This window comes from Anomaloglossus baeobatrachus, chromosome 1 (genome assembly GCF_048569485.1).
Source record: "Anomaloglossus baeobatrachus isolate aAnoBae1 chromosome 1, aAnoBae1.hap1, whole genome shotgun sequence".
In the NCBI taxonomy this organism is placed as follows: Eukaryota; Metazoa; Chordata; class Amphibia; order Anura; family Aromobatidae; genus Anomaloglossus; species Anomaloglossus baeobatrachus.
The window spans coordinates 838,507,944-838,796,301 of NC_134353.1; the positions used below are offsets into that span (position 1 = coordinate 838,507,944).

The 288,358-nt window shown below is 44.4% G+C and overlaps 1 protein-coding gene across 2 annotated transcripts; it reads right to left on the reverse strand.

The window, feature by feature from the left end:
• Positions 1-56,099: 56,099 nt before the first annotated feature.
• VCAN (versican) lies at positions 56,100-201,732 on the reverse strand. 2 transcript variants are annotated; one of them, XM_075325136.1, is made up of 15 exons: positions 201,500-201,732; positions 187,720-187,795; positions 145,830-146,207; positions 142,978-143,152; positions 141,183-141,310; positions 130,310-130,597; positions 117,074-119,464; positions 98,498-104,422; positions 97,795-97,911; positions 94,413-94,526; positions 85,207-85,365; positions 85,028-85,110; positions 65,491-65,635; positions 61,229-61,411; positions 56,100-58,688 (listed from the first exon to the last, which is right to left on the reverse strand). In XM_075325136.1, the coding sequence occupies exons 2-15, from the start codon at positions 187,787-187,789 to the stop codon at positions 58,558-58,560; spliced, it is 10,287 nt and encodes a 3,428-aa protein (XP_075181251.1). In that variant the 5' UTR covers positions 187,790-187,795; positions 201,500-201,732; the 3' UTR covers positions 56,100-58,557. The 2 variants fall into 2 exon arrangements, with proteins under 2 accessions (XP_075181251.1, XP_075181252.1); XM_075325137.1 differs by lacking the exon at positions 98,498-104,422.
• Between the last annotated feature and the right edge of the window lie 86,626 nt (positions 201,733-288,358).

Genomic DNA, 288,358 nt, shown 5'->3' on the forward strand with positions numbered 1-288,358 from the left:
AATGGGCCCCCCTGTTTGTCCAGGGTGCCTGGCACATACAGATAGCGCTCAGTGGGTGGGGAAGGAACGGAATGTAGGGAGGAGGCGGGCGAGGATGAGAGGGGGCAAGGGCTGCATCGCACTGTACCTGGTCGGCAGCAGGGCAACAATATGAAGCCCATCAACAAAGTCCTGCCCCTGTTGTCATGACATCACAGGAAGCAGCAAAATCATGACAGGAGCAGTCACATGACCATTCTGAGCCTGGGGAGAGGGGCTGACAGCAGGGCAGGTAAGTAGTTGCTATTTACTTACCTGCCCCAATGTAGCCCAATAGTGAAATAACACAAAATAAGTAAAATAAGCCAGATAACCCCTTTAATGAAATTTGCATTGAGAAGTGCATGTAAATATTGGCATTCACAATGGTATCCTTTGTCGAGTATTCTGTAAGATTGTGGATGTTTTAATTTCTGATCAATTAATCAATACAAATTGCAATTATGTCATAGTAAGCCTTCATTTCCTATCATAGTAAATTCAAAATATCTGATTTTCATAAAACTTTACTGCTTTATTTTACTACATCATAAAAATGTCTTTCCTACGTTTCTTCACACTAGCAGATAAACCACCATAACTGTATGACATATTAAGCACATTTTGTCCTCGGGCTCAGAGCATCCAAGTGTTTAGTAATGGAGAACAAAACAATATTTTATTCCATTTCAGTAGCATCTTTTTCAGGCAGCGTTGTAAAAGTTGAGCTCTTTCAAGGCTGTCGAGCTAAAGTCCACTGGCATTTACACATATTTATATGACTGGAAAATCACAAGCTAATAAATAGAGCACGCAACAAATTATTGAATTCTGGATTTCACTGCTATTCCATTTGTTATCGTACATAGCGGATTTTTACCGGACTTATGATGTAGTCTTCAACCTTGCTGTTTATGATGAAATTATTAATATATTGCTATGATGACTTTATATTTACAACACAGATTATAACCAATTTATATCCCCTGATGCATGATATTTAACAAAGCTTGCTGTGATGATGGCCAGTATTTTTAAAGGGAATCTGTCAGTAAGATCAAGCCCATGAACCGTATAAAGCTTTTCAAAGCTAAAATCATCAACACTAGACATGAGCAAATTTATCAACAGAGGATCAAGCTTGAGTCGAATTTCTTGAAATGGTATGGGGTGGTAGCCATGGACGAGTGTTGTATATTTGGCACCCAGGTACGCTACATAAAAATGAATCTTTTGAGTGTGCGCTTGCTGCCGGTGTTACTATGAGTACCTTCACCTTCAGGCTGGTCCCATTCCACTAATCACGAGGTCCATGAGATGTCCTGTCAAGGCCGAAAGACAGTTCATAAAAATGAGGCACTGTTTACTTGACATAACACTTAAAGGGAACCTGTCACCAGATTTGTTGACTATAAGCTGCGGTCACCACCACTAGGCTCTTATATACAGCATTCTAACATGCTGTATATAGTAGCCCAGGCTGCTGTGTAGAACGTAAAAATGACTTTATAATACTTACCTAAATGGTCAGTGCGATGCAAATGGGTCAGATGGGTGTCTTCGTTCTCCAGGTGCAGCACGTCCTCTTTTGGCCATCTTTGTCTTCCTTCTGAAGCCTGGGTGCAAGACGCGTCCTACACCATGCACACAGGCGGGCATTGAGGTCCTGCGCAGGCGCACTTTGATCTGCCCTGAGCAGGGCAGACCAAAGTATTGTAGTGTGCATGAGCGGGACCTCAATGCCCGCCAGTGTGCATGATGTAGGACGCCTACGAGAACAGACCATGCAGGAGCAGGTATTAAAGGGTTAAATTTGAAGTTAATGATCTATCTTCAGATAGGTCATCATCACATAAATCACATAAGATCATCTTATCATCACATAAGATCATCTGGTCAGTTTTTTGTAGTTCTATGTGGTGGTGTCCTCCTTTTCTGACTGACCCATCAGCCTAAGGCTGTATTTAATTAATGCTGGAACCTTCCTCCTCTTTAAACTTTTATATATATATATATATATATATATATATATATATATATATATTAGTGCCTTGCGAAAGTATTTGGGCCCCATTGAATTTTTCAACCTGTTCCCACATTTCAGGCTTTAAACATAAAAATACAAATTTTAATGTTATGGTGCAGAATCAACAACAGGTGGGACACAATTGTGAAGTTGACCAAAATGTATTGCTTATTTTAAACTTTTAAAAAAACAAATAACTGAAAAGTGGGGCAAGCAATATTATTTGGCCCCTTTACTTTCAGTGCAGCAAACTCACTCCAGAAGTTCATTGAGGAACTCTGAATGATCCAATGTTGTCCTAAATGACTGATGATGATAAATAGAAGCCACCTGTGTGTAATCTAGTCTCCGTATAAATGCACCTGCTCTGTGATATTCTCAGTGTTCTGTTTAAAGCGCAGCGAGCATCATGATTCATGACGACCAAGGAACACATCAGGCAGGTCCGTGATACTGTTGTGGAGAAGTTTAAAGCTGAATTTGGTTACAAAAAGATTTCCAAAACTTTAAACATCCCAAGGAGCACTGTGCAAGCGATCATCTTGAAATGTAAGGAGTATCATACCAGTGCAAATCTACCAAGACCCGGCCGTACATCCAAACTTTCTTCTCAAACAAGAAGAAGACTGATCAGAGATGCAGCCAAGAGGCCCATGATCACTCTGGATGAACTGCAGAGATCTACAGCTGAGATGGGAGAGTCTGTCTATAGGACAACAGTCAGTCATACACTGCACAAACTGGCCTTTATGTAAGAGTGGCAAAAAGAAAGCCATTTCTCAAAGAAATCCATAAAAAGTGTTGTTTAAAGTGTGCCACAAGCCACCTGGGAGACACACTAAACATGTGGAAAAAGGTGCTCTGGTCAGATGAAACCAAAATCAAACTATTTGGGCACGATGCCAAACGGTATGTTAGGCGAAAAGGCAACACAGCTCATCACCCTCGACACACCATCCCCACTGTCAAACATGGTGGTGGCCGCATCATGGTTTGGGCCTGCTTTTCTTCAGTAGGGACAGGGAAGATGGTTAAAATTGATGGGAAGATGGATGGAGCCAAATACAGGACCATTTTTGAAGAAAACCTGTTAAAGTCTGCAAAAGACCTGAGACTAGGACAGAGATTTGTCTTCCAACAAGACAATGATGACAAACATATAGCAAAATGTACAATGGAATGGTTCACAATTAAACATATCCAGGTGTTAGACTGGCCAAGTCAAAGTCAAGACCTGATTCCAATCGAGAATCTGTGGAAAGAGCTGAAAACTGCTGTTCACTAGAGTTGAGCGCGGTTCGCGGTTCGAGGTTCTCCAGTTCTAGGCTCGAGTGATTTTGGGGCCTGTTCTAGATCGAACTAGAACTCGAGCTTTTTGCAAAAGCTCGATAGTTCTAGAAACGTTCGAGAACGGTTCTAGCAGCAAAAAAACAGCTAATTCCTAGCTGGCTTTCCGCTGTAATAGTGTAAGTCACTCTGTGAATCACACTATTATGACATTTCAGTGTATAGTGTGCGGGAACAGCGCCTTCAGATCACTGCTGTTTCTATAATGGCGATCGCCATTTTTTTTTTTTTTTTCCTTGTCTTCCTTCCCTAAGCGCGCGCGTCTTGTGGGGTGGGCCAGCATGTCAGCCAATCCCAGACACACACACAGCTAAGTGGACTTTTAGCCAAAGAAGCAACGGCATGTGTGATAGGATGTCCATGTCACATGTCCCTGCATTATAAAACCGGAAATTTTCCTCCAGGACGCCATTATCTCTTCTGCGTCTTTGGTGTCAGACATCACTGTCGCAGCTCCGTCCTTTGTCCTATCGCTGATACTGCTGTATGCGCTCCATACACAGCGCTGGACAGCTTAGGGATAGCACTTTCTAGCAGTCCTTTTAAGGGCTCAAACCGGTAGGGTCAGAGCCATAGGTGACAGGTCCTGAAAACAGCGACAGCGTCTGTGTAGCAAAGGTCAGGGATTTCCTCCCTGCATTTCCCTATTAGGAGGGAATAGAAAGGCAGGCTTCCTTTCCTCTACCCAGAGCCCCAAAATCCTGGCACTGTACCCTCCTGTCCTCTGCACACTCCAACTCATTATAACTAAGCCATTATACTAGCAAACACTCAGTGTACCTAGTGGCATCCTATACGTGGCTATTGGACTTTGCTATAGTCCCACTAGTGCAAAGACATTTGCAGCACCTCTGCCTGCATTGCACACTCCAACTCATGATAACTAAGCCATTATACTAGCAAACACTCAGTGTACCTAGTGGCATCCTAAACGTGGCTATTGGACATTTGTCTAGTCACACTAGTGCAAAGACATTTGCAGCACCTCTGCCTGCATTGCACACTCCAACTCATGATAACTAAGCCATTATACTAGCAAACACTCAGTGTACCTAGTGGCATCCTAAACGTGGCTATTGGACTTTGCTATAGTCCCACTAGTGCAAAGACATTTGCAGCACCTCTGCCTGCATTGCACACTCCAACTCATGATAACTAAGCCATTATACTAGCAAACACTCAGTGTACCTAGTGGCATCCTAAACGTGGCTATTGGACTTTGCTATATTCCCACTAGTGCAAAGACATTTGCAGCACCTCTGCCTGCATTGCACACTCCAACTCATGATAACTAAGCCATTATACTAGCAAACACTTAGTGTACCTAGTGGCATCCTAAACGTGGCTATTGGACTTTGCTATAGTCCCACTAGTGCAAAGACATTTGCAGCACCTCTGCCTGCATTGCACACTCCAACTCATTATAACTAAGCCATTATACTAGCAAACACTCAGTGTACCTAGTGGCATCCTAAACGTGGCTATTGGACTTTGCTATAGTCCCACTAGTGCAAAGACATTTGCAGCACCTCTGCCTGCATTGCACGCTCCAACTCATTATAACTAAGCCATTATACTAGCAAACACTCAGTGTACCTAGTGGCATCCTAAACGTGGCTATTGGACTTTGCTATAGTCCCACTAGTGCAAAGACATTTGCAGCACCTCTGCCTGCATTGCATACTCCAACTCATGATAACTAAGCCATTATACTAGCAAACACTCAGTGTACCTAGTGGCATCCTAAACGTGGCTATTGGACTTTGCTATAGTCCCACTAGTGCAAAGACATTTGCAGCACCTCTGCCTGCATTGCACACTCCAACTCATGATAACTAAGCCATTATACTAGCAAACACTCAGTGTACCTAGTGGCATCCTAAACGTGGCTATTGGACTTTGCTATAGTCCCACTAGTGCAAAGACATTTGCAGCACCTCTGCCTGCATTGCACACTCCAACTCATGATAACTAAGCCATTACACTAGCAAACACTCAGTGTACCTAGTGGCATCCTAAACGTGGCTATTGGACTTTGCTATAGTCCCACTAGTGCAAAGACATTTGCAGCACCTCTGCCTGCATTGCACACTCCAACTCATTATAACTAAGCCATTTTACTAGCAAACACTCACTGTACCTAGTGGCATCCTAAACGTGGCTATTGGACTTTGCTATAGTCCCACTAGTGCAAAGACATTTGCAGCACCTCTGCCTGCATTGCACACTCCAACTCATGATAACTAAGCCATTATACTAGCAAACACTCAGTGTACCTAGTGGCATCCTAAACGTGGCTATTGGACTTTGCTATAGTCCCACTAGTGCAAAGACATTTGCAGCACCTCTGCCTGCATTGCACACTCCAACTCATGATAACTAAGCCATTATACTAGCAAACACTCAGTGTACCTAGTGGCATCCTAAACGTGGCTATTGGACATTTGTCTAGTCACACTAGTGCAAAGACATTTGCAGCACCTCTGCCTGCATTGCACACTCCAATTAATTATAACTAAGCCATTATACTAGCAAACACTCAGTGTACCTAGTGGCATCCTAAACGTGGCTATTGGACTTTGCTATAGTCCCACTAGTGCAAAGACATTTGCAGCACCTCTGCCTGCATTGCACACTCCAACTCATGATAACTAAGCCATTATACTAGCAAACACTCAGTGTACCTAGTGGCATCCTAAACGTGGCTATTGGACTTTGCTATAGTCCCACTAGTGCAAAGACATTTGCAGCACCTCTGCCTGCATTGCACACTCCAACTCATGATAACTAAGCCATTATACTAGCAAACACTCAGTGTACCTAGTGGCATCCTAAACGTGGCTATTGGACTTTGCTATAGTTCCACTAGTGCAAAGACATTTGCAGCACCTCTGCCTGCATTGCACACTCCAACTCATGATAACTAAGCCATTATACTAGCAAACACTCAGTGTACCTAGTGGCATCCTAAACGTGGCTATTGGACTTTGCTATAGTCCCACTAGTGCAAAGACATTTGCAGCACCTCTGCCTGCATTGCACACTCCAACTCATTATAACTAAGCCATTATACTAGCAAACACTCAGTGTACCTAGTGGCATCCTAAACGTGGCTATTGGACATTTGTCTAGTCACACTAGTGCAAAGACATTTGCAGCACCTCTGCCTGCATTGCACACTCCAACTCATTATAACTAAGCCATTATACTAGCAAACACTCAGTGTACCTAGTGGCATCCTAAACGTGGCTATTGGACTTTGCTATAGTCCCACTAGTGCAAAGACATTTGCAGCACCTCTGCCTGCATTGCACACTCCAACTCATTATAACTAAGCCATTATACTAGCAATTTTTGCTGCCAGTTTAAGGGCCGTAGTTGCATTGTCAGGGATATTTATTCTTTATTATTCTGCTGTTAATAAAGCTAGACCACCACTGCAATCTACACCACCTCTCAATTTTTACTACCACATTTTCAGTCCACAATCTTGTCGCAATCAACATGAGTGGCAAAATGACAGATGCTGGTGGAAAGGGGAAGAGGCGTGGTGGAAAAGGCAAAAAAGGTTTTGTCCGTGGGGAAGGTGGCAAAGCTCCATTATCATCTGCTGAAGATAGACCATCTACCAGCAAAAGTAAGATGTCTACTACTTACCGTGGACAATCCGATGTGCTCCCTTTTTTACGGACACGAACAACAGGAACAAAGGTAGATGATGGCCAAAAAAGGAAAATGCTTGAATGGATCTCAAGTGGTCCAACAAGTGCCCTCTCAGCCACTTCAAGTACCGCATCCAAAAAACACCAGTCCTCTGAGTTGTCATCCCAATCAAACTTGTTTTCTCCCAGCTCTGAAGTCTCTATCAGCCCTGCACAGTATGGTGGAACTGAGATGGCTGAGTCTGCAGAGCTGTTCAGTCACACTATAGCCTGGGAATCAGAGGTCTGCTCCCAAGCTACAGTGAGTACAGAACAGGAAATGGTCTGCAGTGATGCCCAGAATCTTTGTGACTCTGATTCAGGCCGTAAAGACCAAGTTTCGCAGCATAATGTTGACCCTTTGTCACAAACTGTAACACCTGTGGTTATAGACAATGAGGAACATACTGATGAAGATGAGCCTCAGATATCCGATTGGGATGACAACTTAAATATTCGGTCAGGGCAAGAAGAGGCTCGGTCTGAGGGGGAGGGGAGTGCAAACACAACAATTGATGATGAAGTTCTAGATCCTACCTACTGTCAACCCACAGTCAGGCACTCGAGGAGGTCAACAGAGGTGGTGGAGGAGGATGCAACTGATGACGAAGTTACCTTGCGCCTTCCTGGACAGAGTCGGAGTACTGGTAGCACGTCTACAACTGCATCCTCAGCCACCACTCTGCCTCTGAGCATTATTCGGGGTGGATCAATAGGTCGCATGGCCTCTAAGCCTTGCCTAGCCTGGTCCTTTTTTAACATAGAAAAAGATCGCCCAAATTATGTGATCTGTAAAATTTGTCATGGTTCTCTTAGTAGAGGTCAAAACCTCAGCAGTTTGACAACTTCTTCCATGAATCGTCACATGAATAAATATCATATGGCCCGGTGGGAAGCTCACCGTGCTGCAATGCGGCCTAGCGGAGCGAACCATCCACCGCCTGCCCCTTCCAGTGCATCCGCGCGCTCGTCATCTTCTAGGACTGTGGGGACAGCTGTCACACCTTTTTTTCCACCCACAACTTCCACCACTGTAACCGCAACAGGCAGTTTGCTTGGTAGGTCGTCAGTTGTTTTGGAAGGGGAAACAAGTGAGTGTGTACAGCTCTCTCAGACATCGATAGCACCAACTTTGGATGAAGGCAACATCATGTCTCCGCCTGCACTTTCCTCACAAACCTGCATTTTTCCACGGACACCCTACTCAACACCGTCTACACACAGCAGCCAGATCTCTGTCCCTCAGATGTGGACAAATAAAAGGCCATTTCCTGTGACCCATGACAAAGCTAAGAGGTTGACTCTATCCCTCTGTAAGCTGTTGGCTACCGAAATGCTGCCTTTCCGCCTAGTGGACACACAGGATTTTAGAGACCTTATGTCTGTCGCTGTGCCCCAGTACCAGATGCCTAGTCGCCACTACTTCTCTAAGAAAGGTGTGCCCGCGCTACACCAGCATGTCGTACACAACATCACCGCTTCCTTGAGAAACTCTGTGTGTGAACGGGTGCATTTCACCACCGATACTTGGACCAGTAAGCATGGACAGGGACGTTACATGTCGCTGACTGGGCACTGGGTAACTATGGTGATAGATGGTGAAGGGTCTGCTGCACAAGTCTTGCCGTCCCCACGACTTGTGTGTCAATCCTCTGTCTGTCCAAGTTCCGCCACTGCTTCTGCATCCTCCACCTCATCTGGGTCCTCCACCTCCGCCCCAAGCCTGCCTGGTCAGGCCACCAGCGTTCTCACTGCGCAGAAGGAATCACGCACCCCTCATTACTATGCTGGCAGCAGAGCGCAACGGCATCAGGCGGTCTTTAGCTTGACATGTCTTGGGAATAAGAGTCACACAGCTGAGGAGTTGTGGTCAGCTCTGCGGTCCGAGTTTAATAAATGGTTGTCTCCACTCAACCTGCAGCCTGGTAAGGCCGTGTGCGACAATGCTGCAAACCTGGGTGCGGCCCTTCGCCTGGGCAAGGTGACACACGTACCTTGTATGGTTCACGTGTTGAACCTTGTCGTGCAGCAATTTTTAACACACTATCCAGGCCTAGATGGCCTTCTGAACAGGGCACGAAAACTGTCTGCTCACTTCCGCCGTTCAAGCGCCGCAGCTGAGCGACTTGCATCGCTCCAGAAGTCTTTCGGCCTGCCGGTTCATCGCCTGAAATGCGATGTGGCGACACGCTGGAATTCAACTCTCCACATGTTACAGCGACTGTGGCAGCACCGCCGTGCCCTGGTGCAATACGTCATGACGTATAGCCTGGGCCAACGAGATGCAGAGGTGGGGCAGATCACCCTGATGGAGTGGTCTCAGATCAAGGACCTATGCACCCTTCTGCACAGTTTCGACATGGCGACGAATATGTTTAGCGCTGACAATGCCATTATCAGCATGACGATTCCAGTCATTTACATGCTGGAGCACACGCTAAACACTATTCGGAGTCAGGGGGTGGGACAACAGGAAGGGGATGAACTACAGGAGGATTCATATGCGCAAGACACAACAACATCACCAAGGTCCAGACGTTCATCATCACCAAGGCGCCAGGCATGGGAGCATGGGGGACAGGGATCAACAAGGGCGCATGGTAGCAGGCGAGATGTTGAGGAAGGTGCAGGAGGACATGAAGAAATGGAGGACGAACTGTCCATGGACATGGAAGACTCAGCAGATGAGGGAGACCTTGGTCAAATTTCAGTTGAAAGAGGTTGGGGGGAGATGTCAGAGGAAGAAAGAACGGTAAGCACCTCTATGCCACAAACACAGCGTGGACTTGGTCCGCATGGCTGCGCAAGACACATGAGTGCCTTCTTGTTGCACTACCTCCAACATGACCCTCGTATTGTCAAAATTAGAAGTGATGATGACTACTGGCTTGCCACACTATTAGATCCCCCGGTACAAGTCCAAATTTTGTGACATAATTCCAGCCATAGAAAGGGACGCACGTATGCAGGAGTATCAGCAGAAGCTGTTACTCGATCTTAAATCCGCTTTTCCACCAAACAACCGTGCAGGTGCAGGGAGTGAATCTCCCAGTTGTAACTTGACAAACATGGGACGGTCTCGTCATCTTCAACAGTCTACATGTACCAGTAGGACCGTATCTGGTGCTGGTAACAGCAATTTTATGGAATCTTTTCATAATTTTTTTAGACCCTTCTTTGCAAGGCCACCAGAGACAACAAGTCTGACACATAGTCAACGGCTGGAGAGGATGATACAGGAGTATCTCCAAATGAACATCGATGCCATGACTTTGCAAATGGAGCCTTGCTCATTTTGGGCTTCAAATCTAGAAAAATGGCCAGAGCTATCCAGTTATGCCTTGGAGATTTTGTCGTGTCCAGCTGCCAGCGTTGTCTCTGATCGTGTCTTCAGTGCTGCTGGGTGTGTGCTGACAGATAAGCGCACGCGTCTGTCCAGTGACAATGTGGACAGACTGACGTTCATCAAAATGAACAAGTCATGGATCCAGAAGGAATTTACAACCCCTGTGCCATCCTGGGGAGAGTAAATGCTTGTGGATTTGGAATGTGCTTGATGCAAATCTAGCAGTGAAGTGTACAACTAGGGCACAAGTGCTGCCACTGAAGGGGTGGGTGTGTGGGGCCCAATTTTTGGAAAAAAGGGAGACTCCGCTTGGAGTAACCCTTGCTTGATGTGTTTTTAAAAGAAGCCAAGATGAACAAGTCATGGTTCAGCAAAGACTTTGCTACCTACCCCGGTGTCATCCTGGGGACGGTTAAGAATAGCGTATTTTTGAATGTGCTTGATGCAAATCTAGCTGTGAAGTGTACAACTAGGGCACAAGTGCTGCCACTGAATGGGTTGGTGTGTGGGGCACAATTTTTGGAAAAAAGGGAGACTCCGCTTGGAGTAACCCTTACTTGCTGTGTTTTTAAAAGAAGCCAAGATAAACAGAGCTGGGATCAGGAAAGACTTTGCTACCAACCCCGGTGTCATCCTGGGGACGGATAAGAATGGCGTATTTTTGAATGTGCTTGATGCAAATCTAGCTGTGAATTGTACAACTGGGGCACAACTGCTGCCACTGAAGGGGTGGGTGTGTGTGGGGCCCAATTTTTGTAAAAAAGGGAGACTCCGCTTAGAGTAACCCTTGCTTGCTGTGTTTTTAAAAGAAGCCAAGATGAACAGAGCTGGGATCAGGAAAGACTTTGCTACCTACCCCGGTGTCATCCTGGGGACGGATAAGAATGGCGTATTTTTGAATGTGCTTGATGCAAATCTAGCTGTGAATTGTACAACTGGGGCACAACTGCTGCCACTGAAGGGGTGGGTGTGTGGGGCACAATTTTTGGAAAAAAGGGAGGCTCCGCTTGGAATAACCCTTGCTTGATGTGTTTTTAAAAGAAGCCAAGATGAACAGAGCTGGGATCAGGAAAGACTTTGCTACCTACCCCGGTGTCATCCTGGGGACGGATAAGAATGGCGTATTTTTGAATGTGCTTGATGCAAATCTAGCTGTGAATTGTACAACTGGGGCACAACTGCTGCCACTGAAGGGGTGGGTGTGTGTGGGGCCCAATTTTTGTAAAAAAGGGAGACTCCGCTTGGAGTAACCCTTGCTTGCTGTGTTTTTAAAAGAAGCCAAGATGAACAGAGCTGGGATCAGGAAAGACTTTGCTACCTACCCCGGTGTCATCCTGGGGACGGATAAGAATGGCGTATTTTTGAATGTGCTTGATGCAAATCTAGCTGTGAATTGTACAACTGGGGCACAACTGCTGCCACTGAAGGGGTGGGTGTGTGTGGGGCCCAATTTTTGTAAAAAAGGGAGACTCCGCTTGGAGTAACCCTTGCTTGCTGTGTTTTTAAAAGAAGCCAAGATGAACAGAGCTGGGATCAGGAAAGACTTTGCTACCTACCCCGGTGTCATCCTGGGGACGGATAAGAATGGCGTATTTTTGAATGTGCTTGATGCAAATCTAGCTGTGAATTGTACAACTGGGGCACAACTGCTGCCACTGAAGGGGTGGGTGTGTGGGGCACAATTTTTGGAAAAAAGGGAGGCTCCGCTTGGAGTAACCCTTGCTTGATGTGTTTTTAAAAGAAGCCAAGATGAACAGAGCTGGGATCAGGAAAGACTTTGCTACCTACCCCGGTGTCATCCTGGGGACGGATAAGAATGGCGTATTTTTGAATGTGCTTGATGCAAATCTAGCTGTGAATTGTACAACTAGGGCACAAGTGCTGCCACTGAAGGGGTGGGTGTGTGTGGGGCCCAATTTTTGTAAAAAAGGGAGACTCCGCTTGGAGTAACCCTTGCTTGCTGTGTTTTTAAAAGAAGCCAAGATGAACAGAGCTGGGATCAGGAAAGACTTTGCTACCTACCCCGGTGTCATCCTGGGGACGGATAAGAATGGCGTATTTTTGAATGTGCTTGATGCAAATCTAGCTGTGAATTGTATAACTGGGGCACAACTGCTGCCACTGAAGGGGTGGGTGTGTGGGGCACAATTTTTGGAAAAAAGGGAGGCTCCGCTTGGAGTAACCCTTGCTTGATGTGTTTTTAAAAGAAGCCAAGATGAACAGAGCTGGGATCAGGAAAGACTTTGCTACCTACCCCGGTGTCATCCTGGGGACGGTTAAGAATAGCGTATTTTTGAATGTGCTTGATGCAAATCTAGCTGTGAAGTGTACAACTAGGGCACAAGTGCTGCCACTGAAGGGGTGGGTGTGTGTGGGGCACAATTTTTGGAAAAAAGGGAGACTACGCTAGGAGTCACCTTGCGGTGTTTTACATGATTTTAGAAGGGCGTGCCATGCCTATATCTGTGTGTCCTCCTCTTTTTCCTTGTCCAGCTCTTTTGAATTCGCATGAGTATATGTCCTTGTCACTTTCCCATGTGTTTGTGTTGTGTTGTGAGTTGTTTGTCACCTTTTGGACACCTTTGAGGGTGTTTTCTAGGTGTTTTTCTGTGTTTGTGATTGCCTGCCATTGTTTCCTATGCAGTTCGAGTTCGGTTCGTCGAACGTTCGACGAGCCGAACTCGAACGGGACCTCCGTTCGGCGAACCGACCTCGAGCCGAACCGGGACCGGTTCGCTCATCTCTACTGTTCACAAACGCTCTCCATCCAACCTCACTCAGCTCGAGCTGTTTGCAAAGGAAGAATGGGCAAGAATTTCAGTCTCTTGATGTTCAAAACTGATAGAGACATACCCCAAGTGACTTGCAGCTGTAATCGTAGCAAAAAGTGGCACTACAAAGTATTAACTTAAAGGGGACAAATAATATTGCGTGCCCCAATTTTCAGTTACTTATTTTTTAAAAAAGGTTAAAATAAACAATACATTTCGTTCAACTTCAAAATTGTTGTTGATTCTTTACCATAACATTAAAATTTTTATCCCTATGTTTGAACCCTGAAATGTGGAAAAAGGTTGAGGAATTCAAATTCAAGTGGGCCGAATACTTTCGCAAGGCACTGTGTGTGTATATATATATATATATATATATATATATATATATTACAGTACAGACCAAAGGTTTTCTTTATTTTCATGACTCTCAAAATTGTAGTTTCACATTGAAAGCATCAAAACTATGAATTAAAGCGTGGCATGAAATACTTAAAAAAGTGTGAAACAACTGAAAATATGTCTTATATTATAGGTTCTTCAAAGTAGCCACCTTTTGCTTTCATTACTACTTTGTACACTCTTGGCATTCTCTTGATAAGCTTCAAAAGGTAGTCACCGGAAATGGTTTTCCAACAGTCTTGAAGGAGTTCCCAGAGATGCTTAGCACTTGTTGGCCCTTTTGCATTCACTCTGCGGTCCAGCTCACCCCAAACCATCTCGATTGGGTTCAGGTCTGGTGAATTGTGGAGATCAGGTCATCTGGCGTTGCACCCCATCACTCTCCTTCTTAGTCAAATAGCTCTTACACAGCCTGGAGGTGTGTTTGGGGTCATTGTCCTGTTGAAAAATAAATGATGGTCCAACTAAACGAAAACCGGATGAAATAGCACACCGCTGCAAGATGCTGTGGTAGGCATGCTGGTTCTGTATGCCTTCAATTTTGAATAAATCCTCAACAGTGTCACCAGCAAAGCACCCCCACACCATCACACTTCCTCCTCCATGCTTCACGGTGGCAACCAGGCATGTAGAATCCATCCTTTCACTTTTTCTACAAAGACACGGTGGTTGGATCCAAAGATCTCAAATTTGGACTCTTCAGACCAAAGCACAGATTTCCACTGGTCTAATGTCCATTCCTTGTGTTCTTTAGCCCAAACAAGTCTCTTCTGCTTGTTGCCTGTCCTTAGCAGTGGTTTCCAAGCAGCTATTTTACTATGAAGGCCTGCTGCACAAAGTCTTCTCTTAACAGTTGTTCTAGAGATGAGAAGAAGTGTCCAACCTTTTGGTCTGTACTGTATATATATATATATATATATATATATATATATAGATATAATATATATGTTCACTGTGTACAGGCCACTGCCATTACTACATCTTGACTACTATTCAGTTGAGCAAGAGCAGAGCTGCAGTTCTTGGATAGGATAGGTGATGAGAATCAAAGTAGTCATCAACCCTTTTTTAAAGAAATTTAAAGAATTTGTGGAAGGAACGGAATTGTCATTATGTGGAGTATAAGTAGTGGCTAGATGATAGTGAAGCACATCTTCCACACCAAGACTGACTTTGAGTTAAATCAGATGTTATAGCATAAAAATTTCAACTGTCAACGTCAGTTAGTACTACCACCCCAACTCATCAATAGAGATGAGCGATGTTCGAGGTTCGAGGTTATCCAATTTCATGTTCGAGTGATTGTGGGGGGTGTTCGAGTCGTTCGACGAACTCGAGCCTTTTGCTAAAAGTTCGACAGTTCGAGTTACGTTCGAGAACGGTTCGAGCACCAAAAGCGTGGCTTTTCACAGTAAGTATGTGTGCACCTTTCATATCTGCATGCGTCCTGCGTCCCCATCACAATCCCTCTCTCTGTCCTACTCACCAATCACGGACGTCTTGCTGCATGGCTGTCACAAATCTCCAGCGGCATTTCCTCTTTTGAACATGGGTGCCGCTTCATTATTCAATTAGTTATTCCGTGCTTTCCCTGCCCACCGTCACCCATGATTGGTTGCATTTAGACACGCCCCCACGATGAGTGACAGCTGTGTCACTGTAGCCAATCACAGCTGCTGGTGGGCGGGTCTATATGGTGCAGTAAAAAGAAAAATGTGGTTCCCCCATATTTGATACCAGCCAGGATAAAACCACATGGCTGGAGGCGGGTATTGTCAGGATGGGGAGCGCCACATTATGGAGAGCCCACCACCCTTAACAATATCAGCATGCAGCTGCCCAGAATTGCCGCATCCATTAGATGCGGCAGTCCCGGGACTCCACCCAGCTCATCCCGAATTGCCCTGGTGTGGTGGCGATCGGGGTAATAAGAGATTAATCATGACAAGCGTCACCTTCCATGATCAACCTGAAAGTGAAAGTAAAGAAACCCACACAGGGAAAAATCCTTTATTTGGAATAAAAGACAAAAACCCCCTCATTTACCTTTTTATTAATCCCAAAACAACCATCCAGGTCCGAAGTAATCCACACGACACTGTCAGCTCTGCTACATGAAGATGACAGCGAGCGATCTGTGTTCTCTCCAGCAGTACCTGAAGTAAGCCGCGCTGTCGCCGAGACTTCAATCTGCAATGCAGAAGTCAAGATAACCAAATCTGCCTGTTTCTCCATAGAGCCAGTGGCTCAATGGATAGAGCTCTCACCTAAGAAGCAATACTTCATGAGTTTGCGTCCCGGTAAAAAAATTAATTTAATTTTAAATTATAATTATTATTTATTTATAATTATAATTTACTTTAATTATGTGCTGAAGGGAGGAGCTGGACATCAGCTGTAAGCCGCGGGACACACCTCTAAAATCGGAACAGATCACAGAATGAGGCTGCATTGCTCTCTCCGCTCTCTTTTCTCTCTCTTCTCTCTCTTGTTATCTCTCTCTCTTTTTCTATCTTTCTCTCTCTCTCCCTCTCTCTCTCCTATCTCTCTCTTTCTCCCTCTCTCTGCTCTCTCTCTTTTTCTCTCTCTCTCTCCTATCTCTCGCTCTCTCTCTCCCTCTCTCTCCCTCTCTCTCTCCTCGCTCTCTTTTTCTCTCTCTCTCTATCTCTCTCTCACTTCTCTCTCTTTCTCTCTTTTTCTCTCTCTCTTTCTTTCTCTCTCCTCTCTCTCTTTTTCTCTCACTCTCTCTTTCTCTTTCTCTCTTCTCTCTCTGTTTTTCTCTCTCTTTCTCTCTCTCTCTCCTCTCTCTATTCTCTCTCTTCTCTCTCTCTTCTCTCTTCTTTCTCTCTCTCTGAGACCTGGCGGGGATCAGCTGATGCGGTCACCTGAAGTAATCAGCTGACACTATAAGTCGAGCGGTGAGGCCGGCTTTTTACTGCCCGGCCGGCTAAACTATCAGCTGATGCTGTCGGACAGGAGTCTGCACAGAAGTGTGTAGTTTTTTTTGTTTTTTTTGCACTGATGCATCAGCTGATTGTATAAAAGCTGTTTATACAATCAGCTGCTGTGTCATGTGATTCAGGCCCTTGAACCTGACACATCATCTGATCGCTTTGCCTTCCAGCAAACCGATCAGATGATATTCAATCCGGATTGGATGGCGCAGGACCCTTGACCCAGGATTACTGCGGAGGGGGGTTCTTTATTTCAACAAAGATGGAGTCACTAATTGTGTTGTGTTTTATTTCTAATAAAAATATTTTTCTGTGTGTTATGCTTTTTATCTGTACTAGAAATACATGGTGGCCATGTCTAATATTGGTGTGACACCATGAATTTCGGGCTTAGGGCTAGTTGATAATATACAGCTATCCCTAACCCCATTATTACCCAGCGAGCCACCGTCACCAGGGCAGCTGAAAGAGTTGGATACAGCGCCAGAAGATGGTGCTTCTATGAAAGCGCCATTTTCCGGGGCAGCTGCGGACTGCAATTCGCAGCAGGGGTGCCCAGAAAGCTTGGGCACCCTAGAGCTGCGGATTCCAATTCCCAGCTGCCTTTTTGTACCTGGCTGGACACAATAATTGAGCGAAGCCCACGTCATTTTTTTAATTTAATTATTTCATGAAATTCATGAAATAATTAAAAAAAAAGGGCTTCCCTATATTTTTGGTTCACAGCCGGGTACAAATAGGCAGCTGGGGGTTGGAGGCAGCCCGTAGCTGCCTGCTGTACCTGGCTAGCATACAAAAACATGGCAAAGCCCACGTAATTTTTTTGGTGGGCAAAAAACTCCTGCATACTGTCCTGGATGGAGCATGCTGAGCCTTGTAGTTCTGCAGCTGCTGTCTGCTGTCTGTCTGTATGGAGGAAAGCAGACAGCAGCTGCAGAACTACAAGGCTCAGCATGCTCCATTCACTAGTGTATGCAGGAGAGCAGACAGCAGCTGCAAAACGACAAGGCTCAGCATGCTCCATTCACTAGTGCATGCAGGAGAGCAGAAAGCAGCTGCAGAACTACAAGGCTCAGCATACTCCATCCAGGACTGTATGCAGGAGTTTTTTGCCCCCCCCCCCAAAAAATGACGTGGGCTTCGCCATATTTTTGTATGATAGCCAGGTACAGCAGGCAGGTACGGCTGCCCCCAACCCCCAGCTGCCTATTTGTACCTGGCTGGGAACTAAAAAAATAGGGAAGCCTTTTTTTAATTATTTCATGAATTTCATGAAATAATTAAAAAAAAAAAATCGATATAGGCTGCGCCCCATTTTTGTGTCCAGCCAGGTACAACTAGGCAGCTGTGGATTGGAATCCACAGCACAGGTTGGTCCGAACTTTCTGGGTGCCTCTGCTGCAAATTGCAGTCCACAGCCATCCCAGAAAATGGCGCTTTCATAGAAGCGCCATCATCTGGTGCTGTATCCAACTCTTCCAGCAGGCCTGAAGCCGGGTGGCTTGCTGGGTAGTAATGAGTTAATACTAGCTTTGTTTTACTAGCTAGTATTAAGCCAGAGATTCCTAATGTCAGGCAAGTTTGACCCGGCCATTAAGAATCTCCAATAAAGGGTTAAAAAAAATACACCACACAGAGAAAAAATACTTTAATAGAAATAAATACACAGACACAGTTAGAGACTCCATGTTTATTGCTCTCTGTCAGCCTCCACGATCCTGCTCTTCTGTCTTCTTTATCCTTCAACCCATGCAGCTCTGCTACATCAGACAGCACTGCATGGGAGGAAGACGCTGCAGCTCCCCGTGCAGTCTATTCACTCAGTGAGTGAGCAGCAGCTGCACGCTGTAAGCGGTGACGTCACCAACGACAGACGGGTTACCATAGCAACGGTGCTCCGATTACGTGATTCCCGATGCCGCCATTTACCGGCTGGGACAGCTAGTCCCTGCATGTGGGCTGACTCTGTAAAGAGCGCACACATGCAGGAACGGGGAGTCGACCATGTGCCAGAGCATTTTGCCGGTACACGGACATGCTGAAACGATCACCGCGTACTGGAGAGATGCACTGACAGGACCTAGCAATGATGTCTAGCCATGTGTCCAGTCTGTAGCCAATGAGATAATAGACACGTGACTGGTCACATGCTATTTTGACGTCACGATAGGTCCTATCATTGCTGGTTACCGGGAGGACGCAGCGATTATCGGAAGGAAAAGCGGCGGGAGACAGAGTTCATGACGCGTCACGGGGACCTGTATGGCAATGTTTATTAACTGCATGTGTACATTTATAATGTGTTTTTATGTGTTTGTGTTTGCCTCCCATTATTTTCAATGGGGTTCGAGAGGTTCGTCGAACGGTTCATCGAACGTTCGTCGAACGGTTCATCGAACGTTCGTCGAACGGTTCATCGAACGTTCGTCGAACGGTTCATCGAACGTTCGTCGAACGGTTCATCGAACGTTCGTCGAACGTTCGTCGAACGGTTCATCGAACGTTCGTCGAACCGAACTGAACTCGAGCCTTCAGAGGTTCGCTCATCTCTACTCATCAGGCAAACATGCTCCTGAAAAATGTTATATTTCAACATCATTAGATACGACTTAAATGAAGTTTCAATGCATTACCTAATCCATTTTTAAATGGTAATTGTGAGATTAGCGATAGTGTTTCTCTCATGCTCCTGGTGATCTAAAGTGGTTTTGCATTGATATCCAAAATCTCTGGTCATCTGAAGCTGAAAAGGACATAAATACAGTGGGGACAAAAAAAGTATTTAGTCAGCCACCAATTGTGCAAGTTTTCCCAACTTAAAAAGACGAGAGAGGCCTGTAATTGACATCACAGATAGACCACAACTATGAGAGACAAAATGAGAAAACAAATCCAGAAAATCACCTTGTCTGATTTTACAAGATTTCTTTTTGCAAATTATGGTGGAAAATAAGTATTTAGTCATCTAAACACTTGCAAGATGTCTGACTCTCATAGACCTGTAACTTCTTCTTTAACTCTAGAACTCGCAACCATAGAAATCTTCACTTTCACATACCTGGGGCCTTTTAGGCCTCTGTGCAAATAACATGGAGTAACATCACTGCTCTAGAGGAGATCTGCATGCAGGAATGGGCCAAAATACCACCAGCAGTGTGGGCCAACCTTATGAAGACTTACAGAAAATGTTTGACGTCTGTCATTGCCAGCAAAGAATATATCACAAAATATTGAAATGAACTTTTGTTATTGACCAAATACTTAATTTCCACCTTAACGTGCAAAAGAAATCTTGCCAAATCAGACAAGGTGATTTTCTGGCTTTGTTTTCTCATTTTGTCTCTCATAGTTGTGGTCTACCTATGATTTCAATTACAGACCTTTCTCATCTTTTTAAGTTGGAGAACTTGACAATTGGTGGCTGACCAAATACTTTTTTTCCCCACTGTATTGATGGTGATTTTGAGTTTTTATCTAATATATCAGAATGTCTATAGTCATTTAGTTTATAACATTTAACCATTTTTTGTGATTACATTGTTTGCTTTAAGATGGTGCAGGTGTTAGTAGTGCTGTTTGACAGGAACATGTACCTAGATGGATAACAATGATAACATTTTGTCTTTCTCCAGCAACCACTAGGGGGAGCTCAAGACAGAGCTCAAAAATAAACTTGGGTGCAGAACAATGACAGTATTTAGCTTGATTTTGTTTTCCAGGTAAATTTTCCTTCATCTGGAATTTTTAGCACCCCCAACTATTGCCAAACAATAATGATATAGTTATTCTAATAGACATCAGATAGGCAACTTCTGACACCATTTACCAACATTCCTGACCCAATGAGCTGAATTTATTGTTCTAGAAAATTTTTTAAAAACATTTATTTTTGGGGGAAACTTTTTGCTCTATTACTTTATTCAACAAAGTTGTAAGAAACATCAGAAAAATATTTTCTTACATCACACAAGTACATTGTAGTAAGATTTTCAAAACAGTATAGGCTATAAAATATGAATGCAACCAAGCATCAACAATAGGTTTGTACAGGGATACAAAACTGTTAAACAGCATGCCTCAGTGCTCCGAATTCAGCCTGTCTGATGCCTTTGATCGAGATGACAACACAGGCACTGCATGCACTTATACATTGTATAACAGAAACAGAAAAATATTCTTACTTTAAGAGGAAATTGAACACTTTTATGCCATACGAGGGCACAGGAAGCAAACGGTTTTGTTTCAGAGAAGTTAATTGATTGTCACAAGTTGTCACAGGGCTTTGACTTGAATTTTTTTCCCATGCACGGAATTTTAACAAAACTCTTACTGCACATTAGAGATAACTATGTACCTGAATGTGTTCCATGGCACCATGTCAGATTCTTTCCCTTTGCAGGCAGTTAAAGTAAATGAGGCACTCATCTGACAGTTTTCTGCTTTTATAATAATTTGTACAAATACTTTAAAACTTTCATAGAACTACAAGTTCTAAATATAGCATACAACTTTTATCCTGACTTGGATAAGCGAAGGTTGTGTACCTCTATAGTAAAGCAGGCTTTACACACTACGAGATCGCTACAGCGATCATGTTGGGGTCACGGATTTTGTGTTATACCATGCCTGATGAAGAGACCTGAGTAGTCTCGAAAGTTTGCTATTATTACCATCTTTTCAGTTAGCCATTAAAAGGTATCAACTACTGAAGACTCTCAGTTCTTTTAAACAAACTTTTTTTTTGTCAGTATCTGCTTAACATTGCTATTGACGTACTGTCGGGAAGTTGCTTCATGCAATATAAATATATAATAATATTTTTTATATATATAATATATATATATATATATATATTATATAATATATATATATATACGAAACAAGAATGCACAGAGACACCATCACATGTGGCATTCTTGTTTTGCATATTTTTTCCCATGGGGCCTTGTTCTAGTGTCACTGTGTTGAGAAACACGTGATGGTGTCTCCGCGGTGTTGGATGTTCATCTCCCCGAGGTCAACCATCCTTATATATATATATATGTATATGTATGTGTGTATATGTATATGTATAGATATACATATACCTTCTCATTCAAAAAGTTTTCTTTATTTTCATGACTCTCAAAATTGTAGATTCACATTGAAGACATCAAAACTATGTATGAAAACATGTGGTATGAAATACTTAAAAAAGTGTGAAACAACTGAAAATATGTCTTATATTCTAGGTTCTTCAAAGTAGCCACCTTCTGCTTTCATTACTACTTTGCACACTCTTGGCATTCTCTTGATGAGCTTCAAGAGGTAGTCACCGGAAATGGTTTTGCAACAGTCTTCAAGGAGTTCCCAGAGATGCTTAGCACTTGTTCTCCCTTTTGCCTTAACTCTGTGGTCCAGCTCACCCCGAACCATCTCGATTGAGTTCAGGTCTGGTGACTGTGGAGACCAAGTCATCTGGCGTAGCACCCCATCCCTCTCCTTCTTAGTCAAATAGCCCTTACACAGCTTGGAGGTGTTTTTGGGGTCTATGTCCTGTTGAAAAATAAATGATGGTCCAACTAAGCGCAAACCGGATGGAATAGCACGCCGCTGCAAGATGAGGTGGTAGCCATGCTGGTTCAGTATGCCTTCAATTTTGAAAAAATTCCCAACAGTATCACCAGCAAAGCACCCCCACACCAACACACCTCCTCCATGCTTCACGGTGGGAACCAGCCATGTAGAGTACATCTGTTCACCTTTTCTATAAAGACACGGTGGTTGGATCCAAAGATCTCAAATTTGGACTCATCAGACCAAAGAACAGATTTCCACTGGTCTAATGTCCATTCCTTGTGTTCTTTGGCCCAAACAAGTCTCTTCTGCTTGTTGCCTGTCCTTAGCAGTGGTTTCCTAGCAGCTATTTTACCATGAAGGCCTGCTGCACAAAGTCTCCCCTTAACAGTTGATCTAGAGATGAGAAGGTGTGTCCAAACCTTTGGTCTGTACTGTATGTGTATATATATATATATATATATATATATATATATATATATATATATATATATATGCATACAGTCAGGGCCAGAAATATTTGGACAGTGACACAAGTTTTGTTATTTTAGCTGTTTACAAAAACATGTTCAGAAATACAATTATATATATAATATGGGCTGAAAGTGCACACTCCCAGCTGCAATATGAGAGTTTTCACATCCAAATCGGAGAAAGGGTTTAGGAATCATAGCTCTGTAATGCATAGCCTCCTCTTTTTCAAGGGACCAAAAGTAATTGGACAAGGGACTCTAAGGGCTGCAATTAACTCTGAAGGCGTCTCCCTCGTTAACCTGTAATCAATTAAGTAGTTAAAAGGTCTGGGGTTAATTACAGGTGTGTGGTTTTGCATTTGGAAGCTGTTGCTGTGACCAGACAACATGCGGTCTAAGGAACTGTCAATTGAGGTGAAGCAGAACATCCTGAGGCTGAAAAAAAAGAAAAAATCCATCAGAGAGATAGCAGACATGCTTGGAGTAGCAAAATCAACAGTCGGGTACATTCTGAGAAAAAAGGAATTGACTGGTGAGCTTGGGAACTCAAAAAGGCCTGGGCATCCACGGATGACAACAGTGGTGGATGATCGCCGCATACTTTTTTTGGTGAAGAAGAACCCGTTCACAACACCAACTGAAGTCCAGAACACTCTCAGTGAAGTAGGTGTATCTGTCTCTAAGTCAACAGTAAAGAGAAGACTCCATGAAAGTAAATACAAAGGGTTCACATCTAGATGCAAACCATTCATCAATTCCAGAAATAGACAGGCCAGAGTTAAATTTGCTGAAAAACACCTCATGAAGCCAGCTCAGCTCTGGAAAAGTATTCTATGGACAGATGAGACAAAGATCAACCTGTACCAGAATGATGGGAAGAAAAAAGTTTGGAGAAGAAAGGGAACGGCACATGATCCAAGGCACACCACATCCTCTGTAAAACATGGTGGAGGCAACGTGATGGCATGGGCATGTATGGCTTTCAATGGCACTGGGTCACTTGTGTTTATTGATGACATAACAGCAGACAAGAGTAGCCGGATGAATTCTGAAGTGTACCGGGATATACTTTCAGCCCAGATTCAGCCAAATGCCGCAAAGTTGATCGGACGGCGCTTCATAGTACAGATGGACAATGACCCCAAGCATACAGCCAAAGCTACCTAGGAGTTCATGAGTGCAAAAAAGTGGAACATTCTGCAATGGCCAAGTCAATCACCAGATCTTAACCCAATTGAGCATGCATTTCACTTGCTCAAATCCAGACTTAAGACGGAAAGACCCACAAACAAGCAAGATCTGAAGGCTGCGGCTGTAAAGGCCTGGCAAAGCATTAAGAAGGAGGAAACCCAGTGTTTGGTGATGTCCATGGGTTCCAGACTTAAGGCAGTGATTGCCTCCAAAGGATTCGCAACAAAATATTGAAGATAAAAATATTTTGTTTGGGTTTGGTTTATTTGTCCAGTTACTTTTGACCTCCTAAAATGTGGAGTGTTTGTAAAGAAATGTGTACAATTCCTACAATTTCTATCAGATATTTTTGTTCAAACCTTCAAATTAAACGTTACAATCTGCACTTGAATTCTGTTGTAGAGGTTTCATTTCAAATCCAATGTGGTGGCATGCAGAGCCCAACTCGCGAAAATTGTGTCACTGTCCAAATATTTCTGGACCTAACTGTATATATATATAATATGTATATGTATATATATATATATATATATATATATATGTATGTATATATATATATGTTCACACACATACACAAAGAGTATATCACAAGTTCACAAAGCTGGGTATGTCGCGGGCGGAGGAGGGGACGCTGCGCTCACCCACTACTCGGGTCCGGCTTCTGCTGCTGCTGCTTGGTGGTGGCTCGAGCGGTGGGCCGGATCCCGGGGACTCGAGCGGCGTTCCTCGCCTGTGAGTGAAAAGAGGGTTTGATTTTGGGGATTTATTGTCCGTGACGCCACCCACGGTTGTGGTGAGATTGGTGACACCACCGCTGCTCTGGACGGGGATCCCGGGAGCGATGACAGGGAGCAGCTTGGATGTTTGTTCTCCCCTCCGTGGGTAGGGGGTTGGTTGTCCCGGGACCCGGTGATGGGGTAGGGATGGATGGCAGGCGGGTTACGGGGCCTGGTGAGGTGCAGGGTCGCGGGGGCAGCGCTGTGCCGCACGGCACGGTGGTACTCACTCAGCCAATCATGAACACAAAGTCTCCGGTAAAACAAACGGCTGGATGGACGGGTCCCACAGACGGCTGCGGTGTTTCTCCTCCCGGCAGGTTGATGGTGACTGCCTTTCCCTGCACCTGTGTAGTGTAGACAGTTCCAATGGGTTCCCACCGGTAACCCGCTCCCCAGCTTGGATATATGCTGAAGGAGCCCCTTTTGCCCGCAGGCTCTGGCCCTGGGAACTGTAGCCTTGGCGGTGACTGTGTTTCCCTCTAACGGTTGGACTGTTGCCTTCTATTGGGACTTGGCTGCTGGGAAACCCCGGAGGTTCCCTTCGCTAACGAATTTGACAATTTCAGCGGCGACTCCTAGCCTTATCGGGATCCGTAAGCCCTGCCGGTTGGTGCTGGCTTCTCTTTGCGTACCGGTCCGGTACCGTCGGGCCACCGCCCGTCCACGGTCCTTACGGCTAGCTCCAATAGGCCTCTCCTGCAAACTGTCCCCACTGTTTGCCAACCTTGCTGTTCCGTCCGGGCCACACACCCGGACCAACTTAAGACTGCTCTTTTTCCACCTCACTTCTCCACTTCCAAACTAATCTGCTCTGCTTTTCCCGCCTCCAGGACTGTGAACTCCTCGGTGGGCGGGACCAACCGCCTGGCCCACCCCCTGGTGTGAACATCAGCCCCTGGAGGGAGGCAACAAGGATTTTTGTTTGACTTAGGCGTGCCTGACCGGGGTGTGGGGTGTGTTGGTGTAGTACCTGTGATGTCCATGGGCTGCCCGTCCATCACCGGTTTTATTTTCACAACTGAAAAGAGATAAAACGGTAACATATAATACAAGTATATTAACTCTTCCCACATCGGGAGGCACATTTCTTAAACGTTGCTAACGGTAACGGCTTCCGCTCTCTCCAACCCAAGCATCCTGGCCCTGATGCTGCCCCTAAGCAAATGGGCAGCACCCCATGACCCCAGTCCAGCACAAGTTACCCGAGTGGGTTCTGTCCTTTTCAGGGGACCCACGTCCATGGGGAACCCCTGAAACCCCCGGAGGATCGCCACCGGTTGCGGCAGTGGCGGGCCTGGGCCATCCCTTTCCTCCAGGCCCATCCTCCAAATCAGCCTCTCCGGAGGCGGTAACGGTAAAGCCATAAAAACATATCTATTTACACACCACAAGTTCGTGGTTGCCCTGCCAGTTCTCGGGCTTGTCCGTAGCAGTTTCTACGCATTGGGTTGTAAACAGTCCCCACGGGGACAACAGTTGCCGGCAATGACCGGTTCAAATCAGGGTTGGTCAATTAGGTAACATCTTCGGTTAATCATTTTCACTTATCATTCACAAATTTTCAAAACGGTACTTTGGTGGTCCCAACGGGTACAACTTGCAACGGGACTCCGCTGCCATTACTCGGACTCTTCGGTTGAGGCGGCCCCATCCTCCGCCACCAGCATATCGAACATGCAGTGACAGGCCTGCTGTGAAAGGGGTGCCCGGTATCCGATCCCACTGGCGCGCGGGGTGTAATAAACCACCGGCTCCCCCTCGTAGCGGAGACGCTCACTCGCCTCCTCGGGTTCAGGTGTTGGCTCGGCGCTGGGGCCAGAGTCATTTTCCTTCATCCCCGCGCCAGGCGGGTTGCCGCCAGCTGCCGCAGTTTCCAGGCCACCGACATCCAGCACATCATATTCAGCTGTAGTAACACGGGGCAGCAGATCGGGTTGGTCAACACTGAGGTGCCTCATGAGTAACGGCAGGGACGACGCGAGGGCCGAGACGGGACCGGGCCCCCCAGCCGCAGTGGCCGGTCCTGGTAGGACATGGGGACGTGGGTTACCCGTTGGCTACGTCACATCTGCTCCCATCCCATAAATTGGGGCAGCTGCAACCAGCATCTCCACCTCATGGGTCCACTGCTCCATCATGAGATATATCTGATGTTGCTGGCGCTGGTTGAACTCGACTACTCTGGCCTTCATCCACGCCACGGTCCCAGTCTCGGGCACAGCGCCTGGTGCCATCCTGGCCGGGGCCTCTGATACATCTTCATTAAGGGTCCGCGATCTCGGCGGTTCCCACAGGGGTGATTCAGGACGGCCCCGCGCGTCTGCAGCCAGTCGGTCCGCCGGGGCGGATTGGCAGGGTGTCGCTACCGCTTGGACGGGTAGCAGGCCTAGTGGCGGGGCGGCAGCCACTAACACGGGTAGTGAGGGAGGAGGCAGGGTGAGCGGGTGCAGCCCGGGTGCCCCAGCCGCAGTGGCCGATCCCTCGGGAATACAGGGGCGTGGGTCTCTTACCCGCTCCTCTGAATCCTCCTCCACCTCGCGTATCTGCATAGCAGCCACCACGTCCGCCATGTCAGTCTCCCACTCCTCCAAGAGGAGCTGCATGTGGGCCTGCAGACGGTTACTCAGCAGGGCAGTCTGGTCTCTCAGCCCCGTCGCCGTGCTGGGTGCGGGGGCTTCATCGTTGGTAGTCGGACTGTGCATCTCGGCAATGAGTTTTTCCAGGAACCCGGTATCGCTGCAGAGTCCTGGCGTCCCTGCTTTTATAGCCGCGGGCTACATGCGGCCAGAAGCCATCAGTCCCCCTTAGTCTTTTTCCAGATCCTCCTCTACAGGGGCGGGGTTTTGATTTTCGTGCCTCCACTGCTCGAGGAGACGCTCGAGAGGGGACTTTTCACGCCCAAGATGGCGGCTTCTCAAATTTTTCGGCCGGTCACAAGGCGCACCTCTACCAGACGGCAGAGCGGTAAGATCCTGTTCGTGACGCCAAGTTGTCGCGGGCGGAGGAGGGGACGCTGCGCTCACCCACTGCTCGGGTCCGGCTGCTGCTGCTCGGTGGTGGCTCGAGAGGTGGGCCTGATCCCGGGGACTCGAGCGGCGTTCCTTGCCCGTGAGTGAAAAGGGGGTTTGGTTTTGGGGATTTATTGTCCATGATGCCACCCACGGTTGTGGTGAGATTGGTGACACCACCGCTGCTCTGGACGGGGATCCCGGGAGCGATAACAGGGAGCAGCTTGGATGTTGGTTCTCCCCTCTGTGGGTAGGGGGTTGGTTGTCCCGGGGCCCGGTGATGGGGTAGGGATGGATGACAGGCAGGTTACGGGGCCTGGTGAGGTGCAGGGTTGCAGGGGCAGCGCTGTGCCGCACGGCACGGTGGTACTCACTCAGCCAATCATGAACACAAAGTCTCCGGTAAAACAAATGGCTGGATGGACGGGTCCCACAGACGGCTGCGGTGTTTCTCCTCCCAGCAGGTTGATGGTGACTGCCTTTCCCTGCACCTGTGTAGTGTAAACGGTTCCAATGGGTTCCCACCGGTAACCCGCTCCCCAGCTTGGATATGTGCTGAAGGAGCCCCTTTTGCCCGCAGGCTCTGGCCCTGGGAACTGTAGCCTTGGCGGTGACTGTGTTTCCCTCTAACGGTTGTACTTTTGCCTTCTATCGGGACTTGGCTGCTGGGAAACCCCGGAGGTTGCCTTCGCTAACGGATTTGACAATTTCAGCGGCGACTCCTAGCCTTCTCGGGGTCCGTAAGCCCTGCCAGTTGGTGCTGGCTTCTCTTTGCGTACTGGTCCGGTACCGCCGGGCCACCGCCCATCCACGGTCCTTACGGCTACCTCCAATAGGCCTCTCCTGCAGACGGTCACCACCATCTGCCAGCCTTCCTGTTCCGTCCGGGCCACACACCCGGATCAACTTCAGACTGCTCTTTTTCCACCTCACTGCTCCACTTCCAAACTAATCTGCTCTGCTTTTCCCGCCTCCAGGACTGTGAACTCCTCAGTGGGCGGGACCAACTGCCTGGCCCACCCCCTGGTGTGAACATCAGCCCCTGGAGGGAGGCAAAAAGGATTTTTGTTTGACTTAGGTGTGCCTGACCGGGGTGCGGGGTGTGTTGGTGTAGTACCTGTGACGTCCTGGCTTGTCCAGGGCGCCACAGGTACACCACTCAAATTTTTGTAAATACGTTATATCTTTTAACTTGACAAAACTATAGATATGACACTTTGATATAATGTCAGTGTACAGCTTGTTAAACAGTGTAAACTTGGTGTGACCTCAAAATAACGCAACACCCATCCATTATTGTAAAAACTGTTGGCAGCAGAAGTGAGTACACTTCTAAGTGAAAATTGCTAAATTGAGATCCTGATCCTGAAAAGGATTGTATGTTTACTGTTGTTCCAGCAAATATGGAACAACATGGCAAACATGGCATCTCTCGGTCTTCTACATACTCGATGATTCTATGCGGCTGACCAATCACAGTAATGCCAGTAACTAAGTTGGCCATTGCATCACTATGAATTGCATGCAATCCCTGCATGTTTACTAGTTGATAAAAAGCAGAGAAACGAGGCGTGGACTCGAGCATGGCATCCGAGCTGCAAAACAAGTATCAAGCACATTTAGCATCCTAATGCTTAATCAAGTACCAAGCAATGCCAAGCACATTGTTCGCCCATCTCTAAAACTTAGTTATGCAGACTCTTGTCATGTTACTGCATTGTTACTGTTTTGCTCCTGGTGTTTGATTTATTTTTTTTCTTCCTGTATACTACAAATTACAACCTATTCTCACATTTCTTAATAGCTCAGTGTTTCATTAGGTTGATTCCCAGGCTAAAGGCCACTGATTCAAATCAAGGAGCTGCCATTAATAAGATTTCCCAAGAAAAGAGAAGCAGCATAATCCAACTCATCAATATCGGTCTCTCAGCCAAGAAAATTACCAAACTGCATTATGTGAGTGCCATGATAGTTGTAAGAAAACAAAATGAAGACCTATCATCCATTCAAAAGCCAAGAGGAGAACGTCCAGGCAGAGTCATCAAGCGGCTCCTAAAATATGTATTAGTAGATGTCCATGCAAGCACCATTTGACGCATGTTAAACAAGTCTGAAACGGTGGCTAGGAAAAAGGTGAAGGAGCCTTGACTTCAATATCATCATAATACGCGTCAGCTCAAGATTGTAAAAGAGTACAAAGAGTGAACAGTAGAGGATTGGAAACAAAATTATACGAAAGCCAATAGACTAGACTCTGAAGGGTGCAAATGAGTCTTGAAAAAAACAAGTGGAAAGGGGGCTGACGGATGGAGGAATCTAAGGAACTATTAAGTTTGATTAGGGAAGCCTGATTATATTGGGGTGTTTCTCAGCCAAAGGTGTTGGCTACTTAACCAGGATTGATGGTCATCTCAATGCTCAGTTATATGTGAGTATCCTACAAGACAAATTACTTTATACACTCGAGTACTATGGATATGAGAATGATGACATAGTGTTCCGGCAACGAGATTGGCAAAGAAATTGTTCAATGACAATGAAGTAGAGGAGCTGCATTAGCCCTCACAGTCCCAGACCTCAACCCAATTGAGCACTTGTTGGTAGAGTTGAAGAAAAAGCTGTATACACTATATACCCTTTCTTTTTTTCCAGAAAGAATGTAATTTACATTGATGAACATTTGAAGGTTTATCTGTAACGTGTACACCATGTCACTAGAACAGTGTTTTACAAAAGATCCAAATTTTATCAACATAAAACTTCTATTTTGCCCAAAATGTGATGATCATAATTAGAGAACAGCAATGACTGTAGCACAGAGAAAGATTATAACTAAACATTTTGAAGGTAACAACAGTCACCAATCAGAAGGAAATGTACAGGCCTATGATTTGAATGACTGCATCACATCTGCGGCCACAGGACATATCTAGTCTCTCACACTGTTCTGGTGTGATTTTGGTCCACTTTTCTTCCAGTCTCTTCCATAGTTAATTGACTGTTGTGGGTTTCTTGGCCATAATTTTGTCACCAAGGATATTCCAGGGGTTTTCTATTGAGTTTGGTCCAGAACAGTGGGCTGGCCATTTCATTGTTTCAATCTGTTCTGTTTCAAAGAAAAGCTTTACCCATTTTGCTGTGTGACAGGGGGCACTGTCCTGCATGAAAATTGCTGGCTAATTGAGTGATGAGTACAAGTAAGAAACCCCATGTTGTTGAAGAAGTTTCTGATATGCACTAGCATGAGGAGAGAGGGGGGATGGGTGCGGAGCCATTATGGGGAGTGGGGGGGATGGGTGCGGACACACTGAGAAGTGAGGGGGGATGGGTGCGGACACAGTATGGAGAGGGAAGGGAGATGGGTGCAAACACACTGCGGAGTGAGGGGTATGAGTACAGACAAAGTATGAGGGGAAAGGGGGATGAGTGTGGACATAGTACGGAGAGGAAGGGTGAATGGGTGTGTGGGCACACTGAGGAGTGAGGGGGATGGGTGTGGATATAGTATAGGAAGTGAGGGGGGATGGGTGCAGACACAATATGAGAAAAGGGGTATGGGTGCGAACACAGTATGAGGAGTGGAGGGATAAGTGTGGACACAGTATGAGAGGGGGAAGGGTGCAGATGCATTATGAGGAGCGAGGGAGGGATGGGTTGTAGACACAGCAACATGAGGGGAGGGTGATGGGTGCGGATACAGTAAGAGGAGTGAGGGGGTATGGGAACAGACACAGTATGAGGAGGGGAATAGGTGCGGACATAGTATGGGGAGCAAGGGGGTGATGTTAGGGCCAGGTGGACGGGCAGACCCAGGAGGTGGATCCACTGGGCCGAACACCTTACTGAAGGCAAGGGGTCCGGTAGCCGGGGCACTACGGGTAGCAGGACAGTCCGTGCAAAAGAGTGGAATGGAGAAGTCCCTGAGACCACGAAGTCACTGATGGTAGTCCGGGTGACGGAGCTCAGGTTCGGAGGCCGAGATGTTGTCAGGCAGAGTCCGGAACCGATGGAGCGAGAAGACGGATCACCACAGGGATCAGAGATGGTACGGACTGACGGGATAGCAGATAGTCAGCGTTCGGGGTTCGGGAATCGGCAGGACCGGATGGCGAGGCAGGAGCGGCTCTAGAAGAGAGATAGGTAAGTATACCACAGACACAAGGAGACCTGACTCCTAGCTTAGGAAACACGAAGAACAGGCCCCGCCCACTTGGACATTAAACCCCTTTATACCCTGTACCTGTGTGTTCAATTTCCTGTCAGTGGACGCTGGCCCTTTAAGAGAGGGTCAATGACCGCGCGCGCGCCCTAATGCGCATGCGCGAGGCCCGGGTGCCAGAAGCCAGGGCAGGGAGCGGTGTATAGGAAGCAGGGGAGCCGGCCTGGAGCAGAGCTGCTGACGGGCGCCGGGAGCGGGGACTAGGCCACCTGGGGACCGCAGGTGATGGAGGCTGGAGACTGTGAAGCGGGGGACGCCTGACGGAGGAGCCGGGGAGCGAAGCAGGGAAGCCGGGGAGCATGGCAGGTGAGCCGGGGAGCAGAGCAGGGGACCCGGGGAGCGTGACAGTACCCCCCCACGCCCCCCTCCCCGCAACCGGGACAGGAAGGCATGTATCAGAGGAGTACCCACATTCTCCCGGGGTTCCCAGGACCTATCCTCAGGACCATACCCTGCCCAGTCCACCAAGAAGAACTGCCGGCCCCGTACGGTTTTCATGGCCACGATATCCCTTACCGCATAGATGTCATCATCAGCAATAGGAGGAGGAGCCGAACTGGCAGCAGCGGAGAAGGGACCAAGGACAACCGGCTTGAGCAGGGAGACGTGGAAGGAGTTGGGTATCCTCATCGTGGCCGGGAGCTGCAGCTTGTAGGAGACCTCATTGATCTTGCTGAGGACTTTAAACGGCCCGATGTAGCGAGGACCCAGCTTGTATGATGGTAGCTTCAATCGGACGTACTTGGAAGCAAGCCAGACGAGATCTCCTGGAGAGAAACACGGAGGATCCAAACGCCTCTTGTCTGCGTGTCTCTTCATCCGCAGGGAAGCACGTCCAAGGGACGCCTTGACAGAGTCCCAAATTGTTGCAAAGTCACGGGCTACAGCATCAGCAGCAGGGACATCCGAGGAAGAAGATACAGGTAATGGGACGGAAGGCTGAAGTCCGTAAACGACATGGAAGGGAGAGCTGGAGGAGGACTCACTGACGTGGTGGTTATGGGAGAATTCAGCCCAAGGAAGAAGCGTGGACCAGTCGTCGTGATGGGCGTTGACGTAGTGACGTAAGAAGGAGGTCAAGATCTGATTGACTCGTTCCACTTGGCCATTCGACTGAGGATGGTAGGCTGAAGAAAAGTCCAGAGTCACTCCCAGATGTTTGCAGAGGGCCCTCCAGAAGCAGGAGGTGAACTGAGTTCCTCTGTCGGACACAATGTGTGATGGAAAGCCATGCAACCGGAAGATGTGCTGTATGTAGGCGTCAGCGAGTTCCTGGGCTGAGGGCAGTCCAGCCATAGGGACGAAATGAGCCATTTTGGAGAACCGATCCACCACGACCCATATGACTGTGTGTCCGGAGGACAGGGGCAAGTCCGTAATAAAGTCCATTGCAATGTGTTGCCACGGAACAGAGGGTATAGGCAGAGGCAGAAGACGGCCATATGGCAGATGTTTGGGCGTCTTGTTCCTGGCACAAGAGGAGCAGGCTGAGACAAAAGAAGCGACGTCCGTGCGAAGGGATGGCCACCAGTAATGACGTACAATCGTACTCCATGTTCTCTTCTGACCAGCATGGCCGGCTGTTTTCGAGGCATGGCCCCAGTGCAACACTTTTTGCCTGTCAGTCTCAGAGACATAGGTCTTCCCGGGCGGTATCTGGGCCAGGGTGACAGGGGCCACCGGAATGATTTTACTAGGGCAGATGATGGGCTGGGATGTCTCCTCCTCCTGCTCCATGGGCATGAATGACCTGGACAAGGCATCTGCGCGTACATTCTTGTCCGCGGGTCGGAAATGGAGCTGGAAATCGAACCTGGCAAAGAACAAGGACCACCTGGCTTGCCGTGGGTTCAGTCGCTGAGCGGACCGCAGGTATTCCAGGTTCTTGTGGTCCGTGTAAATGATCACGGGGTACACTGCTCCCTCCAGAAGGTAGCGCCATTCCTCCAGAGCCAGTTTGACTGCCAATAGCTCTCGGTCACCGATGGTGTAGTTGCGTTCAGGCGCTGAGAAGCTCTTGGAGAAGAAACCGCAAGTAACCATCTTCCCGGAGGAGGACTTCTGCATGAGCACTGCTCCGGCTCCCGAGGAGGAGGCATCCACCTCCAAGGTGAACTGTCGGTTTAACTCCGGACGGTGGAGCACAGGGGAGGAAGCAAATGCCCGCTTCAGAGAGCCAAGCGCGGCGTCGGCCGCAGGTGACCAGTCCTTTGGATTAGCCCCCTTCTTGGTCAAGGCGGAGAGAGGTGCAGTCAGAGCAGAGAAGTGAGGGATGAACTGACGGTAATAGTTTGCGAATCCCAGAAAGCGTTGGATTGCCTTCAATCCAGAAGAAGGGGGCCAGTTGAGAATGGAAGAGACCTTCTCCGGATCCATCTGCAGACCGGTATCGGAGATTACGTAACCCAGGAAGGGAAGAGAAGACTGCTCGAAGACACACTTCTCGTACTTGGCGTACAGACGATTTTCCCTCAGTCTTTGTAGTACCAGCTGCACGTTCTCTCTGTGGGTCTGGAGGTCCGGAGAAAAGACCAGGATGTCATCAAGATACACCACCACACAGACGTAGAGAAGGTCCCAGAACACGTCGTTCACCAATTCCTGAAAGACTGCTGGTGCGTTACACAGGCCGAAGGGCATCACACAGTATTCATAGTGCCCATCGCGAGTATTGAACGCGGTCTTCCATTCGTCCCCAGAGCGGATGCGGACCAGGTTGTAGGCACCCCGAAGATCCAACTTGGTAAACACACGAGCTCCTCTAAGCCGATCAAACAATTCGGGGATGAGCGGCAGGGGGTATTTATTTTTCACGGTGATTTGGTTCAGTCCCCGGTAGTCAATGCATGGGCGTAGGTCGCCCTCTTTCTTCTTAACGAAGAAGAAGCCTGCTCCAGCAGGAGAGGAGGATCTCCGAATGAATCCCCTTGCCAGGTTCACTGTGATGTAGGTAGACATGGCCCTTGTTTCGGCAGGAGACAGCGGATATATCCGTCCTCGAGGTGGTGTAGTTCCCGGGAGCAGGTCGATGGCACAATCGTAAGGACGATGTGGCGGCAGTACCTCTGACTCCTTTTTATCAAAGACGTCCGCGAAGGACCAATAGGCCGAGGGCAGTCCCGGTAGGGACTCTGGAACCGGAGGTCGTCGGATGGGTTGTATGGTCTTCAGACAGTTCTCGTGGCAAGAGGAGCCCCATCGGGTGATTTCACCAGTACCCCAGCTGACTGACGGTTCGTGTGTCCGTAACCAGGGGAGTCCCAGCAGGATTTGATGAGACATGTGTGGGAGGACATAGAGAGCGATGTTCTCGGTGTGCAGGGCACCGATACGCAGTTCCACCGGCTTGGTGATCCACGAGATGGTGTCAGAGAGGGGTCTCCCATCCACAGAGGCAATCACGAGGGGTTTGTCGAGTGGAGTAACAGGCACCTGGTACTTGTCCACCGTGGCCTGCTGGATGAAATTGCCTGCTGCCCCGGAATCGAGGTACGCCTCGGCCGTGAACCGCGTCTCTCCCGTTGTCACTTGAACAGTCCACATAACCGGGTCTGAGAGAGTCCCAGCACCTAGGGTGGCCTCTCCTACCAACCCTAGGCTTTGGAGTTTCCCAGCCTCTCTGGACAGGAACGTAGCAGGTGTGTGCCCTCTCCGCAGTAGAAGCAGAGACCCTTGGCGAGCCGTTCTGCTCGGCGTTGTTCGGACTGCCGCAAACGGTCGATCTGCATGGGCTCGTGGACGGAGACACCAGATGACGTTGACTGAAGTACGGCGGGCTTCTGCGGAGGAGAGGAATGCCGTATCGGACGTCTCTCACGGGACACCTCTTTGGATCGTTCCTGAAAGCGAAGATCCACTCGAGTCGCTAGGGCAATCAGGGCATCCAGGGTGGACGGTACGTCACGACCAGCCAGCTCATCTTTAATTCGACCCGAGAGTCCTTCCCAGAAGGCGGCGGTTAGAGCCTCATTGTTCCACCCGAGTTCCGAAGCCAAGGTGCGAAAACGGATGGCATATTGGCCCACCATCAGAGTCCCCTGACGTAGCCGGAGGAGAGATGAGGCAGACGCGGAGGCGCGTCCGGGCTCGTCAAAGGTGCCACGAAATGCCTGCAGGAACTCCTGGATGTTGGTGGTCACCGGATCCTCCTTCTCCCACAAGGGGTTCATCCAGGCCAGTGCCTCACCCTCTAGATGGGACATCATGAACGCGACCTTGGCTTGGTCGGAGGCAAACAAGTGCGGCAGCTGTTTGAAATGGAGAGAGCATTGATTGATGAATCCCCTGCAGGTCTTGGGATCTCCGGCGTACCGGGGTGGTGAGGCCAAACGAAGTCTGGAAGCATCCGAGGAGGCTGCCACGGGAGCTGTGGCCGTGGATTGTACAGTGGAAGCTCGAGATGCCGAAGATGTGACCGACGCATGCAGCGTGTTCAGGCGGGCGTCCACAGAAGACATGAAGTTCAGCATGCGGGTCTGGGTCTCACGCTGGCGTGTGAGTTCCTCCTGCAAGGCCGCTAGTGCTTCGGCGGGATCTATGGCCTGTTCTTACTGTTAGGGCCAGGTGGACGGGCAGACCCAGGAGGTGGATCCACTGGGCCGAACACCTTACTGAAGGCAAGGGGTCCGGTAGCCGGGGCACTACGGGTAGCAGTACAGTCCGTGCAAAAGAGTGGAATGGAGAAGTCCCTGGGACCACGAAGTCACTGATGGTAGTCCGGGTGACAGAGCTCAGGTTCGGAGGCCGAGATGTTGTCAGGCAGAGTCCGGAACCGATGGAGCGAGAAGACGGATCACCACAGGGATCAGAGATGGTACGGACTGACGGGATGGCAGATAGTCAGCGTTCGGGGTTCGGGAATCGGCAGGACCGGATGGCGAGGCAGGAGCGGCTCTAGAAGAGAGATAGGTAAGTATACCACAGACACAAGGAGACCTGACTCCTAGCTTAGGAAACACGAAGAACAGGCCCCGCCCACTTGGACATTAAACCCCTTTATACCCTGTACCTGTGTGTTCAATTTCCTGTCAGTGGACGCTGGCCCTTTAAGAGAGGGTCAATGACCGCGCGCACGCCCCAATGCGCATGCGCGAGGCCCGGGTGCCAGAAGCCAGGGCAGGGAGTGGTGTAGAGGAAGCAGGGGAGCCGGCCTGGAGCAGAGCTGCCGACGGGCGCCGGGAGCGGGAACCGGGCCGCCTGGGGACCGCAGGTGATGGAGGCTGGAGACTGTGGAGTGGGGGACGCCTGACGGAGGAGCCGGGGAGCGAAGCAGGGAAGCCGGGGAGCGTGGCAGGTGAGCCGGGGAGCAGAGCAGGGGACCCGGGGAGCGTGACAGGTGATGACTACTGAAGTCATTATGAGGCCATATGGGATGAGATAAATGTGAGGTGGCACCTAATAAAAACTGGGTAGGGTGAGGTGGGATAGATACAGGCATGACTGGGTAGTGTAGGTGGAGACGGTATGTGGAAGGGGCTTCATTGGGGAATAGTGTGAGGCCACAGAAAGGAGGGGACAGTATGGTGAGGAGGGGGGAGTGTGAAAAGAGGGAACAGTATATAGACTTGGCAGTAAATGGGGACACAGTGTATAGGACAGTGTGAAGAGAGGGCCTAGTCTGGAAAGAAGAGGGCAGTGTGGAGGGCATGTGTGTCACCCAGGGCTATGGGGCACTCTGCCCCGGGCAGTGTACTATTGGGATGTGTCACTGGGTGGCCGTTGCCCAGTTCTGTTACCCTGGGGTCACTTTTAAAAGGGGTTTATATACAAGGGAATGTTCAATAAAGTTTATGTCGTGATGCCACTTGCAGGTTGTGGTTATAGTGATGGAACTCCACAGTCGTTCCACTGGGGCTGATGTGATGACAGCTTGGGTGTTGGGCTCTCCGCAAGTAGGGCCGGGGCCCCAGGGGGTTAGGTGTAGGAGTTGGGCGCAGAAAGAAGAATAGTCGACACAGGGGTTACTGTTTAACTGGTTCTCTTTTACTCACTGTAGTTGGTAACTGGTACCCGGAGGAAGGCCAGTGTTCACCTCTGGTTCCCTTAATCCCAATGCCGGTTGGTGACCTGGTGGCTTCTTTCCCCTGCACCTTTCTCAAGTTGGTGGGTCTCCATGGCTTGGAGCGACTTGAGGTCCCCTCCTGTTTGTCTCTCAGTCTCTGGTTCGTATGACGGCAGTGTGAACACTGTAGGGACGGTGTTCAGTTCCGATCCCTGGCTCTTCCATTACTGCTGGTGCCCCCAAACTTCTAAGGACAGTGAGGTCCTGGATGGTCTCCTCACTGTGCAGATGTTTGTCATGTCTGCCTGGAACGTTTGCCTGACCCATTGGTGCTATGGTTCCAGGAGTACTTAGCCGTACTCCTCCGGCAACCACACGCCTGGGCCCTCAAGTCCCCGTTACACTTCCCGTGTCAGAGCAGTTGCATCCGTCTCCTCTCACTTCCTGCTCCTCTCTTCAACTGTTTGTCCCCTCCCACCTGGTCGTTGTCTAGTGGACTGGATTGGCTCCACCCCTGGGTTGCCATCCATGGGGTCCATTTCTAGTCTGTTACCAGTCTGTGTGGATGGGAGGAAAACTGGGATTATGATGTGTTTTGCTATTACTGGCACTGGTCTTCCAGGTCCTTGAGGGTGGGCCATTGTTACGTCACCGCCGGAGTCTGCTCCAGCGATTTCTGCTCTGATCGCCAAGCGATGCCGTGTTCCTGCCGTGGATGGTGCTGGTGATGGGAGAGGAGTCGATGCCAGCGGCACCGGTGGGCGCAGGCTCCGATCATCCACTGGGCTGGGTTAGCTTGGGATCTGCAGTACCGCTGGCTGACTGTGGGTGGCATGTGTCTTCTAGCTGAAGTTGCCAGCGTTCAGCTACAGCCAATGGGAAGACACCAAACCCTTCTTATTCCCCCTCCTGTCACATGACCACTGCCAGAGATAGTTCTGATTTTCCTGGCTCCTGTTACGTCCTATTCTGTTTGGTGATTCCTGTGTGTTGACTTCTGCGTGTTTTCTGACTACCCTCCTGCCTACTGTTTTTGTACCTCGCTGCCCGATCCAGATTTGACCTCTGCTACGTTTGCTGACTACGTCAATGCCTGCCGATTCTGTCCCTGTTACGCAATTCTTGGTTTGACCCTGCCTGACTACTACTCTCATCGGACTGCAGCCTTCCACAGGTAGTGATCTCCAGGGTCCTGTGTAATTCCAAATCCCTGTATAGAGGTTAAAGGGTTTCAGGGTTCTGGGGTCCTGCTTGGTGAGTGGCTTCCCTCTAGCCTCCCCTTTACAGCCCATCTGAGTCTGTGGATCCAGGCAGGCGTTACAGCCATGCATCTTTGGCTGGATGCAGTACCTTATAGTGTATCATAAGAGTGACTGTGTGTGTATCATATTTTGTGCAGGGAACGCAGTGAAGGGCAATTATTTATTCAGGAGTGCAGTGTAGGGCAGATATTTTTATACAGGTTCATTATAATGACACTCTTATTTTTCAGGCATTGTCGGGATGTGCTGCAAAAAATGAAGAAGATAGAAGTCTGCAGAGATGAGCTGTGGCCATGAAAAGTCATCATGGCATCTGGACAAGATAGATAAAAGGAAAAGAATGACTCCGATCACAGACAATGTCATCAATAAGGCACCTGGATGTAAAAGTTTATATGTGATACTGACTAATTCTCATCAGTATTGTGGTTCCTGTATGGCCTGATAGTGACTGATAACTGCAACCCCCAATATCTTCTTACCATTGTTAAGGACATACTGGAAGTTCCAGTTTCATGAATTAAATATATATACAGGGCTGACCTGACATTAAAATTGATGTACCATGTACCGATTCTTATGATGTATTCCTGTACTGATAAGGGTTTTGATGCTGTTTCTGTACTGATAGGCGTTTTATGGATGTATTTCTGTACTGGTGGTGGTTGTGATGCTAAATTTCAGTGCTGATAACCATTTTGATGCTTTATTCTTGTACCTATAGTGGTTCTGGTGATTATATCTGTACTAATGAGGGTTTTGATGCTGTGTTTCTGTATTGATGCTCTAATGATGTATTTCTGTCTCTTTGGTGGCTGTCAGTTGATGTATTCTTATGCTGTTATAAGTCCTGATCCTGTACAAATGTAACAGTTCAGAACTTGTAAGATTACATTATACATGGCTATGTTAATAAAGTATTGTGCTGTTTGCCAATTTAATGATTACTATTTTTTTAATGTTAGGAGCATTAAAGGCGTGGTCAAGGATTGTGATGAGTCTGCAGTCACTCTATGTGACTGCAGACTTCTGAATTTCAGCTCACATATTATACGCTGTCAGTATTCTCTGATGCCAGTGGTGAGAGTGGGAGGTCACAAAGCCATAAGTTTGCTATTTACATACATCTAGTTACGTGCCAACTAGACATGTGTGGCCTTCATCAGTGAAAATTAATTAATTGAGGCCAGACACATCTAGTCAGAATGTGGTCAGGCAAATCTCATACTTGTACTCATATGACCATCCCACCTCACCATTGGCACTAGACAATGCTAAAAGTGTGCAGTGGAAGCACTGTGAGAATTCTTAGTATGAAAATTGCATCTGAATGATTGGTCACATGACGACTATTCAGACCACTTTGGGGAAGGAGAGGAGTGCAGAAGTGGAAATTTTCGAGAGTGGACAGTGGGACTGTGGAAGGTTTGAGGGGTGGAGGTGGAGGCAGGGCTGGGGTGGAGCCTGGGCGCAGTCTCAAGGGAGCCCTGAAATTCCTGGTGGCTGTCCTGTCTGGGGCTCAGTGACAGCTTTTCTTGCGTCTTGAGCTGATGTTTTTAATTATACCATTTTTGTGTAGATGCAACGTTTTCATTGTCTGTTATTGCATTTTAATACAATGGTCCAAAATGTAATTTTGGCGTTTGGAATTTTATTATCGTCACACCGTGTACTGATAAGATTAATTGATTTTATATTTTAATACATTGAGCATTTCTGAATGCGGCCATACCAAATATGTGTATTTCTATTTTTATAGTTTTATTGTCAATGGAGCAAAAGGGGGGTGATTTGAACTTTTAGTTTGATTTTTTTTAGTTTTGTTAATTTAGACTGCAGTGTCCAATCGCTTGTGCTGATCAGAGTGGTGCAGCAGCATAGCTCTGATTAGCAGAAATGCACTGTTCCTGGGAGAGGCGTTGCTCTGTCAACTCTCACAGGAAATTAACTGACCCCGCACTACCATATCAACACAATGGCATACTGTGATTGCGTCTTGGGGCCATTGATGATGGCAGGTAAAGGCGCGATCCTCGTCGTAGCCATTTAAAATCACGCTGTCAGATTTTGACAATGCGATCTAAGTGGTAACCAGGTGTGGGTGGTTCTCTGATCCACCCGTGCTTGTTAGCTGCACATGTCTGCTCCACATGTCTGCCACCAGAGCTCGCAGTTAGTTACCAGGTGGACACGACCTAGGACATATATATATATATATATATATATATATATATATATATATATATTTATATATATATATATATATATTTATATATATATATATATTTATATATACAGTGCCTACAAGTAGTATTCAACCCCCTGCAGATTTAGCAGGTTTGATAAGATGCAAGTAAGTTAGAGCCTGCAAACTTCAAACAAGAGCAGGATTTATTAACAGATGCATAAATCTTACAAACCAACAAGTTATGTTGCTCAGTTAAATTTTAATAAATTTTCAACATAAAAGTGTGGGTCAATTATTATTCAACCCCTAGGTTTAATATTTTGTGGAATAACCCTTGTTTGCAATTACAGCTAATAATCGTCTTTTATAAGACCTGATCAGGCCGGCACAGGTCTCTGGAGTTATCTTGGCCCACTCCTCCATGCAGATCTTCTCCAAGTTATCTAGGTTCTTCGGGTGTCTCATGTGGACTTTAATCTTGAGCTCCTTCCACAAGTTTTCAATTGGGTTAAGGTCAGGAGACTGACTAGGCCACTGCAACACCTTGATTTTTTCCCTCTTGAACCAGGCCTTGGTTTTCTTGGCTGTGTGCTTTGGGTCGTTGTCTTGTTGGAAGATGAAATGACGACCCATCTTAAGATCCTTGATGGAGGAGCGCAGGTTCTTGGCCAAAATCTCCAGGTAGGCCGTGCTATCCATCTTCCCATGGATGCGGACCAGATGGCCAGGCCCCTTGGCTGAGAAACAGCCCCACAGCATGATGCTGCCACCACCATGCTTGACTGTAGGGATGGTATTCTTGGGGTCGTATGCAGTGCCATCCAGTCTCCAAACGTCACGTGTGTGGTTGGCACCAAAGATCTCGATCTTGGTCTCATCAGACCAGAGAACCTTGAACCAGTCTATCTCAGAGTCCTCCAAGTGATCATGAGCAAACTGTAGATGAGCCTTGACATGACGCTTTGAAAGTAAAGGTACCTTACGGGCTCGTCTGGAAAGGAGACCATTGCGGTGGAGTACATTACTTATGGTATTGACTGAAACCAATGTTCCCACTGCCATGAAATCTTCCCGGAGCTCCTTCCTTATTGTCCTTGGGTTAGCCTTGACTCTTCGGACAAGCCTGGGCTCGGCACGGGTGGAAACTTTCAAAGGCTGTCCAGGCCGTGGAAGGCTAACAGTAGTTCCATAAGCCTTCCACTTCCGGATGATGTTCCCAACAGTGGAGACAGGTAGGCCCAACTCCTTGGAAAGGGTTTTGTACCCCTTGCCAGCCTTGTGACCCTCCATGATCTTGTCTCTGATGGCCTTAGAATGCTCCTTTGTCTTTCCCATGTTGACCAAGTATGAGTGCTGTTCACAAGTTTGGGGAGGGTCTTAATTAGTCAGAAAAGGTTGGAAAAAGAGATAATTAATCCAAACATGTGAAGCTCATTGTTCTTTGTGCCTGAAATACTTTTTAATACTTTAGGGGAACCAAACAGAATTCTTGTGGTTTGAGGGGTTGAATAATAAATGACCCTCTGAATAAACTTTTCACAATTTAAAAAAGAAATAAAAAAAGAAATAACATTCTTTTTTGCTGCAGTGCATTTCACACTTCCAGGCTGATCTACAGTCCAAATGTCACAATGCCAAGTTAATTCCGAATGTGTAAACCTGCTAAATCTGCAGGGGGTTGAAAACTACTTGTAGGCACTGTGTGTATATATATATATATATATATATATATATATATATATATATATATATATATATGTCCAAGATCTTGAAGGGTTTAATTTTAAAGTTGTTTTTAATCAATAGATCTTAAAAATAATTTATACAATTGGTTGTGTTTAACCTCATAACGACGGCCGTACGACTTAAAGCGGCGGCAAAACAGGGTACTTATTCTGTTCCGCCGCTTTACAGCGGCGGCCCGAAAAAACCCTGTAGCGCCCCCCAGCGACCGAAAATCTCGGGGGTTTCAGCTACCGGGGGTAGCTGAGACCCCCCAGATTATGAATCGGGGTGTTTTTTTCGGACCCCGATCATGTGATCGGCGGTATACACTGTATACCGACGAACACATGAAAAAAAAAGAAATGGCCGGTAAAACTGATTTCTTTTTCATCTGACATGATCAAACATGTCAGATGAGAAAGAAATCTAACCCCCTAGTGCCCCCAAAGCCCCCGGTACCGGAGAGTCCCCCCACCCCCACCCCCACCGGACATCCAAAATGGCGCCGAAGCGCACAGAAAACTGCCGCCGGCGCCGGCTCTGCAGTCATTTCCCTCCGATCTGAAATGATCAAACATTTCAGATCGGAGGGAAATGTCCTCCCCCTGACCCCTCCTCCGGGCCACCGGAGCCCTCTGGTCACCGGAGCCCCCTCCGGTTCTCCAGAGCCACCACCCCCCTCCCCCCTCCGGAGCGTGGAAGATGGCGGCGCACAGCGCGCGGCCGCCTTCATTCTGCTCTTTCTGCCGCATGTGACACGTCACATGCGGCAGAAAGGTGTCCCCAGGTCCCACTAGGTCACCCCCCGTCACCCCCCCCCCAGCCCCCGGTTATACGTTACCTGGCTGCTGGTGCTCCGGGCCCGCGATCGCCGCCTCCTTCTTCAAAGCTGGCGGCACATGCGCAGACAGCGGCTGTCAGCTGGATCCCTGCAAGCAGGGATCCTGCTGACGTCGCAACTGCACAAGCTACTCCACTGTGGACCGGGGGAGGGTGAGTGCGGTATTCTGCAGTCACACTCCTCACATGGAGAGACTGCTGTTCCAGAAAATGGGGGGTACGTTCTGTGAGCGTGCCCCTCATATTCTGGAATGAGGTTACTGCAGGTCACTCTGCCCTAGGTTGGACCGGGGCAGTGTGAGTGCAGTATTCTCAGATTACTGCACCCACACTGCTCATGGAGAGCTTGCTCTTCCAGAAAATGGGGGATACGTTCCCTGAACGTGCCCCCCATATTCTAGAAGATCCAGAGACGGCGTGGGACCTCCAAAATGGATTACAGCGACCGGAATTTCTTTATTTTCAATAAATTGGTAAAAGAGGAATGTTTCGGGGAGTGTTTTTTCAAATAAATTTTTTTTTTGTCTTTTTTTTTTCTATTACTGACTGGGTTAGTGATGTCGGGTATCTGTTCAGATGCCGTGACATCACTAACCCCAGGGCTTGACGCCAGGTGACATTACAGCTGGTATCAACCCCATATATTACCCCGTCTGCCACCGCACCAGGGCGCGGGATGAGCTGGGGCGAAGCGCCAGGATTGGCGCATCTAATGGATGCGCCACTTCTGGGGCGGCTGCGGCCTGCTATTTTTAGGCTGGGAAGAGTCCAATAACCATGGCTCTTCCCACCCTGAGAATACCAGACCCCAGCTGTCCGCTTCACCTTGGCTGGTGATCTAATTTGGGGGGGACCCCACGTTTTTTTTTTTTAAAAAAAAACGCCTGGGGAGCCCTCCAAATTGATCACCAGACAAGGTGAAGCTGTCAGCTGTGGTTTGCAGGCTACAGCTGTCTGCTTTACCCTAGCTGGCTATCAAAAATAGGGGGGACCCCACGTCGTTTATTTTAATTATTAATTTTTTGGGGGGCTAAATACAAGGCTAGGCACCCTTTAGTGCCACATGAAAGGCACTAAAGGGCGCCAGCTTAGAATATGCAGGGGGTGGGACGTTATATATGTTTGACATCTATCCATTCATCCATTGTAGCATTTTAGGCTATGCGCCCACAATCAGGGTTTGCAGCGTTATAGGCGCAGAGTGTTTTCCCTGCGTCCATAGCGCTGCGTTGTGCAGTAGAAGCACAGTGGAAGGATTTTTAGAAATCTCATGCCCAATGTGCTTCTTTTCTCCGCAGCATAAACCGACCTGTGGCGCAGCTTCCCGAGCCTCAGCATGTCAATTTATGCTGCGGAGATGAGTGTTCTCTGCAGGTAGCATAGAGCTCCACAGCAGCCTGAACCCAAATCGTGGGCATGGGCAGCTGCGTTCTCCCGTGGACAACACTCACATCTCTGCAGGAGGCTGACACTGTGTACTAGACGCCGTGTCGCTGGATCATGGCCACATAGCCTAAAAGTGAGACATTTGTTGCTACAGCAACATTTTTGTGAAGTACCTGTGCATTCAAAATGCTTACTATACTCCTGAATAAAATCCAGTTTCCAAAATGGAGTCACTTGTGGGGGGTTTCTGCTGTATAGGTACCCAAGGAGCCCTGCAAATGTGACATGGTGCCCGCAATTTATTTCAACTTTTCCAGAATTCAAATGGTGCTCCCTCCATTCCAAGCCCTCCCATTTATCCAAACAGAGGTTTTTGGCCACATGTGGGGTATCCCTGTGCTCATAAGACATTGGATAACAACCTGTGGGGTCCACGGTTTGTTGTTGTCTCTTGAAAAAGTGAGAAATTTGATGCTAAAGCAACAGTTTTGTGAAAAAAATGAAAATTTTCAATATGGCAACCTAAGCTTATCAAATTCTGTGAAGTACTCGTGGATTCAAACTGCTCACTATACACCTAGATAAAAGCCTTGAGGTGTCTTGTTTCCAGAATGATGTCACTTGTGGGGGACCGCCACTGTTTAGGCACCTCAGGGGCTCTCCAAATGCAACCTGGCGTCCGCTATTGATTCCAGCCAATTTTGCAGTCAAATGGCACTCCTTCCCTTCCGAGCCCTGCCATGCGCCCAAACAGTTGATTTCCACCACATATAAGGTATCGCCAAACTCAGGAGAAATTGCACAATAAATGTTATGCTGAATTTTTTCCTTTTACTCTTGTAAAAAAAAAAGCTACCTGGTTGAAATAACAATTTTGTGGTAAAATTTTATTTTTTTTTTTTCATGGCTCAACGTTATAAAATTCTGTGAAGCACCTGAGGGTTCAGGGTACTCACCAAACATCTAGATAAATTCCTTGAGGGGCCTAGTTTCCAAAATGGGGTCACTTGTGCGGGGTTTCTGCTGTTTAGGTACCTTAGGGGACCTCCAAATGCGATATGGTGCCCGCAATCTTTTTCAGGCAAATTTCCTTTCTAAAATTCAAATATTGCTCCTTTCGTTCCAAGCCCTCCCATTTGTCCAAACAAAGGTTTCAGACCACATGTGAGGTACCACCGCGCTCATAAAAAAGTGGTTAACAAACCTTGAGGTCAAATTTTTGGAATTACCTCTTGAAAAAGTGAGAAAATTGATGCTAAAGCAACATTTTTGAGAAAATTATTAAAATTTTCAATATGACAACGTAACGTTAACAAAATCTGTGAACTACCTGTGGATCTAAAATGCTCACTATACCCCTAGATAGAAGCCTTGAGGGGTCTAGTTTCCAAAATGGTGTCACTTGTGAGGGATTTCTTCTGTTTAGGTACCTTAGCGGACCTGTAAATTCAACATGGTGCCCGCAATCTATTTCAGCCAAATTTGCTTTCCAAAATTCAAATATTGCTCCTTCTGTTCCGAGCCCTCCCATTTGTCCAAACAGAGGTTTCTGACCACATGTGGGGTATCGGCGCGCTCATAAGAAAGTGGGGAACAAGTTTTGGGGTCCATTTTGTTGTGTTATTTCTTCTAAAAGTGAATAAATTTGGGTTAGAGCAACATTTTTAGGTAAAATTTAATTTTTGCTTTTTTTCATTCCACATTGCTTTTGTTCATGTGAAGCACCTGAAGGGTTAATAAACTTCTTGAATGTGGTTTTGAGTACTTTGGGGGGTGCAGTTTTTAGAATGGTGTCACTTTTGGGTATTTTCTGTCATCTAGGCCTATTGAAGTCACTTCAAATGTGATGTGGTCCCTAAAAAACTGGTTTTGTAAATTTTGATGTAAAAATGAGAAATTGCTGATAAACTTTGAACCCCTCTAACTTCCTAACAAAAAAAAATTTTGTTTCAAAAATTGTGCTGATGTAAAGTAGACATGTGGGAAATGTTATTTATTAACTATTTTGTGTCACAGAAATCTCTGGTTTAACGGTATAAAAATTCAAAAGTTGAAAATTGCTAAATTTTCAAAATTTTTGCCAATATTCAATTTTTTTCATAAATAAACACAAAAAATATTGTCCTAAATTTGGTACTAACATGAAGTCCAATATGTGACGAAAAAACAATCTCAGAATCACCGGGATCCGTTGAAGCGTTCCAGAGTTATAACCTCATGAAGTGACACTGGTCAGAATTGCAAAATTTGGTCTGGTCATTAAGGTGAAAATTAGCTCCGTCACTAAAGGGTTAAAAAAGATGTTCCTGTGCTGAGATAATCATATACAGTATGTGTCCCTGCTATGCACTGTGTAATGGATGTGTTTGACCGTACAGGGACATGGTCTGATCATACAACAGCCCCTGGGCAGGGGAGGAACTAAAAGAGAATATACGGATAGCACAGCATGGGATCGTATCTGATTCTTTTTTTAAGGTAAATCGTTTCCCTGCCTGTTTTTAAAAATTACTTTACCTCATAGAAAGAATAATTTGCGATCCCATGCTGTAATATCTGTTTACTGTTTTACTTCCTCCCTGACCCAGGAGCTGTGGTATGATCAGACCATGTCCCTGTATGGCCAGACATAGCCATTACACAGTACATAGCAGGGACACATATATAAGATTCAAAGAATAGGAACATTTTTTTAAACAAATCCAATTGTATAAATTATTATTATTATTCTAAGATGTATTGATTTAAATCAACTTTAAAATGAACGTTGTTCGTGGGGAAAACCCCTTCAACTTGGGCATAAAGTTCACTAGAGCTTCACAAGAGCCACTGGAACCCCTTCCATCCTCCATGATGACATTACGAGCTGGTGGATGTTAGAGACTTTGCACTCCTTCACCTTCCATTTGAGGATGCCCCACAGATTCTCAATGGCGTTTAGGCCTGGAGGCATGTGTGGCCAGTCCAGCACCACTGGAGTCACTCCTGTCGAGGATTGCTCTCCTACAGGTTGCACCCACTTGCTTTTGTGATCAATTTCTGTCACCACCAATGTTTCTTTCAGATCATGCTCCTTTTGTACTCTCCAACAGCTACACTTGTATGCACCTAACAGCTGTTCTTCCACACTTTACACCACTCTAAACAGGGACTTCATGTTCCTATATTAGTGCCCTTGCCCACCCCACTGTGGGCCAGCTATGCAGTTAACCCTTGCCAAGATTTCTCTTGTCTCTACATCTTACCAAACCAAATCAGGGAACAGTGGCATCTTGTGGCTGCAGGCAGTACTGCATACTAGAATTAACTTTACATCATATAACATCACACTTCTAATATATAAAGCTGAGTGTATGTGTGTGTGTGTGTGTGTGTCCGCTAAAGGAAACCGCACCGTCGCATTTACAATCACGAAGTTTTGCACAATTGCCTCATAGGACTCAGGGAACGTCATAGACTATGTTTTGACAGGAAAATTTAACCCTACACTTTACAGTTACTCTCCAAAAAATCTACCTCCATTAAAGTGAATGGAGCTAGGAGCTACAGGTTATTAATAGCAGCTGTGAGTGGTTGCTATAGGAACAAAGAACACTCTTAGGGTATGTGCACACGTTGCTTTTTACCTGCTTTTTTGCTGCTTTTTCTTCTGCGCTGTTTAATGCCAAAATGGATGTGTTCTTCTATTCAAGCAAAGTCTATGGGAATTTGGGTTTCTTGTTCACACTATGTTGTTCAAAATGCTGCCTTTTTGTGGCAGAACTTTGGTCAAAAACTCAGCTTTGCAGTGCAAAACCCAAATGGCAAAAACAATTGACATGTTGCTTCTTTGAAAAGCTGAGTTTTTGACCAAAGTTCTGCCACAAAAAGGCAGCATTTTGAACAACATAGTGTGAACAAGAAACCCAAATTCCCATAGACTTTGCTTGAATAGAAGAACACATCCATTTTGGCATTAAACAGCGCAGAAGAAAAAGCAGCAAAAAAGCAGGTAAAAAGCAGGTAAAAAGCAACGTGCACACATACCCTAAGTATAAGTAGCTTATGTGTGAGGTAATATGAAATCAGTGACGAGACAGATAAAGAGAGAGACAGATAGGGAAAGAGACAGAGAGAGAGACAGAAAGAGAGAGACAGAGATATAGAGACAGACTAGAAAAAGACAGACACATACAGACAGGCACAGAAAGACATAGGAATATACAGACAGAGACAGGCAGACAAGGAAAGAGACAGACAGAGACAGACAGACAGTGGAAGAGACAGACAGACAGCGAAGAGACAGACAGAGAGTCAGACAAAGGCAGACAGGGAAAAAGACAAACACACAGGGAAAGAGACAGAGGGGTGAATGAGACAGACAGAGAGAGACAGACAAAGGCAGACAATGAAAGAAGCAGACGGAAAGAGACAGACAGAGAAACAGAGAAAGAGACAGACAGAGAAAGAGACAGACAGTTAAAGAGATAGAGAGACATAGGCAGACAGGGAAAGAGACAGACAGTTAAAGAGTCAGACATAAACAGGGAAAAAGATAGAGATAGAGAGACAGAGGCAGACAGGGAGAGAGACAGAGGCAGACAAGGAAAGAGACAGACAGACAAAGAAAGAGATAGACAGACAGTGAAAGAGGCAGACAGGGAAGAGACAGACAGAAAGGGTGAACTCTGGACAGCCTGGATGATGGCATCTGTGACGCCCTGGGCAAGCCAGGGGTCACAGGTCATGACACCACCACACCCTACACCCCGGATAGGTACACCAGAGCTACACAAAAATCCTTGTTGCCTTCCTCCAGGGGCTGATGTCCACACCAGGGGGTGGGCCAGGTGGTTGGCTCCGCCCACCGAGGAGTTCACAGCCCTGGAGGCGGGAAAACCAGGCAGATTAGGTTTGGAGTTTGAAGAAGAAGGAGAGAAAGTAGTAAAAGTGGAAGAGAAAGTGACAGTTGAGGAAGCCTGAAGTTGGTCCGGGGCACACACTGAGAACAGCAAGGTTAGCAGACGGCGGTGACTGTCTGCAGGAGAGGCTGATCGGAGGTTGCCGAAAGGACTGTGGACGGGTGGTGGCCCGGCGGTACCGGAGCGGTATACGAAGTGAAGCCAGCACCATTGGCAGGGGCCTTTCGGATCCCGGCAAGGCTAGGAGTCGCCGTGAATTTGCCAAATCCGTCAGTGAAGAGGACCTCTGGGTCTCCCAACAACCAAGTCCCGATTGAAGGCAACAGTCCAACCGTTAGAGAGAGACACCGCCACCGCCAAGGCACCAGTTTCTCAGGGCCAGCGCCTGCGGGCGAAGAGGGGCTCCTCCGGCCCATATCCAAACCGGGGAGTGGGTTACCGGTGGGAACCCATCGCTACCAACATAGACTTAGGTGCAGGAAAAGGGACCATCACCGTCAACTACTGGGGAAAAGCAACAACAGCCGTCTGTGGGAACCGTCTTTCCAGCCGTGTGTTTTACCGAGAACTGTGTCCCCGTCTCAGGCTGAGTAAGTACCACAGTGCCGTGAGGCACAGCGCTGCCCCCGTGTCCCTGCACCCCACCAAGCCCTGCACCGGCCCGCCATCCCTCATCCTCCACCCCAACACTGGGCCCCGGGACAACCAACCCCTACCCACGGAGGGGAGAACTAACAACTCAGCTGCTCCCTGTCACCGCTCCCGGGATCCCCATACAGAGCAGCGGTGGTGTCCACACAATCACCACAACCGTGGGCGGCGTCACGGACAATAAACAATCCCAAAAACCAATCCCCTTTCACTCACGGGCGAGGAGCGCCGCTCGAGTCCCCGGGATCCGGCCCATCGCTCGAGCCACCGAGCAGCAGCAGGCCGCAGCAGCAGCGGCAGCCGGACCCGAGCAGTGGGAGAGCGCAGCGTCCCCTCCTCCACCCGCGACACATCCCCTGGCTGTATACCCGAAGAATCCCCTCTCCAGGCTGAAGGTCAGTGGCCTCCTCAGGAGTAGGAGTAGGTCCTGGCAAATCGAAATAGAGGAACACTGTCCACATGGACCCCCTTCACAGCGTATACCTGTGGGAGGGAGACGGACCCCTGAGAGGACTTTATGATTCTGCCGAACCATGAAGATGAGAGAGAGGATGGGCTCAGAAGCCCAAGTACCAGAGAGGTGGCTGGCTGCTAAAGTGTATGGTCTTGGGGAGTCTGAGTGGAACCCCTGTGGGACCAATAACGGTCCCTGAAAGTTAAGAGACACTGTGCTGTAAGGGTTGTGAAGAACATGGAAACCATTAAAGTTATGTTGGTTAAAAAGGAATTCACCGTGTGCCGTTTCTTGTGTCAGAGGGAGAGTGAAACGCAGAATGAAAGGCACAGAAACCTCTTTTCAATTGGAGCAGAGACTGGGAGGCATGGGGTTAACCGCCATCCATGCTGTGGCTGGGTACACAGCCATCATTGTGTGATGCCCTTGCCTATCAGGTCGTCACAGGGTATTGTGCAATTTTCCCTTCTGCATAGTATCCACTCCTCCTTGGTTATGGATCCTGGTCCTTTGGTATTGCTAACAGCTTAGCCAGTCAAAAGTCTAGGAACACTTTGCACCGTACCCACCAGACACACCATTGGGGGGCCTGAAGGGAATAGGGCCGCCCACAGGGGGGGTTGGAGGGGAAAGTGAAAAAGTGACAGAGAGGTGAAAAGGAGTGGAAGGAGAAGGAGGTTAAAGGTGACTCTCTGCGAGGGAGAGGTCACTGGTCTGGAGTAGGGCTCCTGAAGTCTACTAGGTGGCAGACGTTGGTCTGGGCCTGGTAGGAGTTGGAACCCCGGTCACAGGGGATCGCGTCAAGGGCCACGTACTGCCAATGCCGAGGAGGGCAGCCGGCGGCCTTGAGCCATCACGAGGCAGGGGCCAGGGCCCGACGGGGTACTTGGACCCTAGGCCGGGAAGTAGCTTCACGCGTCCCGGTAATTTACCCGACGGGGGTGAAGACTTCAAGATTCATCCCCAACCTGCTCCAAAATCGGGATACTAGCGCACTGATGGGATAGGACTTTCCCAAATTACAGTCAAAAGAAATCCTACGCGTGAACCCTGAGAGCAAGCTCACTCCATTAGCCATATGGGTGAGCAGGACCAATAGTAAGAAGGTGCCACGGAAAAGGCCACAGGCTAACAGCAACACCAAGGGCACGGATCCACACGTGCTCCCTCCATGCTGCAGCAGTGCTCAGAACTCTGGTTTACAAGCTGTCGGTGTTATTATTCTTGGACTGAGTGACTACGTTGAAAAACCCCTTCTCCTCTTCCCAACAGCACCCTCTCACCAAACCCAACGGGCCCCGGGGCACAAACCCCCTACCCACGGAAGGGTTAAACATCCTGCTGCTACACCATCGCCACCGGGCTCCCCCTTCACCAACAGCAGCAGTGGTATCCCACATTACCACGCACCGTGGGTGGTGTCACGAACTTTCTAATCCCCCTGTACAAAGTCCCCCCCTTCTTATTCGAGTGGCCACATGACCACCGGGTCCGGAGACCCCTCGAGCCACCGCGGATCCAGATCTGAGCAACCCGGCTGCTGGCACGGGGGCGGCACAATTGCCTGCCAGCCTTGCTCTAACATGTGATCACTTGTGGGAGGTTTCCTCTATTTAGGCACCTAAGGGGCTCTGCAAATGTGTCAAGGCAAAAGTCTCATCACACTCTTACTTTTCCGAGCCCTGTCGTGCCCCCAAACAGTAGTTTTTCACGACATATGGGGTATTGGTCTATTCAGGAGTAATAAACAACAAATTGTATGGTCTTCTTTTTTCTTTTATACTTTGAAAAGGAAAAATGTGTTGGAAAACGTAAAATTTTAATTTTTTATCATCCATATTGCTTTAGTTCCTGGTTTTGAGTACTTTGAAGGGTTCAGTTTTTAAAATGGTGTCCCTTTTGGGTATTTTTTTGTCACATAGGCACCTCAAAGTCTCTTCAAAATGATGTGGTCCCTAAAAAAAATTGAATCTGTAAATTGCCAGTAAACTTTTAACCATACTAACTTCACAACAAAAACTGTTTCAAAAAGGGTGCTGATATGAAGTAGACATGTGGTAAATATTAGATATATCACACAAAATCATTAATAAATATCTGCTTTAAGGGCATAAAAATTGAAAATTTGAAAATTACGATTTTTTTTTTGTGAATTTTTATTTTTTTCATAAACGTAAAAATTAGGAGCAAATGAAAGGAAATATGTCAGCATATTTTTGCTATATAATTTGAAGACCGAGAGATAGGGGCTGTAATACATTTACTAGGCTGTATGCTATTGTTTACTTACAATGAAGGTTTTATCACTAGGACAGTATCATTGCTGGGAGTTTGATGCCTCTTTCAAAGTTGTCTGAACACACCCCCTTCTGTGATAAGCAGCTCACTGTCAATCGACAATGTACACAGGAAGCTGTTGTGTGGGTGAGATTAGCTTTATGAGCTCCACTACATACTACATTTAAAAACTCTAATTATGTCATAACTGCTACACCCAGTAATCTAAGTGATACATCTTTGGAATTAGGATCTCTTTTCCTATATTATGTTGCTCTTTCATTTAAGAGCCGAGCCTGATTTTCAAAATGGAATGATAAATAGGACATGCTCTAAGTGATAGAGATTCATTTTAAATATAAATGTTTGTGTGGATCAATAAAACTCAATGGGTCAGTGTACTGTTTAAAAAATGGACTTCAAACACTAGTTTGATAGAAATCCATGGAGATTCATTTTCTATTTTGGCAAATTATCAAATGTAGGGCTTAAGACATTTATACTGGCCAATAATTCTTCAGATTCTAATAGTAATGACTAGTGATAGGCAAGCACTAAAATGCTTGGAATGCTGGTTACTCAATTCGAGCTGGTCAGAAGCTCGGAGGAGCTCAACGCGAGTAACGAGCATTATGGAAAGTCACTGATTGGGCAGTTCGGCTCTCCGCCCACATACAGCCAGTCATACACAGAGCATTTTGGGTGGGAGAGAGGGCAGGGTTTTTTATGTTGTCACACTACATTCCAGAACCTTGTTTTATCCCCCGGGAGAGCCAATTAGAGACTATGAATGGATCTCCCTGGGGTGCCTGCAAACATCATGCAGTGAAGAGGGCCTGTACGCTGTGGTCATTGTTTCAAGGACGAAATATCGGAACACCCTTGATATTCGGCTGAGCTCCCCGAATACCCGAGCACTCCAATGCACGATCGAGTAACAAGTAGTGACGAGCACGCTCGCTCATCACTAGTAAGGACCCATCATTTTTGATAATTGTGTAATCTGATTTGTATAATGTGAATGGTTTGTGCCCAGAAAGGCTCGTACATTTTGCTTGAATTAGTTTGTAAATGAAGATATTTTCATTGCTCTTTCAAAAAATTTCTAATGTAAATGGAGATACTTTAAGGAATAGACTGACAAAAAGGAGTTGTAGAAATTCAAGTCCTAAATTAGTACGGCTTTCAGTAGCAGTTGGAGCATTGGAACAAGTATATATTTGTGTCCTATTTTTCATGATTATTAATGCAAATGCAAATGAAGTTGATCATTGAACATTTTATCACTAATTCGATTACAGTGTGAATGGAAAGGTTTCTAAAATAATTTATGACATTATATATTTGATATAAATAGTATCACTTATGTGATTTGAAAGATGAACATGCCGACACTTATCTGGCCATGTGAACAGAGGATGTAATGGTCTCTATTCAACCATTTCACTGATGATTCTCCTCCTACACAACCACTTGTCTGACAGTTGTTTGCTAGTCGCGAATTATGATCCCATCATTTAAACAATTATCTGGGCAGCAGACAGAATTTAATATTTCCCCCCCTACACATCTCTTAGTGGAGAGAACAAATAGAGGTAGGCTTCTTCTGCCGCCAGTTGTCTTACGGCCAGAATAGAAAGAAAAAGGGGAAAACAGCTGATTACCTCAGAAATTTAACAGATTTGAAAATTTGGATTTAAATTTCAAACAAAATAAAGTTAACTTAAATAAGTAGATTAGGGGAAGAATTACTGTGATGTTGTGTGATGTTATTTTCTATGTAAGATGTTTCTTTAAGGTCCAGTACAAGACTCAAAGTGAATGTGCCATGTTAAAATCAACCCTATTAATCTGCAGATAACAGTGTTTTGCTGCTGTGTGGATGCTGCACTGAGAGCCCCGCTGTTGGGAGGAATAAAGTTCATTTCCTCCTGGCAGCCTCAGGCTTTCAGTCAAAGGGGCACAGCCGGCATGGTTGTTTGTTTATAGCGAGCGAAAGCTATACCTGTGCCCCAACACAGACTGAAACCTGGCTCTGTACTGATGTAATGCTGTGCCGGCTGTAGGAATGTACTGTGGTTACAACCACTGCTTACTATACACTTAGTGCTGACTGATCCCACAGTAACCACACCCCTATGACTGAAAGCCAGAGATTGCCAGGAGGAATAAAGTTAATTTCCTCCTGATAGCCTTGGGCTTTAAGGCATAGGGGTGCGGCCGGCATGATTTTCTGTTTACAGCGAGTGGTGGCTAAAACAGTGCCCTCGGGACTGATGTAATGGTGAGCCGGCTGTCAGTCAGTGTAGTACTGTGGTTACAACCAATGCTCACTATACACTGAGGGGTGACTGATCCATCACCGGCCGCACCCCTAAGACTGAAAGCCAGAAGCTGCCAGGAGGAATAAAGTTAATTTCCTCCCACCAGCGAGGATGTCAGGGCAGCAGCCTCACAGCTTTGGAACACTATTAACCTATTAACCTGCAGGTTGACCCCATATCTTCCGTGTTATGATGTGTTATTATATGATAGGTTCCCTTTAATTATGCTTTTCATCCAGATTGGTAATTCTGAGGTAAGTGTACAGGCTCATAATACCTGCAGGAGACACTTGGACATTTGGAGTGTTTATTGGTCTTCATTATCTATTACACATTGTTCTATTTAGAAACGTATTAAAATTGAATAAATAAAAACACTATAAACCATAGACTAGCAAACAAACAAGGTTTCTTTGGTGAAACAGAAGCAGATATAAAAAGTTACAAAGGTTTAGACTTTCATTCACAAATACCCAAAGGTTCACATTATATACTATACAAGTTATAATATAAATACAGAAGAAAAAAAAAGTATTGTGTGCATTGTAATAGTAGAAAAACATACAGGTCAACACTGTGGTGCATTGCTGTCAAGTACAAAGTATGATAACACAAGGTGCAGCAGTCAGAGGAATGCATCAATCACACTACAAGTATTAAGGACTGTATGCCGAGAAGCCATACTATGGACATTTACTTTATGGAGTGGCTATCTTCCAGCCTTAGAGCAATTGCCAAATCTTCAATGAATTGGCTTATTGCAATAAATAATAAAATCTTTTTTCCAGAGGAGCTTCCAGTGAGTCATAGCGCCCCCTAGCAGTGAACTATAGATTTTTCTCGTATTTCGCTTTTGAGCATTGTTTCCTTAACATACATTTTACTGCTTCCATTAAAGCATGCGCACAATGCATTTATATTGCATGATTCAATACATTTCTTTACGATGACATTACAGACTCTTTGCTCGATGTTAATCATTTATTTAAAGTGCAATTGTCACATACACAATGTAGAGGCAGCCATTTTGCAGACCATTAATAGGAATCTATAGCGTCCAGAGTTAAAAGGTTGTGTCCTTGGTACCCCCCAAAAATTTATATACTGCATTAAATAATGGAGCAGACCACAAAATGGCTCCGTTAACATTTGTATAGGTAAAATGTACACTTTCATACAATGATAAATAACTATTAAGGGATCTCTAATGCAGATAATTTAATGTATATCCAATATAAATGTATACACATATATTTTTTTGCGTTTTTAATTTTTTTTACATTTCAGGTAATTCTACCACAATTGCGAGTGATCATACCTATTGATGATATGTCTGCTCAGGACTGCTTAAAGTAATAGGAATAGCCTATACATATTTCAAGTGAGCAGGCGTCCTGATGTCTTAATTTGTAAACTTACAGTAATTTGAAATATATTCAACTTGCTCATTAAAACAAGAGATGACATACTGATGCTTAGATTTCATGGCCGGCATGCATGGCACGGAAGCACCCTAAAAGCTAAATCAGTATGGCTTCCTACATTTATGTCTGAACGCTTCACAGCTGCCGCATTCATCAATAAACATTCAAAATTTCATTAAAAAAAGACTTAAAAAAGATGAGTATATGTACAAAATTATTTACTTTTTTTATTTTATTTTTATTATTTTTTTACAAAAATTGTAGAACGCACCTTGAATCTATGCTAATTTAGTGTGTTTGAAGACAGTGAGAAAAAAAATCAGATTTTTAATGAAAAGAGCCGTCTCCAACTAGGTGCGAGTTACATGGTGCAAAGTCAGAGCCGACATAGCTTGTATTTCCTGTGTTGCATCTATTTGTGCAGCAGTTTAGACGTCATCTATAAAACTTCCATCACATAAAATGATGAAATCTTTACATAAAGTCGGATGCAAATAAGGGGGTAAATATGTCAGCTCTGAGTTTGCATCAATGAACCTTACAAATTGCTCTTGTTTGATGGGTTAACATTACAAATTACTCCCTCCCTCTTCTTGAATGAAAGATTTAACATTGAAAATAATTCATCCAACAAATCCAAATGGTCGAGTGGTCAAAAATGAAGAATAAAATAAAAAATAAAGTGTAGTGGAAATTATGTTCCCCGCATATTTTTTTCTTTTGTTTTCCACAACACAAAAAAATAACAATAATGTTATATGGCACAGGTTTCCTAATAATGCACCTACAGAAAAGTGCTTCAGTGGCACTGTTTTTTTTTATTATTATTATTTACGCCAAGGTTTTCTTTTTTTCTGGCTTTGATCAACTAGTATTGGCTTTTATTAGTGATCTAACAATTAAGCTGTATTGCAGTTATTAAATTCGCCTGACTTTAGTATGACTACTTCAATTTTATATACATGATTAGAAAACATATTTAAATCATCTTATTTACAAAGGTCATCGGAGCTAGGGCCAAGCAGCTGAAATATTAACATTAGCTTGCATTAATACAATATATTTGCTTGCCTTGGTGAAATAAACTACATTTCATACTAGAAGTACAATTTCTAGTAGGCTGGATATTACGCTTACATCTGGTTTAGTTCCCTATAAGTTGTACGTTTGTTTAAAAAAAATGTTCTTGTTTTCTTCTGTTGTTTGAGTGACGCCATTGTCCAAAAAATCCATTACTGGATCAGCTAGATAATGCTTCTTGGAATTCAAAAGAAAGGCACTGTTGTTAGGACTTTGGCAGATATGATGTCCATTAAAGAGATGTCCTGTGCATTCAACGTGGGGAATCCTGCCAAGTCCTGCTCCAACTGTGGAGATGTTTAGGAGCGTGTAGTGGAGTCCTCATCTCTGGTGGGCTAAATTTGTAGTAATATTTCTTGGAGTAAGTCCTTTGGTACATGGAAGCTAAGAATAGAAGAAAGATTTGTTATCTACCTTTTAACATAGACTGTATTATTTTAGATACAGATAAACACAACATTAAAAGTCCTGAAAAGAACTCTGATCTCTGAAGTCCAAATACTTATAGAGATTTCTATACATGGCCCCGGAAGGGAAATTGTAACAGTTTTCACAGGAGATTGCGGTTCCTTACATGGGTCTCATTTTATCAAGGGGTTGTCTTAGTAAGCCAACCAACCCCCTTTGAAGAAGTTCAGTAGTTCAGAATATTTGTGATGAGATATTTACATATTAGAAAATGATACATTTTTAGCACCAAGTTAAAGATGAGCAAATCAGCTTAAAGGGTTATTCCTATTTCTAACATCCTATCCCAATATATAGTAGGTGTAATAATAACATTAGCAAATAACTCCAATTAGAAATGTAATATAGTCCTTCTGATATAGCCATGTCTCATATCTCATAAACAGGGCATTACAGCTTAGGTATCAATGGATATGACCACGAGCAACTAGCTAAATAACTGTCACTATGGCAAAAGCCTAAATACTTACTGTATGTCTATATCAGGTCAAATATTAAAGTTTTGCTCATATAAACGCATGACTTTACATGTCCAATTATGTTGTCACAGAAGGTTACAACCAGGTATGCCTACATTAGTTTTGATCAGTCTGAAAAGCTAAAAATTCATTTTTGTACCTAAGGGCAGCTAATGATGGTCATGCACATGTGAGCTGTCAGCTACTTAGATCGTAAGTTATCTTTCTCAACTTCAAAATATACATTAATGCTCAGGACAGCGTCTATGTCTGGAGAAAGATGCTGCCAGGCACTTCAGATAAAGGCATATGTCATGTAAAATAAAAGGGGTGGGTCATTGAATTGAAGCTACCTAGTGCTTATCTTCCCCAACTTCATATGTCCAGGTGAAGTCAGGAGAGCATCTAAAGCGCCCCAAACACATTAGATAGCTTTTGGTAGCCGTCTTGTCCACTGCTGTGTGCCACATAAGAGAGCCTCTGCTAGAGGTTTCTGGTGGCGACTTATTTCTTAGAGAACAAAAAAATGGGCAAACTGATGCTGGATACTAATCTACCCTGGCATCATCAATGATGGGGCCCTATACACATAAGTTTGTCAGTTGAACCCATCAATTTTGATGAGTTGGGATGAGATTAGTCTACTGCTTATGGTAGCCGCGAGTCATTAGATGATTGGCTGATCCTGCTAATATTAGCGAGTTTGGATGACCTTAGTATAAAGTGTATGGGAGCCTAAAGGTTGAGAGTAGAGGAAGCAAAATATAGGTATCAAAGGTCAATCGGATGAAGTTCTTCTAATTGGATGTCACCTTCATCCATGACCTCATGGTATGAATAATGTGTTTAAAAATTCTTAATCTAAAGAGCAGCTATCCTATCTATAAAAAAAATCAAATTGTTCAAATTACATACAAATAGTTATTTGTAAATATACAGCCAATAAACTAATTGTACAGAGATGAGCACATGAGTATACCATCAGTCAGTTTTAGGTTGTAGCTAGGTGAAGAATTTTTGACTACAGTTCACAGTTTGCATGTAATGCAAAGTATTCCTCTTGAACTGAGCTAAAGCTCCTTTTAGCCAGTTAAAGGGAACCTGTCAGGTGCAATATGCATCCAGAACCAAGAGCAGTTCCGGGTGCATATTGCTAATCCATGTCTAACTTTCCCTGTATCTAGTAGCTTAGACAAAAGGATCTTTAGAAAAAGTATTTCTAAAGATCCCATATGATATGCTAATGAGGCCAGTGACTAGTTGCAAGGGTGTTAGTTCTCCTGGATAGTTGGCCCCCTTAGCATGTAAGTACGGCCCTGTATGTGTGCTAACATGCTAATGAATGCACAGCGTCAGAGCATGGTGGCGCTCACCTCGCTGACGCCATCATGTCCAACTCCTGGATTTTGGCTCAGTGCGCATGATCCTGGACGTTTTGTCATGCGTACTATGAAGCCGAGTGTACGTGTCATGGCTTCAAACTCATGTAGTACGCATGACCGGAAGTGCCGGGATCATGCGCACTGAGCTGAAATCCAGGATTCGGACGCGATGGCTGTAGAGGTAAGTGCGACCATCCTCTGAAGCTGTGCATTCATTAGCCTGTTAGTACGCCCACAGGGACGTGCTTACATGCTAAGGGGGCCGATTAGCCAGAAGAACTAATGCTCTTGCGACTAGTCCAATCGCTCATTAGCATATTATATGGGATCTTTTTCTAAAGATCTCTTTATCTATGTAACTATAGGTTGGGATGGTTAGGCAGGGATTAGCAATATGCACCCAGACCTGCTCTTCATTCTAGGTGTATATTGCATTGCACCTGACAGGTTCTCTTTAACAATGTAGGCTAAAATAAGGATCCACCTTAAAACTTCATTGCCATGATAAGCTAAAAAAAGAAATCTGCAATTTTATAAATAGTCTACATTGCTTTTATTTACTCTATGATAGATATCAACTCCAAGCTTAAATGTATGTTGATATTTTTATACTTACGTTTCATACATGTTACTTTAGGTAGATCCCACCTTCCATCCCCTCTGCAATGGATAGTTGGCATATGCCGTTGGATAAAGCCATCTTGGCAGTGGTATCGAATCATGGAATTTATTTCATATCTTGGTTTAGACTTTCCAAATGCTTTAGCATTTTCAACAAGAGGAGGCTGTCCACAGGCAACTAAAAAGTAAAAGACCAGGTATGTGTATTGAGCATTTTTTTCCACTAAAGAATATAAAACATTTTTCTGCCTTTTAGGTAAATCTGACAAGCTTCAAGAGTCCAGAAAAATCATAGCGTGAACTTTCTACCCTCCTTCCTAATTCAATGCCGCACTTGTCAGCTAGCCACAACTTAATTGTTTGCTAAAATAAAGATAAACGTCTCGGCACACCAATTATCTCCCAGCGCTGCGGAGAAGTTCATAAGTTTAAATGTTGGCTTTAAACCGCAGAAAAAAAGAGAACTGAATAACATAGCTGGCAAACCGCCTCATTATTTCACTATCACTTAAATATTTTATGAGCATATCTATATTACACAATGCACTGTTTAAAAAATATAGTTTGGGCAGATTTTCGCAAGTTAGTTGGAAAATTACTTAAAAATCGGAATTTCTCAATAGAATTATTTAATATCCTTCAAGTTCCATTAACACTAGAACTACTGAGGTAGTCATTTTGACTACTTTGCACTATGTATTTCTATATAGGTGTCACGAGTCCAGTAGTTCTAGTGTTAAGCGGTGGTCATCAACCACAAAATTTACATCTCAGACATTCGAGGGGTTCGAGCTTTGCTCTAGAGCCTCTTTGCTGGAGAATGCATCATGTATCATGGTCTGCCTGCGTAAACAGGCTATTAAACTACTGTTAATAATTATAGAGTAATCAGGGGTTAATGCAGCCTGTCTGCCCATGAAAATGGACCCTTAGGTTTTAAGCTGTTTCCCTACTACGGAGTTTTTTTTTCAGCCATGCTTGTGTGGCTTATCAGCAGGAGATTATCACTACAGGACTAGACATCTCCTGCCTCCTAGTCAACTTCTCTGTGTAACTCCACCCCCACCACTGATTAGAAGCTTTCTGTCAATGTACAGTGAACACAGAAAGCTGCCATTCGCCAATCAATCGGGTGTTTGGGATGACAGTGGCCTAGGCATTCTGAACACTGCTAGAACAGCAATAGCAAAAACAGTGATTGTATTATCACTGGAATCCAAAGTCACAGTGTCTTCATCATGCTCAGATCAAATTGTAAAAATATGGTGACAGATTCACTTTAAGGCCAGAATCACACTTGCTAGTGCCTCACGTGTAACTCGCGTGAGTCTCTCTTGGTAGGACCCGGCTTGGCCGCACACTCCCCTGACAGGAGCGGGTCGGTTGCATATATCTCTATGCAGCTCAGATGCTCCTGTATGCATAGTGTGCGGCCAAGCCGGGTTCTACCATGAGAGACTCGCGCGAGTTACACGCGAGGCACTAGCAAGTGTGATTCTGGCCTAAAGGGAAATTACATTCCTAAAGGGAATCTGACACCAGGTATTTGCTACCTCATCTGAGAGCAGCATAATGTTGAGACAAAGATCCTTATTCTTAGGGTACGGTTCCAATGTGAGAGCATCGGCAGCAATATGCTAATGACCCTCTGCTGGGAGTGTGAGCTGTGGGTCATGTGACTATGATGTGATCTTGCGATCATAACACAGCTGCAGAGAAGAGGGAGAGAGCACTTTCTCCCAATCTCCTCCCTGGCCTGTCTCTGCGTACATCGCACTGCAGTTGAATGACATGTGAGTGTAGTGCGATGTTTATCACGCTCCCATAGACTTGTATGGGGGTGCATGAGCCAAGAATTACTGCCAAACACAGCATGCTGCGAATCATTCCACATGCCGCTATGGCATGAGAAATCAATCACAGATGGACACTGCCCCATAGTTTTGCACTAGAGTGAGAGTACTCCAATGTTTTATTGGATTGCACTCGTCTGTGCAAAACGCAAGTGGAACCAAACCCTTACAATGTATCACTTAGTTAACTGGGTGTAGAAGTTGTTACACAATTAGAGTTTTTAGATGTAGCAAAGCTCAGAAAGATGATTCGATCAACAGCCATGATTAGCAGCATTCTGTGTACATTGTATATTGACAGAAAGCTTCTGATCAGTGCTGGGGGTGTGGTTGAACCTGGATTCACAAAGGCACTTAGGGGCACTTTGCATACTACAACATCGCAGGTGCGATGTCGGTTGGGTCAAATCAAAAGTGACGCACATTCGGCTTCGCTGTCGATATCGTAGTGGGTAAAGCCTTTTTGATACGATTAACGAGAGCAAAAGCGTCGTAATCGTATCATCGATGTAGCGTCGGTCATTTCCATGATTTGGAAATGACCGATGTTGTTCCTCATTCCAGCGGCAGCACACATCGGTGTGAAGCCGCAGGAGCGAGAAACATCTCCTACCTGCGTCACGGCCGCCAATGCAGAAGGAAGGAGGTGGGCGGGATGTTTACGTCCCGCTCATCTCCGCCCCTCCGCTTCTATTGGCCGCCTGCCGTGTGATGTCGCTATGACGCCGCACGACCCGCCCCCTTAATAAGGAGGTGGGTCGCCGGCCAGAGCGACGTCGCAGGGCAGGTGAGTGCATGTGAAGCTGTTTTAGCGATAATGTTCGCTACGCCAGCTATCACCATCATATCGCAGCTGCGACGGGGGCGGGGACTATCACGCACGGCATTGCAGCATCGGCTTGCGATGTCGTAGTGTGCAAAGGGCCCCTTAGTCCGGCAGTTATATTCTCCTGATGATAAAAATCTCATTGAGTTGAAACAAGAACACACAGCCTGATAAGTGACACATTGCTGCAATCAATGTCTCAGCCCCTGCCTCATGCTTGAAAAATCTGTTGTGTTTTGCTGTGCTTCTTTTCAGCATTATTATGCAAATTTAAAGCTATATGTCGACGGGGAAAGTGTCCTGCGGTTATATCCGCAGAACATTCCGAAGGAGCTCCCAGAAAACCGCAGCACAACTTTGTCTGTTTCCATGCTGCGGTTTATTTGCGGAATGTCCTGCGGATATGCTGCGGGCAATCTGCATTGAGGATACAGTACCATGGCTTTGGCACTTTATCCTCAATGCAGAACAAGTGCTGAGTGATCGGGGAGTTCATACTTACCTCCATCATGCAGCACCTCACTTTCTGGCCGCCGTGTCTGTCAGCGTCTGCACTGTGCAGGAGAAGGTGGGCGGGCCTGAACGAGCTCTGGCTGTCACATGACCAGAGCTCATGCAGGCCCCGCCCACCTCCTCTTTCCTGCTCCTGTGTGTGACGCCCTGGACTAGCCAGGTAGTCACAGGTAGGCCCTTGCAGAACACCCATCCCCCTAAAAAGGTAACAGCAGCCAACCACATTAAAACCTAGTCACCTCCCTCAGAGCTTAATGGTCACACCAGGGGGCGGAGCTAGGCAGTTGGCCACGCCCACTGAGGAGTCCAGAGGGCCTGAAGCAGGAGAAACAGTAGTCAGTCAGAAGTTCAAAGGCAAGTCAGTCAAGTAGTGAGAGTAGTTAAGCAAGTTCAAGTTAAGAGGAGTAGAGTGCAGCAGGCCTGTGGTGACAGGTCTGCAGCGGAAACTGACAGGTGTGACGGTCGTAGCCCGCACACCTTGGCTAGGAGGCAGGCGGTGGCCTGGCCTGCAGGAGCCGGGAAGACGGCCAGGTGGAACTGTAAGGGACCGGGACAGGGTAGTGGCCTGCCGGTACCGAACTGGGGAACCAACTGGAAACCGAAGCACAGGAGGGATACTCAGACCCAGAACGAGGCCCAGAAGCCACTGGACCACGTCAAATTCACTGATTGAGGTCTGGACCTTAGGTCCTTTCCCATCCCAAGACCCGAAAGAAGGCAACAGCCCACCGAGGGGGATAGAAAGCCACCGCACAGGCAGAGAGATCCCACGGGCCAGCGTCTGTGGGCAAACGGACTCCACCGACACAAACACAGCCTGGGAGCGGACTCCCGCTGCTAAGGCACAGGCAGTCTACACAAACATAACAAGGTGCAGGAAAAAGGTCAGGACCACCAACCCAGGTGGGGGACAAGACGCAGCCAGCTGCGGGCACCGACCACCATCAACTTTGTTCATCAGAGACTTGAGTGTGTCAGTAATCGTGAGTAATCGTGAGTACAACAGTGCCATCCAGCCTGACATATCTAAAAACATAAATTTGTTGAAGTGTTATGTAAAAATACCTGTTCCCTTCTTGCAAGTATATGTGAGATGATAATTGCAGGGCACGTCATTCCACTGCCCATTCTCATGCCAAATAATTACAACACAGTCTTCACCCGCAGAAAAGAAGCTGTCCGGTTGGTTGGGCCTCCAGTTTTCGTATTGCTGAAAGAGAAAAAACAAAAAGTTCCATTTACTTTTTTTATGTGATTTTTTTTCACAGTTCAATTATTTTCAGTGTATTTTTTTTTTTATGAGGAAGTCGTTACTGTTCCTATAATCAGCACAATCTGTCCTACATCTTGGATTAACGGTCCACATGGAAACACGTTCGGCTCATAACTCCCACTGCGAAGACTTCAATACAAATTGCAGATATTTATTTTTCTCTTCCTTGTTTTACTTATAAGGTTAAAAATCAGTGAGCTCCAACAAATCTGTGTTTTCTCAACATCTCCATGAGTGACATTTTATGACCTCACAGCTAATTACATCATCAAACACCTTTATCTTGGCTTAACTACTTCAGTTTTTCTCAAGGTCAATGCCAAAAAGCTTTACAAGAACAAGTTCACTTTCTATTCTTTTTTTTTTTTTCTTTTTTTTACATTTTTAATCTTCTCTTAGCAGCTTGGCTCACTGCCACTGCCCGATACCAGTATGCTCGATTTCAAAGAGATAATTACACAGGTACTGTATATATACATTTTTTATATATATATTAACGTCAAGGCTTCATGATTACATTACCGTTGGTTTTGTGACTCATACGGGAGAACTCAAAAGGGTCATTTTTTATACTAATTTGCATGTCTGCCACAAATATGTTGTGGTGGATATGGTAAATAGTTTAGATATAAATACTTGATTCCCACAAAAAGGTAAATACCAACGTCTAGAAATAGTGATATAGGCTAATAAATATACAGTAAATAGAAAATAATATTTTAGAGGACAAGTGAACAGAGTAAATGCTTAAACTGTAATAGATCCATTTAAAGGGAACAAACCACCAGGATTTTCCTATATAAACTAAAGCCAGTGCTATACTGGCACTATCATGCTGAGTCTATACATACCTTTTGTGGTCAGATCGGATGTATAGGTTTTGAATTACAGGTAAGTAAAGTTACAGAAATGCACTTCTTTTTGATTGGCAGCAGCTGCCGGATAGCTAATATGTGGGTGAGTTTTGCTATCTATTCCTGCCTCTGTCTGCTGCCTGGCCTCTGTAGATGCTAGGCTGTATGGGCTCCTTCCAGGTATGAGTCATTTCTATCACATGATAGGGACGTGTTAGAAATGCAGCCCATACAGTCTAAGGCCCTGCACACACTAAAAAAAGGATTTTTCTCAAGAAATTTCTTGAAAGTCTGAAAGATTAGCGCACTTGCGTTAAAAAATTGCACCAATAACGCACCAAAAAACGCATGCGTTTTTACCGCGTTTTTGTGCGTTTTTGATGCGTTTTTTTTCGCAAAGTTAGTCCCTGCATTTTTTACCATTATCTATGACAAAAAACGCAGGTACCTGCAGAAAAGCAGTGATACGCTCATTCCTTTTCTCAAGAAATTCTGCAGAAAGAATGTTCTTTAGAAAAAAACGCAGTGTGCGCACAGCTATTTTTTTTCCATAGGTTTTGCTGGGTAATCTCTACAGAAAGGCTACAAACATTTTCACAAGAAATTTCTGCAGCAAAAATGCAAGAAAACGCGGGTAAAAATGCAGTGTGCGCTCAGGGCCTAACATTTACAGAGGCCCGGCAGCAGACAGGGGCGAGAAAAGATAGCAAAATCAAACCCACATATTAGCTATTCAGCAGCTGCTGCCAATCAAAAAGTTGTACATTTATGTAACTTTACTTGCAGTATTTCAAAACTTATACATCTGATCTCACAACTACAGTTATGTATAGAATCAGCCTGATAGTGCCAGTATAGCACTGGCTTTCGTTGATATTGGAAAATCCTGGTGATTGGTGCGCTTTAACTTATCTACCGACATTGGTGTAATCTAACCGCTTATTATTTATTATACTGTGTATTTCATTGAAGAAGTAATTAGTTTACAGTTTCTGGTTAGAGTGGAGTGAGTACCTAACTATTCGTACTCGCTATACTCATAACAACTACTGTCTAATACGTATTTGTCCGAATAATTTGTGCAATGCAAGTCAATGGGGAAAAACTCGCAAAGTAATGAGTAACCGGAATGCCATACTATTCATGTGAGCAGCAAATAGTACGGTATTTGAGTTACCCGTTACATTACGAGTTTTCCCCATTGACTTGCATTGCACACACTATTCGGAACAAATACGTATTAGACAGTACTCGTTATGAGTATAGCGAGAACGAATAGTTAGGTACTCGCTCAACTCTAATCCAAACCATAATCCATCTGTAGATAACTGTTTTTAGATGCTTGAGAAGGCATTAGGTCTGCGGCTGGCAGGAAACTACCTTCTACACGCTGGTGACACTACTGTAGTGATTCCCCTCCATTAATCTTGAATTTAGCGTTGTTGAATGTTTTTACATTACACCACCCAATGTCCATCACTGGCATCTCTACATTTTTTTTACATAATTATTCAATATGTCAGTTTTAGAGATTCAGCCATAAATATTCTCCAAAACAGAACTTTTATCATAATAATTTCTCATGACTCAGCATGGTCAGCCTTCAGGCATAAAGTTATTGGAGTTCCTTAGATGTCAATGAAGTCACTCAGTTTTTGAAAAATGTCATAAAATGTATATTGAGGCATTGAGTGCTATTCTTCTCTGTCCTGCATGTAGAGATTAAATGGTACTCTGCATTTATTGTTAGAAATTAGATGTCAAGCAGCTGAAAGCATTGATCGCCGTTCTGGGCGAGATCCAGGAACGGCTTCCTCTGATCATGTTTGCCCTTGAAATGACAACAGTATTTGTTACTACTAGGTATAAACCTGGAAGAAAAGTCCAAAAGAAAAAGCAAATGTGACGTGCGGTCCCCTGCCTGCGTTTACTGATATCCAAACTGCATGTCACTTTTGTCCAGGTTTACTGATTAACAGAATGACCCAGTACACTGCATCTAACATGACAGTGAATAATTGATGCTGTTGGCAGCTGCGCACTTGGAGATAAATGGATGTTTTGAAGCCCTGCAAGGGAAAGTTTAGGGTCAGTAAAGATGATCATGAAGGCACTAAGGACATTTTGACGTATCAGGTGGAAGACTCGGATCCTTTTTCAGGTTAAACAGATTACAGCCATTCTCCGGAGGTATTTCAACACCATTACAGTGTACAGAATAGATCCATCCATCCATCCATCCATGCATCCATCTATCTATCTACCAGGATATAGATATATACATTCTTGATGCTATAAACTTCACATTATGTGCAAAATCCCCAGATCCTAAACTTTTTTTTTTGAGAGGAACACTGCCCCCCTGTGGAGAATATAGACTAAATCCATCCATCCATCTCTATCTATCAGTCTATCTTACAATCTATCTATCTATCTATCTATCTATCTATCTATCTATCTATCTATCTATCTATCCCTCTATCTATCTTACAATCTATCTATCTATCTCTCTATCTATCTTACGATCTATCTATCTATCTATCTATCTATCTATCTATCTAGCTATCCCTCTATCTATCTATCTATCTATCCCTCTATCTATCTTACGATCTATCGATCTATCTTACGATCTATCTATCTATCTATCTATCTATCTATCTTACGATCTATCTATCTATCTATCTATCTATCTATCTATCTATCCCTATCTATCTATCTATCTATCCCTCTATCTATCTATCTATCTATCTATCTATCCCTCTATCTATCTATCTATTATCTATCTATCCCTCTATCTATCTATCTATCTATCTATCCCTCTATCTATATATCTATCTATCCCTCTATCTATCTATCTATCTATCTATCTATCTATCTATCCCTCTATCTATCTATCTATCCCTCTATCTATATATCTATCTATCTATCTATCTATCCCTCTATCTATCTATCTATCCCTCTATCTATCTATCTATCTATCCCTCTATCTATCTATCTATCTATCCCTCTATCTATCTATCTATCTATCTATCCTTATCCCTCTATCTATCTATCTATCCCTCTATCTATCTATCTATCTATCTATCTATATCTATCTATCTATCTATCTACCTATATCTATCTATCTTACGATCTATCTATCTATCTATCTATCTATCTATCTATCTATCTATCTATCCCTCTATCTATCTTACGATCTATCTATCTATCTATCTATCTATCTATCTATCTATCTATCTATCTATCTATGTAACTATCTACCAGGATATAGATATATACATTCTTGATGCTATAAACTTCACATTATGTGCAAAATCCCCAGATCCTAAACTATTTTTTTTGAGAGGAACACTGCCCCCCTGTGGAGAATATAGACTAAATCCATCCATCCATCTCTATCTATCTATCTATCTTACGATCTATCTATCTATCTATCTCTCTATCTATCTATCCCTCTATCTATCTATCTATCTATCTATCTAGCTATCCCTCTATCTATCTATCTATCTAGCTATCCCTCTATCTATCTATCCCTCTATCTATCTATCTATCTATCTATCGATCTATCTTACGATCGATCTATCTATCTATCCCTCTATCTATCTATCTATCTATCTATCTATCTATCTATCTATCTATCTATCTATCTATCTATCTATCCCTCTATCTATCTTACTATCTATCTATCTATCTATCTATCTATCTATCTATCTATCTATCTATCCCTCTATCTATCTATCTATCTATCTATCTATCCCTCTATCTATCTTACTATCTATCTATCTATCTATCTATCTATCTATCCCTCTATCTATCTATCTATCTATCTATCTATCCCTCTATCTATCTTACTATCTATCTATCTATCCCTCTATCTATCTATCTATCTATCTATCTATCCCTCTATCTATCTTACTATCTATCTATCTATCCCTCTATCTATCTATCTATCTATCTATCTATCTATCTATCTATCCCTCTATCTATCTTACTATCTATCTATCTATCTATCTATCCCTCTATCTATCTATCTATCTATCTATCTATCTATCTATGTAACTATCTACTAGGATATAGATATATACATTCTTGATGCTATAAACTTCACATTATGTGCAAAATCCCCAGATCCTAAACTTTTTTTTTGAGAGGAACACTGCCCCCCTGTGGAGAATATGGTACAATACACCCAAGTTCTGGAAGTCTAAATATCTGAACATATTAAACAGTGAACACAAAAAAGTTGTATTCTACATGAAGGTTTTTGCAAATTGGTAACTACATTACTAATGTCACAACTATTTATTTAGTGGTGTTGCCAAAAAACAATGAACTGAAAAATGTGAAGGCAAACACAGTCACACAGGACAGAAGTGCGGGTTTACTTCACACAGAAGATCACCAGGAGATGATGGTGGCAGGTAAAAGATTGAGATTTTAACATTCTCAATTTTTCCAGACAGAAATGGACCCACTGTTTGGATTTTTAAATGTCATTTTCTATTAATGTATGAGCTGGGATTTGTAGTGCATCTTTTCTTTTGACTTCCATGGAGACATCAGAATCTGCAGACAAATACTATTTTGGGAATTTTGCTGTGGATTATTTTAGTGTAGGTAAAATAATGAAAAAAAAAACACTGTACTCCCTTTACCAGACCCCTCCCATGAAAGCAGCACTACCCCGGTCATCTGATGGTCTCTGTATATTGACCTCCAGTCAGGACTAGGGATGATCAGATCTGTGGAAATTCGGTTCTGTGGGTTTAGTGGGTTAGCTAAAGTTCAGTTTGGGACCTGGACTTGACCTTAACCCCCAATGGAAGTCACTGATTGGGCAGTTCGGGTGTCTGTCCACATACAGCCAGCCATTAACGGATCCCTCCAGGGGGCAGGTGGCGAGGTTTTTCCTTTTGTCTTTTTCGATGTGCACTATATCCAATGACAGTGTTGCTATTGCAAGTGGCTCGCACTGGGCCGAGCGCTCAGTGTACCCGACCACATCGATGCTCGTGTTAGTCAGGTTCTTACGTAAAGCACCTGAACTCTGAACTTGAACTCTTTTTTTTGTAAAGTCTGTGTTCTTTATGAATACTGAACCTCAGGTTCACTCATCTATATTATTATTAATTATTCCATAGCACTTTACATGTGACTTGACAAGTGACTGCTGAAGCAAAATTGCAGGAATTTTCTACAGCAAATCCATTATGTGTGAATGTTTCCCTGTATGTAAGGCCTCCTTCACATGTCAGTAATTCTGGTAGGTATGTTACTGTTTTTATACGTACCAGACTCACAGACGTACGTAAACCCATTAAAATCAATGGGTCTGTACACACATCAGTGATTTCTCACTGACTGTGTTTCCGTGTGCTCTGCATGGAGACAAGTCCGTTTTCTCTGGCATCACTGATGTCACATGGACCACACAATGGTGTGATCCGTGTAACACGTACCAGAGAAAACACGTGTCTGTGAAATAAAATTATTTTTATACTCACCTGTCTCCAGCAATGCTGTTTCCTGCCACTGCTGTCTCCTGCTTCCACGCCGGCTAGTTATGCCCAGGAATATTCACTGCACTGCGACCCGGAAGCATCAGCAGCGGGGAGAAAGCAGCGGCCGGAGACAGCAGAGCTGGAGACATCAGCACCATGGAGAGCAGTTCCGGGGACAGGTGAGTATAAAGGGCCTGATCTCCATTTGCTATCACAGATAGCACACAGAGAACACAGGTATGCCAAAATCACAGCACATGGAGGGCCAAATTTATCTTTAACACGTCAGTGAAAAACGTGTGTGTTTTCGACTGACGTGTGAAAGATGCCTAAGGATTAGTGAAGATCTTCCGGAAAAAGGCTTGAGTTCCCCTTACACTTTGATGATACTCGGTACATGAGTTGAGCCTGTCCTAGCATCCACCTGCTGGTAACGAGTACCGAGCACCGAGCATGGTAGAGCTCGCTCATCACTAATAAGGATCCCTCCTTTAAATACTGAATAACTTACGATGTAGACCCTATTAACAAGATTGTGCTATCGGAACGCACATGCTCTTGCGTTATTCTCCTTAGTTATCAGGTAGATGATGATTTGGATTCTGAGCTGATCGTAAATCAAGCGTGTGGAAAGAGACGCCGTTTATAAAGGTTTTCTTTTGTGTACACAGATGTCTCGTGGGCATTGAGATCTTTTATGGGGTTATATAAATAGTACGTTGGACTTGGTTATATTTCAAATGCCATATAAGGATTCAGCAGAAGAAATGGTCTATAAACGTCTGGGTTACTCCTCGAAAGAAATATGCTGCAAGACATTGGCACCATTGTGGAGCTATGCAGAAACATATCAGACAAATGCTTAAAGGGGTTGTCTGCCTCTCTGAGTGTTCAATCTCCCTGAGGCACATCTTCAGGGAAACCTGAAGTATTACATGGTATGGTAACTATTGCTATCTCCAGAGATATGCGATACATACACCCCTTGTAGCTGCTCTCTGTTGGGTTAATAGATGAGGGTACTGAACAATCAATGGCGTTCTATTAGCCAAGAGTTTCCTCATAGAGTAATTGTAAATGGATTTTAAAAAAACTTGACCACCCCTTTAACCAGAAAATCCTTATAGGGGTTTTCTCAAAAACAAAGTTAATTTTAAAGTTGATTTTTATCAAAAGATCTTGGAATATGTTTCACAATTGGATGTGTTTTTAAAAAAAGTGTTCCTGGGCTGAGATAATCTTATATATGTGTCCCTGCTGTGTACTGTGTAATGGTCGTGTCTGACCGTACAGGGACATGGTGTGATCATGATCATACCACTGCTCCTGGGCCAGGGAGGATGCAAAAAAAGTATAAAAAGATCATAGTATGGGATCATAGATGATTCTTCTTGTGAGGTAATTCATTCCCCTGCCTGTTTTTACAACAATGTTTTACCTCATAGAAAGATTTATTTGTGATTCTGTGCTGTAATGTCTTTATACTCTTTTCCTCCCTGGCCCAGGAGATGTGGTATGATAACAAGATCATGTCCCTGTGCGGTCAGACATGGCCATTACACAGTACATAGCAGTGGCACATATATAAGATTATCTGAGCACAGGAACATTTTTTTAAACACATCCAATTGTGGAAATTATTATTCCAAGATCTATTGAATAAAATGTATTTTGTTTGTGGGGAAAACTGCTTCAAGGGGAACATTTCAGGGCTCTTGACTATCCTCAAATGCTATTACAGTTGTATGGATGCAAGTTTCTTTAATATGATGAGGTCTTTTGAGTCTTTTCAGAATTGAACTTTTATTTTACAGCGTCACATACGCTAATAAAGCAGGACTAGTCCATTGGAGCATTTCTTCCTTGGACTCACCCTACCTAAAAATGATTGACAACATACAATACTCGTTGTAGAAGGACTATTATGGACGCTGTCAATCACACACAGGGAGGCATGACTATATGTTATGAACCAGGGGCAGAGACGTATCACTGGACTAGTCCTGCTTCATTAGCATATATTACGGTATGCTGCAGGAAACAAGTTAATTGTTCAAAGTTGTGCAACATAAAAGGTACCAACCTATTAAACAAAAAAAACATCTAATCGCTTCAGCCACGTCCGAGGTTATATTTCCTATTTCAGGGAGAACAGGACCCCTCTTTATAAAGGGAGCAATCCTACACTATTCCCTCCACTAGTGGACACAAACAGAAGAAGGCTCCTGTGCAAGGACAGTATATGGGCTCTTTTCAGACCATAATATACAATTCCACCTGCTTTGGAGGTGTCCAGGGGCTCCCTTATCTCTTGGGCTCCTGTTCGGCCGCACAGGTTGCACCAATAATATGTCCACCTCTGATTCACTCCCAGTCTTTATCACTACTGCATTAACATCAAATCTATAGCTAAATTATGGCTACATCATTCTTTATTGTGGAATAAAAAAAGATTTCCAGAGATCAGACAAACTCTATACAGATGATATTCTTGGTTGGATTTTATCCCAGGACTCTTGGTTGAGTTTGATCTTTGGGCAAAATATGTTGATATATCTCCAATATATATGAGGACTGCAGGTGTGACGCCCTGGCCTATCAGGTCGTCACAGGGTATTGTGCAATCTGCCCTTCTGCACAGTATCCGCGTCCTCCTTGGTTACGGATCCCTGTTATTTGGTGTTGCTAAGATCAGAGCCAGTCAAAACCCTAGGAATACTTTATATCATACCCACCAGACACACCATTTGGGGGGCCTGAAGGGAATAGGGCCACCCACTTGGGGTGTTGGTAGGGGAAAATGAAAAAGTGAGAGGAGTTGTGAAGTGGAGAGTGAAGGGTGAGGAGCTGGGCTCCTAGTAGAATCCTAGGTGGCAGACGTTGGTCTGGGCCTGGTAGGAGCTGGAACCTCAGTCGCAGGGGATCGTGTCAAGGGCCACGGACTTGCCGAGGAGGGCAACCGGCGGCCTTGAGCCATCTCCGGGTAGGGGCTAGGGCACGACGGGGTACGTTGACCCTAGGCCGGGAAGTAGCTTCAAGCGTCCTGGTAATTTACCCGACGGGGGTGAAGTCTTCAAGATTCATCCCTCACCCGCTCCAAAATTAGGGTACTAGTGCAACGAGGGGATAGGACGTTTCCCAAAGTACAGTCCACCAAATCCCAAGCTTGAACCCTGAGAGCAAGCTCACTCCGTTAGCCATATGGCTGAGCGGGACCCAATTATTTCCAGACTTTAGGGTCCAACAAGTGAGAAGGTGCCACGGAAAAGGCCACAGGCTAACAAGCAACACCAAGGGCACGGATCCAAGCGTGCTCCCTCCTTGCTACAGCGGTGCTCAGAACTCTGGTTTACAAGCTGTCGGTGTCAGAATTCTTGGACTGAGTGAGTACGCAGAGACCCTTCCTTTTCCCAATGGCACCCCTCTGCACAACCACCGGGCCCCGGGGCACTACCCCCCTACCCACGGAGGGGTTAAACACCTTGCTGCCATACCACCGCCACGAGGCTCCCCCACCAACAGCAGCGGTGATACTCCATCTTACCACGCACCGTGGGTGGCGTCACGAACTTCTAACTCCCCTGTATATACCCCTCTTTTCAAACTCGAGTGACCGCGCGAACCCCCGGGTCCGGAGACCCCTCGAGCCACTGCGGTTCTGGATCTGAGCGACTCGGCTGCTGACATGGGGGCGGTACACAGGCATATCTACAGCATTATCTTAGGGAACAAAAATTTCATTCTGCCACTTCTATAACTATCATCATTGTCAAGATGATGTTCTTCTTGATGGCTTATAGCTAGTGACATTGCCTACACAGCGATTCTACATATCGATGACAATATTTTTAAACTATTTCCTAAATGTTAGAAATCTCAAATTGCATTTGAATTATTGTCTGTATTCTAATATGTGAGGACTAAAAAGCAGAAAATGACTTGATCTTGGCAGAAACCATTCACTACAAATCGTACCTGCAGCACAATAAAGGCGAGCTGCCACTAGGTGGTGCTACTTCACAAAGACTCCAGCAGTTCATTCTCACATTCGCCCCTTATTATTATTAATAGACGTGTATTTAGGAATTTTCGGTTATTTTTATGTTGTTTACTTTGGGAAATATAGGCGCTAAGAATAGCAATGTGATATATTACTGCATGAGCTATTTGTTTCACTTTATAGCCTCATTTTAAAGACGGGTGCAGTCCCAGGCTACGAAGTGTTTTTATTTCGGATTATGAGAGCAGAAGGAAAACAAATTACTGTGCCGAAAATAATAAAACAAATCATTTACTTTAATAGCAAGTACTTGTATTATTTACATAATAGGAGTTTTAAATATACTATTAACCATTATTTTACTTGACCTATTGTTTTAATGAGATTTGTTGTGTTAAATGTATTTTATAAAAAAATAAATTGCCATTTTTTTATGTAACATTTTGTATATAAAAAAAATCAACCTTCCTGTTCTGTGCACAAGACTTTTCAGAAGCCTCATTATCATCACAGTCAGGTTAGGTATAATGACAGAAACCACATATACACGATACAAAAAGTCAGAGAAAACTAGATATATATATTAGGAATTGAGTCAACGGGAGAGTTGAGGGTTCCTATTTAGTTAAGTAGGCCCGTTGACCCTATTCCTAATATTTATATCTAGTTTTCTCCGACTAGGGATTGAGTACTAGTTGGAAACCATATTATATTTAACACAATTTTTGTGGTGTGTGTGCATGGGCGGCACGGTGGCTCAGTGGTTAGCACTGCAGTCTTGCAGCGCTAGGGTCCTGGGCTCAAATCCCACCAAGGACACCATCTGTAAGGAGTTTGTATGTTCTCCCCGTGTTTGCGTGGGTTTCCTCTGGGAACTCCTGTTTCCTCCCACACTCCAAAAACATAATGATAAGGAACCTAGATTGTGAGCCCCAATGGGGACAGTGTTACCATTGTATGTAAAGCGTTGTGGAAATTAACAGCGCTATATAAATGAATAAATATTATTATTATGTGGTTTGTCTTTAGGGTGCTTTACACGCTGCGACATCGTTAACGATATATCGTCGGGGTCACGGTGTTTGTGATGCACATCCGGCGTCGTTAGCGACATCGTAGCATGTGATAGCTAGGAGCGACGATCAACGATCGCAAAAACGTCAAAAATCATTGATCGTTGACAGGTCGCTCCTTTTCATAATATTGTTGGTGTTGCATGCCGCTAGTTGTTCGTCGTTCCTGCGGCATCACACATCGCTATGTGTGACACCGCAGGAATGACGAATATCTCCTTACCTGCATCCACCAGCAATGAGGAAGGAAGGAGGTGGGCGGGATATTCCGCCCACTCATCTCCGCCCCTCCGCTTCTATTGGACGGCTGCCGTGTGATGTTGCTGTGACGCCGCACGAACCGCCCCCTTAGAAAGGAGGCGGTTCGCCAGCCACAGCGACGTCGCAGGGAAGGTAAGTCCATGTGACGGGTGTAAGTGATGTTGTGCGCCACGGGCAATGATTTTCCCGTGACGCACAACCAACAGAGGCGGGTACGCTCGCTAGCGATATCGATACCGATCTCGCAGCGTGTAAAGTGCCTTTTTCACTTTCTTTACACCTATTTTGGTGGTGGACACATTGCTAGCCAGTTATAGGGAGAGTGAGGGTCAGCCACCCGGAACGGGGGATGTCCAAAAAGGTATGACACCCTCCGTTGGTAGGAAGGGCAACATAGGATATAATTCAGCATCTCCAAATCTATCTTAAAAATTCATTGATAATCTATTAGTAGCTCACTGTATCTATCCTATACCCACCTAGCATTCACCGGCACAATTTTGTTTCATGTTGTTTGAAAGGGCACCCTATGTGTCGATTTTAATGAGACTAATAAAAGTATAATTTTAGAGGTAATTAAATGATGGTTTCTGATTCATGATGGGACAATAATTGGGCCATTTATAAGCTGGAATAAGTCCCCTTTAGTATTAAGCAGTTGTAGCTATCTATCCTAACATGTTAATTCCTGCACAAATCACATCTATTTTCTGTAATTAACCTTTTCTAAGCAAGAAGATGTTTAATGCAGGGAAATCTCCTGGAATAAGTGCACCCACAGCCGAGCGGACCCGTCTATGGAGTAATAGTGAGATTCTCTCGTTGTGACTTGCTGGGTTTCTTTTTGCGTCTCCTCCACATCGTCAGCTAATCTTCAGCCTGCACACTTCCTTCCTATAAGCTGAGTGATAGGCAATGTGATGTAGGACAAGAACCAGCCTCCTGAAAGGACGCTAATCTAACATTATAGCAGTGACCTCACCGCTGCGCACGCTGACCATTATCACCAGCCATTCTCCAAGTATTATGAATAGCCTTTTATATGACCTCTGCGGGTGTAAGATATGGGCTCAGCCAGTATAACAATACATGGTATATATCCCGCTATTCTACAAATGAGTGCAGTAATTGTATAATATTGGCTAATGACATGTTATATTCACACGTCTCTAATCTAAATTATTAGATATTTATCCTTCGAGATGGGACCTAAAATTCAGATAGGATTTAATGTGTATTGTGCTTTCTGATGTGCTCATTGTCGCCCCCTGCTGACGACTACACTTCATGTCAAGAGCCAAAGGGTTGAAGCCACTATTCTGAACACATTTCTGGCAACGCTGAGCTGTACTACCTGACAATGCCCACTACACAGTGTACAGAGCTGAGCTGTACTACCTGACAATGTCCACTACACAGTGTACAGAGCTGAGCTGAGCTACCTGACAATGCCCACTACACAGTGTACAGAGCTGAGCTGAGCTACCTGACAATGTCCACTACACAGTGTACAGAGCTGAGCTGAGCTACCTGACAATGGCCACTACACAGTGTACAGAGCTGAGCTGTACTACCTGACAATGCCCACTACACAGTGTACAGAGCTGAGCTGAGCTACCTGACAATGCCCACTACACAGTGTACAGAGCTGAGCTGAGCTACCTGACAATGCCCACTACACAGTGTACAGAGCTGAGCTGAGCTACCTGACAATGCCCACTACACAGTGTACAGAGCTGAGCTGTACTACCTGACAATGCCCACTACACAGTGTACAGAGCTGAGCTGAGCTACCTGACAATGCCCACTACACAGTGTACAGAGCTGAGCTGAGCTACCTGACAATGCCCACTACACAGTGTACGGAGCTGAGCTGAACTACCTGACAATGTCCACTACACAGTGTACAGAGCTGAGCTGAGCTACCTGACAATGCCCACTACACAGTGTACAGAGCTGAGCTGTACTACCTGACAATGCCCACTATAAAATGTAGCTGAGCTGAGCTACCTGACAATGCCCACTACACAGTGTACAGAGCTGAGCTGAGCTACCTGACAATGCCCACTACACAGTGTACAGAGCTGAGCTGAGCTACCTGACAATGTGCACTACACAGTGTTCAGAGCTGAGCTGTAATACCTGACAATGCCCACTACACAGTGTATGGAGCTGAGCTGTACTACCTGACAATGTCCACTACACAGTGTACAGAGCTCAGCTGAGCTACCTGACAATGCCCACTACACAGTGTACAGAGCTGAGCTGAGCTACCTGACAATGTGCACTACACAGTGTTCAGAGCTGAGCTGTAATACCTGACAATGCCCACTAAACAGTGTACGGAGCTGAGCTGTACTACCTGACAATGTCCACTACACAGTGTACAGAGCTCAGCTGAGCTACCTGACAATGTCCACTACAAAGTATACGGAGCTGAGCTGTAATACTTGGCAATACCCTCTACACAGTGTACAGAGCTGAGCTGAGATACCTGACAATGTCCACTACACAGTGTACGGAGCTGAGCTGAACTACCTGACAATGTCCACTACACAGTGTACAGAGCTCAGCTGAGCTACCTGACAATATCCACTACACAGTGTATGTGGCGCCCCCTTGCCAGCAACCGGGCTGCTGCTCAGATCCAGATCTGCGGTGGCTCAAGGGGTCTCCGGACCCGGGGGTCGCGCAGTCACTCAATGAAGGGGGGCTATGTACGGGGGGTAGAAGTTTGTGACGCCACCCACGGTGCGTGGTAAGATAAGGTACCACCGCTGCTGTTAGGGACACCTGGTGGTGGTAAGGCAGCAGGATGTTTAACCCCTCCGTGGGTAGGGTTTTTTTGCCCCGGGAGCCCGGTGATGGTGGGTGCCGTTGGGGAGGAAAGGGTTTCTGAGTACTCACTCAGTCCAAGAATACTGACACTGACATCTTGTAAACCAGAATACTGAGCACTGCTGCAGCAAAGAGGGAGAATGCTTGGACCCGTGCCCTTGGTGTTGCTTGTAAGCCTGTGACCTTTTCCGTGGCACCTTCTTCACTATTTGGAGCCAGTAGTATGGAACTAGTCGGGTCCCGTTTACCTGTATGGCTAACGGAGTGAGCTTGCTCTCAGGGTTAACGCTCGGGATTTTCTGGACTGTGTTTGGGAAAGTCCTATCCCATCGGTGAGCTAGTACCCCGATTTTGGAGTGGGTGAGGGATGAATCCTGAAGACTTCACCCCCGCCGGGTAAATTACCGGGCTGCATTAAGCTACTTCTCGGCCTAGGGTCCATGTACCCCGTCGTGCCCTGACCCCTGCCCAGAGATGGCTCAAGGCTGCCGGCTGCCCTCCTCGGCACGATCACTTGCAACCGGGGTTCCAGCTCCTACCAGGCCCAGAGCAATGTCTGCAACCTAGAATTCTACTAGGAGCCCAGATCCTCACCCTTCACTCTCCACTTCCAACTCTTCTTCTTTTTTTACACTTTTCACCACCCCTTACCAACCCTCCAAGTGGGTGGCCCTATTCCCTTCAGGCCCCCCAATGGTGTGTCTGGTTGGGTGTGGTGCAAAGTGTTCCTAGGATTTTGATTGGCTTGGCTCTTAGCAACACCAACAGACAGGGATCCGTAACCAAGGAGGATGCGGATACTGTGCAGAAGGGCATATTGCACAATACCCTGTGACGACCTGATAGGCCAGGGCGTCACATGTACAGAGCTGAGCTGAGCTACCTGACAATGCCCACTACACATTGTATGGAGCTGAGGTGAATGACCTGACAATGGCCACTACACAGTGTACGGAGCTGAGGTGAACTACCTGACAATGCCCACTACACAGTGTACGGAGCTGAGCTGAGCAACTTGACAATGTCCACTACACAGTGTACGGAGCTGAGCTGAACTACCTGACAATGCCTACTACACAGTGCACAGAGCTGAGCTAAGCTACCTGACAATGTCCTTTAATCCAGAGTCACACTTGCGAGTGCCTCGCGTGTAACTCGCGTGAGTGTCTCATTGAATCACCCGGCACAGACTCAAATTCTCAAAACAGGAGCGGGTCGGTTCCATGTATCTCTATGCAGCTGCGACGCTCCTGTCCGTTGAGTGTGCGGCCATGACGAGTGATGCAATGAGAGACTCACGCGAGTTATACGCGAGGCACTTGCAAGTGTGACTCTGGCCTTACCATGAATGAAGCCTGGATGTTCTGACTGTGTGCACTTTGTACATTTGGCCTCCACATGAGCAGCAGCTGACTGGTGTCGTGGACTCGGGTATTGGACCCTCACTGCTCAGATAAATAATTGAGAAATCTCCTCTTTTGCAGATCTGAGAGAGGTCGCATTACATGCAGCCCTGCGGATCTATTGCAAAAACGCAAAGTCAGGAGGTGGGTTTGTGACTCTTCTCCAAATCAAATGATTGGCACGTTAAGGACATTTTAGGGCATGCAGCTGCTCCCAAAACAACCAATTACACCACATTATATTTGATAAAACACCATGTATCTGCCCTAATTTAAGTAATCAAAACTTTTTAAAAAATCAATGAAAAAAATAAGAACATTTTCTGTATAATCCCATAATTGTCTTATTCTCATGTCTCTATCTGTCTTGTTGGACACAGGCATCTGTTATGTGGAGATGTTGAGTAACTTTTGCTGTAGCTAGGCAAGTAATTAAACTGAACGATGTCCAAACCTCAAGCTTGTGTCATTTCCAAATATCTAGAGTTTGGTTTCTAAGTGAGTCTGACAGTGTGGCAGCATGCCTGATATGTAGTACACGGACAAAACGCTGAGCTGTGAAGACCAGCTACAATTGTGCAACGTGCGGCCTCTGCCAGGTACTGTTCTCTGGCTTAACATACCCTACGATCTGTATGATGTTAAATACATAGATACGATGTTTATGGAAAAGTGGCCCTTGGCTCTACGGACGCTCTATCCTCACAGCAGATTAAGTCATCTCACAACAGCGGTCTATGGCACGCTTCTGTGGTTTCACAGCTCGGACATTGTCTCTTTTTACAGCTAGCTCCATTATTTACTGGCAAAATGATTGCTCTCAGTAAATACTCGAAACATCTGATACTTGAGGCCCTTATAAATGTACCAGGAGAGTAAAGTACAATATTTTTTCAAGTCCATTCATGAATTAGAGGAGCTCCTAGCCTCACGCTCCTGTTCCACTGCCGTTCTCCCTCAGATCTGTCCACTTTGGTGTAGCTGGGCAAAACTGCTGTGAAAATGCTAAAAGTCGCAACATTTTTGTACACCCTCAAGTTGCACAAACATTTTGTACTTTATCATAGAGTTTTACAACAGATTTCTGGCGAAAACACTTTGAGTCGGGGCCATGGGGTTTTTTTAAGGCCAAGGCTGATTTCACACATCCATCATTCATGATCTAATTACAGATCCTGATGTCCAGACTGGCTCTCTTGGTCCAAACTTAACAGCATCATAGGTTTACTTGAGGCTGTTGAATACTGGTCAGGAAACCCCCAGCAAGTCCGGACATGCCATGAAGGAATATTAAAAATTTGAAACTGGCCTAGCTCCATAAAAAACAAAAAAAAAATCATTCCCATATCATTGGAGGGCTCCTCGTACTGGTTGTCTCTCTTCCTATCTGGAGGTATATATTAAATTATATGGGGAAAATAGTGACTGTTTATGGATCTGAGTATTTAAGCCTATTTGCTTAAAATCTGACAGATTTCTGCTGAGATTTGCAGCAGATTTTCTATAGTGTGTGTAGGAGAACTACATAAGATTATCTCAGCACAGGAACATTTTTTCTAAACATATCCAATTGTGGAAATTATTATTATTCCGAGATCTATTAAACTTAACTTTGTTTATGAGAAAACCCCTTTATTGCACAGTCAGACATTAGTTTTTCACGCATTCGGTTTATTCGAATTTTTCACAGATAAAATTCGTATCTATTATAGTCGATGGGGCTATTCAGATGTCCATGTATAGAGACAGATCCAAGTTTTATCTAAGGGCGGCTTTGCACGTTGTGACATCACAAGCCGATGCGATGTTGCACGCGATAGTCCCCGCCCCCGTCGCAGGTACGATATCGTGTGATAGCTGGCGTAGCGAAAATTATCCTTACGCCAGCTTCACATGCACTCACCTGCCCTGCGACCGTCGCTCTGGCCAGTGACCCGCCTCCTTCCTAAGGGGGCGGGTCGTGCAGCGTCATAGCGACGTCACACGGCAGGTGGCCAATAGCGGCGGAGGGGCGGAGATGAGCAGGATGTAAACATCCTGCCCACCTCCTTCCTTCCGCATATCCTACGGAAGCCACGGTGACGCCGGTAGGAGATGTTCCTCGCTCCTGCGACTTCACACACACCGATGTGTGCTGCCGCAGGAGCGAGGAACAACATCGGACCATCGCGTCAGCGGAATTATGGATTACGCCGACGCTGAACCGATGATACGATTACGACGATTTTGCGCTCGTTAATCATATCATCTAGGCTTTACACACTACGATGTCGCATGCGATGCCGGATGTGCGTCACTTTCAATTTGACCCCACCGACATCGCACCTGCGATGTCGTAGTGTGCAAAGCCCGCCTAAGTCGGAGATTAAACTTGAAAATTTAAGTCTAGGGGCCAGTGAAAAAATTTGGCAGCACTCAGATATCATCCGTATGTTTTATGTTTTTTCACTTACTGTTTGATCGTAGAAGCTGGAGAAACCTTCAGCAGTTTGGGGTTTTTTTGCATACAAGAAAAACTATAAAATGCTGACAGTAAAACATGGTATGCGGACCAAACATGAAAATCTGATCAAAAGCACTAATTAAACTTGGTTAGTTTTTTGCCTGAGTGACAAATAGCTCACATCTGAGTGACCCCTTAGGCCTCATGCACACATTGAGTATTTGGTGAGATCTTTACCTCAGTATTTGTAAAAGAAATCTAGGAGTGGGGCAATCCAATGTTAAGTATAATAGTAACACGTTACCTCTTCTGTATTTATACCGACTCCTGGTTTTGGCTTAGGCCGGCTTCACATCAGCGGTATTTTGCTGCAATGTCGGATTCGTCAGAAATGCAGTACAGTTCAATACAGTTAAATGGAATCGCGGCAAGATAAGGTCACATGCGGTCACATGCGGCCGAATCTTCCCGCGATTCCACTGTATTGTACCGCATTTTTGACAGATCCGGCATTGCGGCAGAATACCGCTGATGTACGCGCAGCCTTACAAATACCGATGTAAAAAACTCACCAAATTCTCATCATGTGCACCTTACTGGATTCCTAAAGGGAAAATTCAAGCTTTTTTTTTGTTCAATTTCTTGTTTTCCAAAAAACTATTTCTAGTCTAAAAATGTGAATGAAATTAATGATACTTTCCTCTTAAAGAAAATTGTATACAGCCACAAAGTAGCTATTCCAGGCTAACAACAATATAAATAGAAAGTAAGGAAAATCCCTGATCCTATAGTTTTTGCTTTTTTCACAAACTAACAGTTTTAATACATTTCAGGTTTTGTATCTTTTTGTAGCATTTCACGATCTTTGTAAAAATACACAAGCAAGAATTTACAACATGAAATCACATCCACTGTCAATTGTGCAAATTTCCCGACGTGTTTATATAGGCACTTACCAGTGTGCTGGCATCAGTCCAGCGGAAATCATTTTCAAACATCTTATCATTCAGCCCAATCCACTGGTAGTCATGACCCAAACCTTACAAGAGAGAAGATGAGTAGGAAAACACATTTGTAAATAAAGGTTGTACGGGACACAAACCCACATCAACTCCACTTCCACATTGGTACTTACGGTTCACAAAGTTCTGCTCCTCCTGTGATAGGATGCTTGTGAGATGGCCTCCCTGGACACGACATTCCCTCTCCGCTGCATCCCAAGTGCGTCGGTGAGCAAAGTATTTGTAGCAATGCCCTTGGAACTTATGCCAGCCATAGTCACAGACCTCTGAGTCTAAAGAGAATGCATAAGACGTTATTTATAAGTGCAAAGATATAGTTCCCAGTACCCTACAAGTATTCCGTTATCTAATACCATTTTCTTATACTATAACCAGCTTTCTCTTTATAAAATATGAACTAACACAAGTCTTGGTAAGGTGCACCGACTGTGACAGATATTACAATAGCTAGTGGCATGACCTGAAGTTCAAAATCTCCCAACAGGTTCCCAAACTATTCTAGCTATATATTTGTATTGGTGTTCTTATATAGGTTAAAAGTACCTTTTGGACCCTAATAAACTCCAGGACCCCAGGTGCAACTGAAAATCCCATCATCCACTACAGTTAAAGGGGTATTGTCAACTACAAGATCCTATCCCAAGCTGTAGTAGGTGTAATAATAATAATAATAATAATAATAATAAAATAATAATATTAGCAAATACCTCCAATTAGAAATGTAATATTCTCCTGATATAGCTCTGTCTCTTCCCTCATGTGCAGGGCATTGCGGCTTAGGTATCCATGGTTACGCCCATGAGAAACTAACTGTCACTATATGAGTGGGTGTAACCATGCATACCTAAGCTACAATGCCCTGCACATGAGGTGAGAGACATGGCTATATCAGGAGAACTATACTTCATTTCTAATTGGAGGTCCTTGCTAATATTATTATTACACCTACTACATATTGGGATGGGATCATGGAGATAGGAATACTCCTTTAACTATAGTTTCTGTATGTGCCGCACTAAGCAGAGACACAAAAAGTCAGACTGCAGTTTGCCAAAATGAACGAGAGTAAACCAAAATCCTTCTGGGAAAACATCTTGTGGACAGACAAGACCAAAATAGAGCTTTTTTGGTAAAGCACATTGTTCTACTGTTTGCTGAAAATGGAAGGAGGCCTACAAAAAACACAGTATCTATAGTCATATATGGTGGAGGCTCAAAGAAGTCTTGGAGTTGAGGTTGCGAGGCATCATGAAATCTGGAGATTACCAAAAGATTTTGGGTTGCAATGTAATTCTCAGTGTCAGAAAGTTGGGTTTGTGTCCTAGGTCAGGGGTCTTCCAGCAGAACAAAGACCCCAAACATGCTTCAAAGAGCACAAAGAAATAGATTGAAACAAGGTGCTGCAGAGTTCTGAAGTGGCCAGCAATGAGTCTAAAGGCCGCTTTACACGCTGCGATATTGGTACTGATATCGTTAGCGTGGGTACCCGCCCCCATCTGTTGCGCGACACGGGCAAATCGCTGCCCGTGCCACACAACATCGCCCAGACCTGTCACACTACTTACCTGCCCGGCAACGTCGCTGTGACCGGCGAACCGCCTCCTTTCTAAGGGGGCGGTTCGTTCAGCGTCACAGCTGCGTCACTGGACCACCGCCCAATAGAAGCGGAGGGGTGGAGACGAGCGGGACGTAACATCCCGCTCACCTCCTTCCTTCCGCATAGCGGCCGGGAGGCAGGTAAGGAGTGGCTCCTCATTCCTGCGGTGTCACACGGAGTGATGTGTGCTGCCGCAGGAACGAGGAACAACTTCGTTACTGCTGCAGTAACTATTTTTGAGAATGCACCCCCATGTCACCGATGAGCGATTTTGCACGTTTTTGCGACGATGCAAAATCGCTCATAGGTGTCATACGCAACAGCATCGCTAATGCGGCCGGATGTGCATCACCAATTCCGTGACCCCAACGAATTCGCATTTGCGATGTCGCAGCGTGTAAAGCCCCATTTAATCCCACTGAACACTTGTTTAGAGATCTTAGAACTACTGTTGGGAGAAGGCGCCTTCAAATATGAGAGACCTGGAGCAGTTTGCAAAAGAAGAGTCCAAAATTCCAGTTGAGAGGTGTAAGAAGCTTGTTGATGGGTATAGGAAGCGATTGATTGCAGTTATTTATTCTAAAGGATGTGCAACCAAATATTAATTGAGTGTGCCAACAATTTTGTCTGACCCATTTTTGAGGTTTTGTGTGAAATTATGTTTAATTTGCCTTTTTTTCTCTTTTTCTGTTGTTGTTGCAATACACAAAAGAAATAAAAGGTTATATAACAAAATATGTATAATTACAATAATTTTCTGAGAGAAATACTTAATTTTCTGGAACAATTTCAAGGGTGCAAACAATTTCAAGGGTGCCATGACTGTATGTGTAGTATAATCAGTGGTGTAAGTATACAGGGTGCAGAGATTGCAGTACCATCTGCACCTTTGAGTCTAAAGGGGACTTTACACGCTGCGATATCGCTAACGATTTATCGTCGGGGTCACGGTGTTTATGACGCACATCGTTAGCGGCATCACAGCGTGTAACACATACGAGCAACCTTAAACGATCGCAAAAGAGACAAAAATCGTTGGTTTTGGAGAGGTCGTCTAAACACCAAAAATCGTTGTCTCGTACGTAGCGATGTTGTTCCTTGTTCCTGCGGCATCACACATCGCTATGTGTGACACCGCAGAAGCGACGAACATCTCCTTACCTGCATCCACCGGCAATGCGGAAGGAAGGAGGTGTGCGGGATGTTACGTCCCGCTCATCTCCGCCCCTCCGCTTCTTTTGGACAGCTGCCGTGTGACGTTGCTGTGACGCCTAACGACCCACCCCCTTAGGCCCTGTGCGCACTAGGCGTTTTTACCAGCGGTTTTACCCGCGGTTTTGTTGCGGAAATTTCTTGAGAAATGCTTGTGATCTTTCTGCAGACATTTCCCAGCAAAACCTATGGGAAAAAAAATAGCTGTGCGCACACTGCGTTTTTTTCTCAAGAAAATTCTTTCTGAAGATTTTCTTGAGAAAATTTCTTGAGAAAATGTGCATGTCACTTCTTTTCCGCAGGTACCTGTGGTATACCCCCGGTATTTCACTCCATTCACTGTAATGTAATCGCGAAATACCAGGGGTATACCGCAGGTAGCAAATAATGTGCAGTATACCCCCAGTATAGCCGCGATTTACCTGCGGTAATGTTCATCGCTGCCTGTGGTTTTGCAGGGAGTGATGTCATTATGACAGAAGAGGAAGCGGAGCAGAGTAAACACACACGTCTCACTCCCTGGACGCCGCACAGAAGCACTTCCGTGTGACCTCCAGGTGCCCGTGCAGTCTGTGTCCCGCTCCGGCCCCGCGGCTGCCTGCCCTGCAGTGTGTCAGTGTCTGCCCGCAGTATCAGCAGTTTGTCACCCTGCAGCGCAGGCAGACACTGACACACAGCAGTGCATGCAGCCGCGGGGATGCCGAGCGCTGCTGTCAGGAGGTGAGATGAGATCATTACCTGCTGTGATGATCTCCTGCCTCCTGACGTCACTGCTGTCACTGCTGTCCATGCCCGCGGCCCGAGACTGTCACTGGCGGTGACGTCATGGGCTCTCGTGATACTGCAGAGAACGCGGCGAGCATAGAAGGCAGTGACAGCACTGATGGCAGGACTGCAGGAGATCGTAACAGCAGGTAATGATCTCATCTAACCTCCTGATGGCAGCGCTCGTCATCCCCTGCAGTGACCTGGGCTGACCTATTGATGTTAGCTCAGGTCACTGCATTACTCTCCCAGCCAATGGGGAACCTTCTGTTCTTCATTGACTGGGACAGTGACTATGGTATGGATCGCCGTGGAACCCTCCCTTATTGGATTACGCTGGACCCGGATTTGATTGTTCTTGTCAATAAATTGGTGAAAGAGGGAATGCGGGGAGTGTTTTTTCAAATAAAACTTTTTTTGTTGTCTATTTTTTATTTCTTACTGACTGGGTTTGTGATGTCGGGTATCTGATAGATGCGTGACATCACTAACCCCAGGGCTTGATGCCAGGTGACATTACACATCTGGCATCAACCCCATATATTACCCTGTTTGCCACCGCACCAGGGCAACGGGATAAGTTGGGGTGAAGCGCCATGATTGGCATGTCTACAGGATGCACCAATTCTGGGGCGGCTGCAGCCTGCTATTTTTAGGCTGGGGAGTGTCCAATAACAGTGGACCTCCCTAGTCTGAGAATATCAGACCCCAGCTGTCCGCTTTACCTTGGCTGGTGATCCAATTTGGGGGGGACCCCAGGTTTTTTGTTTTAAATTATTTATTTAATGTAAAATAACAGCGTGGGGTGCCCTCTGTTTTGGATTACCAGCCAAGGTGAAGCTGCCAGCTGTGGTCTGCAGGCTGCAGCCGTCTACTTTACCCTAGCTGGCTACAAAAGATGGGGGGACCTCACGTCATTTTTTTTTAAATTATTTATTTATTTTTTGGCTAAATACAAGGCTAGGCACCCTTTAGTGCCACATGAAAGTCACTAAAGGGTGCCAGCTTAGAATATGCAGGGAGGTGGAACATTATATAGGTCTTTCTCATCTATCTATCTATCTATTCATCTATCCATCTTTCCCTCTATCCATTATCTGTCTATCTATCGATTATCTATCTATTATCTATATTATTTATTGCAGTTCAGCATAAAAAAAACGCAGGGACCAACCTGCGGAAAAACCGCGGCAAAATCGCATGCGTTTTTCCCGCGGTTTTGGTGCGGTTTTTTACCGCAGGTGCGGTAATCTTCAACTCCTAGAATTTTCTCAAGAAATTTTCTTGAGAAAAATCACTTTTCTAGTGCGCACATAGCTTTAGAAAGGAGGCGCATCGCCGGCCAGAGCGACGTCGCAGGGCAGGTAAGTCCGTGTGATGGGTGTTAGCAATGTTGTGCGCCACGGGCAGCGATTTGCCCATGATGCACAACCGACGGGGGTGGATACGCCCGCTAGCGATATCGGTACCGATATCGCAGCGTGTAAAGTACCCTTTAGGGGAACCTAAAAACCATTTTCTAATAAGAGACTAGTTCTATAAATGACCCTTGGTATCTGGGGAATGGGTTTGCTATAACTTTGGCACTTGGGCTTTAAAAAGTATCCATCAGTGTCATTTTTTTTTTTTTCACTAATCAATAGAACTCGTGAAGATAAGCAACTTTGTAGTGTGATATCTGATAAGATTTATTTCAGAGTTGTTTATTTTTAGATGTAATATTGATTTATTAATAAAAGCTCTTCTTTCAGCTACTGTATAGCGTTTAGTGGACAAGAATCCCAGTTTGAGCTATAGGGCAGATACTGCTCACATAAATCCTACATAACATAATAAGCATTCTGCGACAAGTGCTTCTAATTATGGATCCTGATATCAGACGACTTGTCTAATACTTGTTACAAATATTGTGTCACATTCGGCTTGTTAAAAGGTTTGAGAGTGCTGTCCGGTACTAGTCGATTAGCGTTAGCTCCATAAGTATGAAAAGTATTATATTCCCTGCACCTGCGTCCTTTCTCTGTGTAAAGATAAGTAATGGCTTAAATAGTACGATTGTGCAACTATAGCACTAAAACTCGCCAGCGCAGCTCCATCTGCTACAGGAGGACATTGAGCTAAGGAGCTAGGAGAGAAAATCTGCAAACTCGGCAAATTATACAGAACGCAGACTACGTAAATGAAAAATGCAGAACGGCAAAATAATTTCATTTTCAGATATTTATGTCCTACATTAAAAAAAAAACCCCTTCATTTCTATATGATCATAGAAAGCTAAATACCTATCGTTTAGGACCTGGGTTGTTTTCAGCATGAGATCATTTTAGGTGTGAGCACAATTTGTAGACGTAAATCACTTATTGTTTTATGCGAAATGCAGAAATTTGACCAAACTACAAGTAGTAAAAGTTAATCTAAGCATTAACCCACACCCATCCTGTGGTACAACGTGGTACATGATCAATCTACTTGGCAGTTCCCTCATTCCAATGAATTCAGGACTGACGCGGCAAAATGTAGTCTCCTGCCAGACCTGAGTGTCTACATCACTAATACAGCTTTATTTTGTCTGGCAGAATGGAAATTTGGCTGAGGATATCTTGCTCCATTCCCAAACCTACTGCAAAGCCCTCAAGTAAAGGAAAAATTAAACCCAGAGACGAGGAACCAAAAATCTGTTACTGAGTGATAAAATAGGAAATGTCTAACCAGCTACGAAAGCGCCCATGCCACATGATGGGCTACTATATGATGGTGGCCACATTTCTCACTCTGGTAGACCATTAGATAAATGATCATTAATTTTTCTGAGGAAATCTGCTTTAAGGAAATCTGTCAGCAGGTTTTTTACTCCCAAATTTTTTATACACTGAACAAAAATATAAACGCAACACTTTTGTTTTTCCTCCTATTTTTTCATGAGCTGAACTCTAAGATCTAAGACTTTTTTTCAAGTACATGAAAGGCCTTTTTCTCTCAAATATTGTTCACAAATGTGTCTAAGGCCTGAAACACACTTCCGTTAAAAACACGCTCGTGCCGCGAGACACGTATTTACCCTGCGTGTTGCGTGTGGTAAGTACGTGTCTCGGGTACGTGCGGTCCACGTGTGTTCTACGTGTGCTATCCGCGATAACACACGTAGAACCGGTAATTTGCATTCTCACGTGGTCCGCACTGCTGTCCGTGGTGATGATTTTCGGTCTCCAGCCCTGCCGTCTCCCCGCTGCTGCTGCTGCCGGACGCAGTGAAGTGAATATTAAATGAGAATAATGAGCGGCGGTCGGCAGCAAGTGGCAGCAGCGGCAGAGACAGGAGAGCTGGAGAAGGTGAGTAAATATTTTGGGTTTTTTTCACTGACACGTGTTTTCTCCGGCGCGTGTCACACGGGACCGCATCCACACTACATCCGTGTGGTACGGGTGTGGGCCGTGTGACACCCGTGATGCCGGAGAAAACGTGGACATGTCAGCGTGTAGAAAAACGCACACACGTACAAACACACATGGACACACGTTCCGTGTGGTTTTACGTGTGTGTGCCTGCTACAATAGGGTAGCATTGTTGAACGTGTCTCCGTGCCGCCGGTACGTGCAAAAAATGGTAAACATGTACTGGCGGCACGGATGTGTGTCGGAGGCCTAAATCTGTGTTAGTGAGCGCTTCTCCTTTGTCAAGATAATCCATCCACCTCACAGGTGGCTTATCGAGATGCTGAATAGACAGCATGATTATTACAGAGAAAAAGTCTTAGATCTTTGAGTTCAAAAACAAATGTTACGTTTATACTTTTGTCAGGTGTATTGTCATAGCGTTCTTTTAAAGACAAGTCCAGCAATACCTTTATATGGCCAGTCTCTTCCTCCATTACTGAGAAATCACTGTTTGAATTTATATGCAAATGAGACTAAAGAGTTATAGTAGATCTGAAGCCTTTGTCACTCCAGCTCTATTCCTGCCCAGTAAGCTCCATTGCCTGAAGTCACACAGCATCAAGGCTATCAGTCAAGGAAGTGGAGGCGGTACTGTGCAGGAATAGAGCTGGAGTGACGGAGATTTCGGTTTTACCATCATAGTCCTTCAACCTCATTTGCATTGCAATTCAAAAGCTAATTTCTCAGTAGTGGAGGACTGGACTGGTCATGTAAAAGTATAGATGGACTTGTCTTTGAAAGAACTACATGCACAGATACAAAGTTTGGGATGTGAAATCCTCCTGACAGATTCCTTTTTATGTAAAGTGACCCATTGGACAATGTACTGGGAAGAACTTCAGTATTTCTAACTGCTGAAAATAGCTTAGATGTTACGTGAAGAATAGATGAATGTTGCCACATTCTTCTTACTTTAAGTCTTCTAGTCTTTGGAGAAAAATTCCAAAATTACTGATGTGGGGACCCATAACCTTTCTTCAAATGCTTGTAATATACCATAATTAGTCCTGATACCAATTCTATAATCTAGCCATCCAGTAAAATAGGTATGTTAATCGTATTTTTTCTACAAAGGAGCCTATACGTAATGGTGAAATGATGCCAGAAGCATTTGTTGGGCATCATGGTGGCTCTGGGGTCCTGGGTTCAAATCTCATCAAGGAAAACATCTGTAAGGAGCTTATGCTTCCTCCTTGCTTGTTCGGGAGCCCTCCAAGACATACTGATAGGGATTTTACATTCTGAGCCCCAGTGGGGACAGCGTTGATGATGTCTGTAGAATTTTATGGCGCTATATAAGTGATAAACTAAATATCCTTTTTTTTTTCAATTTAAATGTCATATGTCTCAGGGATTTTCCAGTTTAGTTTATTGTTGAACACTTGAGATTGTCTAATGAGCTATTTACAGCAAAATATTATTTTAGGTGACCACATAGCAACAGACAAAGCCATAAACTAACAACCACCATGTCCAAAACTGCCTTAGCCAACTGGTAATGCAATGAACACACAGGGGGAAGGTTGTTATCTGGAACAATGGCTTTTTGTATGGCTGAAATGTTCTGACCAGTCAGCGCATACTGTAGCGTCTTACTGCCCAGGTCAAACTCCAGAGACAGGACTATTTCATTACTTGCTATGGTGTTTGAGTAGATTTGCACCCTTAGGCGATTTAGATTGCTGTTGATATTACAGAATAAGATGTGTTTCCTATTTTCTCCATCGCTATTAGCACATTTCAACATCTGCTGTTCTTATGTGACCGGTCCACCGCACTGAGACTTCAAAGTATAGCATGGGTCCGCTTCCTTAATCAAGAGTAATTATCCATTAAAGTGAAACATTTTAAATCAAATAAAGATGTTGGTTCTCTTTCCAACGAGGATCCGTCACTCTCAGCCCATATGGCGACAGCGAAATATTGGATTGCACTTTCTATTGGGAAATTGACATGTTACAGACTGTAATAATATCATTGTCTTACAATGTATTAGGAAATGATCTATGGTAAAATAAAGAATTAAGTGTCCTGTGAGGATTGTAGTTGTCCAAATGTCACTGATAAAGCAGATGTTCTTGGAAACTAACACCAAAGACGAATGCTTCTAATATAACTTTCTATGTTGTAACCGAAGCTTCCTGCAGATCGGTGCTCCCGGCCACCCAGATATAAGGAGTCTATATGAGGGTGGCTTGTGTAGCTTCCACTGGAGGCATCTATGATAGTGACCATTGCCCAGTTATTGCCACTTGGATATTTCATATTTCATTACTTCTGATATTAAATCATTGCAATTATATTATTTTACCTTGCTCACAAAGCGCTCCACTGTAGCTGGGGAGACAGATACACATGAATGAATTAACACCATCAATACAAGCCGCTCCATTCCGGCAGGGGTTCGACTGGCATTCATCAATGTCTGCGGAAAATAAGCTGAGTCAGGAAAAGCGTATATACAGTGGGACCAGCTATTTTTCTAGGTACTAGACAGTAGACTACATATTATATCTTCACAAAGAAGATGTAATAAACAATCTCTTTTCAAAAACAATTAAACATGATCTCAAGCTTGACCACTTTGCCAATAAGAACTTTTATAAGAATTGTTCCTTCCTCTTTTTTGAAATAAGAAGAGACATGAAGAGAGAGGAGACAAATGATCCCACTTAGTAACTCAGAGGTCTACCAAAAGATGTAGTGAGTTGATACACGGCATTTCTGGGGTGGTGTACAATTAGGGTCCAAAACCGTCTCAAGTAGATGTATCAACTTGGCACTCAAGATCAATGTGAATAGTGTTTTTTTATTGTGAGGTCTTTTGACCGAAACATCTGTGGTTGTGCTGGTCCTACAAGACCAGCACAACCCGTCAAAAGACCTTCATCAGTGTGCGAGCAGAGGGTCCTCAGAAAGTATAGTAGCATGGCGAGCAGTGTTGCTGGGTATGATGCGGTGTCCACATAGTCAGCGGTGGACACTAGGTTGTATCCAGTAACACCGCTTGCCACTTTACTATATTTCCAAGGACCCTCTGCAAATACACTAATGTAAGTCTTTTGACCGAAACGTCTGTGCTTGTGCTGGTCCTACAACTTCCTCACAATAAAAACCACTATTCACTTTGATCTTGAGTGCCAAGTTTCTACATCTACCAATATAGGCATAATGGAGATTAGCAACCCAAGTAAAATGAATAAAATAGTCCAAAGACATCCTCTTAATGAAAAAAAGTACAAAATCTTTATTAAGAATTTATCAATTAAATAATTACAAGAGGGAATACAAAAAGACAGAAAAATTAGCAAGATAAACAACCAGGTGCAAGGGAGAGCTCCAGGGAGCACCATAAGTCAGAAAATCAAGCTATTGAATGGGTTTATGGCACTTTGACACTATATAGCTTTGTCACTAGGCTGGCTATATGCTGTACTCCTCCAAACTTTCGGAATGATCAAATACTTTACACAAGGGCTCTGCTGTTCAATATCTGGGAACGATTTGATTGACTGAATCACCCATTTCTTGATTCTCTGACTTATGGTGCTCCCTGGAGCTCTCACTTTGCACCTGTTTGTTTATCTTGCTAATTTTTCTGTCTTTTTATATTCCCACTTGTAATTATTTAATTGATAAATTCTTAATAAAGATTTTGTACTTTTTTTCATTAAGAGGATGTCTTTGGACTATTTTATTCATATTACTTGGGTTGTTAATCTCCTTTTTTCTCCTATTTTCACATGCTTTGGGAGTGACCCACGTATATAAATAATTATGATGGTAAATATGTTTTCCTTATCCTGGTTCTAATATAGGCATAATATACTGCTCAAAAAAATAAAGGGAACACTAAAATATCATTTTGTTGTTTAAGTGTTCCCTTTATTTTTCTGAGCAGTATAGTTTATCAATAAGGCCCTGATTTTTCAATGCAATTTTGACAGAAATTCTGGAGAAAATTGTTCTAAAAAGTTGCAAAATGTTTGCGCAAAAATGTTGTGATTTTTGGTCTTTTCATGCTGGTGGGGTTTGGACAGAAGTGTGACGTCACAGTTCATCTAATTCATAACTAGCTGTGATGTTTGTTACACTAAAAATCTACTCCAGTCAGTGACTGGAGTAACTGGTGCAAAGAGGAGCATGCTACTCATTAAACAAGCCAGATTCATTAAGAGGAGCACATCTCTTAATGAATCAGGAATGTCTGACTCATACACACACCCACTCATCAAGGGCAGTAAGAAAATCATGAGCCTTGATGAATTGAAGCCTATATGTCTTGTGCTTTTTGGATGATCTCATCTATATGCATTTTAGTGGAAAGGAGATCTTTTTTTGTCATCAGTGATAAAGGGGGGTTTCTTATTCCCATCAGAGGTAATTAGTTTGAGTGTTTAGCATCCAATTCTACAAAATATGAGCACATAAGTACAATAAGTTGAGAATGAACCTATAAAAAATATAACCTTATGGGAAGTGATTGACTCCAAAGTAATTTGCAAATCAAGCTGTCTTCCGGAGACAAGATTGTGTCGCCATCACCCTTGAGAACCACATGATTAAGAACATAAAGAGAGGTTTTCAAACTTGTCTTTTTCTTCCCTACCTAGCAACATGGGGGGATATATCAATGGTGCAATCTGTTCAGCCGCAAAGGGGCGCATGGGGTAAGGGGGACACTTCCACATCCAAAGCAGGTGGACTTGTGTATTATGATGAGCTATTGGGTTGCAAAGGGGTCCCGTATACTGTTCTTGCACAGGGGCCCTTGTCTGTCATTGTCCGCCAATGTCTAGCAATGTAATTACCGTATTTTTTGGAATATAAGATGCACTTTTCCACCTAAAAAATTGTAAGGAGAATGAGATAAGGGGTGTGTCTTAAAATCCGAATGCACCTTACTGGGAGGTGGTGGAGAGGGGTCACAGAAGGCAAGCACTGTGCTGTGCTGGGGCCTGTGCAGTAGCAGGCTGTGCTGGCACCTGTGCAGCAGCGGGCTGTGCTGGGGCCTATGCGGCAGCAGGCTGTGTTGGGGCCTGTGCGGCGGACTGTGTTGGGGCTGTTGTGGTGGCGGGCAGTGCCGGGGCCTGTGAGGCAGGATCATCCTAAACATGTCAGCGGTGTGGGGTTCAAATAATGGTGCCCGGAGGCAGTGTGTGCACAGATGGAGGTCTCAGCTCAAGATCTCATCTGCGCATGTGCCGCCTCTAGCCCATTGATTTGCAAGCAGCGGATTTAAGGAAAATGGCACCCGGAGGTGGCGCATGCGCAGATGAGTTCTCAGCCTGTCATTGAGCCAATAGCTCAATCTGCACATGCGTTGAATCCGGGTGCCATTTCTTTGAAGCCCTCACCACTGACAGTTTCTGGAAGTTGCCTACCTCACAGCATCTGGGACATCCACTGCCTGCATTGCTCATAGCATCACCCTGCTCCATCACCGCCCGTGCCTCCTGTTACCATTTTCCACCACCGCTGCCATCTTACCCTCGTAAGAGACCACTGGATTGTAAGACGGACCCCATATTTTTCCCTTTTTTGTCTCTAAATTTATGGTGCATCTTATAATCCAGTATAGTTTATAAACCAAAAAATATGGTAGTTGTCCTCCCTAAATCTCCTGACTGGTTCTCTTTATGATTCTGCCAAGTTATTACAGTTTTACTTGAATATCTATTTCCCTTACATACCGATTTCACAAAGCTCTCCGCTGAATCCAGGCATACACGTGCAGACATATGAGGAAGCTCCACGACCATAGCATGTTCCTCCTTGCTGACAAGGATTTACCTTGCAAGGATCTTGGGCTGCAATAAGTTGATATCAGGATCATTAGTGGAATACTTTGTGGAGTAGAATTTTGACACGTTTATCAAAGCTGACAATATAAAGTATACAATAAAGTATATATTATAGAACTAACTATTGTCTATTGTCTCATATTAACCATTGGTGACCATGATGTTTTTCTTTCATTATGTATGTCTACGTCACTCATTGCCAACTTTACCTTTTGGAATATGAAGATAATGCTGAAGAAATGTAAAAACTCAATTGCTGAATTAATATAATGCACAGATACATATATACATGAAAGAGCACATATGGATGAAGACCAGTGAGAAACATTGCCAGTAAAGCTATGCAACCAATGACAATGAATGACAGCACTGACATTATTAGACCATCCTCGGGCAAAAGGTAATGATTAATGATGGATACTGTACACACACACAGACACATACATATATATATATATATATATATATATATATATATACATAAAGACATAATATTAAAGAGCAATCACGCAACCAGGGATAATTCTGTACACCAAAAAACTACACTCCAAATCTGTACTTAAAAGAATAAAATAAAATACTTGTATCTTACTTGTTATGCGAAGTTCCGTTTCATCAACATTATTACTAGTAGAGATCTGGATATCAATATCTGGTAGTGGTGTCACTCTCTCAAAAGGAGTATCTTCTGTTCCAGTTTTGACTATTTCAGCCTCTTCAGTTTGTCCAACAAGTTCTGGTGTTTTCTGCTCAGTCTCTGGGCCAGCTGGTACTACCTCAATACTTTCTGTAGATGCAATGTAAAATGATGGACTAGGCACAGCCTTCTCCTCAGAATCTATTTCAATGTCTGGTTCATTAGTACGTTCAGAACTTTCACTCTCAATGGTGATAATTTTCCCTCCCACAACATAAAATGTAAGGGAGGGTTTTGTTTGAATTTGAATTTTTTCAGTAACATCAGAAGGTTCTGGTGGGCTTTCTGTTGCATCAATTGACTCAATGCCTGTTGGTTTGTAAGTAGCAGTAATATCAGCAATAACTTCTTGTCCTGAGACATCATGGTCAGTTCCAGCACCAGAGGATGGTAAAGTACTTGGAATAATTTTTCCTGTGTAATCTGATGCGCCATTGACAAGAATGACAGTGACAGGAGCTTTGGGCTCTTCGGTGACTGACACGACACTTTCCACCTCTGTTACATCAATAATTGATGGCACACTTTCACTAATACTGTCTGTTATATGGACCTGTGGTTGCCTGGAAGTTTCAATCACATCAGTATCTTTTGTGGAAGATTCAGGACTAAATAATTCATCCTTAGATATTTCAGAGGTGGCTTTAGGACTGGCTGAAAATACAAATTGAACATCTGGCTGATCTGTGACAACTTTCTCCTCAAGTGTTACAGCCTGAATATCAGTGGAACTCAATGAAACTTCTGCTGTAGACTGAACTGTGTCTTCTTTGACAGTAATTTTAGATGTTGAATATAGCTCATCTGTTGAGGCTTCAATTTTTTTACTGAAGTCCTCAACAGAAAGAATACTTGGGGTAGTTTGAACTTTGTCCTGCCTAGTTTCCTCACTAGTTGATGAAGTGAGATATTGCTCTGCTTCTGTTGTTCCTTGACCTACTTCTGTCTTCTCTATATCTGATTGAGAAATGGTATCATCTTTAGGTGATTCAGTCATGGTCACATCATCCAAATCTTTGCTAACAATGACTAGTACAGTGGATGTAGTGGATGTTTTGTCAGAAACAGTTTCAGAGATTTCTGTACTTGGAAAACTGATTGATTCAACATCTTTCTGAGTGGGCACAGGGAATGTAGAAGCAAATACGCTTGCTTGAACTGGTTGTTGGGTTACACCTGCAGCTTTCAAAGGTAGTTCTGAGCCAGATCCCTCTGTTGAACCCTCGAATAAATCAATATGAGGAACAGTGAATGTTTTCTTGATATCAGAACTAACTGTTCCCGCTATTGTGGACTGGATAACACTACTTTCCTTTGTTGGTAATTGTGTTGATTGTTGCTGAACATCATCTTTACTTGTGACTCTTCTGGATTCTACGACAGAAATGCCACCATCTGTCACCTCTTTTAATATGAATGTGGCATCTTCAGAAGATGTTGGTGAATGAACCTCAGTTTGTTGAGCAGTTGAAAGCTTTATTTGATGATCTGGTTCTATTGTCTCTGAAGGTATCGTCGTAGAGTCAATTGAACTTAGAGTAGTAACTTTAACATCAATGATAGGTTCCTTAGTGAACACATCATCTCCAGAGCCTTGCTGTTCTGTATGAACCTCAGTTTGTTGAGATGTTGAAAGCTGAATTAGCTGATCAGGTTGTAGTGACTCTGGAGATATGGTAGTAGTGTCAGCGTCTGATTTAGCTGGAATTACGGTAGTAACTTTAGCAGCAATAGGTTTCTCAGTAAGTATATCATCTCCAGAACTTTGCTCAGTAAACAGTTCTGCAGACTTCTCTGGCTCAGTTGTGGACTGCACATGATAATATGTAGATTTGTCTACAGCTTCTGTTGTAGAAATAACATGATCATCTGTTTCTTTAGGACTTGTTGTAGCATTCTCACCAGTAACATCTTCAAGTTGTGTAGTAATATCTGTGGACTGTGTAGTTGACAATGAATCCAGTGTTATTTTTTCTTTACTTTCTGGATACTGGTCACTAGTCAAGAGTGCAGGATCAGATGTGATTTCTTCTTCATCTTTTTTTCCAGGTGAAGGAGATGTCAAATCAGTGTAGAGTTTGGTTATGGGTGTAGCATCAAAAAATGGTTCTCCAGAGCCTTCAACTTCAGATTTTTCTGTGGAAATTTTCTCTTCAGCTATAGTAACTGCTGATGACGGAAGTTCCTCTGTTAATCGTGTGCTAGTCTTCTCATCCAGAATAAATTCAGATGGAATGGGTGTAGAACTAACTACTTCACTTATGGAGTCATTAGGTTGTGATATCCATATACTACTAATAGTACTTTCTGCTATTACTTCTGAGCCAGGTGTTTTACCAGTACCAATCATGAATTCTTTTTCATCTTCAACACTTATAGGATATGTTGTTACTACCGTAGTTTGCAAAACTTCTTCTGTAGCCGAGTATGTTTCGTCTATTAGTAAATGAGATGTGCTTGGGCTAAGACTGATCAGTGATGCTGGACCTTCTGTTTTTTGGGTTAAAACTTGCAAATCACTGACAAATTCAGTCTTTGGTGACAAAGTTACTGCGAAAATGTGTTCTTTTGTGCCTGATGTTGCAATAGGAGAATCTGAGTGTGTTACTAATTCCACACCTGAACCCTCAAATGTCACTATTTCCTCTACTTTTATTGGTGTATCGTCTGATGTTCCTACAGTTTCAGGACTAACTACATAGCTTCCAATAGATGTTAATTCAGCCACAATGGATGATGTTGGTACAGGACTTGAAATCGTTTCCAAATCGCCAGAGCCTAAATCATCAAGTTGGGTACTGCTGGGTCTCTGAACTGTGGAGACCGTGCTATGCTCTAGCATGACTTCTGGATGATCAGTGATTATACTACTTGTTTTAATCTCTACTTCCGATGACTCTGTTTCTTTTGTTTTGTCACGTTCTGTCGTTAGGGAATCAGAAAGCTGTGGCTGTTGCGTCTGTGTTATTTCGCCAATAGGAGCAGTTGTACTAAACAAATCTTCTTCTACTCCAGAACCAGAGTCAGTAAATAATGGCAATGCGCTGATCCCATCCTTTAACTGGGGTAATTTTGTATAAGTTTGTAAATCTTCTTTGTCTGTAATTGAGAAAGCGGTTTCAGGTTTACTTGAAGATGAAATTGCTAAGACCTCTTGTGAATCACCAGAGCCCAGATCAGTAACTGGTAAGCTAGCAGTTACTCTGTCTTTTAAAGTTGCATGACTAGTTTGTGTTTCGATGCTTAATATGGATTCCTCAGTTGGCACAACACTGGCACCTTCACTGAGTTTTTCTGATATTTCAGTACTTGTGGAAGTAATTGAAGATGTAAACACCACATCTTCATCTCCTGAGCCATATTCAGAGGTGGCTATTAGCTGAGAAGCAACCTCTGTGATCACCTCTGGGGGACTGATGGAGGACACGGGTATAAACTTTGTCTCCAAACTCTCATGTGTAGATATTTTAGTCTCTTCTGTGCTTAACTGAATTGATTGTGGTGTATCAGTTGAAGTTTCCGCAGTTTTTGCTTCTTCTGAACTCTTTGATAATTCAATAGTTGGCAAAACTGTAATAATATCTTCCAGTTCTGGTTCTGCTTTGGATTCTGATCTTGTTATGAATGAAACTGTGGACAACTTCTCTTCATCACCTGAGCCTTCCTCTGTGATTGAAGATGCAGTGCTAACAATTGCATCTTTAGTCTCAATAATAGCAGGCAATGATGTGACTTCTATTTTAACACTTTCAGAAGATATAGATTCTACAGTGGAAGGCCATACTGGAAAACTAGATATTGTTTCTTGTATCTTTTCTGTTGCTGTTTCAGAATGAAGTTGTTTCGGAGTGATTGTTGAAATGACATCAACAGTTGATTCAGTTTGACCAGAACCAAAAAAGTCTTCTGTTGTTTCAGTTGATAATTTTTTTGCTTCTTCTACAGATGTTGTTGTATACAGTTGTGAAGTTTCTATTTCACTTTGGGCATACACAGAAGGTTTAGTAGTAAAATACACCTCCTCTCCAGAGCCCTCAATTGTAAAAGGAAAACCAGTGCTGAATTTTTCTGAGACTGAGTCTTTTGTGACCTCTTGTACAGATGACACTCTATGATCACCTGTAGTGAGTTTTGCTCTTGGTGTACTAAATATTATGGAATCATCTACACTCGAAGTTAATTCAACATCACCTGATCCAAATATGTCATATGTACCATCCTTTACAGTTGGTGCTGGTGATATATGTTTGTCAGAAAATGGGAACTGGGTAGATATTGGTTCTTCTGATGTCTCAACCACTTCAGACTTCTCTGTACTTTCCTTATCAGGTAATTTAGTTTTTATTTCTGTTGGTATGGTTGTAGCAAATATATTATCATCGGTTTCTTTCTCTCCTGAGGCTTCAGAAGCAAACAGTTGGTGTGCACTTGTAGGTTGTTGAGTTTGTGGCTCTACAGGCTGATCAGTTATGGTGGTAGAAGAATCTGTAATGGCATCTGTTAGTGTCACCTTATCCTCAGGTATTTCTGGTTTTGATATATCGCTACTTTCAGTATATGGCAATGGGGAACTTTGTTGTACTTCTGTAGACTTCACTTCTGCTACAGATGTCTCGGTGGAATCAGTATCAACCTTTTCTGTTTTAACTTTGAGTGTTGCACTTATACTGGCAGTACCAGCAACAGCTGAGCTCTCTGTTGGTATGATGGTGTCTACAGAAGTAGATTTTACTACTATTTCACTAGTTTTAGAAGTATGTACTTCTAAAGTAGATTGGTCTTCGGTGGTAAAAACTGCAGCTGACCCCTCTGTGTCGTCAGGAAGTTGGAATGTTTCTAGTGCTTTAGTTGAAATGCTGTCTTCTTCACTTCTTTCAGTAACTACCCAACTGGTTTTTGTAATATCTTGAGCAGGTGATGAAGTGACCTGAGAAGGTGTTTCTGTAGACACAATAATCTTTGCTTCCTTCAAAACCTGTGTTGTGTATTCTTCCCTGTCTTTAAATACTTGTACTGGTGTTGTAACATTGCTGATGGACTCTATCTCATCACCAGATCCTTCTGGAAGAAATAATATAGATGAAGCTTCTATAAGTTTTAGTGGACCAGTGGTTGCAACTCCTAGTTCTACTTGTGAGTCGGGTACAGTTGAAGCATCCTCCAGTAGAATAATTTTTGTTGTGGGTAGGATTGATGCTGAACCTTGTGTTACAATTTCGGGCAGTTCATAGCTTGGAGATGGCTTAAAAGACGTTTCTGCTGAGCTCTCAGAAATTAAAATGGTTGGTTTAGCACTTGAAGGGACATCGGATTCTTTATCACCGGAAGATTCTATAGTAAATATGGGTAATTCTTGTGTAGAACTGGGTTGCAATAGTGTTTTGGGCTCTGTTGATGTTAAATCCTCAACTTTTAAAATAGGTTGAGTAGTGGGTAGGTCTTTCACTTTAATTTCAGTATCACCACTTGCTTCAGGCTCTTGTGATTCAACAGAAGTAAATTCTGGTGTGTCTGTCTGACGGACACTTTGCTCAGTAACTTCACTGAGTGGAGTAACTGATGCAATTAAGGAGGGTGTGACACTTTCAACCTGGTCTCCTTTAGCCTCCTCTGTTTTTGATAGTTTTGGTTCTGGTGTAATTTCTTGCTTTCCATTTATAAATTTTAAAGATGGTGATGTAGCAGCTGCAGTAGTATTGTCACACTCAGTCTCCTCCTCAGAAGAACTTGGTGGTAAAATTTCAAAGAATGGAAATTCCACAGAGTCACTAATGTTATGTGTTGAAATACCCAATTTTTCAAGAAGCTGGTCCACTGGTCCTGTTGAAAAACAAATAGTGCTTTTAGCTTGTGAATGTGTTAATGCACCAGCATATATGGCAGTATTATTGCCAATGAACTGTAAATAAAGTTAATGACGTTAATAAACATGATATTTACCATGAATGAACATGATAGACAAGGACAACGTAGCAAAGCAGACAACATTGTAAAACAATGAGGTGAGGCGTCTGCAACATCATTGCATCATAATTTACATAGTAAATTAGTAACATAATAAAACATTTGTTAGTTTTACTCCTTTTTTTCATTTCAAATAGCATATTTCCTTAAAAATTAATAACTGTAACCAAATTGTAATACATATTATTTGCATATACCAATAACAGAGCTTTGCAATGCATCATCCGAGTTTGTCATTTGATACATCATCATAGAATCATGAATGGAGCTGAGTAAGAAAAAACAACATATTATGAGTCTAAAAAGAGTTTTTCAGCCGGAAAATCTAATGTCCTACCCATACAATGAATATGAAAGTCTGATATGAAATGAATATTTCATCAGTGGGTGTCCAACTCTTGGCACCACCACCAATCAGTTGATTGAGGGGCCATGAGCACTGCAAACTCTTGTTATGCACAGCTCTGTACAGTAAAGGTGTGGTCCACTAGAAAGCATAGTGGCTAAAATGGTGTAAAGCTGTGACAGGCGGAATTTTCTAAATACCTTCTGTTGTCCATTCTGCCTGTGAGTGGCGCTATCGCTGTCCACTCATTACTCACCATGTGACCCAGGCTGAAGTGACCTCTGATGTCTGATGATGTCAGGTAAACTTTCGAAATTGGAAGTTGACACGACATCACCAAGGCGGGACACAGTCTCCGTGAGTGACTGGGCTGTGGGTGGAGATTCACTGCACATCACAGCCCAGCATCACTTGTGCTTGCGGCACTCTGTGGTGAAGGAGAGAATACACAAGCCCAGTCACTCACAGAGACTGTGTTCCGTCTTGGTGATGCCGGTCAACTTCTAGTTCCGGAAGTTGACATGACATCACCAGACATCAGAGGTCACTGCAGCCCGGGTGACATGATGGGGGATGAGTGGACAGCAAAAGCGCTGCTCACAGGCTGAATGGGCTACAAAAGATTTGTAGAAAAAGCCTTCTGTGTCAGTTTTACACTGATGTGTCCACTATGCTTTGTAGTGGACCACCTCTTTAACGAATGGCTCTGCCTGGCACTGCGGCTCCATTCTATTGACTTGAATTGGGCAATCTACAGAGAGCTGCAGAATCAGCCACAGCCTTTAGAAAATATACAGAGATATGTGAGGTAAGCACAACTGGTTTAGTCTATATTTATGCACCTTGATCGCAACATTAAGGTAGGTTTTTCTCTGAAACGTTGAAGTGTTTCAAAGAGGAACATATATGACTCCAGTCATGCCAGGATCTGGTTCAAGTTGCCAGTTTTAATCAGTGATTGACAGCTAACTCTGTATACACACTTAAGCCAGCCATAAACATTAGATGCCGGTACAAGGCCAAGCAAGCCTATGTATGGAAAAGATAGCTGAGCTAGCTATCGGCCAAATGATGAGCTGAAGCATTGTTTGGCTGACAGTCAAGCATCTAATGTGTATGGGTGGATTAGGTATGCATAAAGAGTGAGCTGTCAATCACTGATTAAAATTGGCAACTTGAACCAGAGACAAGCATGATTGCTGCCACATATGTCCTTTTTCCATACAGAGGTTTGCTTGGCCAAGCTCTCGTGTTATAGTTGAGAAAGTTGGCAACAAAAATTTCTGCTGGAGTCTTATCTCCATAAGGACAAAACAATTGGCAGTCTGAAGTCGGACATGGTAGATCGTCATATCCCCGACAATGAGTTCATCAGCGCCTACATAGACATTAGAGTGTCAGATAATGGGGTTTGATCAACCTTGGTCAAATTTGTATGGGGACCTTTACACAGTGAAAATAATCAATCTAACCACCCACTAGACCTGAATGCACAGAAACAGAAGGAGATTTATTGTATAAAATACATGTTTTATTGAATTTTTCCAATAGATTTATATATCAATCTGTTCAGCGTCCCTTGCTGCAGGTTTGCGCTGCATTTCCAAGCTGACAGGCTCACTTTAAGATTTATTTAAAAAATACCAAATCTGCCCTTTACAGCAAATCGATTCCTAAATGTCATGAAAGTAGTAATACTTAACAAGCGCCTTTGGGTATGGTATAGTAATAGTCATTGTTCATTTGAGGTGCAGCCATAATGCCATAACAGAAAGAAAAAGTGCAGAAATGAACAGTGAATCCATGGTAAATCTTGGCCCCATCTTATTTATTCCTGTACTCTTAGAGCATGATTCTGACCTATTTACAATCCCAAAAATGTTTTAACCCTTATACCACACATAAACCCTCACCCACATATACTGAGCATGATTGAATTATCACTAAATATGAATCGGATAATAAATACGACTAAAAAAATGTCTTAAGACAACACACAAAGTGGGTGGCAAGGCTTTGTATTAATTCCCAACTACTTGGCTGGACACCAGTGTCCCCATAAAACACAGTAACCCTTGGTCACTTCTTGCATAATGTTTTTCTATTACTCACTTTACACAAAAACTGGTTTAATACACCATTGGCTTGGAAGGGAAACTAGATACCAGTGTCTGTATATACAACACATATGGACATCTGTTTTCCATAGGGGCTTTATAACTTGGGAAGCACTTTATTTAATAAATGTGTATAGATAGGGCAGACTAGCACCATCTTATGAAGTGGGATTTTGTACTCAAAGGATCATATTGCTAATTAGGTGCAGTCTCATGTGTTCCATAATTAGGCAAAATTGTAAGGTAAGTGAAAGTCAAAATTATTGTAAGGCCCTAGAGTCTCTCATGCGAGAGAATCGGGCAGATTCTGCTAATGACACTCAGATCAAACTCTATCTGTGAATGATGCTGCCCTCTAGTTTCCTATTTTAAAAATATCACTCTGACTACCTACAGTCACCACTAGAGGGAGCTTAGATGCTGAATGCATACAGGTGTACACTGAACTTAACAAATCTTTCACAATAGATAACCATTTCAGTAAACATTGTAAAAATAAAACAGTAGCAAAAACTATCTTTTCATTATACAGCTGACCAGAAAGGGGAATAAAACGCAATGAAAAAGTGATATAAAAATAAAAATGATATCTCTGAAAATGTCATCTTGTCCCACAAAAAACAAGCTGCTATACAACTCAGCAAAAAAAATAATAAACCTATGGCTTTATTATTCTTCTCAGGAAAAAGTGGCTAAACTTAAAAAAACAAACTACCATATATAAATGTGGTATCATTGTAATCGTACTGACCCAAAGAATAAAGCTGTGTTATCACTTTCACAACACTGTTAAAGGGGTTTCTTCTTGATTTTGCCTCACAAAAAGTGGAATAGAAAGCAATAAGCAGATATTCTGTGGCCCAAATGGTACCAATAAAAAGTCAAAGGCGGGCTTTGCACGCTGCGACATTGCAAGCCGATGCTTGGGATGCCGAGCGCGATAGTCCCTGCCTCCGTCGCAGGTGCGATATCTAGTGATAGCTGCCGTAGCGAATATTATCACTACGGCAGCTTCACACGCACTCGCCTCCCCTGCGACGTCGCTCTGGCCGGCGATCCGCCTCCTTATTAAGGGGGCAGGTCGTGCGGCGTCACAGTGACGTCACACGGCAGGTGACCAATAGAAGCGGAGGGGTGGAGCTGAGCGGGACGTAAACATCTCCTCCTCCACCTCCTTCCTTCCGCATAGCCGGCGTGAGCTGCTGGAGGCAGGTAAGGTGATGTTCCTCACTCCTGCCGCTTTACACACAGCAATGTGTGCTGCTGCAGAAGCGAGGAATAACATCGTACCGTCGCTGCAGCTTAATTATGGTTTTCCCCGACCCTGCACCGATGATATGATTACAACGCTTTTGTGCTTGTTAATCGTATCATCTAGGATTTACACACTACGATGTCGGGAGCGACACACGGAAGTGCATCACTTTCGACATGACCCCACCAACATCGCACTTGTGATGTCGGGAGCGACACACGGAAGTGCATCACTTTCGACATGACCCCACCGACATCGCACTTGTGATGTCGCAACGTGCAAAGTACCCCTAACTCATCCCACAAACAACAAACCCATACATAACTCTGTTGGCAGAAAAATAAAAAAAATAGCCTTCAGAATTCAGTAATGCAACAAACTTTTACTTTGTAAAACAGCATTTTTTAGTGTGATAGTAGCCAAACCTTATACTGCAAAGTAAAAGACATAAAAAATAAAGAAAATTCTTCAGCTGCTGTTGATTTGTTTATTCTGCTTCCCAAAGATCGCAGTAAGACTTGGCTCACATTTATCCTGTGCTCTACGCTGAACACTTACACCGGGGACTACATGTAAATCTCTAAAAAAACATGATTCAGACAAAATTACCAATAGAAAATACACAGTAATTAGGCAGAGGGAGTCACTTTTAACTCCAGTCTGGCCTGTGGCCTGGCGGTGTCCATCTTTTTATTATGTTTTCAGGCGTACACAAAAGTGCAGTCACCAACAGTTTTGTGTACCTGAAAAGGACATCCCTGAACTCTGCTGCCTCATTAGAGAATGGATTCATCGGGGGTTTCATCTGAATCACATATTTTGGAGATGTAGATGGAAATCCTGATGTAAGTGCTCAGCATAGAGCACAGGATAAATGTGAACTGATCCAAAATCTTCTGTATCCAAATCACCACAAAGTAGCATTCAACTCAACCCATAAAAATACAAGTCCCCACTTAGGTCCATCATTTGTTAACAGAAATATAGGGGGCTTTCACATTACTGGCAGCAAAAAGGCTGTGAAAAAGCACTATAGATCACCCCAAAATAAATCCAGCAAAATCTGTGCTCCCAAATTCAAATGCCCTCCTGTCTTCTGAGCCCCACAATGTGCCTAAATCAAAGTTAACGTCAACAAGTTTAGCATTATTCTAGTGAGCAGACCCACTTAATTAATGGGGTGCATGTCTCCAGAAGCATGAGCTGGGAACAAAAGTGTATTTTATTTTAACTAGGGGAAACAATTGGAATTAGATGGGGTTGTCCTAGTTGTGGACAACCCCTTTCAATAATAATCCATCAGTGATGTTATTCTGGAGTCCAATGGTGAAGTTTCTATCTGTCTTTTTCCAGAATGGGAAGTGAGTACAGGGTCTTTTATTTTAATGGGGGAAAACAAGTGGAATCAGAAGGGTGTGCAACACAGTGGCTGCAGAAGGCAAAATGTTTCATGAAACTCAATTAAAAAAAAAATTGATTCTTTTTAGTCAAAATTATGTTCATTTAAGAAAGATATTTTATAAAGATAAATATGCATAATATTTATGAGAAGCCATAATGTCACTGTTAAAACAGTTCCAAAGTTGTAAAAACATTATAGGCCTCTGTCACCAAAGTGCCTTTGTTGTCCATAGCAACCAATCAGAGTTCAGCTTTCATTTCCTACACTGCCCATGAAAAATGAAACATAAGCTCTGACTGGTTGCTATGAGAAACAAAGATAGTGTTCGTATTAGACAGTTTTGATAAAGGAGGCCCAATGTGTCTCATATATACAAAAACTCATAAAATGGTGACCATGAAAGGTGCAAACAGTATGAAGCTGGCAGTGTATAGAACATGTCTAGATATTTGTTCCATTGCGTCATTTCTCATGCAATACTGTGATCTTTGACTTGACATGTGTGAAGTATATAGAGCAAAGTAGAGTCGTTGAACTATGGCGGCCTGTAAACACTGATAATGTCTTTCTGTAAACTGTTACTCAGGGCAAACAGCAGTCAGAGCTGTCAAACAATTCATCTCTGATTTCAAAAGGGAGCACACATCTGTATTTCCCATCCTCCAGGCTAATGGTTCGGACGTGTTGTAATTGCTTTTCAGAAGCCCCTCACCTGGAGATGAATATTAAACCAAGCATCTCAAGCATGAAACGCACCAACACTACTGTGGGAAAGTGAGATGAAAGGCGACACATTTACGCCCAGACAGACCCTATGTTAGTTATGTCTGTATGGAGCTTAACTGTTATTTCCCCTAAAAAAAAGTTAAACATTTTCCAATGATTAAAACCTCAAATCTAGTTAAAAACATAAAATAAAAAGTAGTAAAGGAGATGAACATAGTTTATCTACATATATGTGTCTATGTTAAGGGTATGTGCACATGGTGACGATAGTGTGTCGGCGTACTTTTTAAAGTAGAAGACACTTCATAACAACACTGGGGGTCTTTGTCGTAAAGCGTCTTGTTAGGGTATGTTCACACATTGCTTTTTTGCTGATTATTTTTTCTGCAGGAAAACCTGCTCTCTTGGCAGAAAAAAGCAGCTTCCAAAAAGCAGGCTTTGCTGTGTGAATTGTCTAAAGTACATGTTTAAATGAAAAAAAAACTATAGCTTTCAGAATTCGGTAATGCAAAATACTTTTATTATTATGTGTTTTTTAGTGTGCTATTAGCCAAACCTTAAAAAAAAAACATGGAAATCTGGTATCGTTGTAATCATATTGATTGGCGGAATAAAGCTGCCTAATCCCTTATACCGCAAGGGAAAAAATGTAAAAAAAGAAAAAAAGAAAAATTTTCAACTGTTGGGCGGCATGGTAGTTCAGTGGTTAGCACTGCAGTCTTGCAGCACTGGGGTCCAACAAGGACAACATCTGCAAGGAGTTTGTATATTCTCCCCGTGTTTGTGTGGGTTTCCTCCAACTACTCCGGCTTCCTCCCATACTCCAAAGACATAAAGATAGGGAATTTAGATTGTGAGCCCCAATGGGGACAGTGTTCCTGATGTATATAAAGCGCTGCAGAATATGTTAGCGCTATATTAAAAAAATAAAGATTTAACTGCTGTTGATTTGTTTATTTTGCCTCCCAAAAACTGCAGTACAGCGTGGCTCACATTTATCCTGCACTCTACACTGAGCACTTACACCTGGGATTACAAGTAATATCTGAAAAATGTGATTCAGACAAAATTCCCAATGAAAATTCACTGTAATGAGACAGAGAGCGTTACTTTGAACTCCTGTCTGGCAGTGTCCATCTTTTACGTATCTTTTTAGGTGTGCTCAAATGTGCGGCCATCAATAGTTTTGAGCACGTTTGAAAAGGACACCCCTGAACAGAGACCGAACAGAGTCCAAATTAACTCTACTACCTTATTAGTGAATGGATCTATAAGGGGGTTTCATCTGAATCACATATTTCAGAGATGTAGATGGAACCCCAATGTAACTGCTCAATATAGAGCACAGCATAAATATGAACTTATCCAAAATGTTTTGTAACAAAATCGCTACAAAATAGCATTCAACCACTCAACTCTGTCAGTTAGTTTCATTCAACACAAAGCAGCAAAAAATGCAGCAAAAAAAATGCAGTGTGCAATCACAGCAAAAAAAAAAACGCAGCATGCAATCGCAGCAAAAAAATGCAGCATGCAATCACAGTGCAAAAACAAGCTGTTTTACACTCTCATTTCTGCAAAAAAGTTGAAAGAGTTGACATGCTGCTTCTTTCATAAATGCAGCACTTTTCCATTTCAGTCAGGAAAAAAAGAAATCATGTGTCTGTGTGTGCAGGAGATTTTCTGGAATATCATAGCTTTTTGCTGGTAGTGTAATAAGCAGCTTTCAATTTGCATAAAACTCATGAAAACAATGAGCGTGAGCCGAGTGTTATTATACTGTGATGCGACCCTGGACTAATCTCCCTATCGCCTCCATTATCACCTGATGCATATATTCCACTGAACTCCGGTGTTATCCAAGTACAGTCCAATGTTTCACTCACACCCATAGATTTGTATGGGTGCGAGCAAATACGAATTGGATTCCACCCGTAACATGCTGGGATTGTTTTCTTGGTCAGATTAGGGCTGAGAAAAAAATTGCAGATGGGAACGGCCCCATAGAGAAACATTGGTCTGAGTGGAATGCGATGTTTTACAATTCTCTCTGCATGGAATATAGGACACAGTTTGTGATAGGGTAAGAAGCCATGCTGGTAAATTCAGTGCTACAAGGCCCTGAGCACATTTTGAGTATTTGGCGAATTTTTACCTCAGTATTTCTGAGCCAAAACCAAAAGTGAGACAGTCAGAGGAAAAGTATAATAAAAACACGTCACCACTTCTCCATGTTTTTACCCACTCCTGGTTTGGGCTTTCAAATACTGAGGTAAAAACTCACCAAATACTCAACATCTGCACGTGGCCTTAGGGCGGCTTTGCGCGTTGCGATATTGCACGTGCGATGTCGATGGGGTCAAATCGAAAGTGACGCACATCCGGCGTCGCAGTCGATATCGCAACGTGTAAAACCTTTTTGATACGATGAACGAGCGCAAAAGCGTCGTTATCGTATCATTGCTGCAGCCTCCGACATTTCCATAATGCCGGTGCAGCGACAGGTACGATGTTGTTCCTCGCTCCAGGAGCGAGGAACTTCACCTTACCTGTCGCCGGCTGCAATGAGAAGGATGGAGGTGGGCGGGATGTTTACATCCTGCTCATCTCCGCCCCTTCGCTTCAATTGGCCGCCTGCCGTGTGACGTCACTGTGACGCCGCACGACCCGCCCCCTAAGGAAGGAGGTGGATCGCCGGCCAGAGGGACGTCGCACGGCAGGTATGTGCGTGTAAAGCTGCCGTAGCGATAATAATCGCTACGGCAGCTTTCACTAGATATCGCACGTGCGACGGGGGCGGGACTATCGCTGCAGCATCGGTAACACATTGTGCAAATCCTGCCTTAGAGTATGTTCATGTAGCGCCCCTGAGCCACTCAGGGCACTACTAGAAACTGCATCCTCACCAGGACCTACCCCCAGGGACCTTGAACACCAGTGCCAGCAACACCTAGACACACCAAAATGCTAGTTACCACACCCCACCAGGGGTAATTGGCTAATTGGACACAAGGGGATGGCCACCTAGAGGGAGGAGCCAGACCAGGGGACTAGACAACCTGGTGGCAGGGGACAACAAACAGTCAAAAAGAGTCTGTAGTAGTGAGTAAAAGAGGAAAGACGTGGCTGGAGCTTGGTCATGTAACGGTGACCCCGGGGCACAGGAGAGTGGTCACCGGGGCAGGTACACCTGAGTACTGCTGGGACCAGAGCTCCAACGGGGCACAGGGCCCTAGGTCAGGTGACAGTTTCATAAGGCCTGGCAAATACCTGCACAGTGAGGGGACCTTCACAGATCTCACTGACCCACAGATCCAGTGGCACCAGCAGTAAAGCAAGGATCAGGGTTTGGGACACAGACCAGCCTACAGGGTCCACCAGGAGACTGCCACAAAAAGGGACAGTCGGGCCCCAAACCGCTCCACGCTACAGGTACCCAACCACACTGAGGGTGTCGGGGACAGAGCAACCGAGTCAACAACTGGCACTGGAAATACAGGGACCTGAACCAGCCATCCGTGGGTCAAGAGTGAGTAGAGATTGTTAACTACAACCTACAGTGTGGCCTCCCTTATTAATTGCGAAAGTCTCCATCATACATCTCCCCGGGCTCAGCCCTGCTTGCGGAGGGCCTACCACCATAGCTGCCATTACCACCAGCCCTAGGGGTAACCAACTCAGCAGCGTCGGTTCCCCCCATATTAATAGCAACCAGCAGGTGGCATCACACCAATGACTTTAATCTCCCCTGTAAATACTCCCCATTAAAAAAGCACCCAGGGCACAGGACCGGGCAACGGCCACCAAAGTGACATTCCCCAGTTATACACTGCCTGGGACCGAGTACCCATTCCCTGGGTGACACATTCACACTGCATTTTTTGCAGCATTTCATTTTTAGCAGATCTACTCACAAAATGCTAAAAATAATCTTCCTATTCAATACTATGTAAAAAAAAAAACTTGTTCATATGTTCAGTCTTTTCAGCATCTTTTGAACACTTCAAGCTTTCAAAAATGAGCGCCGTAAAAAAAACACAGTGTGAACATACCTTAACACATAGAAAGCTACTAGTAGTTTTAGACAATAGAGATGAAATGGTGGGTACTATAGACTCTTGGTGTAAACGTTGTTACACAATACTTTAAGTGTGTAATCACACTTTAAGATGTTGTGTCCCTGACAACTCTCAAAAGACTGGAAGGATTGTCTATGTATTCTAAGTACTGTATGTTGTATAATGGCAACACATCTGTGTCTCTGAGGAGGCCTACAAATGGGCTAAATATGGCCAAACTATCAATTGAAGCCCCCTAACTTGTGAAAGAAGACGGGTGATCCCATAAAAAGGCATTTCAGCTTGTTAAGCATTTCAATACCACCGTGAAAAGAAAAGAATTGGTCTATTCACATCGTTTTATGAACGTTTTTGTCTAAGCTGTAAATCCAATCCAGTGTCCCACCGAAATCTATTCTGTTGCTGGAGTCAGTAAAATCCAGTAGTGACAAGTCTCTAAATACCCCTTAGACGCCAGGACTATAAGAGACATGCCAGTAACATAACTCCCAGCATTGTAAAAGCTTTTCTGCAACTTAACAGCTATTTAACCTGTTCATCACCTGTTATACTCCTAATTGGAGGACTTAAAAAGGTATTCCCTTTAATTACATTTACACATATTTATTTATACATCATTAATGTCTGTTCACTGGGGGGTCCCTAGTCCCCCAAATTATACATGTGTTCTAACTTATACATCACTGCCTGCCCCATAGATCACCAGGAATAGTAATCAATTCACTTCTTTCTTTAGATTGGTTGGTCTTCAAGCCGTCAAATCACTGTCACAAAGAAATGCAAAACATATAAAACTGATATGCTTCATACGTGATTCGTGGGAGAGAAAAAACCCCTAAAATTTGCTTTCGAGCTGATACTGGCTTTATACAAAATAATGGCATATACTATTTGTAATATGTTATCGTTATAAAAAAAAATCAGTGTTTGAGTTTGGAGTTTGGGTGCTTTACGTATGCTGACCACTCGCCTGAGCATCGCTGTGCGCGGGTACACTCGGTGCTCAGCTCAGTGCGAGCCACTTGCAGTGTTTGAACGATGCACACTGGGGGTAAAATCAGCGTTATTGAATGTAGTGTGTACAAAGAAAAGAAAAACCCTGCCCTCGTTCCACCAAAAAGGCTTAACCTATGGCTGGCTGTATGTGGGCAGAGAGCTGAACTGCCAATCAGTGACTTCCAAGGAGGTTCGGGTCAAGTTCAGGTCCAAAACAGAACTTTATCTAAAGTCCGGCTGAACCAGCAAAACCCGAACTTCCACAGGTCCTCTCATCTCCACTTAAGAGTAGAGATGAGCGGACCCATGGAAGTTCGGTTTGGCAGATTTATCTGGATTTTAGATAAAGTTTGGTTTGGGACAGGGACATGACCTGAAGCTCAATTGAAGTCACTAACTGGGCATTTCGGGTCTCTGCCCACATACAGCCAGCCTAAACAGAACACTTTTTTTTCCATTTTTTTTGTTTAGTAAACACTACATCCGATAATGAAGTTATTACCCCCAGTGAGAGCCGTTCAAACAATACAAAAGGCTCGCACTGGGCTGAGCACCAAGCGTACCCGAGCACAGCGATGTTTTTTCCAGTGGTTTGCATATGTAAAGCATCTGAACTCAGAACCCAAACTCTGGGTTTTATTTATGTCAAGTCTGTGTTTGGTGTGAACACCGGACACCGAACCTCGGGTTCACTCATCTCTACTTAAGAGTCAGGTCACCCGCACCTGCATGTGCTCTTTTAAATAGATGAAGGGGAGAAAGCCTCTACCAGACACCTCTAGTGCCAGCTTATTTACTAGGAGAAGAAAATAGCATAGCACTTTGTAAGCTATCATGGACGATCCAGCTTTCCTCCAGTTTCATCTGTCTGGAGACAGAATTGCCCCATAAATATTACATGATTGCTTTTCCCACCATTAATTTTTAAAGGGCATTTAGACCTCATGTTCAATTCAGGAAATCCCCTGCAGATCCATAGTACAGAGTCGCAAGACTCCACGTGCTTGCCATGCAGCGCTCTGTTAGGTGCAATATATCAAAGCTGTTCTCCACTAGAAGCAAAGGAAAAATCCTTCATATGCCTTTGTACAACATGGACATAAGCCCTTGTAAAAAAATATTATATTTTACCTTAAAATGCTTACAATACCATAAATTTACACAGTACAGTACAAGAAACTTTGATCAAACACATAGCCAAAACAGAACAAAACCATGTCATCCAAGTCTACTCCTTCCTTAATTTTAACACTTCCATTAAACTTGCCAGAATCAACCAGACTAGAAATGTGAATAATTTATTTTTTTTTATAAGTACCTGCACTTGAGTAAATGACAAATATAAATGGATAGAAATCAAGATATAACAGACATTCAACTCATGACCTGTTCCAAGTTGACTATGGTGTTGGTGGTGTTTTCATAAAAAAAATCATAGCTTCCCACATTTTTATATAGCCAACCAATAATAAATAAACTACTGTTAAATACATATGTATATATACAGTATATCTATCTTTGAATATAAAACCTTATCAAGGTAATGTGCATGTGCTTCAAAAGATATATAAGTGAGAAAATTGTACCTGTGCCATTCTCTGGAATTTTAAAAACAAGGATATTGATATGAGGGTCCACAAGTTCATCACTAGAACTTGCTGATGGCGCATCTGTAGTTCCCGTACAAGGCCCCTCAGCACTGGTGAGAAATTCTGTATCAATTTCTGCTGTCTTTTTACTTGTCATATCATATTCAGTTGTGGTTTTCACAGGAGAAACTGATTCAGCAATAACTATTGTTCCTCTACTGGTGTCATCTGGTTCCACATAAATTGAGACTGGTTTTTGAGTACTAATGAGTGAAGGTAATAATGTTGTATGGGAATCTACAACATCTTGAGAGACAGTAGCTGCATCTTCTGTCGATGATATTTTATCTATCACTGCAGGTAAATGAGCATCTAATATAACTGGTCTGTAAGATATACCTTCTGTTACAGTAGGAGATTCTGATGGTGAAAGTACAGATGCAGAAACAAAGGGACCGGATGGAATCTCACCTACTGAAACAGTTGTAGGTTTGACAATTTTGTCTTCTACCTCTGATGACCCTTCAACTTCTGACAGGGAATCTGTAACAGTCTCTTTTGTTACGACACTGTCACTCGGGCCAGAACTGCTGGCGATGGAAGGCTCTGTGGTTTCATCCTCTTTATCTTTGACTACATCTGATGAAATATGAGGAGCTAAGGTTGTCTCTTGCATTTGGTCCTTTGTCAAATCAACAGCTGGTAATTCTGTTTTTTCTTTTGCGATTTGTGGTGTTGCATCTTCGATAACAATCTTCGTAGGGATAGCAGTAACAAATTCCTTCCCCACTGTAACTTCCTGGGCTCTGTCTGTTACAGTTGACACAGTTTCTCCTTCTTGATCTAGACCACTTCCTTCTGAAGTCAAGTCTATTGGTCGAAGTGAGGATAAACTTTCCTTTGGAACTGATGACTCTGGTAAAAGATCAGATGCTGTGGGTGAAATATATGTTTTTGTACTCTCTGATTTTGGCTCATATTCAATAGATATTTTGGATGTCTGGATATCTTTAGGTGCCATGGTTATATCTTCTGAAACTGTTTCTAGGGCAGCCTGTGAAGTAACATATTTTGGAGCTACTGTAAATGGTTCTTCTGTTTTGTCTACATCAGGCAGTTTAGACTGAGTGTCTTCTTCAAAAATTCCTGACCCTTCTGTTTTATCAAGTGGGGAAAGAGCTGTTGCAACTGTTTCAGTTACAGTGTCTTTTGATTGTAGTGATGATACTGTTTTATCAGTAGCCTTTTCGGATATTTCAGGTACATCTGGTGAAGAAGTGGCAACTGTGTCAACTACCAATGGTTCCTCTTTTTTAGTGAGGACCTCTTTGGGTATGCTAGTTGTATAAACTGCTACACTTCCAGTTAATACCTGGTCAGTTAAAATGTCTGTTTCAGAAGTCAATACTGATTTGTCCACCACTTTATCTGTGAAGTCAACATATTTTGAAAGGGTGGCTGTGTCAATATCTGGGGTTTCTGTAGCTTTTCTGGCTACCTCAGCTAGTGTGATAACTTCTTCGGGGGTTGGCTTTGTACCAGGGGAAAGTTTGAATACTGTGAATACGTCAACTTCAGGTTGTATACTAGAGACCTCAGGTTCTTGTGGTGTCAATGAATCTCTTGTGGTTACACTAAACTCACTCAAACTTTCCTCTGATACACTGATGGACTCAGAACTACTAGAATAAGAAATAGTTGAGGCAAGTATTTCCTCTTTGCCTTCACTAGTAATCCCATGTGGAATAATAACTGTTGGAATCATTTCTGCACTTTTAGCTTCCATAGTTTCTTTTGGAGTTTGAGAACTTAAGTGTAGCACTTCTTTAGTCAATGTAATGGGGCTAAACGTTTCTGCAATGTCTTCTGGTTTTGATGTCACAACATGAATTTCACTTACTGACTCTGGAACAGACTCACTGCTTGCCTGAGATGTTGGCTGAATATCCTTTATATCATCAGTTGACTGGACACTTTCAGTTTCTACAGTTTTCTCTAAAATAGTGCTGGATGATACTGTCACTGTATCTTGTTGAACTGCTGTTTGTTCGGGGGATGATGGGGGCAGAAAAGTTATCCTTTCAACATCAGCTTCTTCTGTCTTTACAGTCCCAGGACTTAATGTTGTTTGTTCTTGTATGAACAATAGGGGTCCACTTTCCGAGCCAGTCGATAATTCACTTTGTTGGCTGACTGTTTCCTGCACAGAACTTACTGGTACAGTAGACTGCACAGCCGCTTCTTTTACAGATGACTGTGTTGTAGTTGTGGTGGGTTTTGGTGTCACCTTAACTGGTTGAACTTCAATTTTCTTTATGGTACTTTGAGTTATGACTTCTGTAGGTAATATGAGTCGAACAGAAACAGATTCCGTGATATTTTTTTTATCTGTGAAACCAAAACAAAAACTTTATTAAACACAAATCATAATCATACTGTTTATCGTATATATGTATGACTTTCCAGCTATGTATTTCTATAAAAATGTGGAAAGTCTTAGAATAAATGTGAAATAAAGTTGGATTTTACTATGTTGTTTCAGTAGCTTGTAAAGGCCTCTTGCCAAAATATTACTCCAAATATATACATTATTCAATGGCTTCCTTATTCTCAGGAGTTATTGCCAAACAATTATACTTTTATACTACGTTTCATAGATTTAAACTGCAATTTCCTGTTCTTGTAAATTGTCTCAAATCATGTGGTAAATACCTGTGCCGCTTAAAGATAGACTTATTTTGTTTCAACTTCTATCTCTGTTGGCTTATTTTTGCAGGGTGCTATAAATTTATTGTACCATAAATGTTGTGGATGTTATTTCAGGTTTCAGCATAACGAACAATTCCATTGCAGTATACATGGTAAGAAAATACCAGTTTGATATTCACTGAGCAAATATGTAATTATGTCCTATAAAGTAGCTGCTTAAAACTACACAGTATACAAATGTGCATTCTTGTTCTCCACCGCTGGTCATTGTAAAAGTATGGACAAAGTCAAGTTTTTGAAAAGTTGGAAAAAGTTTAACAGAAGCAAAAGTAACAAATATATATTTGATATATTCTTGGGAGAACCAGGCGACAGTACGTTTTTTCTATATATGATTTATATATTCTTAAAGCCTGAACATTCACTGAGGTAAAGGACTTCCTGGATTGATGACCTTGTTGTCTATGTAGAAGCTGGAATATTAGTTCCTACACCAGTGGTCCCCAACCTTGGTGACGTTGAGAGCCACATTCAGCTCTGAGATGTTAATGATCTACATTTAGCTTCTGCCCATCACAGTAGTGACTCCGAGAGTCCTCATTACCGGTTTAATGCCAGCCAAAGCTTTTCCACGGAAAGAAAACCAAGGCAGTACAATAATATCCAGGGATTCCTACTTCCATTCAGATCTGCTCTTCTGTATGGGGCTACAAATGTCACCATCTGGAGACCTGCTCTTCATAGGTGTTTACAAGACCTGGTGCACCAAGCTGGAAGACAGCCACGAGCCACACATCATGGGCCTGCAAGCAAGATGTGGCTCCCAATCAACAGGTTGGGGTCCCCGTCCTACACAAGCTCTCATAACAGCTTTGTTGCCAAATTGTCACTGTGTGATTAGGCTGACAATTAAAGAGGTATTCCCAAGATTGTAGCCAAATATCTAGCAGGTGTAATAATAATAATAATAATAATATTAATAATACTAATAATAGTATTATCAAAAATCTCCAAGTAGAAATGTACTATAGTTCTCCTAATAAAGCCATGTCTCTTACCTCATGTGAAGGGCATTATAGCTTAGGTATCCATGGTGATGACCACATATATAGTGACAGTTAGTTGCTTGTGGTCACGACCATAGATATCTAAGCTGCAATGCCCTGCACAGGAGGTAAGAGACATTGCTATAAAAGGAGAACTATACTACATTTCTAATTGGAGGTATTTTCTATTATTATTACTATTATTACTATTATTATTATTATTATTATTATTATTATTATATGTCTATTACATATTGGGATAGAATCTTGGAGATGGTAATATCACTAAGTATTCTATACAATGTTCTACGTTAATGTCTAAGCGAGTCATGACAGCACCACTCCAGTTGGCATGGTCTACTAACAATCCTGCCGAAGACTTGTAATTAACGATTGAGCATCAATCTCCAGGTTGCTCCTGTTCTGGTGAACTACATTTTTGGCCAAATAGAGTTCCATAAGTCTAGTCAAAAAGTTAATATAAGAAAAAAATTCCAGGACTTTTAGGCTACAGTATATTCACATAAAGCTTATTATTAATGATGAGCGAGTTTTGAAATACTCGGATTCACAATACTCGTAACAAGTACTGTCTAATACTTGTGTATGCATTCTGAATAGCGTGTGCAATGCAAGTCAATACGGAATACTCGCAATGTAACCAGAAACCCGAATGTGAGTAGGGAGTAGTGCGGCATTCGGGTTACTCATTACATTGCGAGTATTCCCATTGTCTTGCATTGCACACACTATTCAGAATGCATAAGCGAATATTAGACAGTACTCGTTACGAGTATCGCGAATCCGAGTATTTTGAAGCTCAATCACCATTACTTATTATGTGGATTTTGAAGAAAATCCATTTCAAAATGAACATTAAAAACCACTGCAAATACTCTTTGAATACATTTCTTATTGATGCCATTGCTAAATCTAAATTTGCATTGCTATTCACACAGAAAATTATTTTCTAAGGAGAAACAATTAAGACATGCCACTTTTTTGATGTAGATTCCTCGTAGAATCCACTCGAAACTTGACACTATCAATCAAAAGGAGGAACAAAATGTTAGACAAGAACCAAAAACCTCATCATCAAGAAACTCTTCAAAACCGATATCAGATATGAAAACCTCATAAAAGACCTCATGTATTCCTGACGTCTTGAAAACCACAAAAAGCTCTGTGGAAAAAAATCCCGTCACCTACTTGAAGATCTTATTTTTTTTCTTTTTTAATGTCTGACACCTTTTTATATCTATAAATTGGATCAGTTTTAAGAAATGCTTGTGGAAATTGACACTGCTTATCACCAGGCACCTTTTTAGTCAGTGTTTCCCTGCAGAATTCCAGATGTGCGTGATGTCATTGAGTGATTACAAGATTGTAAAATATGTGGGTGTGTTACAGTCACTCAAGAAAAGTTGTAAAAGTAAAACCCTTGTTTCTTGCTATAGACTGAAAAATGGTCTGCTGGCGATATTTTATCTGATTTAAGATCTCCAACAATAGCACAAGTGGTGACTCAAGTATATTAATAAATGCTCAGTGTTTATTTAGTGACTGGACAGTACTGAATTCTTTTTCTGTGAGCTTACGCAAAGTATATTCCACATGGTGCAACTAATCAGAAGGAGATACAGTATCTTTAAATTATTTGCAGATGCCAGATCCCAGATAAGGGTACATATATGATCAGCAGTGCAAGTACTGAGACCTCTCACATCTACATATGAATGCAAAGTACAATAGGGTCTTATCCAAGTTATATGGTGGGTAACAATAGTATTGTGCTCAACTAATAGGGTTGTGTGTAGCACAACCATTATTACTGGGAAGATATCTGCTGCTGCATCTACAAATATATGTGAAGGAAACCATGGGAATTGGATTTAAATCTCCTTTGCTGATTACAATTAGAATCCAAGAACAATATTGAAGAAAGTGGTTTATTGTTATTGCGTTTCAAAATCAATCCAACTCCTTCCTCAGCACTACTACATGTAAAGTGAAGAAAGTGGTTTATGTCAATGCATTTCAAAATTAATCTGACTACTTTCTCAGGACAACCACATGTAAAGTGAAGAAAGAAGTTTTATGACAACGCGTTTCAAATTCACTCTAACTCCTTCCTCAGGACAACTACATGTAAAGTGAAGAAAGTCATTTATTGTCAACGTGCTTCAAAGTCCATCTGACTCTTTCCTCAGGACAGCCATATGTAAAATGAAGAAAGTAGTTTATTGTCAACGTGTTTCAAAGTCAAGTTAACCTCCTTCCTCAGGACTACCACATGTAAAGTGAAGAAAGTAGTTTATTGTCAACGCGTTTCAAAGTCAATCTGACTCCTTCCTCAGGACTAAAACATGTAAAGTGATGAAAGTAGTTTTTCAATGCATTTGAAAGTCAATCTGACTCCTTCCTCAGGACTACCATATTTAAAGTGAATAACGGGGTTAATGCAAACACATTTCAAAGTTAATCTGACTACTTTCTCAGTACAACCACATGTAAAGTGAAGAAAGTAGCTTATTGTCAATGCGTTTCAAAGTCAATCTGACTCCTTCCTGAAGAGTACCACATGTAAAGTGATGAAAGTAATTTATTATCAATGCGTTTCAAAGTCATTCTGACTCCTTCCTCAGGAGTACCACATGTAAAGTGAAGAAAGTAGTTTATTGTCAGCGCATTTCAAAGTCAATCCAACTCCTTCCTCAGGACTACCACATGTAAAGTGAAGAAAGTAGTTAATGTCTACGCATTTCAAAGTCAATCTGACTCCTTCCTCAGGACTGCCACATGTAAAGTGAAGAAAGTGGTTTATGTAAACGCATTTCAAAGTTGATCTGACAACTTTCTGAGGACAACCACATGTAAAGTAACAAAAGTAGTTTATTGACAATGCATTTCAAAGTCTATCTGACTCCTTCCTCAGAACTACCACATGTAAAGTGACACTAGAAATACAGTTTGTAAATGCTTCATATACATAGTATAATCACAGAAGATGCATAGTTAAAGTATGTCTATGTTAATTAGTAAAATGTGTCTCATGTATCAGTATATAACGTAAATAGGGTGGCAATACAGACGAAAAACAATTCTACATATGATCTAATACATAGCTTAAGATATTCTAGCAGTTGACCTATATATGGGAATTCCTGGACAATGGTTTGTATTAGTTTCTGTTGCTAACATTTCAGCTGAATAAAAAAATCCAACACTCGTATTAAAGGTCATAGGATTCGTTTATTACCATGGGAGGAGTAGAAGGTTTTTACAGTTAACAGCTGTAGAAAGTGACATCACCGTTCTTGTAACATCTGGATCACAGGCCTAAAGTATAGCGGTAGTGTAAATTATGGGACAAAACTATATGTTTAAACGATTGTTCTAGCTCCACACCGACCCATTATCAAAAAATGTGTGATCTAATCACTATTCGAGAAGGAAATATATGTTTTTATCTTACACTTAGCGTCTGCACTCTCTAAAACTTCTGGACTCCAAGTAAACATTTCCGTAGGAATAAAATGCTTTAAGATGAAAGACTAATAAACTGTGAGGAGCACTGAGGTCAGCTAGAAGGCTGTGAAGAATACAATACTAATACAGCTGGTGACTCTCTAGGTATTTTTCTTTGACTTTGACAATCTTTCTAATATTATAAGAATGGTATGAGCCCAAAGACATTCTAGAAAACAAACATGTCTCTCTTACTTCAGCCATTGAAGATGGTCTCTCCCATGGTTTTCTTACATGTGGCCTAAGATGAATGGCTGAACTTACTATTGCAAGTTCGTGTCAAGTGATGCTTGGAAAGTGATGCTGAATCTTATTGCCTTAAGGTGGCTTTACACACTACGACATCGCTAAAGCGATGTCGTTGGGGTCACGTATTTTGTGACGCACATCCGGCCGCGTTAGCGATGTCGTTGCGTGTGACACCTATTAGCGATTTTGAATCGTTGCAAAAACATTCAAAATCGCTAATCGGTGACATCCCCCCCTAATCTCAATTATCGTTGATGCTGCAGTAACGATGTTGTTCGTCGTTCCTGCGGCAGCACATATCGCTACGTGTGACACAGCAGGAACGAGGAACCTCTCCTAACCTGCGTCCCACCAGCAATGAGGAAGGAAGGAAGGAGGTGGGCGGGATGTTCGTCCTGCTCATCTCCGCCCCTCTGCTTTGATTGGGCGGCCGCTAAGTGACATCGCTGTGACGCCGAACGAACCGCCCCCTTACAGAAAGGAGGCAGTTTGCCGGTCACAGCAACATCGCTATACAGGTAAGTATGTGTGACGAGTCCACGCAATGTTGTGCGCCACGGGCAGTGATATGCCCGTGACGCACAAACGATGGGGGCGGGTACGCATCCTAGCAATCTTGCTAGCGAGATCGCAGCGTGTAAAGTGGGCTTTAATATGAAATGCCATAACTTCACTGTAGTAATTAGATTTTAAGTACAGTGTTGACCTGATATTTTCTACACGACCTCAGTTGTGCATTTTGCACCAAGATTAAAGGGAACCTGTCAGGTGCAATGTGCACCCAGAATTACGAGCAGTTCTGGGTGCACATTGCTAATCCCTGCCTAATTGTCTCTGCATCTAGTAGTATAGATAAAGAGATGTTTAGAAAAAGTATTTCTAAAAATGTTTTCTCTTATGCTAATGAGCGTGGGGACTAGTCCCAATGGCATTATTTACACTTACTAGTCCGCCCTCTTAGCATGTTAACACGCGCACATATGCATCTGTGACGCCCTGGGCAAATCAGGGGTCACAGGTCATCACACCACCACACCCTACACCCCAGTTAGGAACACCAAGGCTACCAAAATCCTTGTTGCCTTCCTCCAGGGGCTGATGTTCACACCAGGGGGCGGGCCAGGCGGTTGGCTCCGCCCACCAAGGAGTTCACAGCCCTGGAGGCGGGAGGAACCAGGCAGTTCAGTTAGGGAGGTGAAGGAGTAAACAGTGGAGTGAAGTGAGGGAAGTGAAAGTGAGAGGAAGCAAGAACAGCTAGAGAAGTAGAAGGAGTAAACAGTTGAGCTCAGGGAGAGCTTGAGTGAAGCTAAAGAGAGAAGCTGAAGTGACAGTAGTAAAGCCTGAAGTTGGTCCGGCTGTGTGCCCGGACAGTGACAGCAAGGTCAGCAGACGGCGGTGATAGTCTGCAGGGGGACTGCTCGGAGGTTGCTGGAAGGACCACGGAAGGGTAGTGGCCCGGCGGTCTGGAGCAGTATATGAAGAACAGTCAGCACCAGGGCAGGGGCCTCTCGGATCCCGGCAAGGCTTGGAGTCGCCATAATTTGCCAAATCCGTCAGTGAAGGGGACGTCTGTCTCCAAACAACCAAGTCCCGATTGAAGGCAACAGTCCGACCGTTACAGAGAGACACCGCCACCGCCAGGGCACCAGTTTCTCAGGGCCAGCGCCTGCGGGCAAAGTAGGGCTCCTCCGGCCCATATCCAAGCCGGGGAGCGGGTTACCGGTGGGAACCCATCGCTACCAATACAGAAACATTAGGTGCAGGAAAAGGGACATCACCGTCACCTACTGGGGAAAGCAAGTGCAGCCGTCCGTGGGAACCGTCTTTCCAGCCGTGTGTTTTACCGAAAACTGTGTCAACGTCTCAGGCTGAGTGAGTACCACAGTGCCGCAAGGCACAGCGCTGCCCCCCCGCGTCCCTGCGCCCACCAAGCCCTGCATCACCCACCTTCATCACTGGGCCCCGGGATCACCAACTCTTACCCACGGAGGGGCAACACAACAACTAGCTGCTCCATACCACCACTCCCGGGATCCCCATACAGAGCAGCGGTGGTGTCAACAAATCACCACAACCGTGGGTGGCGTCACGGACAATAACCAATCCCCACACCCAAAATCCCCTTTCACTCACGGGCGAGGAGCGCCGCTAAAGTCCCCGGGATCCGGCCCATCGCTCGAGCCACCGAGCAGCAGCAGGCCGCAGCAGCCGCGGCAGCCGTACCCGAGCAGCAGTAGGGAGAGCGCGGCGTCCCCTCCTCCGCCCGCGACAACTTGGCGTCACGAACAGGATCTTACCGCTCTGCCGTTGGGTAGAGGTGCGCCTTGTGACCGCCGGAGGTATCTGGCTGAAAAATTTCAGAAGTCGCCATCTTTGGCACGAAAAGTTCCCGCTCGAGCGTCTTCTCGAGTAGCAGAGGCGCGAAGGCCAAAACCCCGCCCTAATAGAGGAGGGGCCGGAAAGAAGCTAAGGGGGACGCGATGGCGGCTGGCTGCATGTAAGTGTGGCAGTGCAAATAGAAACACTGAGGCCCCACGACCCCCCCGACCTTCGCCGGGAATGTCCGCCCTGGAGAGTTATGCGGAGGCGACCGAGCTGGTGCCCGGGACAGCGGCATGGCTGAGGGCCCGAACGGCAGGGATCTGCCGGCACTACCGGAGCCAGATCTGCAGGCTGATGGAACAGTGGACCGCGGAGGTGGAGGACGCAGCTGCGGGTGCACGGGTGTATGGCATGGAGGCCATGATGGAGGAGCTGGTGGGTGACCCACACCCCTGTGTCCCTGAGGGACCGGCCGCTGCGGCTGAGGGACCCGGTCTGCCCCTGGCCCCCATGTCGCTTCCCTTCTCCGTACCCGGGCATCGCGCTATGTATGACCCGTCCAGTGTACACCCCTCCGTGACGGTGGCTGAAAGAGTGGCGAGCCTGGAGGCTGCGGCAGCTGGCAGCAACCCGCCTGGCGCGGGGACGGAAGATAGCGACTCCGGGCCTGACACTGAGCCCGTGTTGGAAAAAGAGGAGGGGGTCGTTGCCCTGCCTGGCATGGAGACCACATATGTCCCCCGAACTGGAAACAACGGGTATCGGGCGGCCCTTCCATGCCGTGCTTGCTATGCACTGGAGGGTCTGGTGCCCGTGTTCTTCCACCCCGAGCCGGGTGAGGAGGACGAAAATGCCCAGTTAAGGCAGCGGAGCACCGCTGCAGCCGTCCCCGTTGGGACCACCAGTCAGCATGTTAACAAGTGTTTGTTTAAAAGTTTGAAAAATGATGATAAGTAAAATGAAACCGTGAAGTTCATCTGATTAACCGTGATTGAGGAAACCGGCCGTTGCCGGCACCGTTGTCCCCGTGGGGACCGTTTTAAAAAGTTTGCATGGAGGACTTTCCATGGACAAGCCCGTGAACTTGCAGGGCAACCACAGACGTTAGTGGCTTGTAAATCAGTTGTTTTACCGTTATCGTTTCCGCAGTTGCCGCCTCCGGAGAGGCAGGTTGGAGGGAGGGCCCTCAGCAGAGCAGGCTGGGGCCCAGCCACCACAGGAACCGGTGGCTACCCTCTGGAGGGGAAGGCAGATCCCGCTCGGGTAACTTGTGCTGGACTTGGGTCAAGGGGTGCTGCCTGGGTTTTAGGGGCAGCATCAGGGCCAGGTTGTTTGGGTGGGAGAGAGCGGAAACTGTAGCCGTAAACCGTTTTGCAACGTTTAAGAAATGTGCCTCCCGTTGTGGGATGATGTTATGATTTAAATGTTACCGTTTACCTTTTTATACTTTTACAGAAAATAAAACCGGTGTTGGATGGGCAGCCCGCGGACGGTCTGCATTTTGCTAAGGGGGAATGAGACGCCCTGGGCAAGTCAGGGGTCACAGGTCATCACACCACCACACCCTACACCCCAGTTAGGAACACCAAGGCTACCAAAATCCTTGTTGCCTTCCTCCAGGGGCTGATGTTCACACCAGGGGGTGGGCCAGGCGGTTGGCTCCGCCCACCGAGGAGTTCACAGCCCTGGAGGCGGGAGGAACCAGGCAGTTCAGTTAGGGAGGTGATGGAGTAAACAGTGGAGTAAAGTGAGAGAAGTGAAAGTGAGAGGAAGCAAGAACAGCTAGAGAAGTAGAAGGAGTAAACACTTGAGCTCAGGGAGAGCTTGAATGAAGCTAAAGAGAGAAGCTGAAGTGACAGTAGTAAAGCCTGAAGTTGGTCCGGCTGTGTGCCCGGACAGTGACAGCAAGGTCAGCAGACGGCGGTGATAGTCTGCAGGGGGACTGCTTGGAGGTTGCTGGAAGGACCGCGGACGGGTAGTAGCCCGGCGGTCTGGAGCAGTATACGAAGAACAGTCAGCACCAGGGCAGGGGCCTCTCGGATCCCGGCAAGGCTTGGAGTCGCCATAATTTGCCAAATCCGTCAGTGAAGGGGACGTCTGTCTCCAAACAACCAAGTCCCGATTGAAGGCAACAGTCCGACCGTTACAGAAAGACTCCGCCACCGCCAGGGCACCAGTTTCTCAGGGCCAGCGCCTGCGGGCAAAGTAGGGCTCCTCCGGCCCATATCCAAGCCGGGGAGCGGGTTACCGGTGGGAACCCATCGCTACCAATACAGAAACATTAGGTGCAGGAAAAGGGACATCACCGTCACCTACTGGGGAAAGCAAGTGCAGCCGTCCGTGGGAACCGTCTTTCCAGCCATGTGTTTTACCGAAAACTGTGTCAACGTCTCAGGCTGAGTGAGTACCACAGTGCCGCAAGGCACAGCGCTGCCCCACCGCGTCCCTGCGCCCACCAAGCCCTGCATCACCCACCTTCATCACTGGGCCCCGGGATCACCAACCCCTACCCACGGAGGGGCAACACAACAACTAGCTGCTCCATACCACCACTCCCGGGATCCCCATACAGAGCAGCGGTGGTGTCAACAAATCACCACAACCGTTGGTGGCGTCACGGACAATAACCAATCCCCACACCCAAAATCCCCTTTCACTCACGGGCGAGAAGCGCCGCTAGAGTCCCCGGGATCCGGCCCATCGCTCGAGCCACCGAGCAGCAGCAGGCCGCAGCAGCCGCGGCAGCTGGACCCGAGCAGCAGTAGGGAGAGCGCGGCGTCCCCTCCTCCGCCCGCGACACATCCTACCATGCTATTCAATGCAGCATCACCAGCGGTGACTTGCATACCTGTGTTCGCTGTTACCACTGATCTGAATTCCCGTCACTTCCAGTCATGTGCACTATACCTCTCTGAAGCCGAGACGCCCGGCTTGATACTGCACATGATCGGAAGTCCGGCGATTCAGATCAGCGGGCACAGCGAACACAGATACGCCTGTCACCGCTTGTGATGCTGCATTGAATGGCATGTTAGGACCCCCTGTGGACGTGCTAACATGCTAAGACGACAGACTAGTTGAGGGAAGCAATGCTCTTATGACTAGTCCCCTCGCTCATTAGCATTCGGTAAAAGATCTTTAGAAATACTTTTTCTAAAGATCTCTTTATCTATGCTACTAGATACAGGGACAGTTAGGCAGGAATTAGAGAGATGCACCCAGAACTGCTTGTGGTTCTGGGTGCATATTGCACCTGACAGGTTCCCTTTAAGCTAGACATTGCATAGCCTTCAATAGTGGTCAGCCAAACACTCATTTGGCCAGCAGCTATCCCTTGCATGCACATTAATACTAGTATTTAGCATAAATGTGTACTTACCCTGAACACAGTACACATCATATTTTTCTTGTGGTTGAGGGAAGTATGTTTGGTTGGGAAACCGATATTTAGTCCTCACCCCGAGTAGTCCACCTCCACATTGTGGTCTTGCCAATGACACCGGGTAGCGTACACTGCCATCTGCAAGCCAACCATAATCACACTGGTCGAAGCCTTTTCGCCATGCAGCATATATGTCCCCTACAGTTGCTATGACGGATTTCTTCTCCTCGCAAGCTTTTTTAGCTTCTTCAAATGTCACCTTTTTAGGTAAGTGGAACAGGTCACCTGATAAAAAATGAAAAAGTTCATTAGCAATTATTGGCCATCCTCACATACATCATACTCAATTCATTACAACCTTATATAAACCAAGGTTCGAGATTACAATAGAGGCTTCACATAGTACAGGCTGGTTTCCAGAATAATCTAAATAACCAAAAGTTATTTTCTTCATTTACTTTCCCTTACAATGCCTCGTTAATGTTTGAATAAACCATGGCTTAAAGCAACCAAATCCCCAGCACACACGCTAACAATGAGGTATTTTACTTGTAAAGGATTTTCTCCAGGAACTAATGGTATCTGTGGGAGGTTCACTCATGTGTGAACACCAGGTTACACCTTCCTCTCGTGAAATGAAAATCCAGACAGATAGAAAAAAAAAATGTGATAAGTAGTGAATCGCCTCCACTGTCTTACCAGTCTTAATTTATTAGGTTTTATATGCGCCAGGGATGGCAGCCAACACCTCATCCCTAACAACACGCAATGGGATTGTTCTCAAGATACATGTGATTTACCCACAGCTATCTGGCATTTTTAGCATATCCAGACATATAAAGGATATACTTTTTTCAACATGGGGACCTATCGGTTATGGATGGCTGATGGATGGCATCTATTATAGCCATCCAATTAGAAATGTAGAATGGCAGAGTCTATCAGTGGTGGATGTCTGATGGATGTCTAAGGGGTACTTTACACGTTGTGACATCGCTACCGATATATCGTCGGGGTCACGATTGTTGTGACACACATCCAGCGCCGGTAGCGACATCGCAATGTGTAAATCCTAGGAGCAACGATGAACAAGCGCAAAACAGTCAAAAATCGCTGATCTGTGTCACGTCGTTCATTTTCATAATGTCGCTCCAGCTGCAGATACGATGTTGTTTGTCATTCCTGCAGCACCACACATCACTGTGTTTGAAGCCACAGGAACGACAAACATCTCCTTACCTGTGTCCACCGTCAATGCAGAAGGAAGGAAGTGGGCGAGATGTTATGTCCCGCTCATCTCCGACCCTCCGCTTCTATTGGCCGGCCGCTTAGTGACGTTGCGGTGACGCCGAACGCACCTCCCCCTTGAAGGAGGGATTGTTCGGGGGTCACCGCAACATTGCCGACAAGGTATGTGCGTGTGAAGCTGCCGCAGCGCAGCGATAATGTTCGCTACGGCAGCGATCACCAGATATCGCATGTGCGACGGGGGCGGGTACTATTGCGCTCAACATCGCTAGCCGATGATAGTGATGTCGCAATGTGTAAAGTACCCCTAACAGATGGCATCCACAAAGGCATCCATCACATGCATACTTTTAACGATCTTGAAACAAACATCTTAGGATAGATCAGGTTTAGGCTGTGTGCAAATGTGGCTTTTTTGGAGTTTTTTTATGCGCCTATCCTTACTTTTTTTAATCAATAAAAGCAAGGAAAAAGCATCTCAGCAAAGTCTATGAGAATGGTGACTTTCTGTGCACACGCTGCTTCTTTTTTCCTTGCAGATTTTGTTTTTGAAAAAAAGGAGTATGTCAATTGTTTCTGTGTTTATTTCCTGTGTTTCTATAATCGCCTGCAATGCTTTATCACTACAAGGGATTATAGCACAGCACTTTCCCTCACACACCATGCATACAGCATGGTGTGCGAAGCTCTCCATAGCTCAGTAACCCGGAGTCATCATGGTGATGATGCAGGGTTACTATGGCAGTGATTGTGTCCCTGTGATCACATTCCAGGCACCCGATCGCCAGGGAGAGGTAAGCGATTCTTCTCCTTGCCTCCTGAAAGCTGCAATCGCACTGATCTCATCATTCAGGAGGGTTAAACTCCTGTGAGCAGACACCGGTCCGAGTAGAGAGAGACGAGTCCCAGTTGTAAAATGAGCCGGGACTCGCACAGCGCTTGAACCCCCGCGATCGCCATGACTTAAAAAAGCACAAAGAAGTGTGGAAAAACACATATGAAAAAACACGCAAATGCAATAATTGCGTTTTTCCTGCCAAAACATGCTTTTTATGTGCACATAAAAAAGCAATGAAGGCACATAATGTTAGAGACAAATTAATCTGTACCCAAGCCGTCATGAAACAGACTATAGCTGACACTTAGGTCCATGGTGTCGGAGTGTTACGTAAACTGACCGCTCTGTGCGCACTCATTTCACCATACTACTGTCCAGGTATTGTTATTATACGCCACACATGAAATGCGGTGAATGTTTTTACTACGATGTCATGTTGTAACCAATGACTGCTTCAGATTTTACAACATTTCTGACATTTACTTAAAAGACGTTTGATACTAAAAAGGTCAAGAAGTTAAGAGAAGTCTTTGATATTGGTGAATTATGGCTTCCTGCCTATCAGTGAAAGGAAAATGGAAAAAGTTAGTACATAATGTTTTTATAGCTGGATCTATGAGGAACGCCACAAAATCAGGATGCTACAATAATGCTAGAAACACATATACACTAGCGGCTTATGTTGTAACTCTGTCATTGCAGAGCAGAACATGGAAACCATGACTGGGTTTATGGTAGAGACAATAATGCAGTGTGTGTTAGCCTTGGCAGCCCTTCTCATCCAGGTTGAAGTCAGCACTCGAAGAATTGACGGGATTTTCCTGTTCTGTGTATATGCACTTTAGGATTGAAAGAAAAACACCTGACTATGTACGGTTCCTATTTTATGGCCATTAAATACCACAGACTAGACTTATGAGGCAGACTTGCTGGTCCAGACAAAGGCTGATTCAGAATCATCTTACTGGAAAGTGCTAGACGCTGTCTTATTAGCCTGTTCTTCAAAAGTCTGTCAAAGCGTAAGCTCTGAGAGCTAGATTCTGCTTTCATGTCTCCTTATTAATATTATCCCACCTGTTTAGTTTCCCACTTTATTTATCCCCAAGCATACATGCATGTGTTTAATGATGCCAGGAGAATATTAAATGGACGGCTTGCGAAATCTTACAATCCTTGCAGTTTATAGCTCTAGTGCAACTTTTCTTTTCCTTTATTTAAGCTTGTGAACAGTATTTGTGACACAAGATCTGTGAAACGAACGAGGCTTTTGCCAGGAATCAATGCTAGTAGATGGCGTTCACTGATGCGTACATTATGACCCTGAATATTGCTGTGTGTCACTTGATTTTAAAATACATCTTTTCCAAAATAAAATATATTGGTTAGGAAAAATAAGGCTACATTCACACATTGCATTTCTTTGCTGTAATTTTTTCTTTCATGCAGATTAAGGCTATGTGTACACATTGCGTTTTTTGCCACATTTTTTCTTGCAGATTTTCACAAATCTGCAAGGATATCCTTTTACCAGCAAAGTCTTTGAGAATCCTGAAGTGTTGTGACTTAAGGAAAATGTTGCCCGGAGTCAGCGCATGCGCAGATAAGATTTCGGCTTGTCATTGAGCCGATAACTAAGGCGGGCTTTGCACACTACGACATCGCAGGTGCGATGTCGGTGGCGTCAAATTGAAAATGACGTACTTCCAGCATCGCATGCGACATCGTAGTGTGTAAAGGCTCGATGATACGATTAACGAGCGCAAAAGCGTCGTAATCGTATCATCGGTGCAGCGTCGGCGTAATCCATAATTATGCTGACGTGACGGTCCGATGTTGTTCCTCGCTCCTGCGGCAGCACACATCGCTGTGTGTGAAGTCGCAGGAGCGAGGAACATCTCCTACCGGCGTCACCGCGGCTTCCGTAGGATATGCGGAAGGAAGGAGGTGGGCGGGATGTTTACATCCCGCTCATCTCCACCCCTCCGCTCCTATTGGCCGCCTGCCGTGTGACGTCGCAGTGACGCCGCACGACCCGCCCCCTTAATAAGGAGGCAGGTCGCCGGCCAGAGCGACGGTCGCAGGACAGGTGAGTCCATGTGAAGCTGCCGTAGCGATAAAGTTCGCTACGGCAGCTATCACAAGGATATCCCTGCTGCGACGGGGACGGGGACTATCGCGTGCGACATCGCAGCATTGGCTTGCGATGTCGCAACGTGCAAAGCCCGCCTTAATCTGTGCATGTGCCGATTCCGGGCACAATTTTTTTGAAGCCCATACCGCTGACATCTTCAGAATGGCCCTTGCCTTGCTGCCCGCAGCGAGCACCAACACAGAGCAAAACCCGCAGCCACAGGATAGAGTAGCACCAGCAACTGCAGCACAGAACAGTGCCCACAGCCCCAGAGCAGAGCAGTACCCACAGCCCCAGGACAGAGTAGCACCCGCAGCCCCAGGACGGACAGAGCAGCGCTTGCAGCCTTGGCAAAGAGCAGTGCCCGCAGCCGCAGGACAGAGCAGCACCTGTAGCCCCAGGACAGAGCAGTGCCTACAGACCCAAGACAGAGCAGCGCTCGCAACCCCAGGACAGAGCAGTGCCCGAAGCCCCAGTACAGAGCAGCACACGCAACCCCAGAACAGAGCAGCACCACCAGCCCCAGGACAGAGCAGCGTCCACAGCCCCAGCACAGAGCAGCGCCCACAACCCTAGGATAGAGCAGCACCCACAGCTCCAGCACAGAGCAGCACCCACAGCCCCAGCACAGAGCAGCGCCCACAGCTCCAGGACAGAGCAGCGTCAGCAGCCCCAGCATAAAGCAGCGCCCACAACCCCAGGACAGAGCAGCACCCACAGCTCCAGCACAGAGCAGCACCCACAGCCCCAGCACAGAGCAGCGCCCACAGCACCAGGACAGAGCAGCACCCACAGCCTCAGCACAGCCCCACCGCTCACAGTGTGCATTTGGGCCCCCCTCTGCACCGCTTGCAGCATCGCCGTACTCCAGCACCGCTCCTGCCTCCTGTGACCCCCTGCTCTTCCACTGCTGCTGCCCACCCTCCCCAGTAAGACACCACCAGATTATAAAATGGACCCCATATATTTTTTTTACCTTTTGTTCTCTAAACTTGGGGTGCGTCTTATAATCAGATGCGTCTTATAAAATGAAAAATACAGTACTTATTTTTTTAACTTAATTGGAAACTGCTGATTGTTTTTAATCTGCAGAATGTCAATTCTTTCAGCTATTTTGTGCATTTTTGCAGCATTTTTGTACCCATAAAAGCAATGAGAAAGTGAAAAACACAGCAAGAAACACAAGTGTTTTTTGCAGCATTTTCCAGGCATTTTTGAGAGAATAAAACTAATTTTATTAAACATGTACTGTAGACAAAGCACATGTAATGCATCTTCGGATGGCCCTGTGTGTGTGTCTGAAATAAAAGTCAGCTAAGAGCTGGATTAGATTTTTTTTTAATTTATTAGAATGTATCATGCACTGAATCTGTTGCCCCTCCACAGGCACTTTTCCCCCCTTTTTCTAAATTGACATAAGAAGTATGATAAATTTTGACAATAGTGCTTGAGGTACATTCACACACACATGCTCTTTGAAAAAGGTTTCCTATGGACTTTCATGGCAAAATTTACTTTTTTATGCATTTTCTATTAAGATCAATAGAAAGTTTATTCAACAAGTATTTGAAGTGTTTTTAATGTAGATTTTGGAGTAAAACTCTGTGCGAACCTACCCTTAAAAAGGTTGCCCCACAAACAAAGAACATTTTAATCAATAGATCTTGGAATTATATTAAGTTCAACAAAGGGATGTGATAAAAAAATTTTCATGTGCTGAGATAATCTTATATATGTGTCCATGCTACACATTGGTTTTTGCCGTGTCAGGTCATGCAGAGTTACCTCAACTCAAGGTCAGCACACACCACAGCTCTTGGCCGGGCTAGGAAGCATAAAGGCCCCATCACACATAACGAGATCGCTAACGAGATCGTTACTGAGTCACAGTTTCTGTGACGCAGCAGTGATCTCGCCAGCGATCTCGTTATGTGTGACACCTACCAGCGATCAGGCCCCTGCTGTGAGATTGCTAGTCGTTGCTGAATGGTCCGGAACATTTTCTTCAAAGGCGATGTCCTGCTGGGCAGGATGCATCACTATGTTTGACACTGTGTGACAGGGTCCCAATGACAGCAGAGATCGTTATACAAGTCGCTACTGCGACCTGTATCGTTACTGAGTCGTTGGTAAGGTCTGACTGTGTGACATCTCACCAGCGACCTCCCAGCGGCTTACTAGCGATCCTTATCAGGTAGTATCGTTGTCGGGATCGCTGGTAAGCCGTTGTGTGTGACTGGGCCTTAAGTCCCTTATGATAAGTGAATATACAGACAAAACAGCAGGGGCCTAGAGCTGGCTGCTTTCTGAGGCAACATATTTCCCTGCCTGAGGTAATACATTTCTGTTCCTGAGGTAATACATGAGTGAATGTTTCTGCCAGGTCACCAGTTCTTTGAACTCATCATAAATCAAGTCAGTGCTGTAAGAACTCCAGTGGCCGTTGAGCTTATATGTCATTGACCTGAATTATGATGAGCTCAGAGGACTGGTAATGAGGAGAAACATTCACTCCTGTGATAAAACAGACAGGTAAATGTGTTAAACCAGAAAACGGAAGCTGTGAGCCCTTGCTGTTTTGTCTGTATACTCAATTATTATCAGTGAAATACTTTTCCCCTTCCCTGGCCAGGAGCCATGGTATGTGTAAATGTAATAGTATAACAAGCAACACTCACCTCCATCCCCCCACAACTGTAGAGATGAAGCACCAGCAGTCCCCCTGATATTTATTTATCAGTCAAACTGAGGCTTCAGTGGTTACATGCTATATTAGTAGCGTGACTAGCGTCATTACTCCCATCACTGATCTGTCATGTGAGTAGAATAGCACATGACCACTAAGGTAGTTGACTGACTGCAGCGTTCATGTTTATAGCTGCAAATGCAATATAAACTCATGATGCGTTCTGTAAACTTCTCAAGGTCCTTTATTTTTTTATTTGGGATTTTAGCTGTACAACCTCATTTGACCTCAAGCTACCACCGAAGAATCTAATTTTAGACAATGTGCACTAACTGCCAGTATTAATTGTCAAGATTAATTCCATGATGCCGGTAAATGTTATGGAAAATGATGCGTTAACTTCAAATTGTGGAGTTTAAACAAAATTCAATATACCAGATTTAAATATAAAGGTGTTCATACAAGGACTGATTTTTAAAGCTGAGTTAAGACATTCATAGTTCTAACCCATTAGACTGATCTGAGAAATTGTTAACCTTCTACGACTTATGCCAGGAGGTGTAAGTTTGATGCTGAAATATGGTGCAGACATTTTAGCACCAAATTTGCACCTACTGGAAGAAAACTACACCGGAACGGAGTCAATACCATTTTTGTGATTTTTGTGATTTTTTTGGCAGAGATGCAGATTTGGTGCTGAAATTGTTACACCATATTCCTGCACCAAATCTACACCTCCTGGCAAAAAATCATATTACTATTACAATAAAACCACATGGTGTTTTGATGCATTTTTTGCCAGGAGGAGCAGATTAGGTGCAGGAAAATGGTGCAGAAATTTCAGCACCAAATCTGCATCTTTAGGTAAAAAAAAACGAGGTTTTCTGTCAGGAGATGCAGGTCTGTGAACTCAGTGACCTGATGTGAGGTCACTCAATTCAATGAGGTCACCTGAGGTCAGGTTACCTACAGTCACAGACGGAGGACCGTGGGAACCTCCAGCTTTGACCACAAATAACCTGAATGATGATACCGCTCATCACTAAGGCTCAGTCTCTGCCTGAAGCCCACAGCGGGCAGTCATGTTCTTTGTAATGTAGCAAAGATGGAATCGTCGTCAGTCCTCGTGTGGATTACTTTGGACCTGGGTGTCTTCGGGGTTAATAAAGATGGTGGGTTTTTTTGTATTTTATTTCAAGTTAAGAATTTTTTTTGATGTTTGTGTTTATTTGTTTTCACTTATAGATCAGTAATGGAGGGTCTCATAAATGCCTCCAATTACTATATTTAGGTCTTAGTGGCAGTTGTGAGCTGTTATTAACCCCTTATTACTCTGATTGCCAACGCAACAGGGCAATCAGGATGAGTCGGGTAAAGTGCTGGGATTGTCACATCTAACGGATGTGACAATCCTGGGCAGGTGCAGGCTAATATTTTTAGGCTGGCAGGCCCAATAAGCATGAGTCTCCCCAGACTGAGATTACCAGTCTCCAGCTGTTGGTTTTATCATGGCTGGGTATCAAAATCGGGTAGGACCACACGCTGTTTTATAAAAAAAATTTAATTAATTGTTTTTTTTTAAAAAAGCCACATGTGATCCCTCTTAGTTTGATACACAGCCAAGAAAAGCACACAGCTGGGGGCTGCAGCCTATAGTCGTATGCTTTATCTGTGCTGGGAAAACTAAAGTCCAGCATGACATCCAAAATATAAAACTTGATCTTCTTTATTAATACATGTTAAAAAGATTAAAAACCTGGATGAGGGACGAGTTTCGGAATATGCTTTCTTATTCACAGTCTGTGAATAAGGAAGGACTGAATAAGGAAGCATATTCCGAAACGTGTCGTTCGTCCAGGTTTTTAATTTTTTTAACATGTATTAATAAAGAAGATCAAGTTTTATATTTTGGATGTCGTGCTGGACTTTAGCTTTTCCTAGTCTCATGGCCAAGTTTTTCTTCTGTGCACCATCTGTCCGGACTTCCATCTAACTGGTGAGCTGGAATTGAGAGTTCACTCTCCTTTGTTTTGTGGTTTTATCTGTGCTGGGTATCACAATATGAGGGGACCCTACACCAAGTTTTTTATTTATTTACTTATTTTTACACCAATATAGACTCACACAGTGTCTCTGATGGAAAGGAGTCAGACACACTGCCACTCAGGGTGAGGGCACTGTCTGACTTCAACCAATCAGAGATGCCGGGACTGCTGGTGGGCAGGGAAAGCAGTGAATATGTATGAAGGATAATGATCGGCCCCCAAAAGTAGCATTACAGCCAAGCGGGAGAATTGGGAAGTATAGCATGCCTGCTGTCCCTTTCTTTTCTTCTATAGCTTTCATTTGTTTCTTTTTTTATTACCCGAGATACAGAATCTGGATCGGTGGGCAGGGGGTCGGTGCTTGGGTTCTTTTGAAACAGCACGGATCTAGACTTTTACAGTTCGGGTCCGCCCATCACTAATAGCGACACAATCAAAACCATTTTTTTTTTTCAAACGTCTGATCTTTTTTCACCACTACAATAATTAAAAATTAGACATGTTGAGTATCACCATAATCATACTGCTGAGGAGAATCATATTGACAAGACATTTTTACCACACAATGTATGCTGCAACAATTTCCCAAAAAAAGTCAGAATTTTTATTTTGTTCATAATTTCTGCCCAGTTGGAATTTGTTCCTGTTTTCCACTACATTATGTGGTAAAATGGGTGTCATTCAAAAGTACAACTCGTCCTTCAAAAAACAATCCCTCATGTGTCTATGTGGACATAAAGATGAAAAAAAAGTTAAGGCTCTGGGAAGAAGCTGAGAAAAAAACGAAAATGCAAAGGCTGCATCGTGAAGGGCTTAAATTAAACCAACAGATATTTTGTCAGGGTCATACCAATTCTCATATTAATCATCTATTATGTTCATCCTAAAATAAAAGTTTTTTATTCTCCACAATGGAGTCTCTTTCCGAAATCACTCACATGCTTTCTACCTGTTACAAACATGGTGATTGGCAGATATATTTTAAGCACTTCAGATGAGTTATCTGGCATATTTTTAAATCCAATTATTTGGCCAATTACAATCACCAGTTTAGATTAATACTGGTGTGAATGGAAATATGAACGTCCTCTTAAGGTGCTAGTTCACCTTAGATAACTTTTGGATGTAACTCTTTCTGCCGACAGCTATTCCTCCTCATCACTCCATGCTCTGGCAGATTAAGCATGAATATGTTTTCAAAGGGGAGAACAAATAACTTTTCGTTACAAGCATTTTTCTTTACCAAGGCAGTGCTTAAATTGTTTCAAAATGTCATTATAAATGTCAACAGCCCTCATTGACAAAGCAGTATTTAACGCCTAAACCTTAAAGGGGTCGACTACTACTTTTACATTGATGGTCTATCTGTAGGTTAGGTCATCAGTGTCTGATCAGTTGGGGTCCGACACCTCGCACGCCTGACGATTAGCTGGTCTCGGTGCTGGCAGCAGCAACGGGTGGCCGGAAATGCTCAGTTAAAGAGCTGCCCTGTCAACTGATAGCGGCCTCAGTGAGGTACTGCACATCGGTCTCCTATACAAATCAATAGGAGGCAGATGTGCAGTACCTGACTACGACCGCTATCAGAAGATGATGCAGTTCCGGAACTGAACATTTTCAGCCACCACCAGAACTGAGAACAGCTGATCAGCGGGGTTGTCGGGTGTTGGACCCCATCTCATCAGAGACATTGATAACCTATGCTAAGGATAGGCCCTCAATGTAAAAGTTGTGGATATCCTCTTTAATAGTGTCCGCTACCACCACCATCTACTTCAAATAAAACTTAACTGACCACATGCTGTATCAGGTTGGGCCAAATGTTCAATCTCAGTTAATGTAAATGTAATAGCTTGAAAAATATTTCACGATCGTCATATCACTGTAGAATTAAAATAAAGAAGTCAAATTTATAATCTCACCATTTAGTTCATCCACAAAACAGTACACATCGTATTTCTCCTCAGCTGGCCGCCTTCCGTAGGTTCGTATTCCCTCTTTCCCTTTTTTGTCACCATAACAGCCAGCTCTTGGATTACGGATTGGATACCTTAATGAAAACAGCAACAGGAAAATATTACTTGTATTTCGTAGTTGCTGGCTGTCATCGGTACGACATTCATTTTTATTATTTTACTTTTATGATATAAAACTGTAAGTCTTATAATAAAGATCAGCCAATACCTTCAGCATTCAGGTGATGATGCGGCTATCAATAGCCAATATTAGCAAACACTTAAGAAAAAATGTAGACAGTTAATGTGCTAAAAGAACAATTAACTATTTAACATAAGGCAGAGGGTGTTGTTATTCTTGATTCTTTTGGATGCTGGTCTTTGAGCTGGAAGGCCCTGTGCCTGAGTTGCTGGTGTGGCTGCAGTTTTGTTGCCGACTGCAGCAATCTGTTGTGGTGTTTTCCCCTGTCTGTCTTCCTTTACCAGTGCAGCGGTGAGGCTGGCGGCCGTCATCTGCCCACTCTCTAGTCAGGGACTATTGTAGGGTCTTTTCAGAGCTTCAGGTTCTGGCTCAGCGACAGTTGTAGAACCTGTTTAGGGACTGGCTAGGAGTGCAGGGTACAGTGTCAGGTAAGTGAGGAGATGCCCATCTTCCCTCTCACTAGTGCTAGGGCCCACCATTGTTAAAGTGTTCCCAGATTACACCTTATTTGTCGTGGTGTTACCCCTGTTTTATTGTTTTTTTGGCCTCACGCCGGACTTCCCCATGTCAGAGTGTGATAGTAACTTGGTTTAGCAAATTAACATTCTAATACCCTTCAATACAGATAATTGCCTCTATCATGACTTCGGTTAATTAGCAAGTGCAGAAAGCAGCTACAAATATCCCCTCTATGGCACATGGCATTATTTCAGTTAGCACCATGTAGTCTTTCATTTCCTTTGAGGTGACACTGAATGGAGAATCCTAGTTGCTTGGTTTCTCCAGCATAAACAGATAATTTCAAGGACTCTCAGCAGTAGAATAACCTGTGGCCAGTTTTTTTGTGGGGACCCAAAATGGGATTCCAAAAAATATTATAATCTCTTTAAGTATTTCATATTGGCTGTAGAATTCAGGATTAGAAATGAACGAATCCGAGGTTCGGTGTTCGGTGTTTGTATCAAACACAGACTTTACAAAAACAACAGAGTTCTAGTTCAGAAATCGGGTGCTTTAGGTATACAAACCACTGACATGAGCATTGCTGTGCTCGGGTACGCTTGGTGCTCAGCCCAGTGCGAGCAGCTTGCAGTGTTTGATCGGCTCGCACAGGGATAACAACAGCAACATGATCGGAACAGAATGTACCTCCCCCAAAAAAATGGAAAAACTCCGCCCATCATCCCTGGAAGTGATCTGTTTATGGCTGGCTGCATGTGGGTGAAGACCCAAATTCCACAATAAGTGACTTCCATTGGGGTTCAGGTCAAGTCCCAAACCGAACCTTTTCAAAAGTCTGGCTGCACCCGCCAAACCGAACTGTCACAGGTCCGCTCATCTCTATTCAGGATCACAAATACCTAGGAACCAGTGCCCTGTGCTGAAATCAGATTCCTACATCTCATCTGTTCCAAACAACAAGTTGCAGGTTGTTACATTACCAACAAAAGTTTGTTTTATCATTTTGGTCCTCACAATCTAATTGACCGGGCATAAAATACATAATAAACAATAGGAAAAAATAAAAAAAAATTATAACAATTAAAACTTAGAGTTTACCTAACAGATTGGTCAGAGAGCCAGCCAGCATCACACTGCTCGAATCCATCCTCATACGCTGCTCTCATTTGAGCAGGTGTTGCAATTTGGGCACCATTTTCAATACAAGCCTTTTGGGCATCCTCAAAATTTAAAATGTATTTGTCTACTGATGCTCGATAGTGAAACACGACTCCTGCAAAATAAAAAGATGAAAACATTGTAATATCAACTAGAGCTTGTTGTGTTTCTGGATTTTAAGATTTAAAAATCTTAGAATCTTCCAAATTCATCATTGACTGGAAATGTTAGCAATCCTTGATGGACCATTATAGTAGCATAGTTTCTCTTCCGTAACTACAGCATTGGCAAAATATAGTAACACCAATGTTGAAAAATTAGAGATAACCAAAGCATGATGAATGAAATAAGTATTGAACGTGTCACTAATTTTCTAACTAAATATATTTCTAAAAGTGCAATTGACATGAATTTCTCACCACATATTGGTAACAATCCATGCAATCCATGCAGGCAAATAAATCAAACCGTAGATGTCCATAAGTTAAGTTATTTGTAGTAATGAGAAATGACATTGGGAAGAGTATGTAATACAAAAATATATTTAACCCCTTGATGACATGTGAAGTATATTTAAGTCATAAGTTGTGCCCCTTGCTTTGATGTAGGCTCACATGCCAAGCCCACATCTTTCGCTGAAAATAACTTATCTGATGAGCCGAAATGTACCTCTAACAGCCGCAAGTGGATCGCAGATCTGCTCACAGCTATTAACCAGTAAAATCTGGCTGTCAATCTCTGACATCGGGACTTAACACGCTCCGGCAGGAAGCACGTCATTCCTCGCTTCTATGGTCAGACCCATGACATCATCGCTGGGTGTAATGACAGCCAGGGGTGATGTTTGTCATGATGATCCTAATGTGAACACTGGCTGCGAGTTGGCATTCATAGAAGATCATGATTTTAGCTATACACAGCAGCGCTGATGTACTGCTCTGTATAGCAGAAGCGATTGGAAGAGTGCAGCTTCAAATCGTATCTACCAGAAATAGTATCAGTAAAAAAAAAACAGCGCAGGGTGCAAAAAATAAGCTCTCACAAAGCTAATCTGGTATCTACGTACTTATAATGACTTTCTCGAATCATCCTGCCAAATCAGTTTTACCATATAGTGAACATGATAAATAAACAACCCAAAAACAATTGTGGAATTACACTTTTTTTGCAATTTTACTGCACATGGAATTTTTTTCCCATTTTGCAGGACACTATATGGTAAAATGAATAGTGTCTTTCAAAAGTACAACTCATTGCACAAAAAACAAGCTATCATATGGCTATATTGATAGAAAAATAAAAAAGTTATGGCTCTTGGAGGAAGGGGAGGTAAAAATGGAAGCGCAAAAATAAGAAAGGGCCAGGGAGTGAAGGGGTAAATAATTTGCATAAAAGCCTTTGTTGGTGAAGACCGGTTCAAAACACCTTCTGTAAGGAGACACTAGTCATATGCAGTGCTCAGGTGTGATTTTGGCCCATTTGTCCACACAAATACTCAAATCCAGAAGGTTCTGTGGGCTCCTTCAATGAACTCTAAGCTTTAGTTCCTTCCATAAATTTTCTGTTGTGTTCAGTTCAGGTGATTGGCTGGGCCATTCTAGCAGTTTTATTTTATTCCCTGAATTCTTTTAATTAAGAGTTGACTTGGCTGTGTATTTGGGACCATTGTCTTGAAAAAAAAATCCACCCTTGTTTCATCCTCATTATCCTGGTAACTGGCAGCAGATTTGTATCAAGAATGTCTACATACATTTGTCCATTCCTCCTTCCTTCAATAAATAAAATTTGCTAATGTTGTATACTGAAACACAGCCCCACACAATGATGTTTCCCTCCAAACTTCACTGTTGGCATGATGTTTTTGAGGTGATATGCAGTGCCTTTTGGCCTCCAAACATAGTGTATATTATGGCATCCAAAGAGTTCCAAAGACTATATTTTCCCATTATTTCACAGGCTTGTCTAAATCATGTTGTGAAAACTTTACATTTCATTGAATATGCTTTTTGTTGAGCAACAGAGTCTTGCAGAATTAACGTGCATACAGGCCATGGAGGGTGAGTACATTATTTATTGTTTTCATTGAAACATTGTACCTGTTGATTCCAGGTCTTTCTTTAGCTCTCTACAGGTGGTTCATGGCTCTTGGACAACTCTTCTGACAATTATTTTCACTCCTTTGTCTGAAATCTTGAGGGGAGCACCTGGTCATTGCCAGTTTATGGTGAAACAATGTTATTTTCACATCGGGATTATGACCCCAACAGTGCACACTGGAACCTTCAGCAATTACAGAAATTCCTCTGTAACTAATACCATCAGTATTTTTTTCAGTAATAAGGTTGTGAAGGTCTTGAGACAGCTCACTGGTTTTACCCATCATGAGAGGTTTCTTGTGTGGCATTTTGATAATGAGACACCTTTTTTATAAAACATCATTAGAACAACCTGATATTATTTTTCACTAAGTAGCAGGATTGAGGATTGCTTTATAATTACTGATAGATTTCAGCTGGCTGGTGTTATGACTTTTCATGGCTTTTTGCCCCTCTCTTTTTCTCATGTGTCATGTAATTTCTCATTATTGCACATCACTTAATTTCTGGACATCTATGGTTTGATTAATTTGCCTCTGTAGATTGGATGGGTAGTTACAGACATCTGGTAAGAAATTCATGTCCATAGCACCTGTAAAAATATATTTACTTAGAAAATAGCACTCGCTGTATGTGGACTAAATGTATTGGTTGTAGTTATGCACATAGCAACTCTACTAAAAATATTAGCCTTACCTGTTACATCCAAAGAAATGGTATCTTGAGTATCTTCAATTCCAAACAGCACCTCGCAACGGTAAGTGCCAGCATCACTAGCACGAAGTTTGACCATTGTTAATGAAGCATCACCAATATCTTCTGGATGACTAGGTACAGAAACTCTACCCCTATAATTTTGGCCAATTTTTATTCCACCACTTTGGGCAACTAAAACAGTAGTTTCTTTTGGATCTTTTCCATCTCGACTTTTTTCGATTTTTGTCCATTTTATCCTCAAAAATTCATTTGTAATGTTATAGCTTGGTGGTAGTGTAGGTATAGTTGAAAAGAAGCATGGTAATGTCACTCTCCCGGACAACGTTCCTTTGACAGGAGGACTTTTTTCCACTTTAACTGAAAAGATATGAAAAAGATAATTTATGTTAGAATTTAATAAAGAAATTGTAAGTTATTTTCAAGTGACCTAGGTAATTCCTCTTGGCTCAATTTTTTCTTTCTGTTTAAATCAAGCAAACAGTGTAGTAGACCCTTTCGACTCGCGAGTAGCAAACAGTGTATTACAAGCTACTTTGTGTGGCATGATATAGTCAACTTTACAGTTTAGAATTTTTTCTAATTCTTACTTTTTCTCAATTTTTTTTGTCTCAACAAGAAACTTCTAAACATTTTTCCTGGCCACACAGAATGAAATAACGCAATGTCAATGAACATCAGAAATGATTGCCCATAATCACCGACTGGTGGAACATAACCATTATAAACACTCAAATATTCTCAACAACATAATTGTGCTTCTTGTGCATTAACCATCTGAAATGACCCTCAGATTGTCTACATATAAAGTTCTTTATATTCTACAAATCAAAAGAATGTGGTTTCATTATTTTTCTACTTTGCTTCAACAAATTACATCATATTTGTCTGGAATGTATAGGAAGTAAGTATGGGCTGCCAAGTGATTTGGATAATGGTTTAACTACTCTGTTCAGTGTAAGTGCATAAAACAATAATCTCTATTGTTGTCTACCAAAACCTTTGTGAATATTATTTCCTTTGTAGCCTCAGGACCTGGAGTAGTCCTCCAGGAGAACAATGATACTACAAATATTTCAGGAGTAATTTGTATCATCTTCCAGCTGAAATTTGTGGCTACAAGGCATTTTATCAGGGTCTGTAACTATATCCAGCAGCCAATGTCTTGTCCTTAAGTGAACTCTGTATAAAATTCATATGGATTTTTGTAATATAAAGTATTATTTAAAGGAGTAGTCCAGGATCAAAGAAGAGTGTCTACTTCATTTCCAGAAGTAGCGTCATTTTTGTCTAGCTGCTACGTTAGTGTGCAAGTGTGCTCTATTCATGTGATGAGAGGTAACTTGCAATTCCAGGAACATCCAAGTGTTATACTGTTTTAGAAGAATAAAAAGAAGACAACTCCTTTACAAGCAATTACACAATATATTAGACTAAACTTAAAGTTGCCCATACATGTAAGGGTAAGCTCATATGAAAGGTTCAGGCCTCTCGATCCTTTCCTAACAGAAGATATTAGGGGAAAGAAGTATTTGGCATGTTGAAGCATGTTGGGAATGATCTTTATGTTTTAAAGGAAGAAAAGATTATGTCAAAGGTCTTGGCAACCAACACCAAGATTGTGTATATTTGGGGTAGTGAAAAAAAAAATCTATCAATAAAACAAGCATCCATCCAAAAGCTACTGAAAGTGTAACTGCTGATGGTAAGTTTCTAAAGACTGCAATTATAGTCTTGTAAAATTGTATTATAGAAAATACCACATTGAGTCTTGATTTATGTCATAGAGAGAATTTAAAATCCAAAAGGCATCTCTGGATAGGGGACATAGCCACCCCTACATGGAACATGTGGGATTATTATACCAGGAAAAATGAGAAACCAATTATAATTGGGCAAGCAGAGAAAGCTGACACTTCAAGCTCCATTGAAGTAAGACCTCCTGGTGTGGACAGGTAACTGCAATCCAGCAGATGTACCAGTGCATACATGAAGTCTGGGATTTGTAGATTCAGTCTGGGATTTGTATATTCAGTCTGGAATTTGTATATTCAGGGATTGAAAAGCATCAATTGTGTCATCTCTAAAATCAGCTCTGCGGAATTTCAAATATTGTCCCAGTCTTTTGGGCACCAGTGGTCAGTGATGAATATTGGGGTTTGTATTGATTCAATAATTATGGAAAGTATATCATCAGCAATGCAATCCCAAGGGGAAGAACATACATATTGTTTTCATAATTGTGAGGCCTGCCTATAAGCTCCAAATTCAAATCTGTAAGCTGAATGCTGCTATCCATGCCGTGTTTCATACCTATAGAAAAGTAAAATCATGATAAGAAACATGATCAGGATATCTTCTACCTGGGACCTCTAGGGGCAAAGATATCCTAAAAGTTGGGGATTTCATAACTTTCTGGAGACAGTAGCCACAACCCATGGTCAACCCTATTAGGAGTCATCAGAGAGGAGATATATGATTGTAATTTGTGTTGATAAAAGTAAATGCCAAATTATGATCCTTGTTGAATGCCTGGAACATACTTTGGTCTGTAGGAGTGCTCCACATTCCATTGGAGTTCTTCCCTTCATAAATCTGAGCCATTTCTGTGACCCAGGTGGTTTAGAAATTTTATTTTGTTATTCTTTTTTTATGCAATTGTATATTCCGTATTGTTTTCTGCACATTGTAACATTTTTTATATTTTTATAAACAATGCCTAGTTTTTAGATGAAATATATAAAATGTAATAATACCTTTATTCATCTTGCTCTATAAACTGCAACCCCGAAACCCTATGCTACTTGTAACGGACATATGATTGGCGGTGGCAGATAGTAGTTTGTTTTGTTATTGTGGGGTTGGCAATGACTGTACTGAGGTACATATATATTCCATGCATAGGAATCAGTTGTATATATACCATACACTCACTGTGAGCTCCCCAATAATTGGCCTAATAGAGGAAACAGCTGTGGCCTTGTCTATTAATTATCGTTCCTGATGAATGGGAGGCAGCAAAGTGCTGTTTGTGACAAATTGGTGGCAGCGGTGGGATATCTGCCTGATCTCCCAGGCTGACTCCGTGACAATTTACTAAGGACAGGTTTGATAAATTGGCTTCTCTCAACTTGGCTATGCATGATAAAATGTATGACCATAAACATGGACAATAAGATACCCTTGCATTAATAGATCTCCCGTGACTAGTGTGGGGCATGCTTTTGTGTGCAGCATTTAGAGCTGTAGATAATCAATTCAATTCACCATCCATAGCTGGATTTCATGTCCTCAAACACATGAACTTACATTGTGGGATTGTTGGCTTGTTATATTCAGACAAAATTTACTAATGGCATGATTAGTCCTTGACTCTTGTTGCTGGTGCAATCATGCTTATGGTATATATGAGACCTGGTTACATAGAACCATCTATTTGTTACTTATGCTGCACTCACGTCTGTGTTAAAGAATATATTCCAAAATTGTCATATGTTTCTTATTTAGCAATACACTTAATAATGGAGTATCACAGGCAAAACCCACAAAGTAATGTGCAAATAATAGGACTACTCCGCAAAGCCCTGAGAAACAGGAGTTTCATAGAAAAACACAACTTTAGCAGATATGGAAATACAATGTTACATTTTATTTTATTTTTATCATAGTTTATGTTTCTACTGTTTGGGTTACGTACCGATGTAAAGACCTGGAGTTTTTCTTTAAGCATTTGTCCATCACTCAATACCATTTTACATTATAGGTATAACTTACAAATTATTGTCTATCTTTCCAGATACATTATTGAGTATTAATTTTAAATTATGGCATGATTACAAATCCTTCATCAACTATGGCTACATTTACATTTAGCGACTGATCGAACCTGCCAAAAACCTGGACCGGCGAATCAATGCCAGATTTTAAAAAGAGTCCGATCCGCTCCGGAATCCGGTGCCCATATAAGTCAATGGGGACCTGAATCCGGAGATTAAAAATGTTTGTGGAAGGGATACGGGGGTAGGAGCGTGCACGGTGTATTCACAGAGGCGCTGTCATGGCTGCACACTCCTTCCGGGTCATGCTTTTCCCTTCCAGAGACGACAATTCAATATTCACTGCTTTGCCCGCCCACCAGCGCCTGTAATTGATTGCAATTAGACGGGTCCCCACCCTGAGTGTCAGCGTGTCAGCTGACTTCCACCAATCACAGGTGGCAGGACGACCAGTGGGCGGGGAAAGCAATGTATCCCTCGCAAGTGTGACTCCGGCTTTTTTTTTTAATTTATTTTAATAAATGATAAAAAAAAAAACAACGTGCGGTCCCCCTAATTTACATCCCCAGCCATGATAGTGCCGGCTGGGGGCTGGTAGTCTCAGACCGCAGCCGCCCAGTATTGCGGCATCTATTAGATGTGACAATCCCGGTGCATTACCGGCTCTTCCCGGTGGCCTAGTGAGTTGCCAATCGGGGTAATAAGGGGTTAATAGCAGCGCACAGCTGCTACTAAGCCCTAGGTTTGTGATGGCACAGGCGTCTATGAGATACCTGCATCACACAAACCTGTAAGTGAATGTGAATAAACACACACAGAGAAAAATCCTTTATTTGGAATAAAGTACAAAACGCACACCCTTCTTCACCACATTATTAACCCCCAACACCCTGCAGCTCTGGCGTAATCCACACGATGTCCCACGACGACACATCCAGCTCTGCTACATCTCACAGCTAGCAGCCATAGAGAAGACTGCCAGCTCTGAGTGTAGCTTATGTCTGAGCTGCGATGAGCTATAACTGCAGCAGAGACTGTTACAGGCTTGGGCGTGTGTCTGACTGCAACCAATCACAGACGAGAGGACGGCCGGTGGGCGGGGAAAGCAGTGCAAGAGTCTGCGGGTCAGTATGGTGAATGTGCATGTGTTTCAGAAATACATGCACGCTCCTGTCAGAAGTGTGCGGCTGTGCTAGTTAAAAGGTGAAGGACAAACCACATACACACAATACAACAATTGTGTTAAATATAATATGGTTTCTAACTAGTGCTAAAATCCTAGTTAGAATAATTAAATATTTTTAGGAATAGAGTCAATGGGCCAACTTAGCCAAATGGGTACCCTTAACTCTCCCGACGTGTTTTCCCCCATCCTAACGCAATGAAAAGGGGATCATCAGGGGATATACAAAGATGACACAAATAATAAGTCTTGCCAATGCACAATTAGCTAAATAGATCAGAGGATGTGTCTATTTTAACTAGATTAATAATAAAGTAATTTTTAGAGGTAATTACATACATATGGTGGTTTTTCTACTGACACACTCCATCCCAACTTGAAAGCACAATTGACCACCCCAACTGTGTCTCATGATGCGGTATTTTGGTGTCAGTTATAAGCAACTGTCTAGAAATGCTTGTTTAAGAGATGCTTCTAGGGGATTTTGGTGCGATTAGGCTGTAAAGACAATAGGCGCAAAACTGGCATCTTATCCTGGTAGGAACGAGTATAAGGGGTTGCAGGGAATCACTCACTTGGATAAGTTGTGCAAGTCACAACTGTTATAATACATATGTTAGCATAAAAAATGGCTTCTGCAGACCCATTAGGTAAACATCAATCAGTGGAAGATTTTATTGTTCTAGTTCTATGCCTTTCGGAGCTAGCATGCTCCTGATTCAGGAACCAACAATAGCAATGCACATTGCTATTGGTTCCTGAAGAGGGAGCATGCTAGCTTCAAAACCAGTAGAACAAGAACAATAAAATCCACTGATTACATTGTTTGCTTGAATCCATCTGGCAGCGCGGCATGGCAACCCATTTCTTACCTTCCACTGATTGGGGATTTTGGTGACATCTGAGCAAACTGCTACCTCCTAAGAGTCCATGAATTCTAATTGCTGGCAGGCCTGTCTATTATGTGTGTGTTTCTTTGAATACTGCATGTGAATTGCTCCTAGTTGGGAAAGTAATAGGAGATTAAACATTTTGAGGGAAAGACAACTTCTGTGTACTTAGCACTTGCAAATTAGTTGATATCATTTTTTCCCACATTACTATGTAAGATTATTAGGTGGCTAGACTTTTACAATGGGAGTTGGTTTGTTCAAGCGTTCCATTTCACTAGTAATTACATAGCACAGGGACAAATGGAACGTATGCGTCTCACAGCCTGAAGGCAGATTCAATGACACAATTGCTTTCAGCATGATCACTGTGATAATAGTGTCTGTCGTCAAGACACTTAGGGAGACTCGGTAGTGAAAGATACTTTTTGCCCTCAGTTTACCTCCGTAGCTGAAAGAAAACTGCAGAACGAAACTTGCCACATTTTATACATTTTACTGAACAATTTGTAACCAAACTTGGAAATGAAACACTCAGTACAGAAGAAAATCCACAAGACATGTGTTTTCCATTATTATTGTTAGGGATCTGCTAAGCAAACTCTATTGAATTGCCCAAGCATTTACACGAAACAAAAAGTCTCATTTTAATGATCAATGCAATTTGGTATAAATATCATATATATATATATATATATGTATATATATATATATATATATATATCTATATATATAATTGCCTTATTCTGTCTGTCTGTCTGTCATGCTCCAAAATTGTGTCACGGTGACAGTGTCACCGTGACATGTCCTTACGGTGACACAAAGCTGATTGGCCGCTGGGTTCGCCATGGCCCCGCCCCCCCACACGGATTGGCCTCTCGCCCCGGCACCCTGCAGGCATTGGCAACTCGCCCACGCCACGCCCCGCCCCCCTCACGCAATTGACGTTAGCTGTCGCCCCCCCCCCCCCCGCATTGCCCGAACTGACACGGTCACGGAGCCACGAATCCCAGGTGAGTACTGTACTCCCCCCCCCTTTCCTCCCTCCCCAACGGGAGCCCACATCAGCGTACGCCGCCGCCGTATGCTGGTGTGGGCTCCCGTGCGAGCGGGGGACGTGTTGCGCTGGTAACCATGCTTGCATAGTTACCAGTAAATCAAGGTCCTGCAGCGGCGCGACTTCCACACGCACAAACATAACAGCACACACACACGCATACACACACACATCAGATCGCACTCACTCTCACAAACACCTCACACACACCTCACACACACCTCACACACACATCGCATCCACATACTCACAGCATCCGGCGATATCGCTTGCTTCTCGGCCTCGATACTGTGCTGTTGTGATCTTCCAGGACCTGACGGAGGATCACATGGCCAGAGGCATGTGGTATGTCCGGATGTTGTGAGTATCAGCGCGTATGTGCGATATCGTCAGTGTCTGTGAGTGGATGCGATCGGGTGTGTGTGAGTGGATGCGATCGGGTGTGTGTGAGTGGATGCGATCGGGTGTGTGTGAGTGGATGCGATCGGGTGTGTGTGAGTGGATGCGATCGGGTGTGTGTGAGTGGATGCGATCGGGTGTGTGTGAGTGGATGCGATCGGGTGTGTGTGAGTGGATGCGAGGGGCTGAGGCTGGGGACAGAGAGGGGCTGAGGCTGGGGACAGAGAGGGGCTGAGGCTGGAGACAGAGAGGGGCTGAGGCTGGGGACAGAGAGGGGCTGAGGCTGGGGACAGAGAGGGGCTGAGGCTGGGGACAGAGAGGGGCTGAGGCTGGGGACAGAGAGGGGCTGAGGCTGGGGACAGAGAGGGGCTGAGGCTGGGGACAGAGAGGGGCTGAGGCTGGGGACAGAGAGGGGCTGAGGCTGGGGACAGAAGGCTGATGCTGCGGGTAGAGAGGCTGATGCTGGTGCAGCATGGGGGATGGATTACAATGGGGGGTGCGCAGCATGGGGGATAGAGCACGTTTGGGAGTGCGCAGCATGGGGAATGGAGCACGTTTGGGAGTGCGCAGCATGGCGGATGGAGCACGTTTGGGAGTGCGCAGCATGGCGGATGGAGCACGTTTGGGAGTGCGCAGCATGGCGGATGGAGCACGTTTGGGAGTGCGCAGCATGGCGGATGGAGCACGTTTGGGAGTGCGCAGCATGGCGGATGGAGCACGTTTGGGAGTGCGCAGCATGGCGGATGGAGCACGTTTGGGAGTGCGCAGCATGGCGGATGGAGCACGTTTGGGAGTGCGCAGCATGGCGGATGGAGCACGTTTGGGAGTGCGCAGCATGGCGGATGGAGCACGTTTGGGAGTGCGCAGCATGGCGGATGGAGCACGTTTGGGAGTGCGCAGCATGGCGGATGGAGCACGTTTGGGAGTGCGAAGCATGGCGGATGGAGCACGTTTGGGAGTGCGCAGCCTGGCGGATGGAGCACGTTTGGGAGTGCGCAGCATGGCGGATGGTGCACGTTTGGGAGTGCGCAGCATGGCGGATGGTGCACGTTTGGGAGTGCGCAGCATGGCGGATGGTGCACGTTTGGGAGTGCGCAGCATGGCGGATGGTGCACGTTTGGGAGTGCGCAGCATGGCGGATGGAGCACGATGGGAAGTGCGCAGCATGGGAGATGGAGCACGATGGGGAGTGCGCTGCATGGGGGATGGAGCACGATGGGAAGTGCACAACACACCACACACACACACACACGCACTGCACAACACACCACACACACACACACACACTGGGAACCACAAACAACTGCCCTACACAGACACCTACACACACAGACAACGCTGCACACACACAACACCCAACACACAAACACCGCGGCACACACAAATATACGCACATACCGCACAACACACACATTGCACAAAACATACCTCCCCCCAAAACACACCACACACACACAAACCGCGCAACACACAACGCTACAGACACACAGCGCTCCACAAACAACGCAACACACATGCAACACCGCTCTCACCCCCGTCACACCCAGACAACACCCAGAACATGTACAGCGCCTACACAAACACTTGGTAACTACACACAACATATATATATATATATATATATATAACAAAAATCATACATGAACTACACAATACGTAAATTCTAGAATACCCGATGCGTAGAATCGGGCCACCTTCTAGTATATATATATATATATATATATATATACATACAGTATATTGTTAGACAAAGCCATTCTTTTTAAGTGAGGTTGCATTTTTTTTCTAACCAGACCATCTTACAAAGCATTTTCAATCTGTTAGAAGTTCCCAAGTATTAATGGCAAAGTAGAAGCCTTAATAGGACTTCCTTAGAGACTCCTAATAAACACTGGTGAGGGACTGTCGCAATAGCCAGAGTTATTTCCATAAAAGCAATATATGCTGAAACTATCTATAATATCTATCTTAAGTGGGGGAGAACAATATAAAAGACTTCATTAGAAGCTTAATGGTTTCATTCTGTAATCACAGCATCACACATTGACAACAAGGAAATACCGTCAAATACTTACCCTGTTGAAGAACGTTACGCCAATAAAAACAATAAAAGGCGATTTACATCCACAATCCTAACCACAACACGTGACAGCCAACAGTGAAAATCAACTGCACTGCCAAAGCCAAAGTATCATAGAGTAACACGAAAAGAAAATGTTTGTAAACTGTCTACGTCTAAGGAATAAACAAACCTCAAGCATTGCTACAAGGTCAGAAGACATGTTTGAGAATCCTGCACCAAATCATGGAATCAGACAGGAGAATCCATTGGTTTACCGGTCTACAAAGATTAGTTGTCATGTTGACAATAAGGCTGGGCATACACATGCAATAGCTGAGCATTTGGCTGACAGTTATCTATCCTGTTTTTTCCACATAAATTAACATTTGGCTTGGCTGAATGTTCATGCGAGAAAGCAAAGAAAACCCCTGCCAGACACCTCTTCCAGGAAACAAAAGAAATTACCCTAATTTCCCATGATATCGTCTGTCGGGGAAGAGTAAGGAGGCCACCCTAACTCACTAGATTGTTGGCCATCCAGTTGATATCAGTAATTCTAGCCAATTTTTAACTAATCAATGCTACTTGCCAATCACTGATTGCAACGGTAACGTCTCGGCAGTGCTGAGGTCTTGGCTATTGCAATTAATTAAAAGCAGCCAGGTCAACTGATATCACTGAAGCTGGAAAAGCAGAGACCAGAAAGGAACCATGGAAGCCCTGATGCAAAAGCAGCAGGTAAGCATTAATCCTATTGCTATTTTTTTAGATTGTGATATATGTGCTAAGAATGCATGCTGCTGGATATCAGGCTTGATGAATTTTGTACAATTCCTTTATTTTAGAAAAAAAATTCAGAAAAGTTGTGACAAGGCCCAACAAAATTGTTTGACATTAAACTAGGTTTACAATTTTCTTGTATTGCCAAAAGAGATACTCTTGGTAGCCATACTTCTTCCAGGCTACTTAATGGGAATCTGTCAGTGGGGCTTAAGGTACCGTCGACCTAAGCGACGCTCCAGCGATCCCACCAGCAACCTGACCTGGCAGGGATCGCTGGAGCGTCGCTACACGGGTTGCTGGTGAGCTGTCAAACAGGCAGATCTCAACAGCAACCAGTGACCAGCCCCCAGCCAGCAGCGATGCGTGGAAGCGATGCTGCACTTGGTAACTAAGGTAAATATTGGGTAACCAACCCGATAATTACCTTGGTTACCAGCGCACACCGCTTAGCGCTGGCTCCCTGCACTCCTAGCCAGAGTACACATCGGGTTAATTACCCGATGTGTAGTCTGGCTATGTGTGCAGGGAGCAGGGAGCCGACACTGACAGCGTGAGAGCGACGGACGCTGGTAACGAAGGTAAATATCGGGTTGGTTACCCGATATTTACATTGATTACCACCCTGCTCACTGCACATTCAGTTGTTGCTCTCTCGCTGTCACACATCAGCGATGTGTTCTTCACAGCAGGAGAGCAACAACTAAAAAATGGTCCAGGACATTCAGCAACAACCAGCGACCTCACAGCAGGGGCCAGGTTGTTGCTGGATGTCACACACAGCAACATCGCTAGCAACATCGCTGTTGCGTCACAAAAGTCGTGCCTCAGCAGCGATGTTGCTAGCGATGTTGCTTAGTGAGACATGGCCATATTAGGGAGACCTTTAAGGATCAGTAAGTTTTATAGCTCTACCTTAGCCTGTTATCCTGCTGTAAGCTCCATAGAATTCAGTGTATTGTGCAGGCTAGACAAGTGTATGTAAATACAAACTGTATATTCACGGCTCCCCCTTTCCAATGCATTCACTTTCACTACTGAGAGGTGGGAGGGAGTTGGGTGGGGGCAGCAGTGCAAATTCAGTTCAGATTTGCTATTACTAATTCCAGTACTGAGAGGTGGGAGGGGGCAGTGAATATGCAATTTGTATTAACATTTGCTTGACTATTTACTAAAGCTGGGTTCACACTAAACGACAGCGACAACGACGTCGCTGTTACGTCACCATTTTCGGTGACGTAACAGCGACCTTGTAAGTCGCTGTTATGATCGCTGCTTAGCTGTCAAACACAGCAGAAGCAGCGATCATAACGTCGCTGTGCTACATGTGCAGAGAGCAGGGAGCCGCGCTTAGCGCTGGCTCCTTGCTCTCCTGCAGCACACATCGGGTTAATTAACCCGATGTGTGCTGCAGCTACATGTCACAGTTCAGAGAGCAGGGAGCCGCGCGCACTGCTTAGCGCTGGCTCCCTGCTCTCCTTGCTACAGTATACATCGGGTTAATTACCCGATGCATACTGCAGCCACATGTGCACAGAGCAGGAGCCGGCACTGGCAGCAAGAGCGGCGGAGGCTGGTAACCAGCGTAAACATCGGGTAACCAGGGAAAGGTCTTCCCTTGGTTACCCGATGTTTACGCTGGTTACAGCTCACCGCAGCTGAGAGTGCCGGCTCCAGATCGCTTCATTTCGTCGCTCTCTCGCTGTCACACACAGCGATGTGTGTGTCACAGCGGGAGAGTGACGACCAAAAAATGAAGCTGGACATTCAGCAACGACCGGCGACCTCACAGCAGGGGCCAGGTCGTTGCTGAATGTCACACACAGCGACAGCGACGGGACGTCGCTGCAACGTCACAGAAAATGGTGACGTAGCAGCGACGTCGTTGTCGCTGTGTGTGACACCAGCTTTAGTCACACTGAATTCTACAGAGCTTACAACAAGATAACAGACGAGGGAGAGCAATAAAGGCTTGTGATTCTGAAGGTGTCCACAAGCCCTTTTTAAAGATATTAGTATTGTACTACAAAATCATCTGACAGATTCCCTTTAATAAGTGTTATGAATGAAAAATTAGGGACTAGACATTTATCTCTTTAGTGCCTTTTCAATGTGCACTCATTACTAAAGTACAACTGTTGCGTGCAGGACTTGCAATGATTACACTAGTATTTATCAACAAATAAGTAAAATGACCATAGACACAAAAATAAAAGAGGGAGAAACATTTTATGTTTAATTAGCAATTGACAAATGACACATTGTTTTCATTCATTAGCTCATAATTACTCATTCTTCACACTTACTTGATGTTATAGAAGTCATCCTAGTGTGAAGCTGGGTTTACACACTGTAACATCTCAAACGACATCGCTGTAACGTCACCGGTTTTGTGACGCAATAGCGATGTTGTTTGCGATGTTGCAGTGTGTGAAACCTATCAGCGACCCGGCCCCTGCTGTGAAGTTGTAATCGTTACAAATCGTTCAGGACCATTCCTAGGTCCTTTGTTTCCCGCTGTGCAGCATGCATCGCTGGAAAGTTTCAGTGTGTGAAAGACTTTGCAGAGACTTTGTTAGCAACTTCCCTTTCAAAAGGCTGCTTATCAACGTCCCCAACAACCAGCTAGGTCGCTCTGCAGGTCCGGATCGCTGTTGCGTTGTTGGCCAGGTTTGCCTGTTTGACTGCTCATCAGCGACTTAGCAGAGACTTAGGGAGGTCGCTGTTACGTCACAAAACCGGTGACGTTACAGCGATGTCCTTTGCGATGTTGCAGTGTGTAAACCCAGCTTTACAGAGAGAGTTCCACCCACTAAGATGACATTACTAGGGCAGACGGGGCCAAAGAGAATGAATCCAACCTGCATATAAATTTTATTCATATAAACAACTTGACTATTAAATTACCTAAGAAACCACTTAGTTTCAGATGAAAAGTACAGACTGCTAAGGCTCCTTGGAACACCACAGGTGGTTCGTTTTCTCAAAATTTAGTAATTTTTTTATTTGACATAAGTTATTCCACCTGTTTTGGATTCATAGCTTAGTATTTATTGCTTTTCCCAATAGCTTTGGCTTAAAATCACAATAAGTATATTTTTTGTATGTTTATAATAGAAAGCTATTTGGGTTGTGTGACAAATTGTTATTCAAAAGCTTACCCTGCATTGTATTTTTTATATCATAACAGATAAAAATACTTTTTACTATGTGCCTACATTAATGCCAATTCAGGCATCTTCATTGAAAGCTCAAATATTCTTTTGTACGTAAAGGAACATTTCCCATTAAGTTTGCTATATGTACTGTATATCCCCCCAATTCTTGACCAAGGATCACAAAATTCAATGTGAATTGTGCAGTAGTGCTCCATTCACTACTCCATCAAATTCTATGTGCTATCATAGAAGTAGTGCATACCCTGTTTTCCCACAAATAAGAGCCACCCACAAAAAAAGCCCTAGAATGATTTTACAAGATTTTTGGAGAATGTTTGAAATATAAGCCCTAGTCAAAACAAAAGCTCTAGTTACAGTCAGGAACAGTGTTAGAGGTACTTTACATGCTGCGACATCGCTACCGATATATCGTCGGGGTAATGTCGTTAGTGACGCACATCCGGCGCTGGTAGCGACATCACAGCGTGTAACACTAATGAGCGACGATCAACGATCGCAAATCGTTCCAAAACGGTGATCGTTGACACGTCGTTAATTTCCTTAATATCGCTGCTGCCACCGGTACGATGTTGTTCGTCGTTCCTGCGGCATCACATATCGCTATGTGTGACACCGCGGGAGCGCCAAACATCTCCTTACCTGCGTCCACCGGCAATGCGGAAGGAAGGAGGTGGGGGGATGTTACGTTCCGCTCATCTCCGCCCCTCTGCTTCAATTGGCCGTCCGCTTAGTGACACCGCAGCGACGTCGCTATGACGCCGAACGCACCTTCCCCTTGAAGGAGGCATTGTTCGGCATCACAGCGACGTCGCTGACCAGGCATGTGCGTGTGGCCCTGCTGTAGTGATAATGTTCGCTACGGCAGCGGGCACCAAATGTTGCACGAGCGACGGCGGTGGGAGCTATCGCACTCGACATCGCTATCAATCGCTAGCTATGTCGCAGCGTGTAAAGTACCTCTTAGGGGGAGTCAATCTGTGCAATTTCTCAGGGACCTTACTCTCTTTGGGACCCCAGCAGTTATATTACAAGGTTAAGATTATTTAAGGATCTTTAAGGACTTCATAGTCATGTGGCATGATCTAATCAAAGGTCTCTTAATTGTAGGGGTCTAAAAGAACTGTAAAGGAGACCGGCAGGTATGTAGGACTAGCATTAGGGAGAAGGGAGAGCAAACTGGGCAATTTCACAGGACTCCATTCTCCTTGGGGCCCCAGGGTTTATATCCTGATGATAGGACTGCTAAAGGACCTTTGTGACATCACGTCATGTGACCAAAACTCTCTTAAAGAGGACCAACCACCAGGATTTTCATATATAAACGAAACCCAGTGCTATCCAGGCACTATCATTCTGATTCTAAACTTACCTTTAGTTGTAAGATCAGATGTATACTATCTGAAATACAAGCAAGTAATGGTTGTAAAATACACTGTTACTTTATTGATAGGTGCTGCAGAATATCTAATGGGTAGGTTCAGTTTTGGTAGTTATTCCCACCCCTGTCTGCCTGCCTGTTCTTCCTCCCCTGTCTCTGTTATTACAGGGGGAGAAAGGAGGGAGAAAGGACAATAGTCCCCAAGTAATTGAAAGGAGCTGTGGATCCATAAGGGCACTATACCTGCTATTTGCAAGGAGAGCAAGGACCCCATTCATAAATTTATCAGAAAACTCTTGTTACTGGTACTACTGAGACAAAGTCTGAACTGCTAAGTAGAGTTGGTGCAAAATGATTCACAGGACCCAGCCAGACCATCAGTCATATCAGTAATCTGTAGCTGCTGCACATGAGCCCTGAGAACTGGACTCTATTTCCTAGCATCTGTGCCTCTTCTTTTAAATAGCCAACCTTGATCATCATCATCATCATTGCTGAATTTCCCACATGTGAAGTTGCACTATGCGAACTAATCAAAAGAAGAGACACAGATCCCATCACTAACCAGGTAGTTCATAGGGCTCCTGTCCATTGACTACAGGTTACTGACATTGCAGATGGATTGGGTCAATTCACACCAACTGGAATTGAATGACACGAATTCTATGGGTGAATAATGTGTTTAATAAGAGGAAATGGACTGATCCGCAACACCGGCCACAGTCATGGTTTAAAGGGACACTAAATTGCTGGAAAATCCTTTTAAACCCTGTCAGGTGCAATATACACCCATAACCACGAACAGTTCTGGGTGCATTTTGCTAATCCCTGCCTAACTGTCCTTGTATACACTAGCATAGATAAAGAGATCTTTAGAAAAAGTATTTCTAAAGATCTTTTATGTTATGCTAATGAGCGTGGGGACTAATCCCAAGGGCATTATATCCCCCAACTAGCCACCCTTTTAGCATGTTTTATACACCCCCAGGGGTGTACTAACATGCTATTCAATTGAGCATCAGCAGCGGTGCTTCGTGTACCTGTGTTTGGTGTGACCACGCTTCTGAATGCCAGGGACCTCCGGTCATGCGCAGTATGAAGCTGGGTGTACGCTTCCCGGCTTCAGAGAGGTCTACTGCACATGACCTGAAGTGCCCGGCATTCAGAAGAGCGTCGCTGTGGACAAAGGTACACGCGTTACCGCTGGTGACGCTGCATTGAATAGCATGATAGTACGCCCCTGTGGGCGTGCTACTATGCTAAGAGGGGGATATAACGCCCATGGGACTAGTCATTGTGCTCATTAACATAAGGTAAAAGATCTTTAGGAATATTTTTTCTAAAGATCTCTTTATCTATGTAAGTGTATACAGGGACAGTTTGGCAGGGATTAGCAATATGCAGCCAGAACTGCTTGTAGTTCTGGGTGTATATTGCTCCTGACAGGTTCCCTTTAAGGTTCAGAAATAAGGAATAGTCATCATTACAATTTAGTTATGTACTGATTTCTATTAATTAATATTAGCAAATTTCATAGTAGTGGTCTCACATACTGATAAAGGTTTAGGGTACTGTGAACTGTGCCATAGCTTTTTTTTACGATGACAGTCTATACTTACAAATGTTAAAAGAAGAAGCTCTAAAATTCCTTAATTTTACAAAATCCTGGGATCAATAATAAAATTAGAATACCAACAGCTAAACCTCCCAATTCCTAAATTTTGCCTTGTAAAAATGTAGACTATCCTCTTTCGGAATATAGTTGTCTATATTAACATGTCTAACTAATCTCTACCCTGTTTAATCAAAAATCCTTTTCACACATATATTTATTGCTCTGTGAAAATCAAAAGTGATGCCAGTAATGTGTTCTTGCTGGATAGGGTTCAATTTCCACAGCTAAACACACAACAGTTCACTATTTTCAAATAATTGAGAATTGAATTTTCACACTTCAGAATGTAACAATTTGTCATTTGCAGTTTGGGAGAGAGAGTACATCCAACGGGAACATAACTGGGGTTTGGCGTTTTTAGGTAATAAATAGTAAGTGAACAAAGGCCTCAGTGTTTGCACCAGATGGATTGTGGCAAAGGCTACTATACTGTAAGGAGGAGGATGTTAAACAGGCATTAGGTGCTGAGGGATCAATTACTTGATGTAGACTCTCTATAAATCATTGAAAACCAAGCTAATTGAAATTCCATCTGCACACTTCATCTTAACTTTATGACCATTAACTAGTACTAGAAAGACACGGCTTGAACTGCTACTGTGAGGATTAACTATAGAGCGATGTACTTCAATACATTTCTATGGATCCCACCTTAAACCTCTAAGACCGAAACTCAGACAGAGCTTTAAACTTTGAACTCTCGTTTCCAATGTATGGAAAAGGAAAGTTGGCACTGACTATTCAAGCACTAAATCTGTATAGAAAAACATTATGGGAGAGCTGCATTGAATTAAAAAGCTCACAAGGTTTTTTTTTAAAGTCCTTTATAAAGTCATCGTTGGGGTCAACAGAGGGACATTCACTACTTATAAAATGAGCAGAGAGATTTCTTGTTAGAAGAAATTGACTTAATTTTCCTTGGAAGTTCCATAAATCTTAAAACTTATTGGTACGGCATAACTACTGTCAAATTTGGCAAGTTGTCTTAAAGAAGTAAAGAAGTTTTCCAACTAAAAGAATTTATCCCCCATTGATAAGATGCTGAGATCCTCCTTGCTTACTAGTACAGAGATCCTGATCCCCCCATTCCTCCTTCCTCAGGAAATGAGTTGGACATGATTTTTTGTCACAGATTTGGTTATGGTTCACATATATATATGGTCCTCCATATTGAATGGATCATATATAGTACATATACCGTATGATCCTATTCATATTTTACGTGTCCTCCTTGAATAATCTTCATCCATAAAATGGACAATATATTACCTTATCTTCGGGTTTATTAATGTATTAAGTCCTACTTAGAGGACAATTATATAAATATAAGCATCAACCTTGAAGATAGGGATATCTGGAAGAAAAGTAAGCTCCAATTTTGAGGTTAAGTGAAGAAAAGGTTAGGTGAAGGGTAGAACTAATTTCTCAGGCCTTTGTTTTTATCTATGTTTCCATATTATGAACTATAATGATATATTCTTCCTAAAGAGCTCTTTGAGTTACTAATTCTTATTAGGGAGATGCAGCTCGAGCATGCCTTCTTATGGACAACACTCCATGGGAAAAGTATACAAATTAAATCTTCTCCAGAAGGAGGAAAATAATCTCTCAAGTGCCAACTTTAGATAGTAGCTAACCTGTCAATATCCAATCCTTTACCAAGCCTTAAAAGTAGTCAACTCTATCCATAGCCAAATTCAAAACAGAAGTTTTCACAACAATGTCCATGTGGATATGGTTCTAGTTTTCAAGAAAGAGCAAAAATCTACAAGAATTCTGTCCAAGTAATAAAAAGCCCCACAATATACAAACTGTCCGGTTCTGCTTCTCAACATAGAGGTCATCGAAGGATAGGAAGCTAGATAGATATACAACTTCCAGATTTTCTGAGAACGTCACTGTACTTTTTTTTTTTCAAAATTGGTATATTTTTCTCTTGAAAGATAAGTGAAAAGAGAAAAGTACTCTTATCCAAAATAAGGGGATTAAGATAGGTTTTCTTAAAGACCTGTCTTTTTTTAGGATAATGGCACCTGACACAAATTAAGAGGAAATCCATGGCTCTAAAGGTCCAGTCACACTAAGCAACTTACCAGCGATCCCAACAACGATAGGGATCGCTGGTAAGTTGCTAAGAGGTTGCTGGTGAGATGTCACACTGCGACGCTCCAGCGATCCCACCAGCAACCTGACCTGGCAGGGATCGCTGGAGCGTCGCTACACGAGTTGCTGGTGAGCTCACCAGCAACCAGTGACCAGCCCCCAGCGCCGCGTGGAAGATGCTGCGCTTGGTAACTAAGGTAAATATCGGGTAACCAACCCGATATTTACCTTGGTTACCAGCGCACGGAGCTACACGTGCAGAGAACAGGGAGCAGCGCACACTGAGCGCTGGCTCCCTGCTCTCCTAGTTACAGCACACATCGGGTTAATTACCCAATGTGTACTGCAGCTAAATGTGCACAGAGCAGGGAGCAGCGCACAATGCTTAGCGCTGGCTCCCTGCTCTCCTAGCTACAGCACACATCGGGTTAATTAACCCGATGTGTCCTGCAGCTACATGTGCACAGAGCAGGAGCCGGTGACTCGCCCACCCCAGGGCTATGGGACACCCGGTGCCGGGCCGGACTAGTCCGGAGGTAGTCAGTGGTGGCGGGGCCCGGCTCCGTGGCCCAGGTGGGTGTCAGTTAAATATGGCTGATGAATTAAAGTTTGTGTTCGTGACGCCACCTGTGGTATGCGGCTATTAAGCCGCCGCTGCTGTGTAAGGCCTCCGGGGTGATGAAGTGGCAGCAATGATGATACTGCTCCCCACAGGTGGAGCAATGCCCCGGAGCACTGTTGGTGCTCGTGAGAGTCTATGGTGTTGTGGAAGTTTAAGCGGCTAAAATAACAGAGACCACTCCAAGGCTGCAGTTCAAGTTCTTTACTCAGAATTCTTGTCAAAGCCGGCAGGAACCCTTGGACTGCTGGGACCACTGTCAGGGACCTCCGCCGTTTCTGGGTGATTCTTGGAGCAAAACCCGGTGCCCTTCTCTTAAGTGTCTCTGTCTTCTGCTGTCTTCCTAAGCCTTGCCTTTTATAGGGTAAACCTGGCTTGGCCTCCACAACAGCCTCCAGGCTGGGGGGTCACCTGTCGGCTGATTACCCCTTTTCTAGAGGTGCTGCTGTGGGCTGTGGCCCGGGGAGTTTACAACTTTCCCTAGGCCTCGGTTTTTACTGTTTGGAGATGATTTTGCACTCCTCCGGTTTCTAGGGACCGTCCCCTGTTGCAGCTTGATCCCTCCACCGATGTTCCTATGGAACAGGCCACCGCAGCTCTACAGCTACCCGTGGCCCTGGGACCCCTTCTGTTCCCTGCTTGGTGGCACCTGGACCCTCTGAGTCCCAGGATCTTCACCAGGAAGCGTCCCTTTCTTCGTTTCAGCTCCTGACTGACTTGGAGCTCTATTTCCTTTCACTTCTCCTCCTTGCCTGCCTCCTGCAGGCCTCCTTCTCCTTCCCCTCCCTCTCTCTATCTGCTCACCCTAGACTTTCCTTTCTGTGTCTGCTCTCATGTGGCTCCTCCCACCTCCCCAGTTGCTCTGATCTACCCTGTAGGAGCAGGGATGGGTCTTACGGCCCCTCCCAGCATGCAGCATGGGAGGGTAACTGCCACTATCCCTGGTCCCAGTGTGTTCCTAGCAATGGGTGTAGTGTGGATTTACCAGGGGACCGGTGTTCACTCCCTTCCTCACCCAGAATGGGGCATCACACCGCTGGATGGGGTGCAATGACCTGTGGCGACGGAAGCCTCAGGGGCGCCACACTGGCACTGACAGTGAGAGCGGCGGAGGCTGATAACAAAGGTAAATATCGGGTAACCAAGGACAGGGCTTCTTGGTTACCCGATGTTTACTGTGGTTACCAGCCTCCGCAGAAGCCGGCTCCTGCTGCCTGCACATTTAGTTGTTGCTCTCTCGCTGTCACACACAGCGATCTGTGCTGCACAGCGGGACAGCAACAACTAAAAAATGGCCCAGGACATTCAGCAACAACCAACGACCTCACAGCAGGGGCCGGGTTGTTGGTGGATGTCACACACAGCAACATCGCTAGCAACGTCACAAAAGTTGTTCGTTAGCAGTGATGTTGCTTAGTGTGAAGGGGCCTTTAGTGTGAAGGGGCCTTAAGATGAGGACATTGTGAAAGAATAAAAGATAGCAATTGAGGTAAAAGACAGATAAGACCCTTGACAGATGCACAAAAAGTCTTTGTTAATGGAGGAGCTGCCTATTATCTCTAGCATTTAAACTTTTCATATCCACGAATTAGCAATAATGACAATTGATTGTTAACAAAATGCTTAATCTAAACATTAAATACTATACACTTTAAATAACTGTCATGATGACGATGGTTTGGCCAGCAGCTATCTCGCCTGACTCTCCCATACACAGAAGCATTCTATCTGTTGTGCGCTCCTAAAGGCCCCTTTACACACTGCAACATCGCAAACGACATTGCTGTAACGTCACCGGTTTTGTGATGTAATAGCGACCTCCCCAGCGACATTGCAGTGTGTGACAGGCATCAGCGACCTGGCCCCTGCTGTGAGGTTGCTGATCACTACACATCTCTCAGGACCATTCTTTGGTCCTTTGTTTCCCGCTGTGCAGCATGATCGCTAGAAAGTCTCAGTGTGTAAAGGGGCCTTTACAGCGACTTTGTTAACGACTTCCCTTTCAAAAAGGTGCTTTACAACGTCCCCAATGACTAGCTAGGTCGTTCTGCAGGTCCGTATCGCTGTTGCGTCGTTTTCCAGGTATGTCTGTTTGACAGCTCACCAGTGACTCACCAGAGACTTTGTAGCGATCCCGGCCAGGTTGGCATCGCTGGTGGGATCGCTAGAAAGTCTCAGTGTGTAAAGCTGGGTTTACACACTGCAACATCGCAAAGGACATCGCTGTAACGTCACCGGTTTGGTGACGCAATAGCGACCTCCCTAAGTCTCTGCTAAGTCGCTGGTGAGCTGTCAAACAGGCAAACCTGGCCAACAACTCAACAGCGATCCGGACCTGCAGAGCGACCTAGCTGGTTGTTGGGGACGTTGATAAGCAGCCTTTTGAAAGGGAAGTTGCTTACAAAGTCGCTGCAAAGTCTTCACACACTGAAACTTCATGCTGCACAGCGGGAAACAAAGGACCTAGGAATGGTCCTGAACGATTTGTAACGATTACAACTTCACAGCAGGGGCCGGGTCGCTGATAGGTTTCACACACTGCAACATCGCAAACAACATCGCTATTGCGTCACAAAACCGGTGACGTTACAGCGATGTCGTTTGAGATGTTGCAGTGTGTAAACCCAGCTTAAAGGGGCCTTAAGTTCTCTGTGAGAGCAGCTGGCAGACAACTCAGGCGGTGGCTTATCTCTGGGAAAACAAAAGGATCGGCAGTCCACAATGATGCATGCTGGAAATGTATCTCCCTTAGTATTTTCTCTTTGGGGGCCCCCAAGCCCATCAATATTGGCAGGTTTGGCTGACATTACTCTAATGTATATGGGGGCCTTAACCTTAAAATTACAAAAACCAGTAAGGGCTGTAAAGAGTCAATATGAGACAAAAGCTTTATAAATGTGAAGCCCCACAGGTGTTGTGTCGGTGCATTACCTTCAGGGACTCCACTCAGCTGGATCTGGTCACAGGTAGGAGATCTTCTTCTTGTCGTGACGCCACTCTCAGTATTGCGGCCAGTAGGGACCGCCACTGCAGGTTGAGGGTCGCCTGGGGCTGATGGTATGTGCAGTTAGTTGGAATAGCCTCCTGAGAGTGAGGCAAGCCCCAGGGCCCGATGTAGGTGCGTAGTACCACAAGGCGCAGAATAACTCCACACAGGCAGAATGTCTTTCAGGGTTTTTACTCACATTTGATGGCAGGGTGAGTAGCTCGGGCGTAGCTGAGATGAACCAGGTGGGAACCAGGTATCCTTCAGGCTGACTTTATGAGGGTGACTACCAACTCGCCTTCCTTAGCCCTTGGTGGTTTGGGGTGACCCCGACTTTGAGTCCCTATGGGGGTCACCCAGGGAAGATGCTGAAGCCTCTCTCCCCTTCGTTTGCCGTGTGCTTGCTGCCTGGGCCAGATCACTCCAGCTTCTTGCCTCCTGTGAACTGTGGGCCCTAACTGTGGCTACGTGGCTGCGGCTTTTAGGTGTTGTGGTGTGGGCTTTGAGGGCCCCACACCGGCAGGTTTAGCAGGGAAAGGTGGATCTATCCCCGCTCCGGGATCTGCCGCCCGTTTGGGCCTGGTACTCTCTAGCAGTCTCCTTACTTCCCACTCCGTTGCTCTCTCTCTAGCTGAAGATGGATTTCGGGTAGCACTCCTAGTTGACCGTTCTCCCCCGTCAGTAGCCACTGCGCGGGCGCTGTTAGACAGCAACAGCCCCACAGGTCTGCTCCTCACTGAGCCCTATGGAGTTCTGCTCTAACTGACTCACTGCCCCTCCTCTCCTGTTCTTGCCTACGCCACCTAGCAACCAGACTCTCTTACCACACCCCTTGAGAGGAGATGGAGGCTTTTGGCCCCCTCCACTATTCCAGTGAAGGTCAAGGCTTTTCCCCCTCCTGGGATCCCCAGGGGTCCTCTCATGGGTACATGTGTGAGAGCTGATTACTATGCGCCTGTGTTCCACACCCCTGTCAGCCTTCTGGATTACCTGTATTGTACTGTCCCCAGCATGGGTGCAGTACTCAGTGGTGCCTGACCAGGTCAGGGGCGCCACATTCCCCCTTAGTTATCACCAGCACGTCCTCGGGCTGCAAGACAACATTTTAAAAATGCATAAAACATTAAAACATGTAAAACATTTTAAAAGCACCAGGTACCATACATCACCACCCTCCACCCACAAGTCCGTTAACCCACCCAAAACCCTTTCACGTTGGCCGCGGCTTCAGCCACTTCTGGCAGGATGTAGAGGCGGCTTACATGGGCTGGTGGTTTCAGGGTATACCTGGCCTGGTGGATCCACGCCTTCAGCCTCTTCTGGCAGGATGCAGAGGCGGCCTCCACAGTTGGTGCTGACCAGGTACCCTCTTTGTGGTGGAGAGCCAGGCCCCATAAACAGGCATGCTCTCTGGTCGCAGGTGAGCCAAGGCCCTATATACGGACGGGCTCCTCCTGGTTGCAGACGAGCCAAGCCCCTAAACAGGCTGACTCTGGTGGCGGTGGTGCCCTCTGGTGTAACTATTTACACTGCGAGAGTTTGTGGCTATAGCCAGTTCATAGCCTTAAGGTTTATGGTTTTCTCACAATAGTTTTTGTGGGCACATGCTTAAACGTAAACGTTGCAAAACAAACTTTTCAAAACTTTAACTTTCTAACTGCTGAACTTCTTACTTTCCTTTACTCCTCCATTTCACCAGGGCTTTGGCCTGTTGGGCTGCGGCACCTGCTGCTTTCTTGCTCTTTGTCGTCGTCTGAGGTAGTTTCATCTGTAGGTTCCTTGTCTTTTCTTTCTTGATCTTCATCTGTTTCCTTTGCTGCATCTGTTTCTGTATCTCTGTCTTTTCTTTCTTCCTTGGGACATGGCACTACATCAAGCGCATACAATCCTCTTTCGCCTTCATGCATAGTGAATTGTACTGTATTTCCCATCTTTAAGTTTCTGCCAGGGTGTCCTCTAGGCAGATGAGCGTTCACATCTCTTCTGTTGACAAATATCCCTTCTTTGATACCAGGGGCTACAATGAATCCATATCCACTTCTCAAATTGAAATCCTCTACTACTCCTCTGCAAAGGGGTCCTCTGACCTGGGCTTTGGCTCTTCTCAGGGACCGTTTTTCTTGTAGGTCTCTGGCTGTGACTTCTCTCTGCTCTGGAGACTGTGGTGCAGGGGACAGCGCTGTTCTGTTGCGACGCCTTGTCTTGCGGGCTGGATTCTGCGAAGTGCAGCTTACAAGCTCCCAGGTGAGACTTTTAGGCAGATCTTCGTCAGCGGACGGTGTCAGGTCTTCCTCATCCCAACGGGAATAGGGTAACATCTCCGGCTCTGAGTATTGCTCCACTGCCGGTGGCTCCGGAGTCAGCTCCTCAGCTTCCTGGCCTCCTCTCCCCCTTAGTGCTTCTGAGCACTCTGGTTGTGGTAGCGCTGGAGATGAGTGGTCCTCAGCTGGTCTGGGCAGTGGACTCTCCGGCGCGGCTGCAGGGGTTGCCTGAGTCTCCTTGGGGGTATGCGGAGGGAGCAGATACCGATCCACCATCTCTTGTGGGAACTGGGCCTCTAGGTCAGCCTTCAGCTTCCAGTATTCGGGGTCCTCTCCTATCAGGGTCTTCCTAGCAGGGACCTCTTTGGACTGGGGAGCGGTGTCTGCTCTGGCCTTGCAGGCCGGGGTAAATGATGAGGTAATCTCTTCTTGGCGGGCCGCGCCTGGCATGGCGGCGGCCTGGTCTTGGCGGGCCGCGCCCTGTTTGGCGGCGGCCTGGTCTTGGCGGGCCGCGCCCGGCATGGCGGCGGCCTGGTCTTGGCGGGCCGCGCCCGGCATGGCGGCGGCCTGGTCTTGGCGGGCCGCGCCCGGCATGGCGGCGGCCTGGATCGGCGTCGCAGCTGTGATGGAATCTGTGCAGGCTGGGCTGGGCGTCGCTGCAGGGACCGGGTCTTGGTGGGCCGAGCAGGGCATCGCTGCGGCGGCCGGGGCTTGGCGGGCCGCGCCTGGCGTGGCTGCGGCCTGGTTCAGCACCTCACTTGCGGCGCGGACGAGCGTTGCTGCGGCGGTGGGGTCTCGGCGGGCCGGGCCTAGCAGGGCGGCGGCCTGGGTCAGCGTTACGCCTGCGGCGCGGATGAGGGTCGCGGTGGCAGCCGGTTCTTTGCGGGCCAGACTGGGCGTTGCTGCAGGGACCGGGTCTTGGTGGGCCGAGCAGGGCATCGCTGCGGCCGCTGGGGCTTGGAAGGCCGCACCTGGTGTGGCTGCGGCCTGCTTCAGCGTCGCCGCACCGGACGCCTCTTCGGGGACCGCGGGCGTGGCAGCAGGGGTCGGGGCACTTGCGCTGGCCGGGGCATCACTCGACTCACCCACCGGTGGCAGCATCGGGGTCTGCGTCATCGCCGTCCTGTCTGGCACTCGGCGCGCGGCTCTCCTTTCATAGGCCCGAACCGCCGCGGTCATCTCCAGCATTTCCATTCATTCTTCCCGGATCTGCTCCACAACCCGGGTCTCCAGTCGGTCGCAGAACTGGGCCAGCTCCCGATACCACCAGGCAGCGGAGCCCGGTTCTGGATTTCTGCGGTCAGACGCCATTTCTTCTGCGCCCTCTTCTGCACGACTCTCCAGCTGTGGACTCGCCGTTGCCTCTGATAGCAAGCTGTTCAGTTTCTGCTCTGCCTCTTTCAGCAGCTCCTCTCCCAGCAGCAGGCTTGTGGCTCCCTTTCTGTCCCGACGTCTCTGGACGCTTCCGCTCTCTTCACAAGCGAGGTCCGAACTCTGCAGGGGATCTCTGGGTAGCCACACCTCTTCGTGGGCGGTAACTTCTTCCAGCGCGGGCTGCTGTTGTTTTTCAGCGCGCTTTTCATGGTGGCAATATGGCGGCGCTTCCAATTTTTCAAGCGGACCGCCCAGGCACATGGTCACCTGTCTAGACAGGTCTAGTCCTTATCCTGTTCGTGACGCCAGATGTGAAGCCCCACAGGTGTTGTGTCGGTGCATTACCTTCAGGGACTCCACTCAGCTGGATCTGGTCACAGGTAGGAGATCTTCTTCTTGTCGTGACGCCACTCTCAGTATTGCGGCCAGTAGGGACCGCCACTGCAGGTTGAGGGTCGCCTGGGGCTGATGGTATGTGCAGTTAGTTGGAATAGCCTCCTGAGAGTGAGGCAAGCCCCAGGGCCCGATGTAGGTGCGTAGTACCACAAGGCGCAGAATAACTCCACACAGGCAGAATGTCTTTCAGGGTTTTTTACTCACATTTGATGGCAGGGTGAGTAGCTCGGGCGTAGCTGAGATGAACCAGGTGGGAACCAGGTATCCTTCAGGCTGACTTTATGAGGGTGACTACCAACTCGCCTTCCTTAGCCCTTGGTGGTTTGGGGTGACCCCGACTTTGAGTCCCTATGGGGGTCACCCAGGGAAGATGCTGAAGCCTCTCTCCCCTTCGTTTGCCGTGTGCTTGCTGCCTGGGCCAGATCACTCCAGCTTCTTGCCTCCTGTGAACTGTGGGCCCTAACTGTGGCTACGTGGCTGCGGCTTTTAGGTGTTGTGGTGTGGGCTTTGAGGGCCCCACACCGGCAGGTTTAGCAGGGAAAGGTGGATCTATCCCCGCTCCGGGATCTGCCGCCCGTTTGGGCCTGGTACTCTCTAGCAGTCTCCTTACTTCCCACTCCGTTGCTCTCTCTCTAGCTGAAGATGGATTTCGGGTAGCACTCCTAGTTGACCGTTCTCCCCCGTCAGTAGCCACTGCGCGGGCGCTGTTAGACAGCAACAGCCCCACAGGTCTGCTCCTCACTGAGCCCTATGGAGTTCTGCTCTAACTGACTCACTGCCCCTCCTCTCCTGTTCTTGCCTACGCCACCTAGCAACCAGACTCTCTTACCACACCCCTTGAGAGGAGATGGAGGCTTTTGGCCCCCTCCACTATTCCAGTGAAGGTCAAGGCTTTTCCCCCTCCTGGGATCCCCAGGGGTCCTCTCATGGGTACATGTGTGAGAGCTGATTACTATGCGCCTGTGTTCCACACCCCTGTCAGCCTTCTGGATTACCTGTATTGTACTGTCCCCAGCATGGGTGCAGTACTCAGTGGTGCCTGACCAGGTCAGGGGCGCCACATAAACACATTCAAATTGTGTTAGGAGCTCAATATGGTTAAGGTTAAATCAGTTTTTCTTATAATTAAGGGCATAATTACTTATTATACTATGGTTATGTGGCAAGGGACATCAGAGGTAACATTTCGGAAGATCTAAGTTATGGTGATCAGCCAGGCCACAAGCCAGGTGTCCAGTGAATCACGTCGACAGAGGGAAGACAAAAAGTCGGCTCTAACAGACGTTTGATTCCCCACTGGGTTAAATCTGGAGGTTATATTTATTGAAAAAGTTTAACATGCAACTCAATACACTCTGATATTATTGGTTACTTTTCATTCTTCATATAATGATTGGTTACTTCCTTGTTTGTACGTTATACTGATTGGTTCTTTGGAATATTACATAAATTTGAGACCACATGACTCTTTTGGATGCTAAGGTAATATTCTTGGCATGGTGTATGTTCCTTTTGGTCCCTATCTTATCCTTACACAAGTCTAGGAGTTTTTTAATATCAACTTATGTAAGTATAGAACATGCTAAGTCATGCTATGTATAATAGAGGCCAAACTGAGATAATGTCTTGTACATATTGCAATGTGCCAACTCTATATCATCCTATATTTAAAGGCACATTACACGCAACACGGCCTTCACATAAATCTGAATATGAGGTGTAACAAATAGAAATAATAATAATAATAATAATAAGAAGAAGAATATGAATAGTAATGTAATATATAAAGCTGAGTGTATGTATGTGTCTGTGTGTATGTCCGCTAAAGAAATCCGCACCGTCACATTTATAATCATGAAATTTTGCACAGACACCCCATGTGACTCAGGGAACGTCATAGACTATGTTTTGAGCGGAATATTTAACCCCGTGCTTTACAGTTACTCTCCAAAAAACCTGCCTCCATTAAAGTGAATGGAGCTGCGACCTACAGGTTATTAATAGCAGCTGTGATTGGTTGCTATAGGAACACAATAAATTGTTAGTATAAGAAGCTTATGTGTAAGGTAATAAGATGTCGGTGGGGAGACGGATAGAGAGAGACAGAAAGAGACAGAGACAGACAGAGAGAGGGGAGACAGGGAAAGAGACAGACAGACAGAGACAGACAAAGACAGACAGACACAGACAGGGAAAGAGACACGCACAGACAGGGAAGAGACAAACAGAGACAGAAAGAAACAGAGAGGGAAAGAGACAAAAACAGGGAAAGAGGCAAAAACAGGGAAAGAGACAGACAAGGAAAAAGACAGGGAAAAAAACAGAGACAAGGAAAGAGACAGGGAAAGAGATTGAGATGGAGAAAGACACAGACAGTGAAATTGACAGACTGGGAAAGAGACAGACGGGGAAAGAGCCTGACCGGGCATGAGACAGACCTGGAAAGAGACCGACCTGGAAAGAGACAGACGGGGAAAGAGACAGACAGGGAAAGAGACAGACAGACAGAGATAGAGAGAGACATATACACAGATAGAGACAGACACCGATACATAGACAAACAGAGAGATAGACACAGACAGAGAGATAGACACAGACAGAGAGACAAACATGGATAGAGACAGAGACACACATGATAGAGACAGAGACACACATGGATAGAGACAGACACGGACAGACAAGCAAAGAAACAGGCACAGACAGGGAAAGGGACAACAGACACACAGAGACAGGCAGGGAAAGAGACAGAGAGACAGACACACAGAGACAGACAGTTACAGAGAGAGAGAGAGAGAGAGAGACACAGACAGAAAAAGACAGACACACAGAGACAGACAGAAAGACAGAGACAGACAGAAAAAAACTGAGAGAGAGACAGTGAGACAGTTACTATCCTGGGCAACGCCCGGGTACTACAGCTAGTAATAATAATAATAATAATAATAATAATAATGATAATAATAATAATAATGTCGAGGGTAATTCCTTAACAGTCTACCATTCATCTATAGCATGTATATTTTTAACTATCATAATCCTTGTGGACTTATCATCTGTATTGTCCAATAGCTTCCTTGTGGATCTATCCTTAAGATATAGACCCTGGTGACAAATAATTAGCTGGAAAGTCAGGGCCATTTTGCATTGTCTTTTACTGAGCCTTTGGGGCTAATTATTGTGTAAGAGCCTATAACAGGCACTCAGGTAGGCCAATTTCATACTACAGTCATGGCCAAAAGTTTTGAGAATGACACCAAAATTATACTTTCACATGATCTGTTGCCCTCTGGTTTTTAATTGCATTTGTCTGATGTTTACATCACATACAGAAATATAATTGCAATCATATTATGAGTACCAAAAGGTTATATTGACAGTTAGAATGAGTTAATGCAGCAAGTCAATATTTGCTGTGTTGACCCTTCTTCTTCAGGACCTCTGCAATTCTCCCTGGCATGCTCTCAATCAACTTCTGGACCAAATCCTGACTGATAGCTGTCCATTCTTGCATAAGCAATGCTTGCATTTTGCCAGAATTTGTTGGTTTTTGTTTGTCCACCCGTCTCTTGATGATTGCCCACAAGTTCTCAATGGGATTAAGATCTGGGGAGTTTCCAGGCCATGGACCCAAAATCTCTATGTTTTGAGCCATTTAGTGATCACCTTTGCTTTATGGCAAGGTGCTCCATCATGCTGGAAAAGGCATTGTTGGGCGCCAAACTGCTCTTGGACAGTTGGGAGAAGTTGCTCTTGGAGGACATTCTGGTACCATTCTTTATTCATGGCTGTGTTTTTAGGCAAGACTGTGAGTGAGCCAATTCCCTTGGCTGAGAAGCAACCCCACACATGAATCATTTCAGGATGCTTAACAGTTGGCATGAGACAATACTGGTGGTAGCGCTCACCTCTTTTTCTCCTAATAAGCTGTTTTCCAGATGTCCCAAACAATCGAAAAGGGGATTCATCTGAGAAAAAGACTTTACCCCACTCCTCAGCAGTCCACTCCTTGTACCTTTTGCAGAATATCAGTCGGTCCCTGATGTTTTTTCTGGAGAGAAGTGGCTTCTTTGCTGTCCTCCATGAAACCAGGCCTTGCTCAAAGAGTCTCCGCCTCACAGTGCGTGCAAAAGCACTCACACCAGCCTGCTGCCATTGCTGAGCTAGCTCGGCACTGCTGGTAGTCCGATCCCACAGCTGAAACAGTTTTAAGATACGGTCCTGGCGTTTGCTGGTCCTTCTTGGGCACACTGGAGCCTTTTTGGCAACAATGGAAGCTCTCTCCTTGAAGTTCTTGATGATGCGATAGATTGTTGACTGAGGTGCAATCTTTGTAGCTGCGATACTCTTCCCTGTTAGGCCATTTTTGTGTAGAGCAATGATGGCTGCACGTGTTTCTTTAGAGATAACCATGGTTAACTGAAGAGAAACAATGATACCAAGCACCAGCCTCCTTTTAAAGTGTCCAGTGGTGTCATTCTTACTTAATCATGACTGATTGATCGCCAGCCCTGTCCTCATCAACACCCACACCTGTGTTAATGGAACAATCACTAAAACAATGTTAGCTGCTCCTTTTAAGGCAGGAACGCAATGATGTTGAAATGTGTTTTGGGGGTTAAAGTTCATTTTCTTAGCCAATATTGACTTTGCAAGTAATTGCTGTTAAGCTGATCACTCTTTATGACATTCTGGAGTATATGCAATTTGCCATTAGAAAAACTTAAGCAGTAGACTTTGTAAAAATTAATATTTGTAGCATTCTCAAAACGTTTGGCCATGACTGTAGTTACTTTCTTAAAGTTTCCATATATAAATGGAAAATAAGAATTTCTAGGTAGAGCATTTCAAATCTAACAATTTTATCTTTGACAGTACTTCTGGGATGATGTCTTACAACATTTACAATTATATCAAAACCACATTATATAATTAAATGTTTGGCCTCAGTTAAAAAAAAATAGGATTTCACATCTCTTTGGTGGTCCAAGTCTTCTTTTAGACAAAATTTGTTGACATGTGTGGATTGTAGGGTTGATTGAACTGATTGCTGTCTATCAGAAAGATTACATGGACAACATTGATCAGACCAGGATGTATCTGACAACTGCTGAATGTCCTGCAATTATGCCTGTTACATGATGCTTGTGATTAAGGGGTGCTTCACACATAGCAAGATCGCTACCGAAATCGCTGCTTCGGCACGGTTTTGGTGACGCAGCAGTGATCTCATTAGCGATCTCGCTGTGTGTGGCACTGAGCAGCGATCTGGCCCCTGCTGCGAGATCGCTGCTCGTTACACACAGCCCTGGTTCATTTTCTTAAAAAGGCGCTCTCCCGCTGTGACACACAGATCGCTGTGTGTGACAGCGAGAGAGCTACGAAATGAAGCGAGCATGGAGCAGGAGCCGGCATCTGGCAGCCTGCGGTAAGCTGTAACCAGGGTAAACATCGGGTAACCAAGGTGGTTACCCGATATTTACCTTAGTTACCAGCCTCCGCAGCTCTCACGCTGCCTGTGCTGCCGGCTCCGGCTCTCTGCACATGTAGCTGCAGTACACATCGGGTTAATTAACCCAATGTGTACTGTAGCTAGGAGAGCAAGGAGCCAGCGCTAAGCAGTGTGCGCGGCTCCCTGCTCTCTGCACATGTAGCTGCAGTACACATCGGGTTAATTAACCTGATGTGTACTGTAGCTAGGAGAGCAAGGAGCCAGCGCTAAGCAGTGTGCGCGGCTCCCTGCTCTCGCAGTTATGATCGCTGCTTCGGCTGCTGTTTGACAGCTAAGCAGCGATCATAACAGCGACTTACAAGGTCGCTGTTACGTCACAGAAAATGGTGACGTAACAGCGACCTCGTTGTCGCTGTCACTTAAGGTCCAGTCACACTAAACAACTTACCAGCGATCCCAACAACGATAGGGATCGCTGGTAAGTTGCTAGGAGGTTGCTGGTGAGATGTCACACTGCGACGCTCCAGCGATCCCACCAGCAACCTGACCTGGCAGGGATCGCTGGAGCGTCGCTACACGAGTTGCTGGTGAGCTCACCAGCAACCAGTGACCAGCCCCCAGCGCCGCGTGGAAGATGCTGTGCTTGGTAACTAAGGTAAATATCGGGTAACCAACCTGATATTTACCTTGGTTACCAGCTCACAGCTACACGTGCAGAGAGCAGGGAGCAGCGCACACTGAGCGCTGGCTCCCTGCTCTCCTAGTACAGCACACATCGGGTTAATTACCCGATGTGTGCTGCAGCTAAATGTGCACAGAGCAGGGAGCAGCGCACAATGCTTAGCACTGGCTCCTTGCTCTCCTAGCTACAGCACACATGGGGTTAATTACCCGATGTGTGCTGCAGCTAAATGTGCACAGAGCAGGGAGCAGCGCACAATGCTTAGCGCTGGCTCCTTGCTCTCCTAGTTACAGCACACATCGGGTTAATTAACCCGATGTGTCCTGCAGCTACATGTGCACAGAGCAGGAGCCGGCACTGACAGTGAGAGCGGCGGAGGCTGGTAACAAAGGTAAATATCGGGTAACCAAGGACAGGGCTTCTTGGTTACCCGATGTTTACATTGGTTACCAGCCTCCGCAGAAGCCGGCTCCTGCTGCCTGCACATTCAGTTGTTGCTGTCTCGCTGTCACACACAGCGATCTGTGCTTCACAGCAGGACAGCAACAACTAAAAAATGGCCCAGGACATTCAGCAACAACCAACGACCTCACAGCAGGGGCCAGGTTGTTGCTGGATGTCACACACAGCAACATCACTAGCAACGTCACAAAAGTTGTTCGTTAGCAGCGATGTTGCTAACGATGTTGCTTAGTGTGACGGGGCCTTTAGTGTGAACCAGCCCTAAGGTGATCAATTTAGCCACTCAATCAGCCTGTATCTATGGAACGTGTTAATTCCACTGATAAGATTAGATGCATTTTCTTTGCTAAGGGTACCTTCACACTTAGCGATGCAGCAGCGATCCGACCAGCGATCTGACCTGGTCAGGATCGCTGCTGCATTGCTACATGGTCGCTGGTGAGCTGTCAAACAGGCAGATCTCACCAGCGACCAGTGAACAGCCCCCAGCCAGCAGCGACGTGCAAGCGACGCTGCGCTTGCACGGAGCCGCCGTCTGGAAGCTGCGGAGACTGGTAACTAAGGTAAACATCGGGTATGGTTACCCGATGTTTACATTAGTTACCAGCGCACACCGCTTAGCTGTGTGTGCAGGGAGCAGGGAGCCGCGCACACTGAGCGCTGGCTCCTTGCTCTCCTAGCTACAGTACACATCGGGTTAATTAACCCGATGTGTAATGCAGCTACATGTGCAGAGAGCAGGGAGCCGCGCACACTGCTTAGCGCTGGCTCCTTGCTCTCCTAGCTGCTGTACACATCGGGTTTATTAACCCGATGTGTACAGCAGCTACATGTGCAAAGAGCCGGAGCCGGCAGCACAGGCAGCGTGAGAGCTGCAGAGGCTGGTAACTAGGGTAAATATCGGGTAACCACCTTGGTTACCCGATGTTTATCTTGGTTACAAGCTTACCTCAGCTGTCAGACGCCGGCTCCTGCTCCCTGCTCGCTTCATTTGTCGCTCTCTCGCTGTCCCACACAGCGATCTGTGTGTCACAGCGGGAGAGCGCCTTTGAAGAAAACGAACCAGGGCTGTGTGTAACGAGCAGCGATCTCGCAGCAGGGGCCAGATCGCTGCTCAGTGTCACACACAGCGAGATCGCTAATGAGGTCACTGCTGCGTCACAAAAATCGTGACTCAGCAGCGATCTCGGCAGTGAGCTCGCTGTGTGTGAAGCACCCCTAAGAAAGGTTAGCACTCATAGAGATCCATTTATTCCTACCAGAGTATCTTTGTCATGGCAATCAGGGAAATAGGACTTCTACCTAAAATGGAGACTAAAGCCAAAGCATAACTCCTATTTGGTACATAAAAATGGCCAGAGAGGAAAAGGACAGGATGTCTAGTGCCATCTATGGTAAGTGGCAATCCTAAAAGTCAATATCAACCCTTTAAAGTGTGACGCCCTGGACCCCAGGGGTCACAGGTAACAACACCTACCACACACACACACACACCCCCATCCCTTGTGAGAACACACCCGTCACCCGAAAGGAAGACCTGATGCCTCCCTCAGGGCCAGTATGGCACACCAGGTGGGCGGAGTCAGGTGGAAAGGCACGCCCACCGAGGAGACTACTGTCCTGAGGCAGGAAATACAAACAGATTGAGCTGTAGAGTGACAGTGACAGGAGGTGTGGAGGCGTACAGCTGTCAGGGACACGGGTTGGAGCCTGGGATCCCAGTAACGTCAGGCAGGCAGACGGTGGTGGCCGCCTGCAGAAGTACCGGTACAGCAACCGGCGGAACCATAGGGACCGGGCCAGGGTTGGAACCCACCGGCCCTGAACCGGGGAGTCAACCGTTTACCGGAGCACCAGAAACCGGGTACTCAGACCCTGTCCTAGCTTGGAAGCCACTGAGTGTAGGCAAATTAACTGATTGCAGTCTGGACCTCATGGGTTCATCCTCCCCCAAAATCCCGAAAGAAGGCAAAAGCCCACCGATACCGGGTGAGAGCCACCGCCAAGGGCCAAACACCCAACGGGCCAGCGCTTGCGGGCAACCGAGGGCTCCTCCGGCAGTTCAACGCCGGGGAGCGGGCTACCACTGTCCAGGCAGGGGAGCCAACAGTCAAAACAAGAGGTGCAAGGGAAAGGGGCCACCATCAGCCTCACAAGGGACACAAGCAGCCGGCTGCGGGACCCGACCATACCCGAACTTTGGTTTACCAGTGACTCTGAATGTGAATTAATTGTGAGTACACCTGTGCCATCTGGGCACGACACCGCACCGCAGCACAGCACCCTGCACCCCGACATCATTGTCGCCCGTCCCACCGGGCCCCGGAACACACTGACATCACCCACGGAGGGGCTAACATCCAGGCTGCGCCCTCAACACCAATCCCGGGAACCCCCTTCACTCCAGCCGCAGCGGTGGTGCATCCCATCACCATGACCCGTGGGTGGCGTCACGACCCGTCCAACGACAACGCGGCCTCCGGCTGCAAACCTCGTCCCACACCACCACCCCACTGCCTCCCCTTAACAGAGCGACGTGGCCCCCGGTCTGGAGGATCTCAAGCCACTGACAACCCGAGCTTGGACCTCGAGCGGCTCGGCCTGGCGAGGGAGCGGCCGAGCCCCTCTCAGGGAGGTACAAAAGGACCATGCTACCTGACTTAAAGAAGTTTCCACTACTAATGTGATCTCCTTTCTTTTATCCTAACTCTTCCTAACTAACACTTTCCTAATATACTTTTGCTATCTATTGTGCTCCTGTAAGCTTATCTCTAAGAGGTGCATAAATATCTTTATTGCTGTTGTAGCTTTAAACCTTCCAGCTGCAGACTGGAATAAGACCAAATGAGCAGGGCATGTCACTGGTGGGGGCTTAGAGGAGAGTAAAGTGTTATCTGGGCATGCCTGCCAGACTTCTGTCACTCAAAGAGAGGCAGCCCCACCAGTGACGTGCGCTACTCAGTTGGTCTGATTCCGATCTCCAGACCAGAAGATCAAAGCTAAAACAATAAAGGTATTTACGAGCCTCTTAGAGATAAGCTTACAAAGAAAAGTAGCTAGCAAAAGTATATTTGGAAATCATTAGTTATGAAGAGTTAGGGTACCTTCACACTTTAGCGATGCAGCAGCGATCCAACCAGCGATCTGACCTGGTCAGGATCGCTGCTGCATCACTACATGGTCGCTGGTGAGCTGTCAAACAGGCAGATCTCACCAGCGACCAGTGACCAGCCCCCAGCCAGCAGCGACGTGCAAGCGATGCTGCGCTTGCACGGAGCCGGCGTCTGGAAGCTGCGGACACTGGTAACTAAGGTAAACATCGGGTATGGTTACCCGATGTTTACCTTAGTTACCAGCTCACACCGCTTAACTTAGCGTGTGCAGGGAGCAGGAGCCGGCGCTGGCAGCGTGAGAGCTGCGGAGGCTGGTAACGAAGGTAAATATCGGGTAACCACCTTGGTTACCCGATGTTTACCTTGGTTACAGCTTACCGCAGGCTGTCAGACGCCGGCTCCTGCTCCCTGCACATTCAGGATTGTTGCTCTCTCGCTGTCACACACAGCAATGTGTGCTTATCAGCGGGAGAGCAACAATAAAAAAACGAACCAGGGCTGTGTGTAACGAGCAGCGATCTCACAGCAGGGGCCAGATCGCTGCTCAGTGTCACACACAGCGAGATCGCTAATGAGGTCACAAAAAACGTGACTCAGCAGCGATCTCAGTAGCGATCTCGCTGTGTGTGAAGTACCCCTTAGGATAAAAGAAAAGGGAACATATTAGTAGTACAACACCTTTTTAAGATAAGAAGGCCCTTTAATGTGTTTATATTGAGTTTTAGGATTACTACCCCCAATTGAATGCACTAGAGTTCCTGTCCTCTTTAAGAGGCTATTTGCATATTTAAATTCTCAGAGGAGCATTGCATGGTCTATAAGTCTCCTTATGCTGACTTGGCATTTACCACAAGGAGAAACTTTGCCTCTTGGACCTCCTGTTTTCAAGTAATAGATAAAGTAGTTAACATGATGACTAAGTTTATATGGCTTGATATTGATTAAAATAATAATAATCACTCATGACTTAGGTCACAAAATTTAAAATAGATGGTGTATATCTAATGATTGAACAAAATGGATGCCCCTATCCTGGCATCACTGAAAACTTATGGAAGAATTATCTTCTTAAAATACAAATTGAATGTCTCAGTAGGGTTCCTAAAAAGAGGGCCAGCCATTGACAATCATCAAAGAAGTAATTGTTTAGCACTTGACAATCCCTTTATGGAGTACTTCTCATTAATATACAAAGGAATCGGGCTACTATAGAGACAGAACAATCCATAACAAAAACCAAAACAATACAGGCTGTGAAGCCACCTAATCAGTTCAATATTTCCTTAACACTGGTCATTAAGAATCTTTGTGCTCATGAATATGCTTAGTGCCTGCATAAATGGTGACCATATGCTCTGTTAGAGCGAATCATGCCATTATCTTATGTTAAAAGCCCTATTATACTGAACAATTATCAATTTTCTCCCATTTGATCATGATTTACCAGCTTAGAACAGTCAACATCCATTTTTTTTTATTATTGATTCTTATTGTTCATGACACATTAATAGATGTCATCATTGGCGGCATGCTGAGACTTACGTAGGACGTTTCTGCCTATGAGAGAGATCACTAATCCATAAAGTGGTTGTAAGGAAGGTAACGTCAAAAGAATGGGAAAATAAAAGTATTACTCTCCTTACTGACCCCCCTCCACTCCAATTTCAATACTGTTTGGGACCCCGCAGTTTTAACTTTTTGATAATCTCAATATGCAAGAAATGCTAGGAGAAGTCAATCACTGACGGAGCTGAGTCCACACTGTCGCCATGGACTGGCTGAACAGGCATTTCTTGCATATCAAGACAAACCCAGACAGTGGAGCCTGTGGGGAACTTGGCAGTGCATGAATAGGAACCGATGGGAAATTGGTGAGTAGAGGTGAGCGAAGTCGTGGAAGTTCGGTTTGGAGGGTTCAGTCGGACTTTAGATTAAGATCAGTTTGGGACCCGTACTTGACCTGAACCCCAATGGAAGTCACTAATTGGACAGTTCTGGTCTCCGCCCACATGCTGCCAGCCATAAATAGATTACTTCGGGGAGAAGGTGGGCAGGGTTATTCCATTTGTTTAGTTTGGTGCACAATACATCTCATCATGCTGTTGATACCTGAAGTGCAAGAAGTTCAAAAACTGCAAGAGGTTCGCACTGGGCTGAGCACTGAGCGTACTCAAGCACAGTGATGCTTGCGTGAGTTATTTGCATATGTATAGTACCCGAACGCTGTTTTTTTTGTAAAGTCTGTGTATGGTAGGAACACCGAACCTTGGGTTTGCTCCTCTCTATTGGTGAGATGAATAGAGATGAGAAGACCTGAACTTTAAATTTCGGTATTTGTACCGAACACAGACTTTACAAAAAATCATTGTTCGAGTTTGGAGTTCAAGAGCAAATCACTTGAGCGAGCATAGCTGTGCTCGGGTATGCTTGGTGCTCGACCCAGTGTAAGCCGCTTGCAGTGTTCTAATGTATGTACAAAAAGAAAATATGAAAAACCCATGTTTATGGCTTTCTGCATGTGTCTGGAGAGCCGAACTGCCCAACCAGTGACTTCCAATGAGGTTCAGGTCAAGTTCGGGTCCAAAACAAAACTTTATCTACAGTCCTGCTGGACCCGCCAAGCTGAACTTCCATGGGTCCGCTCATTTCTAGAAATGAATAATGTCTCTTTACTTTTTTTAACCCAATTTACCCACTGGAAAAAGTCTCTAATGAGACTTGTTGCCCAGTAGAGAGGAATTATCTCTATGCCACCTTTGAGGATTGTATAAATGGAAATGAGCATTAGAGCCTTGCAAAAAAAACATTCAAACCATTGATGATTAAGCAAAGGTTTGAAAAGTTGTTTAAGGTGAAAAGTGAGGAAACCGTAGAACACAGAATAGCAACAGTTTATTTTCCTATTGGAATCCAATGTAGCAATATCCCTGCCAGATAATTATGATACATTTTCCCTGACTACATTCTCATTTTTCCAATTTCACAATTGCCTTTTTAAGAAAAGTGTTTTGTTTTTCCTAATTAGCACTAAAGACATTTTTTGGCCCATTAAGCTCCTCTGTGAACTGTTTTTTTTTTACCCATTCCTCTGTTGCTTAATTATTGAGCAGATCTTTTCTTTCATTTCTGCCAAATGTAATTGTTCTCGCGATCCAGCATTTGAGGAATTATTGTAGCTCGTTCAATAGTTGTGGTTAAATCGGTATGTTTAATCCTTTTAACTAGACCTCTGTTTATTATTAAATTACAGGCTTGGTTCTCGCATGGATAATTCAATCAGGGCTACAAATATGAACACAATTATTATTATTCACTCAATTTCAGTCTTAATATTTCTTTGTTAATTAAACTCATTTAATGCAGCTGTAAAAAGATGGCATTTATACTGCCAAGTGCCTCTTATAGATTTATCATACTTATTTCTACATAGCCATTAGATCAACCAAGCATTGCTGGGCTCATCTATATTTTCCAGTTTTCCTAGAAAGTTCTATGGAAAGGATATTAAAGAGAACACAACGTTAACCACATTTCTTTTCTCTTTTTAAACAGGGACGCATTTAATTCTTATAAACTTGTGTGTTTAATACAGAATGGAAAAATATAAAACACTCAATATTGGAAATAATGTGTCTACTACCTCTCGCTCAAACAATCAGTTCAATTTTCCAGATACCAAGGAAAGATTTTCTCCTTGGCATGAAAGTAGCTCAAGTCTGGAATTGCCAAAGCACAAGCTATGGAATACATTACTAATTGTACATTCTTATAGAAAAAAAACATTGTATCCTTTTCCAAATGTCATATTGGATCATTATCACTGTGTGTGCCACACTGAAGGGACAAGAAATGTTTAGCATATATAGTTTTATATTGATAGATTGATGCCCCCTTCCGATCTTGCCTCAATATTCACAAGGGAGCTATGATTTCAAAGACTATTTATACAGTACCATGCAATAATAATGAGCTTGTATCAGGAAGGAGTCTGTTATATGGTCATAATAGGTTATATGTTATATACAAACAACTTCTACAATGTAAATAAAGAGTACCATAACACTTTGATCACGTATATTGGCCTTGGCCAAGAATGGCTGAAAGTTTTGGTGGCGGCTTACTTTCCCGTAGGACTAAAGGTCCAGATATGTTGAAGTCTAACAATCCCAACTCTCATTTCCTTCGACATCTATCCTTGAGAGACAATTGGGAAGCCCTAGTAGATGTTGAACAGTAAGATGATCATCAAATTAGCGATCATTTAATATGTATGGATAGCTTAAATGCATGTAAATGGAGCTAAAAATATTTTTATATAATCCATTTACATTAAAAATTGTTGCACCATTTTGGTTTTTCTAGCCTCTTTGTTACCCAACCATTTAACTTTGATGTGGTCTTTCACCAAAAAAAGACAGATAAAAGAGTTATAATCTCTCCCATAGGACCATCAGAACGAGCTTGCTGATAGATTTTCAGTTAAAGGGAACTTATCGCTAGGTTTTCCCCATATGAAGTAAGACCATCACCTTTCAACCTTCTGTTACAGCATTCTGGTATGCTATATACTGTATATGTCCCCAATCGGCTCGACAAGACACAAGAAAATACATTTTATTATTCTCATAGACTGGGCTTTCCAGTCTGTTAGGCTTCCCAGGTCTTGATCCAGTGCCGCCTCTCTTTTTGCAATAGCCGTTCTCCTTCCCTGTTTCATGTGGATGACGTGGCTTGCGTCACCCGCACAGTGTTTCCAATCATGCTCCTGCACAGCCACATTTCTCTCTGCCGAGGGCAGAGACACATTCTGTAGTGTTCATGCATCACCTTTACATACAGGTTATCGGCACTCTTCGGTCTTTCTCTGCGCATGCGCACTACAGTGCTTTACTCTGCTCTTGACAGGACAGAGGTAAATGCTCCTTGGCAGGAGCATAATGGGGGACACTGTGTGGATGACATAGGACACATCATATACACAAAGCAAGGAAGGAGAATGGTGATCACAAGAAGAGAGGAGGTGCCGGATCAAGGCCTGAGACTTCCATCGAACTGGACTGCCTTATCTGTGAGCATAATAAAAGGACCTTTTTGTGTCTTGTAGAGTAGATTGTGAATATATATACAGTATAAAAGAATTCTGTGACAGAGGGGTGAAAGGTGGTGGACGTAGTTTATATCGGGAAAACATGATGAGAGGTTCCATTTAACCTATTCCGCAGCCAGCAATAGACAGTGTAACACAGAGGCTATGGAAGATAAGAAGTGCATACATTTTAATGATACCCAGTTACAAACATGTTTTTTTAGCCAAAAATGTATGCATTTAAGTAAGAAAAGGGTGTACAACCTACTTATATTAGTTAGGAAAATCAAAGCACCCACTATTCTGTTGCTACACATGTGAGAGATGGAAGAAGAAACACAGGGGTTGATGGACCCTACCATAGACATGTGGAAGGGAGGACAACTGGCTGTGCATGGAGAATTGCACATGTGCAAGGGTGAAGAAGGACATCGGAAAATGGTGTTTTGTAAAAATTGGTTTGGAAGAAAAGAGAAAAAAGAAAATTAATTGTCCTTTGTACAGATTTTATGCTGAACCTTGGGGACCAATGTGGTGTTGAACTATGTGTTTCTCCGTAATGTCTTTGCCTGTACATGCCCCACTTAATTGTAAAGTGCACGGAATAAGTTGGTGCTTTATAAAAACTATTATTATTATTATTATTATTATTATCGTAGAGTACATAGTCGTACCCCTTTTTGAGGATTATTATGTCTAAGGGCCACATAGTTTATATTGGGCCTCACTCTCTACTCTAATGGTCCATAGCGATACTCTCCCATTTACTGGCTATGAAATGGAAAAAAACATGGGGCTATTTATAGAGATGGTTATTATAAGTAATCTAAATTTTAACAATTCCATAGCCACAGGCCACTCTGTGATAGTCACCTAATTGACGTAAGACAAATCTGGTCCATAAATGATTAAACATTTTGGTAAAAAAAGAAAAAAGAAGTTTCTTGAAGACAAAATCTTACCTGCACGGAATGCATTAGAGATATGGAATGCCGAGCATATCCAAAAAATATATTTCAGATCTAACAACATATTGACCTGGAAAGAAAAAGAAAAAAAGAAATGTACATTAAGTAATGATGACTCAAAGTCCTGGACTTGACATTTCAGTAACAAACAAACACAATTTAGTTATTTTGTCTCGGAGCTTGCATGTATTTTCTAGCTCACAATAACCGGTCTGTGGGAGCCCCAGACTTCTTGACAATCAGCTGCTCTGGCCTGTTCCCCATGATGATGTCAGAGACGTGAGCTAAGGGAGAGGACGGCTGAGAACCTTGTGTTCTGCTCGCTGACAATAAACAGATGTGAGGAAAGGAAACACCTTTTAAAAAAACTATTTTTCAAGTAAGTCTGGCCATTGATGTTGATTACGTTAATGAGACCGGGCCAAGAAATTAACTTGCATCACCGGTTGTGAATCAGAAAATCAATAATACTAGGAATATATTAGTGCCCAGTGGCTTTATACGGTTAACTTTGGATTGTAACTTTGCGGCCGGGGTTACACTGGTGTATAGCATCTGATGCAAGATAATCACATGCAAGATGATAACGACACGTGGCTCAAACTATGCGGTGAGCGTGAGCAAAGTGTCATCTACTGTGCTCTGATTCTCCCACATGCGAGAATCGGAAGACAGGTGGGGAGCCGATGGAGAGATTAATTTCTCCATCTTCTCCATTATCTGTCTCAGCATATATTGGATTGCACATAGATCATATCTGAGTGCAGTCCGATGTTTTGCATGCACCCATAGACTTGTATGGGTGCGCGGGATTCGAAACACGCTGCCAATCTCAGAATGAAGCAAATTTTTTCTCATGCCGACTTGGCATGAGAAAAAAGACGCTGATGAGCAGTGCCCCCTAGTATAACATTGGAACAAGTGCTATGCGATAAAACATTGGACAGAGCTCATCTGATGTGAGCAAGCCCTTAAAGGGGTAGTTCATCACTTTTCATTACTGGGTACATCGTTTCTCTCAAATACCTTGTGTTGTCAATAGTGCCTGTAAGCGGCGCTATCACGGCCTGCTCATTACCTTTGCATGAACTTCGGGCTCCGTGACCTCTGGGATCCCGTGATGTCACATCAACTGAGGTGGGCTGCAGTATTCCTGAGTGACTGGTCTGTGGGTGGTGTTCACAGCTTATCACAGCCCAGCATCTCCTTACTCCCTCCTCCTCCACTGCAGAGTCACAAGCAGGAGCGACACTGGGCTGTGACGAGTGGTGACTGAGATTAATTTTAAAAAATGTATTTTGACTCCTTTCACCCAAGTCCAATAATGTATTCAGATGGGCCACTAATGTATATATTTTAACTAAAACCTTTAAAAATTGGATATGTGGCATTGTAAAATATTGTGATATTAAAACCAACACCTGATTTAGAGATCTAAAGATGTAGTGTACCGCCCCGTGCTCGGCGGCAACCGAGCCGCTCGGGTCCGGACTTTCTGTGGGTAGCTCTAGAGTCTCCGGACCCGGGGGTCCTGTGGTCACTCCAACTGAAAAAGGGGGATTTGTAGTATGGGATGTAGGTGTACAGCCGGAGCCGTGTTTTCAGTTCGTGACGCCACCCACGGGATGTGGTGAAGGTGGACACCACCGCTGCAGTTACGGGGCACCCGGCGGAGATGGTATGCAGCAAGTTGTTAACCCCTCCATGCGCAGAGATGGTGGTCCCGGGACCCGTTGGGGGTGTTTTGGCGGTGCAGGGAGATGGGCGGCCGAAGGTCACTGGTGTACTCACTATTAGAATGAAACACTCGAGTCTCTGGTAAACCAAGATGATGGTGGTCGGTGCCCGCAGCCGGCTGTAGTCGGGTTCCCCCACCCGGTTGGTGGTCTCTGCCTTTCTCCTGCACCTGTTTGAGATGTTGGACTACCTGCGCTTGCAGCGTCAGGAGTCCGCTCCCCGGCTTGTGAATGTCGGAAGAGCCCATTTGCCCACAGACGCTGGCCCGTGAGATCTCTGAGCCATGGCGGTGGCTGCTTATCCCCCTCGTTGGGCTGTTGTCTTCTATGAGGGATTTTGGGTGGGAAAGGACCTCAAGTCCAGACCGCAATCAGTTAATTAACTCAGTCCAGTAGTTTCTAGACCTCGTTTCAGGGTCTGAGTACCCCCTCTTGTGCTCCGGTTTCCGAGTCACTTCCCCGAGTCGGTACCAGAGGACCACTACCCTATCCCGGTCCACCACGGTTCCACCGAGCCGTCTTCTCGGCTCCTGCAGACAGAGGCCTCCATATGCCTCATAACCAGAGGTACCAGGGCTCCTACCCTGGCACCCGTCAGACAGTTGCAGACCTGACACACAGGCCTGACCTCCTCTCAACTAGACTCCTAGACTAGACTCTCCACTAGCAACACACTCTCTCTCTCTCTGACTGTTTTTCCTGCCTCAGGCTCTCTGAACTCCTCAGTGGGCGTGTCCAACCGCCTGGTCCCCCCCTGGTGTGTCTATCCAGCCCTCAGGGAGGTGACTAGGGTTTAATGTGGTTGGCTGGTGTTACCTAGTGAGGGGACTGGTGTTATGCGGGGATCTATCTGTGACTACCTGGCTGGTCCAGGGCATCACAGTAGGATCACATTGCACCCATGTGGGCCACCCAAGATATATGTTTATACAGTATATCACAAAAGTGAGTACATCCCTCACAATTTTGTAAATATTCTATTATATCAGATTCTTTTCATGGGACAACACTGAACATCTGACACTTTTATGCCATGTACAGTAGTCAGTGTACAGCTTTTGTAACAGTGTAAATTTGGTGTGCCCTTGAAATAACTCACCACACAGCCATTCATGTCTAAACCACTGGTAACAAAAGTGAGTACAACTAAAGTGAAAATGGCCAATTGTGCACAATTAGCTATTTTCCTTCCCCGGTTTCATATGACTCATTGGTGTTACAAGGTCTCAAGGCTCTGTCACACACAGAGATAAATCTTTGGCAGATCTGTGGTTTCAGTGAAATTGTGGACAATCAGTGCCAGGTTTGTGGCTGTGTAGAAATGGGCCAATATGTCCATGATTTCACTGCAACCACAGATCTGCCAAAGATTTCTCTCTGTGTGTGACGGGGCCGTCAGGTGTAAATGGGGAGCAGCTGTGATAAATTTGGTTTTCTAGCTCATACACGCTCTCATAGTGGTCAGTGGAAGTTCAGCATGGCTCCTCATGCCAAAGAATTCTCTGGTCCTAGCCCATCTTTATGCTCTACATAAAGATGACCTAGACTATAATAAGATTACAAACACTCTGAGACAGAGCTGCAGCACGATGGCTAAGACCATACAGCAGTTTAACAAGTCAGGTTCCACTCAGAACAAGCCTTGTCATGGTCAACTAAAGAAGTTGAGTGCACGTGCTCAGCGTGATATCCATCCAGAGATTGTCTTTTCAAAATAGAGGCATGAGTGCTGCCAGCATTTCTGCAGACATTTAGAGGTTAAAGGAGTGGGGGTGAGCCTGTCAGTGCTCAGACCATATGCCATACACTGCATCTAATTGGTCTGCATGCCTATTGTCCCAGAAGGAAGCCTCTTTTAAATATGATACACAGAAAAGCCCACAAATTGTTTCCTGAAGACAAGCAGACTTAGGCGGGCTTTACACGCTGCGACATCACTAGCAATTGCTAGTGATGTCGAGCGCGATAGCACCCGCCCCGTCACACATGCGATATATGGTGATTGCTGACGTAGCGAACATTATCGCTACGGCAGCGTCACACACACATACCTGGTCGGCCAATAGAAGCGGAGGGGCAGAGATGAGCGGAACATAACATCCTACCCACCTCCTTCCTTCTGCATTGCTGGTGGAGGCAGGTAAGGAGATGTTTGTCGTTTCTGCAGTGTGACACACAGCGATGTGTGGTGCTGCAGGAACGACAAACAACATCATACCAGCAGCAGTAACGATATTATGAAAAGGAGCGACGTGTCACCGATCAACGATTTTTGACGTTTTTTGCGATCGGTGATCGTCGCTCCTAGGGTTTACACGCTGCGATGTCGGTAACGGCTCCGGATGTGCGTCACTAATGATGTGACCCCGACGATATATCGTTACCGATGTCGCAACGTGTAATGCCCGCCTAAGGGCATGGATTACTGGAACCATGCCCTGTGGTCTGAAGAGACCAAAATAAACATATTTGGTTCAGATGGTGTCAAGCGTGTGTGGCGACGACCAGGTGAGTACAAATACAAGTGTGTCTTGTCTACAGTCAAGCATGGTGGTGGGAGTGTCATGACTTGGGGGTGCATGAGTGGTGCCAGCTGTGGAGAGCTACAGTTCATTGAGGGAAGCAGAGCATAATCCTCTCTCTTCAGAAACTGGTCTGCAAAACACACCTCCAAGATGACCACTACCTTGCTAAAAAAAAAAGGTGCTGAACTGGCCAAGTATGTCTCCAGACCTAATTTCTTGAGCATCTGTGGGGCATCTTCTAATAGAAGGTGGAGGAGTACAAGGTCTCTAACATCAACCAGCTCTGTGATGTCATTAAGGAGGAGTGTAAGGGGATTCCAGGGCAACTTCTGAAGCTTTAAATAATGGTGGTCACACAAAATACACTTTGGACACAACTTGCCATTGTCACTTAGGGGTGTACTAACTTATTTTTACCAGCGGTTTAGACATTAATGGTTGTATGTTGAATTAATTAGAGGGCCACAAATTTACACTGTTATACAAGCTGTACACTGACTACTTCATCTTGTATCAAAGTGTCAGATCTTGACTGTTGTCCCATGAAAAGATATACTGTGTACTCACTTGTGTGATATACTGTATATATGTATAGCAAAATGTATGTATAGCAAAATCATTAGATTATCGATGAAATGAAAAAGTTGAGCCATTTCATTTCCAGTACAGACCACATCTGCAATTAAGGTGGTCATCATAATCTGGTATCACTTGGGCTTCTCTGGTGACTTTCTACAGCTACTAGAAAGTTGTTCTACAGTAAGAACCCTTCATACACAGGACTAATTCCTATTCTCGGGTGGAAAATTTTACAAGTTAGTCTTTTCACTACTTGCTGCCCTTTCTCCATCATGTTCTACATTTTAGAAATTCCTTTAGAAAACCCCCACAAAGTAAAGCCTGATACACAGCAGACTAGGTCTGTAGGTCTTTTTTACTACTAGTTAGTGATGAGCGAGTACTAAAAAGCTCGGGTGCTCGAAGCTCGGGCCGAGCCTCCCAAGATACTCGTGTACTCGGCCCGAGCAACGAGCCCAATGTTATCCTATGGGAGACCCGAGTATTTTTGTGAAATGACCCCCCGGCAGCATGGAGAAACCCTAAAAATGTCACAAAAGTCTCAGAAGAGTGCTCAAATGACATGGCATCAGCATGGGGAAGACCCCTTGAAGCATTTATCACTCAAAAGTCACAGATGTGAACAATTTTGTCCGAGTTTTACGCCATTTTTACGGACTCACCAGAAAACCTTCCAAAATGACACCAAAATGAATTTTCATGGCGGAAATGTTAAGGGCACATACCCAATAGTGAGATAGAGCTGGTGTATGTTACTTTTTGAGATTAATACATGAAAGATTTTACATGAAAACCTTGTGTGGCACTCCGATGTCCAAAACGCACGTTTTGTGCTTTTTACTAGCGATGTCGGTCATTTTTTTTTTTTTATTCTATCTCCCTCAGTCCGTCGGTCTGTCTCTCTCTGTCTTGTCTGTCCCCCTCTCACAGTCTGTCGGTCAGTTCCCCCCCCTCTCTCTTACTTACCGTTCCCCGATCACTGCCGCGGCGCTGCACAGCTGTTCAAACTCCGGTGGCTTTTCCTCTTTTGAAAAAGCCGGCCGCTCATTAATCAATCTCCTATTCCCTGCTGTCCTGCTTTTCGGCGCCTATGATTGGTTGCAGTGAGACACGCTCCCACACTGAGTGACAGCTGTCTCACTGCAACCAATCACAGCAGCCGGTGTGTGTATACTGTGCAGTGAAATAAATAATTAAATAATTAAAAAAAACGGCATGCGGTCCCCCCAATTTTAATACCAGCCAGATAAAGCCATACGGCTGAAGGCTGGTATTCTCAGGATGGGGAGCTCCACGTTATGGGGAGCCCCCCACCCTAACAATATCAGTCAGCAGCCGCCCAGAATTGCCGCATACATTAGATGCGACAGTTCTGGGGCTGTACCCGGCTCTTCCCGATTTACCCTGGTGCGTTGGCAAATCGGGGTAATAAGGAGTTAATGGCAGCCCATAGCTGCCACTAAATCCTAGATTAATCATGTCAGGCGTCTATGAGACACCCTCCATGATTAATCTGTAAGTTACAGTAAATAAACACACACACCCGAAAAATCCTTTATTAGAAATAAAAAACACACACACATTCCCTGGTTCACCACTTTAATCAGCCCCAAAAAGCCCTCCATGTCCGGCGTCATCCAGGATGTTCCAGCGTCGCATCCTGCGCTGCTGCATAGAGGTGACCGGAGCTGCAGAAGACACCGCCGCTCCGGTCACTTCCACGCAGCAAATGAGGTGAGTAGCGCGATCAGCTGAGCTGTCACTGAGGTTACCCGCCGTCACTGGATCCAGTAACAGCGGGTAACCTCAGTGACAGCTCAGCTGATCGCACGGCTGTCTTCATTAGCTGCGTGGAGGTGACCGGAGCGGCGGTGTCTTCTGCAGCTCCTGTCACTTCCATGCAGCAGAGCTGGACGCGACGCCGGAGTCCGTGGAGTACGCCGGACATGGAGGGTTTGTCGGGGTTAATAAATTGGTAATGAGGGACTTTGTTAGTGTTTTTTATTTCTAATAAAGGATTTTTCGGATGTGTGTGTTTTTTAACTGTAATTTACAGATTAATCATGGAAGGAATCTCGGGGAGACGCCTGACATGATTAATCTAGGATTTAGTGGCAGCTATGGGCTGCCATTAACTCCTTATTACCCCGATTTGCCAACGCACCAGGGTAAATCGGGAAGAGCCGGGTACAGTCCCAGAACTGTCGCATATAATGTATGCGGCAATTCTGGGCAGCTGTTGGCTGATATTGTTAGGGTGGGGGGCTCCCCATAACGTGGAGCTCCCCATCCTGAGAATACCAGCCTTCAGCCGTATGGCTTTATCTGGCTGGTTTTAAAAATGGGGGGAACCGCACGCCGTTTTTTTTAATTATTTAATAAATAATTAAAATTAATAATTAAAATTAATAAATAATTAAAAAAAACGGCGTGCGGTTCCCCCCATTTTTAAAACCAGCCAGATAAAGCCATACGGCTGAAGGCTGGTATTCTCAGGATGGGGAGCTCCACGTTATGGGGAGCCCCCCACCCTAACAATATCAGCCAACAGCCGCCCAGAATTGCCGCATACATTATATGCGACAGTTCTGGGACTGTACCCGGCTCTTCCCGATTTGCCCTGGTGCGTTGGCAAATCGGGGTAATAAGGAGTTATTGGCAGCCCATAGCTGCCAATAAGTCCTAGATTAATCATGTCAGGCGTCTATGAGACACCCTCCATGATTAATCTGTAAGTTACAGTAAATAAACACACACACACCAGAAAAAATCCTTTATTAGAAATAAAAACACACACATATACCCTGGTTCACCACTTTAATCAGCCCGAAAAAGCCCTCCATGTCCGGCGTAATCCAGGATGATCCAGCGTCGCATCCAGCGCTGCTGCATGGAGGTGACCGGAGCCGCAGCACACACAGCCGCTCCGGTCACCTCCACACAGCAAATGAACACAGCCGCGCGATCAGCTGCTGTCACTGAGGTTACCCGCGGCCACCGGTGGATGCAGCGGTGACAGCGGGTAACCTCAGTGACAGCAGCTGATCGCGCGGCTGTGTTCATTTGCTGTGTGGAGGTGACCGGAGCGGCGGTGTCTGCTGCAGCTCCGGTCACCTCCATGCAGCAGCGCTGGATGCGACGCTGGATCATCCTGGATTACGCCGGACATGGAGGGCTTTTTCGGGCTGATTAAAGTGGTGAACCAGGGTATATGTGTGTGTTTTTTATTTCTAATAAAGGATTTTTTCTGGTGTGTGTGTTTATTTACTGTAACTTACAGATTAATCATGGAGGGTGTCTCATAGACGCATGACATGATTAATCTAGGACTTATTGGCAGCTATGGGCTTCCAATAACTCCTTATTACCCCGATTTGCCAACGCACCAGGGTAAATCGGGAAGAGCCGGGTACAGCCCCAGAATTGTCGCATATAATGTATGCGGCAATTCTGGCCAGCTGCTGACTGATATTGTTAGGGTGGGGGGCTCCCCATAACGTGGGGCTCCCCATCCTGAGAATACCAGCCTTCAGCTGTATGGCTTTATCTGGCTGGTATTAAAATTGGGGGGAACCGCACGCCGTTTTTTTAATTATTTATTTATTTATTTTACTGCACAGTATAGACACGCCCACCGGCTGCTGTGATTGGGTGCAGTGTGACACCTGTCACTCAGCGTGGGGGCGTGTCTCACTGCAACCAATCATAGGCGCCTGTGGGCGTGGAAAGCAGGGAATATGAAATGGCTGTGTACAGAGCACAGCGCGCCGGCCGGTATAAAGGCTCGGTCACGCTGTGCAGGCCGGCCAATCACTGCAATTCCACAACTAACAGGGCTGTGGCATTGCAGTGGTCTGCCAGCCAATCCCTGCATGAGGGCTGGCTCTCAAAAGAGCGCCAACATGCAGGGATGAAGACCACGAGTAAAGCACGAGTATTGCAAAATTACTCGGTACCCGCCGAGCAGCCCGAGTACAGTGATACTCGTGCGAGTACCGAGTAGTTACAAGCATGCTCGCTCATCACTACTACTAGTGTCTTCAGTATTGTGTTCCAAGTGTCAAGCAGTAGCAATCAAAAGGTATCAATATATTAGGTAGTAATCTACAGTATATGCTATAAATGGCTAATGAAAAAATAGAAGTTTGGTGGCCCATGTTTCGTCTTTATATACTCCAATGAGAGGTGGTCCTGCTTGTTATAGACCCTTCAGTCTATTAAAGTCTACAGAAATTATGGAAAGTGGCATAGATGGCATTGTAATTGCAGGTACAAAAATGATGGTAAGAAGTATACAAAGTGGAAGGCCTGTAGTGAGAGCTATGTGAGTATAATTAATTTTTTGGCCACAAAATGCTAATTAGTAACATAGGCTGAGAAGGGGAAAGCATGGTTTAAACACTGCAAATTTGCTTTTCTCCATTGCCACCATAGTGTGAATCCAGTTTTCAGCTAGAGACAGGAGTCACACAAGACAGACTGGTTGTTGGGTACATTGCCCAACAGCTATAATCTTTAGAAAGAGTTGTCATGCTGCATTACCCTATCAACCGGCTTGTCCTAAATTAGTCAAAAGCTGAAATATCCCTGAACTTAGGGTAGAGTAGGGGCAAGGACACAAACCACAACTTTCTCAATCTCATTACTCATCATTTTTGTAAAATGGAACACTGAACTATCATTTGCAACAAGTTAAGTGGAATGAATGGTAAATTCAACCAAAAGATGTATGTATGTAGAGCGCTGACCTATCCCACATCTTCAGATAAGGTTAGAGTTAGTGTTAGGGCTACCACAAGAGAAAAAGTTGCATCTCCCACCCCAATACCATATAGATGGATAGATAGATTGATAGATAGATAGATAGATAGATAGATAGATAGATAGATAGATAGATAGATAGATAGATAGATAGAAAAGAATAAGCAACACTCCAAAAATTGGAAAAAAGTATGGACATTTATTTAGCTGATATGTTGTGGCAACGTTTCGCTCATAAACACCCTTCTTCAAGGGACCAAAATGTTGTCACATCATATGGGCTAAATAAAGGTCCATTCTATTCCAATTTGTGGAGTGCTGACTATTCTTTGCTACATATTTATCTACAATTTGATTTTTGTAAGGCCTTGCACCCATCCTTTATATTCTTTTGGTGCTTTTCCATTTTCTTCCATAAATAGACAGACAGACAGACAGACAGACAGATAGATAGATAGATAGATAGATAGCTAGCAAGCAAAGAATAGGCAGCACTTGAAAAATTGGAAAAAGCATGGACATTTATACAGCTGATATGATGTGGTTACGTTTCGCTTGTAAATATCCTTCGTCAAGGGAACCAAAATGTTGTCACATCATATGGGCTAAATAAAGTTTCATTCTATTCCAATTTGTGGAGTGCTGACTATTCTTTGCCATATATTTATCTACAATTGGATTTTTGTAAGGACTTGCAGCTGTACTTTATATCCTTTTGGTGTTTTTCCATTTTCTTAGATAGATAGATAGATAGATAGATACATAGATAGATAGATAGATAGATAGATAGATAGATAGATAGATAGATAGATAGATAGATAGATAGATAGATGATGGATAGATAGATAGATAGATAGATAGAGGGATAGATAGATAGATAGATAGATAGATAGATAGATAGATAGATAGATAGATAGATAGATAGACATGTTTGTGTGTACATGTGTTAAAATAGAACTACAGTAACCATCTGGGTTATAGTGCGGACCTTTTAGAAAAATCTAAATCTCTTTTTAAATGTGGTTCACTTCATTACAAAATATACCTTGCTGTCACTACCAGGCAGAACAATGACAGCTAGTATGGGGCTCACTACATATTTTGAGCCTTTACATTTAGTACATTCATTTTGTACAACCTAAAATAACACAATAAGCAATGTAGGAGCTAAATACTGAAGAAGCACATGTGCAACATTGACCCCATTTGCTATAAAGTCAACACTAGAAGCACGGCTAAGCTTGGCCAGGACATATAAATATAAAACCCAAAGCAGATGTACTATTCCAGCTTACACTGAATTGCTGGTAAACCTCGTGCATTATTCCAAAGCTCTGTCCGAACTCAGTTATCCCTAAGATAACACTCAGACCTGCTTGGCAAATACATACAGGGCTTTGAAGAAAATTAATTGTCTGCCTACCTCTGCTCTTTATAATATAAGTGATGTCTTTTCAATCCAGCTGTAAATTGCAGCTGAAGCCTTTGATGTCAGGGTCATTCATTGGCTATTTAAGGATCCTTAAGTGACAGCCATTTCATTGTAGGCTATGGAGGCACTATCAATGGCGCTGCTCCACTGACCCAGTCTAATCCTTACCTCTCCTTGTAGAGGATGAAGAGTCCTCTGATCCTTTTTTTCCTCCTTAGCAACCTCCTCCTTAAGTTTGCACGTTCAAACCCCCCCCCCCCCCCCCTTAGCTGTTACTGGTGGTCTTTAACAATAAGCAGTTGTCAAGCTCTGTCGTTTCCTCTAAGTGGGTGGTGATAATGTGGACTTCTATGGACATTTCATGTGTATTTCCCAAGGTGGTGACCCCAAAGCATGACCCTGACACCCGGGTTATACTATAACCTCCCTACATGTAATTGGCTCTATCATTACTGAATAAATATGTATATTGGGGGAAAGGAGACGTTTCTAAAGCAAATGATCCCACACAACATAGCTGGTGGTCTAATGCACCCCACCAGGTAAGTAAAGTGGCAATGTTAGCACTTTCTCTGCAAAAACTGCCAAATAAGCAGCTACTGTCTCCCAAGATATATGGACTTCTTTACTGTTACTTGTCATCCTTTAGGAAAACATTTTACTGCTTGCTTCTTTGTCGTTGTATTGTCATATATGATTTTATATATATACAGTATATATATATATATATATATATATATATATATATATATATATATATATAACGGGACTTCTCCAAAAGGCCACATTAAGAAGACTTTTAAGACATTAAGACTTTTAAGAAGAATAGATTTCCTTTCCACCATCTATGATGTTTATGGACCACCTAGAATGCCACCCTAGAAGAAGAACATCACTTTTCCATGGAATTTTGGGTGCCTGTCTCATAAATTCTCCAATGGGCGCCATATGTGGCTTTTTGAGTCAATGCAACATCAGTAAAGGTATTTGGTAAAATGTGCTTGTAAATAGAATATGTTGTATATACAAACACAGGACATGGACCTAGTTTCTGATTGCAGGCTCTCCACTGTGTGATATGGCCATAGTCCACGTGGCGATGGTATTTGGATCTGCCCTGCTGCTTGCCCTTTTTTGCCCCCCTCCCACCGCTGCTGGCAGTCACCGCCCTATCTGTGGCTCTTGGAGACAGCTGGCTTTTGTTATGTGAGGCTGATCTGGGACTGCATCTTCTCAGAGGTGAAATCCTATCCCCAGCCCCTGCATTCACAGCACACCTCTGCTCTGTCGCCTTCCCCTGTCATTTGCTTACTTTTGCATTCATCACATCAATCTGAATGGGATTACAGCTATATCCACTGCTGGGCTGCTCCCCTGCATGCACATGCCTAAAATCACAGCTACTCACCAAGCAAATGCAGAAATAAAGGGAAAACACACATGGGTCTCTTACAGCAAACCTGGTACTACAAGTCCCAGCATGTAATGTCATTCCAGACTGTCACAAAAGAGCTCTCCATCCAAGTGCCTACCTGTAACCTCTCAAGGGGGTGCAGCCTACTAGATCTTCTCATATATTATACACTGCCATTTACAGTACTGTAATAATAAAATAATTGCATGCATTGACTCCTATCATCCCCAGATCAGTGATGCCCACCACAGACCTGACACAAAGGGGGTGTGTGAGCCCTCGTGCTGGATGGCTTTGCTGCATGATGCTGCGGAATGCAGTTCTCCGGCCGGCCGGCAGAGGTCGCGCCTGCCACTGGAGCAGCTGATGCATTCCTAGACATCCCAGGGGCTGATCAGAACAATACCTTCAGCGCTGGGACCCCCAGAACTGAGCCCAGCAGTCAGCACCTCGGGGTCCACAGGACACACTGAGCTCTGCACTTCCTTTGTTAGAACTCCCTTTTTATGCTCCTTGTCTGGAGTAAATCTTTAACCCCATAAAGTCACACATAGTGAAAATGTTACACTTGAAGTGAGTCCCATTAATTTACAAAGCAGCAGCACAGTGTAACATCTGTGGAGTCAATATTGCCTGTGAGGATGTGCATGCTCAATGTACACAGGGTGGGGGATCTAGAAATGTCAGTCAATACCATGTACCAGGAGCTGCCCCTGATATAGGGGATGTGGAGGGGAATAAGTGCAAAATCAGAGAAACTCCTATCGCAGCCCTATAGCATGTACCATCCATGGCTGCAACAATGGAGCCCATCCAACAGTGACAACTTCATAACTGCATGTGCCCGATCACTATTAACCATTTCTGTCCCACCCCCTCACTCCCCTCCCCAGACCTTACTTGGGAGGCTTTGTCTCACCCTGCTTTGTGCAGTTTCCTCAGCTCCATTGGCCCCTGTGCTGATACCTTCATCTTCTGTCTGGGTTTTCCCTGTTGCTTTCTCTAATTTATGGTACACTTGTAGGATCTTACACCAGCAGAGAATGCAGGAGAGTGGCTTTCCAGGAACAGCTCCCAGTGCTCCCAGTCACCGGCCTGGAGCTGCCCACTTGTCACCCCCCACACTGACAGGACCCTCATACATCTCTATGGCACCTGGACAGATTGTCCTTTGTATCACAAAACAATAGAGGAAAAAAAGTTGAACGCAACTATCAAAATTATCCATAGGCTACATTTAACCCTTTCCAGGGACACTCATCTTTTCCCCCAAATCAGTATTTTCCCGACTTGTTACCACTGAGCAGAGAATGAATCAGTGTTTTACCTTCAGGTGACTTAGTAATGGCCCAGCTTCATCAAGTCCAGTGTAATTCGGGGATGTAGTCCAGAGTCCGGCTGGAGGCTGCCTAATGTGCCTGGAGGAGGATGCTGTGGGCTATTGTCCCCCTGTGCTGCTGTTATCAGTCACTGTAGGCTCTCGGGTGCAGCTGATGGCAGAGCTCCCCAGCTTGTGTCTGCACACAGTCCTAGTGAGAGGAGAACCACAGGCTGTTTGGCTGCAAGTTCAAATGCGGGATCTGACACCCCTCATGATTATATCATTACACCGTCAGCACAGGAGAAGGAGGGTCCTGAGTGTGAGAGGAGGGCTCAGCCCCCCGAGAGAGGGCTCCCAACTACACCCCTGCCCCCAGCCAAACTCTGCAGACCCTGGACTCTGCTGCATCCACTCACATCACAGAAGAAGAAGAAGCATGTAGGACTAGGGCTCCTTAATCATGAGGATTGGGATATTACACCATCTTAGATGGATACTGAGCGTTCACAATGAGATGCACATGAAATATATATATATATATATATATATATATATATATATATATATATATATATATATATATATATATATATATATATATATATATATATATATATATATAAATATATATATATATATATATATATCTATATATATATATATATATATATATATATATATATATCTGCAGACATGTATATATATATATATATATATATATATATATGTGTATATATATATATATACACATATATATGTATATATATATATATATATATATATCAGACACATATATGTATATCTAGCACCACAGACACATATATATGTGTCTGTGTGTGTCTGTGTGTGTGTTTTTATATACATACATATATATACATATATATTCTTCTCTCTCTCTATATATATATATACTCAATGTCTCCCTCTTTCTGTATATATGTATATATATATATATATATATATATATATATATATATATACACACACACACTCTCCCTGTATATATATTGACTTATTCTGTTTTACATTATTGTTACTAATACTTTTATAGTTAGAATTATTTTATACTACTGTATATCACTGTGAAAAGTTTCTCATCTTTTCTCTACTTTTCCTTATTCTCCATTTTCACCTTCTAGAATGAACATATCCCATATGAGCCTTTCATTCATTCATTCATTCATTCATTCAGAGAACACATCAGAGAGTCATGTACATGTTAGTAAGTTAGATAATGATTATTGGTATTCAGCAGTCATTAGGGCAGATCGCTGATATGGTGTATGCTGGAAATGACGCAGATCGAAACATTTCTAAGCACTTATCACTCTTCACAAAGATTAATGAGCATTTGGTCTTCGCCCCCCCCCTCCCCCTCCTGTTTGGGATAGCCTCTTTATCATCTCCTCTGTGACGGTCCAAGAAAACGCCTAGACAGACTCGGAGCCAGAGCCATGGCCCCCTCATCCCTTTTGGCCCCTGCAATGTTCAGATTGTAATCCACATTTCGTACATCTGGTGATTACAGCTCCTGAGCATTTCCATGGAGGCTGCATGGCCGTCCAGCTCTAGCAGGGCTTCTATTGGGGAGGAATGAATAGGTTCCCATGATGTAAGCATTGTCTTCGCTGGCTTTAGTTGCTGGCATTTCTTTGAGGTAACACCTCCTGCTAGAAAACATAGATGAATGGGATGATTTTTCCTATGCACCTAATGTGTTCTTAATGAAACCTGAGTCCTTTCAGCTGTCACCGAGATAAACCAATGATCTTGTAGTAAAGAAGAAAGAGAAGTTTGTGTAACCACAGAGGGAAGACTGGGAATGGAGCCAGGACGCTCGTGTAATCGCTCCGGATTCATTCATGAGAGCCTGAAGATGTGGTGCGACCACTGTGGTGGCCATAAACATGATTAGATGGCAATCTCTGCAGTAGGTATCATCCGCATTGACCCCCTAGGGAGCCGGCTATAGACCAGCCTTGCATGGCCATTCCCTTTAAATATTAGCCTGTGTTCACACCTGTGGGAGTAAAAACAGCGTAAACAAATAAATGATTTTAGTGAGAGTGGTTAACAGCCTCTTCCTCTGATGGAGGCCTATACAGTGGTAGTAAAGCATTCAGCGTCTGCTTACAGCCCTATACAATGATGATTCAACACAAAGGTTAAGCAAGCAGGGCTGATCACATATACCTGAAAGTCAACAGCCGAGGAATGTCTTGTGGTCATCCTCCTATTCACTGAGGCACAATGAAGCAGACCCTACTAGAGGCTGACTCATGATCATCACTGGTGGATGAGGCCCTCCAGATGTTGGCGCACAACTCATCTTTTACATATGACGATTATGCTGTAAAGTATTGGAAGATCCAGTTGGCAGCGACTGACTAGAAGGAACATTGTCGTCCTTTCGAAGAATATCTTATCAGTAATCAGTCATCAAACCTTCTATTAAAGGGAACCTGTCAGCAGAAATTTCGCCCAAAACCTAAAAGATTCCCCCTCTGCAGCTCCTGGGCTGCATTCTAGAAAGGTCCCTGTTATTATTGTGCCCCCTGTGAGACCAAAATAAAGAGTGTATAAAGCGGTACCTTTTTGTATGCAGATTCTGTAAATGTGACACGGGGGCGGGCTGCCTGATGGCCGTTATGCTGCCTCCTGCCGCTTTAGGCCGTCCCCCATCGCCGATTTCCATAGCTGTGGACGCCGCCCAGTGCTCCACAGGTCCCCGCGCATGCCCAGTGCTCATCTCTCATGGATGAGCACTGTGCCCAGTGTCACCGCTGGTGACGTGCGCGCAGGCTTTAGATTATGGGCGGTGCTGTGATGTTTATTACCAAGCAATCGCCCATAATCGCGAGACCGCGCTTTCCCCCTCAACGTCCTTCGTTCTGCGCAAGCGCGGTGCTGCTGACCCCACGTCACCTCCTATCTATTTCCTGCCTCAGGGCATGATGGGAAGGAGGTGACGTGGGGTCAGCAGCACCGCGCTTGTGCAGAACGAAGGACGCCGAGGGGGAAAGCACAGTCTTGCGATTATGGGCGGTTGCTTGGTAATAAACATCACAGCACCGCCCATAATCTAAAGCCTGCGCGCACGTCACCAGCGGTGACACTGGGCACAGTGCTCATCCACGAGAGATGAGCACTGGGCATGCGCGGGGACCTGTGGAGCACTGGGCGGCGTCCACAGCTATGGAAATTGGCGATGGGGGACGGCCTAAAGCGGCAGGAGGCAGCATAGCGGCCATCAGGCAGCCCGCCCCCGTTTCACATTTACAGAATCTGCATACAAAAAGGTACCACTTTATAAAGTCTTTATTTTGGTCAGAAAGGGGGCACAATAATAACAGGGACCTTTCTAGAATGCAGCCCAGGAGCTGCAGAGGGGGAATCTTTTAGGTTTTGGGCGAAATTTCTGCTGACAGGTTCCCTTTAAAGCTTTGAAAACTATCAGTGATGAGAATTAAATTTCCAGGTGTAAAATGACATTGAAAGCGGTCACTACAAAAAATACAATTATTGATACACATTCATGCAGATTTTCTAACGACTCATTGATTGGTGCTCGTTTTTCTAATTTGTCCTAAAGAAAAGGGTCCAAAGGGTTTGTACAAATTCAGTCTGAGGACTCGTTCAGACCACCGTAGGGATCGGACACGTGCTATATGACTTTTTTTTTATCAGATAGCACTCAGACACATTTTATTCAATGAGGCAGAGCAGATAACTGTTTTTGTCACTGACAGAATCTGTGGAACAATTAGAAGTATACTGCGATGTGAATCTGGAATCGGATGAGAGTCATAAATTTATCTCAGCTATAATGTACGCATTTGTTAAATGTGGATTAGTTGTTGGTTTTGGTGCTGAGTAAAGATGAGTGAACCCCATGTTTGGTGTTCGCTTCTTAGGCCGAACACTGACTTAAAAAAAGAGAGTTCATGTTGGGAGCTTGGGTGCTTTACATATGGTGACCACTTGCGCAAGCATCCCTGTGCTTGGGTACACTCGTTGCTCAGCCCAGTGCGAGCCGCTTGCAGTGTATGATCGATCGGCTCGTACTAGTGTGATTGGATGTAGAATGCAACCCACCCAAAAGCCGCCCACCCTTCTCCGGACCTGATCTGTTTATGGCTGGCTGCATGTGGCTGGAGACCCAAACTGGCAATGAGTTATTTCCATTGGGGTTCAGGTCAAGTCCGAATATACTGCATATATGACTGAGAATCCACAGCAATATTGTACGCTGTGAGAGCACTGAATTTGATCAGTCCCCATTCACTAACAATATATTGTACTTTGTTGCCGGAATTGAACTCTCTGTAGTTTTCTGTCTCAATCTCCTGTTTTGGTTACAGGATTATGGTGCTAAATTTATGTAACTTATAGGTAACGAGTAAATCTTCCCTTACTGTGGATGTGCCAGCGGAAAATATCCAGGCCCAGTTTCTTGGTGGCTTGCACTGACACATACCCCTGCTACCTCTCCTCTACACACCTCTACTGACACATACCCCTGCTACCTCTCCTCTACACACCTCTACTGACACACACCCCTGCTACCTCTCCTCTACACACCTCTACTGACACATACCCCTGCTACCTCTCCTCTACACACCTCTACTGACACACACCCCTGCTACCTCTCCTCTACACACCTCTGCTGACACATACCCATGCTACCTCTCCTCTACACACCTCTACTGACACTTATCCCTGCTACCTCTCCTCTACACACCTCTACTGACACATACCCCTGCTACCTCTCCTCTACACACCTCTGCTGACACATACCCATGCTACCTCTCCTCTACACACCTCTACTGACACATACCCCTGCTACCTCTCCTCTACACACCTCTACTGACACATACCCCTGCTACCTCTCCTCTACACACCTCTACTGACACTTACCCCTGCTACCTCTCCTCTACACACCTCCATTGACACTTACCCCTGCTACCTCTCCTCTACACACCTCTGCTGACACATACCCATGCTACCTCTCCTCTACACACCTCCACTGACACACACCCCTGCTACCTCTCCTCTAAACACCTCTGCTGACACTTACACCTGCTACCTCTCCTCTACACACCTCCACTGACACACACCACTGCTACCTCTCCTCTGCACACCTCTGCTGACACTTACACCTGCTACCTCTCCTCTACACACCTCTACTGACACATACCCCTGCTACCTCTCCTCAACACACCTCTACTGACACACACCCCTGCTACCTCTCCTCTACACACCTCTGCTGACACTTACACCTGCTACCTCTCCTCTACACATCTCTACTGACACATACCCTTGCTACCTTTCCTCTACACACCTCTACTGACACTTACCCCTGCTACCTCTCCTCTACACACCTCAACTGACACTTACCCCTGCTACCTCTCCTCTACACACCTCCACTGACACTTACCCCTGCTACCTCTCCTCTACACACCTCTGCTGACACTTACCCCTGCTACCTCTCCTCTACACACCTCTACTGACACACACCCCTGCTACCTCTCCTCTACACACCTCTGCCGACACTTACCCCTGCTACCTCTCCTCTACACACCTCTACTGACACTTACCCCTTCTACCTCTCCTCTACACACCTCTACTGACACTTACACCTGCTACCTCTCCTCTACACACCTCTACTGACACTTACACCCTGCTACTTCTCCTCTACACACCTCTACTGCCATTTTTGGAGACCCTTGCACAGGTAAGGCTTCACTTGTTAGGACTTTTACACAATGTTGACTATGATAAAAATAACACAAAATGCAGAATTGACATTTTTTGTTACGTATTTAGTTATTTCCAGTAACATAACGTGCAGTAAAATGTAAGGGACTAATGATGCTGACAGATGTCAGACACCGGTCTAGCAGTTACCTCCCATGTGGAATTTCTGTTACCAACTGGTTTCCCACAGTGCCTTTCTAGAACACACCACAGACCACCAACTTTACTGAGTCTCACACACTCCATTAAAACAATGGAAAATGCCTAGCTCCAAAAATAGTCTATAATGTCATGTAACTGAAAGTGACGGCTATAAATAGGTGTAATGACGTCACACCCTGTCTGCAGTCTATGTAGATAGAGCGCTATGGAATACAGGCGGGATATACCGGGAGACATATCCTAACTACTTCTAGAGTCTGCCTCATTCTTCACATCACTGTACAGGTATTCAATAGACAGTCTTATCTTTTAAGTCTAGATAAGAGCATGACATTGGTTGTCTTATTGCTGCTGTAATGGCCATTGATCAGTGCAATACAAGAGTTTAATCAATGCATGGTGTGGGGAGAGCTGATAGGATGCAACAGCAATGAAAGAAATCCTACAGATCCAGATAAGCTCCTGTTTCTGCCTAATCATCAATATACAGTACCCTATCTATTCATCCATCCATCCTTCCATTCATCCATCCATCTCATATTTACACTATCTGTCTATCTCATATCTACTACTCTGAAAATGGCAGCACGCCAATATCCAAGTTAAAAAATGAAGACGCCTTTCTTAATCCGTAACTTAGAAATGTACGCCATTGATTAATAAAGGATTCTTCAAATTTTTTTCACATTGATATCGTAGCACTGCCATTTTCTGAGCCATGTCTACTAAGATTTTGCTCAAGGTCCGGTACTGCTTCCAGTTTCAACATCTATCTATCTATCTATCTATCTATCTATCTATCTATCTATCTATCAATCTATCCCTATCCATCTATGTATCTATGTATCTATCTATCTATCTATCTATCTATATATCTATCCCTATACATCTATGTATCTATCTATCTATCTATGTATTTATCTATCTATCTATCTATCTATTTATATATCTATATCTCTATCTCTAGCTATATATTATTCTATCTATCTATCTACTGTATCAATCAATCTATCTATCCATCTATTCATCCATCTATCATCTATCTATCTATATCTAACTATCTATCCATCCATCTATCATTTATCTATTCATCTATCCCTATCCATATATCGCTCTGTCTGTCTATCTATCTATCTATCTATCTATCTATCCCTCTATTAATCCATTATCTATCTATCCATCTATCTATCTATCTATCTATCTATCTATCCCTCTATTAATCCATTATCTATCTATCCATCTATCTATCTATCTATCTATCTATCCCTCTATTAATCCATTATCTATCCATCCATCTATCTATCCTAATAATAATAATAATAATAATAATCTTTATTTCTATAACGCCAACATATTTCGCAGCGCTTTACAATTCAGGAGGCTCATATACATATACATATCAAATACATAAACATATACAAACAAGTAACAATTATAGAAGATACAATATTTAAAGGGAAAAATGGCAACCCTGCTCGTGAGAGCTTACAATCTACAATGAGATGGGGGGAGGGTCAAGGTACAAGTGCTTATTTACAATGACAATCCAGCCATCTCATGGGGGATAGATGCCATTGCTTCCTGGACCAGTTGGCCAGAACCTTGAGATGCCATGGAGTTTCCCGTGGGGCTATGTTCTGAGAAGTTGTAGAGGGATTAGGTGAAATTAGTTGGGCTAGGGAGTGTGATAGGCCGCCCTAAAAAGATGCGTTTTTAGGGAGCGTCTGAAGCTGAGTAAGCCATCTATCTATCCATCTCTTTCTATGTATCTAACTATCCATCTATCTATATATCTATCCTTCTATTTATCTATCTATCTATCTATCCTAAGCCATCTATCTATCTATCTATTAATCTATCTATCCATCTATCTATTAATCTATCTATCCATCTATCTATCCCTATCCATCAATCTATCTATCTATCTAATCTATCTTTTTCTATGTATCTATCCATCTATCTATCTATCTATCTATCTATCTATCTATCCCTCTATCTATCTATCTATCTATCCATCCATTATCTATGTATCCATCTATCTATCTATCTGTCTGTCTATCTATCAATCTATCTATCTATCCCTCTATCTATCTATCTATCTATCTATCTCTTTCTATGTATCTATCTATCCATCTATCTATCAATCTATCTATCCCTATCCATCAATCTATCTATCTATCTAATCTATCTTTTTCTATGTATCTATCCCTCTATCTATCTATCCCTCTATCTATCTACCTATCTATCCATCCATTATCTATGTATCCATCTATCTATCTATTTCTATGTATCTGTCTATCTATCCATCCCTATCCATCAATCTATCTATCTATCTATCTATCTATCTATCTATCTAATGTATCTAAGTCCAGCAAACAATCAGTGCCATAGACAAGCACTGAATGTTTCATTTTGTGCCAGTTAATGCATCAGCCTACAATAAAATATACATCTTGAGTTTCCTCATCCACTTGCATTGCGATCCCGTCTACATTTCACATCCATGAATAGTTAATATAAATATTTTTTAATAAAGTGCAATAATGTGAAATGAAACCTTTCCTTGCAATAGGACAGTGTGTCCCCCTCCGGAGCGGTGCCCGTGCCCTCAGCGGATCCTCTCCCCGGTTTGGGATGGATCCCTTCTTCGCAGTGTGAGTTAGGCCCACATCTGAACACAAGGATGCAGTAGAGATCTGAAAACAGGAGGCTGCGTCTTCATTGTAAAATAGCAGAGGCCACTTGGCTCTCACTGTACATAGCAATTAACTGTACCCTCCCCTGCTGCTGAGGGAACCACATGAATTAAAACTAGCCGGAGAAAAGAGACCAACTGAATGTATTACAGAGGGAGAACACGGGTAGTGCCCCCATGCCGCGTCCCACAGACCTCCCTATATATGTCACATGGCTAATTAATGACAAGGTCACTCCTGATTCAGGCAGTGAACCCCTTAAAGGGTTAACGCGTAGAAAGGCAGAATCCTCAACATTTCCCTCTCTTTCCCTTCATATCCTTTGTTGTCTGTTAATCTCCCTTCTCCACAAATCCCAACACACCCAGAGCTCAGGGTTTTGTCTCTTGTCTCCCATTTTGCATCAAGTCATCCAGTCACATCAATCAAACACTATTGTATCTCCTGAGCACTAATTACTTCCTATTAACTGCCCCTGCTAAGTACAATGACACAGGCAGAAAGGAAAGGTTAGCGCCTCATACACCGAGGTTTGTGGAAACTTAACGCTACAAACCGTAAAAATGAAATCATTAGGAATTTAGTAAAATGTTCGTGAGCCTTTCATCCAGGTGTTATGTCGCATTCTCCGGGATGGAGTTGCTCTGTGGTAAGATATCGCTTAATCTTTTTTTAATTTTTTTTTTTAACATTATAGAATTTTTACATCCATGATATCCATGATCAAAATAATCGATCACAATCCAGTGATCCATTTAAAGAATTTAGCAAAGATTCCTTTTATTTAAGGGGGGGAGAGAATTGAATAATCATTACATATAACATCTGGGGGTTTGGGGTGCAATATCCTTCAAGCCCATAGAAGTAAAGGAATTTTTATAGCCCATATAAATCATAGCATAATTCATTCTAGTCAATTAGACACACGTAAATCGAAATTAAAATGAATAGCTTTTATCAAGGCTGGTTTCCCATATCTAAAATTCATGGTCCAAGTACAGACCACAGTGCCAAGTTCAGCGTCTTCTGGCCCCAACTCAACAGCTTCAAGTATGCCTGTAAGACACTAGAAATGGCACTCATGAAGCAAACCTATTATTTCATTGGGTATTCTTCTCATTAAAATGTAGGGTATATTCTCTGTATAAATTCCATACTTGATTGATTGGCTTTCTGGGTTAATTACATTTTTCCACGTGACAGATTCCTTTTAAGTGAAGAGGTAGCCAAGTTTGTGCTTTACCCATTGAAGTGTATGGGAAATATAGACATATACATATCCTGCTTTTTCTATTACAAGCTGTGTTCTACGATTTACTATATCTGCCGAATACACTTTATCACACATCACTAACACATTTATAACACATAACAAATTACACTTTACACTCCATATACATCATTGATATGTTTACAATACAGTAACATCACATAAGCATACAGTTGACCTTACCAGGCCTCAGCCCTAAAGGCCCCTTTACACACTGAGACTTTCTAGCAATCCCACCAGCGATCTCGACCTGGCTGGGATCACTGGAAAGTCTCTAACAGTCGCTTGTGAGCTGTCAGACAGGCAGATCTGGCCAACGACGCATCAGCGATACGGACCTGCAGAACGACCTCGCTGGAAAGGGAACGCTAGCACGCCTATGGGCTGGGTCGCTAACAATGTCGTTGTAACAGTGTCAAACACACCGATACATGCTGCGCAGCGGGAAACAAAGGACCAAAGAATGGTCCTGAACGACTCGTAGCGATCAGCAACTTCACAGCGGGGGCCAGGTCGCTGATGCGTGTCACACACTGCAATGTCGCTGGGGAGGTCGCTATTACGTCACAAAACCAGTGACGTTACAGCGATATCGCAAGCGATGTTGCTGTGTGTAAAGGGGCCTTTAGTAGCAGCGGCGGCTACACAGTTGCAGCACAGTCCATATAAAACACACATGATACACGTAAAAAAGTTTAAAACACAGCAGGAGTCTGGGAGGGCAACACCATCAGCTCCTACACAGGGAGTGTGGTTACAGCCAACGCTCTCCAAAAACAGAGCAGTGCCTGGTACCACGCCAACGCCACCGACCCTTCCCCCGTGACTGAAACCGGAATGCTGCTGGGAGTTCATTTCCTCCTGGCAGCGGAGTTTAATGTGCAAGCAATGGGAAGGTCCAGAATGCTATTAATCTGCAGAATAACCCCATGTCTGCAGGTTAATATCACTTTTCTGTGTCGCTCTGGGCTATGGGGTACCCGGTATATGTACGGGGATGCTGTGTTACGGGTGTGCTATGGCTGTTGCCCAGTTCCGTGACCCTGGGGATGCTTTTAAAAGGGGAATATATACAGGGGAGATGAAAGAGTTTATGCCGTGAAGCCACTTGCTGGTTGCGGCTAAATAGTTGGAGCCGCCGCTGCACAGTCTATGTCCACTGGAGCTGGTGGTGATAGCAGCTTGGATGGTGGGCCCACCACAAGTAGGGCTGAGCCCCAGGGTGTAGATGATGGGGTGCAGTGTAGAAAGAACGGATACCACATGATGAGGATGCAGTGCAACTCAGGTTTTACTCACAGCAGGTGATGACGCTGGACTGCTGGTTCCAACCACTGGTCCCTGTAGTCCAAGTGTCGGTGTGGTACCCTGATGGCTTCTTTCCCTCGCACCTCTCTGTCGTTTTGTGGAACCCCATAGCTTGGAGCATCTGGGGGTCCTCTCCTGTTAGTTGTCAGGCTCTGGTCCGTACGGAGGGCAGTGTGAACCCTGTAGGGTCGGTACTCTGGTCCGTACGGCGGGCAGTGTGAACCCTGTAGGGTCGGTACTCTGGTCCAGTCCGTGGCTCAATTGTTACTGCTTGTGCCCCTAGATTCTTGGGTCAGTGAGGTCCGTGAAGGTCCCCTCACTGTGTAGGTATTTCTTAGGCAGCTTGGAGCGTTCACCTAACTTAGGGCCCTGTGCCCCGTCGGTGCCTTGGTTCCAGGGGTACCTCGTCGTACCCTCCTGTACCAGTCAAGTCACCGTTACATGACCCCATCTTGAGACACGTCCGTCACCTTCCCTTGTCACTTCACACTCCTCTCTCCACTGTCTCTCTCCTCCCCTCGGGTTGTTGGCTAGTGGATTGGATTGGCACCACCCTTAGGTGGCAATCCATTGGGTCCCTAACTAGTCAGTCATCCCTATCTGGGTGAGGGAACTAGGGATGTTATGTGTTTTGATTGGTACCGGCATTGAGTTTCCAGGTCCCTGGGGTTAGGCCCTGCATCCGTGACAGGATACAGTACCTAGTAGTGCCCTGAAGGGTTCAGGGGCACTACATATCCATGAGACAGGTTGCCTTTAAGTCGAATTGTGGGACACAAAATACAAAGAGGGTTTATCTACATTTAAGATATATATAGAGGATATTTAGAAAATGTTTGTGATAAAAATATCCCATTAAGAAGTTTTCCCTGAATTTTCTGTTGAACAGAAATTTGTTACTTTGGTAAACAACGTTTTTGGCATAAATTGTTTAATTAATTCCCCAAGGCCTCTGTATTTTTGTGTTCCATTATTTTTAGCAAGACGTATAAAAGCTTTTCTGTTTGAATCTTCATTGGTTTGGATGGTATTTTACATGAGTAGGGGTGTACCGACCATATCGGAAGACTGTGGGGCCAGTTTTGTGTCTGTGAGCTGGGGGACACAGGTACTGAGTGGTACCCACACCTGTCTTAGCAATCCTGTGGATGCAGATACCGTTGAAGAAAATGGTGCTGGAGGACACTCTGTGTTCCTTGTTGCACTACTCTGCCTCTGCTTTCGAGTGACTCAGCGCAGCAGGAACGATGATGTCCTTACATTGTGCCTCCTGTGTGGACGGAGCCTCGGTCAGCACAGTACACTGATCAAAGCAGACACCAGAGTGGAAGGTGAGTAGTTTGTATTTGTTTTATAATTGTCATATCTTGGGGACATGATGCCTTCTGGGGGCATTATAGTGTGTGGATGAGGGTGGGCGCTGCAGGACTATCAAATGTTTTGTGGGGGTCCCCATACTGTGATTGGGACTGTGAGGGCCCTCATACTGAGTTAATGGCCTCATACTTTGTGTGAAGGTCCTCGTACTATGTGAGGACACTAAAACTGCATGTTGGGGCTATAGGGGACATCACATTGTGTGTGGGGCTGGGTGGAGTCTCATATTTTATGGGGGGCTGTGGGTGACAGTTTGTGTAGGTAGAAGACACAATAGAAGCACTCCATGGTGTTGTCCTGATGATAAGAAACAGGGAGGAAGAGATGGAATCTTTTCACCTGGTGGAGTTATGAAATTCAGCCACAACTCTGATGAGAGCAGTAGTGAAGTGCTATTCCTGGTATAGACTGCTGCTCCACCCATTAAAGCCCACAAAGCGTCTCATTAAAACAAATATAAGGCTTATCTGATAGGCGGAGGAAGAAATCTGATCGATTTTGAAATGCATTTGCCTCTTAATGAATGTTTATTGCCTTGCAATACAGTGCATGGGAGCCTTCATACTACCTATGGGATCTGTGGGGGACATCATATTGTGTGTAGGGGCCCTCATACTATGTAGAGGGTTGTCGGGGCCCTCATACTCCATGTTGGGGTTGTTAGGGACATTGTGTTGTGTGCGGGCCCTAATACTTTGTGGGGGCTGTGGGTGACATTATGCTGTGTGTTGGGGCCCTCACACTGAAATCATACTGTGTATAGAGGCTTTGGATCCTACATTCTATATGTAGGCGAACTGTGGGGCCATCATACTATGTAGTGGGCACTTTAGGGGCATCATGCTGTGGGAAGAATTATAGCATGTTGTGCTTACTGTGGTGGCATTGTGCCGCCCCCATGTCAGCAACCGCCTGCTGGGATCCGGATCCGCGGTGGCTCGAGGGTTCTCCAGACCCCGGGGGTCATGCGGCCACTCAATAAAAAGGGGGAATATATACAGGGGATGCTGTGGACAGTTCGTGACGCCACCCGTGGTGCGTGGTAAAGGGGAAGTACCACCGCTGCGGCTGGGAGTACCCGGTGGCGATGGTGTGGGCAGCCAGGTGTTTAACCCCTCCATGGGTATGGGGAATACCCCGGGACTTGGTGATGGTGTCGGGGAGGTGCCGTCGGGCCGGTATGGGTTAATTGCGTACTCACTCAGTCCAATAATGCTGACGCTGACAACCGTGGTAAACCAAACTTCTTGATGCCACTGCAGAAGGGAGGGAGCATGCCTGGATCCCGTTCCCATTGGTGTTGCTTGTTAGCCTGTGACCTTTTCCTTGGCACCTCTTTACTGTAGTTGGTCCCTTTAGCTTAAAACTAAATGGGTCCCGCTCACCCGTATGGCTAACGGAGTGAGCTTGCTCTCAGGGTTTACGCTTGGGATTTTCTGGACTATGCAGTGGGAAAGTCCTATCCCCCTCATTGCGCTAGTACCCTGATTTTGGAGTGGGTGGAGAATGGATCTTGAAGGCTCCGTCCTCGTCAGGTGAATTACCAGGACGCCTGAAGCTACTTCCTAGCCTAGGGTCCACGTACCCCGTCGTGCCCTGACCCCTAACCGGTGATGGCACAAGGCCGCCGGCTGTCCTCCTCGATAGTCTGTGCCCCTTGTCTTGATCCCCTGCGACCAGGGTCCAGCTCCTACCAGGCCCAGACCAACGTCTGCCACCTAGTAACCGAGGAGCCCAGCTCCTGACCTCCTCTCACTTTCACCTCCAATGCTACACTCTCCTCTACTGACACTCCTGACCTCCCCTTAACCAACCCCTCAAGTGGCCGGCCCTATTCCCTTCAGGCTGTCTACTGGTGTGTCTGGTGGGTGTGGTGCAGAGTGTTTCTAGGGTTTTGATTAGCTTGTTCTTAGTAACACCAAAGGTATGGGACCCGTAACCAAGGAAGAGGTGGATATCATGCAGAAGGGCAGATTGCACAATAGGCCAGGGCGTCACAGCATCATATTTTGCGGGAGGCCTGGTGATGTCATCACATCATGTGTGAGGGGGACATTGGGGGTATCATGCAGTAGAGGGGGATTTTTTTTAGGGCTTTATACTCTATAAGGTTCATGAAAGGGGTATAGCCGTGGATGAGAACACTAAGGGGCTTTAGTTTTGGCATAATTACTGTGTACCTGCTGTAATACTTGTCCGTCTACCTGATTTATAAGTTGTGAGGGTCTCCCAGCATACTCCCCAAATTTCTTCATTTGGGGTGGGGGCCCAAGCAGGACTTTTGTTATGGGGCCCCATGACATGGTTTCTATGTACACTATTGAATACAATCAGTCAGTCTTTAGCCGAAGTCCAAAATGGCCGCCGTCAGGAGCAGACGTGAGTGAAGGTGCTCCTGACAGATCCATCAGCATCTGGCCTCCTGACGGTTAATTCATCTGTCTGGCTCCTCCATTCGGACCCCCAGACCGCTAGAAGGGTGGGGTGACCACCATTTTCTGTGTGCAATCACAAGGGCGCATCTGAAGACCCCCCTAAAGCTGTGGCCTGACGGGGCATGGGGGCTTACAGAGCCTGAGAAATAAGAACTCAGAGAATCGGAGGCACCCACCTGAAGAACAACAGAGCACTTCAGGGGATCCAAGAGGAACAGAACGAGAAGGTCGGACGACCCTTGCCTACCCTTACCCCAGCACAGATTGGTCTGGCGCTCCGGACAGCAGCGGGAGAGGAATCGCGGCCGCCATCTTAACTTGGCAGCCGGCCGGGCCCGAGGTGGGTGGACAGGGCTGAAGCTTCACGGGACGTCAGAGCAAGTCGGAGGGCCTGAGGAGCTAGAGCGCCCGGATACTCATACTCACCTGCCTGTCGGGCGGCTGATCTGCGGTGAGTGAGCGGCGAGACGCGAAGGTTCCAGGGCGGCCGCGTGGAGCTCCTGGGAGACGGCGGGAGATCTCGCGGCGGCTGGGAGCGGCATCTCAGAGGTACTCTGCAGCGTCCGGCGGTGAGTGTGGTCCCCTCTGGCAGCGGGCGTAACGCCGACTCCTCTTCAGCACCGAAGTCAGGGACCCGCACTGCGGTGTCTCTCGGGCCTAGCTGAGGCACTTGCAATCCCGGCGCTCCCAGACATAGTCCCCCCCCCCGAGCCTCAGAGAGCAGACCAGGGCTGAGAGAAAAACATCTGACATAGTCTCCCTGTACTGGGCCCATATCCGTCCTTCCTGACGTGCCGGAGGGCCGTGGGTGGAGAGCGGCCGTCATCTTGAGTTCTGTCGGCGCGCCCGCTGCTCCCCCGCACCGAAGCACTGAGCCTGTGGTTCAGCTAGGGCCCAGCCACGTGCAGCCGGCGTTCTGCGCCCACCGGCGCCCACCTACACAGATTGCCCTCGCAGCTCAGTGACAGGACACGCCGCTGAGGGTTGCTGACAAGGGATCTCAGAGTCCAGAGACTAGTGCTGGGGACGAGTCGCCGGGAAGCATTCCCCTGTGCTGGGGGTCAGTTGAGTGGAGGGTGAAGATAGAGGAAGGGTTCAGGCTGAAGGGGACCTCCATTCCAACCTGCAAGTGGGCACCAGGAGACACAAGGGGTTACCTCGCTCCCCAACCCTCCACCTACTTCACACACAACAGGGAACCCTGTCAGCCCAGATCTGGACTTCCATCGAGAGGCGGGCTAGCTGGAAGTAGGCAAATCTCCCAAATACCAGTGCCATACACCAGCACGGGCACTGAGGCTACAGAAGCGGCCCCTGGAGGAAGATGACATAGAGAGAGGCTACTTAGTCATATCGCCAACATAAAGACTCTCTCCTTTCGCCTCTCTCCACCTCTTTGAGGGAATATAATGTTCTAAAATCGGTGCCATCTGGGGGGAGCGGAGTGGCCGAACCCATACTATACATTCTCTCAAGCATAAAAACACTTATGTCTGACCTTAACATGGTCAAAATCGGCAACGCACGGGCCAGCTCTTTGCCCAGACCAGCCAAATCTACTACCCAGGCGGATCTCGATAAATTTCTTAAAAAACACCTTCATCCAGCTGATGCTAAAACAGGCAGCCCTCAAAGTACGTCTACTAATGACATACAGGATATGGAAGATGATGAAAGTGACACTGAAGGAGCGGATAATAGCAAGAGTCTCCCCATCTCAAGATCTTTTATAAAGCGGATCCTTAAAAATGCGTTGGAGCCGGTGGCAAAGGAGCTTTCAGATATCAAACAAGAAATTGGCCAAATTGGACACAGGGTGGAATCCCTCGAAGTGGCCCAAGCCACAATGACCTCCACCTCCAATTCTGTCATCTCCTGTCTTCGTCAACAGGAGGATAATATCAATCAAATACATGCCATTCTGGAAGACCATGAAAATAGAGGAAGGCGAAACAACCTCAGATTAAAGGGCCTTCCAGAATCGGTAGCGAATGAGGCTTTGATCCCGACCCTACAGGGCATATTTGCTGATTTGATAGATACAGACCCTGCTCCAACACTGGAACTGATAAGAGCACATAGATCGCTGAGACCCAGACCGAAACAAGGGGAACCACCAAGAGATGTTATATGCCGCTTCCTGGATTATCGAGTTAAAGAACTTATTCTGAAAAAAGCCAGAGAAGCGGATTCTATAAGTCATGAAGGCTCTAACATTATGATTTTTCAGGACCTTGCTTCTACCACCCTGACCAAAAGAAGGCTCTTACAACCCTTCACAACGGTGCTACGCCAACGCCAGTTTCCGTACCGCTGGTTATATCCGTTCGGCATTGCCATAACTGCTAATGGAAAACATTACCAAGCCAAAACCTCGGCGGAGATAAGAAGGATTTGTGAAGATTTGGGGATCACTCTGGATAAATATCCGGAGCTGGAAATTCATCGCTCGGCGGCTACACTGCAATTGCTTCCTGATCCAACCCCATGGCATAGCCTTACCCCGAAGACCCACAGAGCCCGGCGCAAAGCGGCGAAGAAACTGCGGATGTACTCTGAGGGCGAGCCTCCTTGAAGGGGTTTCTTGATTGGGTCTGCTGATATATCTAACTGATTATGCTAACCTAATATATGAAGTTATTACAGGGGTTTTGCACTTGTTGCTCCCTCTTAAGGCACACTCTTTTTTGTTTGAATTTCAAATAGTTGAAAATGTTGATACTAATACCTTGTTCTTCTTTAAACCTTTTTCTACTCCCCAATCTATCTGTCTTCTCCACTCTTTCATTGGTCATAGGTCCGGTCCATTCATCCCGACGGGATAAGAACAGATTGTCATTCCGTTTGCACCAACATGGCGTCACATAATAAGGTATTTATGGTAATAAGCCTTAACGCACATGGCCTGAACTCCCCTGTACAAAGGTCACAGACCTTGCATAGTCTAAAAAAGAGGCATGCTGATATGATATTCTTCCAAGAAACGCATTTTCGTGAAAGCAAAATCCCAAGCTTTACCAAAGCACACTACAACACTTGGTTTCACGCCCCTTCCACACGCAAAGGCTCTAGAGGAGTTTCCATAGCACTCGCTAAGGATATACCCTTTCTAGCTCAAGATATCGCTACTGACCCTGAGGGTCGATATATTTTCGTCAAGGGTATGTTGGCGGGCACTATGGTGACCCTAGGGAATGTATATGCCCCAAATGTCAAACAGATTCGATGGTTGCTGTCCACCCTCAAAAAATTCCGCAATTTTTCAGAAGGTACTCCAATATTGTGCGGTGACTTTAATGTGGCTATGGAGCCCATATTAGACTCTACTGCAAGGAAAAGTCACCTCTCTTTAAAGGACCTATCTCGGATTAAATGCTCTCTCCAATCCCTCTCTCTAATAGACATCTGGCGCTATCAACACCCCACAGCAAAAGATTTCACATTCTTCTCGAATCCTCATAAATCGTACCACAGACTAGACTACATTTTTCTACCTAGACACCTATTACCCAATGTAAACGATTCAGAGATCCAATCTACACCCTACTCTGACCATGCTTATGTTGCAGCTAGTTTCTCACTCCTGAGGCCGTATTGGCTACATCGTACGTGGAGATTGAATGAGTCAATTCTCTCCTCGGAAGAAAACAAGAAACGCATATCTGAATGTCTCCGTAATTACTTTGCAGAGAACAAGGCACCAGATATTGCGGCCCCGTTGTTGTGGGAAGCGCATAAGACGGTCATTAGGGGAGAACTAATTTCCATCTCCTCACATCTCAACAAGCAGAGGAATTTGTCTTTGCAGACTCTGTATGCTGAGATAGCGACGTTGGAGGCTCAGCATAAGAAATCTCTTTCCCAACTGACATTAGAACAATTGACGGCGAAGCGCATTGAACTGAGAGATATACTCAATAAACAGTCGGCTAAGTTCTATCTCAGTTGGAGGAATCGTATGTTCCTACATGGGGACAAGGCCTCTAAACTTATGATGTCCATGATAAAAAAAAGACAGGCTCGTACGTTCATACATGCAATTAAAACCCCACAGGGCCACCGCACGCAAGACTACTCTCAAATATCGGAAGAATTCCTTCGCTTTTATAAAAATTTATACCAAATTCGACCGGAAGAGTCGGCAGTGGAGAGAGATAAGAGGAAATGTGATATACAAAACTACTTAACTAAATTAAATCTTCCGAAACTCTCTAAAACACAACAGGCGTCCTTAGAAAAACCGTTCTCCAAAGCGGAGGTTCAGTCCATCCTGTCCAAGAGCCCCGTGGGAAAGGCTCCAGGTCCAGATGGCCTTCCCATTATCTATTATAAGAAATTCTTTGATGTTTTGGGGGATCATCTCTTAGCTTCATGCAACGCTCTTCTACTCGGCGACCCTATACCCAAACAAGCACTAGAGGCACATATATCATTAATACATAAAGATGGGAAGGACCCAGAGTGCTGTGGAAACTATAGGCCCATCTCACTTTTGAATGTGGACCTAAAGATATATGCTAGTTTAATCGCCAACCGTGTGGCAGATATTCTCCCAGATCTCGTCTCCCCAGAACAATCAGGTTTTGTCAGAGGAAGAGAGGGGAAGGATAACGCACTAAGAGTACTGAACTTGATGCAATACGCCAGGATCCATAAGCTGCCCCTAGTGCTGCTGGGAACGGATGCCGAGAAGGCGTTTGACAGGGTGGACTGGACATTCTTGCGGGGGACGTTGGAGGCCTTCCATTTCCCACCAGATACCATAAGCGCAATACTACAGATGTACACATCACCCACGGCCAGGATTAAAATAAATAATACCCTCACCGACCCTTTTGACATTAAAAATGGTACAAGGCAGGGGTGCCCCTTGTCCCCCTTACTCTTTGTCCTGGTCATGGAGCCTCTGCTAGCCTCCATTCAACAGGACCGGGACGTAGAGGGGTTCAATTTACAGGGAATTCACCACAAGTCCGCCGCCTTTGCTGACGATTTGTTGGTGGTAATGTCCAAGCCGGAGAGGGGATTCCCTGCCTTTATGAAAATATTAGAGGAGTACGGCCGATGGTCTAACTTCAAAATTAACTTATCAAAATCAGAAGCACTAAGTATTAACCTCGCCAGCAAAGTTACTAAATCTCTCCAAAATTCGTTTCCCTTTAGATGGCCAAATAGTCACATAACATATTTAGGCATTAAGTTGGGGAAAACCTTCAAATCTCTATTTGATCTCAATTACAAGCCCCTTCTTCCTACACTTTCTGCACATATAGCCTCATGGAAGGCTCCCTTCCTCTCGTGGATAGGTCGGAAAAATTTAATTAAAAGTATTATACTTCCTAAGTTTATTTACCTTTTTCAAATGCTACCCATACCAATTCCCATATCTTTTCTTTCCAAGTGTAACTCTTTAATATCCAACTATATCTGGCACAAACATAAACCGAGAATCAACTTTCAAACACTGAGTTTACCAAGGGACAGGGGGGGCATGGGATTACCCAATATAGCACTTTATTATCATGCCGCAGTCCTCTCTAGAACGATAGACTGGATCAGACGCCCTCCGACTAAATTATGGATTTCTATAGAAGAATACCTAGCCCCCACATCTTTGCGAGCAATGCTACTTTCCCCTGCTAATCAGAGGGACAAAAGATCCTACATAAATGAGCTTACGAGAACTCTCTTGCACAAATGGAAGGAAAACAGTGAGATATTGGCCCCGCCACTCTCCCCTCTAATCCAAGTTTCCGACATTTTAGATGCCGATGTAAACCAGGCCGCGTCCACGAAATCCCCTTTCCTGACCAAGGTGAATGTTCCGTTGGCTGATCTTCTGGTGGACGGCTCTCTGATATCTGAACGGGAGATGGGCATGAACCCAGGCCTCTCTAAGCTCACGTTTCTTCATCATACAAAGTTAAAACATGTGATTCAGCCATTATTACCTCATACTCATCTCGACAAACCTTTAACTGCATTCGAATCTTTTTGCATGCAAACCCGGGCTCCCAGGAAAATTCTTTCTAACTTATACCATACCCTGCTTACAAAAAAACTGGTGGTAAAGAGAGCATATATACTAAGATGGGAAAGGGACCTGAGCTCTACATTTACTGATTTACAAACAAACCAAATTTACAATGCCTCACACGGTCCGTCGTGCTGTGTGAGAGTTCAAGAGAATTCATTTAAAGTGATTACGAGGTGGTACATTGTTCCCACCTCGTCTAGTACATGGAGCTCCTCCAACTCAGATCAATGTTGGCGCTGCGTGAGGGACAGGGGTACTTATTTACACATGTGGTGGACTTGTCCGATTATCCAGACCTTCTGGAGGATGGCATCACAGTTAATATCTGAACTCACAGGCAAACAGGGGGTCCTGGAACCTGGACAAATGCTCCTGAACTTCCCAATGTGGCCTAAAGATAAAGCTTCTTCAAATCTGGCGTCATTTGTAGGTTCAGCTTGTAAGCTTCTCATAGCCCAGCTGTGGCGCACAACGAAAACCCCTACTCTCGCGCAGCTCTTGATGAAGATCGACCAATTATATCACGTCGAAGAACTCTCAGCCCTCTCGCGTCAAAATATGCTCTCTTTCCTCCGGGTCTGGGAGGGCTGGCAGGTCTATAAGTCTAAACCTCAATTTTCAATAGTGACTTCGCAGAAGGCAGCATAGGGGTTTGGGAGCCACCCCTCACCCCCCTCCATTGGGACGAGTGACAGATGTCTAATAATTCTTATCACGGACTGATCGGATCTAGGACCAAAATCCTCTCCTTTCTTCTCTCCTTTCTTTCTCTCCCCCCTTTCCTATTGTCTCTTAACCCTCTAAATCTAATTATGGAACTAAATTTCAGGCGATAAAATTCGCTCAACTAGATTCTAGTTCCCCCTCTACTTCTTGTTTCTTTGAATTTGCTGTTAAAAATGTTGCAGCTTAATACAGAAACCAGGCTACTAAATTAATTCGGACTTCCCCAGTACCCGATGGTTCAGTCTATTTCAGGAGTAATTCGAGTCATAGAGTTAAAACGGGAAGCAGCTGACGCGAATGTTATTGTATTAGTTAAGACTGTGATTTCTGATGTATGTGAATTATTATCATCTTTTGCTTCAATAAACAAAACATTAAAACAAACAGTCAGTCTTTAGCCTGCTTTACACGCTGCAATGTATCTTACAATATGTCGGCGGGGTCACGTCGTAAGTGACGCATATCCGGCATCGTAAGTTCATTGCAGTATGTGACAGGTACGTGCGATTGCGATTGAGCATTAAAACGTTCATCGCATACACATCGTACCTGTCTCTAGAATTGCATGTCAGATTGTTCGTCGTACCCGGGGTAGCACACATTGCAGTGTGTGACAGATACGTGCGATTGAACGTTAAAACGTTCATCGCATACACATCGTACCTGTCTCTAGAATTGCACGTCAGATTGTTCATCGTACCCGGGGTAGCACACATTGCAGTGTGTGACACCCCGGGAACGATGAACAGATCTTATCAGCGTCCTGCGGCTCCCGGCCCACAATGCGGAAGGAAGGAGGTGGGCGGGATGTTTACGTCCCGCTCAGCTCCTCCCCTCTGCTTCTATTGGCCGGCTGCCGTGTGACGTCGCTGTGACGCCGAACGTCCCTCCCACTCCAGGAAGTGGATGTTCGCCGCCCACAGCGAGGTCGTATGGACGGGTAAGTACGTGTGACGGGGGTTACTCGTATGTGCGGCACGTTCAACAAATTGAACGTGCCACACATATGATGGGGGCGTTGCAAATCGCATACAAGATCGTATGCGAAATTGCAGCGTGTAAAGCGGGCTTTAGTTACATCAGACTTTGAGAGCTGGTAAACAAAAAATAAAAAAGATTGACAGATTTAATTAAAGTAAATGTGATCTGTTCTGAATTATCCTCTGTTCTAAACAGTTTTTTGTGTTAGTTGTGGTTTTATGGGGGTGGGAGTCGTTATAGTTTACATATTCTTTTACATATGAACTGTGTGTATCTTCAATACCCTCCTCTCCAGTGACAATTTCCCAGATTAGGATGTACACAAGGTTTCCAACCACTAAAAATCATATAAGGTAACATTTACAGTTGTAGAAACGCATGTACATGCTGTAAAACACGCTCACTGACACAGAATGGACGATTTAAACCGCAATACTTTCTTACAAATACTTAAGTGGCCTAAAATGTTTTATAAACATATATCAGTGACGCTGTTACTGCTGCGTCCTGGGATTATACAGCAGAATTTCACCGTACGGGATCACATTGCCAGAAGGAGCCAGCGCAGGAATCCGGTCACTAGTAGTCACCAAAATGGTGCAAAATGTTTATATCTTTCATTCTAAAACTCACTTTTTAGGAGTGTGAAACATATTTAAGGTTGATTTATTATATGGCTGTACATCAATTATAATAGGCAGAACTCCGGTGTATAAGCTCTCTCCTGTCTCCTACAAGAGCATTCCTGTCCACATTATGATCATAGAGAGAGACATTATTCTTCTTCAGTTGTGGTAACTGTCAGGAACAATAAAATCTAAAGTATTACCACATCACTCATACTAAACAACATAAATCACTTTACAGCTAAATCCGGTCACATGCTACAGTATCTGTCTGTGCCATTAAAGACATTCAACAGCTCTGCTATCAACTTGGCTGGACACCCAAGAAGATGGTCTGTTTATTCAATTATCACTGCCTGATGGGTTTGATGACTGATAAGTGACATGTTTGATAATGGATTTGGGGACAATACAGGTATTACAACATATAATAGTACTAGGACTTATGGTAGTGTTCTTCTGTTACTTTTTTTTCATTTGTCTTTCTTAAATCAGGGTCATACATCTCACAGTATATACTGATTTATTCCTATATCCATAAATCTTTACATACATACTCCTACATACCAATTCTTTTAGACACACACCTATTTATATATATTCTTATATACCCATTAGTTCATACATCCATTCATACATGATCTTATATATCCCTTAGTTCATACATTAATTCATCCAATCATACATGATCATATACTGTATATTCATTAGTTCATACATTAATAAACTCATTCATACATGATCTTATATACCCTTTACTTCATACATTAATACACCCATTCATACGTGATCTCATATACCCATTAGTTCATACATTTATAGAGCCATTATTACATGATCTTATATATCCCTTAGTCCATACATTAATACACCTATTCATACATGATCATATATATCCATTAGTTCATATATTAATAAACCCATTCATATATGATCTTATATACCCATTAGGTAATACATTAATACATCCATTCATACATGATCATACAGTATATACCAATAAGTTCATACATTAATACATGTTTTCATACATGATTTTTCATACCCATTAGTTCATACATTATTACACCTATTCACACATACTCCATATACCCATTGTTTTATACACTCATACTCCCATTTTTACATACCTCTTATACCAATTAAATCATACATTAATATACCCATTCATACAGTATATATTCCATATACCCATTAATTTATATACCTATTCATACATATTGCACATACCCAATTCCTACACTCATATTCCCATTCATTCAAACACTTATACAGACATTCATATATGCACATATACCCATTCATACATACTTTCAAATAATTATTAATTAATATACACATCAATACATACTTTTACACACTCATTCCTTCATACATTTAGACACCAATTTCTGTACATGCCCATATGCCCATTCAATCATACTGACATGAGGAAGCTAAAGCAGAGGAGTGTGACTGATTTGTGCTCCCACTCCTATCAAGCACGCAGTGATCTACAGTGCAGACCAAACGTTTGGACACACCTCATTCAAAGAGTTTTCTATATTTTCATGCCTCTGAAAATAGTAGACTCAATTTGAAGGCATCAAAACTATGAATTAACACATGTGGAATTAAATACTTAACAAAAAAGGGTGAAACAACTGAAAATATGTCTTATATATTCAAAGTAGCCACCTTTTGCTTTGATTACTGCTTTTCACACTCTTGGCATTCTGTTGATGAGCTTCAAGAGGTAGTCACCGGAAATGGTTTTCCAACAGTCTTGAAGGAGTTCCCAGAGAAGCTTAGCACTTGTTTGCCCTTTTGCCTTCACTCTGCGGTCCAGCTCACCCCAAACCATCTCAACTGGGTTCAGGTCTGGTGACTGTGGAGGCCAGGTCATCTGGCGTAGCATCCAATCACTCTCCTTCTTAGTCAAATAGCCCTTACACAGCCTGGAGGTGTGTTTGGGGTCATTGTCCTGTTGAAAAATAAATGATGGTCCAACTAAACGCAAACCGGATGGAATAGCATGCCGCTGCAAGATGCTGTGGTAGCCATGCTGGTTCAGTATGCCTTCAATTTTTTAATAAATCCCCAACAGTGTCACCAACAAAGCACTCCCACACCATCACACCTCGTCCTCCATGCTTCACGGTGGGAACCAGGCATATAGAGTCCATCCGTTCACCTTTTCTGCGTCGCACAAAGACACGGTGGTTGGATCCAAAGATCTCAAATTGGGACTGATCAGACCACAACACAGATTTCCACTGGTCTAATGTCAAGTCCATGTGTTCTTTAGCCCAAACAAGTCTTTCTGCTTGTTGCCTGTCCTTAGCCTCCGCAGCAGAGGTGACTCTTGGTCTTCCTTTCCTGGGGCGGTCCTCATGTGAGCCAGTCACTTTGTAGCATTTGATGGGTTTTACCACTACACTTGGGGACACTTTCAAAGTTTTCCAAATGTTTCCATACATACCAATACATGGTAACTGTTCGTTTCTGTTAGTTTTCTATTAGTATATAGAAATAATTTCAAAAATAGTCATGTTAGATATTGAATATGCAGTGGCGTACCGCTAATGGTGGCAAACCATGACACCGCTATGGGGCTCCCCACCTGGCATTGCATTTTCAATTATAGCAGCATCACGGATGGCGGACACAGCTGAAAGCAATGATGAAAGAGGGAGCAATCCACTCCCTCCTCAATTATTCCTCTGCTGTGTCTGCACTCTGATGTCTCAGTGCAACGGGCACAATGACATCACTAATACATGCCCGCTGTGCCCAGATGTGCAGAGCTGCAGAACACATGCCACTATAGAAACCAGAGAAGCAAGGGAAAGAGGAGAGGTGAGTATGTATGTCATGTAAAACTCTTGAAGGGTCCTTACCCCCCTCCCCACCATCAGCCACAGATCGTCATGACGATTATCTGATCGGCCTGAAAGTTTAGGAGATTATGACTCGGGTGATGGTAGAGCTATAGCTAAAAGATGTCCAGAAAAGACAATCCTTTGTTCTGTTGGAGGGAAAACTCCTAATACAGGTTTTTACGTGGCCCGGTAATGCTAGAAAAATGAAAAACATACTGCCAGAATCCCGGTGGAGCGTTGAACCCAGCGCACCGTTTAGCTTGACTGGGAGATCGCTGCTATCATGACAAATTAGTATTGGCCAGTAAAATCATGCTAGATGCATTGTGTTTGGTATCTATGTAAATGTAAAATCGAGATATAAAATATGACGTTAATATCTTTCACCTGTGTGGCCCAGGGGCAAAGATATGTGAAAAGCTAGAATTAAAGAACTTTGTGACACTCTTGACACAGCCCACAAGAGACCGTAAAATGAAGTCACAGAGAGGGGGGTTACCTGAGGGCATAAGAGCGATTAGCTACTTGTTGGGGTGAGTCAGTACTGGAGGGCATCAGTAAGTGGTGATGCTGGCTGTCTTTCTACCATCTTCCTCTCTTGGAGCCCCTCCCTCCCTAAATTCGGACGTCACATCTATGGCACGAGTTTAGTAAGTTTCACGTTTATACCTTTTATGTATCGGTCTATACTGTATTTGTATTGTTCCCTTTTGTAAATTCTTGTATATTTTTTAAACACTGCCTATTTTCGGATTAAATATATAAAATTTAATAGTTCGTTTCCTTCTGTTCTATATACAAACCCAAACCCGTCTGAAAAGCCTTCTGCTATCTGAAACGGGTCCCCAGCTACCTGTAAAAAATTCTGGATGGGGGCAGGGTAATTATTATTGCATAGAATTATTGGAGTGCTATCATTAAGGGTACCGAGGTATATATATATTCCATTAGCAGGAATTGGTAATATATACATTTACCCTTGCTGTGAGACCTCCAATATTTGGCATTATTAGCTCAGCAGACTCATTTTATGCATTGTACCAAAAGTGGCCTGCCGACAAGGGGGGCGCTAGGGAGTAGTCGTGTTCGTGACAAATTAGTAAACAGCTGTGGGATATCTGAGTGACTCGCCCGGCTGTTCATGACAATGTATTTTAAATCATTGAGCACATTGGTGGCCAATGGCCAAAATACTATATGGATGACTATGGGGTGTGTATTATACAATTTCGAGGACTATGTGGGGTATTATAATATCTGGAGGTCTATGAGGAGTGCATTATAATATATGGAGGACTATAAGTGGTGAATTATAAGATATGGAGGGCTATGGAGGTGTATTATACTATATAGAGGACTATAGGGGAGGTGTATTATACAATATGGAGGGCTATGCGGGTGAATTATAATATATGGAGGACTATGGTGTGGATTATAATATACGAAGGGCTATGTGGGGTACATTATACTATAAAGAGGACTATAGGATTGCATTATACTATATGGAGGACAATGGTGGTGCATTATAATATATGGACGATTATGGTGTGCACTATACCATATGGAAGACTATTAGGGATGCATTGTAATATTTGTAGGACTAGGTGGTGTGCATTATACTATATGGAGGACTATAAGAAATGCATTATAATTAGGGATGATCGAATACCTCAAATTTTCGGCAACGCCCATATTCGCCGAATAGGTTGCCGCTATTCAACTATTTGCGAATATTCGATGCACAATGTAAGTCTATGAGAAACCCGAATAGTTGCTGAATAGCAACTCTTCGGGCTTCCCATAGACTTACATTGCGCATCGAATATTCGCATAGCGGCGACTTATTCGTCGGATATTCGCGAAGCCGAATATTGTCGAATATTTGTGCTATTCGATCATACCTAATTATAATATATAGAGGACTATGGGGTGCATTACAGTACATGGAGGAATATGGTGTGCATTATACTATATGGAGGGCTATGGGGTGCATTATAATATGTGGAGGACTATTAGGTGTGCATTATACTATATGGAAAACCATGAGGGGTGCAATTTATTATGTGGAGGACCATGGGGGTGCATTACAAGAAATAGAGGACTATGGGATGCATTATTCTATAAGAACTACTATACCCCACCCTGGATGAACCTCCAACCCTCACCCTGGAAGAGCCTCCATCCTCCCACCCTGGAGGGACCTCTAAACCCCCCCATGGACGAACCCCTATCCCAATTTTTATCACTTGCTTTGGCAATGCCATCATGTACTTGGACCTGTCAATAAAGCTATTTTGAATTTGAATTTGAATTATGGGGTGTGCATTATAATATATGGAGAACTATGGGGGGGTGCATTATACTACATGGAGGACTCTGGGGTTGCATTATACAATATGAAGGATTATGGGGCGTGCATTATAATATATGAAGGACTATAGGGTGCATAATAGTATATGTAAAATTATGGGGCGTGCATTATAATATATGGAGGACTTTGTGGGGTGCATTATTCTATATGGAGGATATGGGGTTGTATTATACTATATGGAGGAATATGGGGGTGCATTATAATATATGAAGGACAATAATGATGCATTATAATATATGGAGAAGTAACAGATTTGCATTGTAATATATGGATGACTATAGGGGTGCATTGTAATATATCAAGGACTATGAGGTGCATTATGGAGGACTATGGGGTTTAAATTATACTGTAATTTATGGAGGACTGTGGGGTGTATTATACTAAATATAGGACTATAGGGTGTGCATTATAATATACAAAGGACTATGGAGCACATTAAAGCATTATACTATACAGGAGACTATTAGTGGTTGCATTATAATATATGGGGGACTATTGGAGTGCATTATAATATATGGAGGACTAAGGGGGTGCATTCTAGTATATGGAGGACAATGAAGGTGCATTATACTATATGTAGAACTACAGGAGTGCATTATACTATATCGAGGACTATGGGGGTGCATTATAATATTTGGAGAACTATGGGGGTGCATTGTATAATATGGAGGACTATGAGGGGTGCATTATAATATATTAAGGACTATGTGGGGCCTATTTTGCTTTCTGAAGGCTTATGGGGGTGAATAATTCTATAAGAAGGTCTATGTGGTCCCATTATACTCTACAGAAAGGTATGTGGGGCATTAAAATATTTGGAGGGTTATGTGGAGACCATTATACTATATGGAAGCTTTGTGGGGGCCTTTAAAATATATTGAAGACTATGAGGGAGCCTTTATACTTTATGGAGGACGTTTTGAGGACTAATACCGTGTAAACAAGCAATTTTATAGTATGAGGAGCTGTATGGGGGTTATTATACATTGTGAAGAGGTCTGTGTTTCATCATTCTGTATATAGGCCCATTATACTACATAGAGGGCTGTGTGGGGGTCACAGTTGGGGATAGGGATAGTACCATGTTGGGGTCACCATACTTTGCTGGGGTAGTTGAGGGTGGGTAAAGTGGGATCATCATACTGTACATGTGGAGGAAATCACTGTAGGGTATTATACAGTGTTTGTGGAGTACTTTTGCTGGCATCATACTTTTTGGGTGCAATGAAAGGAGAATCTAGGGGCTTCAATATGAGGAAAATTACTTTTTAAGGGTTGCAAAGTTGGGAGATATCTTCTTATATGACCCAGCTGAATATAATTTTTTTGGGGAAGGGAGGGGGGCAATTAGGACTAGGTACGCCCTAGTACATATGGTAGTTCTAATTCAATACTTCCTGTTTCTGCAAGTACAATACTTCCAAATGATTGTGCAAATTGTCTCTTTTCTTAGTCTGCCTCTTTGACTCATTGTATTTGCTATATAGCTGCATGAAACAAAATCAGAAACCTAGTGATAGGGATTTTCCTCCAAAATGACTAAGAGATGTCATAATTTCCATAGTAAAGTTCTAGTTTAAGGTCAGGCTTTCACTTTTTACAGTAGAGAAATCATAAGAGATTCGCAGCATATTGTATCTGTCTTTAATAAGCAGCACTAACTTGTACAACATCCTTATTCATGACATTGATTTTTTTTTATAGAATTTCCTTTTGCCTCACTTCTGAAATGTATGAACATTTCTATATCACCAATTAACAGAATTTACAGCCCTAATCTGAGTGATATATTTGCTATACTAGACTTTAAACTATTGTAAAAAGTTTGAAAGTTATCATTTATCCACATAATTCATTATAATTAAAAAGACAGGGCTTCCTGGCACTAGTGTAAATAGAGTCCAATGGGCCTCAGTGAAAAATGTGGACATCCTCATCTCTCTCATGTTGGTCGGACTTATGGGCGCTTGTGGTGTTCTAAATCATATAAAGACAAATATGTTTCCCTGTGGAAATACATTTTACTGCTCACCTTAGTACAGAGGGCACAACACAAATACATACATTGAGATTCCACAATGGAGTTCTGCTGCACTTCTGCTGCCAAATGGGACCAATAATTGCAGATTGAGGCTCTGCAGTGTTCCATATGAATGAAGTGCAGTTGATCATGCACACCAGCGCTTCACTCATTGTTATTGCCTGTACGTAGATCTCATCTATGTTAGTTATTATTAATCAGAATCATTGGAATGCTTAACTGTAGTGATGCGCCCACGGGGTCTCTAGGGGTTATTCGTCATTGGGCTGGTGTCAGTTTGGGATGTCACAGTGGCCTGGCCCGTTTTCGTGACTCCGGCGGTGTCAAGTAAAGATGAGGATGGGGATGATAGGAGTAGTAGTAATTCGTGATGCTACCTGTGGTTGTGGCGCCCTGGGCAAGCCAGGACGTCACAGGTACAGCAACAAAACACCCCACACCCCGGTTAGGAACACCAGAGTCACACACAAATCCTTGTTGCCTCCCTCCAGGGGCTGATGTCCACACCAGGTGGGGCGGAGCCAGGCGGTTGGCTCCACCCACCGAGGAGTTCACAGTCCTGGAGGCGGGAAAACGAAGGGAGAACAGTGAGAGACAGAGAGGGTGAAGGAGTGAAGTGGTAAAGGAGCAGTCTGACCGTGTCCGGGTACGTTGCCCGGGCACCTACAGCAAGGTTGGCAGAAGGTGGTGACCGTCTGCAGGCGAGGCCGATTGACGCACAACCGTAAGGACCGGGGTCGGGCGGTGGCCCGCCGGTACCGGACCGGGGAGCGAAGAGAAGCCAGCACTATTCGGCAGGGCCTACGGACCCCGACCAGGCTTGGAGTCGCCGTTAAACCGGTCAAATCCATCAGCGACGGGAACCTCCGGGGTTTCCCAGCAGCAAAGACCCGACTGAAAGCAACCGCACAACCGTGAAGGGAAATACAGCTACCGCCACAGCTAGAGTTCCCAGGGCCAGTGCCTGCGGGCAAAAGGGGCTCCTCTGGCAAATACACCGCTGGGGAGTGGGTCACTGGTGGGAAGCCATCGGGGCCGAAAACACATCAAAGGTGCAGGAAGAGACAGTCACCACCAACCAACCGGGAGTGACCACTGCAGCCATCTGTGGGACCTGTCCATCCAGCCGTTTGTTTTACCAGAGACTCCGTGTACGTTACTGGCTGAGTGAATACCACCGTGTCGTCCGGCACTCCGCTGCCCTCGCAACCCTGCACCTCCCCAACTCCTGCCATCCACCCTCCAATCGCTATCACCCGGGCCCCGGAACCACCAAACCCCCCTACCCACGGAGGGGAGAGATACATCTCAGCTGCTCCCTGTCATCTATTCCGGGATCCCTGTCCAGAGCAGCGGTGGTGTCCCATTATCACCACAAACCGTGGGTGGCGTCACGAACTACATCCCCAAACCATCCCTTTCACTCACGGGCGAGAAGCGCGGCTCGAGTCCCCGGATCCGGCCCACCGCTCGAGCACAAATCACCGAGCAGCAGCAGCAGCGACGGACCTGAGCATGGTGAGCGCAGCGACCTCCCCACCCGCGACATGGTATGCGACTAGTTATTAGTCGCTGCAGAAAGTCTCTCTTCTGGGGCAGATGGTGACGCAGCATAGGTGTTGCAGCTCTCCACAGGTAGAGCTAGGCCCCAGGGAAAAGGTTGGTAGTAGGAGTCCATTGATGGGGTCGCCCTATGGTCACGACTCTTGGCTCTATGTGCTGCTTTGCCACGGGCATTTGACTCGCCCACCCCAGGGCTATGGGACACCCGGTGCCGGGCCGGACTAGTCCGGTGGTAGTCAGTGGTGGCTGGGCCCGGCTCCGTGGCCCTGGTGGGTGTCAGTTGAATATGTGGCTTGCTTAATAATGGTTGTGTTCGTGACGCCACCTGTGGTATGCGGCTATTAAGCCGCTGCTGCTGTGTGAGGCCTCCGGGATCGTGCTATGGCAGCAATGGTGGTACTGCTCCCCACAGGTGGAGCAATGCCCGGGGCACAGTTGGTGCTTGTGAATGTCTATGCAGCTGAAATAACAGAGACCACTTCAAGGGTGCAGTTCAAGTTCTTTACTCACACTTCTTGTCACAGCTGTAGGGACCCTTGGACTGCTGGGACCACTGTCAGGGACCTCCGCCGTTTCTGGGTGATTCTGAGAGTGAAAGCCGGTACCCTTCTCTTAGTGTCTCTTTCTTCTGCTGTCTTCCTTAGCCTTGCCTTTGTTAGGATGGACCTGGCTTGGCCTCCACTACAGCCTCCAGGCTGGGGGGTCACCTGTCGGCTGATTACCCCTTTTCTGGAAGTCTGCTATGGGTTCTGGCCCTGGGAGTCTACAACCTTCCCTGGGCCTCGGTTTTTACTGTTTGGAGATTGTCTTTGCACTCCTCCAGTCTCTAGGGACCGTCCCCTGTCGCAGCTTGATCACTCCACCGATGTTAATGTGGAACAGGCCACCGCAGCCTACAACTTCCCGTGGCACCTCTAGGCCCCCTCCTTGGTACCTCTAGGACTGCTCATGGTACCTCTAGGACTACCCGTGGCCCTGCGACTCCTTCTGTCTCCTACGTGGTGTCACCTGGACCTCTGGGTCCCAGGATCTTCACCAGGAAGCGTCTCCTTCTGTTTCTCTGCTCCTGTCTGACTTGGAGCTTTCTTTTCTTCTTTCTTGTCTTTCTTTTCTCCTCCTTGCCTGCCTCCAGCAGGCCTCCTCCTCCCTCCTTTCTCTCGTTCTTCTTCTCCAACTACATGCTCACTCTCTCACTCCCTGAGGTAGACTGACTAAACTTGACCTTCCTCTCTGTGTCTGCTCTCAGATGGCTCCTCCCACCTCCCCAGTTGCTAAGCTGTACCCTATAGGAGCAGGGATGGGTCTTACGGCCCCTCCCAGCATGCAGCATGGGGGGGTAACTGCCACTTTCCCTGGTCCCAGTATGTACCTAACAATGGGTGTAGTGTGGATTTACCAGGGGACCGGAGTTCACTCTCTTCCTCTCCCAGAATGGGGCATCACACCGCTGGATGGGGTGCAATGACCTGTGGCGACGGAAGCCTCAGGGGCGCCACACATTGTTGTGGGCCAGAAGACTTGCAATCCTCTGCTCTGTGGATTCTGCTGGCAGGCCATGAAGTGCCCACCAGCCTAGGATTCCGCAGCCTGAAATGTGCGCCGGTCCTGAGGGAGCTATGAGCTCTCCCCTCAGTGACCGTGTTCTCCTGCATCTCACTTGGTTCCCAGTGGTTTCTCGACTGACTGTGTGTGTGTGGCTCCTTCCTTCCCTGATCAGTCGCCCTGCCTACCCAAGCACCTGAGCTAGTGGATGGGAGGCCCTAGATGATGTGGTGACCATCCTAAATAACCCTACCCTAACCCCATCCCGGTGAGAGGGCAACAGGCTTATGTGTGTGAGTGGATTGTCAATGACCGGCAGTGACCTCCTCCTTACCCGGGATGAATACTGCACCTCTGGTGAGGCATAGTACCCTGTGGTGACTGAAGCCTCAGGGGTACCACAGTAGCAGGACACTAAGGAGCCCTTCTTGGCATTATTAGGGGTTCCGGTCATCAGGCCTCCCAGCAATCAGCAAATTATCACCTACACTGATGAGCAAAAGGGTAACAATGTTTTGAACTTTTGACTTTTAGGCTCCATATCTCACCATTCACTACAGCTTTGAGTGTGGGACTACCTTCATTTTATAGACAATCATCTCATATATAAATTTGATTCGCAACTACATAGTATATGATTAGTTATGCAGATTCTTATAATGTCACTGCATTGTTACTGTTTTGCTTCTGGTAGTGGAAATAAAATTCTTCTTGTATACAACAAATTACAACCTGTTCTTACATTTCCTAATAGTTCAATGAGTTATTAGGTTGATTTCCAAGTGAAAGGTTACTGGTTTATCCTACAAAATTGCAAAACTGCATCATGTGAGTGCCATGACTGATGGAAGATCCATCCATCCATTCAGAAGTCAAGAGACGAAAGTTACTTACTGTCTTATACTCACCCTCGAGCGTTTTCATACTTTTATTGGCACCGCTCTTGTCCTGCGGTGCCCTCTTGTGACTGTAATTTCTGACTAGCCAAAAGTAAGATGTTAAGACACAAGCTCTCAATACAAGTCTATGAGAGCCAGAACATGGCTCCGATACAGTCGTATTGAGTTGTGACCTTAAGCGAGTTCCATGAAACACTGAAGCTACCAGCAGGTCACAAATCACAGGAGACTGATAGAAACAGAGGTGATAGAAGATGAAGACACCGGAGAGTGAGTGTTAGATAGGGGGCAGGGGACTTACAAATAAAGTACCGCTCCAGTGGTGCAATAAAAAAAGAACACTGGAGTGGTGTTTTAAACAGACTTCATAAATTGCCCCATTGTCTACTTGAAGACTTACCATTTCCCAGATGCCTCTTTATGCACTATGTATGCCTTATATACACTTATATCATGTTACATAAATAACATAAGCCCAGACCCAGTGTAAGTAATCAGCTGCTTGGAAGCATTAGCCTTTTTTCTTGCTCCTGCACTTTACTTCCCTTTTTTGTGGCTTTGCCTTTTAAGATTTATTTCATGCTGCAAACCTATCTTAAGCCTTTTTCACACATCCATGTTTCCTGTACAAGTGGTGTACGTTTTCAAATGTATACTAATTAAAATCAATGGGGATCTTTACATCACCCTGCTTTCACACGGAGACATGTCCGTTTTTTTTCCATCAGCACAGATGAAAACGTACAGCACGAGGATGGCATCGGTGTGACATCCATGTGAAGCATACAGGAAAAAATGGATATCACTAAAGTGAATGTTTTTTATGTCTTAAAGATATGCACAGCTAGATAGATAGATAGATAGAAAGATAGATAGATAGATAATACATTCATAACTGCATAGTTTTTATAGCTATTTAGCCAAATAAGTAACTCAATGAAAAAAAAAACAATGTGGTGTCCCCCACATTTTTGATAATAAGCTCAGGTAAAGTGGACAGCTGGGGACTGGTATTATTAGGCTGTGATTTCCCATAGATATTTGGCCCATCCCAGCCTAAAAAGACCAGCCCACAGCTGCCCCAGAAGTTCTAGCACTTTGCCTGGCTCTTCTCAATTGCCCTAGTGTGGTGGCAATCAGGATAATGGTTTATGGGGTTGATGTCAGTTGTCTAATGTCAGCTTGCATCAAGCCCAGTTGTTAGTAATGGAGAAACATTTATCAGACACTCCCATTACTAACCCAGTAAATGTGAAGAGAAACAATTACACAAAACAATATTTTATTTAACAAAAAAAAAATCATACCCCAACTCACTCCCTAGTTGACCAATTTATAAAATAATAAATAAAAAAAACCAAGCAGGTCCGAAGTAGTCCACGGAATCTGACAAAGTCCACAATGCAAATCTGAAAGACATCAATAAAGATTGATAAAGAAATAAAAACAACAGACTTCCTCCTTCACCAATATATTAGAAACCAACGTTCCCACATCCGACGTAATCCAGGGGTTCCCATGCCGTTCCTCAATTACCTGTAGCAAAGTATATGGAAACTCAGAAACAGGCTCCATAGGATTTTATCAGTAGTAGACCCCAGAGCAGTGTCAGGAAATATCAGGACGTCTGGAAAATTTCCGCTCATCCCTGTGATATGTGGAGATGTCAGGAGCGTCACCGCTCATCACAGTCTTTCTTAAATTTGGCGCACCTATTAAATGAATTAGGCTACTTGCATTTTTTTCATTACGCTTTTGAGTGTGGTTTTTTTATGTTATTTTTTAATCACATTTTTGACACTGCTGCTTTTGTCTCTTTTTGGTACGCCATGTTTTAAGCAAAAGTTGCTTTGTCTTTGATAATTTCTGGTATATGGCTTTGGAAAACCCTAATGATATACTTATGTGCGTATTATGTGCGTCTTTTATCTGTGGATTTTCCGCATCTAATTCAAGTCCATGAGAAAAATCTCCACTTAAGGCCTGCGACACACATCCGTGCCGCCGGCACGTGTTTGTCATTTTTTACACGTACCGGAGGCACGGAGACACAGCTATGCAATGCTACTCTATTGTAGCAGGCACACACACGTAAAACCACATGGAACGTGTGTCCAGGTGCGTTTGTACGTGTGTGCCTTTTTCAAAGCGCTGACATGTCAGTGTTTTCTCCCGCAGCACGGGTGTCACACGGCCTGCACCCGTACCACACGGGTGTAGTGTGGATGCGGTGCCATGTCACACGCGCCAGAGAAAACACACGTGTCAGTGAAAAAAAAACAAAACATTAACTCACCTTCTCCAGCCATCCTGTCTCTGCCGCTGCTGCCTCTTGCTGCCGACCGCCGCTCATTATTCTCATTTAATATTCACTTCGCTGCCTGGCAGCAGCAGCAGCGGGGAGACGGGAGGGCTGGAGACCGAGGATCAGCACCACGGACAGCAGCGTGGACAGCAGGAAGGACCAGGTGAGTATGTAAATTACCGGTTCTACGTGTGCTATTGCGGATAGCACACGTAGAACACACGTGGACCGCACGTACCAGAGACATATACTTACCTGCACGCAACAAGAAGGGGAAATACGTGTCTCTCGGCACGTGCGTGAATTTCACGTGAGTGTGGCAGAGGCCTAAAACTCAGTCATAAGGTCATTTTAGTTTGAGAAAGAAAGAAGCACAGTAGGCATGAGATTTCGCTAAATCCCATCCACTTAGTTGGAACTCTAAAAATATGCGGAGTGGAAAACTCACTAAAAACTTATTGTGGGCAAACAGCCTTACTTCTCTATCCAGCTCTTAAGCCACATGCACATGTTGAGTATTTGGTGAGGTTTTTTTAGCCCAGTATTTGTTAGTTATAATCAGGAGTGAAACAATCAGAGGAAAAGTATAATAGAAACATTTTTTACCCACCAAATTCTAAACATCTGCACGTGGCCATACATCAGTTTTTACGGTACTTCCTACCATATTGGTGACTTTTTGCAATTTTTTGAAAATTTGTGATTCATAAACTTGGATCTCAGCTCATTAGCATAGCTAACCACTCCCACTTTTCATTTTTAGTAGTGGCTAGAGCAGCAGTAAAATAACAAAACGTCACACATTTTCAAGCAAAAAAGTGTGACAAAATTTCTCCCTTTTTGACAGCAGAAAACTGACAAAAAAAAGTCTTAATAACTTCTCCGGCAACTATTAGTCGGCTTACTTTGGTCTTCCAAGTTACACCAAATTGGGAAGCAAAACCAGCACCCTCTCACCAAATATGTTATGGAAATATGGTAAAAAGCAAAATTAATGAGGCAGAAGGAATGTAAAAGAAGGCAAATTAAGCCAGCATTCTGGCACATGTTGATAGCAATCCCACCCCAGGATCCATTAATCACATTCATGTTCCTATCCTTGTCTACAAGAGTCTTCCTTTTGACCAGTAAAATAATGCGTACTACACATGAAGACAACATAACGAATGAGAAACATTAGTGGCCAGTTGCTTGGGATTAAAGCCTTAATAAGTTTAAAAAAATAGTAAAAATAAAATCAACACATATTTTATGCCATGTAAAAATTAATGATGGGCAAATAGTAAAATATTTGGGTTCTGATTATTTGTGACAAATACTTTTTACTATTCGTGTATTTGTCACAAACTTAATGAAAGGCAATGAGAAACTGGAATATTTTTATGGACCATGGAAGCTGGTATGGGAATTGCAGTAAAAATGCTGCAATGGATGGAAAATTACTGAAACTGAATGAGAATAGCATGGGGAAGATGCCTGGATGCATACCTGATTCACAGTTGGTTTCTGAGAATAATGTTATAAGAGTACGGTATTATGGGTATTAAAGCAAGAGAATTACACGGACTGAGTTTCCCCGCGTCCGTCACACTGCTTCCTGGTCCGATCATTAATGTTCATGAATATGAACTGCCCCCCGCCCACACTGTGATTATGTCTGTGATTGTGTCTGTGATTGGTTGCTGTCGGACTGCCGGCATGCCAACATCTGTAATTGGTTGCCCTCACACTAGGTCCCAGAAGTGGAGTGTAAAAATAAATAAATAATTGGGAAAAATGGCACAAGGCTCCCCTTAATTTGATACCCCATACAGATAAACCAGACAGCTGGAGGCTGCAGCCCCCAGCTGTGTGTGTTTTTATGCTTTATGTTGGCTGTGTATCAAAATATGAGGGACTCCATGTGTTTGTTTTTTTTAAATATTTAAATAAATAATTTTTAAAAAGTCATAAGGTGTCCCCCAATTTTGGTACCGAACCAAGATAAAGCGGACAGTTGGGAGCTGGTATTCACAGGCTGGGGAGGCCCATGGTTATTGGGCTCTCACCAGGTTTAAAATAGCAATCCACAGCTGCCCCAGATTTGGCGATCCATTAGATGCTCCAATTGTGGCACTTTAACTGGCTCATTACAATTGCCCTGGAGCATTGGCTATCGGGGTACTATAAGGAGTTAATGACAACTGTAATTTGCTCAAAAATCACAGCTGTCATGAAGCCCTGGATTAGTAATGGGTACGGGTCTATGAGACCCCCCTATTACTAATTCTGTAAGTCAAAATAACATAAACAAAACAAAGAAAAAAATTCTTTACTTAAAAAAAAACAAAAAAAACCCAACACCCTCTTTCTCTAATTTATTAATCTCAAAACATCTCTGCAGGTTTGATGTAATCCACACAACAACATCCCATGATGATACTTTCTCTGCTACATCTGATGTCGCAGTGCATGGTCACATTAGAAAATGTGACCAATCACTGCGGCGTCAGGCACAGACTGACATCACCTGAGGTTACAGCTGGCATTTCCCAAAATTCCGCAGCTTTGACCTCAGGTGAACCCACCTGAGGTGAACTCATTGAATTCAATGACCTCACCTCAAGTGAACTCGTTGAAGTCAATGTTGGATTACCAGATAAGATGTGCACGCATTGAGTATTTGTTTGAAGACATTCCTACACCAAACCTGCATCTCCTGGAAGAAAACACACCGGAACTGCATCAAAATGCATGTGGTTTCAGGGCAATTTTCTGCCAGGAGGTGCTGATTTGATGCAGAAATGTTTGCAACCAAATACTCAACATGCACTCATCTTCTAATCCGGTAATCTGACATTGCCTTGAATTACTTCCACTGAGGTCACAGACAGGGATCTCACGGTACCCTAGCTGTGACCTCAGGTAAACTCAATGAACTCAGTGACATCACCTCAGGGGAATTCAATGAACTTAGCTGAGGTGACATCACTGAGTTCAATGCATCTCCTGGCAAGAACGCACCAAAAACGCATATGTGGCTGATGCACTTTTTTGTGTGGTTTTCTGCCAGGAGATACATATTTGGTGCAGAGATTTCTTCAACAAAATAGTCAACGTGCGCACATAGTCTAATCTGGTAATCCACCACTGAGTTCACTGCATCTCCTGGCAGAAAAGTGAACAAAATCGTGTTGCAATTTTTACATGTTTTTGGTGTGTTTTTCTGCCAGGAGATGCAGATTTGGTGCACAGATTTCTGTAACAAAATACTCAACATGCGCACATAGCTTAATCTATTAATCCGACACCGAGTTCAATGAGTTCACCTGCATCTCCTGGCAGAAAAAAGCACCAAAATGCGTCAGAACCGCATCGCATTTTTGGTGACTTTTTTTTGCAAGGAGATGTAGTGTACAATGGGAACCCAAGAAGTGACCTCAGGTGAACTCACTGAAGGCAATTCCGGATAACCTTATTAGGAGATGCAGTTCTACTTTCCATGTAAAAAATTACAGCATATCTACAGGGTATTCCATAAATGTCCTTCACGCATCTCGAGAAAGGGGGCCCCAACACGTGTTGCTGTCACTGGGGAGGTGGCCACATATTCACGGTTTTCCTCATTCTCTTGAAAAGTATCTCTGAAAACTTGAAGAACACGTTTACTCTCCATTTTACAGTATGCACTTTAACTTACATGAAAGAAAAGGAAATTTATAATAAAAAAACTATATTTATATATAGCTGGCATCCATTTCATGGACTGTTGCAATTCTTTCCCTTTCAGAACTGTGAATTGTCATAATATCCCTTCAGCCATGACAGTGAAATTCAGATTAAAGAGTAAGAGAAGATTACGTCATGCTGTACAGAATGAATAACAGAGTACTATATAGTGGGTTATTTTTGTGTAACCATGGTTACAAACAATGAAGCGTTGATGCTGCAGAAGGTATTAATAGGGGAAATTGAGGGATAGGTCATTGTAAGTCTCACTTGCACTTAGCAACATAAGACATTTATAAAAACAGTAAACAGTGGCAAGACAATATAATACATACGGTAATGAAAAAGTTAAATTTAATGACGTGGCAGAAAACTATCTAACCCATTCCTCCATGAATGATCTACACTAGGGTTGGGAAACTAATTCTCCCTTGAGGCCACATGACAGACCGTGAATGGTGTGGAGGACCGAACCAATAGGCTGAAATTAATTCTGCTCAATATTAACCCCCTCACGACCGGCCGATTATGCGCTTTCCGTTTTTTTCTTTCGCCGTTCTTCTTCCGAGAGACGTAACTTTTTAATTTTTCAGTCAATATGGTCATATGAGGCCTCGTTTTTTGCAGAACAAGCTGTACTTTTAAATTAAACCATGATTTTTACCATGTGGTATACTGGAAAATGGCAAAAAAAATCCAAATATGGAAAAATTGCAAAAAAAGTACTATTGCACTATTGTTTTTGAGGTATTTTATTCACAGTGTTCACTATATGGTAAAACTGATGTGTCGCTGTGATGCCTCAGGTCGGTGCAAGTTCGTAGACACTAAACATAAATAGGTTTACTTTTATCTAAGAGGTTAAAAAAAAACAGAAGTTGGTTCGAAAAAAGTGCGTACGTTTTGCGACATTTTCCGTGACACGTAGCATTCTCATTTTTTAGGATCTATGGCTCAGTGACGGCTTATTTTTTGCAGAATAGAGGAGTAAGGCCAGGCTCAACTGCAAATAGGGGGGTGCTTAAGGGAGAAAAAACTACAATAATAATAGATAAATCTCTAGCGCTTAGTAGGACAAGAGACTGAAATAATGTAAACGTGTTTTATTAATAGAATATCTGCAAAAGGAAAATAACATCTCAACTAGAATTTAAGCAAAGCCAACGTTTCGGTCAGACGTGACCTTTGTCAAGGCTTTGCCTAGGTAGAAAAAATAAAGAATATTTACACACCAAAATGTGACAAAATGTACAATAATTTACGTATATACAAGTAGACAATGCACGTACATATTATAGAGTTGGGGGGCTTATTTTTTGCGTCTCGAGCTGATGTTTTTAACTGTATTATTTCTGCGCAGATGCTACGTTTTGATCGCCTGATATTGCCTTTTGCGCATGATTTGTGGCAACCAAAAAATGTAATTTTGGTGTTTGGAACTTTTTTTGCCGCTACGCCGTTTACTGATCAGATTACTTGATTTTATATTTTGATAGATCACGCATTTCTGAACGTGGCGATGCCAAATGTGTGTATTTTTTTTAACCCTTAAATTTTCAATGGGGCGAATGGGGGGGGGGGGACTTGAACTTTTAGGTTTTTTACTTTTTTTAATTTTTAAAAACTTTTTTAAACTTTTTTTTCAATGTTACTAGTCCCCCTAGTGGGCTATAATGATCAGCTGACTGATCGCTCATTCATTTCTCCTGATCAGAGCAGCATCACTCAGACCTAGAGAAATGATCATCTCTTGTAACAAGCAGCACACTGCTGTTTCTTACAGGATCTGAGTCATGTGAGCGCAAGAGTCATCACAGGAGTTAAAAGGCACAGGTGGATATTGATTTTGCTCGTGCCTAGCAGGCACACATGTCAGCTGTATAAATCAGCTGAGATGTGTGCCGATCTCCCCCAGCTGCCGGCAGCAGCCAGGGGAGATTAACACTATGACTGCTATGATGTAATTTTAATGCCCGCGGTCATTAAGGGATTAATATTAACATATTAATTAATTATTATTTTACATTAATTGTATTACATAATATTGAGCAGAATATAGTATACTGCCATTCACTATAAACAGTATGAGTACAAACATAGCCCCCTACATACTGTACACTATGATCCTCCATATAAATTTCTAAATACAGTATGAGCCTTCACATAGCAACCTATATACAGCACGAGCCCCCACATAGCTCATATATAAAGTAGGAGCCCCCCACAAAGCCTCTTTTAAAACAGTATGAGCCAACACACAGCCCCTAATATGCAGCATGAACCCCCACACAGCTCCCTACAATGATATACAGTATGAGTTCCCACATACCCTCTCTATATACTCTATATACAGCTTAAGCACCCACATAGCCTCCTATATACAGTATGATCCCCCACATAACCTCCTATATACAGTATGAGCCCCACAAAGACTCTCTATATACAATGTGAGCCCCCACATAACCCCTCTGTATACAATGTGAGCCCCACATAGCCCCTTTATATTCACTGCGAGCCCCCACATAGCCCTTCCATATACAGCGTGAGCTCCCACATAGCAACTTTATATTCCCTATGAGCCCTCACTTAGCCCTTCTAGATGCAGTGTGAACCCCCACATAGCATCCTATATAATTTATGAGCACCGTGATACAGCCTTCTGAATACATGCAAACATAATATACATATGAAAAAAAATACATACTCATCTCGCTCCCGTTCCCCTGTCGCTCTGCTCCGGACTCTGGTTAACTGATGATCGACACAGCACACACTATGATGTGACGTTATCATGTTTGATGTGCTTCATGCTGATTGGTGGAAGAGGGGCCACAATTGCCCCTCTTCCACCAATGTTTTCACTGCTGTCTGCATTCTGAGGATGCAGATAACAGTGACATCAAAAAGTGGGTGGCGGCAGGGTAGGGCATGGTATGGTCCATCTCTGCCCTTTGGCTGTCTCAGTCCATGGGCCAAACTGGAACTTTGCCCAGCATTGATCTACACACAAAGGTATGTTTAGCAAACACAATTAGATATGGATATTATTTTCTATAGTGCACAAAATTCAATATTATGTCTTCTACTATACAGAAAAGACTGGATAGTTTTAAGTTGCTGTAGATGACAAATTTGTTAGATATTTGGCATAGTATCTGAATGGGAAATGGAATCTCCCATACACGTGAATTGGCAAAAATTTCCAATAAACATTTTGAATAATTTTGTCACATTTGAACTTGTATTTATCGTGGAATATGGACAAAATGAAAGTATTAGAAAAATGAAAATGTGGACAAAAGGACCCTTCTTTTTCTTAGCGCAGTTGATACATACAGCTCTAGATAATCAGCCTTTGTGTAATACCAGTTCTTGTGCTCTATAAAATGTGCTTTTTCTTTTTATGAAGCTAATGTACATTGCCAGGACTGCTTCTGCCATGAGGTGGACGAAATGTCTCTCAGGTAGTGACATTTTGCCTCAGATACCCATCCCAAAACTCAGTTTCAGTAACTCTTGGTACATCTGAAGCGGGCTCAGGAGCGGAGCTCCCTCCACCCGTGAAAGACGCTGGCTATGTTACACAGTTGGCATCTATCTTTAATATCTGCAGCCAGGGCGAAGCTGTTAATCATTTACATGCTGCTATCAATCTCCGACAGTGTCATTTAAATGGTACAATCACTAGTGCACGCATGCATCAGCTCCAATCAGTTCCCCATACCGATAGGTTACCATGACAGCCCAGGGACTGCTGAAGGGCCCCGTGTCCACTATTTTGGCACTCCTGTGAAGTTAAGGCGCAGACTGGGCTTTAATGGAAAATGTGATTTCTGCAATACTGAGGTATTGCAGTATAGAGTATAATATAGTATAAATTATTAGATAATTGCAGATTAAAATTCAATAAAAGTAAAATAAGGGGGCAAAAAAGTAAAATAAGAATTAAAAAGAGAGTTTTTAAAATTTGAAAAAAAGTTTGAATCCCCTCTTTTTTTACATTTTTTTTACCATTAAAAAATAAAGAAATAAAAAAAATAAACATATTTGGAATGGCCACTTCGGTAGAAGTCTAGTATATCAAATTATAAAATTATTTATTCCACGTAGTAAATGCCATAAAGAGAAAAAGAAATCAAAATGTCAGATATCTTCACCTGCCACCATCTTCATCCCTTTTCGATGCTACTCCGGTCTTGCAGCGCCATCTTGTGACTGTAATTAACTGGCCAGAAGTCAGAAGTTATATCATAACATAGGCTCTCAATGCAAGTCTATGAGAACCAGAAGGCCAGAACAAGGCTCTCATAGAGATGTATTGATTTGTGACCTCCAACCGCTCCATGAAACACTGGAGCTGCCGGCAAGTCACAAATAGACAGAGCCCAACAGGAGCACGACTGGAAAAAGATGAAGACGGCGGCAGGTGAGTATAAGACAGGGTGATAGGGGGCTTACATTTAAAGCATCACTATAGCAATGAAAAAAAGGATTTCAGCTGTCATTTGGGTAAACTAAACAAAAACCCTCTCCAAAATTTATATGTGCTTATATTACATACAAATAAAACTTTATTGTACCAATTTTCATTTAAAAGTTACCCCTCATTTAATGAAAGAAAAACCCACAATGATCACAGAAATAACTTGAATCTGGCAAAAGTAATAATAAATAAAAAATCTATGAAAATGACCAAATGAAAGTCAGACATTGCTTTTTAACCATGCTTCCACAGAAGTTTTAAAAAACAAAACTTATGAAACAGGCCTGGACAGAAATGATGGTACCCCTGAAAATAATATGACAAAAGGTACATGTTAAATCAGGGTGTGCATGACAGGTGTCTACAATCTTCTAACCAGTTAGTGGGCCTGTATATAGGGCTACACATACTCCCTGTGCTGTTTGGTGACATGGTGTGTGCCACACTAAACATGGACCAGAGGAAGTGAAGGAAAGAGTTGTCTCAGGTGATTAGAAAAAAAAATTATAGACAAACATGTAAAAGGTAAAGGTTATAAGACCATCTCCAAGCACCTTAATATTCCTATGACTACAGTTGCACATATTATTCAGAAATGTATGATCCAAGGGACTGTAGCCATCCTCCCTGGATGTGGCTGCAGGAGGAAAATTGGTGAGAAATCAATGAGACGGAAAATACGAATGGTAACAAAAGAGCCCAGAAAAACATCTAAAGAGATTAAAGGTGAACTTAAAGCTCAAGGAACATCGTGTCAGATTGCACCAATTGTTGTTTTAGACAGACTGAACTTCATGGGAGACAACGAAGGAGGACTCCATTGTTGAAAAAAATCATAAAAAAACAGACAAGAATTTGCCAAGCTACATGTTGACAAGCCACAAAGCTTCTGGGAGAATGTCCTTGTCACGTTCCCACTAGATTCCGCTCCTGCGACTTCTACTTCGATCACCAGATGGCGCCGTGTTCTCACTGTGGATAGTGTGGTGTTAGGAGAGGAGTTAGTGCCAGTGGCTCTGGTGGACGCAGGCTCCACTCATCCATTAAACTGGATTTCTCTGGGATCTGCAGTACCACTGGCTGACTGTAGTGTCTTCCAGCTGAAGTTACCACCTTTCAGCTACAGCCAATGGGAAGACACTAGACCCTTCTAATTCCCCCGCCTGTCTGCTGCTTACTGCCAAAGATAGTTCTGAATTCCTGCTTCCTGGTTCCCGATCTGTTCTGTATAGTAATCCCTGTGTTTTGACCTTTGCCTGACTACCCTTCTGTCTGCCGTTTTTGTACATCGCTAGCCAATCCAGATTTGAACTCTGCCTGGTTTCCTGATTACGTCCTTGTCTGCCTGATTTTGTCCCTGCATTTCCTGATTTGACCCTGCCTGACTACTACCCTCATCGGACTGCAGCCTACCACAGGTAGTGATCTCCGGGACCCTGTGTAATTCCAAATCCTTGTATAGGGGTGTGAGATGCCGAGGGCAGAAGTCTAGAGAACAGGTATGTTTCCCCTCGGTTCATTTCATATGTCTCCATGTATTGATTGTGGAGCAGTCGGCCCATGCAAATGGGCTGGGAAAAGCTGGGAAAGTTATATCTGGCTCAGCAATAAGTTAGTCACTGAAGCCTGTTTATTTCAGTGTAATTTTGGGCTCGTTTTTTCCTGGAGCAATCAGTAGGAATGGCAGTGGGACTGGTTGCTCCCTTCTCCACATTCAATCCGGGGTTTTGATTCCTCACTGGATCAGCTGAAATAATCAGGAGGCATTTCAGAACAGAGAGACTGCTGAGGAGAGGTACAGGCTCATGGCTGCTGGAACTCAATACCTCCGCTTGCTGTGGTGAGGAACTGACACAGTAAGAGAATACTGTTTTGTTTGTTACATAGGTTTATTTTGTAGTTAGCATTCTGTTGTTAGTTAGTGGCCAGACGGCCTTAGACGTTTATTTTCCTGTTTTTGCATGTGTAACACTGAGAGATAAGTGTACACAATAAACATGGCAGTGGCCGTATCTGTTTCGAACCTTCCAGTCTGCCACTGTCATCTGTGAATCCATAGCCACTCGATTGGACCAAAGCAAAGATCCCAGCTGAGCTATATTCCCTGTCTCACAAGGGGTTAAAGGGTTTAAGGGTTCTCAAGGTTCTGTTTTGTGAGTGGCTTTCCTCTAGCCTGTTCATTACAGCCAGTCTGAGTCTGTGGTTCCAGGCAGGCGTTACAGTCCTATGGACAGATAAGACAAAAATTGAACTTTTTGGCAAGGCACATCAGCTCTATGTTCACTGACGGAAAAATAAAGCATATCAAAAAAAGAACACTGTCCCTATTGTGAAACATGGAGGAGGCTCAGTAATGTTCTGGGGCTGCTTTGCTGCATCTGGCACAGGGTGTCTTGAATCTGTGCAGGGTACAGTGAAATCTCAAAACTATTAAGGGATTCTAGAGAGATATATGCTGCCCAGTGTCAGAAAGCTTGGTCTCAGTTTCAGGTCATGTGTCTTGGAAAAGAATAATGACCCAAAACACACAGCTAAATACACCCAAGAAAGGCTAAGAGGAAAACATTGGACTAATCTGAAGTGGCTTTCTATGAGCCCTGACCTAAATCCTATTGAGCATCTTTGGAAAGAGCTGAAACATGCCATCTGGAAAAGACAACCTTCAAACACGAGACAACTGGAGCAGTTTTCTCTTAAGGAGTGGCCAAAATTCCTGTCGAGAGGTGCAGAAGTCTCATTGACAGTTACAGGAATCGTTTGATTGCAGTGATTGCCTCAAAAGGTAGTGCAACCAAATATTAAGTTAAGGAGGAGGAGGAGGAGGAGGGTGCCATCATTTCTGTCCAGGCCTGTTTCATGAGTTTTACTTTTTTAAAAAATTCTGTGGAAGCAGAAATGCAATGTCTGACTTTCATTTGTTCATTTTCATAGATTTTTTTGTTTATTATTACTTTTGTCAGATTCAAGTTATTTCTGTAACCATTGTGGGTTTTTCTTTCAATAATCGAGGGGTACCAACAATTTTGACCACGTGTGTAAGTATGGCATATACAGTACATGCATAACTGTATTAGTTTTCATTATATAGTACCCTATCAGGGCTATACAGTGAGCTCTTTATGCAGATACTAAAAGTTCAGTAGTAGTAGATTCTCTGAGTTTATAGTATCTTTTAAAAATTAAATTCAATGCACCTCCAATATTTTAAACCACATGTGATAACTCAAGAGTAGAGATGAGCGAACCGGTCCCGGTTCGGCTCGAGGTCGGCTCGACGAACGGGGGTCCCGTTCGAGTTCGGTTCGTCGAACGTTCGACGAACCAAACTCGAACGTATAGGCTATAATGGGAGGCAATCACAAACACATAAAAATGCATTATAAATGTACACAAACAGTTAATAAACATTGCCATAACACTTACCGGTCCTCGCGATCCCTTCTGCACTCTGTCTCCTGCCGCTATTCCATCCGATGATCGCTGAATCCTCCCGGTGACCTGCACTGCCAGCAGAGAAGCAGGACCTATCGTGACGTCAAAATAGCCATGTGACCAGTCACGTGGCTATTATCTCATTGGCTACAGACTGGTCACATGACTATGACACGTCATGTAGGACCTGCGAGTGCATCTCTCCGGTACACGGTGCACATATGTGTATCGCCGTGTACCGGCGACATGCTCTAGCACACGGTCGACTCCCCGTTCCGTTAGGGACCGGCTGACACAGCCGGTCATTAACGGAGATCACCGTTGCCATAGCAACGCAGTTAGCGGTGACGTCACCGCTAACCGCGGCTCCGAGAGCACCGTTGCTATGGTAACGCGTCTGTCAGCGTTACCGCTAGCAGCCAGCAGTGATCACTCACGGAGTGAAGGCTGCACGCTGCTGCACGATTGTAGTGAGCATTGTAGTGAGGATGGAGGTTCCCCAGCCCCAAGTGATGAGCTGGTGAATCTCATCCTTCCTCACTACAATCGTCACTACTACTACACTAGAAAGAAAGAAGACAGAAGAGCAGGATCGTGGAGGGCTGACAGGGGGTAATAAAGATGGAGTCTCTAATGTGTCTGTGTATTTATTTCTATTAAAGTATTTTTTCTCTGTGTGGTGTCTTTTTTTTAACCCTTTATTGGAGATTCTTAATGGCCGGGTCAAACGTGCCTGACATTAAGAATCTCTGGCTTAATACTGGCTGGTAAAACAAAGCCAGTATTAACTCATGATTACCCAACAAGCCACCCGGCTCCAGGGCTGTTGGAAGAGTTGGATACAGCGCCAGATGATGGCGCTTCTATGAGAGCGCCATTTTCTGGGACGGCTGCGGACTGAAATCCGCAGCAGAGGCGCCCACAAACCTCGGGCTAACCTGTGCTGCGGATTCCAATCCCCAGCTGCCTAGTTGTACCCGGCTGGACACAAAAATAGGGCGAAGCCCACGTCATTTGTTTTTTAATTATTTCATGAAATAAGTGAAATAATTAAAAAAAACGGGCTTCCCTAAATTTTTGGTTCCCAGCCGGGTACAAATAGGCAACTGGGGGTTGGAGGCAGCCCGTGGCTGCCAGCTGTACCTGGCTAGCATACAAAAATATGGCGAAGCCCACGTCATTTTTTTGGTGGGCAAAAAAATTCTGCATACAGTCCTGGATGGAGTATGCTGAGCCTTGTAGTTCTGCAGCTGCTGTCTGCTCTTCTCCATACAGACAGACAGCAGCTGCAGAACTACAAGGCTCAGCATACTCCATCCAGGACTGTATGCAGAATTTTTTTGCCCCCTGAAAAAATTATGTGGGCTTCGCCATATTTTTGTATGCTAGCCAGGTACAGCAGGCAGGTACGGCTGCCCCCAACCCCCAGTTGCCTATTGGTACCCGTCTGGGAACCAAAAATAAAGGGAAGCCCTTTTTTTATTATTTCATGAATTTCATGAAATAATTAGAAAACAAATGACGTAGGCTTTGCCCCATTTTCGTGTCCAGCCAGGTACAACTAGGCAGCTGGGGATTGGAATCCGCACCACCGGTTGGCCTGAGCTTTCTGGGCCCCACTGCTGCGAATTGCAGTCTGCAGCCACCTCAGAAAATGGCATTTTCATAGAAGCGCCATCTTCTGGCGCTGTATCCAACTCTTCCAGCACCTGCCTGCTATACCTGGCTAGCATACAAAAATATGGCGAAGCTCACGTCCTTTTTTTGTAGCTTTTTGGCAAAAAAAATAAAAAATGCTTCCCTGGATTTTCCATTGCCAGTGAAGGTAACACCAAGCAGTGGGGGTTAGCAGCCAGTAGCTGCTTGGATTACCCTTAGCTAGCAATACAAAAAATGCAGCGGGAGCCCATATATATTTTTTTTAATTATTTATTTAAATAACTAAAAATAAAATGGGCTTCCCTGTATTTTGATTGCTGGACATCACAGTGCTGTAAAAATAAATCTTTAAAAAAATGACGTAGCGCTCCGCGGTATTTTTGATTCTCAGCGCAGATAAAGCAGACAGCTATGGGTTGCCACCCCCATCTGCCTGCCGTTACCTTGGTTGGCAATCAAAATACAGGGAAGCCCATTAATTTTTTCTATTTAAAAAATAGTTAAAAAAAAAAAATTACGTTGGGTCCCCCCATTTTTGATAGCCAGCTAGGGTAAAGCAGACGGCTGTAGCCTGAAAACCACAGCTGGCAGCTTTACCGTGGTTGGGGATCCAATGTGGAGGTCCCCCCAGGCTCTTTTTTATAATTATTTTATAAATATTAATAATTACACAATAAAAGTAGGGTCCCCCCCAAATTGGATCACCAGCCAAGGTAAAGCGGACAGCTGTGGTCTGGTATTCTCAGGGTGGGAAGGTCCATAGTTATTGGGCCTTCACAGCCTAAAAATAGCAGGCCGCAGGCACCCCAGACGTGGCGCATCCACTAGATGCGCCAATCCTGGCGCTTCACCCCAGCTCATCCCATGCCCTGGTGCAGTGGCAAACGGGGTAATAAATCGGGTTGATACTAGCTGTAATGTCACCTGAGATCAAGCCCAGCAGTTTGTGATGTCATGGCGTCTATTAGATACCCAACATCATAAACTGTCAGTACTAACAAAAACAAAAAATCGACAAAAGAAATTTATTTGAAAAAACAGTCCCCAAAACATTTCCTCTTTCACCAATTTATTGTAAGAAAAAAAATAAAGGGGTCCCACGACGACTCTGGACCGTCTAGAATATGGGGGGGAGACACTCAGGGAACGTATCCCCCATTTTCTAGGAGTGCGGACCCTTCATGTGAGGAGTGTGGGTGCAATGAATCTGCACTCACTCTCCCCGGGTCCACAGCAGCAGAGTCCATGTCGTAATGGTTGCTACCAAAGCTGCAATGCCCTGCTCATGAGGTAAGGGCATGCCTAATCAGGAGAACTACTGTAGAGGAAGCTCTGCTCACTGGTATATAGGTGCTCAGAGGTAATAATAGATAAAATTAGTGAAAAACCTCAGCACTCTAAATCTCCCAGACTAAGTCAGTAAGTCACAACGGATAGTAATGCAAAATCACTCTTTATTGGTCCGTATTAAGAACATTTTTTTTTCATAAGCATATATGTTTTGTCCAAAACAAGTTACAAATGACGTTTCGGCCTGAGCCTTCGTCAGATTGGACTTATCTGCATGTAATCATGAAAAATGACAATAATCAGTATCACATAAGAGTGAGAGAACAATAACATAAACTCGAACAATGTAGAGGTACAATTGGGATGCAGCAAAAAAATTGCAACACAGCAAGAAATGAAACACATGATACAAATGTCATAATACAGTACAAGGACAATATAGTAATGACAAATATGGGGTCAGAGTAGGCTTAGACAGCTCTGGTACGAAAGAGATGTCAATCATAAAGTAACATGTGCAGTAGGTGTAGAGCTACAGTATGCATGGCAGAGCTAATGGGTAGACTGACCATAGAAAAAGAACGGAGAAAAAGTGGAGAAAAAGTGGAGAAAAAGTGGAGCATAAGAGGAGAAAAAAGTGGAGAAAAAGTGGAGAAAAAGTGGAGAAAAAGTTGAGAAAAAGTGGAGCATAAGAGGAGAAAAAGTGGAGAAAAAAGTGGAGAAAAAGTGGAGAAAAAGTGGAGCATAAGAGGAGAAAAAGTGGAGAAAAAAGTGGAGAAAAAGTGGAGAAAAAGTGGAGAAAAAGTGGAGCATAAGAGGAGAAAAAGTGGAGATTAAGAGGAGAAAAAGTGGAGAAAAAGTGGAGCATAAGAGGAGAAAAAGTGGAGCATAAGAGGAGAAAAAGTGGAGAAAAAGTGGAGAAAAAAGTGGAGAAAAAAATGGAGAAAAAGTGGAGAAAAAGTGGAGCATAAGAGGAGAAAAAGTGGAGAAAAAAGTGGAGAAAAAGTGGAGAAAAAGTGGAGAAAAAGTGGAGCATAAGAGGAGAAAAAGTGGAGATTAAGAGGAGAAAAAGTGGAGAAAAAGTGGAGCATAAGAGGAGAAAAAGTGGAGAAAAAGTGGAGCATAAGAGGAGAAAAAGTGGAGAAAAAGTGGAGAAAAAGGGGAGAAAAAGTGGAGAAAAAATGGAGCATAAGAGGAGAAAAAGTGGAGAAAAAAGTGGAGAAAAAGTGGAGCATAAGAGGAGAAAAAGTGGAGAAAAAGTGGAGCATAAGAGGAGAAAAAGTGGAGAAAAAGTGGAGAAAAAGTGGAGCATAAGAGGAGAAAAAGTGGAGAAAAAAGTGGAGAAAAAGTGGAGAAAAAGTGGAGAAAAAGTGGAGCATAAGAGGAGAAAAAGTGGAGAAAAAGTGGAGCATAAGAGGAGAAAAAGTGGAGAAAAAAGTGGAGAAAAAGTGGAGAAAAAGTGGAGAAAAAGTGGAGCATAAGAGGAGAAAAAGTGGAGAAAAAGTGGAGAAAAAGTGGAGCATAAGAGGAGAAAAAGTGGAGAAAAAAGTGGAGAAAAAGTGGAGAAAAAGTGGAGAAAAAGTGGAGAAAAAGTGGAGCATAAGAGGAGAAAAAGTGGAGATTAAGAGGAGAAAAAGTGGAGAAAAAGTGGAGCATAACAGGAGAAAAAGTGGAGAAAAAGTGGAGCATAAGAGGAGAAAAAGTGGAGAAAAAGTGGAGAAAAAGTGGAGCATAAGAGTAGAAAAAGTGGAGAAAAAGTGGAGAAAAAGTGGAGCATAAGAGGAGAAAAAGTGGAGAAAAAGTGGAGAAAAAGTGGAGAAAAAGTGGAGCATAAGAGGAGAAAAAGTGGAGAAAAAAGTGGAGAAAAAGTGGAGAAAAAGTGGAGCATAAGAGGAGAAAAAGTGGAGATTAAGAGGAGAAAAAGTGGAGAAAAAGTGGAGCATAAGAGGAGAAAAAGTGGAGAAAAAGTGGAGAAAAAGTGGAGAAAAAGTGGAGCATAAGAGGAGAAAAAGTGGAGAAAAAAGTGGAGAAAAAGTGGAGCATAAGAGGAGAAAAAGTGGAGAAAAAGTGGAGCATAAGAGGAGAAAAAGTGGAGATTAAGAGGAGAAAAAGTGGAGAAAAAGTGGAGCATAAGAGGAGAAAAAGTGGAGAAAAAGTGGAGCATAAGAGGAGAAAAAGTGGAGAAAAAGTGGAGAAAAAGTGGAGCATAAGAGGAGAAAAAGTGGAGAAAAAAGTGGAGAAAAAGTGGAGAAAAAATGGAGCATAAGAGGGGAAAAAGTGGAGAAAAAAGTGGAGAAAAAGTGGAGCATAAGAGGAGAAAAAGTGGAGAAAAAGTGGAGAAAAAGTGGAGCATAAGAGGAGAAAAAGTGGAGATTAAGAGGAGAAAAAGTGGAGAAAAAGTGGAGCATAAGAGGAGAAAAAGTGGAGCATAAGAGGAGAAAAAGTGGAGAAAAAGTGGAGAAAAAAGTGGAGAAAAAAGTGGAGAAAAAGTGGAGAAAAAGTGGAGCATAAGAGGAGAAAAAGTGGAGAAAAAAGTGGAGAAAAAGTGGAGAAAAAGTGGAGAAAAAGTGGAGCATAAGAGGAGAAAAAGTGGAGATTAAGAGGAGAAAAAGTGGAGAAAAAGGGGAGCATAAGAGGAGAAAAAGTGGAGCATAAGAGGAGAAAAAGTGGAGAAAAAGTGGAGAAAAAAGTGGAGAAAAAAGTGGAGAAAAAGTGGAGAAAAAGTGGAGCATAAGAGGAGAAAAAGTGGAGAAAAAAGTGGAGAAAAAGTGGAGAAAAAGTGGAGAAAAAGTGGAGCATAAGAGGAGAAAAAGTGGAGATTAAGAGGAGAAAAAGTGGAGAAAAAGTGGAGAAAAAGTGGAGAAAAAGTGGAGCATAAGAGGAGAAAAAGTGGAGAAAAAAGTGGAGAAAAAGTGGAGCATAAGAGGAGAAAAAGTGGAGAAAAAGTGGAGCATAAGAGGAGAAAAAGTGGAGATTAAGAGGAGAAAAAGTGGAGCATAAGAGGAGAAAAAGTGGAGAAAAAGTGGAGCATAAGAGGAGAAAAAGTGGAGAAAAAGTGGAGAAAAAGTGGAGCATAAGAGGAGAAAAAGTGGAGAAAAAAGTGGAGAAAAAGTGGAGAAAAAGTGGAGCATAAGAGGAGAAAAAGTAGAGAAAAAGTGGAGAAAAAGTGGAGAAAAAGTGGAGCATAAGAGGAGAAAAAAGTGGAGAAAAAGTGGAGAAAAAGTGGAGCATAAGAGGAGAAAAAGTAGAGAAAAAGTGGAGAAAAAGTGGAGAAAAAGTGGAGCATAAGAGGAGAAAAAGTGGAGAAAAAAGTGGAGAAAAAGTGGAGAAAAAGTGGAGAAAAAGTGGAGCATAAGAGGAGAAAAAGTGGAGATTAAGAGGAGAAAAAGTGGAGAAAAAGTGGAGAATAAGAGGAGAAAAAGTGGAGAAAAAGTGGAGCATAAGAGGAGAAAAAGTGGAGAAAAAGTGGAGAAAAAGTGGAGCATAAGAGGAGAAAAAGTGGAGAAAAAAGTGGAGAAAAAGTGGAGCATAAGAGGAGAAAAAGTGGAGATTAAGAGGAGAAAAAGTGGAGAAAAAGGGGAGCATAAGAGGAGAAAAAGTGGAGCATAAGAGGAGAAAAAGTGGAGAAAAAGTGGAGAAAAAAGTGGAGAAAAAAGTGGAGAAAAAGTGGAGAAAAAGTGGAGCATAAGAGGAGAAAAAGTGGAGAAAAAAGTGGAGAAAAAGTGGAGAAAAAGTGGAGCATAAGAGGAGAAAAAGTGGAGATTAAGAGGAGAAAAAGTGGAGAAAAAGTGGAGCATAAGAGGAGAAAAAGTGGAGAAAAAGTGGAGCATAAGAGGAGAAAAAGTGGAGAAAAAGTGGAGAAAAAGTGGAGAAAAAGTGGAGCATAAGAGGAGAAAAAGTGGAGAAAAAAGTGGAGAAAAAGTGGAGCATAAGAGGAGATAAAGTGGAGAAAAAGTGGAGCATAAGAGGAGAAAAAGTGGAGATTAAGAGGAGAAAAAGTGGAGCATAAGAGGAGAAAAAGTGGAGAAAAAGTGGAGCATAAGAGGAGAAAAAGTGGAGAAAAAGTGGAGAAAAAGTGGAGCATAAGAGGAGAAAAAGTGGAGAAAAAAGTGGAGAAAAAGTGGAGAAAAAGTGGAGCATAAGAGGAGAAAAAGTAGAGAAAAAGTGGAGAAAAAGTGGAGAAAAAGTGGAGCATAAGAGGAGAAAAAGTGGAGAAAAAGTGGAGCATAAGAGGAGAAAAAGTGGAGAAAAAGTGGAGAAAAAGTGGAGAAAAAGTGGAGCATAAGAGGAGAAAAAGTGGAGAAAAAAGTGGAGAAAAAGTGGAGCATAAGAGGAGATAAAGTGGAGAAAAAGTGGAGCATAAGAGGAGAAAAAGTGGAGATTAAGAGGAGAAAAAGTGGAGAAAAAGTGGAGCATAAGAGGAGAAAAAGTGGAGAAAAAGTGGAGCATAAGAGGAGAAAAAGTGGAGAAAAAGTGGAGAAAAAGTGGAGCATAAGAGGAGAAAAAGTGGAGAAAAAAGTGGAGAAAAAGTGGAGAAAAAGTGGAGCATAAGAGGAGAAAAAGTAGAGAAAAAGTGGAGAAAAAGTGGAGAAAAAGTGGAGCATAAGAGGAGAAAAAGTGGAGAAAAAAGTGGAGAAAAAGTGGAGAAAAAGTGGAGAAAAAGTGGAGCATAAGAGGAGAAAAAGTGGAGATTAAGAGGAGAAAAAGTGGAGAAAAAGTGGAGCATAAGAGGAGAAAAAGTGGAGAAAAAGTGGAGAAAAAGTGGAGCATAAGAGGAGAAAAAGTGGAGAAAAAAGTGGAGAAAAAGTGGAGAAAAAGTGGAGCATAAGAGGAGAAAAAGTGGAGAAAAAGTGGAGCATAAGAGGAGAAAAAGTGGAGAAAAAGTGGAGAAAAAGTGGAGAAAAAGTGGAGCATAAGAGGAGAAAAAGTGGAGAAAAAAGTGGAGAAAAAGTGGAGCATAAGAGGAGAAAAAGTGGAGAAAAAGTGGAGCATAAGAGGAAAAAAAGTGGAGAAAAAGTGTAGCATAAGAGGAGAAAAAGTGGAGAAAAAGTGGAGAAAAAGTGGAGAAAAAGTGGAGCATAAGAGGAGAAAAAGTGGAGAAAAAAGTGGAGAAAAAGTGGAGCATAAGAGGAGAAAAAGTGGAGAAAAAAGTGGAGAAAAAGTGGAGAAAAAGTGGAGAAAAAGTGGAGCATAAGAGAAAAAGTGGAGAAAAAGTGGAGCATAAGAGGAGAAAAAGTGGAGAAAAAAGTGGAGAAAAAGTGGAGAAAATTGGAGAAAAAAATGGAGAAAAAGTGGAGAAAAAGTGGAGAAAAAGTGGAGAATAAGAGGAGAAAAAGTGGAGAAAAAGTGGAGCATAAGAGGAGAAAAAGTGGAGAAAAAGTGGAGAAAAAAGTGGAGAAAAAAGTGGAGAAAAAGTGGAGAAAAAGTGGAGCATAAGAGGAGAAAAAGTGGAGAAAAAAGTGGAGAAAAAGTGGAGAAAAAGTGGAGAAAAAGTGGAGCATAAGAGGAGAAAAAGTGGAGAAAAAGTGGAGCATAAGAGGAGAAAAAGTGGAGAAAAAGTGGAGAAAAAGTGGAGCATAAGAGGAGAAAAAGTGGAGATTAAGAGGAGAAAAAGTGGAGAAAAAGTGGAGCATAAGAGGAGAAAAAGTGGAGAAAAAGTGGAGCATAAGAGGAGAAAAAGTGGAGAAAAAGTGGAGAAAAAGTGGAGCATAAGAGGAGAAAAAGTGGAGAAAAAAGTGGAGAAAAAGTGGAGAAAAAGTGGAGCATAAGAGGAGAAAAAGTGGAGAAAAAGTGGAGAAAAAGTGGAGCATAAGAGGAGAAAAAGTGGAGAAAAAAGTGGAGAAAAAGTGGAGAAAAAGTGGAGCATAAGAGGAGAAAAAGTGGAGAAAAAGTGGAGCATAAGAGGAGAAAAAGTGGAGAAAAAGTGGAGAAAAAGTGGAGAAAAAGTGGAGCATAAGAGGAGAAAAAGTGGAGAAAAAAGTGGAGAAAAAGTGGAGCATAAGAGGAGAAAAAGTGGAGAAAAAGTGGAGCATAAGAGGAAAAAAAGTGGAGAAAAAGTGTAGCATAAGAGGAGAAAAAGTGGAGAAAAAGTGGAGAAAAAGTGGAGAAAAAGTGGAGAAAAAGTGGAGCATAAGAGGAGAAAAAGTGGAGAAAAAAGTGGAGAAAAAGTGGAGCATAAGAGGAGAAAAAGTGGAGAAAAAGTGGAGAAAAAGTGGAGAAAAAGTGGAGCATAAGAGGAGAAAAAGTGGAGAAAAAGTGGAGCATAAGAGGAGAAAAAGTGGAGAAAAAAGTGGAGAAAAAGTGGAGAAAAAGTGGAGAAAAAAATGGAGAAAAAGTGGAGAAAAAGTGGAGAAAAAGTGGAGAATAAGAGGAGAAAAAGTGGAGCATAAGAGGAGAAAAAGTGGAGGAAAAAGTGGAGAAAAAAGTGGAGAAAAAAGTGGAGAAAAAGTGGAGAAAAAGTGGAGCATAAGAGGAGAAAAAGTGGAGAAAAAAGTGGAGAAAAAGTGGAGAAAAAGTGGAGAAAAAGTGGAGCATAAGAGGAGAAAAAGTGGAGAAAAAGTGGAGCATAAGAGGAGAAAAAGTGGAGAAAAAGTGGAGAAAAAGTGGAGCATAAGAGGAGAAAAAGTGGAGCATAAGAGGAGAAAAAGTGGAGAAAAAGTGGAGAAAAAAGTGGAGAAAAAAGTGGAGAAAAAGTGGAGCATAAGAGGAGAAAAAGTGGAGAAAAAAGTGGAGAAAAAGTGGAGAAAAAGTGGAGAAAAAGTGGAGCATAAGAGGAGAAAAAGTGGAGATTAAGAGGAGAAAAAGTGGAGAAAAAGTGGAGCATAAGAGGAGAAAAAGTGGAGAAAAAGTGGAGCATAAGAGGAGAAAAAGTGGAGAAAAAGTGGAGAAAAAGTGGAGAAAAAGTGGAGCATAAGAGGAGAAAAAGTGGAGAAAAAAGTGGAGAAAAAGTGGAGCATAAGAGGAGAAAAAGTGGAGAAAAAGTGGAGCATAAAAGGAGAAAAAGTGGAGATTAAGAGGAGAAAAAGTGGAGAAAAAGTGGAGCATAAGAGGAGAAAAAGTGGAGAAAAAGTGGAGCATAAGAGGAGAAAAAGTGGAGAAAAAGTGGAGAAAAAGTGGAGCATAAGAGGAGAAAAAGTGGAGAAAAAAGTGGAGAAAAAGTGGAGAAAAAGTGGAGCATAAGAGGAGAAAAAGTAGAGAAAAAGTGGAGAAAAAGTGGAGAAAAAGTGGAGCATAAGAGGAGAAAAAGTGGAGAAAAAAGTGGAGAAAAAGTGGAGAAAAAGTGGAGAAAAAGTGGAGCATAAGAGGAGAAAAAGTGGAGATTAAGAGGAGAAAAAGTGGAGAAAAAGTGGAGCATAAGAGGAGAAAAAGTGGAGAAAAAGTGGAGAAAAAGTGGAGCATAAGAGGAGAAAAAGTGGAGAAAAAAGTGGAGAAAAAGTGGAGAAAAAGTGGAGCATAAGAGGAGAAAAAGTGGAGAAAAAGTGGAGCATAAGAGGAGAAAAAGTGGAGAAAAAGTGGAGAAAAAGTGGAGAAAAAGTGGAGCATAAGAGGAGAAAAAGTGGAGAAAAAAGTGGAGAAAAAGTGGAGCATAAGAGGAGAAAAAGTGGAGAAAAAGTGGAGCATAAGAGGAAAAAAAGTGGAGAAAAAGTGTAGCATAAGAGGAGAAAAAGTGGAGAAAAAGTGGAGAAAAAGTGGAGCATAAGAGGAGAAAAAGTGGAGAAAAAAGTGGAGAAAAAGTGGAGAAAAAGTGGAGAAAAAGTGGAGCATAAGAGGAGAAAAAGTGGAGAAAAAGTGGAGCATAAGAGGAGAAAAAGTGGAGAAAAAAGTGGAGAAAAAGTGGAGAAAAAAATGGAGAAAAAGTGGAGAAAAAGTGGAGAAAAAGTGGAGAATAAGAGGAGAAAAAGTGGAGAAAAAGTGGAGCATAAGAGGAGAAAAAGTGGAGAAAAAGTGGAGAAAAAAGTGGAGAAAAAAGTGGAGAAAAAGTGGAGAAAAAGTGGAGCATAAGAGGAGAAAAAGTGGAGAAAAAAGTGGAGAAAAAGTGGAGAAAAAGTGGAGAAAAAGTGGAGCATAAGAGGAGAAAAAGTGGAGAAAAAGTGGAGCATAAGAGGAGAAAAAGTGGAGAAAAAGTGGAGAAAAAGTGGAGCATAAGAGGAGAAAAAGTGGAGATTAAGAGGAGAAAAAGTGGAGAAAAAGTGGAGCATAAGAGGAGAAAAAGTGGAGAAAAAGTGGAGCATAAGAGGAGAAAAAGTGGAGAAAAAGTGGAGAAAAAGTGGAGCATAAGAGGAGAAAAAGTGGAGAAAAAAGTGGAGAAAAAGTGGAGAAAAAGTGGAGCATAAGAGGAGAAAAAGTGGAGAAAAAGTTGAGAAAAAGTGGAGCATAAGAGGAGAAAAAGTGGAGAAAAAAGTGGAGAAAAAGTGGAGCATAAGAGGAGAAAAAGTGGAGAAAAAGTGGAGAAAAAGTGGAGCATAAGAGGAGAAAAAGTGGAGAAAAAAGTGGAGAAAAAGTGGAGAAAAAAGTGGAGAAAAAGTGGAGAAAAAGTGGAGAAAAAGTGGAGAAAAAGTGGAGATTAAGAGGAGATTAAGAGGAGAAAAAGTGGAGCATAAGAGGAGAAAAAGTGGAGAAAAAGTGGAGAAAAAGTGGAGAAAAAAATGGAGAAAAAGTGGAGAAAAAGTGGAGAAAAAGTGGAGAATAAGAGGAGAAAAAGTGGAGAAAAAGTGGAGAATAAGAGGAGAAAAAGTGGAGAATAAGTGGAGAAAAAAATGGAGAAAAAGTGGAGAAAAAAATGGAGAAAAAGTGGAACACCCTTTGGTACCTTTCATGTGGCACTAAGGGGTGCTTAGCTTTGTATTTAGCCAAAAAAATGAAAAAAAAATGACGTAGGGTTCCCCCTAGTTTTGTAGCCAGCTAGGGTAAAGCAGACGGCTGCAGCCTGCAGACCACAGCTGGCAACCTCACCTTGGCTGGTAATCCAAAACTGAGGGCACCCCACGCTGTTATTTTAAATTAAATAAATAATTAAAAAAAAAAACACGTAGGGGTCCCCCAAAATTGGATCACCAGCCAAGGTAAAGCAGACAGCTGGGGCCTGATATTCTCAGACTAGGGAGGTCCATGGTTATTGGAATCTCCCCAGTAGAGTTGAGCGCGGTTCGTGGTTCGTGGTTCTCCAGTTCGCGGCTCGAGTGATTTTGGGGCATGTTCTAGATCGAACTAGAACTCGAGCTTTTTGCAAAAGCTCGGTAGTTCTAGAAACGTTCGAGAACGGTTCTAGCAGCCAAAAAACAGCTAAATCATAGCTTGGTTTCTGCTGTAATAGTGTAAGTCACTCTGTGAATCAAACTATTATCACATTTCAGTGTATAGTGTGCGTGAACAGCGCCTTCAGATCACTGCTGTTTCTATAATGGCGATCGCCATTTTTTTTTTTTTTTTTCTTGTCTTCCTTCCCTAAGTGCGCGCGTCTTGTGGGGCGGGCCAGCATGTCAGCCAATCCCAGACACACACACAGCTAAGTGGACTTTGAGCCAGAGAAGCAACGGCATGTGTGATAGGATCTGCATGTCACATGTCCCTGCATTATAAAACCGGACATTTTCTTCACGGACGCCATTATCTGCCTTCTGCGTCTTTGGTGTCAGACATCACTGTCGCAGCTCCGTCTTCCTGAGTCCTATAGCCGATACAGCTGTATGCGCTGCATACACAGCGTTAGACAGCTTAGGGAGAGCACTTTATAGCAGTCCTTTTAAGGGCTCCAACCGGCAGGGTCAGAGAGCCATAGGTGACAGGTCCTGCAAACAGCAACAGCGTCTGTGTAGCCCAGGTCAGGGATTTCCTACCTGCATTTCACCATTAGGAGGGAATAGAAAGGCAGGCTTCCATTCCTCTACCCAGAGCACCACAATCCTGCCACTGTACCCTCTTGTCCTCTGCACACTCCAACTGATAACTAAGCCATTATACTAGCAAACACTCAGTGTACCTAGTGGCATCCTATACGTGGCTATTGGACTTTGCTATAGTCCCACTAGTGCAAAGACATTTGCAGAGCGCGTCTGCCTGCATTGCACACTACAACTCATTCTAAACAAGCCATTATACTAGCAAACACTCAGTGTACCTAGTGGCATCCTATACGTGGCTATTGGACTTTGCTATAGTCCCACTAGTGCAAAGACATTAGCAGAGCACATCTGCCTGCATTGCACACTACAACTCATTCTAACCAAGCCATTATACTAGCAAACACTCAGTGTACCTAGTGGCATCCTATACGTGGCTATTGGACTTTGCTATAGTCCCACTAGTGCAAAGACATTTGCAGAGCGCGTCTGCCTGCGTTGCACACTACAACTCATTCTAACCAAGCCATTATACTAGCAAACACTCAGTGTACCTAGTGGCATCCTATACGTGGCTATTGGACTTTGCTATAGTCCCACTAGTGCAAAGACATTTGCAGAGCGCGTCTGCCTGCGTTGCACACTACAACTCATTCTAACCAAGCCATTATACTAGCAAACACTCAGTGTACCTAGTGGCATCCTATACGTGGCTATTGGACTTTGCTATAGTCCCACTAGTGCAAAGACATTTGCAGAGCGCGTCTGCCTGCGTTGCACACTACAACTCATTCTAACCAAGCCATTATACTAGCAAACACTCAGTGTACCTAGTGGCATCCTATACGTGGCTATTGGACTTTGCTATAGTCCCACTAGTGCAAAGACATTTGCAGAGCGCGTCTGCCTGCGTTGCACACTACAACTCATTCTAACCAAGCCATTATACTAGCAAACACTCAGTGTACCTAGTGGCATCCTATACGTGGCTATTGGACTTTGCTATAGTCCCACTAGTGCAAAGACATTTGCAGAGCGCGTCTGCCTGCGTTGCACACTACAACTCATTCTAACCAAGCCATTATACTAGCAAACACTCAGTGTACCTAGTGGCATCCTATACGTGGCTATTGGACTTTGCTATAGTCCCACTAGTGCAAAGACATTTGCAGAGCGCGTCTGCCTGCGTTGCACACTACAACTCATTCTAACCAAGCCATTATACTAGCAAACACTCAGTGTACCTAGTGGCATCCTATACGTGGCTATTGGACTTTGCTATAGTCCCACTAGTGCAAAGACATTTGCAGAGCGCGTCTGCCTGCGTTGCACACTACAACTCATTCTAACCAAGCCATTATACTAGCAAACACTCAGTGTACCTAGTGGCATCCTATACGTGGCTATTGGACTTTGCTATAGTCCCACTAGTGCAAAGACATTTGCAGAGCGCGTCTGCCTGCATTGCACACTACAACTCATTCTAAACAAGCCATTATACTAGCAAACACTCAGTGTACCTAGTGGCATCCTATACGTGGCTATTGGACTTTGCTATAGTCCCACTAGTGCAAAGACATTAGCAGAGCACATCTGCCTGCATTGCACACTACAACTCATTCTAACCAAGCCATTATACTAGCAAACACTCAGTGTACCTAGTGGCATCCTATACGTGGCTATTGGACTTTGCTATAGTCCCACTAGTGCAAAGACATTTGCAGAGCGCGTCTGCCTGCGTTGCACACTACAACTCATTCTAACCAAGCCATTATACTAGCAAACACTCAGTGTACCTAGTGGCATCCTATACGTGGCTATTGGACTTTGCTATAGTCCCACTAGTGCAAAGACATTAGCAGAGCACATCTGCCTGCATTGCACACTACAACTCATTCTAACCAAGCCATTATACTAGCAAACACTCAGTGTACCTAGTGGCATCCTATACGTGGCTATTGGACTTTGCTATAGTCCCACTAGTGCAAAGACATTTGCAGAGCGCGTCTGCCTGCGTTGCACACTACAACTCATTCTAACCAAGCCATTATACTAGCAAACACTCAGTGTACCTAGTGGCATCCTATACGTGGCTATTGGACTTTGCTATAGTCCCACTAGTGCAAAGACATTTGCAGAGCGCGTCTGCCTGCGTTGCACACTACAACTCATTCTAACCAAGCCATTATACTAGCAAACACTCAGTGTACCTAGTGGCATCCTATACGTGGCTATTGGACTTTGCTATAGTCCCACTAGTGCAAAGACATTTGCAGAGCGCGTCTGCCTGCGTTGCACACTACAACTCATTCTAACCAAGCCATTATACTAGCAAACACTCAGTGTACCTAGTGGCATCCTATACGTGGCTATTGGACTTTGCTTTAGTCCCACTAGTGCAAAGACATTTGCAGAGCGCGTCTGCCTGCGTTGCACACTACAACTCATTCTAACCAAGCCATTATACTAGCAAACACTCAGTGTACCTAGTGGCATCCTATACGTGGCTATTGGACTTTGCTATAGTCCCACTAGTGCAAAGACATTTGCAGAGCGCGTCTGCCTGCGTTGCACACTACAACTCATTCTAACCAAGCCATTATACTAGCAAACACTCAGTGTACCTAGTGGCATCCTATACGTGGCTATTGGACTTTGCTATAGTCCCACTAGTGCAAAGACATTTGCAGAGCGCGTCTGCCTGCGTTGCACACTACAACTCATTCTAACCAAGCCATTATACTAGCAAACACTCAGTGTACCTAGTGGCATCCTATACGTGGCTATTGGACTTTGCTATAGTCCCACTAGTGCAAAGACATTTGCAGAGCGCGTCTGCCTGCGTTGCACACTACAACTCATTCTAACCAAGCCATTATACTAGCAAACACTCAGTGTACCTAGTGGCATCCTATACGTGGCTATTGGACTTTGCTATAGTCCCACTAGTGCAAAGACATTTGCAGAGCGCGTCTGCCTGCATTGCACACTACAACTCATTCTAAACAAGCCATTATACTAGCAAACACTCAGTGTACCTAGTGGCATCCTATACGTGGCTATTGGACTTTGCTATAGTCCCACTAGTGCAAAGACATTAGCAGAGCACATCTGCCTGCATTGCACACTACAACTCATTCTAACCAAGCCATTATACTAGCAAACACTCAGTGTACCTAGTGGCATCCTATACGTGGCTATTGGACTTTGCTATAGTCCCACTAGTGCAAAGACATTTGCAGAGCGCGTCTGCCTGCGTTGCACACTACAACTCATTCTAACCAAGCCATTATACTAGCAAACACTCAGTGTACCTAGTGGCATCCTATACGTGGCTATTGGACTTTGCTATAGTCCCACTAGTGCAAAGACATTTGCAGAGCGCGTCTGCCTGCGTTGCACACTACAACTCATTCTAACCAAGCCATTATACTAGCAAACACTCAGTGTACCTAGTGGCATCCTATACGTGGCTATTGGACTTTGCTATAGTCCCACTAGTGCAAAGACATTTGCAGAGCGCGTCTGCCTGCGTTGCACACTACAACTCATTCTAACCAAGCCATTATACTAGCAAACACTCAGTGTACCTAGTGGCATCCTATACGTGGCTATTGGACTTTGCTATAGTCCCACTAGTGCAAAGACATTTGCAGAGCGCGTCTGCCTGCGTTGCACACTACAACTCATTCTAAACAAGCCATTATACTAGCAAACACTCAGTGTACCTAGTGGCATCCTATACGTGGCTATTGGACTTTGCTATAGTCCCACTAGTGCAAAGACATTTGCAGAGCGCGTCTGCCTGCGTTGCACACTACAACTCATTCTAAACAAGCCATTATACTAGCAAACACTCAGTGTACCTAGTGGCATCCTATACGTGGCTATTGGACTTTGCTATAGTCCCACTAGTGCAAAGACATTTGCAGCACGTCTGCCTGCGTTGCACACTCCAACTAATTATAACTAAGTTGCATTGTCAGGGATATTTATTCTTTATTATTCTGCTGTTAATAAAGCTAGACCACCACTGCAATCTTCACCACCTCTCAATTTTTACTACCACATTTTCAGTCCACAATCTTGTCGCAATCAACATGAGTGGCAAAATGACAGATGCTGGTGGAAAGGGGAAGAGGCGTGGTGTAAAAGGCAAAAAAGGTTTTGTCCGTGGGGAAGGTGGCAAAGCTCCATTATCATCTGCTGAAGATAGACCATCTACCAGCAAAAGTAAGATGTCTACTACTTACCGTGGACAATCCGATGTGCTCCCTTTGTTACGGACACGAACAACAGGAACAAAGGTAGATGATGGGCAAAAAAGGAAAATGCTTGAATGGATCTCAAGTGGTCCAACAAGTGCCCTCTCTGCCACTTCAAGTACCGCATCCAAAAAACACCAGTCCTCTGAGTTGTCATCCCAATCAAACTTGCTTTCTCCCAGCTCTGAAGTCTCCATCAGCCCTGCACAGTATGGTGGAACTGAGATGGCTGAGTCTGCAGAGCTGTTCAGTCACACTATAGCCTGGGAATCAGAGGTCTGCTCCCAAGCTACAGTGAGTACAGAACAGGAAATGGTCTGCAGTGATGCCCAGAACCTTTGTGACTCAGATTCAGGCCGTGAGGACCAAGTTTCTGAGCATAATGTTGACCCTTTGTCACAAACTGTAACACCTGTGGTTATAGACAATGAGGAACATACTGATGAAGATGAGACGCAGATACCCGATTGGGATGACAACTTAAATATTCGTTCAGGGCAAGAAGAGGCTCGGTCTGAGGGGGAGGGGAGTGCAAACACAACAATTGATGATGACGTTCTAGATCCCACCTACTGTCAACCCCCAGTCAGGCACTCGAGGAGGTCAACAGAGGCGGTGGAGGAGGATGCAACCGACGACGAAGTTACCTTGCGCCTTCCTGGACAGAGTCGGAGAACTGGTAGCACGTCTACAACTGCATCCTCAGCCACCACTCTGCCTATGAGCATTATTCGTGGTGGATCAACAGGTCGCATGGCCTCTAAGCCTTGCCTAGCCTGGTCCTTTTTTCACATCGAAAAAGATCGCCCAACTCATGTGATATGTAACATTTGTCATGATTCTGTTAGTAGAGGTCAAAACCTCAGCAGTTTGACAACTTCTTCCATGAATCGTCACATGACTAAATATCATAAGTCCCGGTGGGAAGCTCACCGTGCTGCAATGCGGCCTAGTGGAGCGAACCATCCACCGCCCGCCCCTTCCACTGCATCCGCGCGCTCTTCATCTTCTAGGACTGTGGGGACAGCTGCCACACCTGTTTTTCCACGCAAAACTTCCACCACTGTAACCGCAACAGGCAGTTTGCTTGTAAGGTCGTCAGTTGGTTTGGAAGGGGAAACAAGTGAGTGTGTACAGCTCTCTCAGACATCGATAGCACCAACGTTGGATGAAGGCAACATCATGTCTCCGCCTGCACTTTCCTCACAAACCTGCATTTTTCCAGGGACACCCTACTCAACACCGTCTACACACAGCAGCCAGATCTCTGTCCCTCAGATGTGGTCAAATAAAAGGCCACTTCCTCCGACCCATGACAAAGCTAAGAGGTTGACTCTATCCCTCTGTAAGCTGTTGGCTACCGAAATGCTGCCTTTCCGCCTAGTGGACACACAGGATTTTAGAGACCTTATGTCTGTCGCTGTGCCCCAGTACCAGATGCCTAGTCGCCACTACTTCTCTAAGAAAGGTGTGCCCGCGCTACACCAGCATGTCGCACACAACATCACCGCTTCCTTGAGAAACTCTGTGTGTGAACGGGTGCATTTCACCACCGATACTTGGACCAGTAAGCATGGACAGGGACGTTACATGTCGCTGACTGGGCACTGGGTAACTATGGTGATAGATGGTGAAGGGTCTGCTGCACAAGTCTTGCCGTCCCCACGACTTGTGTGTCAATCCTCTGTCTGTCCAAGTTCCGCCACTGCTTCTGCATCCTCCACCTCATCTGGGTCCTCCACCTCCGCCCCAAGCCTGCCTGGTCAGGCCACCAGCGTTCTCACTGCGCAGAAGGAATCACGCACCCCTCATTACTATGCTGGCAGCAGAGCGCAACGGCATCAGGCGGTCTTTAGCTTGACATGTCTTGGTAATAAGAGTCACACAGCTGAGGAGTTGTGGTCAGCTTTGCGGTCCGAGTTTAATAAATGGTTGTCTCCACTCAAACTGCAGCCTGGTAAGGCCGTGTGCGACAATGCTGCAAACCTGGGTGCGGCACTTCGCCTGGGCAAGGTGACACACGTACCTTGTATGGCTCACGTGTTGAACCTTGTCGTGCAGCAATTTTTAACACACTATCCCGGCCTAGATGGCCTTCTGAACAGGGCACGAAAACTGTCAGCTCACTTCCGCCGTTCAAGCGCCGCAGCAGAGCGACTTGCATCGCTCCAGAAGTCTTTCGGCCTGCCGGTTCATCGCCTGAAATGCGATGTGGCGACACGCTGGAATTCAACTCTCCACATGTTACAGCGACTGTGGCAGCACCGCAGAGCCCTGGTGCAATACGTCATGACGTATAGCCTGGGCCAACGAGATGCAGAGGTGGGGCAGATCACCCTGATGGAGTGGTCTCAGATCAAGGACCTATGCACCCTTCTGCACAGTTTCGACATGGCGACGAATATGTTTAGCTCTGACAATGCCATTATCAGCATGACGATTCCAGTCATTTACATGCTGGAGCACACGCTAAACACTATTCGGAGTCAGGGGGTGGGACAACATGAAGGGGAGGAACTACAGGAGGATTCATATGCGCAAGGGACAACAACATCACGAAGGTCCAGACGTTCATCATCACCAACGCAGCAGGCATGGGACCATGGGGGACAGGGATCGACAAGGGCGCATAGTAGCAGGCGAAATGTTGAGCAAGGTGCAGGAGAACATGAAGAAATGGAGGACGAACTGTCCATGGACATGGAAGACTCAGCGGATGAGGGAGACCTTGGTCAAATTTCAGTTGAAAGAGGTTGGGGTCAGATGTCAGAGGAAGAAAGAACGGGTAGCACCTCTATGCCACAAACACAGCATGGACTTGGTCCGCATGGCTGCGCAAGACACATGAGTGCCTTTTTGTTGCACTACCTCCAACATGACAGTCGTATTGTCAAAATTAGAAGTGATGATGACTACTGGATTGCCACACTATTAGATCCCCGGTACAAGTCCAAATTTTGTGACATAATTCCAGCCATAGAAAGGGACGCACGTATGCAGGAGTATCAGCAGAAGCTGTTACTAGATCTTAGCTCGGCTTTTCCACCAAACAACCGTGCAGGTGCAGGGAGTGAATCTCCCAGTTGTAACTTGACAAACATGGGACGGTCTCGTGATCTTCAACAGTCTACCCGTACCAGTAGGACCTTTTCTGGTGCCGGTAACAGCAATTTTATGGAATCTTTTCATAATTTTTTTAGACCCTCTTTTGCAAGGCCACCAGAGACAACAAGTCTGACACATACTCAACGGCTGGAGAGGATGATACAGGAGTATCTCCAAATGAACATCGATGCCATGACTGTGCAACTGGAGCCTTGCTCCTTTTGGGCTTCAAACATAGAAAAATGGCCAGAGCTCTCCAGTTACGCCTTGGAGATTTTGTCGTGTCCAGCTGCCAGCGTTGTCTCTGAACGTGTATTCAGTGCTGCTGGGTGTGTGCTGACAGATAAGCGCACGCGTCTGTCCAGTGACAATGTGGACAGACTGACGTTCATCAAAATGAACAAGTCATGGATCCAGAAGGAATTTACTACCCCTGTGTCATCCTGGGGAGAGTAAATGCTTGTGGATTTGGAATGTGCTTGATGCAAATCAAAACATCCTGTTTGCAACTAGGGCCCAAGTGCTGCCACTGATGTGGTGGGTGTCTGTGTGGCCCAATTTTTGGAAAAAAGGGAGACTCCGCTTGGAGTAACCCTTGCTTGCTGTGTTTTTAAAAGAAGCCAAGATGAACAGAGCTGGGATCAGGAAAGACTTTGCTACCTACCCCGGTGTCATCCTGGGGACGGCTAAGAATAGCGTATTTTTGAATGTGCTTGATGCAAATCAAAACATCCTGTTTGCAACTAGGGCCCAAGTGCTGCCACTGATGTGGTGGGTGTCTGTGTGGCCCAATTTTTGGAAAAAAGGGAGACTCCGCTTGGAGTAACCCTTGCTTGCTGTGTTTTTAAAAGAAGCCAAGATGAACAGAGCTGGGATCAGGAAAGACTTTGCTACCTACCCCGGTGTCATCCTGGGGACGGCTAAGAATAGCGTATTTTTGAATGTGCTTGATGCAAATCAAAACATCCTGTTTGCAACTAGGGCCCAAGTGCTGCCACTGATGTGGTGGGTGTCTGTGTGGCCCAATTTTTGGAAAAAAGGGAGACTCCGCTTGGAGTAACCCTTGCTTGCTGTGTTTTTAAAAGAAGCCAAGATGAACAGAGCTGGGATCAGGAAAGACTTTGCTACCTACCCCGGTGTCATCCTGGGGACGGATAAGAATAGCGTATTTTTGAATGTGCTTGATGCAAATCAAAACATCCTGTTTGCAACTAGGGCCCAAGTGCTGCCACTGAATGGGTGGGTGTGTGTGGGGCCCAATTTTTGGAAAAAAGGGGAGACTCCGCTTGGAGTAACCCTTGCTTACATTGTTTTTAAAAGAAGCCAAGATGAACAAGTCATGGGTCAGCAAAGACTTTGCTACCTACCCCAGTGTCATCCTGGGGACGGCTAAGAATAGCGTATTTTTGAATGTGCTTGATGCAAATCAAAACATCCTGTTTGCAACTAGGGCCCAAGTGCTGCCACTGATGGGGTGGGTGTCTGTGTGGCCCAATTTTTGGAAAAAAGGGAGACTCCGCTTGGAGTAACCCTTGCTTGCTGTGTTTTTAAAAGAAGCCAAGATGAACAGAGCTGGGATCAGGAAAGACTTTGCTACCTACCCCGGTGTCATCCTGGGGACGGATAAGAATAGCGTATTTTTGAATGTGCTTGATGCAAATCAAAACATCCTGTTTGCAACTAGGGCCCAAGTGCTGCCACTGAATGGGTGGGTGTGTGTGGGGCCCAATTTTTGGAAAAAAGGGGAGACTCCGCTTGGAGTAACCCTTGCTTACATTGTTTTTAAAAGAAGCCAAGATGAACAAGTCATGGGTCAGCAAAGACTTTGCTACCTACCCCAGTGTCATCCTGGGGACGGCTAAGAATAGCGTATTTTTGAATGTGCTTGATGCAAATCAAAACATCCTGTTTGCAACTAGGGCCCAAGTGCTGCCACTGATGGGGTGGGTGTCTGTGTGGCCCAATTTTTGGAAAAAAGGGAGACTCCGCTTGGAGTAACCCTTGCTTGCTGTGTTTTTAAAAGAAGCCAAGATGAACAGAGCTGGGATCAGGAAAGACTTTGCTACCTACCCCGGTGTCATCCTGGGGACGGATAAGAATGGCGTATTTTTGAATGTGCTTGATGCAAATCTAGCTGTGAAGTGTACAACTGGGGCACAACTGCTGCCACTGAATGGGTGGGTGTCTGTGTGGCCCAATTTTTGGAAAAAAGGGAGACTCCGCTTGGAGTAACCCTTGCTTGCTGTGTTTTTAAAAGAAGCCAAGATGAACAGAGCTGGGATCAGGAAAGACTTTGCTACCTACCCCGGTGTCATCCTGGGGACGGCTAAGAAGAGCGTATTTTTGAATGTGCTTGATGCAAATCAAAACATCCTGTTTGCAACTAGGGCCCAAGTGCTGCCACTGATGGGGTGGGTGTCTGTGTGGCCCAATTTTTGGAAAAAAGGGAGACTCCGCTTGGAGTAACCCTTGCTTGCTGTGTTTTTAAAAGAAGCCAAGATGAACAGAGCTGGGATCAGGAAAGACTTTGCTACCTACCCCGGTGTCATCCTGGGGACGGCTAAGAATAGCGTATTTTTGAATGTGCTTGATGCAAATCAAAACATCCTGTTTGCAACTAGGGCCCAAGTGCTGCCACTGAATGGGTGGGTGTGTGTGGGGCCCAATTTTTGGAAAAAAGGGGAGACTCCGCTTGGAGTAACCCTTGCTTACATTGTTTTTAAAAGAAGCCAAGATGAACAAGTCATGGGTCAGCAAAGACTTTGCTACCTACCCCAGTGTCATCCTGGGGACGGCTAAGAATAGCGTATTTTTGAATGTGCTTGATGCAAATCAAAACATCCTGTTTGCAACTAGGGCCCAAGTGCTGCCACTGATGGGGTGGGTGTCTGTGTGGCCCAATTTTTGGAAAAAAGGGAGACTCCGCTTGGAGTAACCCTTGCTTGCTGTGTTTTTAAAAGAAGCCAAGATGAACAGAGCTGGGATCAGGAAAGACTTTGCTACCTACCCCGGTGTCATCCTGGGGACGGATAAGAATGGCGTATTTTTGAATGTGCTTGATGCAAATCTAGCTGTGAAGTGTACAACTGGGGCACAACTGCTGCCACTGAATGGGTGGGTGTCTGTGTGGCCCAATTTTTGGAAAAAAGGGAGACTCCGCTTGGAGTAACCCTTGCTTGCTGTGTTTTTAAAAGAAGCCAAGATGAACAGAGCTGGGATCAGGAAAGACTTTGCTACCTACCCCGGTGTCATCCTGGGGACGGCTAAGAAGAGCGTATTTTTGAATGTGCTTGATGCAAATCAAAACATCCTGTTTGCAACTAGGGCCCAAGTGCTGCCACTGATGGGGTGGGTGTCTGTGTGGCCCAATTTTTGGAAAAAAGGGAGACTCCGCTTGGAGTAACCCTTGCTTGCTGTGTTTTTAAAAGAAGCCAAGATGAACAGAGCTGGGATCAGGAAAGACTTTGCTACCTACCCCGGTGTCATCCTGGGGACGGCTAAGAATAGCGTATTTTTGAATGTGCTTGATGCAAATCAAAACATCCTGTTTGCAACTAGGGCCCAAGTGCTGCCACTGATGTGGTGGGTGTCTGTGTGGCCCAATTTTTGGAAAAAAGGGAGACTCCGCTTGGAGTAACCCTTGCTTGCTGTGTTTTTAAAAGAAGCCAAGATGAACAGAGCTGGGATCAGGAAAGACTTTGCTACCTACCCCGGTGTCATCCTGGGGACGGCTAAGAATAGCGTATTTTTGAATGTGCTTGATGCAAATCAAAACATCCTGTTTGCAACTAGGGCCCAAGTGCTGCCACTGATGGGGTGGGTGTCTGTGTGGCCCAATTTTTGGAAAAAAGGGAGACTCCGCTTGGAGTAACCCTTGCTTGCTGTGTTTTTAAAAGAAGCCAAGATGAACAGAGCTGGGATCAGGAAAGACTTTGCTACCTACCCCGGTGTCATCCTGGGGACGGATAAGAATAGCGTATTTTTGAATGTGCTTGATGCAAATCAAAACATCCTGTTTGCAACTAGGGCCCAAGTGCTGCCACTGAATGGGTGGGTGTGTGTGGGGCCCAATTTTTGGAAAAAAGGGGAGACTCCGCTTGGAGTAACCCTTGCTTACATTGTTTTTAAAAGAAGCCAAGATGAACAAGTCATGGGTCAGCAAAGACTTTGCTACCTACCCCAGTGTCATCCTGGGGACGGCTAAGAATAGCGTATTTTTGAATGTGCTTGATGCAAATCAAAACATCCTGTTTGCAACTAGGGCCGAAGTGCTGCCACTGATGGGGTGGGTGTCTGTGTGGCCCAATTTTTGGAAAAAAGGGAGACTCCGCTTGGAGTAACCCTTGCTTGCTGTGTTTTTAAAAGAAGCCAAGATGAACAGAGCTGGGATCAGGAAAGACTTTGCTACCTACCCCGGTGTCATCCTGGGGACGGATAAGAATGGCGTATTTTTGAATGTGCTTGATGCAAATCTAGCTGTGAAGTGTACAACTGGGGCACAACTGCTGCCACTGAAGGGGTGGGTGTGTGGGGCCCAATTTTTGGAAAAAAGGGAGACTCCGCTTGGAGTCACCTTGCGGTGTTTTACATGACTTTAGAAGGGCGTGCCATGCCTATATCTGTGTGTCCTCCTCTTTTTCCTTGTCCAGCTGTTTTGTTTTCGCATGAGTACATGTCCTTGTCACTTTCCCATGTGTTTGTGTTGTGTTGTGAGTTGTTTGTCACCTTTTGGACACCTTTGAGGGTGTTTTCTAGGTGTTTTACTGTGTTTGTGATTGCCTGCCATTGTTTCCTATGGGCTCGAGTTCGGTTCGTCGAACGTTCGACGAGCCGAACTCGAGCCAGACCCCCCGTTCGGCGAACCGCCTCGAGCCGAACCGGGACCGGTTCGCTCATCTCTACTCCCCAGCCTAAAAATAGCAGGCCGCAGCCGCCCCAGAAGTGGCGCATCCATTAGATGCGCCAATCCTGGTGCTTCGCCCCAGCTCATCCCGCGCCCTGGTGCGGTGGCAAACGGGGTAATATATGGGGTTAATACCAGATGTGTAATGTCACCTGGCATCAAGCCCTGGGGTTGGTGAGGTCAGGCGTCTATCAGATACCCGACATCACCAACCCAGTCAGTAATAAAAAAAAATAGACGACAAACACATTTTTATTTGAAAAAACACTCCCCAAAACATTCCCTCTTTAACCAATTTATTAGAATGAAAAACAAATCCAGGTCTGGTGTAATCCAAGGGGTTGCCATGACGATCCACACTGTCCCAGTCAATGAAGAGCAGGATGTTCCCCATTGGCTGGGAGAGCAATGCAGTGACCTGAGCTAACATCAATGGGTCAGCCCAGGTCACTGCAGGGGATGACAAGTGCTGCTGTCAGCGAGGTACATTACCTGCGCTGATCTCCAGCACACTGACAGCCCCTGTCACTGAGGTCAATGACCGGCGCCTTCACATCAAGTATCGCGAGAGGTCCGTGACGTCTCGGGTGGGAAGCGAGATGTGATGTGACAAGCGGCGGCCATGGAGGACAGTGACAGCGCTGAGGTCGGGATGGCGGGACTTCATCACCGCAGGTAAGCCGAGCGGGGGGGGGGAGGGGGGGTGCGTGTGTGAGAGTGTGTGTGTGTGTGTGTGTGTATATGTATGTATACATGCTGCGGGCAGGAGGGGGCGGAGTGAGCTGAGCGGGAAGTGTGGGCTTCCTGCACGTAACTAAGATAAACATCGGGTTACTAACCAAGCGCTTTGCTTGGATACCCGATGTTTATCTTGGTTACCAGCTTGTGGCAGGCTGCCAGCGATGGCTCCTGCACACTGTAGCTGGGGGGGGGGGGTGCGTGTGTGAGAGTGTGTGTGTGTGTGTGTATATGTATACATGCCGCGGGCAGGAGGGGGCGGAGTGAGCTGAGCGGGAAGTGTGGGCTTCCTGCACGTAACTAAGATAAACATCGGGTTACTAACCAAGCGCTTTGCTTGGATACCCGATGTTTATCTTGGTTACCAGCTTGTGGCAGGCTGCCAGCGATGGCTCCTGCACACTGTAGCTGTAAAAAGCCCTGCTTTTTGCTGCTAGCACCGTTCTCGAACGTATCTAGAACTATCGAGCTTTTGCAAAAAGCTCGAGTTCTAGTTCGATCTCGAACAGCCCCAAAAATCACTCGAACTTAGAACTGGAGAATCTCGAACCACGAACCGCGCTCAACTCTACTCAAGAGTTTTGTCCCAGGACCCTACAGCACCAATGTGGGTTATAGTCACAGGGTAGGTAGTTGTTCATTTTAGGCCTATGAAGAGTCTGGTGCGGGAAGGATGGAGATGTGCTGATTGCCAAGCTAGAAGTATGGGTCCATACAAAGCTTATACAGTGCTGGCCAAAAGTATTGGCACCCCTGCAATTCTGTCAGATAATACTCAGTTTCTTCTTGAAAATGATTGCAATCACAAATTCGTTGGTATTATTATCTTCATTTAATTTGTCTTCAATGAAAAAAAAAAATAAAATTTGTCATAAAGCCAAATTGGATATAATTCCACACCAAACATAAAAAGGGGCTAGACAAAAGTATTGGCACTGTTTGAAAAATCATGTGATGCTTCTCTAATTTGTGTAATTAACAGCACCTGTAACTTACCTGTGGCACCTAACAGGTGTTGGCAATAACTAAATCACACTTGCAGCCAGTTGACATGGATTAAACTTGACTCAACCTCTGTCCTGTGTCCTTGTGTGTACCACATTGAGCATGGAGAAAAGAAAGAAGACCAAAGAACTGTCTAAGGACGTGAGAATCCAAATTGTGAGGAAGCATGAGTAATCTCAAGGCTACAAGTCCATCTCCAAAGACCTGAAAGTTCCTGTGTCTACAGTGCGCATTGTCATCAAGAAGTTTAAAGCCCATGGCACTGTGGCTAACATCCCTAGATGTGGAAGGAAAAGAAAAATTGATGAGAGATTTCAATACAAGATTGTGCGGATGGTGGATAAAGAACCTCGACTAACATCCAAACAAGTTCAAGCTGCCCTGCAGTTCGAGGGTTCAACAGTGTCAACCCGTACTATCCGTCGGCGTCTGAATGAAAAGGGACTGTATGGGAGAATACCCAGGAAGACCCTGTCGCGGGCGGGGAGGGGACACTGCACTCACTACTCTCGGGTCCGGCGCTGCTGCTGCTTCGCTTGCTGCTCGGTGGCTCGAGCGGTGGGCCGGATCCCGGGGACTCGAGCGGCGCTCCTCGCCCGTGAGTGAAAGGGGGAATGGTTTTGGGGATTTATTGTCCGTGACACCACCCACAGTTGTTGTGAGGTTGTGACACCACCGCTGCTCTGGACGGGGATCCCGGGAGCGATGACGTGGAGCAGCTGGGATGTTGTTCTTCCCCTCCGTGGGTAGGGGGATTGGTTGTCCTGGGGCCTGGTGAGGGAGGGATGGCAGGCGGGTTACGGGGCCTGGTGAGGTGCAGGGTCGCGGGGGCAGTGCGATGCCGCACGACACAATGGTACTCACTCAGCCAATGACGAATGCAAAGTCTCCGGTAAAACAAACGGCTGGATGGACGGGTCCCACAGACGGCTGCCGTTGTTCTTCTCCCGGTAGGTTGGTGGTGACTGCCTTTCCCTGCACCTGTGTTATGTTCTCGGTTCTGGTAGCTTCCCACCGGTAACCCGCTCCCCAGCTTGGATGTATGCTGAAGGAGCCCCTTTTGCCCGCAGGCTCTGGCCCTGGGAACTGTAGCCTTGGCGGTGACTGTATTTCCCTTCACGGTTTGAGCTGTTGCCTTCAATCGGGTCTTGACTGCTGGGAAACCCCGGAGGTTCCCTTCGCTAACAGATTTGACCGGTTTTACGGCGACTCCTAGCCTGGTCGGGGTCCGTAAGCCCTGCCGAATGGTGCTAGCTTCTCTTCGCTCCCCGATCCGGTACCGGCGGGCCACCGCCCATCCCCAGTCCTTACGGTTCATGTCAATCAGCCCCTCCTGCAGACGGACACCACCGTCTGCCAACCTTGCTGTCAAGTGCCCGGGCCACGCACCCGGACACGGTCAGTCTCCTCTGCTACCACTACCTCAACCTCAAACTACTCGTCACTATCTGCCCTTCTTTCCCGCCTCCAGGCCTGTGAACTCGTCGGTGGGTGGGGCCAACCGCCTGGCTCCACCCCCTGGTGTGCACATCAGCCCCTGGAGGGAGGCAACAAGGATTTTTACAACAACAGACGAAAATAAAGAAAGAAATTATTTTACGTTGGATGGGCCGATATTTTTCCTCTTAAACAAGGAATTTTGTTTCACCTCAATGTGCCTAGCCGGGGTATGGGGTGTGTTGTTGCAGTACCTGTGACGTCCTGGCTTGTCCAGGGCGCCACAACCCCACTTCTTACTCCGAGACATAAATAAGCCAGGCTGGAGTTTGCCAAAACTTAACTGAGAAAGCCTAAAACATTTTAGAAGAATGTTCTCTGGTCAGATGAGACAAAAGTAGAGCTTTTTGGGAAAAGCCATCAACATAGAGTTTACAGGAAAAAAAAGAGGCATTCAAAGAAAAGAACACCGTCCCTACAGTCAAACATGGCGGAGGTTCCCTGAAGTTTTGGGGTTGCTTTGCTGCCTCTGGCACTGGACTGCTTGACCGTGTGCATGGCATTATGAAGTCTGAAGTCTACCAACAAGTTTTGCACCATAATGTAGGGCCCAGTGTGAGAAAGCTGGGTCTCCCTCAGAGCTCATGGGTCTTCCAGCAGGACAATGACCCAAAACACTTCAAAAAGCACTAGAAAATGGTTTGAGAGAAAGCACTGAAGACTACTAAAGTGGCCAGCAATGAGTCCAGACCTGAATCCCATAGAATACCTGTGGAGAGATCTCAAAACGACAGTTTGGAGAAGGCACCCTTAACCCCTTCACGACCGGACGATTTTTCGCTTTCCGTTTTTTTTTTCGCCATTCTTTTTCTAAGAGACGTAACTTTTTTATTTTTCAGTCAATATGGTCACGTGAGGGCTCATTTTTTGCGGAACGAGCTGTACTTTTCAATGAAAACATAGGTTTTACCATATAGTGTACTGGAAAATGGCAAAAAAAATCCAAATGCAGAAAAATTGCAAAAAAAGTGCGATAGCACTATTGTTTTTGAGATATTTTATTCACTATGTTCACTGTATGGTAAAAATGATGTATGGGTGTGATGCCTTAGGTCAGTGCGAGTTCGTATACAGCAAACATGTATAGGTTTACTTTTATATAAGGGGTTAAAAAAAATTCGGAAGTTTGTCTGAAAAAAGTGGCGCACGTTTTTTGCCATATTCCGTGACCCGTAGCGTTCTCATTTTTCAGGATCTATGGCTCAGTGATGGCTTTTTTTTTGCGACTCGAGCTGACGTTTTTAACGGTACCATTTTTGTGCAGATGCTACGTTTTGATCGCCTGTTATTGCATTTTGCGCAAAAGTTGTGGCGACAAAAAAACGTCATTTTGGCGTTTGGAATTTTTTTGCTGCTACGCCGTTTACTGATCAGATTAATGGATTTTATATTTTAATAGATCGGGCGTTTCTGAACGCGGCGATACCAAATGTGTGTATATTTTTTATTTTTTTAACCCTTTAATTTTCAATGGGGCGAAAGGGGGGTGATTTGAACTTTTATGTTTTTTTGGTTTTTTTTTAATTGGAACACACCAGACAGGTCAGGGATAAGGTTGAGGAGAAGAATAAAGCAGGATTAGTCTATAAAAAATAGCGCAAACTCTGAACATCTCATAGAGCGCATTTTAGTCCATGATTCAAAACATGACCGTCCCACTAAACTGACATCCCAAGCAAGGAGAAAACTAATTAGAGAAGCAGCCAAGAGGCTCATGGTCACTCTGGAGATGCTGTAGAGATCCACAGCCCAGGTAGGAGAATCTGGCCATTCTGCCTCCACAACTAGGCTGCGAGTGTAGGGCGCTTGAGCCACAGCTTCTGAGGCTGTCTCTTATACCACTACTTACACATTGAGACTTCATCAAATAGCTTGACTTGACTACAGAGGCATGTATGAAGATTCCAGAAGAATTGATTTATTTTCCAGCTGAATTCTTGTATTATGCATAGTACAGTAGGTAAAAAAATCAAATTTATGCATGAGATAGGTAAGATGATTGTCTATAAAATGCAGGTAGTCTCACACTCAAAGCTGTAGTGGATGGTGAGATATAGAGCCTGAAAGTGAAAAAGTTCAAAGCATTGTTACCCTTTTGCTCATCAGCGTATATCACATAAAACCCCAATTATACACATTTCAGTTTGTTGTTGTAATGTGAGTGAAGAAATGTGGAAAAGTTCATTTTTTAAGGCACTGTACGTGATGAAAACTCTAGACAAAAAAATTATGGGCCACTGTATCAAGAATTCAACATTTCTGAACACAACTGCTTGTTCTGTAATGTCGAACCGCTTCAATATTATTAATCTACAATAGTCTAATTTTTAAAAGAAAACCCCTACTTTGTACCACAGTACATCCTCCGGGTGAACATAGCCTCACCAACTAGATTTTCTTTTTTTTCTTTATAGCTGTCGTTTGGCTTTGTATAAATTCTGAACTAGGCTTTAACCCCTTAACAACAGCGCCATTATAAACGCGATCGCGGTAAAGTTTTACTTACCGCCCGATACCGGAAGTCACGTGACATGATCACGTGACTTCCGATGGTTGTCATGGTAGCACAGGGTCATGTGATGACTCCTGTGCTAGACATGAACTACTTTCACTTTCGCTTTCCACGGAGGCCAGGGAAGCACAAAGTGCACGTATCTGCTGTTTACAGCTGTGTAGCTGTGATCAGCAGATAGTGCAGAGCGATCGGATTGCTGATCGCAATAGCCCCCTAGGGGGACTAGTAAAATAAAAAAAAAAAGTAAAAAAAAAAGTTTTAAAAAATTTAAAAAAAAACAAAAAAACATAAAAGTTCAAATCACCCCCCTTTCGCCCCATTGAAAATTAAAGGGTTAAAAAAATAAAAAATATACACACATTTGGTATCGCTGTGTTCAGAAACGCCCGATCTATCAAACTATAAAATCAATTAATCTGATCAGTAAACGGCGTAAAAAAAAACGGAAAGCAAAAAATCAGCCGGTCGTGAAGGGGTTAAAGAAAAATATTGATTACTCAGACTAGTTAATAAATCCCTTCTTTGTGTGAGGTTATCTGTGAACCTAGCCCTAGTAGAATGCATAGGGGACACCTACACATGGATGTGCTATGTACCTAGCCATATACATGTGTTTCCAGACTGCTTCTAGAATCAATTGCTTGGTAATCATGCGGCACAATTACGGTTGCAACATGTGTGGCCAGCATTATTCATTAAAAACAGTAAATCACCCTGAGATTCTATACTTGAAACAGAAATCTTCAGCTTTCTAGTCTGCGACTGATTACTCACCTGGGAATACCATCAGAAGACATAAACATGTGTGATCATCAGTTTGTACTGATGGAAAACAGAGCAGGAATTAGATGAGAGTGACCACTTATCCTATTTTATGGACTGACAAACAAACCCGAGACATTTTAAAGAGGACCTGCCACCACTCCCGACTCCTGACATGTCTGTTTAGTAAAAATCTGTATTTCCCATGAAATTACAATTTTGGAGCATGTTCTTATGGAACTCTACATTATTCCATCCCTGTGTTCTCCATATCACAAATTTAGGAATAAATGACTATTGGGAGTTATAATTCCTCTTTTCAAAGGCAATGGTACAATGCAGAGTTATAAGAAAAGGCACTGCAGCTTTGTTATATTATGGCAAATCAAGTACCCACTACAAAAAGGGATTAAGTAAAGCTTATAGATGGGGCTGCAAAGCTAATATGCTACACCAATATGAATTTCACTGAAATTTGATTTTTCCAGAGGTGAAGCTGGCAGATACTATGGAGCAGACTTTTTTTTCTTCTCTTCATTTATCCTTTGAAAAGGAAGGCTTCTTGTACACTGAACAGCATTGACCAGTGTTTCCGAACAGTATAGACCAGTATTTCTTAACTGTATAGACCCGTGTTTCCAAACAGTAAAAACTGGTGTTTCCGAACAGTATAGACCGGTGTTTCTGAACAGTATAGGCCAGTGTTTCCGAACAGTATAGACCGGTGTTTCCGAACAGTATAGACCAGTATTTCTGAACTGTATAGACCGGTGTTTCCGAACAGTATAGACCGGTGTTTCCAAACAGTATAGACCAGTGTTTCCAAACAGTATAGACCAGTGTTTCCAAATAGTATAGACCGGTGTTTCCAAACAGTATAGACCAGTGTTTCCAAACAGTATAGACCAGTGTTTCCAAACAGTATAGACCAGTGTTTCCAAACAGTATAGACCAGTGTTTCCAAATAGTATAGACCGGTGTTTCCAAACAGTATAGACCAGTATTTCCAAACAGTATAGACCATTGTTTTTAAACAGTATAGACCAGTGTTTCCCAAACTTCAGTCTTCATTACCCTCAACAGGTCACTATTTCAGGATTTCCCCAGTATTGCAGAGGTGATGCTTTGATAATGACCTGTTCAATGTCAAGAAAATCCTGAAAACATGGCCTCTTGAAGGCCATGAGAACTGGAGTTGGGAAACACTGCTATTGCTTAAAAGAGTTTCTTGGCAACATTACTATGATGGTCTATGCATAAGATAAGTCATCCACATGAAATTGGTTGGGGTCAAAATCTGACATCCCAGCTCTCCAGCTGTTATCTGCTCTGGTGGCAGCTGAATATAAAGAGAATTGTGCTGTAGAGCATTCTGGAATCATAGTATGTGCCCCTACCTTATGCTGCTCTCAGATTAATTAAAAAAAAAAAAATTAAAACAGATTCCCTTTAAAGTGAACCTGACAATTGATACTTGCTGACTGATTCACAATGAGATGTGAGACAGACAGGTATCACTTTTTTAGTCACGCTATAATCTGTATGCCCACATTACTGGTTTACCTAGCTCAAATGTGGTGAGAGATTCCCTTTAAAAGCTGCCAAGCACCAAACCACATGGGAGACTATTCGGATAGGTGGTTTTCTGGTGACTTCTCTTAAAGGGAACTTGTCAAAAAATGTGTCCCCTATAAGCTGCGGACACCACCAGAATACTGCATATAAGAGCCCAGGCCGATCTGTACAACGTAAAAAACACTTTTGTCATACTCAACTGTGGGGCGATCCAGTCCGATGGGTGTCACTGCTGTGTATTTAATCTGTGACCCAGCTGACCACTTGCTACCATTCACATTGGAGTTTTGATAGACACAAGTCAGGTATAGAAAATGTTTTTAACTTTAGTAGGTTAGGGACTGTCCCAGATGGGTACACCGTGACGAGGTGGGACAGCTTCTTACCTTTTTGCAAAAATGTATATACTAAGTACCCTGTTATTAAGCACTTGCAATTCATTTATTTATAGTCAGGGTATTTTTCATACAATTTTTCTCTTTGTTTTTTTTCTAATCTTGAGACTGCCATTCACATACCCAATTAACCAAGCAGTGAAGTTCTTTATTAATAATGGTGCAGGTGAAGGTATGTCACACAGACAAACATTAAGGGGACGCACATTCCAGCTAAAAAGGATTTAAATGGCTGCTAGTTTACAGTAAAAAGTTATACATTATATTTATGTCAATGAGCAACAATTGACCAGAGTACAAAATCACATGGGGTGAAACCACATTTGAGAACTTAAACTATGGTGATCAAAGCTCTCTGTGGAATAAAGACAGGTGGTCAGACAAGATTGAACTGTAGGCTTACCTATGTGAGGTCCAGGAGGTGGATGGCTCATGCAAGAATGGTGACCGCCCCAACGTACGTTTTGGCTGAAGGCCTTCATCAGGGGACAGCGTCATGGAGTGAAAGAGGCATTTACAAGGAGGCATCCACCAATCAGGTTCCAGTTGTACAAATATATGACAAATCTGCATCACAATGGAATGTTGAAAACACCATCAGCATCTATTGTACTGTTTAGTGTGGAAGCTACATGAAATCCACAATACATCTGCAATGTGAATTTTAGAATGTCTAACAATCATCATAATTAGAGATGAGCAAACCTGAACTGTAAAGTTCTGGGTTCGTACTGAACACAGACTTTTAAAATTAAATCAGTGCCCGAATTCATGGTGCTCTTCATATGCTGACCACTCAATCAAGCATCGGGGTGTTGGGGTACACTCGATGCTATGCCTAGTGCGATCCGCTTAGATTACTTTCACACATCCAGTTTTTGCAGTGCGGCTCAATCTGGCTCAAAAACCTATGCAACGGATGCGGCGAAAAAAAACTGATCCATTGCATAAGTTTTTCCATGCGGCCCGTTCGTTTTTTGATGGATGCGGCTTGATACTGAGCATGCGCAGTGCAAAAAACCGCATCCGGCGGCCGGATGCGTTTTTTGCCGCAGGACGCCGCATCCGGCGTCCATAGCCTTGCATTGTAAATCGGTGTTTTTCCCGCCCAAAAAAACGTGCCAGGCAACGTTGCATCCGGCCGCCGGGCTAAATATGCCACATCCGTCAAAAACCGGACGCAACGCAAGGCCATGCGGCACAATATGGCACCAATGCAAGTCTATGCGGAAAAAAACGCAACCGGCGGCAAAAAAAAGGGTTGCGTTTTTTCTGCAAAGCGACGTATTGTGCCGCTCAGCAAAAACCGGATGTGTGAAAGCGGCCTTACAGTCTTTGAATGGCTCTCACTGGTGGTAAAAACAACATTTTTGGTTGTAGTGTGCACAAAAGAAAAATCCGCCTTCCCTCCATTGGAAATCCTCTGTTGATGACTGTATGCTGGCTGCCCAATCAATGACTTCCAATGGGGTTCTGGCTCAGGTCAAGTTCGGGTGCCGAACTGAACTTTATCTAAAGTCCGGCTGAACCCGACAAACCTGAACATCCATGGGTCCGCTCATCTCTAGCCATAATTTATCATTAACAGTGACAACTGCTCTAACATTTAATGAACAGTGCCAATTATGTAATAGATAAGTCAACGCTAATAGTTTAAAATATCTTTCTTAATTTGTTAATTACCAGGCTGGTCTCTATGCCACAAAACAATTAACTCAGATTTTAGTTATAAATCTTGCAAGCAAAAACTGTACATGGTGTGTAGTTTGCAGTCAGTCATTTTTCATTTCCAGGAGTAGAACAGAGTCAATTGTATTGTATCCTATTAAAAGTATTCTTCATGTAATGTTTAGTGAAAAGTTACTAAAACTGCAAGGCTTTCCTTAAGGTTGAATGATTTGAATCAATTGTTAAATTGATACTGAAAGTGATGTGAGTACCATAGTCAGGAGGACACAATCTGCCTCAAGTACAATCTAAACATAAAGAAAAGACATAAAAAGATGTATAAAATCCATATCATTAATATCAGAAGTACAATTGTGATCTGATGGCAGTGAAGATAAAAAGAGAGTAGCTAGGAATTCATGCCATAGTCTATGAAATGTTTAGTAATTGCATCTTAATTATTTATTCCTTTATATTTTATATATTTATTTCTTTATTATTACTTTATTTAAAAATCTTTTTTTTATTTATTATTAATCAAATAAATCAATTGAGTTGAATAAAACTTTCAACCAAAAAGTCTCCAATTTCTGTATATCATGAACCAAGAATGAATCTGTTAAATCCCAATTGTTCACTACCTCCGTTTCTTGCCAGTCAATGAAAAAATGTATGTTTAGTAATAACCAGTCTTGGTATGGCATAATATCCTTACATATGTGCTCAGCATAAATGAGTACACCCACTTTGAAAAGGAAGATTTGAATCAATACCTCACTAAACTCAAGACAGATTTTCAAAATTTTGACTAGACTGTGTTTCAGAGAACATTTTTTTAAACAATAACATGAAAGTAAGGGTAATATAACTTTCATTACAAAATATTCAGTTTTACTCAAATTATTTGGGGCAAAAATGAATAAACCCCAAAACAAAATCTACTACAGTCCCTGACAGAAGTTATGTCGCTTATCCATGTTTTGTAAATAAAAGCTTATAACCTGACTTTAAATTCATCCATTGGTTTCATAAATTACTCTTTTGAAAGCTGAAACCCTCCCAAATTTGGTTTAGGCTATGAAAATAAAGTTGCTGCAAAGCTGAAATATTGATCATTTAATGAACACAGAAAGGTCTGATTTTGGCAAGTCAAAAGTTTTGTCGCTTTGTCATATAATGCACCCAATCCTAGTTTACATCCTCACCTGTGCTCACTAAATTATCAGTTAATTAGTGGGTGTGTATAAAAAGAAACCCAGCACCCCAGACCTTCAGTTGAATTGCAACTTGACCTCTGACAACATGACAAAATTGCATCCTGCGACCAAAGCCTTGATTATCAAGAGGCTGAAGACCAGGTCCACAGCAGAGGTGGCTGGCACCTTTAATATGTCTCAGCGTCAAGTACAAAGAAGTAAAAAAAGATTTGAAGAGACTGGAGATATTTTTGAGAAGCCCAGGTCCGGCAGACCCCGCAAGACAACTGCTCAGGAGGAATGTTTGTTGGTTAGAAAATCCAAAGCCATCCCCTCTTCCACTACAGCAGAGCTCCAACAGGCCTGGTCACCTCAAGTCCCTGTGTCAACTAGAACAGTTTGTAGGATTCTGTCTCGAAATGGCCTCCATGGTCGAATCAGTGCCCAGAAGCTAGCACTAAACAAAAGGCAATTAAAAAATTGTGTGGCATTTGAAAAGTCCCACAGCCTGCTAAACAGATGGACGCTGGAAAAGTGGCAGAGGGTGGATTTCTGTGATGTATCTTCAGTTGAATTACACCACAGCTGCCGCAAATACTGCAGGAGACCTACTGGAGCCCATATGGATCCAGAAAACAGTTAAGTTTGGTGGAGGAAAGATCATGGTCTGGGGTTACATTCAATATGGGGATGTTCAAAACATTTGCAAGGTGGAAAGCAATATCAATAGCCTAAAATATCAAGAAGTATTAGCTACCTCTGATATTCCCAATCATAAAAGGGGTCAAATTCTGCAGAAAGATGGTGCTCCATCTCATACATCCATATCTACAACAAAGTTCCTCCTGGCAAAGAAGATCAAGGTGCTCAAGGACTGGCCAGCCCAGTCACCAGACATGAACATCATTGAGCATGTTTGGGGTAGGATGAAAGAGGAAGCTTGGAAGACAAAACCAAAGAATCTAGATGAACTCTGGGAGGCATGTAAGACTGCATTCTTTGCTATTTCTGATGACTTCATCAATAAATTGTATGAATCATTGTTGAACCACATGGATGCAGTCCTTCAAGTTCATGGAAGTCACACAAAATATTAAATATAGCTCTAATAGCACCACAACTTCATTCACCAATGTTGTGCAACATATCTTTGTATTAGAAGTTAATTATTTGTTTGAATTTCACATTACTTTCTGTGGGCGACAAAACTTTTGTCTTGCCAAAATCTGATCTTTCTGTGTTAATTTAATTAAATGATCAATATTTCAGCTTTGCAGCAACTTTATTTTCATAACCTAAACCAAATTTGGAAGGGTTTCAGCTTTCAATAGAGTAATTTATAAAACCAATGGATGAATTTACAGTCAAGTTATAAGCCTATATTTACAAAACTTCTGTCAGGGACTGTACATCTAATATTTTATGAGACCTTCATGATGCTGGATGGAGAGTGATATTCTTCTTGTCTCTTCAGAATCCCCCATAGATGTTCGATTGGATTCAGATCAGGAGATCTACGTGGACACTGAATCACTTTCACCCTATTCATCTTCAAAAATGTAACATTGGCATTAGTTGTGTGATTTGGATCATTGTCTTGTTGGATAAGGGCACATATATCAAGGGCACAGAATGATAGCACCATCTTCTCTTTCAATATAGAGTAGAACATCTGTGAATTCAGGATGCCTTCAATAAAATTTAACAGACACCAGCAACACTCATACAGCCCCACATAAGAATACTACCACCACCATATTCCACTTAGGCACCTTGCATTTTTGTTTGTACTCCTGACCTTTGCGACACCATACAGTTTTGCAGATATCAGTTCCATTTATCTTGGTCTCGTTACTTCAGAGCAGGACTGCAC

What these genes read in the sequence shown, in the direction of transcription:
- VCAN (XM_075325136.1), bottom strand. Translation starts at nt 187,789, where the DNA reads ATGTTGTTAGATCTGAAATATATTTTTTGGATATGCTCGGCATTCCAT. An exon ending in TTTTGTGGATGAACTAAATG is followed by an intron (nt 130,598 to 141,182) that starts GTGAGATTATAA and finishes ATTTTTTATCAG; the next exon opens with GTGACCTGTTCCACTTACCT. An exon ending in GGAGCAGAACTTTGTGAACC is followed by an intron (nt 85,111 to 85,206) that starts GTAAGTACCAAT and finishes CTCTCTTGTAAG; the next exon opens with GTTTGGGTCATGACTACCAG.